The sequence below is a fragment of the Pongo pygmaeus genome, chromosome 8 (genome assembly GCF_028885625.2).
Source record: "Pongo pygmaeus isolate AG05252 chromosome 8, NHGRI_mPonPyg2-v2.0_pri, whole genome shotgun sequence".
Classification (NCBI taxonomy): domain Eukaryota; kingdom Metazoa; phylum Chordata; class Mammalia; order Primates; family Hominidae; genus Pongo; species Pongo pygmaeus.
The window spans coordinates 126,810,303-127,098,660 of NC_072381.2; the positions used below are offsets into that span (position 1 = coordinate 126,810,303).

Here is a 288,358-nt window from a genome sequence, read left to right on the forward strand (position 1 = left end):
GCAATTGCAACAACAACAACAAAAATTGACAAGTGAGACCTAATTAAAGAGCTTCTGCACAGCAAAAGAAACTATCAACAGAGTAAACCTTCAGAATGGGAGAAAATATTTGCAAACTTTGCATCTAACCAAAGTCTAATATCCAGAATCTATAAGGAACTAAATCAACAAGCAAAAAACAAACAACTCCATTTAAAAAATGGGCAAATAACACAAATAGATGTTTCTCAAAAGAAGACAAATACGTGGCCAACAAGCATATGAAAAAATGCTCAACATCACTAATCACTAGAGAAATGCATGTCAAAACCACAATGAGATACCATCTTATACCAGTCAGAATGGCTATTATTAAAAAGTAAAAACAAATAACAGATGTTGCCAAGGTTGCAAAGCAAACAGAACACTTATACGCTGCTGGTGGGAATGTAAATTAGTTCGGCCTCTGTGGAAAGCAGCTTGGGAAATTCCTCAAAGAACTTAAAACAGAACTACCACCATTCAACCCAGCAATCCCATTACTGGGTATAAACTCAAAGAAATATAAATCATTCTACCATAAAGATACATGCACATATATATTCATTGCAGCACTTTTCACATTAGAAAGAGATGGAATCGACCCAGACGCCCGTCAATGGTGGACTGGATAATAAAATGTGGTACACATAGTCTATGGAATACTATGCAACTATAAAAAATGAAATCATGTCCTTTGCAGCAACATGAATGCAGCTAGAGAACATTATTCTAAGTGAATTAATGCAGGAAAAGAAAACCAAATACCACCTGTTCTCACTTTTAAGCAGGAACTAAACATTGAGTACCCACGGACACAAAGAGGGAAACAATAGACACTGGGGCTTACTTGAAGGTGGGCAGAAAATGAGGACAGAAAAACTACCTATTGGGTACTATGCTCACTACCTGGGTGACAAAATCATTTGTACACCAAATTCCCGCAACACACAATTTACGCATATAACGTATCTGCACATATACTCCCTAAACCTAAAATAAAAGTTGGAAGAAAAAAAAAAAAAAAACGTGGGATCCTGAATAGGATCCTGGAACAGAAAAGGATATTAGTGGAAAAATGTAAAATTCCAATAAAGTCTACAGTTCTGTTTATTGCATTGTTCCTATGTTAATTTCCTGGTTTCATTCATTGCACTGTGGTTATGTAAGATGTTAACAATAGGAAAAACTGGGTGAGAGGTATATGAAAACTCTCCGTACTATTTTTGCAACTTTGCTGGAAGCCTAAAATTAATTCAACATCTTAAAATTTAACAACAACAACAACAAAACCCTACATTAAAAATGAATAGGGCTTTTGGTATGGTGGTTCCTCAAAAAACTAAAAATAGAATTACCATATAATCCAGCAATTCCACTTCTGAGTATATAACCAAAACAGGGACTTGACCAGATATGTGTACACCCATGTTCATGGCAGTATATTCACAGTAGCCAAAAAGTAGAAGCAACCCAAGGCTTCATCAGTGGATGAATAGATAAACAAAATGTGGTATATACAGAAAATGGAATATAATTCAGGATTAAAGCAGAGGGAAATCCTGCCCCATGCTACATGGATGAATTTGAAGGCATTATGCTAAATAAAGTAAGCCAGTCACAAAAGGATAAATACTGTATTATTCCACTTATAAGATGCTATGATCTGAATGTTTGTGCCCCCCTCCACCCCTCACCAAATTCATACATTGGAACCTAATCCTCAAGCTGATATTAGAAGATGGGGCCTTGGGGAAGTGATTAGGTCATGAGGTCTGTTCCCTCATGAAAGGGATTAGTGCCCTTATAAAAGAGACCCCAGAGAACTATGTGACCCCATTCCACAATATGAGCAAACAATATAAAGGTGCCATCTGTGAGGAATGAGCCCTCGCCAGACACTGCCAGCACCTTGATCTTGGACTTCCCAGCCTCCAGAACTGTGAGAAATAAATTTCTATTGTATATAAGTTCTCCAGTGTAAGGCATTTTGGTATTGCAGCTCAAACGGTGCATGGTGGCACAGTTCCAGCTACTTGGGTGAATTGCTTGAGCCTAGGAGTTTGCATTTGCACCACTGCACACCCTGCACTTTAATTTTTATAATTAAAAATTATTCACATCAAAGTTTTTTGATATTGTGTGCTGGTCAAGATGCTTCCAACATGAGTTTTCTGTACAAACATGTTTTATTGCTTAAATTCATCCTCCTCATGGTCTCCCATAGAGTAGGAAAGGACACAAATTCCTAAATCAATAAAGTCAATAAAAGAGCTATAACCTTTCACCTCAGGAAATTCAGCCCATCCACAGTCAAACCCGGCTGCTCCGAAACTTGCTCCTCATCCTTCCCCTGTCTTGATCTAAAATGTCTTTTCCTTCACCTGCTCTCTTTTGTTCTTTCAATTCCTGGAGTATTTTCCCCCAAGAAAACCTCTCCCAACAGCCTCTAGGCAGAGTTAGCCTTATCTTTTCCTGGTCTCCCACCACTTTCCAAATGTAGTTGGCAATGATGCTCTAGCACTTTTTACCATGTTGCATTCTGAATATCTGTTTATACTGCTGGCTGCCCAAATAGATTTCTAAGCTCCACGGAGACCAAGAGTCTCATCAAACCAAACCTGAGTTGCAACAGAAAGTACCTTTGTTTTCGAGCCAGTCATGCACAAGGGCTTGCATTGGGGTCATGCTTCCCATTAGGCCGACCCAGGATACAGACTCCAGTTCTAATGCTTGGGCTTCCAATATCCCTGTCCCCAATCCCTCCATAGCTTCTTCATCCTAATCACAGAGCCTTGACTTTGCTCCTTAGCCCAAGCTTCTCCAGTTTCTAAGCCATATTTTACTAATACAAGGAGTCTGGCTTGCAATGCTCCATCCACTGCCCAGGGACTAGAATCCAGGCCTCATGCCTCAGGTGGAAGCTGCACCCTGTTTTGTAGGCAAGGATTCGAGATGTTGGGCACCCCTGCCTCTCTGGATTGGCCCCCTGCTGCAGAGGAGCTCTCACATCTCCCCACTGCCTCCCACTTCTAGCCATGCAACCCCCCAACTGGATAGATAAACACTATCTAGGAATCAGGCTCTGTTACCAATTCTACCTGGTTCACTGTTTTCATAGAGTAGGAAAGAGCTCCAGAAAACTCCCGAATTAATACAATTATAATTATTAACACAACTATGTAATAATATAAACCATAGCCATCTTTCAGTATTAACTTATATGATTATAAGCAATCATTGTGATTCTTCCCCATCCCAATAAGGGATCCTAGACTTTCACAAGCAAATTGTCTTATTAAAAAATCAGCTAGTGTCAACAACCTACAGCTTTTCTCTTCTTCCTCTGCCCTCCTTGATTTGTGAGCTGCACACTGTGAAAACTATGTACTGTGAAAAATATTGACACCTGTGAAAACTTACAGCGTTTTGAAGTGCAAGAAGAGAGGGAGTCAGGGTGAGAGGGTGAACCAAGGGAGGAGAACATAAATGTCACTGTCACTCCTGGATTTGTATAACTTAATTAAATCAGATTGCATTCCCCCAAGCCCTAGCTAATTGAGATTGTTTGGACTAAGGACATAGGAGTGTTAATATGAGACGATAAATGAGTGTAATAATTTTGGTTCAGAGATCACTGGATGAACTGAAGCAGGCTGGATATAATCCTGCAGTCGGGGAATTAGGAGATTATGAAAGCGATGAGTGGAGCATTGAGCACAGAAATACCCAAGGGGGGTTCAAAAATGGCTTGAGAGCTTCAACAAAGACCAACTGTGAGCTTCGAGAAAGCTCCTTTGCTTACAATCCATGGACATACTCTTCTCAAAATACAAAAAAATCAACAGATTTTTACACGAGATAGATTCCTTAGCACTGAAAACATGAAAAGCCCAGGACATATAGTAGACTTACCCAAAAGTCACAGAATCATGAGAATTCAAGCAGGAAGCAAAACTAGATGATATCGTCAATGGTTCTCAAGTCTAAGCGAGGACCCATGTTAATGTCAGAAAACCTCACAAATGCCCTTTATGGTAGCTTTTTTTTTTTTTTTTTTTTTTGAGATGGAGTCTTGCTCTGTCACCCAGGCTGGAGTGCAGTGGCATGATCTTAGCTCACTGCAACCTCCGCCTCCTGGCTTCAAGTGATTCTCCTGCCTCAGCCTCCTGAGTAGCTGGGATTACAGGCGCGTGTCACCATACCCAGCTAATTTTTATATTTTTAGTAGAGACGGGGTTTCACCATGTTGGTCAGGCTGGTCTTGAACTCCTGACCTCAAGTGATCTGCCAGCCTTGGCCTCCTGAAGTGCTGGGATTATAGGCATGAGCCACCACGCCCAGCCTATAATAGCATTTTATCTCTTAATTGAAAAAAAATTATATGTACACACACACACACGTAACACTTATTAATTCAGAAACTGTGTTGATTCACGCTTTCAATCCTGAAAGCACCTACACATACTGAACAACTAGTGGTATTGTGTATGCAGGGGTTTGAGGTGTGTATGAATTCAAAGATTCTTTATACCCCAAGACTCTCCATCACCATCTCCAGGATGGTGCAGTGACCGCACATAGGTAGAAAATTCACCGCTGAGTTTGGGAAAAGGGTGCCATCCTCAAACTAACACACCTGTAGCTCTGCTTATGATGCCTGCAGGTAACTTTCTTTGGAGAGAAAAATAAAACATGCCACACATTCCCTTCTGTGAGCAAGGTGGCGGTCAAGGACAGTTTCACTTTTGACTAGAACACTGGAACGAAGTACCTGATGCAATTCCAAAATAGTTTCTGATTTTTTGGTCTAGAAACTGAGTTATTGCTACCATGAGACTGTAACATATGCTCCATTCTTCCCGAAGAGATAATTCCATTAGTATTAACTATGCATCTTGCAATGTGACAGCCAGAAGTGCCCCCATTCTTTCGCAAACAGTTAAATGATTCCTCTGAGAGCATCTGGTCCCTGGAATATGTGAGGTAGCATGCCCTGTTCACAAGGGGCCTTGATCTCCAAACCTTATCAAATAAAACATTTTGGAGAGCTTGCTCAGAACAAAGATGAGAAAAACTGGAGGCCTGGGATGGTGTGGTTTGAGGTCTGTGCACTGAATCAAAGCACCTCAGTCTCAGTCTCACCTGAAATGGCTGTAAAAAGGCATTCAACTCTTTTGTAAGCTGGCTAGTGGGTCTTTATTTCCTACACGTGCAACAGTCTTTACTTCCTACACTGTGTCCTACACAGACGGTCTTTATTTCCTACATGTCCAACAAATGTTCTTTTGTTTGTGTTTACTATTTGATTTTTAAATTTTTCTTTAAGAGGACTGAAACAACAAAAATATCATAATCAAGAAAGGCAAAGATACCCCTAAATGCTAAAGTAATTGCACAAGGACAGAGTTAGTAAAACCCAGTAAATTATTATAATGAATAAAAATAATTCTGAAAGCAGCTGCCTGCTTTGTTCAAATATCAGAGAGTGAGGGCTTTGCAGATGGGTGATATTTTGGACACTTCAGCAAGGCTCAAAATAACTGGCCCTAGGTAACTAAAGGCTATCTTTGTTTTGGTTGTTTTCTGTATCCTCTGTCTCAGTTTTCTCTTCTGCGATACGCTGATAAGAATAGCTTGACCAATGGTTTGTTACAAAAATTAAATTACACAAATCATGTAAAATAGCTAGCACAGGGCGTGCTGCAAGGGAAATGTCTAGTAAGTAATAACAATTATTATCATGCTATAGTCAGAGTTCTCAGTTGCTGCGGCAGAGGAGTCTGGCCAGTGCATAAGAATCACCAATGCTGGTTACTGTTGTTATGATTTTTTGTTTTTTAAACTCAGAAACCTGGGTGTATTCACCACTCACCTCAGAGCTACTAGTGATTCAGAATCCCCAAGACTGAGATCTGACGATGTATATACACACACACACACATATATATACATATACATATATATGCATGTGTGTTGTGTGTGTGTGTATTAAAGTTCTACAGATTTTCCAATCAAGATAGAGTAACAGGAGTGGATTTACTCTCGCATCTGAAACAAACACCCAGGCAAAAATACAGGAAACAACAGTTTTCATGACACCAGACATGAGGCAACAGAAAACCATGATCCCCGAGAGACAGGAAACAAACAAGGAGAGCCCTGCAGTTGCCTTGAGAGAATCCACAGGATGTGGCACCAAGAAGGGAAACTGAGGCAGAGGTTCACAGACTCCCTGAGTTGAGGATACACTCAGCAGATTGTCAGAGGAGTGAGGACCCAGAGAAGCACTCTCATCTGCCCTTTCTGCAGGGCTCTGAGCTCCTCATGGTCAATCCCAGCCTGATTTTTGCTGCTTTGTTTTTCTGTGTACCCCAGCTTCTCCACATGAATGCTGTGACAGGTCCTGGCTCTCCTCCCTCCATTTTCCTCTCAAAATTTGGCCATCCATCAGTAACTTTGATCTTCCTTCTGAGGAGAACTGACATGTGATATCCCTAGTCAGCCATCATGAAGTTGAAATCCTGAGCTGAGGATACAAGGCTGACAGCCCAGGAAGACCAAGGCAGCTAGAGATCATAGGACAGAGAGAAGTGAGCTGCATAGAAAGAAAAGCCCAGAGATCTGTGGAGGGTCCTCAAGGATTCGGCAGAGGACTAATCAGCGCATGGGTGTAAGAAAACTACTCAAGACAAGGGAAAGCACAATAAAAAGGATTAGAGAAAACAACACCTGGTATTCACACAGGACTAAGGATAGTGCTAGCTCCCTCCAGTCAGACTGAAAACAACTCGTAATTCATGAGGCATTGTGCAGAGTACTCTGGAAAGTCTTGCCTCAGTAGTAAGGAATAATTAGCCCTGGAATGAGCCATGCTCTGGACCAACCTAACAAATCATAAACATAAGACTCGGCCAGGCGCAGTGGCTCACGCCTGTAATCCCAGCACTTTGGGAGGCCGAGGCAGGCTGTTCACAAGGTCAGGAGATCGAGACCATTCTGGCTAACATGGTGAAACCCCATCTCTACTAAAAAAGCAAAAAATTAGCCGGGCGTGGTAGTGGGCGCCTGTAGTCCCAGCTACTTGGGAGGCTGAGGCAGGAGAATGTCATGAACCCAGGAGGCAGAGCTTACAGTGAGCCGAGATCGTGCCACTGCATTCCAGCCTGGGCAACAGTGCAAGACTCCGTCTCAAAATAAATAAATAAAAAACATAGGACTCAAACAGATGAAACATGTTCCAAGTAAGTTAACTGCATTCCAGAACAAAACTCAATAATATTTATAGTAACACAAAAATAGCACCCAACAAGGTAAACTTACAATGGCTAGCATCCAAAGATTACCACACATGCAGAGAGGAAGGAAAACATGATCCATTATGAAGAGAATAATCAATCAATTGAAACTGACACCGATATTAGAATTATCAGAGAAGCACATTAAATCAGTTATTATAACTTTTTAAGCATATGAAATAAAATGGAGACATACAAGATTTTTTAAGGTCCCAAATTAAGCATTTAAAAGGTGAAAATTACACTGAGTGGGATTAATGGTAGATTAGACACAACAGACAAAAAATTAATAAACTTGAAGGTATAACAACAGAAACCATCCAAAATGAAACACTGTTGTTAAAAAAAAAAAAAAAAAAAAGAATTTTTTTTTTTTTTTTTTTTTTTTTTTACAAAGCACATCAGTATGCTCTGGGACAATTTCATACCACATAAGTCCCTAAAGGAGATGACACAGAGTGAGTAACAGAAAAATATTTGAATAACAAACTTTTCAAACTTAATAAACATTATGAACCCACAATCCAAGAAGCTCAACAAATCTCAAATCTCAAACATGAAGAAAACTACACTAAGATGTATCACAACCAGATTGATTAAAACCAATAAGAGAAAAAGCTTAAAAAGAACCAAAGACAAAGACATGTTATGTATAGAGGAACAAAAAATAAAATGGCATAAGATTCACCATTTGAAACAGTGCAAGCCAGAAGACGGTAGAGCAACATCCTTAAAGTACTAAAAGAAAATGTCAATACAGAATTCTATATTTGGCAATAAGTCTTTCAAAATGAAGGTGTCAACAAAATAAATAATATAGAACTGGGCTACAAATCAGTGCATAAAACAAATATCCAGCTGGGTACAGTGGCTCACGCCTTTAATCCCAGCACTTTGGGAGGCCAAGGTGGGCGGATCATGAGGTCAGGAGATCGAGACCATCCTGGCTAACACAGTGAAACCCTGTCTCTACTAAAAATACAAAAAAATTAGTCAGGTGTGGTGGCACACGCGTGTAGTCCCAGCTACTCGGGAGGCTGAGGCAGGAGAATTGCTTGAACCCGGGCGGCAGAGGTTGCAGTGAGCCAAGATTGTGCCATTGCACTCCAGCCTGGGTAACAGAGTAAGACTCCATCTCAAAAAAAAAAAAAATCCATGAATCTATATTGATATAAATAATTGAATAAATGAGGGATAATAGACAAATCTCCCAAACAGAAGAATTCCAAATAATTTGTGTAAAGACTTAAAGACTGCTCCCTCGAGGAGATGAGACATAAATCTCCACCCCTTACGTGTGAACTTCACGAAGAAATTTCCTTTCACAGATACAGTATGGAAGGAAACAGAAGAGGGGAGCAACTTTACAATGGAGAAACCTGACAAATTACCTCAGGCAGGTGATTAAGGTCAGCATCAGTAGTAATAAGTCATATGGATAGTATGCAACTGTTAGTCTGTTCTTGCATTGCTATAAAGAAATGCCCGAGACTGGGTAATTTATGAAGAAAAGTGGTTTAATTGGCCCAAGGTCCTGCAGGCTGTACAGGAGGCATGGGTGGGGAGGCCTCAGGAAGCTTGCAATCATCACAGAAGACAAAGGAGAAGCAGCCATGGCTTACATGGCAGGAGCAGGAACAAGGGGCGGGTAGAAGTGCTACACACTTTTAAATGACCAGATCTCACAAGAATTCACTCACTATCACAAAAACAGCACCAAGGGGATGGTGTTAACCACTCATGAGAAACCCACCCCTATGATCCAAATACTTCCCATCAGACCCTGCCTTCAACACTGGGGATTACAGTTCAGCTTGGCCCGATTTGGGTGGGGACACAGATTGAAACCATATCAGAAACTTTTATATAATGTGATAAAAGTGACACTTAACCTGTGTGGTTTTCCTCTCTAAAACCCCATAACTCTTTGCACGTTTCCTGTCAGACTAAAATTATTCTAAAATTAAAAACAAAATGAATGCAAAATAAAGACATGGTCAGATCTACAAAAGCTGAAAGAACTTATTACTGACAGCTCCACAATATAAGCTAAAAGATATCTTTTAGGCAGAAGGAATTTGGGTGATCATAAATGGTTATTACATGTATAAATATGTAAGATTTTATTATTATTTAAATCTCTTTAAAAGACAACCGACTTCTGGTTCCACCAAGATAGAACATACCCATTCCTCCCAGGTCCTCTTTCTTACAAGTAAAACATCCTTTTCATAACTCTTACTAGAAAGAAAAAGAGCAAACCAAGCATGAAGCAATCATTAGGAAGGAAAGAACGAAGTACAGAAATCAATAAGATTGAAAATAAGAAAATCAAATGGAACAAAAAGCTAATTCTTAAAAATATAGTCGGCCGGGCGTGGTGGCTCATGCCTGTAATCCCAGCGCTTTGGCAGGCCGAGGCAGGTGGATCACGAGATCAGGAGATTGAGACCATCCTGGCTAACACAGTGAAACCCCGTCTCTACTAAAAAATACAAAAAATTAGCTGGCCGTGGTGGTGGGCGCCTGTAGTCCCAGCTACTTGGGAGGCTGAGGCAGGAGAATGGTGTGAACCCGGGAGGTGGAGCTTGCAGTGAGCTGAGATCACACGGCTGCACTCCAGCCTGGGCGACAGAGCGAAACTCCGTCTAAAAAATATATATATACACATATATATACACACATATATATATACATATATATACACACATATATATATACATATATATACACACATATATATACATATATATACACATATACATATACACACATATACACACATATATACACATATATACACACATATATACCTATATATGTGTATATATGTGTATATATGTACATATACACATATATACATATATACACATATATGTGTGTATATATATAAATATAGTCAATAAAAAGTGATTAACCTCTAGCAAGACTGACAAAGATTAAAAGGCAGAAAATACAAATGATCATATCTGAAACAAAACAGGTGATATCACTGCAGATTCAATAAAAGGAAAATAAGAAAAACTACGACAAACTTTATAAATTTGACAACTTAGAAGAAATGGAGCAATTCCTTGAAAATCACAAACTACAAGTTAATCAGGATGAAATAGACAACCTGAATAGTCCTACAATCTTTTTTTTTTTGAGAGGGAGTGTCGCACTGTCACCCAGGCTGGAGTGCAATGGCATTATCTCGGCTCACTGCAACCTCCGCCTCCCGGATTTATGCAATTCTCCTGCCTCAGCCTCCCGAGGAGCTGGGATTACAGGCGCACACCACTGCACCTGGCGAATTTTTTGTATTTTTAGTAGAGATGGGGCTTTTCACTATGTTGGCCAGACTGCTCTCAAACTCTTGACCTCGGGATCTGCCCGCCTCTGCCTCCCAAAGTGCTGGGATTACAGGCGTAAGCCACTGCACCCGGCCCATACAATCATTTTTAAAATTGAATTTGTAATTTACAAAGCTCCAAAAAAAGAAATCTACAAGCCCAGATGATTTCACTCGAGAATAATTGTACCAAGCATTTTTCTAAAATTAATAACAACTTAATACAATTTAACTCTTCCAAGAAAAAGAGGAAGGAATACATACCTCATTTTAGGAGACCTCATTATTACCCTGATACCAAAACCAGACAAAGACAGTACAAAAAAAGAAAATTATAGACTAATCTCTCTCATGAACTTAGATGCAAAAATCCTCAACAAAATGTTAACAAATCAAATTTAGCAGTGTATAAAAAGAATTGTACACTAGGACTGAATGGGATTTATTTTAAGTATGCAAGGCCAGTTAAGCATTCAAACAAAAAATCAATATATTTCACCCTATCAGTGGGCTAAAAGAAAAACCATATGATTATATCTGTTGATACAATTAAAGAATTTGATAAAATCAACACCCATTTATGAAAAAACTCTGAGCAAACTAGAAATACAGGGAAATTCCCTCAACTTCATAAGAGAATTTACAAAAATAACTTACAGCTAATATCATACTTAATGGTGAAAGATGCTTTCTCTCTAAAATTGGAAACAATGCAAGGATGTAGGCTCTTACCACATTTATTCAACATAGTACTAGTCATAGCAGTAAGTCAAGAAAAGGAAATAAAACGCATACAGGTTGGAAAGGAAGAAATAAAACTGTGCCTTTGCACATGATGTTATCTATGGAGACAATCCCAAAGAATCTACAGAAAAGACTACTAGAACTAATACAAGAGTTCAGCAAGATTGCAGGATACAAATCAACACATAAAAATCAACTGCATTTTTATATATAACAATGAACATGTGGACACCAAAATTAAAAACGATACCACTTAAAATAACTCCAAAGAATATGTAATACTAAGTATAAACTTAACAAAACATGTATAGGATCTGTGTGCAGGAAAGTCTAAAATGCTGACAAAAGAAATCAACACATGAAAAGACATACCATGTGTTCATGGATTGGAAGACTCAACATAGTAAAGATGACAATTTTCCCCAAGTTGATTGATACGTTTAGTATATTTCCTATTAAAATCCTAGCAAGTTTTTTGTAGATACTACAAACTTTTTTTTTTCTATTATACTTTAAGTTCTAGGGTACATGTGCAAAATGGGCAGGTTTGTTACATATGTATACATGTGCCATGTTGGTGTGCTGCACCCATTAATTCGTCATTTACATTAGGTATATCTTCTAATGCTATCCCTCCCCCCACCACACGACAGGCCCCGGTGTGTGATGTTCCCCACCCTGTGTCAAAGTGTTCTCATTGTTCAATTCCCACCTACGAGCGAGAATATGCGGTGTTTGGTTTTCTGTTCTTGCGATTGTTTGCTCAGAATGATGGTTTCCAGCTTCATCCATGTCCCTACAAAGGACATGAACTCATCCTTTTTTATGGCTGCATAGCATTCCATGGTGTATATGTGCCACATTTTCTTAATCCAGTCTATCATTGCTGGACATTTGGGTTGGTTCCAAGTCTTTGCTATTGTGAATAGTGCCGCAATAAACATACGTGTGCATGTGTCTTTATAGCTGCATGATTTATAATCCTTTGGGTATATACCCAGTAATGGGATGGCTGGGTCAAATGGTATTTCTAGTTCTAGATCCCTGAGGAATCGCCACACTGTCTTCCACAATGGTTGAACTAGTTTACAGTCCCACCAATAGTGTAAAAGTGTTCCTATTTCTCCACATCCTCTCCAACACCTGTTGATTCCTGACTTTTCAATGATTGCCATTCTAACTGGTGTGAGGTGGTATCTCGTTGTAGTTTTGATTTGCATTTCTGTGATGGCCAGTGATGATGAGCATTTTTTCATGTGTCTGTCAGACAAACTTATTTTAAAATTTATATGAAGAGTAACAGATCCTAAATTTGCTAAAAACAGTCTTGAAAAAGAAAAGTGGGAAGAAGCACTTTATCCTACTATACAGCTACAATAATCAAGACAGTGTGGGCAACAGACATGTAGATCAATGGAGCAGAATAGAAAAATCCAAAAATAAACCATAGAAACATGTTCGCCTGATTTTTGACCAAAGTCAAAAGTAATTCAATGGAGGAAGAATAACCTTTACAACAAATGGTGCTGGAGCAATTGGACATACATAGGCCAAAAAAATGAGCTGTGAATAACCTAAACTTCACACCTCATCCAAAAATTAACACAAAATGAAACATGAACTTCAAGATGAAACAAAACTATAGAACTTTTAGAAAACAACATAGGGAAAAAATCTTTAGGATCTATGACAAATTAAAATAGAATGAGATATCACTACACACCTACCAGAATGGCTAAAATAGTGACAGCACCAAATGCTGGAAAGGACATGGAGAAACTGGATCATACATACATTGCTGGTAGGAAAACAAAAGGGTACAGCCACTCTGGAAAGCAGTTTTCAGTTTTTATAAAACTAAACATGCAACTGCCATGTGGCCTAGCAATTACACTCTTGGGCAACTATCTCAGAAAAACAAAAAGTCACATTCACACAAAAACCTACATCCAAATAAATGTTCATAGCAGCATTATTTATAACATTTTTTCACAAAAACTGAAATGACCCATATATCCTTCAGCAGATGAATAGTGATCCACCCATCCCATGGAATATTACTTAGCAAGAAAAAGGGACTAACTATTGATATACACTACACAATTACTTAAATGAATTTCTAGGGAATTATGGTATGTAATAAAAGCCCAGTTCCTGAAGGTTATATACTGCATAAGTCCATTTATGTAACATACTTGCAAAGACAAAATTATACCAATGAAGAACACATTCGTGGTTTTAAGGTGGGAGGCAGAGAGATGGAGATGGATGTGGCTATAAAAGGGAACAGGACAGATCCTGGTGGTGATGGAAGTGTCCCGTGTGTTGAATGAAGTTTATCCTAAAGCTGCCTCCTTACATATTTTAAGTCCAGCCTAGAGGTTTCTCTGTACATTGTGAACTATAACCTAAATGGAGTTGTAAACAGAGTGTAGCCTACTCTTGTGCCAATTACCAAGTTTTGGCCAGTCAAAAGAGGCCAACTGTTCAAACCATGTTCAAATAAGGCAAACGCCAAACTATAACCAATCCAGCTGTTTCTGTACCTCACTTCCATTTTCTGTACCTTTCCTTTTTCTCACTATAAATCTTCTTGCACCACGTGGCTTCAGTGGAGTCTCTGAGTCTCCTCTGGCTCTGGAGGCTGCCCAATTTGCAAATTTTCTTTGCTCAGTTAAACTCTGTTAAATTCAATTCAACTAAAGTTTTTCTTTTAACATGTATTTTGATTGTATCAATGTCAATATCTTTGATGTGATATTATTTATTTATTTATTTATTTATTTTGAGACAGAGTCTCACTCTGTTGCCAGGTTGGAGTGCAGTGGCACAATCTCGGCTCACTGCAACCTCTGCCTCCTGAGTTGAAGTGATTCTTCTGCCTCAGCCTCCCGAGTAGATGGGACTATAGGCATGTGCCATCATGCCCAGCTAATTTTTGTATTTTTAGTAGAGACAGGGTTTCACCATGTTGGCCAGGATGGTCTCGATCTCTTGATCTCGTGATCCACCCACTTCGACCTCCCAAAGTGCTGGGATTACACGCATTAGCCACCACACTCAGCCGGTATTCTTAGCTTTGCAAGATGTTACCATTGAGGAAAATTGGGTAAATGGTATAAGGAATTTCTCTGCATTATTTCTTACAATTGTATATGATCCTACAATTATCTCAAAATAAAAAGTTTAACTTAAAAGCTTAAATAAAAATAGATCATAGGCCTAAATGTAAAACCTAAAACAATACAACTTCCAAAACAGAAGAAAATCTTGTCATCTTGTCTCTTAGTCTACTCAGTATAACAAAATACCATAAAATGAGTGACTTATAAATAGCAGAAATTTATTTCTCACAGTTCTGGAGCCTGAAAAGTCCTAGATCAAGGTGCTGGCAGAGTCGGTATCTGGTGAGGACCTTCTTCCTAAATAACCATCTTCTCACTGTGACCTCACAAGTAGGAAGGGCTGAGGGATCTCTCTGGGGTTTCTTTTATAAGGGCATTAATTCCATTTATGAGGGCTCCACCCCATGACCTAATCACCTCCCAAAGGCCCCACCTCCTAACACCATCACTTTAACAGTTAGGATTTCAACACATGAGTTCAGAATAAACAAACATTCAGTCCACTGCACCTCGAATTAGGCAAACATTTGTAAACTTGGACAGCAAAAAGCACAATCCAAAAAATAACAAAACATATATATTGGACTTCATCAAAAATAAAACTTCAGCTTTAAGACACTATTAATAGAATGAAAGACAAGCCACAAACTGGGAGAAAAACTGTACAAAACATATATGTGATAAAGGACTTGTATCCAGAAAATACGTGTATGTGTATGTATATAAATATATATATATATTTAAAAACCCCAAAACTCTCAAAACTCAAGAAAACAAGCAGCCAAATTTTTTTAAACAAGCAAAAGACTTAGACACTTTAAAGATGATATACATGAAATCTACATAAAAGATGCACAATATTATTAGATAACTGCAACTTAAATCCACAATAAGAAACAACTACCTATTAGAATGGCTGGGACATACCAACACGAACCATACCAAGTATTGGCAGGCACAGGCAAGAACTAGAACTCACACATTCTACGGATGGAAATGCAAAATGGTGCAACTACTTTGGAAAACAGTTTGGCAGTTTCCTAAAAAGTTAAACATATGTCTACTGTGTGATCAACTATTCCGCTCCTAGATTTTTACCAAAAAGAAAAGTTTATGTCTATATGAAGACTCGTAGTGAATATTTACAACAGCTTTGTTTGTAAACCCCTAAATTGGGAACAGCCTAAGTGTTTGTCAGAACACAAATGCATAAACAAATTCTGGTGTATCCATAGAAGGGAAGACTACTCAGCAATAGAACCAAATTAATTACTGATATACACAAAAACACTAGTGACTCTTAAATAATTACCCTGAGTGAAAGAAGCAAAAAGTCACCATGCTACATGATTCCATTTATATAAAACCTTGTAAAATACAAACTATAGCAACAGAAAGTAGATCTATGGTTATTGGTAGGGGTATGGGAGCATGGAGGGACTGAAGGAAGGGGTTCAAAGGGGCATTAGGAAGCTTCTTGAAGCGGTGGATTTGTTGTGATGATTTTAAGGGTATATATGCTACTAGACATCAAATTATATACTTTTTTTTTTTTTTTTGGGGGGGTGGCAGAGTCTCGCTCTGTCACCCAGGCTGGAGTGCAGTGGTGCAATCTTGGCTCACTGCAACTTCCGCCTCCCTGGTTCAAGCAATTCTCCTGCCTCAGCCTCCTGAGTAGTTGGGGCTACAGGTGCACGCTGCCATGCCCGGCTAATTTTTTTTTTATTTTAGTAGAGACGGGGTTTCACCATGTTGCCCAGGCTGCTCTCGAACTCCTGAGCTCAGGCAACCTGCCCGCCTTGGCCTCTCAAAGTGAAATTATATACTTTTAATGTGGATAATTTGTTATATCAATTATAACACAATAAAGTTGCTTAGAAAGAAAAATAGGGGTAAACATTTCCCAGTTTTTATTTCTAATGTGATAAATACTGATAAATACCATCAAATGAAAGCTCTTAGGAGTCCTCAATTTTAAGAGTTAAAAAGGGTCTTCAAACTAAAAAGTTTGAGAACTGCTGCCCTGGGGGATAGAGATCCTGTCTTCTTCTTTCTTGGCATCAGCAGCACCCAACCCAACACTGAATGCACAGCAGGTCTGCAGCAGGCATCTGCAGAGTGACTGGAAGGAAACACACAGCAGTTCAATCATTTGTCTGTTTCACTGGCTGGGGAAGTGTTTTTGAAGAGGGGAGAACCCTCTTCTCTTAAAGAAGGTACACTCTTTGAAGCTATTTCCCCTGAGTTCCAGCCCTCCTGGAGGACAAACTGTTTTTCAGAAAAGTTATCCTCACTGCTTCTTCAGGACAGATGGACTCTGCTGCAGTAAAGCCAGATCCCCTGGGCAGGCCAACACAAGGGTGCCATATGCTGGTTGTGGAGGCCTTAAGGGATACGGAGACCCCATAAGAAAAGATACCTGAGCAAGACATCCCATGGCCTGGGAGCCTTGAGACATTCCAAGTGTCCTCTCCGACCTCTTTGGGACAGCAGCTCATCTTGGCGTCCCCTCAAACAGGGCCCAACTCCTGAACAGAGGTTTCCAGGGCTGAGGCTTGCCTGGCCCAAGAAAAACAGGCAGGAGCAGTGGGCGTGTTGCCTCAGATTGTAAAGTGCTCCCAGATAAGCCGGCACCTAACAAAGAGGGCCTTATGCTCCACCAGGAGCACAGCCTTTGACATTCACTGCTTTTGTACAGGCTAAAAGTGGGTTGGACACTAGAAGCCTCTATGATTACTACAAGATCACGTCCTTTAAACTAAGTGGCTTCTGGGCCACAGATTTGGATGGCAAATTGTCTGCCCCGAGTGAACTCATAACCCTGGGAGGAGAAAGACAAAAGAGAGACAGAGAGCCCTTCTCCATGTCCCCTTCTCTTTTCCAGATTGTATCACCATATGTCTCTCTTAAAACCTGGAGAACATCCACAAGTGGTAGGCCCCTGTGCTCCTGATTTCCTAAAGCTCCAGATTTCTGGACTATGCAGCCCAGAGCCAACCTACCCCAGCTCCCCAGCAGTCAGCACTCCACAGCTGTCTAGGCTCAGTGAGTGCTTCCTGGCACATGTCCACATTGGACCTCTGAGCTGTGCTAACAGTACCTTCATTGGGGCCTAGGGGCTTAGGCCAGCCCCATCCAGCCTTCTCCAGGAGAAAGGAGGAGTCCATGGGAAGGGGGAATCTGGCTCCATGGAAACTCATTGCACCTGTACCCAGGGTGATAGTCAGAAAAAGAAAACCAACGCAAGTCAAGCTGTGAATGCAGGTCTCTCTTCCCCTGCAGATCCAGCTACACATCCCCTTGATTCAGATGTCAGCTGGCAGCAGAAAGGCTAGTGGACAAACCCTTGCTAAGGGGACTGAGAAGAAATGCCAGGGTCCCAGGTTCAGGAGAAAGGACTGAGGTGAAAGGAGAGGGTGGTGACAGTGAAAGAGTAGACAAAGAAAACGAGAGCCGCAAGTTACCTAGGGGAAAGTCACTCTGCTGACGGGCCATGAATCCCAAAGTGTCCTCTCAGACAAGCAGCAGCAGCATCTGAACACTTGTTAGAAATGTACGTCTTCAGACCTCAAATGCAGACCTGCTGAATCAGAGTCGGGATGAGCCAGGACATGGGCAGTGGTCTCCCAGCCCTTGACTACTCATTGGTTTTGCCTGTGGAGATTTAAAACCCCAAACAGTAACACCTGAGTCTCACCCCAGAGATTCTGATTTAATTGATTGATTGGATTGGTCTGGGGTATAGCCTGGGCATCAGAATTTCAAGCCTGCTAAAGTGTCAGGTACTTGGGGCGCTTCTGAGAAGGACCATTGCTGAGCCCTCCCCCAAGACTTGAGGAATCAGAAGCTTCAGGAGGCACTGAGCATTTCCAGTTCGAGGAAGTATCTTCCACCCATGTGATTCCAAGGTACTCACTGGTTTTGCAAACCTTAGGAGTTTGTTTCCAAGATTGGTTCTTCCCAGCCTTGCCAAACAGGCCCAAGCTTCTAACATAGCCCTTGAACCCATTCAACCAACAAGACATTCACTCAGTGATCAACAAATGTCATCTTTCACACCTACTGTGTCCCATGCACCGATCTCTCTAAAAATACAAAAATAAGCCATATAAATCTGTAAGTTGGCCGCATTCTATAGTGAAAGTGTGTGGGGATGCAGAAAATAAGAAAGAGAAGAAAGGGAGATGGATAAGGAAGAATTAGAGAGATAAGTTCTTTTTCAATACGTGGGGAAAATAAAATAAAAGGTGAGTCAGTCAGGAATCTCTTTGGAAATACCCAGGAAGGTCTGCCCACAAGAATAATAAGTGTGTTTCCCTTCCCACGCCACCTCTACCCCACTTATTCCTGGGGAGGTTAAACAAACAATTTGTTTTGTCTTTTGAAAAGGGGTGTAGAAATCTATCACCAGGGAAAAAAAAAATTAAGTAGCAGTTAGCCAGCTGAGATGCTTCCAATAAAGATAGAGGCCAGAAACAGAGGAGACAAGAATCGAGATGAGGGTGATGACAGAGATTAACCTGTGAGTTACCTGCCAACCCTGGCTGCCGAGGCCAGCAGGGTGAGGCCCGAGAAGCAGGCAGCCACCGCCAGGGCAGGACTGGCTCCTTGAACCACGCTGGAAGCACTGTTCTGGATGGAGTCCTGGGCGCACACCAGCCTAATAAATAGGGGTATTGTAATTACTTGTTTACGTGTCACTCTCCTCCATTAGACCATGGGCTCCTGCGGAGCTGGGACTACTGTCTTCTAGCCCCTGGCTCCTAGCATCTGGCACAGATCACCTGGCAGGAACCACCTGGCAAGGGAGTCTCCAAGATGTTTTCTGAGGCCTTGAGTAAATAGCCTATTCTTTAGAGGGGATCGAGACGGTTACATAAAATCCTGGCTAAGTTAACATGCACCCGGATGGCAGAGGTGGCACAGGGAACTTCATTATGTGAAAGACCAGCATGGCACTATGACCTGTGTGGTCCATCCAGAAACTCAGAATGTGGCCTTATTTGGAAGTAGAGTCTTTGCAGAGGTAATTAAGGATCAAGATGAGATCCTACTGGATTAGGGTACTTCCTAAAGCCGATGAGCCTGTCCTTAGAAGAGACAAAACAGGACACCAGAGACACAGAGAGAAGCCATGCAAAGTCAGAGGCACTGGAACTGGGGCTGCCACAAGCCAAGGAACACCTGGAGCTTGCAGAAGCTAGAAGAGGCAAGGAAGCATTCCTCCCTAGAGCATTCAGAGGAGCGTGGCTCTGCCAACACCTTGACTTTAGACTTCTAGCCTCTGGAATTGTGAGAGAATAAATGTTTGTTGTTCAAAGCCAAGTTTGTAGCAATCTGTTCTGGAGGCCCCTGGAAATGAATACAGGCTGTACATGCATTTGGAGTTCAGGCCCCAAAACCACCCTGAGAGGTAGGTAGTAATACACGTGACTTACAGATGAAGACAGGTGGGCTGAAAACAGCCAAGAATGTCACTCAAGTTGACACCACCAGGAACAAAAATCAGAGTCATTGCTTTCTGGCCCTAGTAGAAAACAATTCCAAACAAAGGAAAAAGACACACCGCAATACAGCAGGGATGGATGGATGGGCCATAGCCTGGAGGTGAGAGCGCTGGAGACACCTGCCCTGATGCCACAGCACTGACCACTCTAAGCCAGGCAGCGCCACAGACACGCTTCTGGGGGAATGCCTTCCAAGCCATTTCTGCGGGACTCCAGCGTTTATAAGGAAAGCCTCACCTTTTCAACTGCAAAGACCTGGAGAGACAGGACACATAATCAAAAGGAGCACATAAAAGGGAGAGACACATGTGCTAACCATAATGTGTTATTTCTACTTAGAGAAAAAGAAAAAAGAGTCCACATTTTTCTAGAGTAAATGTCTCATGATTCTGTTTCAAGATGATAGTAAAAAGCTTCTTGGATCTGACACAAGCACGTTAAGATCTTAAGAAGGCAAGAACATAATAAGGGAGACTTAAAAACTATTCATTTTTGTTCTTGTTGGCACATCTTTGAAGAGTATTTAAAGTGGCTAGAGCACTGGAGAATACAATCTTCCGTATTGGGAATTCCTCTTTTTCTCCCACAGCGTAGAAAACACTTAAAAGTATAAGTGACATCCCCGTTTGCCCCCCAAAGTTGTCTTGAAAGATTTTAAAGCTCCTGAAACATAATGAATGAGAAAAGACAAAATAATCCCAGTTGCCAAAGAATCTATTTCTTTGCCTCCTCATTTGTGTGTGAAATTGGAGAATCCTCCACTTAGTGTTCGGGAGGCAATGGGTAGTGGAGCAATAGCACTTGTCACATTAAATCCCATCTCACTGACACAGGCAACCATGAAAGACTTATTTTTTAATATCTATTTAAATTGCAACTCTGCATATTCTGGACGTTCCTTTCCCCTTCATCCCTCAGTTTGTGCCAAACCTCACCTTTTCTGTGAAGACTTCCTGGGATGGAGAGCATTAGGACCATTGTGGGACAGAAGAAAGAGCAAAAGGCTTCAGAAGACAGGTTGCCGGATTTAACAAACACACAGGATCCCCAGTTAAATTTGAATTTTATATATGCAACAAATAATTTTCTTTATTTTCTTTTTAGACATAGGGTGTGTCACCCAGGCTGGAGTGCAGTGGTACAATCATAGCTCACTGCAGCCTTGAACTCCTGGCCTTAAGTGATCCTTCCAACCCAGCCTCCTAAGTAGCTAGGATTACAACAAATAATTTTCTAAAGTATAAGTATGTCCCAAATAATGCTTTGTATATACTTATGCTTAAAATACGTATATTTGTTGTTTGTCTGAAATTCAAATTTAACTTGGCATCCTGTATTTTTATTTGCTAAATCTGGCAACCCTGGTTGGGAGGCAGCCAGGCCTGGACTTGTATGCCAATTCTACTGCTAATTAGCTATGCATACTTGGGCAGGTTAGCAAACCTCTCTGAGAGTCAGTCTACCTTGCTGTATAATGTGGACAACTCCCTACCACCTACAGAGCAACGCCCTAATCAACAAAACAGAGCTGCAAAGGTCTCCATAGTCAGTCCTTCCAGCAGCATTAGCTGCCACCAAATTCCTTCTGCTACAGCAGTTACAAAATGCTTATAGATTCCCTCATGCACCATGCTTTCTTACCTCTATGCTTCTGTTCACATGGTTACATTTGTCTAGAATATTATCCCTACCCACAGCATATGCACACCAACACCCACACCCACACTCACACCCACACACAGTCACCTACATTACTACCGTTTACTGAGCTAACCTCTGTCAGTCCTTTAAGACCTGGTTCTGGCATCAACTCCTCCAGAAGTCCCCCGTAACTACTCTTCCACCCCCTTACCTAGAAGGTTGGAGATCACCTCTGCACTACCCCATAACTCCTGTGCTCAACACGTTGCTTTGTTTTGTTTTGTTTTTGGATAGAGTTTTGCTCTTGTTGCCCAGGCTGGAGTGTAATGGCACGATCTTGGCTCACTGCAACCTCCACCTCCTGGGTTCTCCTGCCTCAGCCTTCCCAGCAGCTGGGACTACAGGCATGCACCACCACCGCCTGGCTAATTTTATATTTTTAGTAGAGACAGGCTTTCTCCATGTTGGTCAGGCTGGTCTCAAACTCCGGACCTCAGGTGATCTGCCCGCCTCAGCCTCCCAAAGTGCTGGGATTACAGGTGTGAGCCACTGCGCCTGACAACACACTGCTTTATATTATACTCTTCTCTTTAGGAGTCTGCATTCCCCACTGGGCCACGGACTTCTTGGTCCTACTCATCTATTTATCCTCAGCACAGCGTTTGGTACATAGTGAGTTCCCTTTGCTTCACCCAAAATTAGCAATCCTGGGCAGGAAACCTCAATGATGAGTCCCCAAACCCACGAAACCACTCCAGGAGTCTCTGCCATCATAGACAGGTGCTCAACTTTCAGGTGATAAAAACGCTCATTCTACTTTACACATTTCCTCACTTTTCTCGTGGCCCCAGGCAGCTGCACAGGTCACAGGCCTGCGAAGCCGCCTGATTCTACACTTTCCGTCCTGCCCAGTGTGCTGCATGAAGTGCCATTTGCCTGACACCTGCATAATTTGATCTCCTGCTTCTACACCAAGAGTTTTTACCGAAAAATCACTGGACCTGCCTGTTTCAACATTCTCTGGGCTATTCTTGAGACCAAACATTTTGATCTACAGTTTCAAGTTCAAGAAAAGGCTCAAGGGATGTGAGGGTGATCTGGCTGCAACATCTGTCACCCCATTGATCTCCAGGGTTGATTCGGCCAATCGAACTGGATAGGCAGGTGTCCCCTTCCTCCCTCACTGCTCTATATGCATCCCTCCCGAAGCTGTGTGCTCCAAGAGGAAGACCATCCCTGATAGAGGAGGACCAATCTTCAGTCAAGGGTATACGAGTGCTATGCTCCCCTGCTAGAACCTCCAAACAAGCTCTCAAGAAAAGGCTCAGATATAAATGCAGTGGCTAAAGGCCAAGGGCCAGAGAGCTTTTTCCTGCCAGCTGCTGCTGCTCAATCAGAAGCCCCACCTCCCAGAGGCAGCAAACAAGCAAAACCAAACCTCATGTTTAAGGACCAGGAGAGGAAAGCAATAGGAAAAAAACTTTATGGTGTAAGATAAAGAGTAAAATTAAATGGGCACAGTCAACAGGGAGTCAGAGCAAACCTCTGACCGCAAACCAGCTCTGCCCCAACCATCCTGAGCTAGGCGCTTGAGAGGCAACCCACAGCCCACACGCCAATGGGAAACACTTGTTGTTTCTGTTCTCATCCTGCTAATAAAGACATACCCAAGTCTGGGTAATTTATAAAGGAAAGAGGTTTAATGGACTCACAGTTCCACATGGCTGGGGAGGTCTCACAATCATGGTGGAAGACGAAGGAAGAGCAAAGAAACTTTTTACATGGCAGCGGGCAAGAGGGCATGTGGAGGGGAACTCCCCTTTAAGAACTATCAGATCTCGTGAGACTTATTCCCTATCAGGAGAACAGCGTAGGAAAAACTCACCCCCATGATTCAATTATCTCCACCTGGCCCTGCCCTTGACATGTGGGGATTATTACAATTCAAGGTGAGATGTCGGGGGGACACAGCCAGACCACATCACTTGTCTTGCACACAGGTTTGCACATGTGTCACAAACAGCCACAGAACCACATGTACTCAAGCCACAAAGTCCCAGGCACTGCAGACTGTCTGCTCTCAGGCATTCTATGTTCTACTAACCAGGACCCCCGTCATCTCCCACCAATGACCTCCTTCCTCCACCTCTAGCAAAAGAGACTATAAGATGCTGAAGAACTTTCTGAACCTAAGATGAAATGATAACTCATAGCTGCATGAAGGGTGTTAGTTAAGTGTACAGTACGGATGCTACTGCTTAAAAGATCTAAAATATCCTAACCCAGTGGAGAAGAGGGAGCGAGGACTGACATTCAGCGAGTACATATAATGCAGCTGACAATACCCTGGTCAATTGGGTTCCCTGCCTCATCAGCTCTTCAAAACCACCACCTTTGGGCAGGTGAAGATGCAGAGGCTCAACACAGGTAACCAAGGTTACCAAGACATTAGCAAGTAACAGAGCTGGAATCTGAATTCTGATCATTCTGGCACTAGTAACTTTTCTCCTTCCAGTCACCCCCACTGGCTATCTGGTGTGCCCAAACTTCAAGCTCCAAATCCCCCAGAGGGGCAAGTGCCCAGCCAGGCTTCCCTTTGGGGCCAAGTAAACAAGAGGGGTCTGTGCATCTCTCTCTTGCTTGGGTTTTAAATGTCATCAAGAAATGAGCTGGAGCACCCTACTGACAAACACCGGGGAGGAGACAGAAAGGTGCCTGGGGTGAAGGGACATAATCAGGGCCCTGGTCCCCAGGCGCAGCAGGCCCCTGCCAGCCCAGGCAGGAACCACAGGAAGGAGGACAGGTTCCAGGGATCAGAGAGAAGTAAGCCGTGTCCCTCCCTCCACTCACCCCCACTGTTCCCAGCCAGGATGACTGGGGGCCACCCTCCTCTACTGCCTCCTCTTTTTCTCTGCCTTGGCCCAAAATCAGTGCCACCATTCTGGTCACAACCATATACCTTTCCAAAGAATTAACATTTTCAAATTTGAACTGACATCAATGTATGAGTTGTATATTTTAAATTCTCCAAATGGACTTTGTCTCACTTTGTAATACACAAATTATGACTTGGAGAGGTAGAAAACTAGGAAAGTGATGAACTGTATTTTCCTTCAGGCCTCTCTCCAGACCTCTGTCCCCATCAAACTACTACCTCCTCTAAAAGCCAGCTCCATGGCAGGGCTATGAGGACACACACAGGGGCCCCTGCCCACCAGCATCTCTACCTGTACCCAGACCAGCCTCTCCTCGTGCAGCTCTCGAGCTTTGAGACACACAACTGACATTTTTCTCAAGCGATGCTCTTCTTATGCATGTGCTACATAAAATTGCTTTGGGTATACATCAAGACTAGTCCCCATGGTCCTTTCACTGAGACCGCCTCCTGCATTGACATACTGGAGGTGTCTGCCAGCTCAAACCCCTACCTTCCCACCATAACCTCAACAGAAAGTTACCTCCAGCACCCAGTTCTCCATGTACACAATAGACACACAGCCCATCCATAGCACACATCAACTACTGCCCTACATGTTAGCCACAGTAAGGTGCTTGGGGGGCAGCACTGAGAGTTCGCTCATCCTCTTTGTTGCAGACCCTGTGTGGAGGGCCCAGCATACAAACCTCACTTGGGGACTATCTTCTGATTGAATGTAAACTTCATAAATGTAGGAACTAGGTCTCTGTCATCACTACTGTATATCTAGTACCTAGCATGGTGTGTGGCATATGCAACACTAAAGGGATATTTGATGAATGAACAAAAGGAATAGGAAAGTATTAGGGTTCTCCAGAGAAACAGAATAGGATGTGTGCACGGTGTTTGTGTGTGTGTGTGTATGGTGTGTATGTGCATTGTGTGTGTGTGTGTATGTGTGTGTGTGTAGGTAGATATAGATAAAGACATTTATTATAAGGAATTGACTCATGTGATTACAGAGGCTGACAAGTCCAGACCCAGGAGAGCTGATGGTATAGTCCCAGTTCAAGTCCAAACACAGGAAAAGACTCAAGCTGATGCCTTAGCTTGAAGACAGGCAGGCAGGCAGAAAGAATCCTTTCCTATTCAACATTTTATTCAATTCAGGCTCTCAACAGATAGGATGAGGCCCATCTATACATTCAGGAGGGCAATTTGCTTACTCAGTCTACCAATTCAAATGCTAATCTCATCCAGAGACAGCTTCACAAACATTCTCAGACATAATGTTTAACTAAATATCTGGGCACCCCATGGTCCAGTCAAGTTGGCACATAAAATTAACTATCACAGGGAGAAATTAAATGCTGCAGTAGACAGAGTTCCAAGATGGCCCCAGATTCCTACCCCTGGCATACATCCCCTGCATAGCCCTGTCCCTTAAGTGTGAGAACAGTGAATGTAATGAGAGAGTCACTCTTTTGATTAGCTTACACTACATAGTAAAAAGGATGGGATAGTCACTCCTACTATTACGTTAGTCTATTTAAGATTCATCTTAGCAGACTGGAGGGAGACTACTTTGCTGGCCTTGAAGAAATTAGCTGCCATGTTAGAAAGGGGACCTCTGCAGGGGCCACATGGCAAGCACTGTGGGTGGCCTTTGGGATCTGGGAATAGCCCCCAGCTGACATCCAGCAAGAAGCAGCGACCTCAGCCCTACAACCACAAGGAGCTGAATTCTGCCAATAACCACATGAGCATGGAAGAGGATGCTGAGCTCAGGAAGAGGATGAGCCTGCACAAGGACAGGACTGCAGCCTTGTGAGAGCCTGATCAGAGGACTTGCAAAGCCAGGTCTAGTTCCTAACCCACGGAAAAACTGTGAGAGAACAAATGTATATTGTTTCAAGCTATCAAAGTTGTAGTCATTTGTTATGCAGTGGCAGAAAACTAATAGAAAGGCAAACAACATTTTTAATGTAAAAGCATTTTGAAGAGTCATGTTTCCCAAACTTCTGCCTTTTGCAGTCTTTCTTTGCAACTTCCACTGTGTCTACCTTCTACCTGAGCACTGCACCAGTGATTAATGAGGTCTGCATGAGACAGATACCAGAAAGCTATTTGCTTCAGCCTTGCCTTCAGCAACAACAGCACTAAAATCAGAGTGTGGGGTGCTAGCCATGTGGAGTTCTTATAAATCTAAACAAAGGAATACGTGAATAGCTATTCAAGTGAAGAAGTGCTTATCTGTGTTGTCCCTAATGCCATAAAGTATTTATCCCCTAGTGTGAGTCCCACATTCTGGAAGACACTGCAGTATGTAATGACACCATTGCCTTCAGTGCTTCGTGGGAGGGTCTTTAGTGGCAACTCCCTGAGGACAAATGTGTATGGGGAGCGGCCCCTCCCAGACACATCCTATGCCTTGTTACAGCTGTCAAGGAAGGAGGCATTCCTTGTTTTCTGCAATGAATGAGTGGCAAATGAAATCACAAATGGGGTCAGGCCACCAGCTTTCTTCTCTGCTGAGGCCCTTCGTCACTCTTGATAAAATGTTCATCACTGTAGTTCTTTGCCAGGTCACCAACTTGTCCTTCCAGCCACTTGAGAGTAAAACCAGAAGCTGTATGCCCTGCACCAATTTGTAAGTTTCCAAGGCATGAATTTAAATCATGTATACTGTAAGTCTGGCAACGGTCTCGGTAGACATCTCTGCATTAATAACTATGTGGCTTGTGTTCTCTGTGCATTGTATGTAAAAACTCCTAGAAAAATGATTCTGAAAAGGCAACTGATTGCTAATGCTTGTGATGGAAGTTAAAAATGTGGGTGTGTGCATGGATGTTGAATGTTGAATAAAGGCCAGGCACAGCGGCTCATGCTTGAAATCCCAGAGCTTTTGGAGGCCAAGACGGGAGGTTGTCTTGAGCCCAGGAGTTTGAGACCAGCCTGGATAACACGGTAAGACCTTGTCTCTACTAAAAATCAAAAAGTTAGCATGGTGTGGTGGTGTGTGCCCACAGTCTCAGCCACTGGAAGGGATGTGGGAAGTGGTAATGGCAGAGGTGGGAAGGCATCAGATTGGAGTCAGGAGGATCGCTTGAGCCCAGGAGTTTGAGGCTGTAGTCAGCTATAATCACGCCACTGTGCTCCAGCCTGGGCAACAGAACAAGAACCTGTCTCTATCAAACAAAAAAAAAAAAAAAAAAAGGAATTTTGAATAAAGAGATGGTTTTTAAGCAGAAAACAGACTTTTTAAGTCTGTTCTAAGGGAACAGAGTGAACACCTCCAATTTTGCAACCAAACATTCATCCACTTTCCAATAACAGTCCCTGATTTCTTCCAGAAAGGAAGTTATTTCCCTATCCTCAGTCTATGGACTTTCAGGTGAAGTTGACTCTACCATGTGCCAAGGCAAGGCAAGGCAGGTGACTAAGGTCTGAACCAAAGCATCACATTCCCCTGGGGACATGGAGCCCAAGCACAGCTACGGAAATAATGAGTCTTGCTGGGACCTTTAGGGGAACTTGCTCTTTTACTGCTGGACTTGACAATAAAGGCTGTGACCCCAAAGCTGATGGCAGCCTTTTGCTATCACTCAGAGCTGGAACATGAAGTCAACTCAAAGAAGATCAGAACTAAGTGATGCAAGACGGATCAAGACTTAATAACAAAATTTGAGTCCTGGATCGAGCTGTATCTGAAGCTTATGTTTCCACCTTTCACTTACTAGGCTAATACTTTCATTCCTTTTGTTAATTTTTCACTCACAACCAAAATGTCCTTGATTAGAACAAAAAGTCTCTTCCTTTTTTTTTTTTTTTTAGTAACACTTTCTTGCATTTTATGGGCTTATCATTGATTTATGACTATGGGATTAATCAAGGTCTCAGGGCACATGTTTCTTGAACATCAGAGTGGACTCTTTTTTCAGAGAGTTAACCACTCTTCCCTTGTTTTGTTCTTTACTAATTAACACTTATATGATTAGGAATGCTTTCAGCTACAAGTAATGGAATGCGCAACTGAAGGTAGCTTATACTGTTAGTCTCCCATAAGAGTTGAGCTGGAGGTTGGCCATCTGGAGGTTGGTTAGGCAGCTCAACAATGCCACCAAAGACCTCGGCTCTTTTTCTCCTTCTGCTCTGCCACCCTCACGTGTTGGTGAGTCTCCCTTCTTGGTTACAAGATGACTACTGCAGCACTGGACATCGAGTACTCACATGACAGTGTCCCACCCAAGCAGAAAGGAAGAGGGTGGAAGCAAAAGGGGCTTCTCCTCATAATGCCCTCTACCTTTTATCAGAAGGAAAGTCATGTCCAAAATTGCTCACTTACTCCCCATCATTGGCCAGGACTGAGTTATAGGGTCCCTTATAAACAACTCACCAGCACAGAAGGATGGACTTTCCATGGCTGGCTTAGACCAAACTTAAGTGTTTGAAACCTTATCAAGGAAGAAGAGAGAATAGCTCTGGGAAGGCATCTCCCACAGAAGTCTTGTTAACCTACCTTCTTGGAAGCAGGACATTTATAAGAAGAAAAATCACCAGGCAGGTGAATTCCAATTTTACCCAAGCCAAGCTCAGTGTTCTTTGCCCTTAAAATAAGATCAGAATGAACCCGAGGGAAAGGCACCCATGTTAAAAACTATATTTGGATCCCCTAGAGCTAGAAGAGACAAGCAAAAGCTGGAAGGCTGGGCCTGGTCCATGCACAACTTTATCTGCCTCTGGCAATGAATTCTAAAAATACAGACCTCTGACAGTCATCTAGTTTAAATAGCAAACTTCACATATATAATCTCCACTTCTTCCTTGCTGCGAATTAATTTTTCATGATGAGGAAAGAATGACAGCTACATTTTGCTTTAGCAGAACAAGTAAAGGTGACATTTTGAATCTTGGAGCTAGCATTTCCTAGCTGTGTGGCCTTGGGGAGACAGTCTTCTTCCCTGTGCCTCAGTTTTCTCATCTGTAATATGAAGATATTAATAATATTCACCTCCTATGTGAAAGTGGGAGCCTGACACAAGTCAATTTGGTTATTTTCAATTAGTATGTCCTTTTGAGTAAATATTTGTAGTCTGCAACAATTAGTTGCAGATGGGGCTATAGTCTGTTTCCCACAACCTCCCTTCTAGATAGATTCCACCCCAGATATACACATTATTAACAAGCTAGCAGAAAAACACAACCTATTCAGTAAACTTGACAAACTCTTAGCTGTCCTTTCAGATGCTTCAATTGCACTTGCATGAAAATGTCACTCACTCAAGGTCAATGTCAAAATATTAAAGCTTTGGACACAGGCAGCAAGAATCCTCCAAAACATTAGCTAGACTGAGTCAGTTCAGAATCAAGCCTGGGGCATCATTCCAAAGGGTAGAACTACTGGGCTCCCTATAGATTCTTCTACCTGCTCATGCAGCAGAAAGATGCCTGTATAATATCACAGGCCAACACACACATTAAACATACAGTTTATCAATAGAAAGAAATTTTTCCCATCTGTTATGCTATTAGCAAAAATCTCTGGTTTTGATTGTAAAAATAGTTAATGCCTTGCAGTAGCTACCTCTCAAGAGTGCCCTTTGGAATAATCTTTCAAATATGAGCTGATCACCCCTGGGTGAGTCATTGGAGCCTCATGTGAGATAATACACATGCAATGCTTAGGACAGTCACTGGCAAGCTGTAAGAGCTCAGTGCATGTTGACTATTACTCAAAAGCCAGAAGTTAATTCCTATACATTTTCACATGAGGGCATTGTCATTGCTGGCCTGTATTCCTGACCTCAGTCTCATGAATGTTAGAAGACACAAGACTCGTGGGTCAGAGACCAAAGATTTCATTGCTCTCAGTACAGCAGGCAGCATGAGCTTCCTTTTTATAGTGGGCTCCAAATAAGCATGTGTGACCTTTGAGATATTACATTTATTTTATGGGACAACAAGCAAACTTACTTTCTAGCCCATGGAAAAACACTGTCATCCAAGGGTGTTCACTACACAAACATCCTTGAAAAGGCAATCTACAACAAAGGCTACCTATGCCTTTGCTCACAAGATGTGAAGCAACACCAGTGACCCATGGAGAACACATCAATTTCTTCCTGTCTCCTCTCAAGCCTAAGAGTTCAAATAGGGTCACCATCTCGCCCTTATAACAGTTTCTCTTAATGTTTGTGTTTCTCTTCCTGAAACTAGTGACCCCACACCCATCTCCTCTTCCCTTCCCACTATCTCTACCTGCATGGACCATGTTACATACCTCATGGTCTCTCTTCCCAACCCTCCTTTCCCACACTGCCTTCTAAAAACACAGCTCTGACTGGATCCTGCCCTGGTCACAAGCTGACCATGGCTTCCCACAGCCTCCCGAATGAGGCTGTAACTCCTACAAGTCACTGTGTTCCTTATTAAATAACGAGTGTCTTGAGTAGAGGGAAACCAGGTCTTACTTATTTCTTTAGCACTTAGTAATAAATATTCATAGATCAAATTGTATAATGGGTTTCCTGGCTTTCCAGTCTTTAAATGTAAAAGACATAAGTATCTAGTAAGCATGGGATAAGCTCGATGGAAAAAAAAAAAAGAAAAAAAAAAGCAAGCAGGAATAAGCCATTAAATAGCAGATGTTTCCTTGTATAGTTTTGTGTTTTGTTTTGGTGAGTAGGTATTTGCATTTTAGTTTTTTAACTGCTTGTTTTGTTCATTAGCTACAGAAACCTTTCTTCAGTCAAAGTCTAACTCGGACATCCAAAATGCAGGGCTGCTCTACAGAGGGGTCAAGGGACATTCCCTCGGCATCCCCTTCCCTGCAGCTTCTGGCAAGAGGAGAGGGACTGCTCTTCAATACTCTTAGGACCAAAGAATTGAAACCCTACATTCAAAGAAAAGGTGCCTCATTCGGGAGATGACCAACCTTACAGGAATAAGCATTGTTCGCTTGGTCTGGCAGATATGACTGTACTTTGAGAGGTGATATTTTAATTCAGGTCTAGTCTTTTCAAAAATGCTAAACACATGGAGCATGCGTAAGGAGCTCCGAGGGAAGTAGCAGCCATTCCCGTCTAAGTAATCTTCACCAGCTACAAGAGGGATGACCCCACGACCCCTGTTGATCCTGTTACCCAAGGTCAGCTCACATATCATTAAAAAGAGTCCGTTTCAAATAATGGGCACTTTCCCCTAAAGACCCAATGTTCTTTTGCCATTAGCATCATATGTTATTCAGAATCCTCTGGGCTTACTGGAATTTCTCTGAAGCATTTCAGATTCCTCGGGAATAATTTTAAAACATTAGAATTTCAAATAACGGCTTCAGGACAGAGTGGCCTGTATCTGGCTCTCCTCCCCAGCCCCAGTCTTGTGCCACCTAAAACAGCTTGGCCTGCCATCCTGAAGCCGGCTGTCAAGTCTCATCTGAGGAAGGACAACCAGCTGCTCTCCCCTCCCACTGTTCCCCACATCAAAGCCAAAGAAACAACTAGCTGGGTTGTTTAAGAAGGGCTGTGTGGACCTGGCTCTCACTAGCTCACAAGAACACACACTGTGCAGATTTCTTCCCAACTTTGTGTTCAGTGACACCTCTTTTATAGCTTGAAGTTAGTCACAGTGTGAGTATTTACACCATGGAAATCAGCAAGCACAACAGGTCAGGATTTCTCCCACCCTACCCCACCTCCACCCCTTCCTCCACCCCCAGAGCCTGTTGTTAGCACTTACCAGCACACCAGTTTATTTGACAACTAGCTGCAGCTTTTTTTCACCTCTGCTTCATCAACAACCATAAATGGAAACTCAAACAGCCCATAATTTTTACCTTGTGGCAAGTACAGTAAAACTTCCATGAATTTCTACAAATTAAAAAAGCATGATCTCTCCTGTCGAGAGCTTGGGCCGCCCACCTTTTATCAAGCTCCGTCTTCTAGAACCATCTCTCATTTCATCCATTAAGGCACTTCCTAAGCCTTTTGCCTCAAAATGTGCAATAAAACACACTGGTCTTTATTGCTGTTTCTCTCCAGACCCCCTTGAAATTACATTTTCCAGTCTATAGCAATCTCCTTCGCCCCGAGGTAGCCTGTGAGGGGAACATCAGGTTTGATCAAGTTTCACTCTGTTTTCATTTGCAGTTCTTGCATGGACTCACATTCAAGAACTACTTTACTTTTATGTCTCTTAAAAACCTCCAAGTTTTATTATTATTATTATTATTATTATTATTATTATTATACTTTACGTTTTAGGGTACATGTGCACAACGTGCAGGTTTGTTACGTATGTATACATGTGCCATGTTGGTGTGCTGCACCCACTAACTCGTCATTTAGCATTAGGTATAGCTCCTAATGCTATCCCTCCCCCCTTCCCTCACCCCACAACAGTCCCAAGTTTTTATAAGGGCTTGCCTCATGCACATCAGGAGGCTCCACTGTGTGATGAATTCCCGGCCTCTGTGACTCTGTTTTGGTGTTAGGCAGGCACGCTCCTTTGTGCAAATAAAGGGCACTGAGCAAGCTTTTGTGTGTTCCTAAACTTGGAGTCTACACCTGGGGCTAAGCCAATGCAGAATGTCAGGTGTCCATTTTCACCGCAAAGAAATAGAAGCACCAAGTAATTAACAAGCAGGAGGTCAGAGCTGAGTTAGCTGCTAACCTGATTGTCCTTAACACTTCATTTGTGCCTCATGTAACCAGAGGCCTCAGTCCTCTCTACTAGTGAATCCTCAAACTCTCAGCCTGTTGGGCCATTTTGATGTGACCAGTGCTTATCTAAAAGCAGAATGTCTCCTTTTGCCTGCTGAAGTTCTGATGTTGAGTCTTCCCCATAGCTGTTAAGAAGCAAAGTGGTCTTTGGCCCTCTGCTGCCCCTCTCCCAAAGGCCCTCCTCTCCCGCGTTCTGCCCCCTGTGACCCCTCTCCACATATTGCTCACTGGTGTTACCTAATCTCTACTAGGTATGAGCCCATGAAGGCGTGAGCGCATGCCTCTTAATGAGAAACTCCTGATGACCAAAAGGCCTCCACAGCCCAGGAATGGGTTTCAGCAGGTGGACTCTGGTCACTGGACAGGCAGGTGAAATGGAGAAAAAGAGGGAAACTGAGGAGCCGGGGACTTGCCCATGCCTCTACCCATGCACCCTAAGTGAACACCTGCTCCAGCTCCATGTGCGGTCTGCCCAGCAGAAGATGTCATATGGTGAGAATTATTTAAATCCTAGAGGGGAAGAAACAGCAGAGTGGGCACTCAGCTCAACACAGCCACCATTCCTTCAGGCTCAGGGGTCAGGAGGAAATCCATAGGACCATCTTCTTCAACATTTTTCCAACTTGCAAGTTGTGGATCAGGCCAGCTATGACCTCATGTCCAACCGGTAGGCAGAAGGGCGATAGCTGGGATGCAGAGACGGTAAGGGCAGCTCGGGTGTGTGTACGTGCATGCACATGTGTATACGTGAGTGAATGTGCTTGGGCACTTAGGCAGGGAGCATGTGGCAGGCATGATCCAACAGGACTGAGCTGATGGGTAGATGAAAAGAGACAAGAAAAGGTCACTCACTCCCCCAGTGAATCACCAGAAGTTCCTCCAACTGCGTCACCAACTGAACAAGGTTTAGAAACCTCTAATACGCTGAAAGCCACAGCGAAATGATTCTAAGCCTTGCTGGAAACCAGCTTTTTAGTAAAACCTCATGTACTCATTTGTCTCTGAACAGTATCCAGGACCCATTTTTTCCATTCAAAGAATTTTCAAACCCATTTCCTTTTGCAAACATCATTTGAATGGATGCATCATGTGCATATTATGTGGTTCCGGATCTGGAGGCAGTGCTGTGTGTGTGTGTGTGTGTGTGTGTGTGTGTGTTTGTGTGTGTGTGTGTGTGTGACAGAAATCACAATACTTAGCCTTTTTCTATGTTTGTGGCAACCTTTTAGGGGCATAAGTACACAAGCCAAGTCCCAGTTTGGCAGCCCTGAGAAACAGCTTAGCACCATGATGTACCCACCCAGCTCAATTTTGCACCACCAGAAAAAAATAGCTCTGTAGCTTGGCACTGAGCTTTGGGATGAAAGCAGGAATTTTCTGACCCACAGAACAACCTCAGAACCACCGTGCCAAGTACTCAGCAGAGAAAGAAGATATGGAAACACAGTTGATCATCCTCAGTTGTTAAAAAATATTAGAGTTCTGAAGGCCAAAAGAACAATCTGGGCCCTAAGTACTCACTGCTGTTGTTAGATGATTTACAGAGCTTAGATAACATAGAATTTTAGTTTTTTAACAGCTCTGGCCCAGGGCTGTGGGAATCTTCTGTCCAATATAGATTTCAAAAACTATATATACCACATTGGTTGTCCCCTGGAAAGAAAAGGAGGACAACTAGGAGGGCAATCAAAGGGCTCCTGGGTACGGGCATCATTCTATTTCTCGATGTGGGTGGTATCGATACCCAAAGACCCCAGTGTTTGCTTTGTAGAGAATCACATGCTCTGTGCACATTCCCATATCCATGTTATTTTTTAAAGTTTTTTTTTTTTTTTAAGAATTGTTTAGTCCCATCCCTTCTGCTATGGATTGAATTGTGTCTCCCCAAAATGCATCAGTTGAAGCCCTAACGCCCAGTTTGATTGTATTTAGAGACAGGGCTTTGTTTTAGCCCATTCAGGCTCCTATAACAAAATACTTTATACTAGGTCACTTATAAACAACAGAAACTTATTTTCTCATGGTTCTGGAGGCTGGGAAGTTCAAGGTCAAGAAGCCAGCAGTCAGCCTCTGGAGGGCTTACTCTCTGCTTCATAGATGGCACCTGGCTGCATCCTCCCAGGGTGGAAGAGACAAACAGGCTCCCTTAGGCCTCTTTTATAAGGGCACTAATCTGATTCATGAGGGCTCTGCCCTCTCTAAAGGCCCCACTTTTGAATACTATTGCATTGGGGATCTGGTTTTAACATTTGAATTTTGGTGGGACACAAACATTTGGAGCACAGCAGGCATTTAGGAGGTAATTAAGGTTAAATGAGAGCAGAGCCCTGATCCTGCAGACTTAGTGCCCTTATATGAAGAAACGCCAGAGAGCTTTCTCTCTGGGTGTGTGCATGCTCAGAGGAAATGTTATGTGAGGGCAAAGCAGCTGTCTACAAGCCAAGAAGAGAGAGAGGAGCCTTTACCAGAAACCAAATCTTGCTGGACCTGATCTTGGACTTTTCAGCCCACAGAACTGTGAAAAAATACACTTCTGTTGTCCAAGCCACCCAGTATGTTGTATTTTGTTACGGCAGCCCAAGCTAAGATACGTTCACATTGCAAAAGGGCAAACTGAGACCCACACAGCCAAGTTTAAAAAGCAGAGAGGGTTGGAATTGGCATCCTCATTACCAGTTTCGTTCTCTGTCCACTGTTATTTAGCAGTTAATCCATGGCCTGCTATGTTGCATGGGTCCATTGCATATTTTCAAATGGATTGTAAACCGTCACTAAGGACTATATCTCATGCTTCCTATTGCTCATAGGTTCCTGCACGTACAAGCACACACATACACACACAGTGCTAAGATCATGGTGGATGCTGGCCTGTAAACCGAGCTGACCATCTATTACTCACTCTGGTTAACACAAAAAAACAATCCTGTTGTAGGCAAGCCCCTAACTCATGCATTCAAGTTTGCTCTCTTATATTCTCATTGTCTAGTCTCCTGCCTTAAATATCTGGTGGTGGCTCCTTTGGTTTGGGGATCTACAGGTTCCTGCTTTATGCCCCTCACTACTAGCTCCCATGGGCATCCTTGGTGCTACTGGAGAGAAGCTACTCACAGTAACCCAGGCCCCCCAGTCTAGCCAAGAGTCATTCATTGTCATGATTTGGTGTGGAAGGAGGGTAGAGGGAAGAGGGGAGGGGATTTGGTCATTGACAGATCAATATTTGGGAACTAATCAGACTCAGAAATGAAGCTAAGCTGGACAATGTCAAAGCCAATTGAGTAAAATGTCCAAGATACTGGTCGCTGGGTAAATCTTGAAAGGATTCTGCCAGCTACAAAAATGAGAAAACACAACATAGATTGCTCAAGAAAGCAAGAAAAAAAATGGAGGGTGAGATGGGAATTGGGAGAAGTTGACTGACTCACAGAACCTCAATGTCTGCTGGACACGTTGTCAGCTGAGGACAGGAAAGGGGTCGAATAGGACTGACAGATGACAGTCGAGACTTGCTCCCCCGACTTAGACTTTCTCATGCCGACTTCATTCCTCACCTGTCCCCGCAACTGGGGAGCTAAGCTGAGTGAACTAAAAGGTCTCTCTAGCCCTCAGGGCCTCTTAACCCTCCTAAGAAAATAAAACCACGAATGCCACAGGCAACCATGAAAATGTACATTCCTAGAGAAAAGTTTTGCCTTGGTATGGAGGGCTTCATGCCCCATCAAGGATGAATTTCCAGAGAGCCAAAAGAGATTTATTTATGTAAAATTCAGGACGAAACTAGCTGCTAAGATGCTTGGGATTTTGCCAGGGAAATAATCTTGTATTAGCTCACCAATCAGGCTTTTCTGAATTTGGGATTTCTTACACAGGTGACCTCTGCCTAGGAAGGTCACCCAGGCTCCTAGAAGTTTTTAACAGAGTCTAAATGCTAGCTTTTACATGTTAGTTTTTGCACGCATATTCATCATTTTAAAATGGCTCTAGTCCCTTAAAATGTCAGGCAAACAGAATCCAGGAATTCACGTCTGATCTCCACAGAGCCAAAAACTAAGGGCCCAACTTTGGCCTGTGCTCCAGCAGTAAAATTCAGCTTCAATATTGACATTCTAGATTGCTACTTCTACTGTTTTCTTAGGAATGAAATCCACAAACCTTCCATTTCTGAACCTTTGCCCAGTTTGGAGAGCTGAGCCATCAAACTGAATTTTATCTTGTGAGGGTTAACAAGTTTGAGTCCAAATATAGCAGTCCTATATACCTATCAAGATTTATTATCTATTTACGGCCACGTTTGCACTGACAGAGTTTTAACAGCCTCTGTGTTACCAGAAACCACGCAGACCCAGATACTGTGGTTTTGACATTGTTGATACTGAAAAGAAATACCTTATTCCTTCAATGTTCCTCTGGAAAAAAGTTACCACATATGAATCTGTTTCTTATAAGTTTAGAGCTTGCTAAGTGTGATGAGGAGTCACATCCAGCCCGCTGGTTTACAAAGGAGGAAGCACGCTCAGTGTCACATCTTGTTGGTGAACAAGGGCAACCAGAACCTTGGTCCAGAGCACCTCGCACCACACATATTGCTCACTCCACCTGTCACGTGAAGTACAAAGAAGGATGTGTCCCAGGGGAGTGTGTTGCACAGCAGCTATACTCATAGTTCCATGCAGGCAGAGGAGGATCATGGAGATTGGCTTCCTGCCATGCCCACGAGCACCCAATAGCCTCATCAGGAATATTAGCAGTTCTATCCAGAAGTACCATTCAGCATCCTGTAGATTGCCTGGGCTAGGGGACAACCCTAGATTGATGGATTGGTGCCCAATGTCCATTGGTACCCAACAACAATTCTCCGTCTCTCTTGCATGCCTATGTGAGTTGCAGAGGCTAGAAAGCTAAAAACTACATTTCCCAGACTCCCCTGCATCTCAGTATGGCTGCGATTTCATCTCAGCCAATCAGATGCAAGCATGTGTGATGAGGAAAGCGGAAGTAAGGCTGAAGTAATGATTCTGTTGACTCTCCCTACTGATAAGAATGGGCTTGGAGCATTTAGCCTCTCAGCAGCAGGTGTTAGTGTCCGCCTTCGTGAGTGTCAGTGATCAGGGCACCCATTTTGCTGGTGTGGATCATAGCGGATGTGGGCTTGTTCTGGAGCTGGTGGAAGCAGCAGTGGCCTCCTGCCCAGGGTGCCTTCTGGACTTCAGGAGCCAGTGGTTTCCTTGTCACAGAAGAGCCCACATGTTCCCGGGTGGTCAGTTCTGCACTCTAGATTTGGGATTTCTTCTTGAATGGTCAGCCTGAGTCTCTTCCTTCAGCCTCAAAACAATTCTATAAGCCATTTGCCACTTTGGGGAAAAAAAATCTAAATAAAACCCTACTTGCTTAAACAATGTGAGTTGATTCTGTTCTCTGTAACTGAAACTTGAACGATACATCTAGAGAAGGCCTGAACTAGATCCACCCCCATATATTGAGCACTCACCATGAGCCAGGACCACAAATTGGCAATCTACATGACTCTCGTTTAATCCTCACAGATGGGGAAAAAAAGGAGAAAGTCAAATTGGTGAAAAACCTCCCAAAATCCCACAGCAGTCAGTAGCTAGTGCAGGAGAAAGTGAGGTGCATCTTGATTTCCAGCCTGGTTCTGGGAACATCATTCAAGGTTCTGAAGTGATGGAGTGCAGGGACCTGAGCCAGGACTCACAACCCCAACTCTGCTGCTTATTAGAAAATGGCTGAACTTCTTTGGACCTTGGTTTTCTTGCCTGTAAAGTAAGGCTGTAATAGTCCATACCCTGTAGGACTGCTGTGAAGATTAAGTAAGTTCATATACATAAGATGCTGATCCATGGCAAATGTGAGAGAACCATTTGCTTTTGCTAAGAATTTCCCCCAGCAAAAGGAGGAAATAGGACTTGAAGAAGTGACCATAAGGTGGTCTACTGACCTTTTCTGATGTCTTTAGAATAAGATGCCAGGCTGACCAATACCTTGCCAATATTAACAGATTCAGGTAGCAGCTGCAGTGTGACAATAAGACCATAAACTTGGAGTCTCTGGACCTGGGTGTGACTCCCAGTTCTCTATCTTTGTAGCATGCTGGCCTTGACCCTGTCCTTCAAAATATTTGATTCCTCATTTCTTTGTAAAGTTTCACACTGCTGTCCAGCTCCCAGGCTGTTAGATGAAATGAGAAGGAAGGTTCAGCACAGCTCCAGGAAGAGTGCTCCACTCACCAGGCTTCTTTTGGTTGAGGTGAGGAAGCTCCATTTAACGTAAATCAGGCCACAAGCGAAATGCACTGATTGGTGGACTTTGAAGAGTCATGCGTGGAGCACGGGAAGTGCAGAGATGAAGCTAGAATCTCTCTCCTGGTCTCCAGTCTCTACCAAGGTTTCTACATCAGCACATTTTCCCTCACTACAAACTAGCTCAGAGCTGCAATCACCAGAAAGAAACTGGCTTTGATGTCCTCTCCAGCCAAGAGTAGCCAATGACCTCCCTTTGCTAGGGACTGGCAGGTTTCCCAGGACATGAAACTTTTAGTGCTAAAATTGGGACCAGTCCTGGGCAAACTGGGAGAAGTTGGTCATCCTACTGTGTTCTCACATTCAAAGGTAAGGACTGATTGGTCCAGCTTGGGTCAGAGGCCACCCAATACCAAGCTGACCAGCAGTGCAGGTTAAATAAGAACATGTTAGCTCATGCAGTAGCTATGTAGATGTGGGATGGGAGGTGTCCCCAGGATAATGAGGGAGAGGGACATCAGGAAGAAAATCCCATCAATGTCACCTTGGTCCCAGAGTAGAGACTCAATGAAGGGTCCTATATTCTTTCCTTTAACATACAACAGCCTCATTCGTGTACCTCTATAAGACATGGGAAGGATCAATGGAATCTGTGTGACTCCAGGAAAATTGGAATGGATTTGCATATAATATTTGGGTTTCAAAGTCAGAGTGTAAAATAAACATCATATTTAGTCCAAATATGTACCTACCTCTAAGCTTTGTCATCTCACTCAGCATGGGATGCCCCATTAAGAGAGCTGAGCAGGGATGGCAGCCAGGTGGGGACGAGCAGGTTCTCACCTTCCATTGCAAAGTCACTTTGGGACATGGATCCATTGGACAAAAGGTGGTAGACATAGCCCTTTCTCCCTTGCCCAGAAGTTGCAGATAATGTGGTGTTTTCAGATGCTGGGAGGTTATGAAACATATTTAAAAGATTAAGGCTCTTTGACCTAAGAAGGACAAACAGAAGTGTTAAATAGCGCTAAACCTTCAAAAGCAAAGATCATTTAGGTGGATGCCGTGAAGCATTTATCCTCCACAAAACAAAGAGCTTTTTTTTATTGTTTAGTCTTTCATGAAGAATTTCCAATAGTGATTCTGTATCATCTGTCAGAACAAGTCATCACAGCCAATGACTCTATACAAACAGTTGTGACAATGAAAAGCCCATTTTGCCTGGCTGAAGGCAGTCCTGTCTAAACCTGCCTGTCCTCCAGGCAGCAGCACCCACTGCAGATATTCAGGGCAACAAAGAGGAAGTTTCAATAGCAGAAGGCAGAACTGAACAGTAAAGCAACACCAAAGATTCTTTTCTGAACAGCAGCTGTAGAACCAGGCAACTCCCCCAGGCTCTAAAGTGTGGCTGACCTGACAACTTTAGAGAAATTTTTGAAGGGATTTTTTTTTTTTTTTTTTTTTTGATACAGAGTCTCACTCTTTTCACCCAGGCTGGAATGAAGTGGGGTGATCTCAGCTCACTGCAATCTCTGCCTCCTGGGTTCAAGTGATTCTCTTGCCTCAGTTTCCCGAGTAGCTGGGATTATAGGTGCCCACCACTACACCCAGCTAATTTTTGTATTTTTAGTAGAGATGGGGTTTCACTATGTTGGCCAGGCTGGTCTCGAACTCCTGACCTCAGGCAATCCACCTTGGCCTCCCAAAGTGCTAGGATTATATCGTGCCCAGCCTTTTGAAGGGAATTTACACCTGGGATTGACTTTTGCTCTTCAACCCCAGTTTACCCGAACCAGTCAGGAGGAGGTGCCTGCAAGCTCCTACTTATCCCCAGCTTTGATCTGTTGGCCCTATCTGGAATCTGACTCCAGTGACACCTATAACCTCATTATAGCTTCATGTCAAATGAAAACTGTGCCTTCTGCACCTTATGCAGCTTTTTCAGGGACATCTTGACCCTCTCAAAATTTCCAGACCACCATCCCCCGCACCGTCAGGTAAATGGGTTTGTTCCACCCTTTGCCCCCACCTATTTCTGTCCCAGGCTGCCCATGAGGTCATTCCACCTCTCCTCCTCTCTGCCCTCAGCCCCACTATGCCCTTGTAAGCAGCTTTCTCTGCATGGGGACCAGCCTCCTTGTGTTAGTCTGTTTTGTGTTGCTATAAAGGAATACCTGAGGCTGGGTAATTTACAAAGGAAAGATATTTATTGGGCTCACAATTCTGCAAATTGTACAAGCATGGTACCAGCATCTGCTCAGCTTCTGATGAGGCCTCAGGAATTCTTTACTCATGGTGGAAGGGGAAGGGAGAGCAGGCACATCACATGGAGAGAGGAGTGAGAGAGCTGCCAGGCTCTTTTAAACAACCAGCTCCCATGTGAACAAATAAAGTCACTCATTACCACAAGGATGGCACCAAGCCATTCATGAGGGATCCACCCCCATGACCCAGGCACCTCCCACTAAGCCCCACCTCCAACATTGGGGCTCACATGTCACGATGAGATTTGCAGGGGACAAACATCTACTCCTACAACTGCTTGCTCCAATCCTTGACCACCCATTTCCACTGACCTGATTCTACACTCCCATTCAGCTATCCCGTGGCCTTCACTGCAGAGTGCCCCACCTCTGAAATCACAGATTCAGATTTGTCTTTCAGATCACTGCCTCTCTTCCCTCTGGCTTGGTCTTTCAGTGACTCCCAATACTCCACTTACTTGTCCTGTTTTCTGTTCACTCTCCCCCTCCCTCCCTATCTTTACTTTCCATATTCGACATGGGTTTATTCAAACTTTCTCCTACCAACATCCTAAATTCCTTGCCCATTTTTCTTCCGTGGCTGTCACTAGGTGAACTTGAATACCGCATCTACTCAATGGTTCATCTTCGCCACGTGCACCCAGTATCGTTGAGTAAAGGCCACATTCAAACAGATCAGTGTCACCCTGCAGTCACATCCACAAACACCACCTGGGCCTTTCATTCTGCCTGGCACTCCAATTGTATGTATCTCCTTGGTCAGTTCAACTTTCCATTCTCCATAATAATAATTTCTAACTTGCATTGTGTTCAAACATCCTCCCTACTCTCCACCCTCCTCATTTTCAGCAGGTAACGGAGAAACGAGTATCTTTTGTTGGAGGGAAATGTCCCAAATGTCCACCACATCTCCAAAGCTGCCCATTCTTCACCCCTTCCCTCCTACCAAAAGAGAGACGGCCCAGTCCTCCTGTCCAAGGGGAACATCTTCACCCAAGTTCTAGAGCCGACCCCTCCCCATCTTAGAAGACCCTTGCTGTCAGTTCATCACCCTATACCTGCATCTGCGTCCTCACCGTGGATCCTCAACCTCCCTTTCTCTAATGAGTGTTTTTGTCAGCATTTAAGTCACTCAAGTATCTCACATCTTAAACTCTTCCCTCCCTCCCTTGCCACTGCCAGCCACTATCATATTTGTAGCCTCCCTCATGGCCAGACTTCTTTTTTTTTTTTTTTAAAGACAGAGTCTCGGTCTTGTTGCCCAGGCTGGAGTGCAATGGCGCAATCTCGGCTCACTGCAACCTCTGCCTCCTGGGTTCAAGTGATTCTCCTGCCTCAGCCTCCCGAGTAGCTGGGATTACAGGCGCCCACCACCATGCCCAGCTAATTTTTTTGTATTTTTAGTAGAGACGGGGTTTTGCCATGTTGGTCAGGCTGGTCTCGGACTCCTGACCTCAGGTGATCCTCCCGCCTCGGCCTCCCAAAGTGCTGGAATTACAGGCATGAGCCACTGCGCCCAGCCAAGCCAGACTTCTTAAATGGGAACTCTTGTTTCCTGAGCAGAAGAGAAAGAAGCCTGATACCTAAGACTACGTATTCTATATAATACTATTTACATGGAATTTCTAGAAAGGGCAACATTATAGAAACAAAAAGCAGATCAGTGGTTGGCTGGGGCCATAGGAGAGTGGAATTGACAGATAATGGACCCAGGAAACTTTTGAGGGTTATGGGAATGTTATAAACCTGGATTGTGCTAATGGCTGCACAACTTATAAATTTATGAATACTCATCAAACTGTATATTTACAATGGGTGAATTATTTGATATGTAAACTATATCTTAGTAACAGTGTGTGTGTATAATTTTTTTTTCTTTTTTTTTTTTTTTTTTTTTGAGACACTTAGGAGACTCGCTCTGTCACCCAGGCTGGAGTGCAGTGGCGCGATCTCAGCTCATTGCAAGCTCTACCTCCCAGCCATTCTCCTGCCTCAGCCTCCCAAGTAGCTGGGACTATGGTGCCCGCCACCATGCCTGGCTAATTTTTGTGTATTTTTAGTAGAGAGGGGGTTTCACCATGTTAGCCAGGATGGTCTCGATCTCCTGACCTCAAGATCCCCCGGCCTGGGCCTCCCAAAGTGCTGGGATTACAGGCGTGAGCCACCATACCCGACCTTTTTTTTTCTTTTTTTCTGAGACGGAGTCTTGCTCTGTTGCCCAGGCTGGAGTGCAATGGTGCAATCTCGGCTCACTGCAACCTCCACCTCCAGGGTTCAAGCAATTCTCCTGCCTCAGCCTCCCAAGTACCTGGGATTACAGGCACCTGCCACCATGCCCGGCTAATTTTTGTATTTTTTAGTACAGATGGGGTTTCTCACCATGTTGGTCAGGCTGGTCTCGAACTCCTAACCTCAGGTGATCCACCCACCTCGGCCTCCCAAAGTGCTGGGATTACAGGTGTGAGCCACTGCATCCAGTGTGTGTAATAATTTTTTAGGTCAGAAAGCAGAAGGAAAGGGAACCTCAAAAGCTTATACCTGAGAGGACCAGACTGGGGCATGAACAAGGAGTTTGAGTGCCCTTGATACTGGATAAAGATTCCCAGGTTGGGCAAAAGGGAGTTAGAAGGCAAGTTAACTAAGACAATTGTGGGTCTTTAAGGAGGAATCCCAAACCACACTCCCATACACACATACTCTAAGAAATGAGTGTAGAGGAAAGATGAGAAAATCTAAGAATGATTATTGGAACCCTGGGTGGAAGAACCGACACACCGTGTCCTGGGTGGAGTACCCAAGAATGTGGCCAAACTTCAAAAAGATGACTATACTTTGTCTGGGCAGACAGAGCCGTGGCTCCTTAGGTGTGAGAGCAGCAGATGTTTCCGCGGCACCATGACATGGCACAGAAAACCTTCACCCCTGGGGGAGACTTACGAAAGGGAAAGAGGCCAGCTGAGCTGTAACCTTCATGGACCAGAAGGGGCAATGGACAACTCGGTAGATGTCAGCATGAATAGGTCGCTCTTAAGGGCCTGGCCCCGTGACCTTATAAGCTCCTGTATTTTCAGACCCAACCCCAGAAACAGAGGAACGTTTCTCTCAATTGACAAAGAATTGATTTCTGCCATCCTGAAGTTCAAAATAGACATTAAATTGAGAATTTAGCTAAATAAAGGAATCCACTTTTTGGGACACTTGAATTGACGAACCACTCTACAGAGGACTGAGCATCCCCCACAGAGCAGGCAAAGAAAGGGCAAGGATGCCAAAATGAGACTGAGATGGCAGAGCTCTCCCAAGTGAATCCAAACCAGGATCTTCATTTTCCCTAGATTAAAAAAGAAAACCAGGTCAGGCGTGGTGACACACACCTGTAATCCCAGCACTTTGGGAGGCCAAGGTGGGCAGATCATGAGATCAGGAGATCAAGACCATCCTGGCCAACATGGTGAAACCCATCTCTACTAAAATACAAAAAATTAGCCAGGCGTCGTGGTGGGCGTCTGTAGTCCCAGTGACTCAGGAGGCTGAGGTAAGGTAATCGCTTGAACCTGGGAGGTGGAGGTTGCAGTGAGCCAAGATCACGCCACTGCACTCCAGCCTGGTGACAGAGCAAGACTCCATCTCAAAAAACAAAACAAAACAAAGACAAACTACCTTAAAGCCTCTCAAAGCTACAGGGAGAGTCAATGCTTAGCATTAATGGTTTTTCCTCTTCTTACCAAGTCAGTGCTTCATATTTATTGGGTGTCAGAGACCATGGTTGGACAAGGCAGAGGTGGAGGACATGGAGGAAGATGGCCTCAGCCACAGTGGTAAGAGTCTTACTTCCCACCCAGGTCCTCCAACCAGGAGGGACCCCAGCCTCTAGCCCACAGCCAGTCTGAGAACGGGGTGTTGTGCAGAGGGTGAGCAAAAGCCCTGTTCACAAATGCAAGAGGCTGACCCCACCATTGCCAGCTTCAAAGCCCTGAGCAGGTGACACCTCAGGGACACTCACTCCCTGTGCAGGAGGAAGAATATGGGACCAGCTAAGACAGGAGGACTGGGATTCTGCACACATCATTCACGTGACTCTGGGCAAGTGACTTCGCCTCCCAGCCTTGTTTTCCTTCCTGGGTCACTTCTGGCTAGGGAAGGTGGCAAGAGAGCAACAAGGTTCAATGAAGATTATCCACGTAGCTCCTTAAAGCTGAGTTCTGACTGGATTTCTGACACCCAGGCCCCGGCAGCTCACACTCCACAGCTGAAGAGGAGTTTGTTGTGTGGTCCCAGGCACATCCCTCCTCCCACATCTGACAATAAGGCCAGTGCTCCCAGCTTCTTGCCACACAGAATGCCGTTCCCTTCGGCCACCCTTCCCAGCCACCCAGGAGTCGTGATCTCGTTTTTCTTCCTACCTTTTGTTGTGAAACAGTTATGCTGGCACGACAAACACTACAAACCTTATCTTTTCTCAGCAATTGCATTGATTAAAAGGTCTATGTCTTTCTTCAAAGAAAGCGATTATAGGAGTGAGACACAACCCTTGGAAATGGACATTTAACCAAAACGATGCAAAATCGAACTATGGGGTCCCAGTGGATGAAAACTATCCCCCCAGCAAAACTTTTTTGTTTCCTTTTTCTTCTGTAAGAAATCATCAAAGCAAGATGATATGCACCCAGGCCACGGCCATTCGTTGGCACTGCCTGGGGAGCCTGCCACTCTTGGTCTTCCTCTCCTGGGATCTGAAAAATCAGCAAGGAGTCACAACTTGAGCTCCAGGCCTTCCTGGGCAAGCGACCAAGTAGCGGTGAGCTGTGTCACTGCGGGGCCAGGGCCTAAATGCAATCCTCATTCTAACCACAAATCCCAACATTCGAGGACACACTTCCGGGTACTTTCTTTTCTACCTTTCCTGAGTCTTTTTGTTTCTTAAAGCTAATATTTAAAAAAATATCAAATAAACCTGTGTTTTCCCACTTGGGGGTTTTTGTTCCAACTAAAGTTTGGAATTTTTTTTCTAATTTTCAGACAGCAACTGTAACAAAAATTCACGCCAGCCCTGGGCTCCTCTTTTGGCAAGACGATGTAATAATTCCATTCCAATTGACTCAGTCTGTTGAAGTTGATGTTCCAAAATGGTCTAACACCCACTTTATTAACATTAGAGCTAATTTCTTTTGAAGGGAGTTTAAAGCAGCCAGGACTTAGATTCTGGGGTTAATTGGTCTGTTTGCCACTGTTTGTCAGGGCCGTCTTTAAAGAACATCTTCAAAGACTTGCTCTGATACTCACTCCCGCATTGTCTGAAATAACTCAAATGCCTTTATCAATGCCAAAAAATGCAGTGAGTGAAAGGGCTTTTTACTTAATTATTTCTGAAAACCAAAAAGGGGATTCCATATAGACAGATAATGAGAATTGACACAATGAAATGAAAATGCATGTTCAAGCCACAAAAGCCAGAAAAGCCACACTTCTAACCAGGGCAGGCAATGGGAAGAGTCCATCCTACCCCAGCCCTCCGCCTCACACTCAAGGATGGGGCTTCATTTTCTTATCTCTTGAAATTGTTTCCATTTTCAAACCCGAGCTGATTTGGTTGCACAGGTTGCTTAGCAACCCACAGGACAACAGTATTTGGTTTTAAGATGCCAACATCTGCACATCATTCAAAGTATAATTTTTAATTCAAAAACTTATGTCTGGAGACAGGGAAGAAAATGTATCTTTGAAAAATAAAACAGAACTAGATTTCTTCATACAAGTCATCCTGCCCCCCCAGCCCCCACCCCGAAGCAATTCATGGATTATGTGGCTGCTTTTCGCAATTCCATGTCTACATTCATATTTTTTCCAGTTTCTTTTCTGAGTAAATATGAGTAGGAAAGGAGAGCAAAATGGAGCATTTCTTCAGGTGTCCAGAAGAAAAGTAGAAAAACCTGCATTTTATCTCTAATGTAATTAGGAACGCTTCAGAGCAGAAGACAAAAATACTTGGGCCTCCATTTTATTGAGAATTACAGTTATTGTGGATCCAACGTTCTGCCTAAGTCGAATAAGAATCAGGATATGTCTCTTGACAGCCATTCTATGATGGGGCAATTGGTCTACACTAAGATATTCTTTGCTACATCTGGAGAACCCAAGGCTACTACTTCCCCCAACCAAAATAAGTAAATGGCAATCCCAAAATGAAATCAGAGAAACCAACTAGCAGAGGAACTCAGATATCCAACACCTAATCAGGAGTTAACTTCGTGATATCTAAATACAGCTCACATTTTGAGAACCTTGGTCTCCATTATGTCGAATCCAGACACGCCTGGGTGCTGTTTTGGGCCTGGCATCCCTTGGAAATTGCACCTTCCAGTTCTTGCCACTGTTTAAACTCCCAGGTATCAATATATTTGCATGTTGTTTGGGGAAAAATGCAACAGAAACCGCCACAGGGGAATCAGATTTGGAAAGAATAAGGGCAACTCCAGAACAACACCTTTCTTTTTAAAAAACCCAAATGGCAGTGCAAACTGATGCTATCATTCCACTGGCCTCTGCTTGAGCGAATACATTAGCCTCAGCTCCTTCTAATCTGGAGAGGTCAAATTACCTGCTGGAAAGCAGAGGAAACCCTAAATCACTTGATGCCAGAAAAAATAGCCAGTGAGCAGGAGAACCTCAGATCTCCATTTAGGGAAGGGTCTCCTTAACTGGTCAGCTTCGGAAGGGCTTTAACTAGGAGATCCTCCAGCAGGAAAAACAAAGGGCTTGGTGCTTTGCTAAAACAAAAACACACATACACAATTCCCTCACCTTTCAACATAACACCCTAACCCATTGTTAGGTTCTGGCCACTAGGATTTTTTGCCCCGAGCAGAGATCTGATTACTGTTATCTCCGCTTGCATAACTACAAATGTTATCATTACTTCTCAACTGATATGGCTCTGTTTTACAAACACAATGGAAGGCTGTATGTACACTTGCCCTCTCACCAGAAGGGCTGGTTTAAAATAGAGGAAAAAAAGAGAGAAGAAAAAGAAAGAGGGGGCTGGGAACTGAAAGGCAGTCTTGCTGAATGAGCCTTTCAGAAAGAATTATGTGATAGGTTTTGTGTGTGTGCTTTTTAAAAACGTTGCTGCCAAAGCTAAGAATTGAAAAGTATGCAGTGGGCATTGTGTCAGAAACACAATGATTTATTTTGCTGGTTCATTTTCAAACAAGGGCTTTCTCCTTATTCCCTGAAATGTGTTTTGGGCCCAAATCTTCAAAATGTGAGGAACAGAAGTTATGCAGAGAGCCAGGTCCGATTCAAGATAAACAAGCATTATATTATAAATATGACAGTGGCATATCCCTGGCCTCCAAAGAGCCTCGTCTGTTTGCCCAGACTGCAGGCGTTTTCTCCATCCAAAAAAAAAAAAAAAAACCCAAAAAAACAAAATAAAACCTCACAGGGGTAGAAGCAGGGTTCCTCTGGTCAGCCTTCCCGGCTTCCTCGTCACCTGCAGGGCCAGAGAGAGGCCTGGTCATTGAGCCCCTCAAAGCCAGAGCTTGTATACACAGGCTGGGTCAAAATCAGGAGTACAAGACATGTGGCTTCTTTGTTTTCCTAGTCTCATCCCACAAAGCTGAAGCCTCATCCCCGTTAATTCCCACTCTGTTTCCTCCAAGATTGCATGGAAGTTCCTGGAGGCTCACTCGGGCCTGGATGTGGGAGGTAGGCCAGAGAAGGGGAAGGATCTGATCCTCAAGGGGGCCATCTGTCCACACAGCAGCTACTAGCAGGACTCTCCTGCCTCTGGCCCTCTGTGCACACCACTCTTAGCCACACTGGGCTGCAGAGTTTGCACCGTGAAGTGGGCAAAGCTTTGCTGCAGGCCCTCTCGGGTTGGGCCCCTTCTAGAACCCTTACCTGATTTTTTTTTAACAATATATTTTTTTAATTATAACTAATTCACATGGCATAAAATTCACCCTTTTAAAGTGGACAATTCGGTATTTTATAGTATATTTGCAGACGTGTCCAATGATCACACAAATTCCAGAACATTTCGTCACCCCCAAAAGAGAGACTGCCTATATCTCATTTGAAATTTATCATTTCTAATTTTGTTTTCTAAAGAGGGTCTCAAATTGTTTAAACCTTAAGCCCCCTAACAATTAAATTCACCTCTGGATTCAGAGACCTCCTGTAAAGCAGCCTCAGGTCAGCCTCCCTAAGATCACTGGACAGATCATTCTACTCCAGAACCACAGACCCCGGGCGATGGGAGGTGTGGATGCCCTGGATCGCAGTTCCCTGCCACCTGCCTGGGGTTTCTGGTTTTACCACCATTTCCCCAGGTCACGGGCAGGATGCACAGTCCCCTCTGGAGGACCCAGCTAAGCCCAAACTCTCTTGCTTCTCTGGGGCATCTCCCCAGTCCTGAGAGCATGGGGACCCCATAACCTAACTCTTCATCTAGTTCTCCTTTTAAGCCCAAACGACAAGCATTTGACTCTCTTGTTCTCTGAATTGTGTCATCCCTTATCTGAGGCTGGGAGGAGAAAGAAGTAGCCGCCTCATCAAAGGTCACAAAATAACTGAAAGTAATGATTGGAAGTTGCTGAGAACAGCCACGGACACCAGGCTTAAGTGGTACAGGGTTCACCTGCAGCAGAAAGGAGAGAGCAAAGGTACAACACCCAGCCCCTCCCCAGCTTTTGGTCCCCTAAGGCCAGTGGATCTGCTCTGCAGCCGAGATAGGTGATGGGACTGCATACATCCTACTTCATGTTGCAGTCAAAGAAAAGGACCCACTCTTCCCCCATGGGGGGGATCAAAAAATAGCTGAAAGTAATTGTTACCAGAACCCCTCCAGGGCCAATTTATCCAATTACTCTCCTGATACACACGGCATAATACAGCTCCAGACTTGCAGCAACCGAAATGTCACTGCCTGGAGGCTGCTCCGAGCAGAGCCAAGAGTGATACCAAGTGGCCTTGTGGCAGGAACCCTCCCTGAGATTCATACCCCTTCCTCAAAAAAGGAGGTGGCTTTATGAGCCATCTAAAAAAAAATTTAAAAAAGGAGGACCCAGGGCTCCTTTCCCCTTGACACTGCAACCTGATGAAAGAGTGGGGCTGGGAGCCATGGTTGCAAAGATGAAGCTCTGCTCAAAGAATCAGGGCCCAGGGGGTCCTGGTCTACCATAAAATCATTAATTTGGGGTTATATATTCACTTTCACACTCTGAACCTCCATTTACCACCTGCAACATGCCAAGCTACTTTGGTTGTAGTTCTCTAGGACTTCCTGGTGCCAAACCTTGGTGAGATCTCATCTCCCTTCAGGGATCACTTGATTTGTGTTTTTACTTGATTTCACTTAATTGAAAAGACTGAGAAATTGATGGAACACAAAAAAAGCCCAAAATTGCCCTAGGGTGGCCCAGGGCAAATATCTGAGGTCATTTGCTGCCCTGGAAGAAGACTGTCTGAATGATGGAGCCAGGCCAGGTGGAGGAGCCCAAGGTCAGCTTTCTATCCTGGGAAGGAGGAAAGGAAGCCAGCACTTTCCAGTCACTTCTACATCAGTAAATGGCAGGCCTGAGGTTGGAGCCATCACCAAGGGTCCAAATAGTGGTGGTGAGGATAATGGTGACAATGATAATGGCAGCAGCTCCCCTGTGTTCCCTTGCCAAGCACTGTGCCGTGCAGTTCACATTCAGGACTTTGTTTGCTTCTCACCACCATTTTATTATGTAGGTACTGATATTATCCCTGTTTTGCAGATGAGGAGAAAGCACATTAAAGAGGTAAGAACATTTGACCAGGGTCATACAACTAGGTATTGAAAGAGAAGCACTTTCACGCCATCCACCTGCCTCTGGACTCTTGCTCTTAACCACTGCTCTATGCTTCCTCATCTGGGAAAGGCCAAGAACAGGCCATCCTCTGGTTCCCGTGCAGAGATGCCCTTCCCAGCCTCGACCAAGCAATGAAGTGGGTTTGGGCTTCCCTTAGGTTAGGACTGAACTTTTACTGCTTTATTTTCTGTGGGAAACGGATATCTGACCTCAAAAGTAACTATTAATACCTCAATTATCTAGGGGAGAAAATGCACCCCTACCTCACACCACATGACCAAATAAATTCCAGCTGTATCAAAGATTAAATGATACATTGAAATCATAAAAATACAAGAAAAATAGTATTATAATATTGGAATGGGGAAGACTGTTATAAGTAATCACTTAACTTAAAAGTCTTAGAAAGAAAAACTGGAGCACTTGAATACATTATTTTCTTTCCTGGGAAGGAAAACAATGCTATTAATAAAGCTAATGGGTAAATGATAAACATCACAAACAGACTTCACTTGCTTTATAAGTATCTCCTACGAAACAAAGGCCAACAGAAAATATAGGCAAAGGCTATGAAAAGCTCATAGCAAAGAAATTATAACAGTCTTTTAAAGTATATTAAAAGGTGTACACCATTGCTCATAATAAGAAAGTTCCAAATTAAAACTCCCCATCTGGTTGCCAAAAACCTACAAGGATCTACAAGAGTGTGGGGAAACACATTCTTAACCAGTGGATGGAGGTCATGTACATCCACTCAGCCTCCAGGGAGAGCAATTAGGCAATCAGTATTTGATCGTGCAATTCTACTTTTAGGAATTCAGACTACAAATATGTGCAGATATGTAGGGAGTGCTTATATACAAGAATATGTATTGTATCATTGGTTTTAATAGTAGAAGTTTAGTGGTAACCCAAGTCATAGAATAGAGTATAAAACTGGTTAGGGCTGGGTGTGGTGGCTCACACCTGTAATCCCAGCACATTGAGAGGCCAAGGTGGGCAGATCATGAGGTCAGGAGATCGAGACCATCCTGCCTAATACGGTTAAACCCCGTCTCTACTAAAAATACAAAAAAAATTAGTCAGGCATGGTGGCACACGCCTGTAGTCCCAGCTACTTGGGAGGCTGAGGCAGGAGAATCACTTAAACCCAGGAGGCAGAGGTTGCAGTGAGCCGAGATCACGCCACTGCACTTCAGCCTGGGCAATGGAGTGAGACTCCATCTCAAAAAAAAAAAAAACAAAAAGCTGGTTAAACAAAGTATGGAACACAATGCTACACGGATGTAAAAAAAGATGGCCTGTGCAAAAGAATTAAATTGTACCCTTACCTTATATTATATACAAAAATTATCTCAAAATGAATCAAAGGCCTGAATTTAAAAGCTAAAAATATAAATCTCTTAAAAGAAAACATAGGAGTAATTTTGCATTATATTGGTTTTGGCAATGGATTCTTAGATATGACAGCAAAAGCATAAGCCACAAAAATTTTTAAAAAAGATCAATTGGACTTCATCAAAATTAAAAACTTTTGTGCATCAAAGAATACTGTCAAGAAAGTGAAAAGACAGACCACAGAAGAGAGGAAAATATGTGCAAATAATATATCTGATAATAGTCTAGGATCTACAATATGTAAATAACTCTTACGACTCAACAACAACAACAAAAGCAAAACAAAAACTCAATTAAAAAAAAGGGCAAAGAATCTGAATAGACAACTTCTCCAAAGAAAAGATACAGCCAATAAACATATGAAAAGATGCTCAATATCATTAGTCATTGGGGAACTGCAAATTAAAACCCCTGACTGCTTAGTGGCTACAGAGTTTCTTCTTGAGATGATGGAAATGTTCTGCAATTAGATAGTGGTAATGGTTGCACAACACTGTGAATGTACTGGAAGCCACAGAATTGTATACTTTAAAATAGTTAGAACTGTGAATTTTATGTTATAGTAACTTTTGCCTAAATTTTAAAAAGATCAGGAAGTTCTTTGTGTACCAATAGGAATAATTCCCAGGATATATTTTTAAGAAAAAAAAGAAAAAAAAAAAAGCAAGTACACCACTGCAAAACAAAGGGTGTACATGTTATCATCAATGGAGTTCTTAATGCATTAATTGACCATATTTTAATAAAGTGTATCCCTCTGGAGGAAAAGCAGAGAAACAGAACCATAACCAAGCCATCTCTAGACTCAGGGGATGAACACCCCCTTGTCCAAAGGCCACGTAGCTGTTCAGTAAGTGATTGCCATCAGGCCTTGTTTATGCAGAGTGCAAAAGCAGTTAGGCTGCCCCCATTCACCCCAGTCATACTGGGCCAAGTGCAGGCAGCTTCTGGCTAGGGCTCACGTCCTCTGGCACAGCCACCTCCTTTGTGCCCTGTCATAACAAGCTGAGCAGGGGGCCCAGGGAAGCTGATCAGTATGGAGTCCTATTATGTCCATTTTCCCCACAACCAAAGCTGAGCTCACAGGCCCCCAGCCAGCCAGTCTGATCCATGGCAGTTGCTTCAGTTCAAGGGAATTGCATATCCACTTCTGCTATGGATGGCATGTTAGTATCCCCTAAAGTTCACATAGGGAAACCCTAACCCCCAGTGATATTAGGAGGTGGGGCCTTTGGGAGGTAATTAGGTTTAGAGGAGGTCATGAGGGTGGAGCCCCAATAATGGGATAAGGAAGAGACTAGAGTTTGCTCTGTCTTGTGGGAGGACACAATCAGAAGGCAGCCGTCTGCAAACCAGGAAGAGAGCCCTCAACAGACACCAAATCTGCTGGCACCCTGATCGTGGACTTCTAGACTCTAGTGAAAAATAAATTTCTGTCATTTAAGACACTCAATCTATGGTATCTTGTTATAGCAGCCCAAACTGACTAAGAAGAGGGAGAGAGAACAAAAAGATTCACAGCTCTACCTGCCCAGCACAAGCATGGAGTCAGCTTGAACTGGGTGCCCCTATGGTGTAAGCATTTCACCATGCCAATTGCCATTTCAGTGTTAAAAAATAAGCATTTTCGGGCCAAGTGCAGTGACTCACACCTGTAATTCCAGCACTTTGGGAGGCCAGGAGTTTAAGACCAGCCTGGCCAACATGGCGAAACTCCTTCTCTACTAAAAATGCAAAACTTAGCCAGGCATGATGGCCTGTAATCCCAGCTACTCGGTAGGCTGGGGCATAAGAATCACTTAAACCCAGGAGGCGGAGGTTGCAATGAGCGGAGATTGCACCACTGCACTCCAGCCCAGGCAACAGAGCAAGGCTCTGTCTCAAAAAATAATAGTAATAGGCCGGGCACAGTGGCCCATGCCTGTAATCCCAGCACTTTGGGAGGCCAAGGTGGGCGGATCACGAGATCTAGGAGTTCGAGATCAGCCTAACCAATATGGTGACACCCCGTCTCCACCAAAAATACAAAAATTAGCCAGACGTGGTGGCTCATGCCTGTAGTCCCAGCTACCCGGGAGGCTGAGGCAGAAGAATTGCTTGAACCCAGGAGGCGGAGGTTGCAGTGAGTCAAGATGGTGTCACTGCACTCCAGCCTGGGTGACAGAGCAAGAATCTGTCTCCAATAATAATAATAATAATAATAATAAGCATTTTCATATAGCATGACCCATAAATGTAAGCCAACTACTTTGCCTGGTGCTCAACTAAAAAAAAAAAAAAACAACCACACACAAACATAAAACTGTGATCGGTTCCAACACCGGAGGAAAAACTGGCTGAAAAGAACTTTTTGAGAGACTACATAGTACTGTATTTTATGGGTGATTTGAAGAATTTTTAAGGATAATTTTGACCATATGTGACACTCACATTGTGTGATGGCTTTACACTCCAGCCTCTGAGTTAAATATGACTCCACTGTAATAAAAACAGGGTACAGCTGACTTCCTTGTGTAGGAAATGAGAACTAAGAAATGGGGACAGTTGGTGGGGCACAGTGGCTCACGCCTGTAATCCCAGCACTTTGGTAGGCTGAGGTGGGTGGATCACCTAAGGTCAGGAGTTTGAGACCAGCCTGGTCAACATGGTGAAACCCCATCTCTACTGAAAATACAAAAAATTAGCCAGGCTTGGTGGTGGACACCTGTAATCCCAACTACTCAGGAGGCTGAGACAGGAGGATCACTTGAACCCAGGAGGCAGAGGTTGCAGTGAGCCAAGATCGAACAAGAGTGAAACTCCATCTCAAAAACAAACAAAAAGAAATGGGGATAGCTGTGTAGGTGCTGCCTGAAGTTCCCACAAGCATCCCTCACTTTCCCCTACCGCAAGTATGTGCTGATCACGTTCGTTACACAGGTACACGGGACAAGTCTGCACGTGTTCAAAACTTACCATGTCCCAGTAATCTATATGCAAATCTCATCCAAATTTATAATATTTATAAAAGGTAAGAAATCATGTCTTCGTTTTATAGAAGGTGGGGAAACTGAGGCTCAGAAAGGCTAAATATTAATAGTCAACCCCCAGTCAACTGGAAGATGCAGTGGTGGCCAAAAACCTGAGACCCAAAGCCCACTTTCTATCCACCTCATCACTCTGTCTTCCACCTCTAGCCAAATCACACTGATTATCTCAGCTCACCTGCTTTTTTCCTCCTGTGCTAATTTATTTCTTCAGTTTACATCCAATTGAGTCCCTTCTACTCAGGCAGCTTCTTTATCTGCAAATACCCGCTGGGGGAGATCTTAAGACTGCACCCACCCAGAAATGTGTTTCTTTCAGCTTGAGCGTACATGCCCAAGCCGGCCCTCTGGGTCCCTAAAACTTTGCCTTGCAGCGTGAACCACTTTCTCCAGTAGCTTCTTAGCCATTCCACTAACATTTCTAGTCTCTTTCTAACCCCTTGGTATTCCAAATCCTGCTGGCTTCCAAGACTACCTGCAGCTCTTATTACTTTCCTGTCATTGACTTCGTGCTGAGGTTTCTAACTACCCAATACAGATCCCATGCTTTCATTTCTTTTTCTGTCCTTGGAATCTGAAACATCTCCCAATTTACTACCATCTGCTACCTTAATTAATAGGCTGTTTACCTCCCCTGTAAGACCTTGCAGAGATTCTCTTGGACTCCGTCCCTAACTTTGTGCTCATAGCAGGCTCTCATTAGTCTTGGTTTATAATCCAGCTTTCAATCTATTTGACAGCTCTCATCTCCAAGCCAATTTGAATTACATTTTTCTCGTAAAACTTCATAAGACACAAATACGCTTTATTCGAGCCTGGAACAAATTACATCTACAACATTCCCTTTGTCCACTCCTTTTATAATTTGAAAGGAACCCAAAAAAAGAAGAAAAGAATATCAATCTGGCTTCTTTGATATAAATTCACTGATTCCTTCTCTGCATGGAAGTCTCAGGTTTGCACGATTATCTCCAAGGAGTTCTCTCTTCTACATAACATAACAGGGTGCCTTCCACCAGCCCCCCTTTACTCCACCATCCTTATTGGCAGATTTGTATTGCACTTGCAATCATATCCAAATGCATGATCAAAACCGCAAATGAATAAAGTGACTGGTTTTATACCCTTAACTGCCAACATCATTTACCAATGATTAGTTGCTCAGAGTGGAAAACAATCCATTATTAGAATTTTTGTTGCTGTGACCTGACATGGTCATTGCTGCAAGTGTTTCCTCAAAATGCAATTGTCCTCTGCTCTTTCTTCATATGTAAAGCATGAAGAAGGGCAAGAGGGAAGAGCCAGCATTTATCAAGTTCCATCTGTGAGGCAGGTTCTGAGTGTGCACTTGGCTTCCTAAGTTTCACATCCGCATCTCCTGAAGGTTTTGGTAAAGATGCAGATTTCCAGGCCTCACTCCTATATATTCTAAATCAGGAGTTGTGGAGCGGGACTCAGGAATCTGTTTTCCTAAAGCCTCACAAAGCACTGTTGATTACTAACTGAATTTGGGAAGCACCAATTTTTTTTTTCTTTTTCTTTTTTTTTTTTTTTTTTTTTTTTTTGAGAGAGTCTTGCTCTGTTGTTCAGGCTGGAGTTCAGTGGCGCAATCTGGGCTCACTGCAACCTCCAGCCCCTGGGTTCCAGTGATTCTCCTGCCTCAGCCTCCCAAGTAGCTGGGATTACAGGCACCTGCCACCATGCCCGGCTAATTTTTGTATTTTTAGTGGAGATGGGGTTTCACCATATTGGCCAGGCTGGTCTTGAACTCTTGACCTCAAGTGATCCACCTGCCTTGGCCTCCCAAAATGCTAGGATTACAGGCATGAGCCACTGTGCCCAGCCGGGAATCACCAAATTTTCAAAGCAGCCCAGAAATATCAACTTCAGCCTTTTTTGTCGGCCATTTGTTAGATGAGATGAGAAAATGAAAGCTCAGAGAGGTTCATCTGCCCAGTGCCACAAACTAGGACATGGTATGCCCAGCATTAATGAATGTGCTATAGAACTCTGGAGCGCATGCTTTCTCCATGATCCCACAAAGCCTCCATTTGATGGGAAACTTAATTTTTTTTTTTTGGTATGGTCAATGGGGATACCTTAGTATCATTTTTATGATGATGAATATTTAGCACGGCCAAAAGACATTTGGTGCACATCGGTGTTCATAGCTGCATTATTATAATAGCCAAAATGTGGAAATAAGTACACGTCAACAGATAAATGGATAAACAAAATGTAGCATATCCACACAATGGAATATTATTCATCAAGAAAAAAAGAAAGAAATTCTGATGCACGCTACAATATAGATGAACATGGAAAATATTATACTAAGTGAAATAAGCCAGACACAAAAGAACAAATATTGTATGATTCCACTTATAGGAGCTACCTAGAATAAGCAAATTCATACAGACAGAAAGAATACTGGGCCGGGCCCGGTGGCTCACGCCTGTAATCCCAGCACTTTGGGAGACTGAGGCGGGCGGATCACCAGGTCAGGAGATTGAGACCATCCTGACTAACACGGTGAAACCCCGTCTCCACTAAAAATACAAAACAAATTAGCCGGGCATGGTGGTGGGCGCCTGTAGTCCCAAGCTACATGGGAGGCTGAGGCAGGAGAATCGCATGAACCTGGGAGGTGGAGCTTGCAGTGAGCTGAGACCATGCCACTGCACTCCAGCCTGGGTGACAGAGCAAGACTCTGTTTCAAAAAAAAAAAAAAAAAAAAAAAAGAGAATAGTGGTCGCTAGGGGCTGGGGGAGGGGAATGGGAAATTATTATTCAATTGGTATAGAGTTTCTATTTAGGATGATGAAAAAGTTCTGGAAATGCATCGTGGTGAAAGGTATACAATGTTGGGAATGTACCTAATGTCACTGAATCATACACTTTAAAATGGTCAAAATGGTACATTTCACATTGTGTATATTTTATCACAATTTTTAAAAGCATAAAAAAGATATTTGAAAACAGTAGGAGATTAAGCCATCTATATATGCCCCCTGAAACACACCCTAAGAGTAAGACGGTGGAATAAACCGGAGACTTTCTTCTATTTTCCTCCAAAGTTGAATGAAAAACAGATTTCTGGTTAATTGAGGGTCCCAGCTGCTCATGGCTTCACTGTTTTAGTCTGAGCTCATTTCTTCTGAGAGAAAGAATGACTGGGAGCATTTTGGCACGTAGAGGATGAAGTAACCCTGCACGATGGGGCAAATGCCCTCACCTGGGGCATCAGGAAGTATGAAGGTGACTCTGCCACTCCCCTGAGGGATCGTCACTTAGATGAATTTGGATGTCAGTTTCTCATCCAGAAGAAGGGAGTGCCCTGGCTGGTGTTTTGCAGCACACCCCCCAGTTCCTCTAGTAGCAGTCCTGTGCTGAGTTGAGCCCATGACCCAAACTGAGCAAACCAACATCCTTCCACCAGAAACTTCTTTTTTTTTTTTTTTTTTTTTTTAGCTACAAAGTTGCAACCTTAAAGGTACCAGCAGCCCTGGAAATCCCAGGTGGATAAGCTTCCACAGTTGCCAAGAGAGGCCACAGGCAGCTTGAGTCAGCAGAGCCTCTGCTCCAGCACAGGCTCCCACGATCCTGGAGCTGCTTGGCCCCAGGAGTCCACCCTTCAGTCCCGGGCCCCCCGACCTGCCCTGTTCTTGGGCAGAGTTGCTGGCACCTGTAACACAAGGAATCCCGACTACCATGGTGGAAATTTGATTAAATGATTGCTAGGATTTCTTCTGGTTTTTTTTTTTTTTTTTTTTAAGATGGAGTCTCACTCTGTCACCCAGGCTGAAGTGCAGTGGTGTGATCTCAGCTCACTGCAACTTCCGCCTCCCAGGTTGAGGCTATTCTCCTGCCTCAGCCTCCCTAGCAGCTGGGACTACTGGTATATGCCACCACGCCTAGCTAATTTTTGTATTTTGAGTAGAGTCAGGGTTTCACTATGTTGACCAGGTTGGTCTTGAACTCCTGACCTCAAGGATCCGCCCACCTTGGCCTCCCAAAGTGCTGGGATTACAGGTGTGAGCCACCACACCCGGTCTCTTCTGGTTTAAAAAAGCAAAACAAAACAAAACCTAAAAGCAGATTTAAATCCTCTAATCCTGAAAAAGTCACCCCATACCAATTTAACTATAAGAAAGTTTCCCTTTGTGAAGGAAGTATCTCATCTGAGACTCAGAGTGGCCAGCCCAGATAATGCTAAGACCCTTTATGGCTCCAAATCCTCCCGTTCAAAGACCAGATGAGAGTGGAAGATAGGAGAGGGAGAATTATGGAATAATTCAAACCAAAGTGGGTTTTAAATTTGTTTTGAGGATTTATTTAAGGGTGTTTTCTCCTCCTCTGTGTTTTTCTAGATGATTCGTATCTTCAAGGAAAATGTGATTGCATCCTCCAGATCAAAGATACTGAAACGGGATGCCTATAAAAGAAGATTTTAGGCACATAAAGGTTATGGCATCTGTGCTTCTACAATGAAAAAATGCAATCTGTTCTGTCTGAGAAAGAAAGGGAGCAAGAATCTCCTGTGCAAGCCTGGTGTTCAGTTCTAGCAGAGGGAGTCATCAGTTGGAGAAGAAATGCAACAATTGTAGGCCCCCACATATCCTATGGATGTGTCTTTTTTTACTACAGTGGACACTGCAGTGAGGGATACCCACTCTCATGGTGGAAAACGAACTAGCTAATTTAATATCACCATGAAGGAAACTGCTACTAATCTAAGCATAGAAGTAAATCAACAGTGGATCCTGAAAGCCAGGAAAAGAGAGCTAAGGCTTAAAGCAAGAATGGCCAAGGCAGCGGGAACAGTGTATGTTTTAACTTCAGGTTTTGTTAGCAAGACTTTTGTCCTCTTTTAATAGTTAACCTGACCCCAGCTCAAGAATCCAAGATACTGAGTAGTCTATTGTGCACCTGCAGAAAACTTTCAAACCCTTAATGACTTATAATCTTGGTTTCAGCAATCATCTCAGTAATTCTGGTATGACTCTCCTCCCTCACAGCTCTCAGATGCTCCAGACACACCTACAGCTCATCTCCAGCAGGAGATCTGGGGTTTTACAATTTTAAAGTGTAGCTTGAAAAAGTCTCCATCTTGTCTTGGAGCAGAAGTGGTGTCACTTGCCAGCCCAAATATTCTAGTAAGTTTCTCCCTCACTCAGCTGCCGCCACTCTTTCGTGCAGCCCAGCCAGGCTCCTGCAGAGATAAAAATACAACTCATTTAGGTCAATGATTAAATTGAAAGTTATAATATTACCAATTAAGTTTGAGCAAAGAGGGGGAAAAAAAAAACACAAATCCTTTAGGAGGGTCACCGCAATGCCTGTCCTCACAAATAGCACTGCCGCCACTCCCCACCTGAATGTGGAGTCTCATGAAAGCACCTAAGGAAAGCTCCCCCACGCCTTGTCACTAGGGTCTCCACTTTCAGTCTCAGAACAACTACTTATTGTCTCCTAAGCTCATTTTTATCTGAGAGTCCGTGTGCTCACCGGGCTGTGGAGAAACCTTCCAGAGTCAAGCACATTTCTTGAGCCTGCCAGTCCCAAAGGGGTTGAGGAAGAGGCTGTGCACTGGGTAAAGAAATGCAGGAGCCACGCTGGGAATTATTCAGAGTGTGTATAAGCCAGGGGTGGTGAAGACGGGTGACAAAATAGCTATTAGGGTAAGGCATATTAGACAACAGGACCATGGCTAGGGTGTGCTTTGGGTGAGGAGAGGGGGGCACCTTGACTGCAAACTGCTACCATTCTCAGGTGCAAATTCTGCACTTGCCTGGGCCTGCCTCTAAGTATCTGAGATGGATGGTCTAGGTGCCTCTCTTGCTGCACCTAGCCCCAGCCTTGTGGTTTACAATTCCCCAAGCATAGCAATAACAGGTTCCATTCCTCCAGCTTGGCTGCATTTAAAATACAACCGGTCGGTGGGGAGGGGTTACAGCACAAGCCGAAGCTTGTCTGCGGGAGTTGGCCATGAACTAATAGTCCACATACGGCAGCCTGCCACATCTTCCCACCCAACCCACCATCACCAAACACTGTCCTCTTGAGTTCACAGCCAAAGGAAGTCCCCAGTGGTCTAGACAGAAGGGCTGGGCCCCCTCCCAGATCTCACTCCAGCAGATTCTCCAGCTGCAGAAAGTGACACACATTGTTCCTGCTCCATTGTGCGTTAGAGGGCCCATTATCCCTGTGATGATGGGCTGATAGTTCTCAACTCATTAAACAACGCTGGCAGTCTTTTAAACAATCCTCTAATTACTAGTCTTCCTACAGAATTACACCCTCCAAATCCTAGTTTGTGCTGCTGTAGAGTTTTGGGAGCTAAAGTTGATGGGAGAAAAATCCCAAGAAAACATCTTGTCTGGGGTAATGACTGTGCATGTATATATGGTCTCCCAGTAGAGCTGTTCAGGTAGGTTAAGAGTTCAGAGGTTTCCACTGGACCATCCCAAACCACAAAAGGTCTCTGGCTAAGGCCCAGATTGGCAAGGGGAACTTTTTTTTTTTTGGATGCAGTGACTTCTGGGGGTTTTTAAGAGCTGTTTTTGGTTTGGAGAAAAATGATTGGAAAATACAGAGAATTCCCATACACTCCCTTGCTTGCATGCCCTCATTTCCCCCTATTATTAAAACTTGCATTAGTGTGGTACATTTGTTACAACTGATATGCCAATATTGCTTCATTGCTATTAACTAAATGTTAATAGAATGTGACACATTCTGTGGGTTTCAACAAATATCTAATGATGTGTATCCGTCATTGCAGAATCACACCGAATAGTTTCACTGCCCTAAAAATCCCCCATGCTCCACCTAGTCATCCCTCCCTCTCCCCAAACTGGAAGGGGTATTTATCTCCTATTTACTAGAGAAATTTATATCGTTTTCTCTTTTTTCCCCTGAAAATAAATGATGTTGATTTATTAGGACCATTGGTTCATCACAAAGCTGAGTTCACAAAGTCTCATGAGGAAAGGTTAGGAACATCCGGTACACCCATGTCCCTTAAATAGTATAGAAAACATAGGATAGTCACTGTAACATCAGGCAGCCTCCCTCCAGGATCCTGTGGCAGAGCCATGGAACCCTCATCTACTAGCCAATGAACAGGCACACATGAAGTCCAGACTGCACCCAAGAGAACAGACAAGAAATGGGTGCTGTGGCTCATGCCTGGAATCCCAGCATTTTAGGAGGCCAAGACGGGCAGATCACTTGTGGTCAGGAGTTCGAGACCAGCCTGACCAACATGGCGAAACTCCATCTCTACTAAAAATACAAAAAATAAAAATAAAAAAATAAAAAATTAGCCAGGCTGGTGGTGCATGCCTGTAATCCCAGCTACTCAGGAGGCTGAGGCATGAGAATCACTTGAACCCAGTAGGCAGAGGTTGCAGTGAGCCACGATCGTGCCACTGCACTCCAGCCTGTGTGACAGAGTGAGGCTCTGTCTCAAAAAATAAAAATAAAAATAAAAAATAAAAATAAAGAAAGAATACTGGGAAACAATAGGAAAATGCAAAGAGAAGACAGAGCTTAGAAACATACAGCAGTGGTTCCCAAAGTATTGCCTGGGCAAAGCTGGAGGACCCTGAAACCCTTACAGGAGTTTATGAGCACAAAACAATTTTTATAACAACACTAAGTTCTTTGCTTTTTTCACTCTCATTATCTCAAAAGTGTACAGTAGAGTTTTCCAGAGTCTACATGATATGTAGTACCACAAGAGATCAAATGCATAAGCAGATATAAGAATCCAGCTGTTTTCTATTAAGGCAGACAATAAAGAATATTGCAATATGTAAAAAAAAAATTAAAAATGCCACTTTTCTCTTTTCTTTGGGAAAATATACTTAATTTTTACTCTAAAAGTTATATATGTTAATATGTGATGGGTTGATTATTGCTATTTTTTATAATACTTTAAGTTCTGGGGTACGTGTGCAGAACATGCAGTTTTGTTACATAGGTATACACGTGCCATGGTGGTTTGCTACACCCATCAACCTGTCACCTACATTAGGTATTTCTCTTAATGCTATCCCTCCCCTAGCCCCCACCCACCGACAGGCCCCGGTGTGTGATGTTCCCCTCCCTGTGTCCATGTGTTCTCATTATTGCTATTTTATGTGAAATAATACTTTTAAGTTTTCCTCAGTTTTAATTTCCAATATAATAAATATTAACAGATATAATGCACATTCCAAAAGCTTTTAGGAATCTCCAATAATTTTCAAGAGTTTAAATGAGTCTTGACACCAAAGTTTGAAAACCGCCGACTTACAGCAAAGGATTTGGAGTTAAACAGACCTAACTTGAAAACCCAGGGCTGCCACTGGGACTAGTTTTTTAACCCTCCCTCCCCCGAGCCTTGTTTATCTGTAAAATGGTGATAATACTGTTTATCTCATGGGGTGGTTGCAAAGATTAATGACCTGACATATAAAAAAGCACCCTGCAAGATCCCTGGTGTAGATGAAGCCATTGATAAACAGTAAAAGAGAAGAAAGAAGAAGAAAGAGGAAGCTTAAAACATAGTCCCAGCTCTCAAAATGTGTATCTAGAGAGAAAGGTTGTAGTGTTGTGCATGAACTAACAGAAAATAAACAAAGCGTCTTTATCCCCCTCTGTGTGTTACACGCAATGGTTTAGGGCTGAAATTGTGAGCCCTGAGAGATGGGGAGAGTGATAAGGGCAGAAGGGGAGGGTATTATTCTTCTGTCTGAGAGATCAGTATGAATGAAGGCTCGGAAGAAGCAGGGAGCAGAGTCTTTCTGTAGGGCAGACCAGTAAGCCTGCTCAGGTGCACACTTGTACACACCCATGCACAGTCATGCACACATGTCCATACTGAGTATGTATGCATGGAAGTGATCACATCCAAAGTCAAGCTTCTCATGTGATTATAATATAATTAATAGGACCTTGGTACCTCACAGCCTCATAAACACATGGTTACCAACCATCTTTTCTGCTGCTTTTCGACCCTCTCTGCTCACTCAACCCTACACCCCACCCAGAGACCTGAATACAGATCAGAGCCTGGGCATCTGTATGCAATGTAAATGGCTCCAGATGTGCAACCAGAGGAGAACGCACCAGTCCACTCTGGGCACCCAGGAAAGAACAGAGAGTTCCTGCTTTTAAGAGCTTACCTATAACACAACTGGAAAGATGAGGCATGAAAAAGTGACCAAGCTACTCTGCTATGAGCAGAGGAGGCTAATGGCCCAGGGAAGCAAGACTGTGTTGTCACTGGGCCCAAGCAGAAACAAGATGGCACGTTGAAGATAGAATAAGCCAAGTTGGTTGTGGGCAGTGTGAGGCAGGACAGTACAGGAACACAGGGCTAACAGCAGCAGAGCCTTTGCCACCCCCAGGCCTGATGGAGTGAAGGAGGGCGCAGTTACTGCTCTCAGGGGAGCCTCGTGTGGTAGGGCCAACTGGAGAGGAGCAGGGACCCTTGGTCAACAGGTAATGATAAGGCCAGGTGTGGTGGCTCACACCTGTAATCCCAGCACTTTGGAAGGTCAAGGTGGGTGGATCACTTGAGGTCAGGAGTTTGAAACCAGCCTGGCCAACATGGAGAAACCCCGTCTCTACTAAAAATACAAAAATTAGCGGGGCATGATGGTACACACCTGTAATCCCAGCTATTTGGGAGGCTGAGGCACAAGAATTGCTTAAACCAGGAGGTGGAGGTTGCAGTGAGCTGAGATCACACCACTGCACTCTAGCATGGGTGACAAAGTGAGATGCTGTCTCCACAAAACAAAACAATACAAAACAAACAGAAACAAAAACAAACAAAAAGACCCATAATGAACGCTGAGCTATAAAGTGGCCTGTAAAGTGGCCAGACAGGATTCAAATCCAGGCCTATTGTACAAAAGCCTGGGCTCTGGCCATTTTATCATGCTGCCTCTTCCCAGAAAAGAAAGATGGGAATCCGGCATAAAAAGAATTCTCCCTGGGTGCCTGAATTAGCCAGGAGAAGTTAGGCTATGATGCAGTAACAAACAAACCAAACATTTTAGAGCTTAACCTCCAAAGAAGTTTATTTCTTGCTCCCATTACATCTCCAGTGCAAGGGGACTCTGCTCATAGTCGCTCAGGGACCCAGGCGCCATCTCAAACTGTGCCTTCACGGGTACCTCTGAAGGGTAAGGACACACACAGGCAAGCCAAAGCTTCTTACCTACAAAGCTCCACATATGACTGCTACATACATTTTACTGGTGAGAGCAAGACATAAGGCCCTACTGAACTTCATCGGCGGGGGGGGTGGGGGTAAGTGCAATTGTCCCAGGTACCATGTCTTAATGGCCTCCATGCTAACCTTTGCTTGCTCTTAGCCAAAAGTCCAAGACGCAATCTCCTTGCTTTCTTTGGGTTCTTACTCTACAGGGGACATTGTGCTAAGCAGTTTGCATGTATCACCTAATTTGAACCCCACAGCAACCTATGAGTTAGTGTGTGTTTATATCCTCACCTTACAAATGAAAGCTACAAGGCACAGAGAAGTTTAATTAAGTTAATAATTTTCCCAAGGTCACACAAGTAGCAGGAGGTAGGGCCATGATTTGAATCCAAGCTCTCTGTCCACAGATCTTACACCCATAACCACTGGACTCCAGTCGTTTATTGATCTTTCAACTAATAATTGTGCAAGACCTGTATGAGAGGAACTCAGAGCACATGGAGATGCTAAGATCCCAAGTCTCACAAGGCAGTGGAGAATAAGGTGCTATTAGGATTTTAAGCCCAAAGCTCAAATCTTGAAGACACTGAAAAATCCAAGTCTAAATACCCCTCTACCCCACACCTTCTCATTTAATGGGGAAATACTCTCTGCAGCTCCCATCCTCCCTTCTCCTTCCTGGTGGCCTTGTGGCCTCTGGGTCGGTACCTCCTTTCTCCCTGAGGACAGCTGTGCCTACCACAACCTCATCACATCAGGTCTAGGGTTGCTCCGTCCTTGGACCAGAGAGAACTGGGCTGTTCCTTTCTTTGTGACATTCCCCTTTCACATACTTGAAAAGCATTATCATATTCTCTGTAGAAAAGTCAGGCTAGGGCTAATTTTTTTAATGCCCCATCCTGCTCTTGGAATGTGCAAGTTTCTTTAAAGGCAGGCAAAGTTCCTGGCACATCCTGGCCAGCCTCCGCATGTCTGCCTGAGCTGTTTCTGCCTCTGCTGATCTGGACGTGGATGGTGTCTCTGCTTCTCTCCCTAACAGCAGGCACACCCTGAAGATAACATCAGCCCAGCAACCACTCACATCAGCTATGACATAAAAAGGCTTTTCTCTGGGTGGGGGAACACTCACTTAGAAAGGTCAACACTTGCTTTGTTTGAGACCTGCGATAAGGAACCCTCCTCGAAAGGGACTGCAGATCCCCTAGGAGAATTATCTAATTAGTTCAAGTTCCCCAGGCCTTTCGTCTTGAATTGGAACTTCATTTTTAAGAGAAAACCACAAGACTACAGATTACTAGATTCCTTTTCCTTTCCTTTTTTTTTTTTTTTTTTTTGAGATGGAGTTTTGCTCTTATTGCCCAGGCTGGAGTGCAATGGTGCCATCTCAGCTCACTGCAACTTCCGTCTCCCAGGTTCAAGCGATTCTCCTGCCTCAGCCTCCTGAGTAGCTGAGATTACGGGCACCCGCAACCCCACCCGGCTACTTTATTGTAGAGATTTTTAGTAGAGATGGGTTTCGCCATGTTGGCCAGGCTGGTCTCAAACTCCTGACCTTAGCTGATCCACCCTCCTCAGCCTCCCAAAGTGCTGGGATTATAAGCGTAAGCCACCGTACCTGGCCTTTTTTTCTTTTTATCATAAAGATTAGGCCCAAGCATTAAGATCTGAATTATTCTATCTTTTTGCAAATAGATCATATCAAGGGGCCATGTAATCATAATAGCTAGCATTTGTCCACTACTGTGAGGCTCAGCCAGTGCTTTTATAGATACACTCTTTTATTTGATTCTCACGCCCTTCTGGAGAGATAGGCATCAGTGTTCTATTCATTTTACAGATAAGTCAACTAAAGCTTAGAGAAGTCCAGTGCTAGTCCAATGTCCCACAGCCTTTAGATGGGAGAGTTGAGGACTGAATTTCAAGTTCAAACCTACCATGTTGCTATTGCTGCTATGTCCTTGCCAAATTCCACTTGCCTGAAGCATAATTCCTATTTTTGATGATTTTATGAGTCTAGGATAGAGCCAAGATGCTTGTTCAGCGAGTGTATAAAGCATTTCTGGACAGTTGCCGTTTTGGTGCTTTGGTTCGAGTGTGTCCCCCAAATTTTACAAGTTGAAAACTTAATCCCCAAATTCATATGTTGATTGGAGGTAGGACCTCTGGGAGGTACTTGGGATTAGGTAAGGTCACCAAGGTAGAGCCCCCATGATGGGACTATGGCTTTATGAGAAGAGGAAGAGGGACCTGAGCTGATACACACACTCCTGCTGTCTCACCATGTGATACCTTCCGCCATGTAACATGTGGCAAGAAGGCTCTCACCGAATGTGGCCCCTAAACCTTAGACTTCCCAGCATCTAGAAAATTTCTAAGTTTATTTACAAATTACCCAGTCTCAGACATTCAGTTATAGCAACAGAAAATGGGCTAAGACAGGGAGTTATCCTAGAAAGAGAATGCAAGTTGGTAAACACCACAGGTCCCGTGGAGAGAGGGAGGAGATTCATTCTTTATCAAGAGCTCGTTGGGTCCTCACTGTGTACAAAGCCAAATACCTGAGCTGCCTAGGTTAGCCTTTTTTGTGTTGCTATTAAGGAATATCTGAGGCTGGGTAATTGATAAGAAAGGTTTATGTTGGCTCATGGTTCTACAGGCTGTACAAGAAGCACAGTGCCGGCATCTGCTTCTTGTAAGGCCTCAGGAAGCTTTCAATCATGGCAGAAGGCAAAGGGGGAGCAGGCACATCACATGGCAAGACAGAAAGTGAGAGAGAGAGAATCAGGACGTGCCAGGCTTTTTTTTTTAAACAATCAGATCTCAAGGTAACTCATAACCACAGGGAGGGCACCAAGCCATTCATGAGGGATCTGCTCCCATGACCCAAACACCTCCCATTAGGCCCCGCCTGCAATGCTGGGGATCACATTTCAATACCAGGTTTGGAGTGGACACACATCCAAACTCTATCACTGGCCCCGGACACTTTCTATCTGCAGAGAAAGGACTCCTGGGACAGGGAAAGTCTTCACCAGGAGAGGTGTGGGCAGGCTCTTTGAGCTGGGACTTGGAGAATTAGGACGAGGGTTAGGACAGGCATAAAGAAAGGTAATGGAGCCGCTGGCCAGGAGAAGCAGCCAAGGCCCAGGTGGGAATGCTGTTGCTAGGGAATTTTTACATTCTTCATTCTTAAAAACTTTGGCCAAGCCGAGAAGATGAGAACACATGTGATCCCAGAAAGCACTGTAAACATGCCCACCCTTACCCCACTCTGCAGACTCATCACCAGTAACCCAGCTCCCAGCAACCCCCCAAAAGGGGAAGCAAAAAGAAATAGGGTCCGACCTGAGACTCAGCATATACCTGCACACACACGCAGATGCAAAAGCTTGGGTCCACCCGAAACCAGAGAGGGAAAGTGGCACCTGCCCAAGTCCCTGCAGCAAGCCCTTCGCCTGCAGCCTGTTTCTGCAGCTGTTTCCTTGTTTCTTCCCAATTAGCTGTAAACCCCCTGAGAGCAGGCAGTGGGTTTCATGAGTCCTGGTATGCCCATAGAGCTGTGCACATAGTAGGTGCTTAATAAATGGCAGTTGGTAGCTGTGCACACAGTAGATACTTAATAAATGGCAGTTGGTACATAATAAATGGTAGTTGGAAGGGAAGTTGCCCAGAGCAGTGGCTGGAGAAGACCCTGAGTCGGTGGGTGGCACACCCTTGGGCAGGTCAGAAAGTCTGGAGACCCCGGGTCCCCTCCCCATTCGGTCATCAATTGATCATGGAACCTTGGGTACTGCCTGCCCCTCTTCAGCCTCAGTTTCCCTCTCTAAAGTAAAACAGTTGGCTTGGGTCATCTCTAAGACCTAGCTTAGCTCAGACACACGAGATTTCTTGGGCTTTCTTTATTCCACTTCATCACACGGGCATCTCGGGCTGAGGGAGAATAGCTTGTTCAGCTCCCATTCATTATCTGCCAGCCTTTTCTGCCCCAGAGCTTCAAAATTTGGGGAGCCAGTAAGGGAGTTGTCATGATTGAGAACAGCTCCCCGTGGCTGGCCCTGCAGATCCCACAGGCTTCAGGTTAGCAAAGCTGGGAACTGCAGAGGCTGGGATCCTAAGCCTGGAGTGGGTGGCGAGGGGCTATGTTCTGAAGGAGGGGCCCCAGCTCTGTGCGGTTTTCATTTATCAGCCTCGTTATCACAACTGGCCCGTCACTCAAAGCCACCTTTCAGAATGACCAGTCAGCCTGCAACAGAGCAATGTCTTCAGGTCTGCTGCACTTACAAATGCATCTCTGGTTCTCAGATGTAAGAGAGAGGAAAGTCTCACCCCACAGCCAGAGGATGGGAGAACTTCTAGCTTTTCCACCCAACACCCAGGATCATGCACGTTTCAGGCTTTCTGGCCACTCAACACAACACCTATTCTCCTCCCCCTTTCTGTTAGTAACAACGTCCTGATTTCTTCCTGGGGAATGACCTCTTTCCCACTTTGATACAGTCTGATGGGATTTTCATTCAAGACACCTGCCCTCCCCAAGCCAGGAGATGGGCGCCAGACCCCAGCAGAGCCCACTGCACCTGCTCCCCCTGGAATCGGGATCATGAGCAGAGAGACAACAGCGGGGGGACATGGCTGAGGCCTCTGTTCCATGACCAGCACCGTCGGAGACCTTCCATCAGCTCTGCCAAGAAACCCTCAGAGCTCCTGGGTTCTCGTCCTCTGTGCTCCCCCCTCCTGCTTTCTCTCTGATTCTCAAGCTGCCCCCTCATTTTCAACTTCCTATCCTGTTACCCACAACAAAAAGCCCTAACTGATTCATCTTCCAAATCCCAGGGTGTGGTGGTATAAAGAACACACACCTCCAGTCACCTTGGGGTAGCAGAGCACACCCCGTGCCTCTTCCCAAGAACCAGGCCCACCAAGGGGCATAGCCACGGGCAGGACCCGAGCTCCCATCTCACTCACTTCTCAGCTGCTCAGCCTTAGGCTTGGGATGTCTCTGAATCTCAGTTTCCTCACCTTTAAAATGGGAAAAAGTTTGCCTACCTGTTGGGACTGGGTAACAACTGGTGTGGGTTAATAAACTGCACAGAGTGTCTAGCTCAGCACTGGAAACCTGCGGTGTGCTCAAGAATGGCAGGAGGGGGTTGTTGTTGCCCTTCTCATTCGAAATCCTCCTTGCTTCTCATCCATTAACCCCAGGATATATTGAGAAATGCAATTGGCTTCCTCCTGACTCAGGGCACTGAAATCACCACGTTGCTTTTGGGTTGCCCAAAACACTGTGTCGCCAAGAAAAGCCTTTCAAAGCCCCTTTCGGGAAGGGATTCTTTTTCGAACTTGAAACAAGAAGGAGTCATTTGCCAAACTGAAATAGCACATAAACCTTAGAACCCACAGATTTGAGTGAATTCTAATCTTGGCCAAAACTGGCAGGAGTGAGGGGGTGTTGGGGAGGGAGGATGAGTCAGAGATTCCGCCCTTCAGAGGGGGCAGCCTAATATGGCATTGGGGAGCCACGGGAGACGACTTAGGTATGCCTGGACTTTCAGACTGGAGCCACAGCTCTGGCCAGGAACCAGCTGTGTCCCCCCCACAGACCTCCCAAAAAAAAAAAACAAACCTACCCTCACATACGCGTGGAGCAGAGCCTCGGGGTGGCAACCCAAACTGAGTGTTCAGATCCATCAGCAGGAACCAGCTGAGAGACTAGGAGCTTGCCCCCAAGAATGATGGCAACCAGCCTTCTCCTGGCATGCCCTGGTTCTTGGGCCAAACATGGACCTGTCCCTGCAGACACTGTGTGGTCCTCGCTGACTCCAAATTCTCCTAAATGCAGCCTCCGTGGAGCCTGTGATACGGCACATGAGCCTGGGAATAAGAGGGAGGCTTCGCCCCGTGTAACCTCAGAGCACGTGTCGTTTATTTTTAGGCCTGGAGTAAAGGGCCTGGGTAAGGGAGGAACTTCAAAAGGTGAGATTTCTGTCGTTGGAATAGTTTTACAATGTAATGAAAACAAAGAGATGGCTCTTAGAAGGTGTGAGTGGAAGCAAAGCCAAGTTCTAGGCCTGGAGTGGCTCCCCCCCCCAGCTGTGTGACTTTGGGTAAGTCTTTGCACCTGTTTTTTATCTGTAAACTGAATAGAGAATTGGTTCTCAAACTTGAGTGCTCATCAGAATCATCTGGAAAGCTTGTTGCCTGGGCCCTGGCACAGAAATTCTGATTCAGAGGATCTGGGGCAAGAACTAAGAATTTGCATTTCTAACAAGCCTTCAGGGCTATAGGATTCGGGGGTACATTCCATGGGGAACAGTCTCACTCATTGTCCTGTATCCCCAGCAAAAAGTCCTCTGATTGGACTGGCTTAGGGTACATGCCCATTTCCGACCAGGCCAGAGCCTGCTCATTGGCCTGGCCCAGGTACTGACTCCATCCCTGGAGCCAGGAGATGAATCAGCTTCCCCCTAACCAGTTGAATCATCGAAACAGGGAGTCCGGATTAGGAAAGAGTAAGGGAGGAATTATGCTGGAGAGACAAGCAGCAAGTGCCTGTCTCAGTGGCAGAGCAGCACCTGAGCCAGGTGAGGCTCGCTCCTCCAGGCCCTGTCTCTAGCAAGCCTGGCCAATTTCCACGTAGAGCCTCTGTTTGAGATGTCAACTCTGGGTGTTGTTTGCTGAACTTACGCTCCTGTGAAAGAAATTTGGGAAGAGACCTAGTTCAGGTCCCTGCCTCCAGGGAAGGTAGTACCTAAACCATTCCAGGCAGATGAATTCCAGCCAAATCTTCTAGGAAGGAGGTAATTACCTGGGTTCTCCTGAGTGGTGTTCCTGAGGGAACTTCAGCAACACCGTGTCATTCATCTATATCCCTGTGCTCTGCAGCAAATGTACAGACAACTATAACTCATTCTTGTGTGAAGTCTATTTCTGACCTCAAAGCAACTCCCAGGTAATGAAAGTGATGAGATGATGATGATGACAATGATGATGATGAAGGGGCTAATGCGTCCCTTCCTTTTTCTCTGAGGCCTTGACCTTCCCTATTAGGGGTTTGTTCAGATCAGGATTTCATGTTATAAATGATTTGCTCAGAAAGGCAGACCAGCAGTTTATCAACCTTCCTACCTGAGCCCCCTGTGGATCACCCAGACCTATGAGCCAAGGAGATGAAGACCACAGAGATCTAGTTTTTGGTCCATAGTCTGAGATGCAAAACTCAGGGCCAGGAATGGATCTTGGGTTTAAGGCCCTACTATGACTCTTGCCTCAAATCTACCCATAAATTATCTGGGCACTTGGGACTCATTTACTGGGAAACAGAATAATGTGAGGATTCAGCCAGCCGGCAGGCTCTGTGCTCAGATGGCCTGAATTCAGTCCAGGCTATGTGACCTTGGATAACTCACATTACCTTTCTGTGCCTCTGTTTTCTCGGGAGCAAATCAAATTCTAAGTGTGCTTATACTACAAACGTGGTTGTAAAAATTAAAATATGTAAAGCACTTGAAATATCACCCGGTGCATGACAAGCCCTTTATAAATATTAGGTGTGATTATTCAGGCATTATTCAATTCATCAGACATTAATGAAGCATCCTCTGGCGATGAGTCACCGTATTAGGGGACAGAAATTCATAGCAATAAAGATCTGAAAATTTGCCTTCACAGTGTTCATAGTCTAGGAGAAGATAAGACCCAAAGAAAGATAAACCACAATACATCATGATACATGCTGTCACTGAGCTTTGAATAAAGTGCTGACTCTATCTGGAAGTGACCAGGAAGGCCTTCCAAGGGACATGATGTTAGATCCGGGCCTTGAATGAGTTTGCCAATGAAAACTGTCTGAGGGAAGCCACTCTAGATATAGAGAACAGAATGCTTATGTCATGAAAGGGCCTGCAAATCCATGGAGCAATGGTTTCAGAGCAACAGGAGCATAAGGTTCCTGAGGAGGGAGTGGCGTATATCAGGCCCCGGTAAGGTGGTTAGAACATGATGCTGCAGACTTTGGATTTTATCTGCAAGCCGCAGGAACCAACAGAGGTTTTTAAGCAAGAGAATGGAATGGGATGAAATACGACTTTTTTAGGACTATAATGGGTTGGTAGCAGGGTAAAGGGTGGCCTGGATGGGAGAGACTGGTATAGCTGGGCCGGTGAGGAAGCTGAGCCCAGGCAAGAGATGAAGTCTTGGGAAATGAGAAGCAGGATAGATTCGGGATACTCTTGTCAAGACAACGGACAGAAAGTGGTGGCTCACCAGATATTAGAGAGGAGAGGAAGGGAGGAGTCCAGGCCGAGTCTAGAGTCTCTGGCTTGGGAGGCTGCATGGATGGTCTTGACTAAGTTAGGGAACATGGGAAGAGGCACAGACTTGGGCAGGTGGGCATGGATGGAGCAAATGGGTGCGTATTTGGTGAGTTAAGTTTGCATTACAGACGTAGGCCACCCCTTCACACTTAAAATGTCCAGCCAATCTTGGAAAAAAGTGGGTAGATTATACACAGTAGATTTTCAAAATTTTTCCTGAGAGTAATCATATCAGGCCAAAAGCTCTGTTTTCCAATAATTAAATCCAGATAATTTTAAAAACCTGTGACTGCCAGGCAAGGATCAAAACAAGAGTAACAAGCAAAACACTGCTGTAAATGCAAACCTCTCTTAATTGCATTACATAATTGAATCATGCCCACTTAATTTTGTCCACTAACATAAATTAACACACTTAAGAGACATCCACATGAGGATTCTGCCAAGACCCCATGTCAGCCTGTACCCCAGCTGGGAACAATGGACAAAGTTCCCTTTTATGCAACACTCTCCTCAGAAAAAAAAAAGAGAGAGAGAGAGAGAGAAAATACCTATTTTAACCATGGAAATAAATATAGGAGATGATGGCTTTAAAATTAAAGGTTGAGAAAATGTCATGCAGCAAAATCCCAAACCCCAAACGTGGTCTAGTAAGCCACAAACCACATATATTTGCACTTCAAGAGTGAAAGATCTTTTGAAAGAGTCCTTGAAATAAAGATTCCCAGGTTCTACTGGGGAAGGACCAATATTCATCCAAAACACATCTTTATGGCTGGGTTTGAAAGCCCAGGAAAGTGTTCCTAATGGAAATGCTGACCAGCCTCTCCACATACCACACCAGCAAGATCTCAGCCCCTTAAGAAAATAAGACTTTCCTTTGCAACTAGGTCAACTGGGACAGAAAGTAATTTTTTTTCTGGAAAGTTTGCGTTTTCAAATGGACATTAGGAAAATAACTCCATTATGGAATGGGATGTCTTATTGCCTTCAATTTTACCCGAAGCCCAGTTAACTGGTTTCGAGAATCAGAAAGTAGCAAAACAGGAATCACCTGTGGTCCAGATGTGTCATCTGTGAGATGGGGAGAATTAATGATGCCGGGCAACCAGCTCTACTCAGGAGTCACGGGCATGAGTGTCCACGCAGACCAGGCAGACACATCACGGAGTGAAACTGGCCAGGTGGGAGCTGATCAGGTGGCGCTCAAGTGCCCCGTCTAAAATGAACAAATGCTAATTCCCTCTAGGGACTATGGCCATGCGGCAGAGTGAGCCAATGTCGGCAACATCTGCATTTCTATGAAGAGCACTTGAAATATGCATGCTTCTGCGAAGTCCTCTGAATTTTAACATGGAGAACCAATTCCAAAATATTTTAGCCATAACACAGGCCAAACAAAGCACAGCTCACTGGCACCATTTGAGATCTGAGCTCTGCTGCCTCTAAACATCATCAAGGCAGAATTTCAACAGGTCAAGGGAAGGAGCAAAAAGAAAGGACCCTTTCTTCGGGCAGCATCAGGATACTGCAGTCGGGAGACATGGGTTCCTGTCCCAGCTCCTTTACCAACTCCTCTGCATGTCATCTGCGTGGCTGCCTGGCCCCTTCTCTGGGCCTCCATCCTCTCATCTGTGAAAAGGAGCAGGTCAAGGGGAACCCTAAGAGCTCACCCACCACAACCCAGGATTCTACACCCTCAGCCAATAGAACAACAAACAAGGAAGGGGTATTCTTTGGAAAGCAGAGGCAACCTGGAGCTACTGGTGAATTCAGGTGGGTAAAGCCTTCTCTACCACTCCACAGGAGTCAGGAGATTTTTTGTGAGGAATCTCTCCAGCCTCTGGAAGGAGAGGGAACTGGTAACATGCTGAAGCCACCCATGCATTTGCATAGGCGTGGAAACTCCCAGCTCTATCCACAATTCTTATCCTCACCAGAAGCCTGACAGGCAGGGACACCTGTCAATACCTCTGTCTGCATTTCGGAAATTAGGAAATAGAGGCTCAGAAGGGGCAAGCATCTTACCCCAAGGTCACCCAGCAATCGGGAGGCCAAGAGGAGGCTAGGGAAACCAAGGCTGCTCTCTGTGAGGAAAAACCACCCATTTCTAGGCGATAAAAACCAAAATTCTGCAAGAAGAGCAAGAATCTCTGTTAGAAATGGGCCATTCTCAGCATTTTCTCTTGTTCTGCCCCTTTTGTGACCCTCCAGAGGCACGTGAAGACGGCCATGGGTAGCTCTGCCTTCGACCTGACTTAACAATGGCCACCTCATCCTGGACCACATTTCTGTTTTAAAGGACTTTCTTCCACCAAAAAGTCCACACTCCTTCTACATAACTCAGTTGAAAACAAATTGGACTCATCTCCTGGAAAGGACATGGGTTTTCTCCTTTCTCTTCGACGGCATTCTCTTTCAGAACCCCTAATGTGGTTCTGAAAGAGAAAGGCTGTGGGTGTCTGTTTGGCATCCGTGGGTAGCAGGCCACCCTCATCTCTAGGACCTCCTGACATCAGTGGGGACAACAAACAGGTCTCCATCTCCAGAGAGATGCAGTTCCCCCGTCCCCTGAGAGAACAGCAGCTCCCTGACCGTGGGACATGTGCTTGGAGCAGCGGCACCCAGAGGAGAGCCTCTCCTGCCCACGGCGTGCGTGCCGGGTCCCAGGACTCACGCCCTCATGCTGAAGCCTAGATACGAATGGATGTGGGCAGAGCCATCTTCCTCGTGGCCCAGGGATGACGACTTCTTATTTACACACACTTGTGGTTTCTCTTCAGAACTCCACCACGTTTTGCCTCTTTGTAGCCCTTTGCCAATGTTATCTGACAACAGCTGTGTCAGGGAGGCAGGGCCAGGGGGTTTAATACCACCCTAGGTTATAGAAGAGAAACTGAGGCTCAAAGGGACTACGTGATTTGTCAGGGCCATCTGGAGGGTGAGAGCTGAGCCGGGTTTAAGTCCGGCTTCTGGCCTTCCCTGGGCTGGGCTGCCTGGCCACCCGCCGCCCCTTCTCACCCTCACTTGAAGGCTGAGGGGATTCCCTGTGGTCTGAACAGTGAGGCCAGGAGGAGATGCTGGTGCTGGCTTTGAAGCCAGTGGCTACTCAGAAGCCACCCCGCTGGCTGGGGAAGAAAAGGGTCAATGCCCACAGTCTTGTAGCTCCCGTGGATGCTGTCTGGGGGCTGGACATGAGACCAGGGCTAAAAGAGGGGAGGGGGGCAGGGAGGGAAGAGGGCTACTATGGACTGAATTGGGCCCCCCGCCCCAAAATTCATATGTTGAAGCCCTGACCCTCTAATGTGACTAAGAGATGGAGTTAGGAGGTAATTGAATATTACATGAGGTTATAAGAATGGGGTCCTGGTCTAATAGGATCGGTGGGCTGATAAGAAGAGGAAGAGAGCGGGAGATATCGCTTAATCTCTCCATGCCGTTGCACCAAGAAAATGCTGTGTGGGCACAGAGTGAGAGGGTGGCCATCTGCAAGCCAGGAAGAGGGCCTTCACTAAGAACCCAACCGTCCTGGTACCCTGATCTCGAACTTCCAGCCTCCAGAACTGTACGAGAATAAATGTGTTGTTTAAGGCACCCAGTCTGGGGTATTTTGTTATGGCAGCCAGAGCTAAGTCAAGGACAAACTCAGAAGAAGAGGGAGAAAGAACAGATCTACCTCACAGCGGCCAGCTACCACCCAGGGGGCATCATGTCACCCCATCCCCCCCCCCAGTTTCTCTGCCTAACACCATCCCCCTAAAATCTTTTCCCTCCTCAGGAAGCCACAAGGGATACTATTTCCATTCCATGGAGACCTGGGCTGAGGCTTGCCCCAGTGAGCTCAGACAATCATTTTTTCTTTAAAGAGTTCCCTTCACATGGGCAGATGTGAAGGGAAGTCTTTACAGAGTCTTTTTTTTTTTTTTTTTTGGAAACAGAATCTTGATCGGTAGCCCAGGCTAGAGTGCAGTGGCATGATCTCAGCTCACTGCAGCCCCTGCCTACCAGGTTCAAGTGATCTTCCCACCTCAGCATCCCAAGTAGCTGGGATTACAGGCGTGCACCACCACACCTGGCTAATTGTTTTGTAATTTTAGGAGAGACAGGGTTTCACCATGTTGGCCAGGCTGGCCTCGAACTCCCGACCTTAGGCGATTTGTCTGCCTTGGCCTCCCAAAGTGCTGGGATTACCAGTGTGAGCCACTGCACCCAGCCTAAAGAGTCTTTTTTAAGAGTCTTCTCTTATTGTTCCCCTCCTGTGCAGGGCTTATTCCTATAGCTGTTGTCCACCCAAGAATGACCCTCAAGCCTTCCTCTGGCCTAGGTAAGCTCACTCACTTTCTGTCTCCTGTTCTAGCCTCCAGGAAGGTCAAGTGTGGGTCCCCACCTCCCTTGAAGCTCCCCCATCAGGGAGGGCCTGCTGGCAGCTGTCAGGGTTACCAGTATTTAGATCCCCAGATCCAGAATCGGCCCACACAAATTTGCATCCCACCTCTCCCATGTGGCAACCACATGATTGTGTAGGTGTTAACTGACCTCTCAGTGCCTATCTCACGCCACTGTCATGAGGATGAAATGAGAAAAGATGCTGGGAAGACCCATCCCAAGCAAGTTTCCTTCTTGGCAGGGTGAGGCAGGGAATGGGCCTGGCCTCTCTAGGCAGTCTCTGGCACCACAGCAGCCCCTTGGATAAAATATAAGTTACCCAGCAAATTATTTCCTGAGTACCAGCCTTGTTCTCCACTAACGTGATTGTAAAATTCTTGGAGAGGGCCACCAAGCCTCAAATCTCCCACCCTCTACTTCTGCAATGGGTTGAATAGTGGCCCCCAAAAGATATGCCCATGTCCTAACCACCAGAACTTTTAAACGTGGCCTTTTTTGAAAACAGGGTCTTTGCAGACATAAATAAGTTAAGGATTTCAAGATGAGATCATCCTGTGTTACGTGGGTGGGCCCTAAATCCAACGACAAGCATCCTAAGAGACACACAGAGGACAGACACACACCAAGAGGAGAAGGTCATGGGAAGACAGAGACAGACTGGGGTGATGCAGTCACAAACCAAGGAACACTTGGTGCCACCAGAAGCCAGAAGAGGTAAAGAATTCTCTCCGAGAGGCTTCAGAAGGAGCATGGCCCTGCCGACACCTTGATCTCACACTTCTGGCCTCCAGAACTGTGACAGAATAAATTTCTGTTGTGTTAAGCCACCGAGTCTGTGGTAGTTTCTTAAAGCAGCCTTAGAAAACTAATAGAACACCCTTAGGGCTATTTCAAGGATGATTAATAACTAATATGACTTCCCATCCCCAGTGCAGTGCTGGGCCCACAGTACCTGTGACTTGCTGGCTTGCTGGGGAGGGCAGAATAAGCCCAGAAATTGTTCCAGAGGTCTCCTCAGACAGCAACTTCACACACATGCTTTGGGCCAGGCTTAAAGAGCCAGCTCTGAAGGTGCCAGCGTCGTTTCTCCCCTCGTGATGCCAGCTCTACCCAAACAGCCTATTCTCCCCCGGAAACAGGGTGTGGCTACACATTTCTAGAATGTACCATGCCCCTTGGGTCAAAGCACGTGCCTCATGGGAACTAAGTTAACCACTCCACCCCAACTCCCTTCACACAAACTCTGACGGCGTTTCATCTTTGGAGCTGCATCCATCAGGCAGGCACACCAAGCAGCCAACAGGCGAGGCATGACTGCTTAAAGGAGTGTGGGGGAGCGGGAAAATACTCATGTTCCTTCTTACCTGCAAGGATGGGGAGCAGGCACCCCTGGGGTGGCTGGAACTTTGGTCTGGCAGATTGAGAGAAGGGCTTAGAAATGAAACTGTTCAGGCTAACTAGACCTTTTGGAAGTGGCAGGCCAGGGTGGGGTAGCTTGGGGAGACTTTTAAACTCTACATTAGTCTGTTTTCACACTGCTATAAAGATATACCCGTCACTGGGTAATTTATAAAGAAAAGAGGCTTCATTGACTCACAGTTCCACATGGTGGGGGAGGTCTCAGGAAACTTACAGTCACGGCCAAAGTTGAAGAAGGCACATCTTACACTGTGGCAGGTGCGAGAGAGAATGTGTGTAGGAGGAACTATCAAACACTTATAAAACCATCAGATGTCAGGAGAACTCACTCACCATCATGAGAACAGCATGGGGGAAACCACCCCCACGATCCAATCACCTCCTCCCCTCAACACGTAGGGATTACAGGTACCTCCCTCAACATGTGGGGATCACAATTCGCGATGAGATTTGGGTGGGGATACAGAGCCAAACCATATCATACTCCAGCCTCCTAAATTAAATGAACAAAACTACTTGATTTACATTAAAGCAGTGTGTTTGCTCTGCAAAAGCAGCTCCCAGTCAACTCCCCAGTTCCTCAAACCCCGTTTCATGCCAACTTCAGACCCTCAACTAATCCTCTGAAGAAATTCTGGAACCATCCATGTTCCCCCACAGCCTGCTCCCCCACTACCCTTCTTTCTTACTAGCTGCTGTGCTCTTCTGCAGCTGTAGGGATGATCTGGGCTCCCCTCCTAAGATGCTCTTGGGGCATGTTGGAGATCTTAAATAACCGGAAGGCCCTACATCGTGGGGCCACTAGAAGAATTCTGAATGTTTTTATTGTTCTTAAAAGCTGTGAAACCCTGGTCTACAACAGTGCGTGGCATGCACACACACACACACCCACAAATACCTGCCTGGCCCCCGGCCCAGGAGCCCCTTCTCAGGTTCTCCCTGGGTCTACAGGTGCCATGTAAGTCAGAGCAGCCCAACAATGTGGGCTCCAGCCTCACCTGCTCCCTCCCTCCCACCCAGTCTTTAAAAAGAGTCTAGGCTTTCACCCTGGGGATCTGTCCAAGGCTTTGCTTCCCCCAAAGAGGCTATGAACACCCAGGTTTCCACTATTAGGGGTCCCCTCTTCATCTGCATATCTCCTGCTCTTGACCACATCCACCTGCTTTCAGATCAGAAAAATAAAGGCTTAGTGCTCGATTTCCTTTCAGCCTCATTTAGAAGACAAGGGAAAAACTGAAAGCAGATCCAAGCATTTTTATTACCAGTCTCCAGTACCTGTACACATTTATTGCATATATAGATTTTTTTTTCCCGGATCTGTTTACGTAGGGGGTGTTGCGTGCTGATTTATGGGGCAAGTGGCTCTGTCATTTCAAGCCTTCAGCCATCACAGCTGTAGAGACGCTTTTTAAACTCCAGCTAAGGGGAAGAAAAAGAAGTTTCAGTTACGTTGTGTCCAGGCAAACTAAGGCGGTTCCAACACTAGTCTGTCCTGGGATTGCCTTTGTGTTCAGACTCTGACAAGAGTGCGTGCCTGTCATTGCATCCATGGAAAGCTTAATGCGTGCAAGGACACCGGGGTGATGGAAAAGAAAACCCGGCCAACAAGGTTGTGTAGAGGGCCACCCTGGCCCCTGAACTTGGTGTTCCAGCCCAAGCAAGGAATACAGTGTTACGGTACAAAGGTGCTCCCTCGCTGGAAGAGACCAGGTTTACTTCCTACCAAACAAGCGGCATTCAAATCGGAATGTCAGCCTCTTACCTTCCTTCCTTCTGGAAGAACCACATTGTTTATTTAGCCTTTGGTTTGTGGATCTCTGTGGCAAGCTTGTTAGGAAGAGCAGTGGGCATGTTGCTACAGGGGCAAAACGGTACCCAGAAGGCTGGTTTAGACACAGCGCGTTGGCCACTGACTGTCTCCAGACGATCTTAGAACTTCCCACTTGGCCAAAGGGCAGTTTTCATGACTTTCTTCCCCACCCTCAGTGGGGATCTCTCAAATGGGCCCCAATTCTGTTTTTTGTTTTTGTTTTTTAGACAGAGTCTTGCTCTGTCACCAGGCTGGAGTGCAGTGGTGCCATCTCGGCTCACTGCAACCGCTGCTTCCCGGGTTCAAGCTATTCCCCTGCCTCAGCCTCCCAAGTAGCTGGGACTACAGGTGCGTGCCACCATGCCCGGCTAAATTTTTGTATTTTAGTAGAGACGGGGTTTCACCATGTTGGCCAGGATGGTCTCGATCTCCTGACCCCGTGATCTGCCCACCTCAGCCTCCCAAAGTGCTGGGATTACAGGGGTGAGCCACCACGCCTGGCTTTTTTTTTTTTTTTTTTTTTTTTTTTTTTTTTTTTTTTTTAGAAAGAGTCTCGCTGTTTCACCAGGCTGGAGTGTAGTGGCGCAATCTCAGCTCACTGCAACCTCTGCCTCCCAGGTTCAAGGAATTCTCCTGCCTCAGCCTCCCGAGTAGCTGAGACTATAGGTGTGCTCCACCATGCCTGGCTAATTTTTGTATTTTTAGTACAGATGGGATTTCACCACGTTGGCCAGGATGGTCTCGATCTCTTGACCTCATGACCCACCCGTCTCAGCTTCCCAAAGTGCTAGAATTACAGGCGTGAGCTACTGCACCCGCCTCTTTTTTTTCTTTTTCTTTTTTTTTTTTTTGAGTTGAGATTTCACTATGTGCCCAGGGTGGCCTCGAATTCCTGGGCTCAAGCAATCCTCCCTCAACAGCCTCTTCAGTAGCTGGGACTACAGGCCTGCACCACCACACCCAGTTTGGACCCCTATTCTTGAAAGCAATACCCACTTTCAGGCCCTTGTTAACTGCTATTGTCTTTCCCCACAAGGCATGGGAAGGATTCCACCTGCCTGGGTCTGGCAACCAACTAGCACATTGTAGCTCTAAGCCAGGGGTCATCAAACTTTTTCATAAAGAGCCATGGGTAGTAAATATCTTCACCTTTGTGGGTAATCCCTGTTGCCACCATTTCACTCTGCTGCTGTTGTGGGAAAGCAGCCATAGACATTGTGTACATGAATGGGTGTGGCTGTGTCCCAGTAAATATTTATGGACACTGAAACTGGAGCTTTATATAATTTGCACATCGATATCTATCTATCTATCTATCTATATATATATACTTTTTTTTTTCTTTTTCTTTTTTTGAGATGGAGTCACTCTGTTGCCCAGGCTGGAGTGCAGTGGTGCGATCTCGGCTCACTGCAAGCTCTGCCTCCCAGGTTCATGCCATTCTCCTGCCTCAGCCTCCCCAGTAGCGCCCACCACCATGCCTGACTAATTTTTTGTATTTTTAGTAGAGATGGGGTTTCACCATGTTAGCCAGGATGATCTCGATCTCCTGACCTCGTGATCCACCCACCTCAGCCTCCCAAAGTGCTGGGATTACAGGCATGAGCCAAAATATATATTTTTAAAAATACTTTCAACCATTTAAAAATATTTCTTAGCTCATAAGCAGTACAAAGGCGGGCAGTGAGCTGGGTTTGGTCTGTGGGCCTCCATTTGTCAGGTGCTGAAATAAGCAACGGCAGAACAAGCCCTCCCACCCCCTACACCCCTCAGCCCAGGTTTGAAGTTTTGACTTCGCCTTTTTCATTCACAGCTCTGGCTGCTGCTAGGTGAGAGCCAGCCATCAACAAGGAATTTCTGCATTTTGGTGAAACCTAAATCCAGCAAGAGGCAACGAAAGGGCCAGTCTCATGGGGAGTCAAGACCAGGCCAGGAAGAAGAGGAGGCTTCCGATTTCCTCTCCTGCTCTGATCACGTGTACAAAGATATACACAGCCTCTTCCCAGAAGAGGCAGCAAGTCAAGTCACAGAACAATCTGAAAGGGCAGCCCTGAGCCCGTGTTCACGTTCCAGCCATCTTCTCCCACTTGACCTCTGCAGTACACGCCTGTAGAAATGATTAAGAACATCTAATGGACTTCCCCACACAACGGAAAGTTTATTTCAGCCTCTCCAACCCTGTCAGGTGAACGATGCTAATTTTACAATTCCCAGAATTTCCACGGCCCCTGAACCATACACAATCCTAAACTTCGAGAGCCCCAGGCTTCCTCCGTTTTTCCCATGTGATATTTCCCTTTGTAACACCACCCATTTCAATTTGCTTGTGACAACACCAAACCTGGAGCCAGAGAGAGCTTGCCGTGCAAAAACCATCCTCAGCTGCTCCTGTTCTGGTCTGCCTTTGAGACCATGGTACTTCACCATTCACCGGCTTGGTCTGCGCACTTCTTAATTTTTTTTTTTTTTTTTTTTTTGGAGATGGAGTCTTGCTGTGTTGCCCAGGCTGGAGTGCAGTGGTGCAATCTTGGCTCACTGCAACCTCCGCCTCCCAGGTTCAATCGATTCTCCTGCCTCAGCGTCCCGAGTAGCTGGGATTACAGGCATGCCGCCACCATGCCAGGCTAATTTTTGTATTTTTAGTAGAGATGGGGTTTCACTACGTTGGCCAGGCTGGTCTCAAACTCCTGACCTCAGGTGATCCACCCGCTTCGGCCTCCCAAAGTGCTGGGATTAGAGGTGTGTACCACCGCGCCCAGCCTGGTCTGTGCACTTCTAAAAGTGTTTAATTGTCCCTTAAAAATCATATTAAACATTCATTGCCTATTTAGTATTTGTAAAGTGAATGCTTGTTTAAAAAGGGAACCATAACAGGTTGAATGTTGTCAATACGACTTCATAAGTTTTTGAAAATTTTGATCATTATTTTCACTGATTTAAAACTTATTAACCTGGGCGCAGTGGCTCACGCCTGTAATTGCAGCACTTTGGGAGGCCCAGGCAGGTGGATCGCTTGAGCTCAGGAGTTCAAGACCAGCCTGGGCAACATGGCATAACCCCAGTTCTACGAAAAACATACAGAAATTAGCTAGGCATGGTGGTGCATGCCTGTAGTCCCAGCTACTAGGGAAGCTGAGGTGGGAGGATGGCTTGAGCCCAGAAGGTCAAGTCTGCAGTGAGCCATGATTGTGCCACTGCTCTCTAGCCTGGGCAACAGAGCAAGACCCTGTCTCAAAAAATTAAAAAAACAAAAAATAAAAAATAAAAAAAACCCAAAAACTTACTAAATGTTTTTTGTTAAAAATTGTGTGTAGAGTGGACACTTGTGTTTGTAATAGATTAGCAATTTCACAAATAAATTTCTTCAGCAATGACAATTTTATATATATACACATACACTTATATTTTATCTTCATATTTGTCTCAGTAAGTACATCTGTGTCAAATAGCTATAGATAGACAGATGGAAATAGCAGCTAATACCTGAGTGTTGATAGTGGTTAATATGTAGCAGGTATTGTTTCATGCTTCCCAGGTACAACCTCATTTAACTCAACAATCCTTTGACGTAGAATCATTTGTCATCCCACTTACAGACCAAGAAAACTTTTCTTGCTGCTTCTTTTTTTTTTTTTTTTTTTTTTTTTTTGAGACGGAGTTTAGCTCTTGTCACCCAGGCTGGAGTGCAACGGCGTGATCTTGGCTTACTGCAACTTCCACTTCCCGGGTTCAAGCAATTCTCCCGCCTCAGCCTCCTGAGTAGCTGGAATTACAGGCATTAGCCACCACACCCGGCTAATTTTTGTATTTTTAGTAGAGACGGGATTTCACCATGTTAGTCAGGCTGGTCTTGAACTCCTGACCTCCGGTGATCTGCCTACCGCGGCCTCCCAAAGTGCTGGGATTATAGGCATGAGCCACCGCGCCCAGCTGCTTGATTCTTAATTTATAAATCTGTAAGTGTCCTCTGTCCCTTTCAAAGAACCTCATGCTATGGATTTTAACTAGTAAGAGACACCAGCAAGCGTCAGTTAAGTGTCCTCAAAAGAGAATTAGAGGCTGGGAGCAGTGGAATGGCTTGAACCCAGGAGGCGGAAGTTGCAGTGAGCCTAGATCATGCCATTGCACTCCAGCCTAAAAAAAGAATTAGAAGAGGAAAAGAAACATAAAAGGAGTGCAGCCCAAAAGGAGGCAGTGTTCTGAGCTGCAGAAGGAAAAATCACCTACCCATATGTGCACGGTAAGCTAACTTCGGTCACTGAACAGCTTCATGTGCTGAGGTATCCCTTTGTAAATTGTATTTCAAAGGTCCGGAGTGGATGGTTCCCCAGTGACGGACATTGAATGCCCTCCCATCCACTGACATCTACAGCACCTCATGTGACCCTCTGAAACAGGACTTCAAGGCAATTTGGAGGAGCCCATTCAAAAACCCCAGACACCCGGCAGAAAAAAAGGGCACAAGAAGGGCCCTACTCCAGAATGTCACTTAAGACGTGGACGGCTTCTGCTGTCCCTGCCCAGGGTCGACAGCCAAGTCATTTCAAGGCTCCTGGGGATGAAATGTGAGAGAAGATAAACTTTGCTTTCATCTTTAAAACCATAAAAAAATAAATAACATCAAAATGCAGGCTGGGTAAGGAGGAACCCAATGGACCCGCATACATAAGTAATGGTGCATTCATTAGTCCCCATGGACTGCTCAAGCTTGTGTGACTTTACTTAATATAAAACTGCGGATGTGAGTAGAGATACACTCAAGCATTCCAGCCGGAAAGATCCTGCATCCTTGCACCGCTTAGCAGTGTTTCCTTCCTCTCTCAGCCAAGAGGGAAGACAGGGAATTGATTGGTTTCTCAGCATCTCCATTTCATGAAGATCCACTGAGGCATCTTAGCTACCTTGGCCATTTCATCAGTGTGGAAACCAAGCTGATTAATTGAAGTATCTTTTTCTGGAAAAACCAGGAAAGCATTATGTATCTTTATTCAATGATCTGCATCCTATCTCCTCAGCTACGAAATTCTTAGGAAGATACTTCATATCCACTAGGTTGGCTATAATAAAAAATATGGATAATAACAAGTGTTGGCAAGGATGTGGAAAAACTGGAATGCTCATGCACTGCTGGTGGGAATGTAAAATAGTGCAGCCACCTTGGAAAACAGTCTAGCAGTTACCATATGATCCCGCAATTCCACTCCTACATATATGCCCAAGAGAAATGAAAACCTGACCACACAAAAACTAACCCAGTACATGAATGTTCATAACAGCACTGTTCATAACTGGAAAGTACAATCTAAATGTCCATCAATCGACAAATGGATAAACAAAATGTAGTATATTTATATCATGGAATAGGATGTGGCAATAAAAATGAAGTGCTGTTACAGGCTACCATATGAACAAATCTTGAAAACATTAAGTGAAAGAAGTTGGACAAAAAAGGTCACATAGCGTATGATTCCATTTACACGTAATGTCTAGAGTAGGCAAATCCATAGACAGAGAGTAGATTGGGGGTTGCCAAGGGCTGGGGGAGGGGGAAATGCAAGTGGCTAACAATGGGAATTTGTTGGCTTTATGGAGTGATGAAAACGTTTTGGAATTAGATAGTGGTGATGGTTACACAATGTGGATATACTAAAATCACCGAAATGTAGAAAAGAATTCTCAGGAAGTAGAAAACGAACATTTATTGAGTACTGTCTCCCACAGCTAAGCCCTACAGCAAATCCTCATGGCAAGTCGAGAGGCTGGTGAGGACCAGGTTCACCTAGAGACAAACATCCGGACAGAAGCTGGGATTTGCGCACCATCACCCAGCTGTAAGAAACAAACCCAATCAATTCTGTCCAAGCCCACAGTCCACTGTCTTTCTCCTGCACTGAGCGCGGCTGCAGTCTTGTTCCTTAGACCGCATCCCAGCCAGGTGACCATCAGGGACCTCAAGCGGAGCCTCAGCTTCCTCCTCTGTCCTAGCTGAGCCCTCTGGACCCGGCCCTGCAAGCAATCTTCAATGATGCAGTATAATGTAGCAGCCCCATTTCTTGTTTTCAAAACTGGAGGTGGAGTCCTCAGTTCATAGCAGCTCAAGTTGGTCAGACGTTTTACTATAAATGCATGTCTTAATTTCCTATGTTCCCATGTGTGGGGTTAAGGAACTCCCCACAAGATCAGATGCAGAGAAGCTCCCTGAGGAGGGATGGAGAGGCTGTGTGGTGGATGCGGGGTACCCCATCCCCTGGGAATGCACAGAACTCCCGTGAAGATGCTACTCTTACACCCGCTTTCTCTGGCTCCCCATCCTGCCAGAGGCTACCATCAGCTAGACGTTTTGAGGCAGCCTCTTGGATATGCCTTTCCCAGTTAGGAACAGCAGACCGGGCACTACACATCCAAGATGCCTGCGATCTTTTGGTTCTTCACAAATGAACTCATCTCATGATTAGGTGACCATCACATGTGGTTTCAACTAATTTCCGACGCTCTCCTTAGGTTCTTGGGGGAGGAGAGCCATAAGCTCCAGGATTCTTATCAAATCCTGCCTGTGTATGCTCATTTGGGACAGGTCTCAAAAAAAAAAAAAAAAAAAAAAAAGGTACTGTATTACCTGTCATTCTCATGGACCACACTGCCTTCTTGCCCTTCATGACAAGTGTCTCTTTAAAAATAATTCTAAAATCAAAATGGCCAAAAGACCAATTAGGATTCTTGCCCACCCATCTCCATGAAACAGGCAAGAAATACAGCAGTTCTTACTGCCATTATAATCTACACTGTGAAGGCTATAAACTGCCTTTCAGCGTCTAAAGTACAGCATATGCACCAGAGAGCTGCACAGAGGAAACAGCGTAGACCCCAGCAAGTCCATCCTCACCTTTGCCAAGGACATCTCACCGTGGAAATGTCCCCAGGGGTACAGAACATCACCCTGTACACTTGTGTCTAACAGGTGACAATTTTCTTAAGTGGCTTTCATGCACCTTATTTTTAAAATCACATTCCCAAGAACGCTGTTATCCTGTAAGAAACAGAAGGACAGAGGTTTGGGAAATGCAGAACCAGGACCCTAGGCTACTCCCCTGATGGCTGGTGACACCTTGCTCCACCATGAATGGCCTCAAACACAGAGAAGACCCCAAAGACAACACTCTTTACCAATGGCCCTGTAAGGTTCTAAGAGCCTGGCTGAAGTGCAGGAGAAGTTGGTCTGTGTTCAATTCCCTTTCCTGATGCTGATGAGGCTGGCAGGTAGATATAACAGACCCTTAAGAGTCATAGATTTGCATTTGTTAACTGACAGGCAAAACTCCATTTCCCTCTTCAGATCGTTGGTGGTATGAAAATAAATAATTATTCACAAATTTGTCCAAGTTTTCTTTTGGAAAATTTGAAGCAAATCCTTCTCTCCACACATCATGAAGAAAACAGCCTAAAAGGTTTTTAAGTCCCCAGGATTCAGATGTTCTGAACGTCTTCCCTACTCAAAACCTGTCATCCTTAGGTCACCTCCCAGTTTGCAAAGCTCTCTACCATGTGGCTCTTTGTTTGCTCCTCTGGGGAACTGGTAGGGCTCAGAAAGGAACGATGATTCCATTGAGGCGCCAGTAAGCAACCGAGCCAGGGCTCCAACCAACCGATTCAGATTTTCCACCGGATCAACTCAACCTGTCACAGGTACTGTTGGTCTCAGTCAACCCCTCTGGCAAGTCACCCCCGTGCGTAGCACATAAGACCCTTGGCAGCCCTGCCCTTCCTGCCTTCACAACAGCACTCAGTCAGCACCTTCAAGCACAGGAAACCATTTGGTAAGACACGAGTATTAAAAAAATAAGTTGCGTGACATTTATTTTGTCTTGTTAACATTAATATCTGTAGAAACATTTTTATTGTCAGTATAAAAATTAACAGGTTTTATTAAATACTTTCTCCAATTTTGTAACACATAAGATCAGTGTAATCTGCATTCATCTTGCACGGCTATTGCAAAGTGAGTGGGTGTTTCCAAAGCAAAACACAATACTTTAGTACAGAAGGAACAACGGCGATATTTTGTCTGATGTAGGTATGAGGCTGGATCTTTTGGTGAGGTCCTGCCAGAATTAGATGAAAGCAATCCCTTAAAAATACGGACATATCCCCAAAACTATCAGCAGAACAGCTCTGTGTTTCAATTTTCTATGATGGGACTTGAAGATCCTAAGAGGCGTCTCTAACGCCAAAGAGTCTGGAAGCCATTATCAAAATTCACTGAAGAGAATACAGGCTAATCTGATTAATGTGCAACTCAGAAGCAGAAGGCCAGCTGCCAGAGAGAAGCACATTCTGCTATCATTTCAACTGAGGTCTGTCCTCAAGGAATGGATTAAGGCATCTTTTAAGAGGACGCTGGTACCATTTGTCTTGGGAAGTCCAGTTAGACGTTGCGTTGACGTAATGACAGGGTTGCACACCAAAATGAAACACCTTCCTATGAATGAGTTCTTTTAATATGGGGCATTTAGGAGGTCTAAGAACAACCGTCTGACAGCAGCATTTAAACACAAATAAATCAAAACTTCATTTTCCCCAAATTAGTCATATATTGTAAATATTCTCTTTTCAAAGGATCTGATAACTAGTTAAGTCCAAGCAATAGATTAACTAGTCTGCTGTGCTGCCTGCATAGAAATGCCACTTAAATTACAAAAAAAACTATAAATGATTAATTGTTTTGTATATTACCAATTCATTAATAAATTAATGTTATACCATTTTCCCTGAAAGCAAAAGTATTTTTCCACCTCTGCTCGGTGAAAATTAAGAAATTCTGTGTAAGAACAGCATTTAGCAAATAACTATTAAAAAAAGAGAGACCAATTTCCTAGGTGCATTGGGACATCCATTTAAAATCAATACAAAAAATAATTCCTTGTAAATATATAATATATATTTATACATAATTTGAATATATTTACATACATCCAGCACCTATATACTGCATTTGTGCTCTGTAAGTGTGTGCTGACATAAATCTTCTCCAATTATTACAAAATTAACAAGGAAGGCAGAACGCATGTCCACCTTGAGTCCTACTGGTCCACAGCCAGTATGCGCGGCAGGTGAGAGGGGTTACGTGGTGGCTTGTGGCAGTCCACTGCTCCAGAAACCTTCTTCTCCTCCTGGTGAAGATTACAAGTTTTCAACTGTATAAATCTTTACACGTATGCTGATTACTTTTCCAATTATTTACTCCTCTGATCCATATATACAAGCGGAGACAACAAGCTCTGGGAGGCATGGTCTCCCTGCTCAGTGTAGCTAGGTTCCCAGTGCTGTCCTGTTTGGGGACAGGCAGACACAGTCATTCATGTTTTAACACTGCCGTTTATGTGTGGATACTGAGGAAGGCATGGTTCGTAAGGCATGGGGTCTGGAGAAAAAACAGAATCATCTCCTGAAGAACAAGAACTTCTTGTGTCAGGGTAACTAGGTGAATACTGTTCGAGAGGTTGGCTGAGGTCCAAGTATTCCTGAAAGAAGGGAAGAGAGACGTTTTATTTCATCTTGGGTCGGGATAACAAGGTGAATACGGTTCGAGAGGCTGACTGAGGTCCAAGTATTCCTGAAAGAAGGGAAGAGAAGAGTTTTATTTCAAACACAAGCTCTTGAGATGTGGGTATTGGACGCAGGACAGGACAGGAGACCCCTAGAAGGTGAACAGAGACCCAGCCCACCTGACTTCCACGAAGACCTCCCTGAGACCACGTCTGATGTACTCCAGGCTGCCCTTAGCTTTTCTCTTGGAATCCATCATAAATCAACTATTGGCAGGTAGAGAACAATAAAACCTAGTTGAGCTATAGGTGCTGGGCAGGCAACTCGACTTCACACGGACCTAAATGACCCGCTGAGTCTACACCACCTCCTCACTAGAGCCCTTGCTTCAAATGCGAGCCCCAGCAAAATGAAAACCGGTAACACGTTGTGGGTCCCCAGACCCCCTTCAAGTAGTTGAGACCATGAATATTTATTTTCTGAATTACATTTTACTATTGTAGTTTCTGGGATAATTGAAGGGGAATATTTCTTCATTCGGCGGGTAATTTAACAGATGTAACTGATTACTCTCAGAAGTTCTCTGAGTTGAAAATGTAAACAGGTTCAAAAAAGGCTTAGATATATTCGTGTATGTTAAATCCATAATGCGCTGTTAAAGGAAACTTTAGGAAAATACAGGTTAAGTTTCAAAGTTTTGAAGGTTTGAGATTCAGAAAGTGTCCTCTGCTCCCCCAAGGCATCCAGTGCTGGTGCTGCAAAAAGCCCTCTGGATCACCCCAGGGTGATACTTCCTCCGACTTGGGTGCCCATAGACGGCTTTGTATGGCCTGAGGGCTAAAGATGGTCTTTAACATTGGTAAGTGGTTGAAAAAAAAAATCAAAAGAAGAATAATATAGGATTAAAATGAATAAAATTTATATACAATTACATAAAATCCAATTTCAGGATCCATAAAATTTTACTAGAAGACAGACTAGAATACATCTACTAGAACACATCTATTTACATATTGTCTGTGGCTACTTTGAGGCTACAGTGGCAAAGTTGCGACAGAGACCACAGGGCCAGCGAAGCTGAAAATATTTACTCCCTGGCCCTTTACAGAAAGCAGTTGCTGACCCCTGTTCTGAAGCTATGAAAAGCTTTCTAAATTGGGAGCTTGTGGGACTCTCTGCCTCCACTGGGCTGGCACAGTGGGGCAGTTCTGCTCACACATCCAGAAGCCAACAACTATTCTATGACATGTGGTTTTGCTGAGAGGGGGCAAAAAGTGCAGACCACAGCACGAACAGCCTCAGTGTTATCAGAAAAGAGCCCATGGAATGTTGGCAACTAGACATTTTTAAAGACACACACACACACACACACACACACACACACACACACACACACAACCCTATAATTCATCACCAGGGTTGGCAAAAGAAAGAGTCCCCATCCCAGAAGGGGAATGTGTCAGTTGCAACAACATCAGCATTAACCACACAACTGGAAACAAACACGCCCACCACATCAAAAGAGAACTTTTTGCTTACAATGATAAAAATGAAATTTTGTCCTAAATGGAACCATTTTTCTTGAGCATATGGTAATGATTTTCAGAAGGAAAGAAACTTCGATTTTTATATCCGCCAGACAATATGGCATTCTGCTTTTTTATTTTAGGGTACTAGATACAAATTTCAGTATGAACGGACCCACTCTACATGTAAATATATAAATAAATCACTTTGAGCATAGACATGAGATCATTAAAATAGAACTTTAGTGCTTTTCCCAGTTTCTTTTTTTTTTTGAGACAGAGTCTCGCTCTGTCGCCCAGGCTGGAATGCAATGGCATGATCTCGGCTCACTGCAACCTCCGCCTCCCCGGTTCAAGTGACTCTCCTGCCTCAGCCTCCCAGAGTAGCTGGTTTTACAGGCGCACACCAACACACCCAGCTAATTTTTTATATCTTTAGTAGAGACAGGGTTTCACCATGTTGGCCAGGCTGGTCTGGAACTCCTGACCTCATGATCCGCCTGCCTCGGCCTCCCAAAGTGCTGGGATTACAGGCGTGAGCCACTGCGCCTGGCCAACTTTTCCCAGTTTCTAAATGAAGCCATAAACTTTCAGATCTGATAGGAAAAAAATAGGGATATCAGTAGATTCCAAGTCTACAGTTAAAGGAACTTATACTAGAAACAACAATTTTGGCAGAAGAAGAAAGTTGGTTTCTTTTCCCCCTTGAACCGTTCCTTTCGACTTCTGAAGGTCAGCTGTATTCATTTAAGTGCAATCTCTTCCTTTATCCAGCACACGCCACAGTCAGACGCATAAGATAAACCTGCTGAGCTAAGACTTCATATCACTACATTTGATTATTATTTTTAAAAAAATCACTCTAAAACTATTTTCTAAATCAGAAATTAAATGTATTATTTTCCTTCTAAAATATTTGGGGAACCTTAACTTTTTTCTTGTTGAGACAATTGCATGGTTTGGAGTTAGTTTCCTGTGTAAAAGAACACTATTGTGCATCCTCATTAAATATCTCAAAATACATTCATTAACAATTTCTCTATCTTAAGATTTGACTAGACTTGATGGGTTTATCATCTTTTCTGCTCAGAGCATATGCTTTCCATAATTATAAAAAGCACTCTCTCTGCATATTGAAGGAGCCACTGACGTGGCTAAATTTGCACAATGAGAGACAGACGAGTGTTTATTTTGTTGGCAAAGATCATAAATTATTATTATTATTATTATTTTGAGATGAAGTCTCGCTCTGTCTCCCAGACTGGAGCGCAATGGCGCAATCTCAGTCACTGCAACCTTCACCCCCTGGGTTCAAGCGATTCCCGTACCTCGCCTCCTAAGTAGCTGGGATTACAGGCACACACCACCACATCCAACTAATTTTTGTATTTTTAGTAGAGACAGGGTTTCGCCATGTTGGCCAGGCTGGTCTCGAACTCCTGACCTCAAGCGATCTGCCCTCCTCGGCTTCCCAAAATGCTGGGATTACAGGCGAGAGCATAAATATTTTAGGGAAAATAAATATTTTAACAAAAGGTACATGTTTTTATGTAAAAATCATGTAAGTTGCTCATTGTAGAAAACAGTGTACGTTTACATACACTTAGAAAGAGGCTGCAAGGCATATAGCATTACCGACAGGATCACATAGGATAGTACTGTGGATAACAGAAGCTGGTGTTGCAAAACTTCATTGTATTCCATCAAGCAAATGATGACGAACGTTATCAGTTCACCCACGAATGACCAAAGCACAGAACCAAACTTGCACAGGAATCCAAGCTTTTTCCCATGCACACAAAAATGCAAGTGAATACTGCTTCCCCTTCCCACTCTCCCACACGCCCCGGACTGCTCCACCAGCAGCTACACTGAGCGCGGCCTCGGGGATGTCCCTCTGTCTTTGGTTTCATGAGTCAGAACTCACAAAATGAAGTTCTGAGAAAAATCATGATTTGAGAGGAACCCATAGTTGAACTATCTGACCCTATGGAAAAAGAATAAACAAGACCACAGACTCCAACCAACAGCCAACAGGGGAGTGTGTGTGTAAAATGCTACGCATGTCTCACAAGACAACCAAGGACAAGGGGCTTCTTGGAAGGAGGTTCTTACCTCATTGGTTGTGAGAGTGAGAATTCGATCCAAGTCTTCTACCAACTGCTTGAACGTTGGTCTCTGGGAGGGCACTGCATGCCAACAGTCCCTCATCATCATGTACCTGGGAAAAATGGATTTCCTTGAATTAATTTCATATGCACTGGGTACGTGGTTATAGTCAGTTTTAATAGGCAATATGGGGATGTGTTGTAAATTAGGAACTTTCCAAGCAACTAGATTAGGAGGTCGTGAATCACTTTCCCAAAAGCTTCCCTGCCAGTTCCTCCAAAAGGCACTTTGACTTACAAAAACAGCACGTAACCCAAAACATGTTAGAAAGGCATCTAAGCCATCAAGAAAGATACATCTATGTGTTTTCCCTGGTATCCCTGGGCCACAGTGACATCTCACAATGGCATCACACCCTAAAGATGCTTTGGAGGCTGAAGGAAAACGCGTATTTCTATGGGCTGGTCTCCAGTCTTCCCTCCCCTGACACCCTGCCCTGCACCAAAGCAGCTGTACTATTTATCTGCCCAGTGCTTTGGGTCTTAATGATTCTAGTTGACAAAGCTTCCTGAGTTAAAAAAAAAATAAAATAAAATTTGAAAACTACAACTTCAAGTTTTTGATGAATTAATCTGCCACCACTGGGCTGCACACTAACTTCCTGATTAACTCTTAGATAGGCTTAGCTTCCCAGGTCTTATCTTGATTATGGGTTTCAACAGATCCTCTACATTAAAAAAAAAAAAAAAAAAAAAACAATAGGAATGACAAAGAGCACAATAAGTGCCTTTATATAATATGCTATAAAATGTGGCCATTCATCAGACATCCACGGTACACCGAAAGCACTCCCGGGATTACTGATATAAAATCCCCATGAAATGATACACAATAGACCGCAGTTTCTGGGACAATCACTCTTCTTAGTTAATCCTGGAGGGGTTGAGGCAAGAGGCAGAGAGACTCCTTTCAAAGCACTGATTCTACTGCACCAGGCACACGTCACAAACACAACATAACTCCACTTAAAGTGTGAGGCAGGTTTTGCTAGAAACCAGCTCATGGTTTTATAGGCAGATCTGGTACTCTAAGGAGAGCGCCTGGACACATTTTTAATTCTCTGCACTAAAACACAAGTGAGACCTAGGTAACCAAACACGAGTTCCTTCACTCTGAGGAAATGTGGTTGGCGTCAATCTGTAATGGCAATTTTCAATGGTTCAAGAAGTTCCGGAAACACCGATTCTCCACTGGCCACGATGGGGCCAGGCGGGGGCCAGGCACAACCATCAGGGAAAGGTTGTGTTGGTTCCTTAATCCTACACCCTGCAGGGCGGCCCCGCAGCTTTCTAGCTTGTTTCCTGACCCGTGAGTCTTCCTGTCACTCCACGGGAGACTGCAGAAGGCGCAGCACAGTGGCCCAGGAAGACCACTCCCGCTGGCTCTGCAAAGTCAGGAGCCCTCAGCCAGGCAGCCAGACACCCTCTGATCCAAAGCCCTCTCCATACTCAGAATAATGTTCTTTCTCTCAGACAAGTAATGGTTGTCGGTGTCGCTATGTATCCCAGTTCTGGATTGAGCCCAGAGAGCTTCAGCCATTCTTCTTAGAGCATGTTTAGGAAACCAGGGGCCTTCAAAAATGAGATACATCAGGAGAGGTATTACTGGTGTGGCAAGTCCACTGTGGTACCAGCAGGAAAGACAACAGCCCTTACAGTTCGTTGGTGCAGTTGGCTGGTTTATCCATTCTGTGTCCTTCCTTCAGCAGCTTAAAAAGTTCCTCCACGGGAATCCCTGGGTAGGGCGAGCCCCCTAAAGTGAAGATCTCCCACATTAACACCCCGAAGGACCAGCTGCAACAAAAGGAGAAAGCACGGCATTACTAACCCATCCGCGTTGCCAAAACCTAAACATGCCCAGCTGAGACATAAACACCTCCTCACTTCTGAAGTTCAAAGACAAATGGGCCCTCCTGCAGTTCATCCTATGTGCTCTTTCCTGCCCTGCAAGAGCATCCCCAAATGATGATGACACAGGGATGTGCTGACGGAATTTTCCATCAATAGACAAAAAGGCAAACTGCCATCACTCTGGAATAGAGCTGCTTGTCTTAAATGTGGTGTTAGCAATGCAAGGATCTCAGCTTCTCAGTTTCAAAGCCTTTACGTTCCTTTCCAACTCCCTATGTGCCTGACCCAAGGGTTGTGATCTACTAGGATGGGCAGTTGATAGAATAAGGCCAGCAAGCCAGCTCCGCAGGATCACAGCTGCCCTCTGTGGCCGGTGGAACATCTGCTGCACAGAGGCTCTGGAACTCACTAAGACTGCAAAGGCAATCAGCACAGGGCTGGGGTTAGGATGAGGAATCACATGCCCCAGATGAGTTGCACACAACAAAACTGAACACATCTCACAGGCCACAATTTTACACTTGACTCTTTAGAGATGTGGACTTCCTGTGCCAAGTTCAGGAGGCTCAATCTCTGGGATGAGCAAGCTGAGAGAGCCAGGTTTAGCTATGTCATGGTCACTCTGGAAACAACCTTCTGTACTCGATGGTGGTGAGTTTCACTCCGCAGTTTTCTACAGAGCAAAAGCAGCAGCACAGGACAGGCAGAACAGCCTCTGTGCCTCAGTTGCTCACAGCAAAAATGGGATCGTCATGTCTTCTTTTTTTAGGATTGTTGAGAGGACCAACTATGGTAGCACAGAATTAATGCCTACCCAGAACTCTTCCTGCTCATACAAATAAAAAATAGTTCAAGTGATTTTTTTTTTTTTCCCCAGACAAGAGTCTCGCTCTGTTGCCAGGCTGGAGTGCAGTGGCACAATCTCAGCTCACTGCAACCTCTGACTCCCAGGTTCAAGTGATTCTCCTGCCTCAGCCTCCCAAGTAGCAGAGATTACAGACACACATCACTACGCCCAGCTAATTTTTGTAGTTTTAGTAGAGACGGGGTTTCACCATGTTGGCCAGGATGGCCGTGATCTCCTGACCTCGTGATCCACCCGCCTTGGCCTCCCAAAGTGCTGGGATTGATTACAGGTATGAGTCACTGCACCCAGCCTTCAACTGAATTTTCAAATCTAAAATATCAGTTGGAGCCTGGCCCCATTGGTTTTGTCAGTATATCATAATAGAAATATTCTACTGTGTTTCTAGAATGCTATCAAGGATGCCAAAGCAAGATCAGACCTTTTTGTTGAGGGATAAACATAGACAGTAGACCCTGTGGAGGTCCCCAGCCTGGACCACATCTCACTCAGCTCCACTCTTTAAGGACAAATCTGGGTTAAAGGGAAATATGACAAACTACTCTTAAGTGGGAAAAGCTCCAGGATTACTCCTTTAATGGAGTGAAGAACATGCCAAGAGCTTGGCGAATTAGATAACTGCTTTGTAGTTGCACATCCATGAACATGCTCAAGGGAAGGACTTCCGCTCTGGCAGGGGGAGGTCAGCGGTTCCACCTCCTGTGCTCTTTGAAGCCAGGCAGATTAGTAACAGAGCATTGGTTATCAGCCTACCATAAAATCCGTCCTTTCTAAGGCCAGCTCCTGCACCTTCTACGAATGTGTGAAATGCAGCAGCCACTAAAGAAGGAAGAAAGGTGAAGTACGTACAGTATTTTTGCAGCTCAAGCCCAGGAAGAAGCCAGAGAAAAGAGAGTTACTCACACATCACTCTGATGAGTGTATACTCTATCAAACAGGGCTTCTGGAGCCATCCACTTGACTGGAAGTCGCCCCTGCAAATGTAGAGGAAAATGTAAAAACTAAATATATTTAAAAGAATTTATCTTAGCAGGCTCAATAGGGCTATGCCCTGTTTAAAAGCTGATATTCTCATGGTTTTTACTAGTCAGTCAATAGAGCAGAAATCAGTCCCAATGAGGACCATACACAATGTGTGAGATGCACAGGTTTGGGCCATTAATAAAATGCCATCTCCTTGGATTCTATCTTTTATCTCCCTAGCACACAGATGCTCCTTGACCAGTTATTAGGCAAAAATTAAACCAGTAACTTCCAAGCTATAGTTTTTGCTATGAAAGTTCTTGATGAGAACCATAAGAAAATCCTAGCGGCTGCTGATTATTCTGTATATAAGTGTTTCACATTTACTAAAATTGACATAAATAGAGGCTAAATTTGCATATTGAAAGTTTGTGAATAGTAAGGCAAAAGAACGGGAATCAGGGCAGGGGAATGGGTCCCCATCCATCCCACCCAGCTCTCAACATTGACGGCCTTTCTTCCTGGAACATTCTGAGTCCCACCCCCGCCCCTGCCCACTGTGTTGCTGCCATCGACTTACATTGGTGGTCTTTTTGTAATAGTCTATATTGTTGATATCTCTGGCAAGTCCAAAGTCTGCTATTTTCATCACATTGTTTTCTGTTACCAAAACATTTCTGGCTGCTAAGTCTCGATGAATACACTGAAATCAAGAAAGAAGCAAGAGAAATAACTAATTTCAAAACACCGCCAGAACAAAAAGGAAATATGTTCATTTCTTAAAATGCAGATAGGAATATAGCTGATGTTAAAAACCAGTTGTGGTATACTATAAGAAATACAGTGTGGCCGGGTGTGGTGGCTCATGCCTGTAATACCAGCACTTTGGGAGGTCAAAGTGGGCGGATCACTTGAGGTCAGGAGTTCGAGACCAGCCTGGCCAACATGGCAAAACCCCATCTCTGCTAAAACTACAAAAATTAGCCGAGTGTGGTGGTGTGTACCTGTAGTCCCAGCTACTCAGGAGGCTGAGGCACAAGAATCACTTGAACCCGGGAGACAGAGGTTGCAGTGAGCTGAGATCACGCCATTGCACTCCAGCCTGGGTGACAGAGTAAGAGTAAGACTCTGTCTCAAAAAAAAAAAAAAAAGAAAAGAAAAGAAAAGAAAAGAAAAGAAAACGCAGTGTGGCTCTAAGATTAAGAAGACAGGTCAACTGGGATCATCCGAGAGCCTCGAATACGACATATATTTGTTTTGGAATTACAAATAAACAGAATGATCATTCTGAAGAGCGAAGGTAGACTAAATAACCATATTCTCTTCTATCTCCAGTTGTCCAGCCACACCGGTGTCTTCCTTTCAGCTGCTTATAGATCTGTATCTAATCATCCTAAAATCTTTTCTCTCAACACTTGCTCTCCTGCCCTTCACACCTGAATTTTCAGAAGCGTTGATTAAAATCCAACATCGCGTCTCCTTCACTCCCCGTCACTTCTCAAACATTCTAATCTGTGTTCTACTCTTGCCTCTCCTGAAGCTTATGAAGAACCTCTGAATTGTTAGACGCAAATGACGTCCTCCAACTCCTCAGTTGTTCCTCCTCTGTGGCGTCAGATGCTACTGATTTCTTGCTTGTTTTTTAAAACGGTCCCTCTGTTTAGGTTTTTTTTTGTTTTTTGTTTTAACATGGAGTCTTATTCTTGTCACCCAGGCTGGAGTGCAATGGTGCGATCTCGGCTCACTGCAACCTCCGCCCCCTGGGTTCAAGAGATTCTCCTGTCCCAGCCTCCCGAGTAGCTGAGATTAGAGGTGCCTGCCACCACACCCGGCTAATATTTTGTATTTTTAGTAGAGATGGGGTTTCACCATGTCGGTCAGGCTGGTCTCGAACTCCTGACCTCAGGTGAGCCACCCGCCTCGGCCTCCCAAAGTGCTAGGATTACAGGTGTGAGCTACTGCACCCGGCCCCTCTGTTTAGTTTTATCCCGTCCCCTTCCCTCAGCTGGCTCTCTGTCTCTCCCTGCCCTCTCAGAATCTCCGGCTGGCTCTTCTCTTTTTCTGTCCCTTCAAATAGAGGAATTGTTCCATTACGTATTTCCATATATCCTCACGGCATTAATTCTAAACACATACAAAACATGCGCAAGTTCGTACCTCCATCCTGATCTTCCTCCTGAGACCCATGTTCTCATTTTCAACTGTCTGTGGGACACCTGCCCACTGATATTCCCTTGACATCTCAAATTCAAGGTTTCAACTCCTCCAATGCTTTGTCTCTCTTAATCGGAGAGCTATACACCGGTATTCTTTACACATTCCTCCCAAGTCCTGTTGATTTCAACTCCAAAATGCCTTCCCATGTGTCCATACCATGCCTTTCCCACTGCTAATCCCTGAGTCCAGGCCGTCTTCACTGTCTGCCCCCTCCCCCTGAGACTTCCACACTGCCCGTCTAGCGGGTCTCTACGCTTCCAAACTTAGCCCTGTTGTACCTCCTCCATGTCCCATGACTAAGGTTCCTGAAATGACTAGTCATGTCCTTTCTTGGCCTTTACCACAGCCAATGCCCGTCCATCCACATTCTCAGTCCAGTTTCTCCTAACACCTGGCCTCGGCCTGAATGTGCCACATACACTGAATCTAAACAATGAAACATTAAATACTTGCTACAGAACAGCTAATTTATTGTCTTGACACTAACTCTTGAGTCTCAGAAAGATCTAGCTATTACGACTTTTCCTTCCTTTTTTTTTTTTTTTTGAGACGACGGAGTTTCACTCTTGTTTCCCAGGCTGGAGTGCAGTGGCACGATCTTGGCTCAGTGCAACCTCTGCCTTCCAGGTTCAAGTGATTCTCCTGCCCTCAGCCTCCCAAGTAGCTGGGATTGCAGGTGCCCGCCACCACACCAGGCTAATTTTGTATTTTTGGTAAAGATGGGGTTTCACCATGTTGGTCAGGCTGGTCTCAAACTCCTGACCTCAAGCGATCCACCCGTCTCGGCCTCCCAAAGTACTGGGATTATAGGCGTGAGCCACCACGCCCGGCCTATGATTTTTCCTTTCTACAAATGATACGCTATTGTGAGCTGCTGCATTTTTGTTACACTTTCATATGGCAAGATTTCCACAGAATACAAGGTAATTAGGGTCCCCAATCATCACCTTCTATTTTGGGAAGAGATAAGACATAAAGAAGCAAATATCACCACCGAAGGCTTTTACACTGGTTACTGGCAAAGGTTAACTATCATACGAAGCAGAAAGTCTTATCAGTCCATTCAACAAGGCTGAAATGGGGCCGATCTTAGGCACTTCACGAAATGGACAATTAAAAAAGGGGCAAGCTAAGTGATCCCTGAAATATAAATAAGGAACTGTTTGATTCCACCCCGACCCGCAGCTATTCCTTGTGTTCACACACTTCTGGGCCCCCCGTGTAGCCTAAGCCCAGAAGCGGGAAAGCAGGAAAGCCACGCAAGCTTGCAATCCCTGGCCAGGTTGGAAGCAGGAAACGTGAGAGCTCACAGAAGCTGCCTGGAGATTCGTCTGGGGTTGCAGCCCTGTTCCCAGTTTTGGAGGCCTCTTCAAATTGAACTTCCAAGCCCCGGGCCAAACTCTCCCGGTGGTGTGCTCCTGCCGACACGCGCTCTGTGCGTCTGGCAAGCTGTGTGGTCAGAAGAATGTGCTTCCCACGCACTGGGCTCCAACCATGCACTGGGGCTCAGCTTGCACAGAGACACTGCTGACGGCTCCCTCCACCATCTTCTCAGCAAAAGCCAGAGTCTAGTGTGGCCATCCCTCATCCCAGGGGTTAGGAAACATCAAACCCCAGCCTCTGGGTTGAGTAAGAGGAGACTTGGAACCCACACCCGAGAAAAAGAAAGTAATCACAGGCAAGCCAAATCCCCGTCATCCACAGGAATGTGAGCTGTTCTCCAGCACAGAGAGCTGACCATTTTACACAATTAGGGCCCTGGGACAGTTTGGTGTTCCATAGGTGAAGGTCAGTGGGTCACTACGGGAGGGAAGACCAACATCCCTACGATGTAGACAATATGCCCTGTGCCCAGTATGGCTGATGACATCGAATTCCTGCGGCAACCTATGACATGCATAGTGTTATACCCATTTTACAGGTGGGGAAGCTGGGGCTTCACTAAAAAAACTGCTCAGGCTGGGCGTGGTGGTTCACACCTGTAATCCCAGCACTTTGGGAGGCCGAGGCAGGTGGATCCCAAGGTCAGGAGATGGAGACCACCCTGGCTAACACAGTGAAACCCCATCTCTACTAAAAACACAAAAAATTAGCCGGGCGTGGTGGCAAGCGCCTATAGTCCCAGCTACTCGGGAGGCTGAGGCAGAAGAATCGCTAGAACCCGGGAGGCGGAGGCTGCAGTGAGCCAAGATAGCGCCACTGAACTCCAGCCTTGGCGAAAGAGCTAGACTCTGTCTCAACAAAAAACAAAAAAATCTGCTCAGGGCCAGGCGCAGTGGCTCATGCCTGTAATCCCAGCACTTTGGGAGGCTGAGGTGGGCAGATCACTTGAGGTCAGGAGTTCAAGACCAGCCTGGCCAACATGGTAAAACCCCGTCTCTACCAAAAAATAGCCAGGTGTGGTGGTACATGCCTGTAGTCCCAGCAACTCAGGAGGCTGAGGTGGGAGAATCACTTGAACCCAGGAGGCCAAGGCTACAGTGAGCCAAGATCACGCCACTGCACTCCAGCCAGGTGACAGAGTGAGACCCTGTCTCAAAAACAAAAACAAAAAACAAACTGCTCAGGTTTAACACTTTGAGGGTTAACTGGGTTTGGGATTCAGTTAAAAAAGTAAAATTAGTGTGATTTGAGCTAAAAATAGTAAGGATTTTATAAATTGTATAAGGCTCAAATACCCTATTACCTAATTGCATTGCTGTATACACCATGGTGTTTTTTCACTTCTCTGTCTCCAGTCCCCAACCCCCACCCCAACACTCACACACTCACACACACACACACGCACATGTACACACACAAATGAAAGCTGCTGGAGTCCAGGCACTGTGTGTTCATCTCAATCGGCCCAGCGCTGAGCACAGATGAACCCAGTACATCAGTAACGATGTAATCAACAGTTCTCTTTTGCCCCTTCCTTCAGGCAAGCAGGTCTCTCACAAGCCCATGACTCCCCATTGTGAGGGGATGGGTGTGGGAAAGCCAGGGCCGGACCCTTTGCCTGGTTCTTCATTCTCCACCTTCAAGAATAAGCCCTCCATTTTTGGAAGCAAAGCCCTCACAAGGGGACCGTGCTTAACATCTTCATCTACCTCCATGTTGAAACCTATTCTGGGTCCTTAACTGCGTGTGGCCTCCAGTAAGTGGCTTTGGAACCATGCCATGTCTTAAAGGCCCATACAATATCCCTTTTACCTTGGGCTGTTATTCAATGTAGAGACAATGAGGCCACACTGGGGCACTAAACAACCCCTCCCACCCCAACCCCGCCCCACACAGGCGGAATCTCATTGGTCCTGCCTCAGTTTAGAGTTAGGGGCCTCATGAGAGCAGGAGACAGCTGAGTGGGGGACCAGGAGACCTAGGTCTGGGACCTGCCACTCCATTCTTCGAACCTACAAGTCCCCTTCTCAGAAGTGAGGACATCTGAGTCCTCCTGACACATCTGGTCTTAAACCGTTCACGCTGCTTCCTCATCGTCCTCCCCCATACAATGGGGATCCAAATCCTGCCTATTTCTGGGTTGTTCTGAGGGCTACATAAGATGCTTTATGTCAAATGCTCTGCCACGGTGCCTGGAAGATGGTTAGCTTTTCCCAGAGTGGTCAGTAATTAATAATAACGATAGTTACTATTATCACAACACTTTAATATGGGTACTTCCGTTCTTCCACGATTAAATGGATTCATTTGCCCTGCTTAGCAAAGTTCGTCTCTTAGTTTTCTCTCTGCCAGCTCCAAAACAGGAAGGAGCTCCGAGTCCTCAGGGCTAGGGTGGGCAGGGGTACCACCACTGCCTCTAGGACCAGGACCGAACACCCGTGCTTCTCACCAGTTTGAGCGCCGAGGCTCTACTGCCTGCCCCCTCCTTCCTGAAGCTCCCGTGTGGGGCCTCTGCGCTCCGTGTCCTGATTTTCCTACTGCTCAGGCTGTGCCTCCTCGGTCTCCGCTGCTGTTTCTGGTGCTTTCAGTCAATCTCTAGATTTGAGTATTTTCTCAGGACCTGACTTCAGGGTTCTGTTCTCCTCCTCCAAGCTTCTCCGCAGATGAGTTTGTCCACGCCCATGGCTTGAACTCACAGCTCCCTTTGCTGCCTCCCAGCTGTTAGCCCACCCTCAGAGCTGAGCTGCTGCCTGCAGCTTCTTCATAATCTCCCCTTGGATGACTCAGATACACTCAAGACGAGCTCTGATTTTCCACCCAAATCTATGCTCCTTGCCCCAACCCTGATTCCCAAGTCCTCCCAGACTTGAAAGCTACACCACCATCTGGTTTTTCAAGCTGGAAATCCAGAAGTCATCCTTGACCTCTCTTTCTCTCCCTCCTATCTAATCAATCCATTCACTATCCCAAGAGCAAACTATGTCCAACATCAGCCCACCAGCTTCTCTCAGTGTCTTCGGACCCAACAGACGCTAGCCCAAACTATCATCACCTTTGACAGGGGCTCAGCCTTCTCATTCACCACACAAGCAGCAGTGAGAGTCACCTTTGAAGCACAAACTGATCCTCTTCCTCCCCCTCAGAGGCTTCCATGGCAGTGACAGCAAAGTGCAGTGTCCTGGCATGAGTAAGGCCTTATCCCACTGTTTCCTCCATGGCATATTTTTCAATATTTTTTTACAACCTTATTTTCATTCCCACATTTACGGTGAATTTCTCTTACTGTCACCCATGGTTCCTGCCCCAGGAGGTCAAGGACTATGTCTCTTCTGGCCACTTCGCTGGAGAGCCTGACCAAGGGCATGAGACATCGGGGATGCTCTAGGAGTAGATGTTGAAGGCTTTAATAAAATGACCGGGCCAGCCCTCCTACCACATTTCTCCTAGTAGCACCGCCCTGCTGGGTGCAAAACTGCTTCCCCTATCTCCCACACAGGTAGGGCAGGGAGTGATCAAGACCAGAATATCAAAATAGGCAGCCTACAGATGGGCTACCCTCCCCAGGCTTATTTAGGAAGAGTTCACAGCTGCAGAAAAGGAGGGATGGCACAGTGAGTACCCACCGCTGCTGGCTTTGCTTGTTACACCTACTCAATCACTTGCTGTCTCCACGTCCTGCCCCACCTGCCCCCACACACATACACACTTGGGATAGTGAATGGATTGATTATATGTTATGGCTGGACCACTTAAAACTGAGTTGCAGGCATCACTGATACTTCACAAATCTCAATTCTTCAGTGTATTTCTCCTACAACAGATACCACTGTCATCCCCCCGAAATTCAACACTGATAACAAATATAACCAGTAATGTTATACAGTCCATATTCAAAGGACACTCACAAATGTCCTTTCTAAGAACTGGCCACCCTCCCCGACTCACAGGATCCAGTCCAGGATCCCACTTTTACACTTACGAATTGTCTCATCGGCCCCCTTTAATCCGGAACTGTCTCCCCAGCAGTTTTTATCTTTCGAGACACTGACATTTTGAAGTGATATCTTGTCAAATGTCCCATGTTCTGGATCTGTCTCATTGTCTCTGGATGCCAAATACTTTTTGATTGGCAAACTCCCCTACATACATGCACGCACACGCACGTGTACACAAACGCAATCACAGAAGTCAAACCTGTGTTTAATTAGTTTCCTAAAACCTATATATTGGGAGATTTTTATACAAAAAACATCTGAAAAAGTCTTAAACTCTAAACTCTCTTAAAAATGTTTTTAAAGTTTTTCTTAAATTAAAAAGAAAAAAGGCAAAACCCCATCTCTACCAAAAAAAAAAACCAAAAAACAAAAAACACAAAACTTAGCCAGGCATGGTGGCACATCCCTGCACTCCCAGCTACTCAGGAGGTTGAGGTGGGAGGCTCACCTGAACCCAGGAGGTCAAGGCTGCAGTGAGCTGTGATTATGCCACTGCACTCCAGCCTGTTTGAAAGAAAGAAAGAAAAAACCATCCAGAACATGGGGTAGCTCTGGGCCATGTTCCTATGTGGCCAGAGAGTAGAGCTGAGGTGCAGCCATCCCTCGAATCTCTCTGCACTCTGAGTGATCCGCAGGCCTTGGTGGTGTGACTGGCATGGCCCCATGGAGACTTGAGTTTGTGACCCTTCAGGCAACCCAGACCCCCAGTGACAGAGGGTCCACGCCCACCAGAGGATCTCACCTCTTTGGGGACCCAAGGAATTCCTGGCACTGCAATAAACTGCACTGCAGGTAGGAGCAGGGCCCACCTCTGCACAGGAGGCAGCTCCGCCCCTCCGCTTCCCTATGTGTGGGGCTGACAAGGGAGTTTTGGGTCATCCAAAATGCCTCCGAGGACATCTGGGCACCTGTCTAACTACTTTCAGAATAACTGAAATGTTTCAAGTTCCATGGTAAGTGGCATGCCTGGAATGCAGGCAGTCCACCTCAGGGGACCTGGCCAACTTCTAACCACAGAGGGTCACCCGCCAAACAAGACAAAATAAACGCAGAGCTCCAGGACGCAAGGTTACTAAAATACCCCTTTGTTTGACCTTTACTCTTAGAATATTTAATGCCATATCAAACCCAAAACACTAAACACCTAAAGTCTATGTTCAAAAACTCAGTAACCACAAAATAAATGAAGCTAAAAAAAAAAAAAAAAAAAAAAAAGAAAGAAAATCATCCGAATTAAAGGGGGCCTTTAAAACCATCCATTTCCCACCTGGAGAGCTGAATTCCGAGGGAAATCAGACATGGTCCTGCCTCAAAGAAGAGGTATCTTTTCTGCTCATCTCTGCAGCGATGCTATAGGTTTATGAGGCTGCTTTGGTTTTAAAGAGTTCATTAAACTCAAATGTGAATAACGCAATAAATATTTTCCAGGTTGTACAAGACATGCAACGGCTTGATCTAGCAAATGAGCATGTCCAAATTGCCTGTTTTCTTTAAAGACATTTTTAGTTGGATTCCACCCAACCAAGTAGAATGTGAAAGACTCACTTTTTGGGAAGCCAAGTATTCCATGCCTCTGGCCAGCTGGTAGGTGCATGACACCAAGTCCTTGAAGGTCATCTGCTCCTCAGGAACACGGTTAATGTCATAGGAGTACTCCATCCCGGGTGGCCTCCGGGCTCGGAGGTATTCTCGGAGGTTGCCTTTAGAGGCATACTCAACTATGACATAGAGAGGCCCTGTTGAGGAAGAAGAGAAGCTCCCTAAAGAGAGAATCCAGGGTCTGCCCTTGGGCAATTCAGCAAAACATTTTTAGTTATTACAACTCATGCTTTTTTTTTTTTTTTTTTTTTTTTTAAAAGTTTAACATACAGAGGCCAGGCGTGGTGGCTCATATCTGTAATCCCAGCCCTTACGGAGGCCGAGGCAGGTGGATCACCTGAGGCCAGGAGTTCAAGATCAGCCTGGCCAGCATGGCGAAACCCTGTCTCTACTAAAAATACAAAAATTAGCTGGGCGCGGTGACACACACCTATAGTCCCAGCTACTCGAGAGGCTGAGGCAGGAGAATCGCTTAAACCCAGGAGGTGGAGGCTGTAGTGAGCCGAGATCATGCCACTGCACTCCAGCCTGGGCGACACAGCGAGACTTTGTCTCAAAAAAAAAAAAAAAAAAAAGGAAGAAGAAAAAAGAAAAAGTTTTAACATACAGAAAAGCACACATAAAAATATCATTATAATCTCTCCAAAATGATAAATCAGCCCTTGGTCATGATAGCCTCAAAAGGCTATAGGAAATGAAACAGAGACACAGTTGACGTGCTCTTCCCTGTCACTCTCATGCTGTCACCTGCGCCCTCTTGGAAAGCAATGGATCCCTCCATTCTATCCTTTTGGTTCGTTTTAACTATTCAATAAGTAATATATTATTTTTAATCACATAAATGAATAATAAAGCTCTTAGAGCTTTGCAACATTTTTCCCCACATATTATCCTTTTGGAACCTGTTGGGCTTATAAAAATAAAACTAGATCATTCCTTTTCACAGCTGCATATACTGTATCATATAAACACACCACACATTATTTATCCATTCCCTTATATGCATGGGCATTTGCTTCCAGGTTTCAGCCATAACAAACAGTAGGCAATGAACATCTTCGTACATGTTCCCTTACACACGTGTGCAATAATTTCTCCATGGTATAGACTCGGGGTTGGCAGACTACAGCCTGCAAGCCAAATCCTGCCTACCGCCTGTTTGGGTAATTAAATTTTATTGGCATGCAGCCAGGTCCATTCATTTCTGTACTTCTAGCACCGCTTTCTCACTACTATGGCAGACACGAGAAGTTGCGACAAAGACCATACGGCCCACAAAAGTCTAAAATATCTACAACCTCCCTTTACAGAAAAAGTTCGCCAATTCCTGTACAGACCTACAAGAGAAATTGCTAAGTCAAAGATAGGCGTTTTCAAGTTTACTAATTACTTAGCAAATTGATTTCAAAGTGCCAGTAAACATTCAATGGAAGAAGCCAGGGTCTCTCTCCCCCAGGGAAAATAACGTATTCCTTCATACTGCTTTCTCCTCTTTTAAGCTATTCTTGGGAGCTCAGCCATCTGTGACCCACAGCAAGATGTGGATTCCTCAATCCCTGTTTTAAGGGAAGAACTTCTCAACCAAAACATAGGATCTTATTCTGAGAAATCTCTCTTAGCACTTACAAAACAAAAACATAAGGAGGTTGCCTTTTCCAAAACCCCCTCCAGGTTATGACCTAGAAACAGCACGGCCCTCTAGGCCCTCAAATCCAAAGTCACCCTGCACCCTCCTTTCTACTGGCCCCCAGGTACGGGCACAGACCCTTCTTTGTGTTCATGGCTAGGAACATCTTCCAATGGGGATTTTAAAAAGAACTTTAAACATGCACACGGGGTGCTCTGGGAGCAGGATCTAGAAGCCCAACCGTTTCTAAAATGATTCAATCAAACTGCAGAGTATTTGGGCAAATGCAGTTTTTCGTCCTACTCACCATCCTGTGTGCAGGCTCCAAGAAGATTTATGATATTCTTGTGTTTCCCAATCATCTTCATCATCTCCATCTCTGACACCAGATCAGAAAGGTCTTTCTCTGTGGCATCATCTATGAACAGTAGGCATATTCACAAATCAGTTCATTTCGTCTAACTCATGGGCAGCTACTGTTAGTTGCCAAAGACTAACAGTTGAAACAGTTGAAACTAACAGTTGAAACAGCATGAAATTGAATTTCAGAATCAGAAAAGATTTTCCAAATCATCTCCCTCATTTTATCGAGGAAGGGACAAAGGCCTACACAGGGAACTGCCTCACTCTGTGTCAAAGAGCTCACTGGGGGGCCAATGGGGCCAAGAGTCAGGACGAGGGCAGGGGCTTCTGACACTAATGCCAATTCTTGCCTAGACCATGAGATAGCCTCATCCTCTGCCATATCTAAGGCGTCTCAGAAAACCACACCCAACTTCACAGTGCCTGAAACCAGTGAAGAGACCAAGGGTAGGGCCATTTCAAATCACTACAGACTTGTTCCCGACCAAGCATTCCTAACCCAGCCCCTCGAGGCCCTTAGAGCATTCTGAGATGGGTTCAGAGAGTTCCCCATAAACAGGGCCATAAATGTGCATGCATGTGCATTCTGAGCAGGTAAAGGGCTGTGACTTCTAGTGGCTTCTCAGAGGGCACTGTAGTTCCCATCCTAAGAAAAGTTATATAAACTTCCACTCTGTAATTTCAAGCAAGAATAGCATAGGTCCCACATACGCGGGCTCGCAGTTAGCTTCTCTTAGATTCTCCTAAGTGGCAAGACTTTCCCATGTGCCCTCCACCTCAAGCTAATTCAGTATGGAAAAATCTGGGTTTCCTTTAAAAAAAAAAATGAAATATGGGCATGGATAAGAACCATGTTGCAAACAGTTTTTTAGCTTCACAAAAGGAAGATCAATACAAGTGACTGTGTGTAAAATTTACACTGATGTATGTGAAGGAGGGAGCCACGGGCCACGAGGAGGGAGGGAGACACAGCTGTGGGCTGTAAGAAAGGACACGCCACAATGGCTTGGGGACTAATACCCTTCTGTGTCCTTAAAGGGAAGACTGCCAGCCTGGGCATCACAAGAGAAAGAGAACTCCCAGACCTCCCTTTTTACAATATCCCATGTAACTCTGAGCTCCATTAGCAAAACCAGAAGTTCCGCCAAAAGAGATGAGAAGCCTGGGTCCTTCCCACACCTGGCCCTGGTACGCAGCCAGGGGCTGCCTCCGTCAGTGGTGCCATGACACCTGGGGCAAGAAAGCACAGTGTTCCTCCCCGGCATCAGGCTCCAAGGTGGGGAACATCTCAAAGCACTCTAGTTTTCCTTGGGAGTCATTCAGATAAACAGCCTTTTAAAAAACCCAAAAAACAAAACGCACATCTTTTTGACAAAGTGCAGCCTGCTACTTCCCCTTGGGAGGGACGTGATGACCATCCCATGAGAACCCACAAAAGAAAGACAAAGCCTAACTTCAGAGCACCTGCGACATGCCCGGCACCATATCCCAAGGACGGGCCCCTCTGCCTGGAAACGTGGGAAACACTCGGCGTGGGATCTTCTTTCCGAGATCCCTACAAGAGGATTTATAACGTGACCGTTCCCTATAACTCTTCTCATAAAAGAATACTGCAGGACAAACAAGTTAATGGTTAAAAGTTCTTTAAGTTATTTGGACATGGGCATGAAGCAGGGTTGGAAGGTTAACATAGAAGTGTTCACAGTCCCACAAACACAACACGACATTTACATCTCAAGGTAATTGTTTACGTGTTCCAGGAGGCTCTGCACCAGCCCTGATCCTATTCGCTCCTTCTCAGCTAAGTGACTCTCCCAGACCAGTGTCATTTCTGCTTCGTTCCTCACGCAAAAGAGAAGGCTTTCTGCTCCCTTACGTCTCTTTGTTCCCTCCAAAAACACAAATTTCCTTGTACTTGTAAAGTTAAGGTTTAAGTCCCAAATCCAACACACCAACTCCTAGCTAATAAATCCAATTATATGTGAGTTGATAATCTCTAAGCACATAAAAATACAGAGAGAATGAAGAATCGTGTTCACGAAGAAGGAGTCAAAGAATAACTCTATGTAGGAGGCTACCACTTTCTAACAAAACTGGCTTTTCTTTATAAGTACACACAGCTCAAGATAAATAGTCTGTCCGAGATGCTGATTTATACTGAAAACTTCTCAACCCCTAGGTCAACTATGTGCTCTCTGACCCCGTGCCATGATAGAGTTCACATGCCACAAAAGGAACTTTCTTGATAAGACTCTCCACCCAGCCCCTCCCCGAGCCTGCCGCCTCCCCGCTCACCTTTCAACATCTTCACGGCCACGGTGACCGCCTCCTTGGGCTTGTCTTTGTCAATTCCCACTGCTTCCGCCATGACCACTTGCCCAAAGCAACCTTCTCCCAGGGGCTTGCCCAGTGTCAGCCTAAATGTGTAAATAGGGGATTAGCACATAGCATCTGGTGATGGGGTGTAGTGAGGGAAATTCCAGAACTAAGTATAAAAATCTTTCAGCGGCTTGCTAAAGCATGGAGCGCTTATCATATGGAACTAATGAGACTTAGGGTACACACGTGCCCGAGTATTTTCCTAGTGACGTTTTAGAGAATGTCAATTACTGGTGGAACAGCTATTAAATTTCACATTGGTATTCTCGGTTTATTTTCTTTAGGGAAGGTATCCTTGCTAGTGCGGTGGTCAGCTTTCCTAAGTGCCAGAGAAGAGCTTTTGATCTTGAGCCAATTAAATATTTGTAATTTAGAATGGCTCAAAGAAAAAATGTTAAGACTGTTCTTATTTTTTTGTCCCTGTAAAATGGTGACTTTAAAATTATTATTCAAATACCAATGGATTTTATGGTCACATTCCTTGCCAAGTTACAGGATATGCCTCTTAAAAGCATTTCAATGAATCTCTAATTTTTTACTCAAAAGAAAATTCTAAAAAATTGGGGACTTTTTTTTGACATAAGTTTAAAAGTCCTTATGACTACATAAAATTAACAATGAAGAAAATCCAAAGTGAACACCACAAATTAAATTTCTAAGATTACAAGGTCTATGCACATCGGATGAATAGCCATATATTGTCCTTGTGCATTCCAGAAACCAACAAAATGCAAAAGTCTTTGGAATACTTATGAATATGGCCCTTTCTAACTTAAGCATAACACAGCAAAGCATGGAGCTGCCATTAGTAAACAGTATTTACGGTAAGTACACAATAGTCTGCAGAAGTTCAACATAAAGACTGAGGGCAGCGTGTGCTATGCTGAGGTCATTTTGTTTCTACCCAGAACTAAAATTAAATTTAACATCTTGGCAGAAAATAAATATTTGCATTGGAAAAATGGCTAATTTATGTCCCACTGCCTTGCTACTACAAGCATAACAATCCTTTCTTTGTATAACTTCTGCCTCCGATCTAATAAACTGCTTCTAAATAGCCTTCATTCATTGGAAATCTGTTCCACCTACGTTTGCGCTAAACACTGTTTTGAAATGTTTAGCACTCAGATTTTCCACACTCAGGGTACCCCGGGTGGGAGGTAACAGTTGGGCACATACAGACTTCCACTGTTGACTGGTGTCACAGGTGGCAAAAACTATGGACTAAACCCGAAAGCTGCAATTTCTTAAAATGTGATCACAACTCCCCAGTTCAGTCATATATACAGGAATGTGCACATGAACCTATCTGTGTATATAATCACACACAGACTAGGGCTGGCGGAGTTCACAAGAAACATCCATTTCTCCACATTCTACAGGTAAAGAAACCATTCTTTGTGTTTTCTCGGGTGCCCCACCAGTAAATGTCCAATTAACATGCCTCGAGTGAATGAATAAGTGAATGAGTGAGTGGTCTTTTCACTCACTGGAAATTACTTCCATTAATTGGAAAGTAACTGGAAATTACTTCCATTAACACTCTAACCAAATAATATCTATACAATTATTCAGTCCTAGCTAACGGTACACATCTCTAAATTGGCAGTTGGGAAACAAAACTGATGTGACATCACGTGAATCAAAATCAGAAGTGCCAGCCACATAAGCTACCTCTCCCTTCCAAATAGAGCTCATCAGATCAGTCTCTGGAAAAGCTTATGTTTGCATTTCCAAATGTGTATATGTATACATGAGAAGTGTATATAATCTCGGGAGCTACTGAAGATGTCAAGGCAAACCAGGGTAGCTGCTTATAAGCAAGTCAAGAGCTTATTCCAGTGTTGTGATGCAGAAGTAGTCAGCATTTCCACCTTCCCATACTCTCAAGCTGTGACTACAAAAAGTACCCCAGAAGTGAGTGGACAGCCCTCCAATGACCACTGCTCTTCCTTTCAGAAGGACGATCTGAGGGTCGGTGCCTGCTTAGAGGATGAGGGCTAGTAGCTCAAATTCTGCCCACTGACTCCATGCCCCACACAATGATCCTGCTGAGGTTTGCGGTTTAGAGCTCCCAGGTTACCACCACGTGAAGGGAAATGAAAGGAAAACTCGCACAAGCCAAGAACTCTGCTCAGTCCTGGGAGGTCTGAACTACCACCCTCATTTTATGAGAATGAATTTCAGAGAATCAGGTGCCTCACCCGAGGTTGCCCAGCCACTGTCTGGCAAAGCCAGGATTCAAATGCAGCCCAACAGAGCTCCAGTACATGGAGTTCAAGCAAGACCAAGAGATACATAGCCCCAACACCACCCAGGTGGCCACATTTTGACTAAACATCTGATTGGCACACCTCTGTATCATCCAACAAGGAAAATATTATGGACCACAGAAATTAGATGTCAGGTACCATATTTGAAGCTTTTCAGCCCAATATGACATTAACAACCAATGAGAACAGCAACACTGGGTAGAGGTCCTTAAGGCCATTTATATTCTGCATCTAATTTCTCCACAGAAGTGAACAGAGAACAGTCTTGTTCTAGTAACCAAAAGCTGGAATGTCAGATCTGTTTTATAAATTGGATAATTCTACTTTTATTCCATTTGACGGAGTCTGAATTGCCCAGACACTTGAAAAATGATAACCAGATGTCATCTTCTTTGGGGACCAGCCAGGGGCAAGTACCTCTGCTTTCAAGGAGCTATTTTTTTTTTAAATCCATTCTTTTCTTTTCCAGGAGTTGGTTATTTAGAAACACAATCTTACTCCTGCTGACATCATCACAGCAAGACCTTTGTGGCTAAGGGTCATAAAAAGAAAATGTTAATCCAATATCCCCATTTATAGCTGAGTCTCCATCCTGGGACATGGCCAAGAGAAGTACTCACTTATCTCTTGGAAACTCCCATTTTGGGTCCTCTGGAAGTTCATACTCGGAGACCCCTGCCAGCATGGGGGTGTCTGCCGTTGAAGAGAGGCGTGTTGTTATCCTCACCAGCGGGGTATTGGAGTTCATGGAGGAGCTGGACTCAGCCGAAACCTGGATACAAAATGCAAAGACACAGATGTAATCCTGGCTCCACCTGAGAAGGCTGGAAGTCAGCCAGAGCCCAGCCAGAGTATCGAATCTTAGAAAGGAATGGGTTGAGGGCTGGCAGAAGTAAGAAACCAAATTAGAAAACCACTGGAATCCAACTCCTCTGCCCTCTAGTCCACGCAGTACTAGATTCCATCCAAATTGTATGTTCCTATGTTCAGGTTTTTCTATGAAATTTTCCTATAGCATCTGATCACAATGTAAGTTTTCTTTCTGTCCTAATTCCTCCAGAGAGTCACTTGAGGACATGCAGACAGTCCTCTCTGGCTTCATTAGTGCCTTTACGGTTGTACCTGCACCTGTACTGGAGCCCTGGATAATGGATCTCCTCTCAGACCACCCAGATCACGGATCAATGCTGTGCTTATGAAATTCTATGAAAACTTTAAGGAAATTGGCTCTTCCATATTTCCTCTGTCTTTGGAAATGTAAAGTGGAATATCTCAAGGAAAGAGTTCTAGGACTTGAATGTGGAAGACATTCAGTAGCTCCAAGTCCCTTTAACTCAAAATAACCCAAGACCCCAGCATTGGGGGCCATTCTTTGTTTCTCCCCAGTCCTTCTGGAAACTTATTGATGGCCAGGCTGTTCAGTGGAAATGGGCTGCCTCTCGTCTTCGGTTTCAGAAACCAGCGCACTAAACACGTGGGATGAAGCATCAATGGAAATAAAATACACCTTTTCCCATAACCACACAAGAGAACTCCTCTCCCACCTGGCAGTACACAAGGCTCCACCGGGTTACTTTCTTGTTTATCCTGATCCATTTCAGTGTGTCTGATAAAATGATTATTTCTTAAATATATCATTGTCCTTTGGCTGGTTTCTATGGAAAAAAAAGACTCACGCAGCGCACACTGGAAGGCCACTTCTGAGGATGACTACGCAATCTTAGTCTGACCACAGGCTGCTTGAACACTGTCTTATTCTAAACCATGAACAAGACTTTGGCCCAAGAGAACAAGAATGTGAAGTTAACCACGATCCATCTCTAAGCAGCCAACTAGCCCACCCTGGGCTCTGTCTCCTGTGTGACTGCCCGGGTGGATAGTATTCCTGGATGTGCTTACAAACACCTTCAATCACACTGGCAAAGACCCAGTCCAGAAGAACAAATTTAGTGAGATGAACTTTCACAGGGTGGGTCCTGGGCTCTTCTCACAGAGAACCAGAGGACCTGTCCTGTTCGAAAAGCTTTGAATCTCGCCTTTGTAAACCCAGACTTCCCTCAAAGCAGGCTAGAAATTCAAGAAGATGCCCAAGAATAGATTAGGGGAAGAAAATCATTTTAGGATTAGGAAGTTGTTTTCAGTATTAAAATAAAGAAGTGGGCCATTTTTCACATAGAATTCCTATTATCTTTTAAAATGTACATGAGCACTTCCTGAGCCTTCCATTCAATCTTTTGGCAGGGGGCAGTTATTCCTAAACTTCATTATGCAGATAGTATGAGCAACATTTATTCATTGTATGGTAAAAATGTTTTAAAAGAGGGAACTAAAGAATCATTAATTGTGGAGCTGAGACCCTCACACCCAAGTGTCTGGGTTGCACAAGCAAATGGCAGAAGCAAGCGGGAAAAGACGAGAAGGTAAATGTGGGTGCTCCCGTGGAATCCATCCTGCTCCCCACTGAGGTCAGACTAGGCATGAACCCCACCCTGGGTGAAACAGACAACTTTAAAGTCCCCGCCATGTGGTATCCAACCTCACTGTAGTGAGCTGACCTCGTCTGCAAGACACATCAGAAGCCAGGAACTTTCAGAGAACATCAAGACTTCCAGTTTGCATTGGTCCACAGGAACATCTCAAGCTCCATCTACAGAGCTCAGAAAGATTTAGGAGCGGGTTTAACGGCCAGTGATGCTTCCCCAAATCTTTCTGTCCTCCTAATTCATTCTGCATCAGGGCCATGTGCTGTGGATGCTTAAGTATGCAGGTGTTTTCAAAACTAAGAAGGTCTTCTGAAAGTTCTTCCCCATGAACAGGCAAAAATCACCACTCATTGCAGAGGGACCTTATGCTTGAGGATATCATGGGCAAGAAGCTCCAGCCAAACTAGTAAGAACCGGCCCGCCAGGCGCAGTGGCTCATGCCGTAATCTCAGCACTTTGGGAGGCTGAAGCGGGCAGATCACTTGAGGTCAGGAGTTTGAGACCAGCCTGGCCAACATGGTGAAACCCTATCTCTACTAAAAATAAAAAAATGAGTCGGTTGTGGTGGTAGGTGCCTGTAATCCCAGTTACTCCGGAGGCTGAGGCAGGAGAATCGCTTGAACCCAGGAGGCAGAGGTTGCAGTGAGCTGAGATTGCACCACAGCACTCCAGCCTGGGCAACAGAGCAAGACTCCGTCTCAAAAAAAAAAAAAAAAAAAAGAGGCCTAGCAATGGGACAATTTCCGCAAATGGCCAGGGTCTGGCAGGTTGTGCAGCCAGAACACTCTCTGCACGGCCTGCAGCGTAGCCCCTCATCACTGGATACCTGTTTCCAGGATTCCACTATGGGGTGTGTAGGGAGCTGCAATCAACAGAGGAGTGAGAACTGATTAAGCAATTGCTGAGGACCGCAGTCCTGGATGACGTTAACACCCAGCAGAGGCAGAGGCATGGCTGGGCTTCTGTGCCTCCTCCCTGAAAATCACCACTCTCATCAGCGAGGCTCACAGAATAGGATGTGGGGAAGGCAGCTGTCCCACAGCGAGGTGTGAGAACAAGGGCACTTAAAAGTTTCTGGAAGGATATATAAGAGACTTAGCAGTGATCGCCTTTGGGGAGAGAGATTAGGAGTTGAGAGAGGGGGTAGAAAATACATTTTATTTCAGAACTTTCTAGACCATTTGGATTTTATGACCATGTATATGTAATTCTTTTATGTTCTAGAAGAAGTACTTTATTTAACAAAAATATTTTTTAGAATAATAAGGATCTGAGCTGAGGCATGAACAAGGGAAAAGAAAACGAAGGGTATATGCTTGAAATATGCTGTCTTCTACAATGAGTGAAAAGTTACAAGATCACCGCTTTCAGCCCTTCCTTCTGCTACCAGGCTAGGTTTTGTGGCACCTCTGCATCCTTCGATGTGGGCAGCAGTCAATCCCGTTGCTGCCCTTCCTGTGCTCATCATTCACAACATGAAGCCCCGCATCAGGCAGGCTACAACCTGACCAACTGCAACAACATGGGACTGTGCAGTCAGATTGTCAGGGTCCCCGTCCCAGTTTCAGCACTCACTCACTGTGTGAGCTTTGGGAAATCTCTTAACCTTTCTAGACCTGGGTTTCCTCATCTGTTAAAAACAAGACAGGGGCCGGGCACAGCGGCTCACACCTGTAATCCCAGCACTTTGGGAAGCCAAGGCGGGCAGATCTTCTGAGGTCAGGAGTTCGAGACCAGCCTGACCAACATGGGGAAACTCTGTCTCTACTAAAGATAGAAAAGTTAGCCGGGCGTGGTGGTACGTGCCTGTAATCCCAGCTACTGGGGAGGCTGAGGCAGGAGAATTGCTTGAACCTGGGAGGCAGAGGTTGCGGTGAGCCGAGATGGTGCCACTGCACTGCAGTCTGGGCGACAGAGCAAGACCCCATCTCAAAAAATAAAAGAGGAGACAGGAACAGGTCCAACTGTGCAGCATTAATGCGATGATAAAATGAGGGGGAAAAAAAAACTGATGAAGTGCTTAGTGCTAGGCCTGGCACTAAGAGCTCAGTTAATGTCTGCTACCAACACTGCAATATTTTCTCTTAGTCCCTTTAGAATCATTTGCTGCCCAGATCTGACAGAACAGACAAAGGCACTTCTCTCTGGGTAACTTGGAGCGTTTGGAGCCTAGGGTGGTTCTGTGTGTAAGATACAGTCAGTCCTCCATATCTGTGGGTTCTGCGTTCATGGCTTCAACCAATCACAGATCAAAAATATTTGAAAGATAATTAATAAAAAATAACAATACAACAATTTTAAAATACAAATAAAAACAATACAGTATAACAACTATTTACATAGCATTTACAACGCGTTAGTTATTACAGGTATCACTAGAAATGACTAAGTATATGAGAGGATATACACAGTTTATATGCAAATACTACACCATTTTAAATAAAGGTCTTGGGCGTCCACAGATTTTGGTATATTCGGGGTTGTTAGAACCAATCCCCAACGCATACCAAGGGACGATTGTGCTGTCAAACTGTGTGCAACCAGGAAGATAACCCAGTGACATTAAGGGCTGACTGCAGAAGATACGCCTTAGTGGGCATGTTTGATTTGCTAGATGAGGCCCTCTGCTCACTGCCAGGATGGGCTGGGGTTCTAGCAAGCAGGAGATGAAGAATCCAGGAGTCAGGGAATCATCTCAGGGCAGGAGGAAAACTGGACAGTAAGAGGGTCCTAATGACAAATACGGCTTAGGGGTTACCTCAGAAGAGAAAAATTTAACATTCAGTCTGAAGTTCGCCCCTCTATGGCTCACCCATGACCCCGAAGGAATCTGTATCCACAAACCCTTGGCAAAAGTTCACATGTATCTACACCATCCCCCACACAGACTGTCTAGAGAAGATTTTCATGTGACAGCTTTTCAAACGGAAAGCCTAAAAATAAATAAATAAGAAAACCTTTATCAACTTTATTGTCACTATTATTAGAATTTTAAAAATGAGGTTTACAAGAAGGATGATTTATGGGAATTTTGTTCAGATGAAGTACGGAGATTCAGATTAAAATTACAAACCTGGAAAATACTTCTATAAAAACACGAAACGGGGGAAAAGGGTAAGAAAACGTGCAAAGACTAAGAAACTATAGAATTTGATTGCTCTGTCTACTGATGTATGTCTTAATTTCACCTCCATGCATTTTTACTATGCTTTTAAAATCCCCTCTGGAGCTATAAAATACGGCTGACTTTCTCTTCATTCCCTTCGACTCCAAGAGGGAGCCTGTGTTGGGTGCTTGGCCCGATCCCGGGCAGGCCATTCCCCTGTGGGACACCATGTTTTACTGGGCGTCTTTCCTCTGAATCAGGACCCTCAAATAACTCCCACTGCTCATCTCTGAAATCCTTCTACTTCTTCAGCACTATTAAATTATCTTTTCTTTTGCACAAAATCATAATCCTCCTTATTCTTCAATTCCTACCTAGAAACTTCAATTCCAGAGTTTCCTTCCTAACCAATTTTAATATATTCCCTTGTTAGTGATAAGTGAGTTACTTATAAACAATCAACACGAACACTCTAGTAAACTGTTTTCCCACTCCCGAATCTTGGCAGGCATTTTTTTTTTTAAGCATGTATTTTCACAGACTCCAATTCCATTTCCTCACTTTCCGGAATCTCTCTAGCATGTGCCATAAGTCAAGCTTTTAAGTAAATGTGCTTTTCGTACATTTCCATAGTACATATGGGAGATTAAGTGAGGAAGTGTTTTTTTTCCTTTCTTTTTAAAGGGCCACCAAGAAACAGTGTTATCTTTTTCTTTTCTTTTCTTTTGTTTGTTTGAGACAGAGTTTCACTCTCATTATCCAGGCACGATCTTGGCTCACTGCAATCCCTGCCTCCCAGCTTCAAGTGATTCTCCTGCCTCAGCCTCCCAAGTAGCTGGGATTACAGGCATGTACCACCACGCCCAGCTAATTTTGTATTTTTAGTAGACACGTGGTTTCATCACGCTGGTCAGGCTGGTCTCGAACTCCTTACCTCAGGTGATCCACCTACGTCGGCCTCCCAAAGTGCTGGGATTACAGGTGTGGGCCACTGCGCCCGGTCTAACAGTGTTATCTCTTAATACTGAATTAAATTTACCATCTAGAGGGGATTTCTCAGAGAACACAGCAAGCAGAAGCAAAGATGTTCCAGGGAGAAGAGATGAATTAATACTTGTGTGTTTATTCCCCAGGACTGACAAATACACTTGGACCACAGCCTGCCAAACAGGCCCTGTGACTCTTAGGCTGTAAACCACCTTCCCCCACCAGAACACGAGGCTGGCATTAACATACTTCTGCTCTAATATAAGCCTTGCTCACCACTCCCCTACGGCCAAACAAAATGCTTTCACCACCGCAAGCTGGGTGCCTGAGATAAAGCTTCAAAGGCTTCTGAAGTTGCATTTTTCATTCCTCCATAACAAAATTTAGGTAATTAGGCAAGGCAGTTCATCAGACACTCACTTTTCTCCCGTAGCGAGTCTCTGCCCCCCGCAGGCCTTTCCCTGGGACTCTGTGAGTAAACCTATCAGAGCCATGACGCACCAGCCCCAGATGCGCTGGCTCTGCTCGAGAGATCGCATCAGCCAAGACCCAGGTCAGATCTTGGGCAAACTGTCATGTCCTTTGGAGGCTGAGAGAGGAGAAAAGGGAGCAGCGAAATAGTGGCAGGGAGGGTGAGGTGCCCACATGAGAGGGCAGATTCCAGTTAAGTCATCCGTGACCACTCTAATTACCCAAATGTTTTCTGGAGCCGGTAAGGTTTAGACCACCTGATTGACCAAAATACAGAGAATATTCCCAGATCATGATGTTCAGCTGCCAGGCAGTAAACGAGCTTCTGGGAGTAGAACATCCATCCCCCTTCCTGGAATTTGGCATATGTTTGAGGATCACTAACACTGGACCTGAGAACTGGCTACTGAGTCACACATTCCTCCCCCGAGGCACCCGCTCCGCTCCTCCCTCTTCATCTTGGTCCTATTCCTAACGTCCCCAGGAACATGCCATTTGCCTCAAAAGTATTGTTACAAAAGGTAGCCTTCACTGCCCTTGATTTATTTTATTTTATTTTTATTTTATTGTGTGTGTGAGACGCAGTATCACTCTGTCACCAAGGCTAGAGTGCAGTGGCGCCATCTCAGCTCACTGCAACCTCTACCTCCTGGGTTCTAGTGATTCTCCTGCCTTAGTTTCCCAAGTAGTTTCCCAAGACTACAGGCATGTACCACCACAGCCAGCTAATTTTTGTATTTTTTAGTGGAGACGGGGTTTCACTATATGTTGGCCGGGCTGGTCTAGAACTCCTGACTGCAGGTGATCTGCCTGTCTTGGTCTCCCAAAGTGCTGGGATTACAGGCATGAGCCACGGCACCCAGCCTGCTCTTGATTTTTCTCTGGTTTTCAGCCTACCTATATCAGCAGCTGAGAAGGTGAAACTAAAGTCTGAAAAAAACAAAAAAAAAAGCCACCCTGCAGCCTCTTGTACCATGCTGACGGCAGTGAGAGAAGGTGTAAGCTGCACAGGAGATGAATTTATCTGGACGGAGCCAACCATAAGACAGTTAAATCTCCATCCTACCCTATGGAAGCTTCAAGCCCCAGAGAAAGAAACTGATGTGCTCGATGTAAAACTGATTCAGCAAACCCAGCAACACTGCACGTCTCCTAAACAGGCATCCTCAGTTTCCTCTGCACTCCATCCTCCACCCACCTCTACACCTTCCCCCACCACCCAATTGATGTGTGGAAAACACAGAAAGTAATGCTGCCCCCTTTAACTCACAAAGGCTGCTTCACACTGGCCACTGGCTGTCCAGCAGACCTGTATCAGAACCAACAGGCTCACAAAGATGCCCCTCTCTGGGCTGGCTGTTGTTGGTCTCATTTAACTTGCTGGGCGCCAAAGGAGTGGGAGTGGGTGAGCAGTGTCTGGCACGGTGCCCAAGCCCTGACACTGAATGTGACATGAGCCTCCATCAAAGGACACAGGGAAATGCCACCTGCCATCTACCTCCCACCACCCAAAAGCTGCTTCTCCTTCTTCAAGCCATGTGCATACAAAGTCTCAAAAAATTCACGCTTACTAGGAAATGACTGCAAGGAATTTCTTCTTTGGTACTGGAAAAAAATATTTTTGCTCAAAAAAATAACATAAACTGAAACGTCTGTGTTACACCAGTAAGTCTAGTGCACATTAATAAATGCCAAGAAGGAAAAACTCACAGGAGGAAAAAAACCCAACTTTTCTTGTTCTGAAAAGAGAACAAGGATGGACTGAGGGACCTGAGTGAGACACTGTGTGTGTATGGGTGTTGGAGAGGGAAAGAGTCAGGGCCATGGAGACACTGAGTGATCCCTGTGTCCTAGAGGAGACTGGCCAACACAGAATAAAAAGTGGCCTCATAAATGCCTAGAAACAACCCATCCTTGACACATCTGATTAGAGGCTCACCTGTCGCCAGGTAAAGGCATGCTTGGCATCCCTGCGGTATTTGCTCTGTCATCAATGTATCTGCAGGCCTTTCTGGGGCTTTTCATTCCAGCTCCAGTCCAATAACCCTCTTTTATCCAGATACCCGATAAGCATCTCTTTCTCTACCAAAGGGGCCATGCGTACTGATGAAACATTCTTTGTGAAGATCCAATAATGTACCCCACTTGGACATGTAAAAGGAGCTGAGGTGTGTCAACATTCCCCCCAAATAAATTAATCTCGCAGAGATGTACTTTTCCAGGGAACTGGTATTTGCCCCATTTCCTCTGCTTCTGTTATACTCCTTGGCCCTACTGAACACAAGGCAATTACATTTTCTTTTTTTTTCCACTTTGGGTTTTGGTTTTGTTTTGTTTTTTTGAGTTGGGGTCTCGCTGTGTTGCTCAGGCTGGTCTTGAACTCCTGGGTTCAAAGGATCCTCCCGCTTCAGCCTCCTGTGGAGCTAGGATTACAGGCATTTACCATCAAATAACCCTGGAACCACTGGTGAATGTGACAGGCTGTGTCTTACATGTAACCTGGTTTATACCCAGCACTTAGTAAATTATGATGAATAAATAAAGGAAGGAGGGAAGAAAAAGAGGAAGGAACTCTGATGTTCCCTCTGGTAACACAGAGAAGAGAGGAAAAAGGACTAACTTAGGCTGAATTCTCTTTTTTTTTTTTTTTTTAAAAAAGACGGAGTTTCACTCTTGTTGCCCAGGCTGGAGTGCAATGGCGTGATCTTGGCTCATTGCAACCGCCACCTCCCAGGTTCAAGCGATTCTCCTGCCTCAGCCTCCCAAGCAGCTGGGACTACAGGCATGCACCACCACACCCAGCTAATTTTTGTACTTTTAGTAGAGACGAGGTTTCAACATGTTAGTCAGGCTGGATGGTCTCGAACTCCTGACCTCGGGTGATCCACATGCCTCAGCCTCCCAAAGTGCTGGGATTACAGGCGTGAGCCACCATGCCCGGCCAGGCTGAATTCTCTTAAAGAAAAAATATAAATGGTACTGCATGTGAGTATACATATAATTACTTAATTTAGAACATCCTTATGTCAACTTCCAATGTCTGCCCTCTTCTTAGTCCTCAAGGATACATCCACAAGCAGTATATTTCCAAATACTATTTTTCTGAAACTGTATTCTTAGAAAGACAGTGAAGAAAAGCCAGCTGGCACTGGGGGAAGAAAACACAATGACTGTGGCTGAGTCAGGGGGATTTTAAGGGCATCTTACCCTTTTATATTAAGTAAAAAAAAAAAAAGCATTGTAACAGTTGCAGAAAAAAAGATGATGAGATAATTAAGGGGCAGGGGCCTAGCTATGTCAAATTACAAGTTGCCTCCAGAAGTTAGCATTTTTCCCTACTAGAAAAAAAATAATAGAAACCACCTAAGAGTTATCTCAGGACTGGACTCGTCTAGAAACTGGTTGGCCAACTGGCCTCATCTTTGCTTTCCTGGCCCCAAGAAAGATAATCATGTCACTCAAAATGACAACAGCGTTCTTAGTGGCAGATGTGACCCAATAGGCCCCTTTTTCCATGCTCTTAACACAATTTGGTCATTCGCCTACACTTGACACACACTTTAAATTCTATCCTCCGTCTCCACAAAGAAAGACCTGCTTGAAACATGGCTTTAGAGAAGTTAACAAGGACGCATTCAGCCAGGAGTTTGAAGCTGGGTTGTGAACAACCAGACCCATGCCAAAACCACTGCTGACCAACTGGTTCCTAATCCTTCCTAATGCCTTGTCCAGAAAATGTCATTCCGACCTGAAGTCCCGGGAGAGGCACGCCTGGGATTAACCTGGAGTTTCTCAAAGTGCATTCTAAAATCACCATAGGGCTTGTGTAAAATGCAGATTCCTGGCCCTATCCAAGATGACTGAACAAGAATCTCTGGGGCTGAGACAAAGGAATCTGAAATTTTAACAAGCACCCCGTATATTTTACTAAAATACACACTGAAATAGAGCCAATGAGTTTGCTGTTTTACTTGCTATTTCAAAAGAAACCTTTATCAGAACCAAGTTTCAAATGCTTTAGTAAATGTTCTGCATCTACATCTGCCTTCCGCTTCCATCTCTGTGAACAAGCAGAAAAGAGCTGAAGCATTTCCTGTCCCACCTACCTATGCAGGGCTTTGGTTTACAGCAGAGGCTCCATCTTGCCCCATCTCCCCCAAAGCAAAATTAAACCAATCAGGAGGCACACACAAGCAAAAAGCAACCACCAAAGACCAAGTTGGGGGTTAAAAACAATCTGTTGCTGGTTCCACACAAATATTCTACCAATAAATCCACAGCCACACCTGTGAACTACTAACAATGAGACATAATAGATGCATACAATTCTATTGTAAGTTGCAAAGTGGTTAAGCCAAAATTCTGTGTAGAAAGTTATTGTGCACCAGTTTAAATCAAACAGTTCAGATGCACCCACAGGGCATAAGATACTGATCTTGACTTTAAAAAATAAGTCAGAGAACTTAGAGTCTCTTTCGTACTAGTGGCATAAGTTCCAAGCGAATGTTCATGCTTATCTTAAAAAAGGTATTAGATCACAGGACACAAATGTGGCCAAAGCTTCGAAGAGACCGCTGTACTTGAGTCTGATCAAACACACACAGAGGGATTTGCCTCCAGTTATTTCCAGTCCTGCTGATTAGTTTTCTGATTCTGACACTATTGTCCTTTCTTGCCCTTGGAGCTGGACCCCACTGATCCAAGCAAAGCACCATGACTAGACTCTCCCAGCTCCAAACACTAACTGGGTGACCGCCAAGCATCACACCAGAATCACTCGCACATGGAAGCTCACAGAAGTCGATGGCATCAAAGCAGAGGACAAGATCCACAAGCTGGCTGGGTCACAGGGGAGGACTAAATTTCTTTAAACTCTTTATCTACTTTCTGTTACCTGTCTCCGCAGGGGGATGCGCTTGGTCAGCTTGTGCACAGCCGGCTGGCTGCTGAAGTCTGGCTTCTTGGTCGTGTTCTTCATTCGGCACAGGATGACTGTTACCACCATACAGGCGATTAAGAAGACCCCTATGCAGTAAATGGCTATCTCCAGGTAGTCTGGGGAAGCTGTGATCTCCTTTTCTCTTCCAGGAGCTAGATTGCAGATCACAGGAGGAGGAACAGATAAGCAGGCCATAGGGTTAGCACACCAGATTGATGCATCATAGCACAACCAAAGGAACCAAAAGGCGACGACCATTCTCAAGGCAAGGTGGGCTTCTCAAAAACTCAATCCTGCAGAATGGCATGGGCCATGCCAAGTGCCTCTCCCAAATGAAAATGAATAACCAGGGGTTCATCATTTGACCACCAGGACCCAGGTAGTCACTGTCTCTAGCCTCAGTGGGCACCTGCAATCCAGTCAGTGGCTGACACCCAGTTGCACAGGGCAGGCTATGAGGCCACATTCTGTTAGACATTTGAGTGGAGGACGACCAACTGTACCCACAATGAAAGGATTATCTTTCATGATGGTCTGTGAATGCAAACCAAATTAAAAATTCTGAAATATCAGCGATGCCCACTTTTGTTTCTAAGGAGACAGTGACAATGCTTCAGTCTTACACGGGTAGGCTCTTCCAAAGGAAGACTCCACAGGATAATTTAACCTGGATGAACACAATTCCATATGAAACTGATGTTCATCTAGTAGGCCGGTCCCAAAAAGTTTTGGTAAATTCCTTAATACCATCTAGTCCATAAACAAACCAATGCATTAAATATATAAATTGAATTGCTTATAATATAGAACCATTAGATCCATAATACATAAAGCTTATAATATTCCTTAATAACCTTTTAAGTTTATACATATCTGGTTATACTGTTATGTCACTACAGCTTTTCTCTTAAAGAAAAAACATAAAGGTATTATGTGTGAGTATACATATAATTACTTAATTAAGCATATTTTTATATCAACTTCCAATGTCTGCCTTCTTCTTAGTCTCCGATGATCCATCTACAAGCAGTGTATTTCCAAACAGTGTTTTTCTCAAACTGCATTCTTAGTTAAGTGCTAGCACTGTCAGGCAAACTGGTTAAGAAGTGCCAATTAGGCACCACAGAACGCAGTACTGTAAATAAAAGCAAGCTTCAACATAAGAGACGTCTCTTTGTTTCAAAGCAAATATTCACAGAGCAGATTCGCAACAAAAGGAAAAATGGATGCAACGGTATTATTGAAAGCTTATACATTTTAATCAGAAAAATACTTGCAAGATAGTCAAAACTCTCAGCAGCAACAGCACAAAAATGAAACGATCTATTTTATTTTTACTAGATGTAAAATAAGCATGCAGGTAGGCATTGTACTCTAAAAACAAGGAATTAATAACTGGAGTGGAACATCATAAGCTAGCAAACCACAGTCTCTGCAGTTTCACAAAGGAAATGACAAAGAGGCAGATGCATCAGAGAGGACAGTGTTTAATTTCAAGAAAGTTTCACTAGAATAGAGATGTCGGTTAAAGATTCAGACAGCAGCAATGTTTAGGCAACAGGGCTGCAATGATGTTTATTTCTCTGTAAGGCAGAAATAACATCAAGCCCAAGATGGCAGGAGCATGCTTTGCAATGAAAGCAAACCGAAAGTCCATTCTATTGCAACATGCAGCAAGCCACCGATCCCCAAGGTAGGCAACACACTGCTTCTGTGCACCTGACATTCAGAGGTGCCGCTCCCCAGGCTCCTCCATACACATCCCTCTATTTACATCTCGTTAAAAATACAAAGTGGGATGAAAGCAATAAAAACACATACAGGATTTTAGCAAAATGGAATTTGAAATGAGAATAAATTACTTTGAATTTTACAAAGTAATTTCAACTTCTTCCTTAAGAGAAAGGGGGATGGGCTAATTTATACATTGGCTCAATGACTCGCTAAAAATATGAGATCCCTTCAGGTTTTAAGGGTGAAATTTCCCTTGATCATAAATGTGCGTGTGGGATCTCACTGTGTGTGAATTTCCAAGGCAGTTTTCTTATCCCTGAGGGATCATTTTTAACATTTTTTATATCTTTATGCAAGGATAAAAGCGGCCATTTCTGATAACAGAAGCTGTGTTAATTTTATAGCAATCAACCAAGAAAAGGGAAAAAAACCCAGAGAGAAAGAACAGTATATACCTGGCAGAACTGTCAACCATGCAGAGTGAAAGGATATCCCAATAGAATTACCCGCCAAGCACGTATATTCCCCAGCGTCCTCAAAAGTTACATTCCGAATATAGAGAACCTCAATCTCTTTGTCCGTGGTGTTAACACCGGCGGCCTAGAAAACAAGGGAAGCAAGAGAAAAGGCTAGACGACACAGGAATGATTGTGGAGGGGGCTGTGGAACCACAAGGCGTCGCACCGGGGGCTTCAGGGGGTGCTGGCCACTGGGAGATTCCGACTGCAGCCCATCCACAAAGCCCACAACCGAGAGACACGGAGCAACACTGACCAGCTCACCTCCACAGGCCCGTCACCACACCGGCTTCACCTCCTACACATGCACGCAATCAAACGCATGGAAAAAATCAACCCACAGAGGTCCGTTCTCTTGGCCTGTGCTTTGGTTTGCATTTAGGGGTGGTTTTCCAAAAGTGTGGTGCCCAGAAGGCCAAGCTGGTTCTGGTCCTGTTGGCTGCAGACTCCCACCAAGAGGAAAGGGTAGTTCTATCTAAATTGCTGTGTTTTAAGACAACACACTGCACATAAGCCCAGATGGACACCTCACCCATCCTCCTGGCCCTGTGGGAACCAATTGGGGTGGAAGGTTGTCTTGGTTACCAAGCTCTGGTTATTTTTACTTCTGTGATACCATCTTGCCCTACGTAGCATTGACAAAAAGACATGGAAGGAAGCATCATCTTGGTAACCAAAAAAACTGGGCTTTTTTTCTTTTTATTAATAAACATTTGGATGTGAGTCATGACAAACCTAAAAAGTCAACCTTTTGCCTTTAGTAGCATCCAGTAGTACGTTCATTAAGATGAGCTCCCCTCAAATTTGGTGCAACAAGGTCAAGAACAGCAACTCATAAGGATCAAGTATGCAACCAAACAAATGATGCTTTGTTGAACAAATTGCATCATGCCAATATTTCCCTAAAAACTTGAAGTAGAAGGAGACAAACTCTGCTGATACTCAAATGCCCCGTATTAAACAGGCATGGAAGCGTGTGTTTTAAATGGTGTTAATGTGCAGTAATGATGGGAAATGTGCAGCCTAAACAAGATCAACCAGAAGGAACAACTTAAAAACTGGGTGGGGGTGGAGGCTAATCTCTAGAAGAAATTGGAGCAAGCACTTTGAACGTTGTGGGCATTTTTCCATGGCTACTGGTATCATACCAGCTGCATCACCGAAGAAAGATTATTATAAATATACCAAGGCCACAAGAGTTATCCTATAAGCTGCCTGCAGTCTCCCAAAGCACCAAGTCTTTTCAGCTTCTATATCCAGCTTTCTTTTTAAAAAAAGACAAAAATGAAAGCATTGTTACCTTGCTGTTTTGGCAGGACAGTGAGCCAGGCAGACTGGTTGGCCTGCCCTATATAATTGGAGACCTTACATATATATTCCCCAGCATCCGCCTCGGTCACATTGAACAGAGCCAGCACTTCTGCATTGGAACTATTTATCCCCGAGTGCTAGAACAGACACAGGAGAACAATATAATGGCCAACCAGGAAGGTCTTAGCATTGTCTATGGTCCCACCACCAACACACCGCATGAAAACAAACTCCATTACATCTAAACAGCGGCATTAAAGGGCTGTGGATTTTAAAGAACAAAATCAGTCCAGTGGTGGACAATGGAAAGACCTGGTGGAGAGAAGGGCAGGAGGGTGTGACCGATAGCTAACTGGATAGGTCGGGTGGGTCCCCAGGTTGGTCATCTTTTCCCAATGCCTTTGATCCTTGGAATTATTAGCTGGTGAGAACACTTCATGGGCTGAAAGTTCTTAGCTGGGTCACCTATGGTTCTACTGGAAGAATGTTCTTCTTAATGACATTCATTCTCCATGAGCAACTAGACATGGGAGCTGTGGTAGGCAAGGAGTTAAGAGCCAGCTGTACAGACTTAGCTGCCCCCGTCCTCAGTCTCCTGAAGAGCAAACCTAGATCTAAAAAAGAGGCAGATGCTACGAAAATGGGGGGGCTTGCAAACAAGAAATAAGGAGGGAAAGATATTTTCCTTGTTCAACATTTCACTGGTGCAGAAACATGACCTAGAGTTTATTGTCTAAATCACCTCTGAATGGATTTCAAAGGTCAGGGTTTTGTTTTGTTTTGTTTTGTTTTTGTTAAAAAAAAAAAAATCCAAATTGTTTCTAAAAGGTGGCTACTAAAATTGGATCCTAATGTCCTATTAATCGAAAGCAACATCAGAGTAACAATCAACATTGGCACAATGCCTTGAGCCTACAAAGCTCTTTCCATCCATTCCATCCCATTTATTCTGCACAACCGCCCTATCGGGGAGACAGTATCATGATCTCTACTTTTATAGAGGTGCAGCTAAGCCTAAATGTCTGTGATCTCAGGGCTGATAAATAGCTGAACTATTCTCTCTCCAAGTTTAGTAGTTCTTCCCCTACTCCATAGTTCCCTTCTGAAATTCTACTAGCAAGCGTAACGATCTGTTAATTCCTTAGCATACCCTCTGCTGGCTAGTCAAAAAAGAGAATCATCCTCTCTCAACTCCTACAGGAAATCAAAGAACCTGTGGCCAAACCCATGAAGGAGACCCCAGTTGTGGGTACCTTTAGATTCAGAAAGTCCTCACCTTGAGAACCTTGAGGTAGGGCAGCCCGTCAGGCCCGTATTTACTGCCGTTCTTTTCCACGTGCTTGATCCACTGGATGTGGGGCTGGGCATCACTGTAAACCTTGCAGACAAACTCTACGTCTCCTCCGACCACTGTGGAGGCATTTGCCGGCAGTCCGGCTTGAAGGATGGGCCGGTGAGGCGATCGCTCTGGTGGAGACAGGGAAGAAAAGAGGAGCGGGGATGGGAGAATGAGAGACTAATAAATAAGTTGTGTTGTCCAGAGGGCTGTCAGTGAACTCATGCCAGAAAAGCCTCAAGCCTGCTGGCTGACACCTTTGAAATAACACCGTGGCCCCATGAATAACAGAAACGACTTCAAAGGAGACTGCTGGAGCGTGACCCTTGTAAAAAGAACACTTATTTAGAAAATCGAGAAAAGAACTTATTACATCCCCGGTTATTGGCTGTCCACGGCCACCTAATGAATACGGGAAGAGATTCTACTCTGACAATCTAAGTGACAAATGGTAGGGGAGGGAAGCTTCTTCACTTATCCTATTTGAGATAATCTCAAAGACTCACCTCAACCACAAGCTTAACATCACAGGCAAATGACAAGACTAACTTTAAAGACACTCTGAATACCAAAAATGGTTTCAATAGACATGTGTCTCCCAATACATTTTTTTTTTCTTTTCTCAGATGGGGTCTCACTTCATTGCCCAGGCTGGAGTGCAGTGGCATAATCACGGCTCACTGCAGCCTCAGCCTCCCAGGCTCAGGTGATTCTCCAACCTCAGCCTCCTGAGTACCTGGGACTACAGGCACCCGCCACCACGCCCAGCTGATTTTCAAATTTTTTATAGAGAGAGGATTTATCATGTTACCTGGGCTGGTCTCAAACTCCTGTGCTCAAGCGATCCACCTGCCTTGGCCTCCCAAATTGCTGGGATTACAGACATGAGCCACCACGCTCGGCTCCAATACATTTCCAAGATGCTCTGAGAAGACTTCCAACCTTTGTTTTAAAAATTAAACTAAAGCCTAAAGCCCAAAGTTATGAACAGATTTGATTAATAAGGGGATTCACCTCTTTATTGTGGAATTCACTCCATTCACTCATTCTTTATTCACCCATTTAGCTCTTTGATGAATATCAGGTGTTAATCTATGCCAGGTACTAAATGCACAAGTAGATGTTTCTTAGCTTATTCCAATATGGCACTGAATGAAACATAAGGAGATGCTGGTTTCCAACTCCTGGCTATGTTTTAGACTGCCCTATAAAAGGGCAGAGATGGTATCCCAAAATTACTTCCTAGCTTCACTTGTCTTGCCTCTCTCTCCCTTGAGAACACGTTCTCAATAAAGAATACACCCTCTCATCTTAAGCGTGGAAAGGCTTCTCTCCAGCTAAGAGGCGGTCTCTGCAGAACTTTTGTGGAGACAACCAAGCCAAGGGGTGCTAGCAACCACACATGAGACTCCTCAAGTGTTAAGTAACACCCATGGAAAAATGGGCTAAGGACTTAACTATGCATTTCTCCAAGACACAAATGGCCACTAGGTGTACGAAAAGTTTCTCAATGTTACTAATCATTAGAGAAACGCAAATCAAAACCACAAGGAGCTATCACATGACACCTGTCAGGATGGGAGGAAAACAAAAAAAAGACAAGTGTCGGCAAGGATGTGGAGACACTGGAACCCCTGCGCACTGTTGGTGGGAATATAAAATGATGCAGCCACCATGGAAAACAATATGGAGGTTCCTCAAAAAATTAAAAACAGAACTACCCTAAGATCCTGCAATCCCACTTCTCTATTTATCTAAAAGAACTGCAATCAGGATCTGCACTCCTATATTCACTGCAGCACCATTAACAATAGCCAAGCAATGGAATCAATCTAAGTGTCTGCCAACGGATTAATTTTTGCAATGTGGCTATATACACAATGGAATACTATTCAGCCATGAAGAAGGAAATGGTGAGATATGTGACAATGTGGAAGCCATGATGCTAAGTGAAACAGGATAGTCACAGAAAGACAGATACTGCCTGACTCCACTGATATGAAGTATCCAAATTCATCGCATTCATAAAATCAAAGAGTGGAACAGTGGTTGCCAGGGGCTGGGACAGGGAAGGAAATGGTGAGTTGCAATCAAGGGGCATAAAGTTTCAGTCAAGCAAGATGAGCAAACTCTAGAGACCTGCTACACAGTATCGTGCCTATAGTCAACAACAACGTATTGTACACTGAAAACTTAGTTGAAGACCAGGCGCAGTGGCTCATGCCTTTGAGCATAATCCCAGAACTTTGAAGGCTGATGCAGGAGGATTGCTTGAGGCCAGGAGTGTGAGACCAGCCTGGGCAACATAGCAAGACCCCTATCTCTACAAATAATACAAAAGTTAGCCAGACATGATGGCGCACGCCTGTAGTCCCAGGTACTTGGGACTGAGGTGGGAGAACGGCTTGAGCCCAGGAAGTTGAGGCTGCAGTGAGCCACGATCATGCCATTGCACTCCAGCCTGGGCAACAGAGTGAGACCCCGTCTTAGAAAAGAAAAAAAAACTTAGGTGAGATGGTAGTTCTCATGCTTAGCATTCTTGCAACAATAAAATGAAATAAAATAAAAAGAATTAAATAACCACCAGACCACCAGACTGCTACCTGATCTTATCATACAAACTTACTGGAACCTTCCTACACAGACCTGTCAAAAGCCACACAAAACACAATCATGTGTCCATTCATGAATACAACTCCATCCTGACAGGCCTGCACTTACCAGCCTCCTCCCTCTCTTCCTCCCCTAGGTGTGGGTACCACTACCCTAACCTCCAGTGTTAAAAAACAACTGAGGGAAATGAGGAGAACCCAGCCAGCTCAGCACACCAAGGATGTCTCTGCACTGTACCCGAGAATCCCCGTGCACTGGGCTGGAAACAGCAAATCAGAACAATAGATATCTACATCTTCCTGTATTGGGCCTTTCAGATTAAAACATCATCTAGTGGAATTTGTTGGACAAGAGCCAGACCATGTGCAAATTGATTTTACTGCATAAGTCTGTTGCTGGTCTTTAAAAAGAAAGAAAAAGTGCTAGTGGTTACTCTTAGCACATTTCATTCCAGAATCTCCCATCACTTTACAGACATCTATGTTTTCACATTATAAAGATAAGGATACTGGAGCCGCAAAGAAATCATTCATTTGCCCCTATATTGCCCATGTAGGCTGAGCAAAGAACCCGAAGTTAAGACTTCTGGTGTTTGTGGGCAGAAAATCTCAAAGCTGGGTCCCTTCAGACGTCAGGTGAAACCCTTGCTCTCTGGCTCGTACAGTGACCCAGGGATGGGCCCCAGCAAGCCTCCTGGTCAGGCCTAGCAGCTGGCTGGACACCCCAGGGACCTGTCCACAGCGGGTAGTGACCGAGGTCTGGTTTAATCCCAGCTGGCCTCATCCATGTGGGAAGGGCAGAGTTAAGTCCGCGCACAAACAGACACACTCTCCTCTCCTCACCAGGCCTCCTACCAAGAGACTTCACAGCACGAGGGGAAGCTGTCCTCTGGGCTAGATCCTGCCAGACAAGGTCACAAACTATGCTCCTATGCACCTAGCAAATAGTAAGAAGGTTTACTCCTTCACACAGAAAGGTGATCTTTAGTATCAACGCACGCCCCGGCTCCGTTTTCCGGTTTTGTACTTGCACATGCATGCGTGCGTGTAGTGTGGGTGCGTTTTAAGATAAATATTTACAGTGGGCCTACATATCTATTCTTAGAAACAAAGGTAATAAAATCTTAATGTCATAAGCCAGATCAACTGAGTTTCAAACCAAGTCCTCTTTCTTAAACATATTTGTTTCTAATAAATCGTTTCACAAGTAAACATTGTGTATGCAGCACCAAACAACGATGCCTGGTGAACAATGAGTGCTTTCATCCCGCCTGACATCTCTGGCCTGCGCCAGGCTTCGGCAGGGAATTTAGTCACTGAGGCAACACTGGCAGGGCCCACTACAGAGCTGCAGTCTTGTTTTCCTTGTGGTCAAAGTGCTGCTGAGCTCCAGTTATTAAGTTATTCCAATGCTATCCTGGCTATGTACACACACACACACACACACACACATACACACCCCAAGTTTGCAATGGTTTAATGTTATTGCATTTGCAAATTACAGCATACCAAATGTTACACACTCGCAGTCTTGAATTCATCTTTTCAAATTTTCTCACCTTATACAAAATAACCTCTTAACCACCTCCACTCTCCCTCCGCCCTTTCTCACTTCTGGTAGAAAAACTGCAAGCAGGATTGTTCTGTAATAGAAACCTTACACTGTCTTCCAAACTTATTACAGCTGCCTTCAGTATAAAATGAAACCTTAGAGAATGTTATTTAAAATGTTTTTAAAAAGTCAGTAGGTCTCATGTTTCATTTCTCCACATCAGGCTTTGATTTCCTTTGCAACCTTATTCTCTGCCCTTAAACAAGTCGGAGAAGGAGGCCTGGACGTCTTGGAAAAGGGCCCAGGATGCCAGCATCTGCCGAACCCTGCGCTCCTCCTCTCGAACCCTTCAGCGATCCACCACCCCTCGGAATCCATAAGAACCTCAGAAACAGTGAACAGTAAGTGGATGACAGCGCCTGGACTCCTGTCCTAACTTCTGAAAAACTGAGGTGATGGGAGGGTGCAGATGGCGGACGAGGATGCAGGCTGGGCAGAGTGGGGGCCCCCTTCGTGGCCTGGCCCAATGGGCACTACGGCAGAGACAAAGGGGACAATGACCCCAAGAGCTCATGTGTTCTCCCTACCAGGAACCTCCCCGGTCCCTGGGCAAACCAAACCCCTCAAGTTTGCAACTTTTTTGCAACAAACTGATATAAAAAGAATCCCCTGATGAATTATCTCTGGGCGAGAGACTAAAGCCCAGTGCTAGTTCATCTCTTCCTTCTATGTTATAACAAAAATCACATCTTCTCCACCAGAAAGGACAGGAAGGATTTACAGTTTTAGGCAAAGTTCTCTTCTAGCATGTTTAACTCTCAGATATTATATAAAACAGATTTTCCTTTCTACAAAGGGAGTGAGATAAACACATGGAAAATAGGCTGATGAGTAGCTCCTCTGTTTACTGTAATTTTAATTATATATATACACATATAAGAAGAGACGTTCTGAGGTTCACCAGGTTGCAAATGCACAGTGCACAGACCTGGAACAAGATGAGAACCTTCAAAAGAGTGATTGGAAGGTGCCTGTGTGGATTCCAAATTAAGACGGAATGGAAAGCAGTCCAAAGGGTGCGGCCACTGCTGCCGGGACAGTTGGCTGCACTGCTGGAATGAGGTTCCACCAAATAAACGCGTAGTAAACACAGGCTAAAGTGCTTTAAAAAATACATTCTCTCCCAGCGTTCTCTCTCTCTCACTCTGGGTCTCGCCCCCTTTTTTCAAGTGTCCACTCTACTAAAGCAGAAAGCCCAGCTGCTAAGAATTGAAATATCAGGATGGGCTCTGTCAAGCCCTGCTCTGTAGCTGGGAGCCATAACCCACCTAAAGACTGGAGCAGGAAAGCACAGCCTGCTTCCTTCCAAGAGGTCATTATTGAGGGAGAGAGAGAGAGGAAAAAAATACCTGAGTGACAAAGAATAAATCTTTGTTAATTGACCATTGAAATTTTATAACATGCCAGTCCTCCTCTGGACATAGTAATATGTTTGCTCATAAGAGATCTACAACTTTTGCTCTGACATAGCAAAGGCCATAAAAAATGTCCACCGAGCCGAGAGGCCTCATGTCTACAGGCTCAGTAAACATGCATCCCAGGGATCAGAAGGAGAACCAGGCTCTTAAATTACACCTATAAATTAATCAAGCACAGAGTGGCTGGTTTCCCGGCTCACACTGGTCTCCTGAGCACTTCTCCCCAAAAGTTAGGCAGTACTTGCCACAAAGAGCCATTTCAAAGCCACCTCTCTCCGGCAGTCAAACACCAAGAGACTCGAATCACATGGAGTTCCTAGTATTGATCTGGAAACAGCCAGTCTCCTGCTCTTAGGCCTCCATTCATGTAAGGAGCGTGGATAACCTCGCTTGCTCTGTCTTTAAATTAAAATCAAAATTTAATTACCTTTCCTCCAAAATGGCAGTCTCTTAGCAACGCCAAAGAGCTGAAAAGGGAAAGAACATTCTGCGATTTGGAGGACAAGTGAAAACAACTGAGAATTCTTTTTCTAAAGCCTGCCTAGCTTTTTTCTAAAGAGTAGGCGGTGGTTGCTTTTGTTGCATAAAAACGCACTAAACCAGTTAGCATGAGGCATGGTTATTAGGAGGAGGAGGAGGCCGATCAAAGCCCTCTGAAGTCTGAGGAGCCCAGAACTTGCTAAAGGCCCCGCGCTAATTACAATTAGTAGAATGAGTTCATTGCCTTGTCAAGACTCCACCTAATGCACTCAAAGCCTGACAGGCTAAATCTCGTTGGGTTCTGAGTTTTGTTTTGTTTTCCCAGAAATACGAAGCTTTCTCCAGCTTCTGAAGATCAGCACAAAGGAAGGTCAGAACTAAAAATGATTAGCAGAAAAAGGGAACGCTATGATGGCCAGGAAGACTTCACCTTCAGAAAGAGCCCAGGTGCCCACAGCCAGTATTTTGGCTTGTCACCTCCTAGAATAGATGAGTGGGCTGGGATGCTGGGCACCCAGTCACCTGTTTTGTTTTGTTTTGTTTAAACACATTTTTGTAGAAGGTCACTGGTTTGTTGCTCTTTCTCCCTCACAGGCTTGGCACATGCTCGTTTTGTTCTTTCCTCTTCGCTGTCTGGTCACCCAGGTGTCCGCATCTTCTGTCTGGCTATCTGACTCTCGGAAGTCTTGCAGAATCCGCTGGGGCTCCCACTTCCTCTAAAACACACACGTCTCTTTGCAGAGAGAGTGAAGTCTGCGGAACAAACTTGTTTGGGTAAAAATGAAGTGTCCTCCCTCCAGCACTAAAGTCACAAAGTGACTTATGGAGGCTGCACCCTGTGAAATGCTAGAAGCAAAACACCACTAATGCCTTTGTGCTTGCTCGATGAAGTGAAGAAGAGAGTAAAGTGCTGGCTGGGCTCAGGGCCTGGGAAGACCAAAGCAGGTGGAGGCAAAATACCTTCCCTAATTAATGTTACAGGCTGTATTATTAGTACCTTCCCTAATTAATGTTACAGGCTGTATTATTTGGCTTGGGGTTGAGTGGCTTCTACCAGCTGGGTATCAATTTGGGTCTTCTTGGGCGAATTACAGGAGTAGGGCTATGTGTTATTTACACCCCAAGTGTTTAAGATACTCTGAGCTCTCTGCCTTCAAAAAGTTTCACCAGAACTGAAGATTCTTTGGTAACCAGAGAGTTATTATGCCAAATTTAGGTTCGAAATTGGTCTCTTTTGCTAAAAGGAGTCATGGTTTTGGGATGATGGAAAAGTCCTGGAGATGAACAATGGTGATAGTTGCACAACAAACTGAATGTACTTAATGTCACTGAATTACACATTCAAAAATGGTTACAGAGGTATATTTTATGTTATGTATATTTTACCACAATTTTTTTTAAAAAGGAGACATAACAAAGGTGACAATATCTCAGAGTGAACAAGATCAATTTCTAGGGTCACAGAAAACCTACCTTCTCAATCAGCGAGGTATATTGACCTTGTCCAGTTTACTCAGTGAGAGCTTTTCTATCTCCTGACCCACACACACTAGGCAGGAGGTCCCTCCCTACGTTGTGCTTGGGTTTTGACACTGATGTAAAACTCAGACGTCAGTCTCCCAGGCTCCCTCCTGAGGAGCTGAGGTAAACAAAGCTGAGAGCATTCATGCCTGGGAGTCACATCAGAGCCTCAGCAGCCGCCACTTGCCATAGGGGGTGCAACATCTTTCAGGAATGCAAGATTATCAGCTGGTGTCTGCATAGCTGGGTTTCCTTCAGGGGAAGAAAATGTTTCCTTCGAGCTGGAAAAGTCTGTTCTTTTTTAATGTCCAGGAATTAGGTATACCCTCTTATTACAATAGGTGAACTCCCAATTAGAGTATCTTCTCTCAAATGATTTGCAAAGAAGCTAAAAACCAAACCACAGGGGAGCCCTCCGTCAAAGACAGCAACCACTCCAAGTGAGGCCCCTTAGCTTTAAAACGTTTGACTGAAATCTATGAAAAACGATCCAGTTAACCAACCTTTACAAATCTGTCCTAGAAAAATATTCACACAGATGCCCAATAAATAAGTGTGGACAAAGCCTGTCGCTGTAGTGGTTTTTTTTTTTTCACAATATGAATTTTTTTTTTTATTATACTTTAGGTTTTAGGGTACATGTGCGCAGCCCCATCAAAAAGTGGGCTGTAGTGTTTTTTTATTGGAAAACAAAAGATCTGCACAACAATCATATTGTTTAATATGATTAAACAAATTGTACTACATCCATGAAGGAAGAGCATATTGGCCACTAGTAAGAATGAAGGAGATTGAGATGTGCAGACATAGAGGGATGTCCATTGTAAAAATGCTGGCAGGTTTCATCAACTTTCACCATCTAAAAAGCCTTTCTTCTAGAGAAGTCTAGAAAATCTATCATGCTCATCTCTCTCACATGCCTTGTTTTGCTCCTAGGACGGTTTGAGCTGAAGTAAAAGCTTTCAGCCCATCTGAGCAAACAAGAAATGCCTCCCTTTGATAGGAATAACATGAGAGGCTGAACAATAAATCCCATTTGTTTTCTTGGAGATGAAACTCAGAAACTGAAAATAATCACGGTTCTAGATACTTCTAAGTAAGCATGACCTAAAGAGAAACTTCAAAATTGTCACCCAGATCACAAAACCTTCAATCCAAATGCCACTGCTCTTCTCACTGTTCAAGCCAGATGGGAAGCTTCAAGTCAGGCCCCAGCCCCAGTCCCTCCCTATGAACACTCGGTGAGAATCTCACATACAGAATGGTTTTGTTTTTTCAATCTAAAATGTAAAATGTATTTATTTATTTTGAGATGGAGTCTCACTCTATTGCCCAGGCTGGAGTGCAATGGCATAATCTCAGCTCACGGCAACCTCTGCCTCCCGGGTACAAGCAATTCTCCTGCCTCAGCCTCTAGAATAGCTGGGACTACAGGCGTGCACCATGATGCCTGGCTAATTTTTAATATTTTAATTTTTTTTTTTTGTTTTTGAGAAGGAATCTCACTCTGTCACCCAGGCTGGAGTGCAGTGGCACAATCTCGGCTCACTGCAACCTCCGCCTCCCAGGTTCAAGTGATTCTCCTGCCTCAGCCTCCCAAGTAGCTGGGATTACAGGCACACAACACCACGCCCGGCTAATTTTTGTATTTTTTAGTAGATATGGGGTTTTACCATGTTGGCCAGGCTGGTCTCGAACTCCTGATCTCAAATGATCCACCTGCCTCAGCCTCTCAAAGTGCTGGGATTTCAGGCATGAGCCAGCACGCCCGACCAAAATGTAAAATTTAAAGGACTAAGTCCTTTACCTTTCAGTTTCAGCCCAGAGTGTACACTGAACCAGTAAAATGAGAACTTCCTTTTTCTAATAGAGCACAATTTTCAAAAGATCCTACTAGAACAATATCCAATGTTTGTCTCTCAAAACACCACAATCTCCCTGATCCAGTAGGGAATATGTCTGGGGCACCATTTGACCTGCAGATTTGCATACTTATTTGGGATGGACAGAATTCCTGCCAGCCTTGTTTGAGAGAATCCTGTAATCCAGAGGCTTTGAGAAAGAGAGAAAAAGTTGGAGTTCCATCAAGATCTAGAAATTTCCATCCCAATTTATGGTCTTTGACCTCAAAATGTGACCTGAGGAACTCCATGAGGGCAAAGCCTTATGCCTCATTCAAGCGACTGTCACCCTCTCGACCACATACAGGCTGCATGAGCGTACCACGTGCATCACAGATAGAGAATTAACCACTGCAACTCAGCAAATACACAAAATCCCAGCTAGAGAGCTCTGCTCTATTTTCTCCCTCCAAGCCAAAGCAATGAGGTTCCCATTGCCTCATCTGTCTCTTCTCAGAAGAGGAAACAGAACAACCTCCCTACAGCAACACCGACACCCTCGGCCATCTATTCCCCACAGACACCCACATTTGACTGGCTATCGTGAAAGACGCACAGTGGCTCTCTGACACCACCCTTCCAAATCGCTAAGTAGGGAGCACATCCTACCAGCAGGTAGAACCCTACAGCATCCTACCTTCTCTGACTGTGAAAACAAACCAAGCATGAAGACCGTGAATACAACAGCCGGGTCTCCTAAGGGAGAGGGAATCCGTGAAAGCAAACCAACAGACACATCTTTTAAAAGGGGAAGAACACACAGCATTCCACACCCACATCTTAACAAGAGTTGGCAGGCCAGGTGCGGTGGCTCATGCCTGTAATCCCAGCACTTTGGGAGGCCTGGGCGGGCAGATCATCTGAGGTCAGGAGTTCAAGACCAGCCTGGGCAACATGGTGAAACTCCATCTCTACTAAAAATACATAAATTAGCCAGGCGTGATGGTGTCTGCCTGTAATCCCAGCTACCGGGAGGCTGAGGCAGGAGAATCACTTCCAGGAGGCGGAGGTTGCAGTGGGCCAAGATCATGCCACTGCCCTCTAGCCTGTGCAACAGAACAAGACTCTGTCTCATAAAACTTCCCAACTGAGGTCTCTTGGTTTATAAAGGCAGCCATTGATAAAGCCACATGAGTAAGTGAGTTTAAGAGAGAAACTCTAATTTCTTGCTTCAGAATTTGCAATGTTAAGAACCAGAAAACTCCAAATATAAGCAACTTATTAAACTGTTTTTTGATTATTTCAATTCAGCACACGCTGATAGAAACCTTGCTAAGTTCCAGCACATTACTGCACACTCTTACTGCCATCAATAAATTGACATTTCATGGCAAGTTTATTTGCCCAAGCTCTGACAGAAGCAGCTTTCTCTCTGCCCCATCCTCACCTGACTCTCCAGGTAACCTCTTCTTACATAAAACTGTAAGATATTAACTTGATTTTAACACTTCTACATCCTCTTTGCCCACACCATAAATGAAATGCCAAGATTAAATGCCAGACCAAATATTAGCCCTCTCTCCAGCCACCTCATCCAGGCCCCTTGCAAGAATCGAAAGCAATCAATAAGGCTTCCTTCCTCAATGGGGGGGCAAAGGACAAGGGGTAGCCTGCAGAGAATGTGACAAAAAAGCTGACACCGCAGTTCTACCATGCCCCATCCAGGCTGGCGTGTGCCTGCTCCCACCCCAGGAAGCTGGCACCCGCAGAATACCACCTGCTCCCAAAGGCTTCTTGCTGGGGTCAGTTCTGCGGGAGAGTCTGTATTTGCCAGTCAGTACGTTTGGAGTGATCTAGCTGCCACTAACCAGCCTTTGCCCCCCGGGATCCCTGTTGTGAAACAGGAATGAAAAGCTGCTTTGTAGCAATCAAAAGCTCATTAAACAGTAGCTACCAAAGGAAGTTTTGAAATCTCTATCCTGGAGGAAAGGACAGGACTGACCCCTCCTTTCATCAGGATGGGCTCAGGGTGCACGGCTCTGTCTGGAGATGCAAGAGGAAGTATGGGACCAACGCACAATACTGACTAACAGTTGCATGGTACTATTATTTAAAAGCACTGCCTCTCCTACCACCTCCTCCTCCCCATAGTGCTACAAGGAAACAGTCATCACCCCATTTTACAGGCAAGGAAACTGAGGCTCAGAGGTTCCATGCCTTTTCCAAGGTCATAGAGTTAGCAAGGGTGGAAACAGAACTTGACACCCCTCTCCATGTAATTTCCACCTGAACCTCCAGAGAGGGCATCTGGTACAGAGTAGAGACCCTTAGGGGTTGTCTGTGACAGCAATGGTTTGTAAGAACAGGATGAGATGGCTGCTGGAGACACAAAAGCAGCAAAAGGAAGGTGCTTCCTCCTCAACTCCGCTCCCGTTCCGTGATCTCCTGTCAACTAAATAAGCCCACTTAGAAAGGCCGTCGCTGTGATCCATTACCTGGCACGCCATCCCAATCCCTTCTCAACAGCGGGGGGCTTTCTGCCTCCCTCTGGTGAGATTTTGCAACTCTAGAGCTGGCATGCAGAGCCCGTGTCAGGGTAGGACACCAAGTCTTACACTCAGAGCAAGAAATGGAAAAGAATTCACTGGCAGCAAAGCCAGGAGTATGGAAAATCAAATGAGGCCTGGCCAGGCAGCCTCTAAGTCAAGAGAGGCTTCAAGTTCAGAACCCCACAGGGCTCTATGGAGCCGAGACCTTGTGCCAGGAACAGGTACAAGCGTGACAACCTAAAAGGTAATGGTCAGGCTTTCAATATCCTAACATCTCTGGACATGCAGAATCACGTCGTTTAAATGATGCCACCACAGCCACTCCTCATCACACACAGAAACAAAAATTCCATCCAGAAGCCACAGTGTGATGGAAACCGAGACTGAGATGCAGCCTTCCATCAGGAGCAAGTGAGCAGGATGACTGAATCTTGACAGCTTCAGTAATGAATTAACCAGTTAATTAATTAACTAGGCCACCGCTTCTTCATTTACTTAACCACTACTTTGTTCCAAACCCAGGAGAGAGTCCAAACTTCACACTCCAGCTGTGGTTTGAGGGACTCTGCCGTGCCTCCGTCCCCTGGCCCCAGCTCAGCTATCACACGGGAGCCTTTGTCTTTCTGGGACAGAGGCTGCCCCAAGCAGTCAACAATTTCAGCCATTCCTCCTTCTCCCACTGGGGACAGGCTGCCAAAAGCTCCCAAAACTCCATTCCAGGTGTCAACTCCACATTCGAGCTTATCAGTCAGTGCTTGGAATAAAAGACGCTTCATTCTTGAACACACACCTGAGGGGGGACTTCGCTCTGGTACAGATTCCTGCGTGCTTTCAGGCTGTGTCCTATCATGTCTGGGGCTAAGTTACAACAGATTTATGTCAAGGGCTAGTTGACAGTGCCATGCTGATCTGCCACCATCAAGTCGGGGCTGGTAGTGATGCCTGACCCATCCAGAAGTGACATGCGGCCTCTGATGGGCCCCCAAACAACAACTGTCAGCTGCTTACAGCTTTCATTTGAGGGGATGGGGACGGGCAGGGGGAACAAATTTCTGTAAAGTTAAACTGATAAAGGCCAGGCACGGTGCCTCATGCCTGTAATCTCGGCAGTTTGGGAGGCCGAGGAGGGCGGATCACTCCGGGCCAGGAGTTCGAGACCAGCCTGGCCAACATGGTGAAACCCCAACTCTACTAAAAACTACAAAAACTAGCTGGGCATGGTGGCATATGCCTATAATCCCAACTATTCAGGAGACTGAGGCAGGAGAATCACTTGAACCTGGGAGGCAGAGGTTTCAATGAGCCAAGATCATGCCACTGTACTCCAGCCTGGGCAACAAAGCAAGACTCTGTCTCAAAAAAAAAAAAAAAAAAAACAAGGAGTGGGGAGAAGACATATCTGGCCTTGGCAAAACCAGAGGCACCATTTCCACCTCCACTGTTCTTTGCCCCCAAAATATCAAATGCCAGGCAAAAAGCTTGACGTACCTGAGGGTCTCTGGAAACGCAGAACTGGAATGCCCAAAAAAAGCAAGAATTCATGATTCAAAGCCAAATCGTCTACATGAGTGAGGAAGAGCAACTAGTCTTTTAAGGTCCCATCTTTCTCCTGCACATTCTGTCTTCTGCAGCAAAGAGCTGAAAGCAGGGTGGGGTGACAGCAGCACCTCCTTAGAGTCGGGCTGCGGCAGTCACTACTGAAACACACCACAGTGAACATCAAATGAAGAAGTCGGCCTAGAGAGCAAGGAGCATTCATATAGGTAGGCGTGGAGAACACCCAGATGGAGGCCCCAGCTCCAGAATGCCTGCTCCAAGCCCTCACTTAGCAAATCACTTACCCAGCTGAACCTGAACTTCCTCCACTGTATAGTGGGGAGGGGGAGGTGTGGGCATAAAGAGGCCAACTCCATGAACTTCACTCAAGTCCTCAAACTCCACACGCCTCTTCTGCAAGTCCAACAGCCAAACCAGTCTCAGGATGGCCTTGATGACAGCATTAATCAAAGGTGGAAACCTCAGTAGGAAATGTCAATGTCAGCCTCTGGCCACATCTGTAAGTCTCAAAATGGCTTTTATTTTTTATTTTTTATTTTTTTGAGACGGAGTCTCACTGTCGCCCAGGCTGGAGTGCAATAGCACAATCTCAGCTCACTGCAACCTCTGCCTCCAGGGTTCAAGCGATTCTCCTGCCTCAGCCTCCTGAGTAGTTGGGATTACAGGTACCCACCACCACGCCCGGGTAATTTTTGTATTTTTAGTAGAGATGGGGTTTCACCATGTTGGTCAGGCTGGTCTTGAACTCCTGCCCTCATGATCTGCCTGCCTCGGCCTCCCAAATTGCTGGGATTACAGGCATGAGCCACCGCGCCCGGCTTTCTTTTTTCTTTTTTGAGATGGAGTTTCACTCTTGCTGCCTAGGCTGGAGTGCAATGGCATGATCTTGGCTCACTGCAACCTCCACCTCCCAGGTTAAAACAATTCTCCTACCTCAGCTTCCCGAGTAGCTGGGATTACAGGCGCCCACCACCACACCCGGCTAATTTTTGTATTTTTAGTAAAAACGAGGTTTCACCATGTTGGCCAGGCTGGTCTCTAACTCCTGACCTTAGGTGATCTGCCTGCCTCGGCCTCCCCAAGTGCTAGGTTACAGGTGTGAGCCACCACACCCAGCCCCAAAATGGCATTCTGTTTGTTTAATAAGACTTCTGATTGAGACTAATAAAAGCTATTAAAGATCCGCTCTAACCCTCAAAAGAATCCTGGTTTGGAAGGGAGGAAACCAGCATTTGTTGCTGGCCACCTACATGCCAGTCTGATGTTTTCATCTGCTAACCCAACTGATGCCTCATAACTAATGTAGTGAGCTGAGGGGTGACCTTCGAGAAGGTACGTCCACGTCCTAAGCCTTGGAAACTAGGAATGTGACCTTATTTGAAGAAAAAGGTCTTTGCAAAAGTAATTAAGTTAAAAATATCGAGGTTAGCTCATCCTGGATTTACGGTGGGCCCTAAATCCAGTGACAGGTGTCCTCACAAGAGGAAGACAGAAGGAGATTTTAAGACACACAATGAGAACACGACCGCATGAAGACGGAGGCAGAGATTGGAGTAGTGCCTCTAAAGCCAAGGACAGCTACCAGAAGCTGGGAGAGGGGCATGGAACCTGCCAACACCTTCATTTTGGACTTTTAGGCTCCAGAACTGTAAGAGAATAGATTTCTTTTGTTTTAAGCCAGTTAGTTTATAGTAATTTGTTAGGGGTACCCTAGGAAACCTAATACAACCATCATAGGAATGAGGTAAGTATCATCATTCCAATTTTACTGATGATAAAACAGAGCCTCAGAAAAGCTAAATAATTTGTCCCAATTCACTAGGGGCCCCAGGTATGGCCACTGACAAACCTGCTATTCATTCCACGGCACAAGCCGCTTTTTTTGTTCTAACATTCATGAGTTCCAGTTCCTTCATTTTTGGACACAAGGAAAGTGAAATGAGTCATCCCAGCGTTGCAGCTTCACAGTGACAGGACCTCAGTCAGAATCCAGGGCTCTGGTACCACTCAATGATAAACGATGGTGAAGGCTCGCCACCTCCCGGAGCCACAGCTATTTTAGGGGAGCCCATTTTATTATTGCCACAATTACCAAAATGTGGAGCGTCACACTAATTTTCCCTTGCAGTAAATAGCTGAAAAGTAATGGTGTCAATTTTAATGAGGATCAAGCCAGGCTCCTAAAAGGGCTCCCATAAATGAAAGCATTTCCCTTACACACAACAATGGCTTGCCGTTTAATTCCAGAACACAAGAATGTCACTTAAATTACACGGCTTTTACATTAAAGTGCTTATGGGAATGCCTTTCCAAGGGAGAATTTCAATAAAAAGATCTCACCCATCTTGATGCTTCATAATATCTGAACCACAATCTATGTATCATAGCAACAAAAATAAAACCCCAAAGAATGTGGGCAAGAACGGGACTTCGCTTTCACTGGGAAAGGGTTTCTGATTTTCTGTGAAACAGAGAGGTGGCTGAAAAGCTGTTATCACACAGCAGTGTATCACATTTGGGCCTGTGGGCTACCAGAAATTCACTGCTTAAGCTTGAATCCTTTTTGTTTCCACTTGCTGAGATGTTCAGAATGACTGCCAACCCTGTACGTCTACATGAGCCTCTTTAGCTGACTCAATTCTTATTTTATTAGTGCTTCGCAAAGCAATTACTAGGGTTTTGAGCAAAGATGAGAGTATTTCACACTTCCATCTTTACTGAAAATGTCTTATACTCCACTGACTTTTGGCTTCTATTTATAAAGAAGGTTCAAGGCTTGGAAAATTATTGGAGTTGAGCTTTAATGGATATTCCCAACCAGCATTGTGTCATTATTGGCCTGTGTTTAGCTGGGCGATCTCCCAAATTTGTGACATAATCAGGCCTCTCTCTGCATTACTCCATACACTCCACGCTCTCTCTACATTACACCACTGAATCATACGCTCTTTTCAACAAGACTGATTGCCAGGGGATTAACATTAGACAGCACAATTCCATTATTCAGCAGCCCAATTCAAATCCCAACCCTAAACTCTAAGAGAGATTTCAGGGCTTCACAGGGATGAGCTGCCAGAAAGCTCAAAGAGGAGATGGGGTGAGGGGCTTTTGAATGTTTTACATAACAACTCAACTTAAAACTTGCTGTAAGCAAAAGCCCAGACCAGAGTGGCCAAGATCTGACTCCACGATGCCTGGAATGGCCCCAGCCCAGCCTAATGAATGATTTGTAGACCTATGCAAAGCTATAATCCCAAAAGACTGCTATAGCACAATTATTTTTTCCCACAATAAATTACTTAATTTCAAAATTAGGTATTTAGAACATTTAGCCCAAAATCTAACTCTCTTTCCCTAAATAGAAATAGTTTTATGTCACATTCGGTATACACAGGAACCCAGGTAAAGGCCAAGTCATATGCTCTTTGATCAATGGATTTACAGTGTATCAATGCCAAAACAAATGTTAATCATTTTCTTCTCAAATTTGAGTGTTACTTCTCTTTTTGTTTGTTTTGTAAAATATCTGAACATGGCAATTCTCACTAAGAAACATGCCACAAATATCTCTATGGGGAAAGAGCTCTAAAACTCACTCTTTTATGAATATCTATAGGATCAACACTATTCAAGGACCCATCAAATTTCACATGAAGGCTTCTGAAGAACAAAACTCAAATCTTTGAATAAACACTATTTTCCCTGAATGCTTATATGCAAATGGAAGTAATGGTTATATCTTGCTTTCTAAGGCAGAGCGTCTTGTAGATCCAATTCCGTTTAACTTGACAGAAAATCAAAATAGTTTTGTTTACTTTTCAGTTAACCTAAAATTTTTAATTAACCAAATCTTTGCACTTTGGTTAATCAAGCTTTTGGACTATTTTTTAGTGGCTTTTTTGGGCAATTCCAATATCTAACGGGGTCTCCCTCTTCAAAGATATTTTATTGAAGGAGACCCACACGTGAGATGATACTAGGCACACACGCGCAGGCTATGATGTAGGAGACACTTTGTTTACAGAGGCACAGTGGGTGGTGTGGGCTTGTGGAATTACCAACAGTCACATTACGGCAAAATGTGAGTGTGAACTGAGTTGAGTCTACAGCAGAAGTCAGCAACCTGTATTTAGGGGAGGGCAAACCAAAAGAAAGGGCTCAAGGTGGCAGGTTGAAAGTCAAGGCACATGACAGGAAAGAGAAAAGATGGCCCCCACATGGAAGGGATCTTAACCTGCCATCCTGCAACAATGAAGTATGTCTTGGGTAGAGTTCCATATGTTAGCAATCCTCCAAGACACAGAAACATCCTTTCTTCATTAGTTACAACAAAGCCCCATCATCACAGGCAAAACCTGGGAAGAAATTTGAATTTCCAAGACAACAGGCTAGGTGGTCTTCAATGTTTAATTAAAATGGCCTACTTATCTGTGCACTCTGACAAAAATGTATTTATAAGCTCATATACATGGTTCCCTTTGCACAGAGGAAATAGCTGCCAGGAACAGACACTGAATTGGTACCGTCTAATGACTTTCTTGTGATGGAAGTGAAGGGCCCTCAACATTCACCTTTTTCCAGCCAGCCACAGGCTCAGTCCTCAGACCTTTTCCTTTACTCTTCAGCTGGCCTTCTACAGTTGCCCTGTTGGGGAAATGATGCTTCTCTTTTAAAACCAAAGGTCTGCTACAGCACAACTGTACCCTTTTCACCTGCCCAGTTAACATTTTCAGAGCAATCTCAGCTTCCAAAATGTCAGACATTTCATACCACATCCACTTTACACAGATGACACTTGGGAACCATGAGGATCATGCAAAGCTCATAAACCCTTGCTGCCTGGAAAACAGAATATTGTCAGATGACAGAAGCAGCCTTGTAAAATGATAGTAGAAAGAATAAGAATGAACCAATTCTCCTGAAACTTATGGGAGAAACAGGACTTAACATTCATGCTTTCAAACGAGTCAAGCAAGAATGGGCTGGTATGCAGCCGCCACGCGAGGAGAGGCAAACTCACCCACAACATCCAGGTGGTACGTGTGATTGATGGACCCGTATTCATTCTCCACCACACAGGTATAATTTCCCTTGTCAGATGGGACCACGCTTTCCATAATGAGGCTCCAGTGCTGGTTTCGTACCTGAAAAGATCAAAGCAAAGGCAGTTATTTAACAATCCTAGCACAGAATACCAAGTACTGTGCTTTCTTGATTTAAAAAGAAGCTGAAGGAGGCAAGGAAGGTATGGAAGAATCACCTAAATTCTAAATTGATAACTGTCACTAAGAATCGTGAGAAATGAAAACCATCATCATCATGGTGAACACCTGTGAAGCAAATATTGACATATTCAGATCTGCAGGAGTATTCGGCAGTGTACAGCGTGGGTCTGTTACCATCATGGATTTGAGGGTTCCTCTAGGAGAGGCCAACTGGCCAGGGAGCCTGAACACCAGCCAGCCTGGTACCAATGGCCACAGGCAGGCGAGCTACCAGTTTGCCCACCCACTGGGAACCCTCAGCCTCTATGGCATCACAGAACCATCTAGAACTAACACTAGTGAGCATTTACTATATGCCAGGCACTGCTCCAAGCCCTCTGTGCTGCCGTAGCTAATTCATTTCTCCTAAGGAGCTCATAGTTCTCAGATGTTGTCTGGATGTCTCAAGAAGTTTCAGCTGGGAACATCAGTCTGCCCTTCCCATCTCTGGTGGTGGCTGAATAGATATACATGTTCCTCAGAGAAATACCCAGAATTCCAAATATGGGAGCAATGAATCCTTACAAAACTCAAGTTGTATATCAGTCCGTTCACAAACTTCTTGAGACTTTTCAAAGATAAGCAGCACATGTGAAAATCAGCTATTGTGACTCCTACCCAAGGTACCGTCAATACACAAAGAGACGCCATTCTAATGTTCTCCCCCGGCTTTTCAAATATTTCCATAGACTCAAATTTTCAAACATGCGAGCGTTTTCCTTACCACAAAATGCAACATCTCGTATCTTCAGGGTTTGAGGCTTTAGTATTTCTATCTGAATCCAAGTCATTCTCTATAGGTGTTTTGGACAAGGCACTCCAGTGAAATGAAATGAAAAAATAAACAGTCAAGGCCTACTAACCTTAGCTATCATTTCAGGAATTTCAACTGACCTCCTGAGCCATGCCCTGAGCATTCCAAGTGTTTTTGGGTTAATCATGTAAAAAACAAATACAGGCAGAGCATTTGCAAGCACATGAATGATATAAGAAACTAGAATGATATAAGAAACTAGAATGAAACATGAATGATATAAGAAACTAGAGAATAAAGAAAATCATCTCGTAACCACTCCACTATAAAAACAGGAGGGCAGAGCAGCTGTCCACTTTGCAAAGCAGCGCCAGTGATTAGCCTGCCAACAGAGTTAAGAGATGCGAGGAGCACGCTGTAGTGCCACGGTTTTCATGTCAGCCACTCAGTTCTATGCAAGCCATGACTGCAGGGTGGAGGCACTGCTGCTGAGTTCTAAAACCAGGTCGCTGCTCATCACTGACAGTCTTAGAAAGGATCACTGGGTGAAGGTTGGCCTCCTTCCTCCTTAACAGAGTACAAGCAGTGAGTTAAGACAGTTCTGGACAGTCACTTTGCTGGGCTGCTGCAGTCACTGACAACTATGAAGGTAGTTTCAGAGTCTAACAGCCTGGAGCTGGTGATGGGAAACTGATCCTCACTGTCGCAGGTAAAATGTCTGGCAGAAAAATGAATCTACGGGCATCTGATCGACAGTGGAGAGTCTGTACTGTACAACAAAGACTCGCTTTCTGCTCTTGGTTGAGCCGTAGACTTGTAACAGGACCTAGACAAGATGCTAGTGCACCTCCCCTTAGGAGAGATAAGCACCTTCCATGCAGAATGTGTCTTCTGAAGGAGGAGGAGATATGGATGCTAAATCTTCCAGCGCAATGAGAATTCCCTACCTAAATCCTGGATCCCTGGGTGCTACAATGGCGTAGTTATGCTGAGAGCATGGGACACGTAGGTATAAGCTCCTTGATTTTCCTTGAGGTCCACAGACCCAAAAGGAGACCCTCCCTTCACCTTAAGCTCTCAGGGGTAACAGAAATGATTCTCTTTGCCTACAGGGAACCAGTCATGTGGCAGGTAACTTAGGGATGTAGCCACGGGTCCCCACGTCGCCAAGCCATGTAATCCAGCATTTATCCCTGCTGTAAATATTCAGTTCTTTGAGCCCCCACTCAAATGTCATGCCCATAAGCCCTTAATCACGGCTAGTGCCTGTCTCTGGACCCCATTCAAACTGTCAATGTCTTTCTTGTGCCTGGATCCAGATTTGGCACATGGAGTATTCCAAATGGAGCTGAACCTGAACTGCACGGGGAGGGGACATCGCCTGACTCGGCTGAGACATTAAATCTTGGCATATGCAGCTTGGCTCACTGCTCCCTTTTTTTAACCCCAGGGGATATGGTCAGCTCAAGTCTCTCACTGGGGCCATGGCATTCCATACAAGATCCCTCTTCAAGAGCACGTGCTCTCTGAATATTTACTTCCTGGAGATGCACTACAAATATTAATAAGTTAACGTTTATAAAATGTTTTTACAATGAGAAGCACAATTACCAAACAGGGTGTTTCTGTCCATCCAGAAATCTTGGTACTAGATCAATATTGCCCCATGCAGTGCTGTTAATATTTATTTTCTTACACCATTGCTCCAGTATTTGATTTATTGACCCAAATTTTATAAGCTGTAGCATTTTCCAAATGGATGCTCTTAAATGCCACCAACAGTGGGACTGCTGGACACTTTTGTAGGGGATATCCTACCATTGATTAGTAGTTGCTTAATAGCAAGCTAAGAAACTACAATAGTAACTTTATAAAGATGGCAAACAGAAGCACAAACTTTGGGGGTTTTTTTTTCATTACTCTATTTCCATATGGAGATTCAGTATAAACCTAAAGAAACAACTCTTCCGACATAATATATACAACGCGTGTTTCTAAATTCCTCAGATTTTCAGTGCTACAATTCTTTTGCCAGTTAGGCCAAATGCACATACACCATCTTTGCTTTCAGAGAAGAGGGAATGTAAATACCCAATAAACATATGAAAAGATGCTTAACCTCATTAACGATCCGGGAAATGCAAATTAAAACAATAATGAGACACTGTTATTCACCAGCTGATTAACAAAAATTAAAAGGATCAATGTTATTCAGTACTTGGTGAATATGTAGGGAAATAAAAGATTCCAATTGAGAATGGGAACATAAATTGAGAAAAACCTTTGTGTAAAATAACTTGCTGGTACCTATTAAAATTAGCAGCACACATTTTTTTGACCCAGTTAATTCTACTTCTAGAAAGCTAGCCCACAGAAAATAGCACAATTACTTCAAGGCACATGAACAAAACTGCTGCTTCAAGCACTGCTTGTAAGAGCAAAAAACTGTCAAGGAGAGAGACATTAAGAATGCATAGTTCATCCTGTATGAACTAAGGGATAGTTCATTCAAACAGCAGAGTCTATAGTCATAAAAAGAATGAAGTATTTTGTCCAGACCTGGTAAGCTATCATTAAACAGTTATTGATAAATGAAAAAGTTAATTCATGATTCCAATTTATTTTTAAAAAAAGAAAAAAGCAGACACATTTACCACCCTAAAGATGCATATAAAACTGAAAGTATAAGCCTGACTATAAACATAGCTAAAATTAGAAAGAAAATATACCAAATTGTTAGCAATGTACTTTATATAATTAGCAGCAGGATTATGGGTATTGCTTACTTTTTTCTTATTTCTACCTTTCAAACAAACAGAAATCTCAACACACACAACAAAAAAGTATAATCAAACAGCTCCTTAGACAATCATTCAATAGTAGCTACCGCCTGCAGAACCAATGGATCTGGCAAAACAAACACAAAGCCAGAGAGAAGAAATTCTGCACCAACCAACACAACCACGACTCTTTTTCTTTCCTGCTCATGGCCAAATCCTTGTGGAATTCATCATTATTTTTCATCTGCCAAGTAACAGAATACGAGAGCACGGGCTTCAAAACCATGTTCACTAAAGACTTTTTTAAAATAACATTTCAATATTGAAACAAAGCAGACTGAAGCAAAATGGCCTAAACTCCCAAGTATAATACAAGAAGCGGATTCCATGAACATTCCACACCCTATCCACACAAAGACACCAGGTGGCCCAGACAGGTTTTTCGGAATTCTTCTGTTACCTTCATTCCCCCAAAATGCCTATTAAATCCCAGGCTACCCTCAGGTGACAACTGGGAATGTAGATTTAGTTTGTTGACACCAAAACACCGCAGTGAAAGGTGAAGGGTGAAAGGTTAAAGACCCAGGCTGTCACCTGGATATTTACCTTCCACATTGCAAAAAAATCCAGACATTTCCAAATACTCAGGTGTTCGATAACAAGCAGAATAAACATCCAGAAGGTGATAGAAAGTTTTACTCTGTGCCAGGTAGAACGCTGTGTCCATGTGATATCAGAAAGATAGTCCCAAGCCTTTCTCCCACCAGTATCAGCACCCAATTTACCCAGGAAGACAGCAATCTCTTGTAATCCTGGCCTTCACACAGGCACCCACCCCATGAACAGATCAGTTCATTCAACAGGTGAGTTGCCATTAAAATGCAAAAAATCTGCCAGGTGCGGTGGCTCACGCCTACAATCCCAGCACTTTGGGAGGCCGAGGCGGGCAGATCATTTGAGGACAGGAATTCGAGGCCAGCCTGGCCAACATGGTGAAACTCTGTCTCTACTAAAAATATAAAAATTAGTCAGGCATGGTAGCAGGTGCCTGTAATCCCAGCTACTCAGGAGGCTGAGGCAAGAGAATCGCTTGAACCTGGGAGACAGAGGCTGCAGTGAGCTGAGATCATGCCACTGTACTCCAGCCTGGGTGACAGAGTGAGACTGTCTCAAAACAAAACAAAAAATGCGTAAAATCTAATTTTCCCATCCCAGTCCCCCACTTTCAGCAGGTGCCTGGGGGACTTGCATCCTTTCTGAAAGCATTTGTGCCAACTAACCTTGTATGTCAAGGACAGAGGTACCTGCTGTTGCTCACCACCACGCAGATGTGGAGGCAAACACCTGTTAATGCTTAAACTCCAACATTGATACAAGAAGTTTGCTTTTCAGGAGGTGTCCAGAGAACAGGGCCGGGCGATCTGATCCTCGGGATCAGTGGCAGAAACTCTTCCCTCTGCTTGGTAAACAACCATTGGATCTCTCCAGAGGAGGTGGGAAGTGAATTACAACATGCCATGTTTTCTTAGAGGCCCGTTGCTTGTAGGTGCTCACAAAGGTGGCTGCAGCAGGACATCCACCACCTGTTGAACTTAGCTGTTTAAAAATGTTACGATCTTCCCCATTTTTGCTTTTGCAAAATAGACAAATGCCATATGGTCCTGCAATTCCACTCCTAGGTATATACCAGAGAAACTTACAGCAAGGACTGGGACAGATACTTGTACACCAATTGCTACATTATTCACAATAGCCAAAAGGTAGAAGCAACCCAAGTGATCATCATCAGTTGAATGGATAAACAAAATGTGGGGCCAGGCACAGTGGCTCATGCCTGTAATCCCAGCACTTTGGGAGGCCAAGGCGTGTGGATCACAAGGGCAGGAGATCGAGACCGCCTGACCAACATGGTGAAACCCTGTCTCTATTAAAAATACAAAAATTAGCCGGGCATGATGGTGAGTGCCTGTAATCCCATACTCTGGAGGCTGAGGCAGGAGAATCGCTTGAACCTGGGAGGTGGAGGTTGCAGTGAGCCAAGGTTGCACCACTGCACTCCAGCCTGGGCGACAGAGTGAAATTCTGTCTCAAAAAAAAAAAAGTGGTATATCCATACAATGGAATATAATTCAGCCATAAAAAGGAATGAAGTTTTGATTCATGCTACAATATGGATGGACCTTTGTTAAGTGAAATAAGCCAGACACAAAAGGAAAAATATCCTGATTTCACTTATATAAGGTACACAGAATAGGCAAATTCATAAAGACAAAAAGTAGGTTAGAGGTTACCAGGTGCAGTGGGGGAGGGGAAACGAGTACTTACTGCTTAATGGGTACAAAGTTTCTGTTTGGAGAGATGAAAAAGTTTTGAAAATAGTGGTGATGGTCGTACAACACCGTGAATGTAATTAATGCCTACTAAACTTGATAATGACTTAAATGGTAGATTTTATGTTATGCATATATTACCACAATAAATGTAAAAACCTCATAACCAGCTGGGCACAGTGTCTCAAGCCTGTAATTCCAATACTTTGGGAGGTTGAGGCGGGAGGATCACTTGAGCATACGTGTTCAAAGCCAGCCTGGGCAAACAAGTGAGACCCCGTCTCTGCAAAAAATTTAAAAATTAGCCAAATGTGGTGCCATGCACCTGTGGTCCTAGCTACCCAGGAGGCTGAGGCAGGAGGATCACTGGAACACAGGAGGTCAAGACTGCACTGAACCATGTTCGTACCACTGCACTCCAGCCTGGGCAATACAGAGGGACTCTGTCTCAAAAACTAACAAATAAATAACCCACAGAGGTCTTGGAAGTTGAAAGAACAGCATCATATCCCCAACTTTGCTCTGAACAGTACACCTTGGGCTAGATCTTTGCATGCTTTTGGGGAGCCATTACTTTCATCATGTTTCTCATTCAACAGCAACAGTGTTTTGGTTTTTACAAAACATGGAACTACATTTGAAGAAAGCAGTTTAGCAAGAGCATAAATTCTGGTGCAAAATCACGTAGGTCCAAATGGCAGCTGTGCCACCTATGAGGTAGGTGTAGGGCAAGCCCTCAAATGTAAAAGGGCAAAATAACAGTGTCTGCCTCTTTGGGCTGTGGAAGGACTGAGCAACTAGCTCCATGGGAGGCACCTGGGAAGTCACGATGCAGGGGGGAGCAGTCCATAAATGTTGGCTAATACAAACATATGCCTGTGTCCTCATCAAAGACTGCTTGATGTGCGATTAAAGCTGAAATGTCTTCACTGAAAAAACTCTCTATAAAGTATAAACATGCTGATAAGTACATTAGTCATCATTTCTCCCCCTAAACATACTTGTGGATTAAGCATAACATTTGCATCAAAAAGTCTTTAAAATGACATCTAAGTAACTAACCTAGAAAATGTAAATCTAATTAACCTATGCTTCAAAACAACCAGTTTAGTAGTGATTATAACAAAAGTTTTAAAAATCATCTTTTCTTAGATCTGAAATATACTTGGTTCATGCTCAATAATGCTTTACTCTCTGCTGAGGGGCTCCAGGGGAACCTGAAGCCCTGTAATACCCAACGCTGAGGGCTTCTGTGCCAATTTCACAGTCACATTGAATGAGCCCTCTGTCCTGCGATCTCTCTCGGTCTATGTTCTTAGGCACTTCGAAGTGGCATAAAAGATGGTTTTTAAGAATCCCCTATGCCTAAATCATTACCTACGAAGGAGGTGAGAACTGAGGTGGTCTATTAATTATCTCAGCCAGCTTCTTGCTTTTCTGCATTAAATTGCAATAACTGTCCTGAGCCCTGTGAAATATCTAGCCATGAAGGTAACCTCTTTATTACAAAAAAAAAAAAAAAAAAATCTGTGCTGTTGTTTAAGAAGAGAAATGGCTAATGCTACACGATGGTGATGCTATTAAATTACAGTTCTCAGAGCCTGAAGGGATCAGGATTATTTAGCCAATCTTCTCATTTTAAGGCAGGGGATTCTGGGGCACAGAGAGCTGAAAAAACTTGCCCACGGTCAAGACTGATGTAAAAGCTCAGGAATAAGTATGATTAGGGAGACAGAGTTATGATTTAGGTCCTTTACTATTATATCAATTACATATTAATAACATCCAGCAAGACTTTGCTCATGTACTTTAGGTGCCCGATCCATAAACAGGTAGAAAGAATGAGATGGACAGGCCACCAAAGCACAATCATAGTTTATGGAATGAACAGAATTATAAAGGAAAAACAAAAATTGCAGAAATAACACATATTTGTTTGAAGAAGCTTTTCAGGTATTTGCTTTCTAGAAAAATGTATCTTGGAAAACTTGACATTTTGCTTCTTCATTAAACAAACTGGCAAATGGGCCGGGTGCGGTAGCTCACGCCTGTAATCCCAGCACTCTGTGAGGCCAAGGAGGGTGGACTACTTGAGGTCAGGAGTTCGAGACCAGCATGACCAACATGGTGAAACCCCATCTCCACTAAAAATACAAAGTTAGCTGGCCATGGTGGTGGGCGCCTGTAATCCCAGCTACTTGGGAGGCTGAGGCAGGAAAATCGCTTGAACCCGGGAGGTGGAGGTTGCAGTGTGCTGAGATCATGCTATTGCACTCCAGCCTGGGCAACAAGAGCAAAACTCAGTCTCAAAAAATAGAAATAAAATAAAGCAAAGTGGCAAATGGACAGGAGTCAGGAATGGATCAGTTAGATGTCAGGCCCTCTGAGTTTCAATTAGGTCTCTTTGCTTTTGGGGAAGTGCCGAGGAATGAAAATAACAATATAGTTCCCTGAAGTCAAATGTACAAAGGTACCTTTTAGGTACCTTTTTTTTCTTCTTTTTTTTTTTTTTTTTGACAGAGTCCTGCTCTATCATCCAGGGTGGACTGCAGAGGCACAATCACGGCTCACTGCAGCCCCAAACTCCTGGGCCCAAGCGATCCTCCCACCTCAGCTGCTTGAGTAGCTGGGACTACAGGTAAGCGCAACCACATCCAGCTAATGGTTTAAATTTTTTGCAGAAATGGGGGTCTCACTATGTTGCCTAAGTTGGTCTTATGCTCCTGACCTCAAGTGATCCTCTTGCCTCAGCCTCCCAAAGCACTGGGATTACAGTGCCACTGCACCCAATCCAGAGGCACATTTCTTTAAGTTTATATAGGTAACGAAGAAAATATCAGAGGGAAAATCCAACACCAGGGACCATTCTCCCCGAAGTCTGCCCTGGTCAGGCCCCAACAAGGACTCTCTGAGGCAAACGCAGGCCACAGCCAGCCAGGGAGCTCCCCATGGGGCAGGCCCACAGGTGGGAATGAGCCTCTTTGAGCTCCAGTGACTCCGGGTCCTGGGGTTGACTTAACACATCATTAGCAAAGATGATGCCTTAGGTAACTAAAGGAACCTTCCCAGGAGATGAGAAATGTGTCTTTCCTTTTCAAGTCCCAGAAGCCCTTGGGACTCAATGGAATTTCTAAGAGTTTCAGGCATCTCCAAAATGAATGTTCAATGCCAGTGCTGTTGTGAAAAGCCCTTGATAAACCTAGGCTGACCACCTCTGCAACTAGCAGGCCAACCTCCCAGGTCGCCCCACCCACAGCCATAGCCTTTCTCCAGCAGAGAACCAGAAGGGCGAGGACCACGCCAGCACACTGCATCCAAAGGTGCGGTCCTCTTCCGCTTTTGGCTTTTTTTCTTTTTTTTTGGTAAAGCAAAATATATTTTAGGTTTTTGTCCCACACACTGAAATTCCATTTCCTTTTCCCTCCAGAAATGGCTCAGCGTGACACAACAAAATCACTTTGGTCATCTGCACTCCACAGGGGCAGGCCAAAGGCTTTCTGCTGAGAGTCCTCATTTTGCTTTTAGAACATAGGTGCTCTTCGTCTAGCGGAATGTTGGCATCAATAATTAACACTGAACTGCACCTGTTAAAAATCAGGCAGCATTTTCTCATTAGGCCCTCTTAGTCTCTTAGCATATTTGTAATCACTAATTCAGATTTGCAAAAAGCTCCTTCCCCATAATAATGATGTCGGTTCCATTTATTTTGAGCCCAGGGGTCTCTGGAACCTCATCAGCTCCTCTTTGTACTTATTTACAAGGCTGTCTTAATTGATGAAATTAGTTAACCACCAGGATTTTGACTACCATTCTCACACTCAGATTGTATTTAAATAAATCATTGGAACTGCATCAATTACATGAGTTTCAGAAAGCATTTGGTGGTTAAAAACAATCCCAGGGGCCGTGATTTCAGTGGCTTAACTCTTCCTTTCTAACCAGCATCCCCCCATGAAATCCTTAACTTTTTTTTTTTTCAAAAAGATTTCTTTTAAAAGGGCCAACCTTTCAATCTCATCGTATCTGGTCTAAGGACTGAACTAAGAACAGAAGGACAAATCACCCCCCTGCCTCCTGCTTCCACCACCAAGTAGGAGTTGTGGAAAACAACCAAAGTATTTCTACTTCCAAGCTTCAACAGTACCCACCTGCTAGCAGATCTGCCTCATAACTGTTTCACATGTTCACTGCCCACCATGTGTTCTTAGAAACTTACTCATAGGCTATCTCCATTTTCCTCTGAATTTTGGCCTCTAGATGTTAATTTCTAAGTGTTAAAAGAAAAAGGCAAAAACTTTTGCAGAAGAAAATAATCCTTTAAAGATGAATAACTGTCTACGGAATTTCAGAAAAGGGCTGCAGGGCATTTTTAGGTGGAAAGGAGGCTCATTTACCTACAGCAATGATGGAGCTAAAGTGATGCTGGTGTGTTAAACACACGTGAGACACAGTCCTGGACACCCCACTGCTGCTACTGAGGAATCCTCCCCACCTGGCCCTAAAGGACCTGAGGTCTGAGCTAAAGAGCATCTTCTATTCCTCCCACAGGGCAGTTTTCCCAGATGGGTTCCGGAGATCCCCTTGTCTCCTGGCATTCAGGTCCTTGGGCAACCTCCTCCCTAGTGTCTTGCTTAATAATAGAAAAAAGCAAAAGTAGTGGCTGTCCCTTCCAACACTAGGTTACAAAAGGCTGTGACTTCTGTGATCCTGCTCTCTCTCTCTCTCTGGCTCCTCCTTTGCTCAACCTGATGACAGCAGCTGCCCTATGAAGAGGCCCGTGTGGCATGGAACAGTGGGCAGCCCCCAGCCAACAGTCTGTGAGGAACTGAGGCCCTCTGCAAGGAAGTGAATCCTAACAGCAACCACATGAGCAGTTCCTTCCTCCAATTAACCCTTCCAATGAGACCTCAGCCTCAACCCTTCCTTGCTTACAGTCCTGTGAGACAGCTGGAGATGGAAGACCCAGCTAAGCCACACCTTCATTCCTGATCCAGGAAACAGTGAGGTAATAAATGTTGCTTAAAGCTACCATACCTTGGGGCAATTTATTATGCAGCAACAGGTAACTAATATGCCCACTTATGTTCCAAATGCATCAGAGAATTTCATCATAAGGTTTCCTTCAGTGCTTTTCATATGCTCAATTATTACAGTTCTCCCCTTTCATACTAAATAATTTGGAAATTCCATCTCTCTTTCTGAGACATCTTTCCTTCCAACTCAGACCTGAATCCTTTCCTGACCTCCTTTTTTCCTTATTCTTCCAAACAGCCAATCCAATATCACCTTTCCATGTACATCCATGGGATGCAACATGCTCCTGCAACTTCAACCAAACCTGTGTCCCTCCCATTGCCAGAGTTCTCCTCTGCCTCCCCTGCTGGACTGGACTAGGAGCCCCTCCGAGCTGGGGCCATGCCTCACCCTCTCATCTCCCCAGAGCCCAGGAGGGTGCCTGGCACACAGGGTGCTCAATCAATGTCTGCTAAGTGGATGAACAAAGGCTAGAGGAGCATGTGCAGGCATCTGCAGGGATACAGCTGCCAATTTCAAACTCCCTAGGGAGTGATGAGACTAAATTCCATGGCACTGTGTGACGTGCTCTCCAGCATCCTTCAAGGAGGACAGCAGATTGCCACTGTCATCTCTACGCACTCTCCCTTAATGCATCATATTTCATACTCCAGTCTCTAATCCAAGTCCCCTCACTATTCATGCAATCCTGCTCTGACAGGGAAACCATACTGACGCTTCTCAAATTCCACACCCGTTTTAGTTTTATACACTATAAAGCATATAGAAAACAGACTCTCAACTTTCGACCCTTCTGTTATTAAACTCTCCTCATATGAAGAACAACACAAACGGGAATTGTACTTTAAAATTACATGCAAGTCCGGGATAATATTTTTTTTTAATATCAAACCCTGACATGGGCAATTGTGACAATTATTGATTCTTGTTAAAGTATTCCTTCTAATTCCTGCTAACTTTTGAGCACTTTAAAAAATAAACAAAAATGTAGGGCTGGGCATGGTGGCTCACGCCTGTAATCCCAGCACTTTGGGAGGCCGAGGCAGGTGGCTCACGAGGTCAGGAGATCAAGACCATCCTGGATAACATGGTGAAACCCCGTCTCTGCTAAAGATACAAAAAATTAGCGAGGCATGGTGACACACGCCTGTAGTCCCAGCTACTCGGGAGGCTGAGGCGGGAGAATCGCTTGAACCTGGGAGGCGGAGGTTGCAGTGAACCGAGATCGCACCACTGCACTCCAGCCTGGGCGACACAGTGAGACTCCATCTCAAAAAAAATGTAAGAAATGTGATGTTCTGAAAGCTTAATTCTACCTTGTAGCCTCCAATGCGATGCTCCTGCTTAAACTCCTTCCCGTTTTTCAGCCACCGCATGGTCGGTGTTGGGTTCCCCCCGGCTGGGCAGCGAAACTTGACAGTGTTGGCTGCAGGCACAGCATGGAGCCGCTTTTCCATCTTTTCTGTGTTGGTCCAGTATGGTGCTCCTGTTTTGGAAAACAATATTAGAATGTATACCGATGGCCACCTTCCCCTCCGTGAGTAAACTCCAAACAGGTAAGATCATTTTGCTTTACATGTAAATGATAGGCTATTTTTTAAATCTTTGGGTAATATTTACATTTGGAAAATATTTTCAGAAGTCTAATCCAGCTGGCTGAGCAGAAGGTCCCAGAGAGGGACGGTTCATGTCTACTAACAGGAAAAAAAAAAAAAAAAAAAAGTGTTTGAGGCCCCTTCTCTCTCTTGTTCTTGATGCCAGAAAATAATTTCATGCCAAAACATGTTTTAAAATGCTATTTTATATACATATGAACAACATATACAACCGCAACAGCTCAGTCCTCCAAAAATATATCCTTTTGGATTGCCACACCTATTAAATGATCGCATATACACACTAGTAAAAACAAGTTGTTCTCAAAAGCCTTATCAACTTATCCACTGGAGCCTTACTTTAAAGGCAATCAATAGTATAAATTATCACTCTAATATAATAAAATAACCCAGACAGGCATTCGTACATTTCTCAGAATTTATACACAAACAACAAAAAAAACTGTATCACTAAATACATACTAACTTTTTTAATTAAAAAAAAATTTCTTTCCAATGGTGGTTATGAATGCCATAACCCTACCACCCCACCTAATGATAACTTAAGAGGAGGCTACCAATTAAATGATATGTTAAAGTTATGCCTTCCAAATGTCCCCGAAAGTCATAAATACAAGTGATTTTTTAAAGAAAAAAGTTTTAAATCACAAAGTAAAGTATATTTTTTCTAAATAAAAGCCACAACATCAAGCCAGAATACTACTGTAAATTCTTCATGTCTGCTACTAATGGCTAATGACTACTACCGACTGAAAGTTTCTACTTTGCCAAGCACTGCTCAAAGAGTTTTTACATGTCAACACATTAATCTTCACAACAATTCAAGAAGAAAGGCACTATCATAATCTTGGCTTCCAAGTGGGGAAACTGAGGCACAGAACAGTTAAGTAACCTGCCAAAAGCCACGAAGCTTGGAAGAGGTGCAGCCAGGATTTGAACCACATCAGTCTGATGCCAGAGCCCACTATCTTCAACCCTACTCTCCACTGCTAGGAAGATGCAGCTTCTCCATGAGGTTGGAATCTGTACCTTCCACCAATCTGATGTTTAAGGCTGAAGTCCGGGAAAGCCAGCCTGGGTCAAAGCACACGTCCTCCTTTTTTCCTGTCCAGAACCTCTACTGTACAGCAATTTAACTTTTCACATATATGTTTCTGTCTTAGCAAACTGGTAACCAAAATCCCTGTATTCCTCTGAAACAGCCACCAACAGGGACTTGAATTAGAAGGCTAATTCGTAACTGTGCTTATTTCTGATGAAGGCTAGACTGAACAACAGCACACACAGTTCACAAACCCAAGGCAAAATGGCCCTAGGCAGGGGCTTTGTCTCTGATGCATATTTAGAAGTCTCCTCTATTCTACGGGTGCAGAGCACGTCCCTGGGGGATAAGGATCCCCTTCACTTAGCAGCCAGACTCTCAGGGTACAATTAGGAATTGAAATCACTGCATCCAAACACCTACCCCAATTAGCCTTCACGCTTGCTCTTGAAACCTGTTGTCAAAGGCAGGGCTGAGATTTCTTTACAAGGGCGTGCTGTATCTTTATCCTTGTGCTTATCTTGGTGTCAAAGTGATGGGATTTAGGTGCATCCACATGATGCTGAAACAGTGGGAAGAGGGGCAAAACTATAGAAGCCAGGAGGAAAGAAGAGGAAGGAGGACAAAGAAGGAACAGGGGCTGAATTCTTTCCTTTGAATCCAGTTGCGTTTGCAACCTGGGTAGACATTTGGCTTTGGGTGTTGAATGCCCATAAACGCACCTATTCTTTTGCAGGTTCACCAGGGAGTACCTGATTCCTATTCATCACAAGACTCTCAGGGCCTGGCATATACTGAAACAATTTCAATAATCTTTCATTTTAAAAGCTTCTACTTAGAGAAATCCATCCACAGCCACAGCCACTAAAAAGAAACCATTGAGAGCACAAAACAAATAATGAGCTTTGTCACTACACAAAGACGTTTACAAATCTGACCTAAATGAAAAGCATACCTCATGCTGTCAGGTGTCTGCACTCATGTCATTTGTTTAAGTAAACACAATAGCCTATTCATATGAATTAGCTAAATATTAATGCAGTAACTCTTTCAGATAACATCAATAACTGCTGAGCTGATCCTGTGGAATGTCTTTTCTTTTCTACATAAAAGAAATCAACAGATATGTGCTTACATACCATTAGGCATGATTTTTATGTTCCCTAAAAAAAAGTGGGATTTAGCTGAAGGAACCAGGAATGTTGTTCTTTTCTGCCCTCACTAGGCCAAGCCACGGGTGACTGTAACAGCACAGGGACCGGCCCAGACCACGCGCACCTATGCAGGCCTGACCTGCGGCAACAGCCCATGGGCAATCCGCACCTTTGTCTTGGTGCCTCAGGAGTGATTTAAGGACTAAGGTGAAATAATTTTGCTGGAATTCCTGGCAGGTAGCCACTTCCCTGGGGTGATATTTCAATCATCAAAGCTACACCTATAAAATCTGCTTCTGCAAAACAGAGACACAGCCATACAGCAGGGTACGGGCACAGTGCTGCTCACCCAGGTCTCAGAGATCCAAGGTTGAGGGCCATCATAAAAAATCCAGGCACAACCCTCCACCCAGGCTCCCATGTGTGACCAGCCCCACCCCGGTGACTGCTAACATCACACCAGCACACAGCCTCTCTTTAAATGTCAAGCTCACAAATATGTTTAATGAACTCGATACGGGAGGGGAGGAACTTTTTTTTTTTCCTTTTTTTGAGACAGCATCTCGCTCCGTTGCCCAGGCTGGAGTGCAGTGGCGAGATCTTGGCTCACTGCAAGCTCCGCCTCCCGGGTTCACGCCATTCTCCTGCCTCAGCCTCCCGAGTAGCTGGGACTACAGGCGCCCGCCACCATGCCCAGCTAATTTTTTTTTTTTTTTTTTTTTTTTTTTTTGTATTTTTAGTAGAGACAGGGTTTCACCATGTTAGCCAGGATGGTCTTGATCTCTTGACCTCATGATCCACCCGCCTCAGCCTCCAAAGTGCTGGGATTACAGACGTGAGCTACCGCGCCCGGCCGGAACTCTTTTATAATTTTACAATAGCTCTTCCTAAAATACACTAGCTTTATGTGAACCTTGAAGAATCTGTAAGATCTAGAAAAATAATAATACTATAAGATAGCCCTACTGTGTTTCCTTCATCAGCAGCCTTCTGTTCTCTGTATGTTTTTACAGTTGGAAAGGCCACACATGGAAACGCCAGGGCCTCCCAAGAACTGCAAAGAAGCTGGAGACAAACACCATCCAGGCACTTAGAACAGGTTCCTCTACCTAAGGAAGCCCCTTTTATATCAAGGCTCATGAACAGCTTTAACAACTCTTATTTGGAGAAGGAACTCATGTACCAAATTAAATAGCTACCGAAGCAGAGATCAGCCTTGACCATAGTAGATGCTCAACAGGGATGTTTACTCAACAATCTTATCTAAAATGAACCTGCAGGCCAGGCACGGTGGCTCACGCCTGTAATCCCAGCACTTTAGGAGGCTGAGGCGGGCGGATCACCTGAGATCAGGAGTTCGAGACCAGCCTGACCAACATGGTGAAACCCTGTCTCTACTAAAAATACAAAAATTAGCTGGACATGGTAATGCCTGGCTGTAGTCCCAGCTACTAGGGAGGGTGAGGCAGGAGAATTGCTTGAACCCAGGAGGCAGAGGTTGCAGTGAGCCGAGATCATGCCACTGCACTCCAGCCTGGGCGACAAGAGCAAAACTCTGTCTCAATCAATCAATCAATCAAATGAATCTGCAAGCCAAGGACACATGATTTTCCCTGAACCTTATATACCTTACAGGTGTATGAAGAGTGGGCTTAAAGTCAACTAATAGAGACGTGTGGTATAAACTTCCAATGGCATTCAAAATGAATGACACTAATCCACCTGTAAAGGAAACAAATTAACCTCGATGAGAGGTATGGTTCCTTTGGCTCTGACATTCTTAGAGCTTCTGATGTAATAGGTACCACGAGAATGATGTTCTCCTAATCATTAAATACTAAGAATGAGCTGATTAAAGAACAGTCAGACCTAGCCACAATCAATCAATCCCATCCCATCAATCAAATCCCATCACCAGCGTATAGCATACCTACCCATTATCATTTTCTACACTGTAACAGTTATTGCATATTAGTAATAATATTAAGTAGAATTTTACTTTAAGACAACAGAAGTCTTTTAAGATGCAATGAGTTAAAGAGAGATTTATAAACCCACAGAAACTTCCTTCAAAGGACTCCAACACAGCCTTTATTATTCCCACCCCAGAGCCAAGTTATTCTTTCTCAGGTCCCCATCTTTATGATAGATGTGTGCTTCCAACATCAGTGTCTCTGTACTGAAAAATACCCCTTCTGATGCTGACCAACAAGAATAGGGCACCTGGAGGGTACAGCTGGAGTTGTCTTTAGCCTATGGGGTAGGCACTCAAGCGTTTATTGGATGGATGGATGGATGGATGGATGGATGGATGGATGGATGGATGGATGACTATTAAAAGCTTTAGCTATAAAATGAAGTAGTTGCACTGATTAAGATCCCTGCCAGTTCGAACACAGTTTCCAGGTATCTATGTGCTAGGCAGGTATTGATTCGTCAACACATGGTAGGATTATATGATTTCTTTTGACCCTGCAATTTAAACTTAGTGAGAAACCATAGGCTGCTGGGCCTGCCCCCACCAAAACCCTTGCACATCCCAATGCTGATATCTAAGGTTTATAATCTACTCTCTCCTCTCTCTCTCTCTCTGGAACCAAAAAAGAGAGAACACGGCCCAACGATTTAAAGGAGAAACATGGAATCATATTACCAGGCTGTACCAAAAGAGACCTTGGTGACCATCTGGCCCAATGACTGATGTGATGAATGTCATCCAGAAAGGTTAAGTGATTTGATCAAGGTCACACAGCCAGAGGACGGGCTGAGGCCAGGCCCATCTCCAGCTCCCTGAGCAGTGTTCCTTCAACCACTCCAGCCTGCCCTTTGAACTCTCCCATGGTAATTAAGTCAAAAGTTCAAGATTTATGTGAGCAGCGGCCACCGATGACTGCCAACTGTATTTTTATGGATGCAAAAAATTTTAAAAACACAGCCTGTTTCAGCTCCTAGATTAAGTCTCACAAACTCTCTAAAGCCCCACTAAAGCCTCTGTCTCGAGTCTATAATTAGGGCTTTTAAAAATATCACTAATCAGGACATTTGAATGCTTTGACTCCTGACAGGGGAAAAATGTCTCAGAGCTCCCCCCCATCCTGCAGTTCTGTTTTCGGTTTGGTACAAACTAAGAGAAAACAAATCTAACAAAATATGGAGATGTGAGTGAGAATATGATTCTGAGGGGTATATCTGTGGCTTTGAGAAATCTCATTAAAAACTTGCTAACCAGCCAGGCATTCAATCAGAAATATATGTTTTAAAAACCAAGCAAGTTAACCACAAGTGAAAGAACTGAGCCCACTAGCGGACCAGTTAGCCCATGGGAATTCCCAAGATCTGCCTTCAAAGGAAACTTCTCCAATCATTGGCTATGCTGTTTGACCAAGGAGGAGACGGAGAAAGATATTCAGTCCAACCACTGGATGGAACACCATCACCAGTCTTTGTGATAAAATACCAAAACCAGCTTTTTCTTTTTTTTAAGAGACAGGGTCTTGCTCTGTTGCCCAGGCTGCACTGCAGTGGTACAACCACAGCTCACTGCAGCCTTGACCTCCTGGGCTCAGGTGATCCTCCCACCTCAGCCTCCCAAGTAACTGGGACTACAGGCATGAGCTACCACATCTGGCTATTTTTTTATTTTTTGTAGAGATGGGGTCTTGCTATGTTGCCGAGGCTAGTCTCAAACTCCTGGGTATACACGATCCTCCTGCTTCGGCCTCCCAACTAGCTGGGATTACAGGTGCGAGCTGCTGTGCTGGCCCAAACCAACTTATTGATGATGTTTTCATTACAAAGGGAATTTCCAAAAATTTGCGAAGCCTGTGTGGGTTTTTTGTTGTTTTTGTTATTGATATTGTTCTTTTCAATTCCTAGAAACTTCAACACAACTAAGAAGCCTGCTGTTACCAACTTAGGATCTCTACCAAGTAAAAATCCCAATTAGAACAAAGGTGACTTTGAACTGTTATCGGCAGGTTAATCAATGAAATGAGTTTGGAATCTCAGGCTAACTACCTTCATTTTCCCTAAATACTTCCAAAAAAAAATAGCCTTTCTCCCTGACATGGAGTGTGGGCATCTGCAGGTCTCAACAGGAATGAAACCAAAATAGAAAATTACTTTGTCTCTCATCACTCGAGAGAAAGAACCACTTTAGCAGCAAGAGTCTTGATACAACTGTCTGTCCATCACTTCCCTCGAGTTAAGCAATGGACCTGAACTTTTCGTCAATCGTGATCTTCTCAAAAACTAAGTCTCAAGCTCTTCAGAAACATTAATCACTGAAACACAAACTAGAGACAATAAAAATCCCTCGAACAAATGGGTATATGTATCTACCTAGTTCCTGCCAGATAACCCGTTAACATACCTAGTACCTAGGGAAGGCAAGAATTAGTTAACTTATACTTTTCTACGCAAAAGGATAAATTCTCAACCCTTCAAAACCCTCAACCTGGATGCATTTCAAAAATTAGCATTTGAAATTGCAACTTTCTTTCTGGAGAAAATGTGTTGCACCGAGGGGCATATGTAACAGCATTATTTCCTGGCAGCCAGGCTTGTAATGACATCACAGGACTGTTCCACTTGGAAACATCTAGTGCTGGTACCATGTGAGGTCATCAGCTAGTCAGCTGCTAAAATATGACCAGAGAATGCCCTGCACATCTGTGATGAAGAAACCAACTTAAAAAGATCAATCAAATCAGCCCATGGCTGGGTTTTTCAATGCATATACAACATGATGTTAATAGATATAGATTTTTTTTTTTTTTTGAGACGGAGTCTTGCTCTGTCGCCCAGGCTGGGGTGCAGTGGCACGATTTCGGCTCACTGAAACCTCCGCTTCCTGGGTTCAAGCGATTCTCCTGCCTCAGCCTCCCAAGTAGCTGGGACTACAGGCGCCCACCACCAAGCCCGGCTAATTTTTATATTTTAGTAGAGATGGGGTTTCACCATATTGGCCAGGCTGGTCTCAAACTCCTGACCTTGTGATCCGCCTGCCTCGGCCTCCCAAAGTACTGGGATTACATCCATGAGCCATCGCGCCCTATCTTTAATGCTTGATTGTTATTTTTGCCATTGTATTTGGCACCCAAGCTTTTCGTACTCTGTACAGAATCTAAAAAATACTCTAGCAGGCAGCTGAGCTTGCCTTCTTATGTTAACCACCAAAATTAGATCAATAATCTAGCAAATCAGCAGAGGGAATAACCTGCAATATATTTTTCCAACTGGAAGATACAGAACTAAATTTTCAATGTCTCAATCCAACAGGAGAAAAAAAAAAAAAAACTCAAAAAAGCCCAAAAATGTCACCATCAACACAGGGTCACTGGAGCATCATTTGTCAAAGTTCCTGAAGAAGAACATTCAAACACACCCCAGTGGCATTTCCAGACAATCAGAAGGCACCAAAGAAATCAATCTCGACACATGAGTGTTTTCCAGGTGGCTGAAAATGCAAAGAATTTGGTGCTTCTGCAATTTTCCCTATTAATCGGGTCAGGCATTTGACACTTGAGGTGGCAAAAAATTGTTTTAATGGCAACGTCCCCTTTCCTGCCTTGCCAATTACCCCAGCCGTGGCATTCCTCTGTCCACACAGGCCACAGCTGCTTAATCTCAGCCGCCGCAGGCTGCACCTGTGAATCAGACCAGCCTAATCACACTAACAGATGGCAGAGGCCAAGTAGCCAGCTAAGAACCGCTATCACTTTAAATAGCATCTAATGTTTCACAGACACCAAACAGAGGCACCTCCTCACAGCAGTATCTCCCTGGTACAGCTAACACTAGCCCTTAATCACTGCAGAGCACCCATTTCAGGGGCAGAGTTGCTGTCATTCGAGAGCTAATTACAAAAGAACCCTGCTTGCAAGGTGAAGGCATGGCAAGTACACTGTTGGCTGGCATTCATCACATGGGCACTCTACCCCCGGCCCTTCTGCATGGGCGCTGGGCAGTTAGGAACACTGTTCACAATGCAAAGCATAAGGTCCGCAGCACATAATCCTTCAGAACCACTCAGCCTGCCTGTCATGTAATCCATACTTTGCTGTTGCATTCTATTGCTTCACATGGTTTCACGGTAACCTGCTATTAGGCAGGTAGCCGACAACCAGGACAACACAGTTCCCCAGGCATCCAAAAACCAAGCTGACAGAATCTGATGTCTCAATCCACAGCGAGGGCACCCACATACAGTAAAACTTGAGAGCTGTAAACACCTGTACAAGCATTCTCACTCCACCCCCATCGTGACCGTAGGATGCTCTCAGGCAACAGGCCTACGGCTGAAACACAGCCCTTCTTCTGCTTGCTGAGCCACAATTTTCCAATCAATAAAGCAAGAATAAATACTCTCTCCACCTGATCAGGTTATTGGTGGCATGGACGGAACCAGGAGCCAGCACACAGCCTGTCTAGCGCAGGCCCTCGGCATCTTTGCCTCCAGCTTCATGCCAGAGCCACTGGCCAAAAGAAGCGAGTGGGCCGGGCACCGTGGCTCACGCCTGTAATCCCAGCACTTTGGGAGGCCGAGGCAAGCGGATCATGAGGTCAGGAGATCGAGACCATCCTGGCTAACACGGTGGAACCCCATCTCTACTAAAAAATACAAAAAATTAGCCGGGCGCAGTGGCGGGCACCTGTAGTCCCAGCTACTCGGGAGGCTGAGGCAGCAGATCGGCGTGAACCCAGGAGGCGGAGCTTGCAGCGAGCCGAGATCGCGCCACTGCACTCCAGCCTGGGCAACAGAGCAAGACTCTGTCTCAAAAAAAAGAAGCGAGTGACATGCTCCACTGTATCAGTACTTTTTGTTAAATAACAATAATGATAACCTCTTTAGAAGGCTGGTACAAATCACTGAAGATACTTCCACTCACCTTATTATCCACTGTTTTACGAACAAGACCGCTAATGGTAAGCTCCCATTCAGGGCAGACCTCCACGTGCAAATTCTAAGCCAGTGGTTCTTGCATTTCAGTATGAATCAGAATCACCCCCAGAGTTTCTAAGGCAGTGGGTCTGAGGAGGAACCTGAGAATCTGCATTTCGAGGGAGTTCTCAGGTGATGCTGATGCTCCTGGTCCAGGAACTTTACTTTGAGAACCACTGCTCTAAGCTTCCTCTTGACAAAAAGTAAAAACTGCATCAACCAAAATATTTCTCTTTTGCCCCAGCTGCTAGGAGACTCAGGGACAAATCTAAATCTTCACTTAAGTAACTCATTTATCCGAGGTACCTACCAGTATCTATTTTATCTTTTTCCTTTAAAAAGCTAAAAGACAGGCCAGGTGCAGTGGCTCACACCTGTAATCCCAGCACTTTGGGAGGCCGAGGCGGGCAGATCACCTGAGGTCGGGAGTTCCAGATCAGCCTGATCAACATGGAGAAACCCCGTCTCTACTAAAAATACAAAATTAGCAGGGTGTGGTAGCATGTACCTGTAATCCCAGCTACTCGGGAGGCTGAGGCAGGAGAATTGCTTGAATCCGGGAGGCGGGGGTTGCGGTGAGCTGCAATCACAGCCTGGGCAACAAGAGCAAAACTCCCATCTCAAAAAAAAAAAAACTAAAAGACAGTCTTTTCAACAAATAGTGCCAGAACCACTGGACATCCACAGGCTAAAAAGTGAATCCACACACACACCTTACATCCTTCACAAAAATTAACTTAAAATAGATTACACACATAAATACAAAATACAAAACAATAATACTCCTAGGAGGTAACATAGGAGAAAATCTAGATGACCTTGGGTTGGATGATGACATTTTAGATATAACACCAAAGGCACCATCCATAAAAGAAAAAACCGGACTACATGAAACTTAAAAATTTCTGCTCTGCAAGAGACACTGTCAAGAGAATGAAAAGGCAAGCCACAGGTGGGGGGAGAAACTATTTGCAAAAGAGATGTAATAAAGGACTGTTATCCAAAATATACAAAGAACTCTTATAACTCGACAGTAAGAAAACAAACAACCTAATTAAAAAATGGGCCAATGGCCTTAACAGACATCTCACCAAAGAAGATACATGGATGGCAATTAATCATATGAAAAGATGCTTCACATCATCTGTCATCAGACATCAGAGAAATTTAAATTAAAGCAACAAAATACCATTACACACCTATCAGAATGGCCAAAATCCAGAACACTGAGCACATCGAATGATGTGGAGCAACAGGAACTCTCATTCATTGCTGGTGGGAATGCAAAACGGTGCAGCCACTTTGCAAGGCAGCTTGGTGGTTTCCTACAAATCTAAACATACTCTTCTCACGTAATCCAGCAATCACACTTCTTAACATTTACCCAAAGTAATTGAAAACTATGTCCCCACAAAAACCTGCACAAAGATGTCTGTAGCAGCTTTATTTGCAACTGTCAAAACTTGGAAGCAACAGAGTTTTTTTTTGTTTGTTTTTGTTTTTTGAGATGGAGTCTCACTCTGTCACCCAGGCGGGAGTGCAGTGGTGTGATCTCGACTCACTGCAACCTCCGCATCCTGGGTTCAAGTGATCCTCATGCCTCAGCCTCCCGAGTAGTTGGGATTACAGGCATGCACCACTACACCTGGCTAAGTTATGTATTTTTAGCAGAGACAGGGATTTCGCCATGTTGGCCAGGCTGGTCTCGAACTTTTGTTCTCAAGTGATCCACCTGCCTCGGCCTCACAAAGTGCTGGGATAACAGGTGTGAGCAACGGTGCCCAGCCGAGATATCTTTTAGTAGGTAAACAGGTAAATAAACTTTGATACATACAAACAATGGAATACTCAGTGCTACAAACACATGACCCATCAAGCCATGAAAAGACATGCGGGAAACTTACATGCATCTTACTAAGTCAAAGAAGCCAATCTGTAAAGGCTACAGACTGTATGATTACACACCCTAAAGTCAACCACAGACTTTGGGTGATGATGATGGCAGTGCAGGTTCATCAACCAGAACAGATGTACCATTCTGGTGGAGATGTTGATAACAGGACAGGCGATGCTGTGTTGGGGAAGATTATATGGGAAATCTTTGTTCCTTCCTCTTTATTTTGCTGTGAACCTAAAACTGCTCGAAAAAATAAAGTATTGCCAGGCACAGTGGCTCACACCTGTAATCCCAGCACTTCAGGAGGCCGAGGCGGGTGGATCACTCGAGGTCAGGAGTTCAAGACCAGCCTGGCCAACATGGTAAAACCCTGTCTCTACTAAAAATACATAAATTAGGCCAGGCATGGTGGCTCACCCCTGTAATCCCAGCACTTTGGGAGGCCAAGGCGGGTGAATCACGAGGTCAAGAGTTCGAGACCAGCCTGGCCAACATGGTGAAACCCCATCTCTACTAAAATTACAAAAATTAGCCAGGTGTAGTGGCAGGCCCCTGTAGTCCTAGTTACTCGGGACGCTGAGGCAGGAGAATTGCTTGAACCTGGGAGGTGCAGGTTGCAGTGAGCCAAGATCACACCACTGCACTCCAGCCTGGGTGACAGAGCAAGACTGCATCTCGGGAAAAAAAATATATATATACATAAATTAGCTGGGTGTAGTATATTACTTAGGCCTTGTTTAAATGTACTAAATTGCCTAAAATCCTTTTAAAAGAAATGTAGAATATACCATGTAAGCAGAGAACCCCAATACCCTATGTACAAACACTTTAGGAACATTCCAGCCACGTCATTGAAAAATGCAAGTAATGCTATATTGTATATTGTGTATCGAATAAACACTTGCAAGCACTCACTCTTCTGAGCACTATCCAACGAGGAACTCATGTAATCCTCATAACAACCCCAGAGGATAGTATTATTATTATTACTCCCATTTTATAAAGAAACTAAGGCACAGAAGTGAAATGAGCAACTCAGAAGTTGTGGAGCAAGATTCAAACACAGGTTGCCCAGCTCCAAGAGGCTACGCCATGTTCTTCCTCGCAAGTAAATGGCCTCTCCCATGTTAGCGCTCAGTGTTCGTGGCCCTCATTAAGCAAGCCACCCTTGGCTCCCTTTTCAATCGTGGTCTACAAAGTAAGGCACACATCCTTCATTTCCAGTCAGCATGAGGTGTGCGTTGTAGGAGACCGGGTTTCTCACCCTAGGGATGACTGACATCTTGGACCAGATAATTCTTAGTTATAGGGCTGTGCTCTTCATCTCTGGCCCCTCCCCAACTAAAGGCCACCAGCAACCCCTCCCTCTGTTGCGACAACCAAATATTGCCCAATGTGCCAGGAGAGCAAGAATAGGCAATCGCCCCAGTCACGCACCACTGGATTAAACCAAGCACGATCAATGATTACAAGGAAAACCAAGATGTTACATGGTTCTACTATTTTTATGTCTCTGAATAGGGAGAAGCCAAAGAGAAAAGGGAAAATCAAGGAAAGAAAAGTAGTAACTGCTTTGAAAAACGAACGACCAGTGACACGAGAAGAAAGGACAAACGATAGAGAAGGCTATGCAGCAACACTGGTTTATTCTCAGGTTTGAAAGTCAGGAAAGTAGACACAGCGGGGAAAGGCAAGGGCCGCAGGACACAGCATGGCGCAGAAGAGTCGACAAGAAGACAGGTGACAGGCAGGACTTCCCTCCATGCTCCTCTCTCGGGGACCATCGGAGCCGGGCAGTTACTTACTCTTGTTGTTACTGTTCTCACTGACAAAATCTTCCGCACCATCGGTGTCATCCTCATCATCTCCAGATGAGATGGCATCTGTATGCAAAAGAACATATTCCATGGATGTGTTTTTTGCAAAGCAAAAAGGTTCCAATTATCTACAACTGAGACCTTCTCCATAGCAAAGTCAACAACCCAGGAACCCTCGCAAAGAGCCTGGGATTGTTTTCAGTTAAGATAGTTTTAATGGCTTAAATTTTCCCTCCATGATGACAGTTGGTCTATGTTATGATTCTCAATGTTTTCTGCTTTCACGCTATTTAAACAGGCTATAAAATTGGATATAGGAGAACTGGATTTCAAGCTTCAAACAGTATTCAAGCCCCTGACAAATTTACCAATTGTGTAGCACCCAAAGCCTCTTTTTCCAACATTAACCTTTCAGTATGCGGGGTCCCCTTGAAGAAAAAAATTGATCCCTAACAAAACTTAGTCCCTGTGTGGTCCTTCTCATCGTCAACTAACATTCTGAAAGCAGAACTTTAAACTCGGCCACAAAGGGGGGCCTGTTCTGTCCCGCTCACTGCATAGAAGGAAATCAAGGAGAGAAACTCAAACTCTAATAAACGAATCAGAAATCTTGAGTATCCAAATTTCAGTCCTATATTCTAAATGCCAAAGATGTCAGTGGTACAAAAAAAAAAAAAAAAGCATGTATTTACTTAAATAAAAGCGTACTATCTTAAGAAAAATGTTACTTTGTGCACAAGAATTCTATCATTCTTAATGATTGGCCTTTCTGGTGCACCAGGTCCCAAAGAAGAATTTCAAAAACTATGAAGCTGTACACCTGGCATCCAATTACAATTAGAGATCTCACTACCTTTTCACTTGGCCAAAAAAATGTAAATCAGATCATGGCTACAGAGAAGAGAGAGCGTAGTGCTGGTGGGCCAACTCACCTGTGACATTCACCATGAAGTACCAAGTTTCACTGTCTACAGTCCTAGTGGCAGTACAAGCATAGAGGCCGGAGTCTCTAGGCGTGGCGCCCTTTATCTGCAAGTACTCCCCAATAAGCACTGTCCTATTGTTGGGCCCCAAGTGCACCCCATCCTTAGTCCAACTGATCACGGTGGCATCTTTCAACAGGCAGCGCACCTCTAGCGACTCCCCTGGCGCAGCCACGTACACTTCTGGTTGAGAGATTTGGTATTTGGTTGGTGGCTCTGCAGAAAGGTGGGAGAGAGAAGATGGAGACAGATGGGAAGGAGGGAGAGGAGAGAACGTCCAACAAAGGTCAGTGGAGGCCTGCTTATTCCTAGCAGAAGCTGTTCTTGCTTTGCAAATGGCCCCAGCAGGCATCCACCTCTCCCCGAGCCCCAGGAAGTCAGGAAGTATCTGGAAGAGCAACCAGAGGATACCCCCAGCAAATCTGTCCTGACTTAGTTTCCACATCCTATGGGGCTTTAGAAACAAACCAAACCATAGCATGGAAGGATATTCCACAAGAAAATGTTTACATTGATTGCCAAAGCGTGCTTGCACCGTAATACCTGCAAAAATCTGTTATTGTGGTATGTTTTACTTGTAACAATGCCGAGTTTTACACATTTGTACATGAAACGTGACTGTGGGTCACACACACATACACTCTTTATTATTTGTGCTAGACTTGGTCTGTTGCCCCAAGGCCAAGCTTCTTAAAAATGAAATGTCTCAAACTCAAGGAAAACTAAGGGATCCCTCTACAAGATTTTTTGCCACCCAGAGTTTTCATGAGCTCTCAGGTTCAGATCAGTACTTTGCCGGTTTAGAGACCTAATTCTGTGCTGGGTGAGCTGAGACCTGCTGTTTTCCTCAAAATGATAAAAGCCTGGAGGCCTTAACACCAAAAACACAAAGAGCAAAATGCCCAGACAGCTGCAAAGCGGTCTCCATTGCACTTACAGGGGTCCTGAAATGAAGCCACTGGGTGCTGTGTGCCCCCAACTCCACACGGCAAAGCTGAGTCCCACCCTGCTCACCAACACCCGCCACACATGTCCCAGACTTCTTCTGTAGGGACAGTCCTTCCTCCCTCTCCTCCCTGTCATCCACCCTCTAAGGCCCAAATCAAGCAGGGTCCTCCGTGATGGGGGTCACCTTGCGTCAGTCTCTCTGGGCGGAATGCACTGGCTCCCTCCCCCTCCACCATACACCTGCCCACTTTGCCAGCTCACGGGGTGCGCCATATTCTCATGAACGCATCCCATCTCCCCAAGGAGACACCAAGACCCTAGAGAAAAGGCATGGGTCTCATAGTTCTCTGTGCTTCCCACCACCGACCCCATCCTGCTTGGCATACACATGGCCATGTCAAACAAGGTCACAGTCCCCAGACATGCAGCACAGGATTGGATCCACAAGGATCCAACCCACACAACCTCTCCACTGGAGTTGAGAGGAAACCATTGGCATTTATTAATAACAACGGCTGGAGCGGCCGGCTGGGGTAGCCATGAGGGCCCAAGAAGCAGGCTTTCATCCCTCCAGTGAGAAGTGTGAACGGGAGCCAGAGTTCCAGGCCTGGAAAATGCAAAGCTTCCCAGCACTGAGACGGCACCAAATCAGGGCAGGATCAAAGGCAACTGTTTTGCCTAGACACCCCTCAGAAGGACAAATCTCCCACAGGAGATTATAATCAAGTCAATCTGTGTTTCAGTCCCACTGTGAAAGGAGCAAGGGCCACATGCATTGGGGACAAGAAATCCCCCTCACCACTACCATCAACAGCCACACAGGAGGCCCGGGGCTTCCCAAAGGGGCATCACCAAAGACATGCACGCCAAGCCCCAGATGCCAACTAGCACGTGAACACAAAGAGGGAATCACAACAAAAGGAGGAAAATAGAAGCTAAATGTAACATAGACAAACGCATCCCAAAGCAAGGAAAGCCCAGCTGACGGGCAGGTTATGTTTCTAACGTTTGTTTTCTCACTCAACAATTATTTACTGCACGCCTACTATACAACAAGCCTATTCTGGAAGCTCCACAGCACGAGGATACAAGACAAAGACCCTGCACTTGTGGAGCGTCCATTATGGTGGGGGTGACAGACAATAAATACAAAATCTACAAAAAATACAGTGTTCTTGCTTAAACGTTAGGAAGAAGGACATGGCAAGCTACAGGCACACACAGCAGTGGCAGGGGAGGGCTGGTCCCTTGGCAGGAGGTGGCAGATGATGGCCTGAGGGCCAAGCCAGCCGCAGCTTGTTTTTGTAAACAAAGTTTTATTGGAACACGGCCATGCCCATTCCTTATTGTCTGGCGCTGCTTTTGTGTGTTACAAGGGCAGAGTTCAGTCGTTGCAACAGAGACCCTGTGGCCTGCAAGCACTACAATATTTGCAGTCTTGCCTTTACAAAAAGTGTTTCAATCCCTGTTGTATAAGACAATCAGAGAGACTTCTCCAAAGAACAGGCATTTGAGCTGAGAAGTGAAGGACAAAGCAAAGTTTAAAAGATGTTGGGAACTTAGTTTGAAGGCTCTTAGAGCAGGTCTCTCAAGGCTGGTTAAGTCAAAATGCAGCTGAATTGAGTGACTAATAGAAATACTTTAAACTATGGAGACCAAACGAAAAAAGAAGAGAAATATGAGAAGGAGGAGAGGGCAGGGATTCAGTTTGGCCCCAAATCTCGGCCCATCTCCCACTCCCAACATCCTAGAGTCACAGATTCATTCAACGTGAGAGCTTAAGGGGCCCCAAACGCTATTGGTCCAACCCCTTTGACAGCTGGCTAAGGCAAGGACCAGATGTCCTTTGAGTCCCAGGTCTCCAACAACTCATTGCTGAAACAGCACCCACCATGTTAGAATGAATTTACATTGGATTAGTCTGGGTCATAAAATGATCAATGTCTATTATGACAACATCACATGATCAGCAAGTCACCAGGAATGTTATGGAATGTACTTTCCTCTTAGCCAGAATTGGTCACCAGGGCAGCCACTAAGCAGAAGCAGCAAAGCTTCCCTCCCTTACAGGGGAGGCACCTGGGACCCACACACCAATCTGCTCCATCCTGACCCTCAGATAAGGTGCAACCATGTCCCTATGTCATGCAGTGGAATGCTCTAAGACTGCATTAGAGGGAAAAAAATTAAAAAAAAAGATAAGCAAGGCATTTGCAATTGTGATGCAGAAAAAAATCTCTCCCGGCAAAGGAGGAGTTATGATGTATGATTTCCTGTTTTTAAAGGAAAGTGTTTTCACTGAGAATCCTTTCCTTCACCTAAAATCAGTAAACCCCAAAATCTTGCTGAAACTGGGGGTAGCTGAGCTGCTGGACTACCACCTGCTGTTCTAGAAGGAAGAACAGGGGACAGCGAGGACCTTTGTCTTATTCGGAGCTGGACATGGAAGATGCCTGGTGAAGGGTGCTGCCCTGGACGAGAAGAGGATGAAGTCCTGAGTTGCCATGCCTCTCCGTTCCTGCTTAACCTCTTGGCCTGGCGTTCCCCATCTGTTGCAGGGTAAGAGTACCCAAATACTGGTTTATTATTGGTAAGATTCCAATGAGCCAACGAAGACGAACCTGATCATCAACTACAACGTGTTGGGCTAATGACTGTCACTATCACTGTTATTCTTCAAGGTGGAAGATGCTTGCCATGATTTTTTAAGCACCACGATTTTCAGAGGATAATCACAGAACATTTGGGTTTCTTTTTCTTTTCTTTTGAGACGGAGTCTTGCTCTGCCGCCCAGGCTGGAATCCAGTGGCACGATCTCGACTCACCGCAACCTCTGCCTCCCAGGTTCAAGCGATTCTCCTGCCTCAGCCTCCTGAGTAGCTGGGACTACAGGCGAGCACCACCACACCCGGCTAACTTTTTTGTATTTTTATGAGAGACAGCGTTTACCATATTGGCCATGCTGGTCTTGAACTCCTGACCTCATGATCTGCCCACCTTGGCCTCCCAAAGTGCTGGGATTACAGGCGTGACCCACTGCGCCCAGCCGGAACACTTGGATTGCTATCTCCAGATACAAAGTGATTTTACAGGAGTCCCATCTCAATGGACAGTTAAGATGACTTGATGTACTAAAACTGCTTTTGATCCCAGTAAAACCAGATCAAAACTGTCATCTAGATATCCAAGCTTCAAGGATAGTAAAATATCACCCCCTAAAATACACCAATGAGATAATGATGTTTTATCCATTAAAAATCAAGCCATCCTGTCTTCAAAGTCTCAAACCAGTAACTGCTGTCTTGGTAAACTGAGAAAGCAAGGACTCCTCCCTCCACCCCTTCAGTGGTCATTTCACAAAGGGCCCATCTTGGGGATCAGCGGTGCCTTTAGTAAACACACCAGTGATACCCCTGGGTATCCCAGAAGACTCTGCAAGCACATGTTAGGGAGAATGCATGAATAAACACACAAGAAAGAGAGAAAGAGGTTGGGGAGAATAAAAAGAGGAGGATGTAAGTAAGAAGAGAGGCAGGAATGGGGTGGGGCCATATGCTGGGGAGGGGCCAAATGCCACACCGGTAGCCTCCCAGGCCACCCAGTGGCCACCCAAGCCCAGCCTGCAGGGCCCAGCACACACGACACATATCAAAGACAACCCCGGCAAGGGGGCCAAGAACACAAGCCCCTAACAGCTGGCTCAGTGGAAGCAGCTCTGTCCCTGCCCGTGTTCTTGGGTCCATTTGCCGTCCACAGGGCTTGGCTTCTCTTCTGGGTTTGAATGCTGCAGATGACCTGACCCGCTGCCCATGACCTGACCCGCTGCCCACTCCCTGGCAAACATGCACTCCCTGAGCCCTCCACGTCCATCCCCACAGTTGTACTGACCTGGCCCCAGGCTGCGCGGAGCCAGGACAATCAGCGAATGCCCTCTGTGCCTGCATGTGCAAAGGGGCCTCCCTAACTCTGGTCACCCACCATGGATGGACCACCTCTCCCTGACTCCACCAGGCTGCACAGCCTGCTCTGTGAAAGAGCAAAGAATTCCCCAGGAAATGTACATAACTCCTTTTATAGTCATGTGAACACTTCCTGGATTTACTTTTTCCCATTGCTGTGGCATACTTTTCACCTTTCCTGTGCGAATCCACCAGGGGTGCACAGCCCAACATCTCCCTCATCTCCTGCCAAAACGCAATGGGGAGAAGGTTCCAGAAGCCGCTTTGCTATGCACAAATGCTCTTTCAGAGGCTTCCACAGACAGAAAATATGTTTCCATGTATTTTTCACAATAGGAATTAAAATTCGAAAAGAAGCAAGCAAGCTTCACAGTAGTATTGGCCAATCTTTGTCACTGTTTCCTAAAATTGGTAAACAAAGAAGGCACCAAGTCTCCTTCCTGGGACACAGCTCAACACTCGTTTCTACTGCCGTGGCCACACTACTGCAGCCCTGTTCCATAAAGCTCAGTTGCATCCACGTGAATTTTCTCCCAGAAGTTTCAAATACTTGGGAAGTACCAGCAGCATGTTAGCAAGCAGCTTTTTTTTGTCTTTTTTTTTGAGACGGAGTCTCACTTTGTCGCCCAGGCTGGAGTGCAGTGGCGCGATCTCGGCTCACTGCAAGCTCTGCCTCCCGGGTTCACGCTATTCACCTGCCTCAGCCTCCTGAGTAGCTGGGACTACAGGGGCCTGCCACCACGCCCGGCTAATTTTTCGTATTTTTTTTTAGTAGAGACGGGGTTTCACCATGTTGGCCAGGATGGTCTTGATCTCCTGACCTCGTGATCCGCCCACCTCAGCCTCCCAAAGTGCTGGGATTACAGGCGTGAGCCACTGTGCCTGGCCTTTTTTTTTTTTTTTTTTTTTTTGAGACAAAGTCTCGCTCTCGCCCAGGCTGGAATGCAGTGGCGCGATCTCGGCTCACTGCAAGCTCCACCTCCTGGGTTCAAGCGATTCTCCTGCCTCAGCCTCTAGAGTAGTGGGATTACAGGGGCATGCCACCACGCCTGGGAATTTTTTTTTTTTTTTTTTTTTTTTGTATTTTAGTAGAGACAAGGTTTTACCATGTTGCCCAGCCCGGTCTCAAACTCCTCAGCTCAGGCAATCCACCCGCCTCGGCCTCCCAAAGTGCTAGGATTACAGGTGGTAGCCACCGCACCTGGCCACAAGCAGCTTCTTTAAAAAAAAACAAAAAAACAAAAAAAAAAAACGACTGGCGGGGCACGGTGGCTCGTGCTTGTAATCCCAGCACTTTGGGAGGCCGAAGCAGGCGGATCACCTGAGGTCGGGAGTTCGAGACCAGCCTGGCCAACATGGAGAAACCCCATCTCTACTGAGAATGCAAAATTAGCTGGGCATGGTGGCGCATGCCTATAGTCCCAGCTACTCGGGAGGCTGAGGCAGGAGAATCGCTTGAACTCAGGAGCCGGAGGTTGCGGTGAGCTGAGCTCACGCCATTGCACTCCAGCTTGGGCAACAAGAGCAAAACTCCATCTCAAAAAAAAAAAAAAAAAATTTGACTGTTTTGATACTTTAAAAATGAGAGAGACAGGTACTTGTACAGCTAATCAAAAAATAAATGGGCCAGGCACAGCAGGTCATGCCTACAATCCCAGCACTTTGGGAGGTCGAGGTGGGAGAGTCACTTGAGGTCAGAAGTTCAAGACCAGCCTAGGGAACACAGTAAGATCCTCTCTCTGCAAAACATGAAGAAAAAAAAACAAATAACCGGGAATGATGATAAACACCTGTAGTCCCAGCTACTCAGGGGGCTGAGGTAGGAAGATCGTTTGAGCCCCAGAGGCTGCACTGAGCTATGATCGCACCACTGCATTCCTGCCTGGGTGACGCAGCAAGACGAGAACCTGTCTCCAAAAATAAATAAGTAGGCCAGGCACGGTGGCTCATGCCTGTAATTTCAGCACTTTGGGAGGCCAAAGCGAGTGGATCACCTGAGGTCAGAAGTTCGAGACCAGCCTCACCAACATGGTGAAACCCATCTCTATTAAATATAAAAAATTAGCTGGGCGTGGTGGCACGTGCCTGTAATCCCAGCTATTTGGGAGGCTGAGGCAGGAGAATCGCTTAACCCGGGAGGTGGAGGTTGCAGTGAGCCGAGACCATGCCATTGCACTCCAGCCTGGGTGACATGAGTGAAACTCTGTCTCAAACAAAAAAACAAACAAATAAATAAATAGTATGAATAACAACAGGCATCTGCACATCGGCTGTGAGTAATTCCTGCCTTGACCTGGCCTCCATCCTTCCCTAAGAAAACCATCCTGTTATTCCTTGGGAGCTCATAGGACCTCTGACTGGGGAGAGAAAGAAACTGAGGCAGGGGCTGCCTGACTCTCCGAGGCCCTCAGCAGACCATTTGACATCACACGGATTGCCACTAGCCACAAGCTGCATGAATTTACCTCTCTATAAGTAAACAGAGAGAAAAAATCCTCGCTGTATGTGAAGATAGCCCCAGGAGGGTGAAATCTTGTAAAAGTCAAAAAAGGCTGTGACTTATGTGACTTCACTGCACACATCCAGCTGGACTTCTCACCCATCTCAGCGGGAGGGTTGTCTCGAGACAGTTGAAACAGCAAAAGGGTTTGGAAACGGTAAGCTATTTCAGGTAACACTTTACGTTGCCAAACCAGCGATAACAGCACTTCAGACTGTCACTTTTTATAATGTTTGCCTATAAACTTTTCCCGTGTGGTTTTTGAAATGGCGCCCAAATGCAAACAGAGAACAGATGGGAAACCTGAGTCTTGCCCCGTCCAATCACTTCATGGAGAACGGACGACAGATTTAAACTGTTAAGGAAGAAAAAAGCAGTTTCTACCAACGGCACAGCTCACTCCATTACTTTTCACAAATTAAGCCTTTTCTGGGGTTTCCCAGGGATGGTGTCTTTTCCAACGTCTAGATCATCCTAGTTCCAAGGATGCGGTGGGGTCGCCCTGGAACACATCCCACTGAAGTTTCTCCCTCCTCCAAAGTCAGAGGTGTCCAATCCCTAAACACATTCCTCCAGGAAGAAGAAGGAAGAGAGAAAGAAATCCCTGAACAGACTCCTCTGGAAGGGAGAGAAGGAAGAAAGAGAGGGAGAGGGGGGAAAAGAAGAGGAGAGATGGAGAGAGGAAAAGGAAGGGAGAGAAACAGAGGAAGGGAGAGGAAAGAAGAGGAAGGGAAAGGAAAGAAAGAGAGGGGAAGGGGAGAGGAGAAAGAGGGAGGGGGCAGAGAGAAGAGGCAGGTTAGGAGCACACCCGGGAGGCATGTCCTGTCGGGGTTGTGGGCTGCAGGAAGACACCCGTTTGTACCTGGAGGCACAGCTGGGACTCCCACAAGCATTGCAACAGGAGCGCTGCGGGAAGGGTAGTAAAATGGCCTTTGGTTCCCGGTGCCCTCCCACACCTCCTGCCACCTTGTACAGAGTAAATGTCATGGCTGTAGGGCTGCCAGTGTCTCTACGGAAGAAACAGAATCCGGCTGCAAATGTCGCTACATAGTCACCGCACACAAGTGCGGTAAGTGGCCGCCACTGTCCTCCCTGGTCCGGTAGCCCCCAACTGGCCCTCTTAGTCTGGAAGATGTCCTGTAGTGGCCACGCCCAGTCCCAGTAAGAAGTCTTCACGGTCAATACCCAATTCTCTCTCCATAGGAACAGAAGAGAGATTTCTGCAAGATAGGGTTTCTGGAAGAGCCCAGCCCCCTCTTTCCTATGGCACAATCTGGGTATCACTGGCATCAGAACTTATCAGCAGAAAGAAATAAAGGCAATGGAGGCCAGGTGCAGTGGCTCATGTCTGCAATACCAGCACTTTGGGAGGCCCAGGCAGGTAGATCACTTGAGGTCAGGAGTTCGAGACCGGCCTGGCCAACAAGACGAAACCCCGTCTCTACTAAAAACACCAAAATTAGCCAGGCATGGTGGTGTGTGCCTGTAGTCCCAGCTACAAGGGAAGCTGAGGTAGGAGAATCGCTTGAGCCCGGGAGGCGGGGGTTGCAGTGAGCCCAGATCGCGCCACTGCACTCCAGCCTGGGTGACAGAACTAAACACCATCTCAAAAAATAATAATAATAATAATAATTAAATTAAAAAATAAAGGCAATGGAGTCCCGCCATTGAAGTCAGAACCAACCACCTTTGCATGCCCTGCCATAAGGGCTGTGCACACAGCAACGAAGACAGCCTGCTGCAGCCCAGACATCCTCAAAGCCTCCCCTCTGCAAGAACCGACTTGCAAGAAGACCAAATTCCTCACATCAAACAGAGACCTTATAAGGCATAGGTACTACGTGTTCTTTAAGGGGGCGAGGAAGGAACAAATACCCTGCACAATATAAAGGTGAAAGTTCTCTACCTCAAGAAATACTGCCAACATAAAAACGGAGAACAAAAAGAAGTCAAAGCAACAAACAACAGCTAAGTACGCAGGCTGAAAGGGTGCAGTCCTCTCTTTCTAACCAGTTGTCAGGGTGTCTGGTAGACACGAGTGGGGACTGAAACCTCCCTGGTTGCTAACAAGGATGCCAGTAACAGCAGCTAACAGCCGCCTCTGCAGCGGTAGCTGGATTTCTCCAGAAACTCCAGACTGGCTCATGTTCCTAGTGATCAGATGGGATCACGGCTAATGTTTCCAATATGGTAACCATTAAAAATTATATATTTAGGCACACCCCTCATATCATTTAAGTCTGCCTTTGAGAAACATGCTGGATGGCTCTTCACGTTTGAGAGAAATTATATTGTTGCCCATGAGAAAATAAAAATGCACACAGAGTAAAGAGCCTAAGAATGCACTTACTGAAGAGTGAGTCACCGTGTCTCCCAATGTCCCCACCCAAAGTGGAAATCCGCACTCCCTGTTTTGTCAGTATCCCTCTCGCTTTTGATCTGATGTTTTCGGCTGTTCATGACAGCGTTCTCCAAAAAAAGATGCACAGAGGGAAGGTTTTCTCCCTGGTCCCAACACGTGTATTAAACTCATATTTCATGAGTGAAAAATTCCCGATGGACCACTAAGACGCAGGTATTGAATCAGCACTGTGTGCATAAGCTCCTAGATATGGGCAGCTTTGCTTGCACAGGAACTTCAAAATTGAGTCCTGGCCGAGTGCGGTGATTCACGCCTGTAATTCCAGCACTTTGGCAGGCTGAGGCGTGTGGATCACCTGAGGTCAGGAGATCAAGACCAGCCTGGCCAACATGGTGAAACCCCATCTCTACTAAAAATACAAAAATTAGCCAGGTGTGGTGGCACACGCCTGTAATCCCAGCTACTCGGGAGGCTGAGGCAGGAGAATCACTTAAACCTGGGAGGCGGAGGTTGCAGTGAGCCGAGATCGTGCCACTGCACTCCAGCCTGGGTGACAGAGCGAGACTTAGTCTCAAAAAAATAATAATAATAAAAAAATAATAATTTAAAAACATAAAAGGCCGGGCATGGTGGCTCACACCTGTAATCCCAGCACTTTGGGAGGCCAAGGAGGGCGGATCACCTGAGGTCAGGAGTTTGAGACCAGCCTGGCCAACATGGAGAAACCCCGTCTCTACCAAAAATTCAAAATTAGCCGGGCGTGGTGGCACATGCCTGTAATCCCAGCTACTAGGGAGGGTGAGGCAAGAGAATCGCTTCAACCTGGGAGGCGGAGGTTGCGGTGAGCCGAGATCACGCCATTGCCCTCCAGCCTCGGCAACAAGAGCGAAACTCCATCTCAAAAAATAAATAAATAAATAAATTGAGTCTTTTGTTCAGAAAGCATTTCCCAAAGCGACAGTCCATTAGATCATATAGCGCCCAGGAAATAGATACTTGCGCTACAAGTTACGTTGAAGTCCTGCACGCCCCGGCTGGGATGTACAACGAGGAGTCTGTGTGCCTGGCTGCCTGGCCAGCCCAGCCCGAGCCTCCTACCTTCTGAAAATACACTTGCTGGACATAGCAGAGAAAGTTGGTACATCTTCAGCCCTTCAGGGCTTCTTGGGACACACTGTTCTAGGGAAAACCCTTTCATCAAAAGGCATGTGGGGGGCTCACAAGGAGGTGAAGGAGTGAATAGGATGTGCCTGGCCTTTAATGACCCCCTACAGAGTTGTCACTCTGTAAAATGAGTGCATTGTGATCTCCAGTCCTGAAACTGAACCCTCTGGTCTCAAAATGCTTCCATCCCCTGAGTCCTAATGACAATGCTCGGCCAGAGGCAGCTCTCTTCATCTTACAAAGTAGTAAAGCACCTGTCTCAACAGACAGTTATACCCCAAGCCTCTCATGGTCCCTTAGCAGTAAGGCTATGGCCTCATTTTTGTCCCTTCTCTGGTGACTCTTCAGAAAAGGCTGGGGGTGTTAAAGGTACAGACCAAGGCCGGGCATGGTGGCTCATGCCTGTAATCCCAGAACTTTGGGAAGCTGAGGCAGGTGGATCATTTGAGGTCAGGAGTTCGAGACCAGCCTGGCCAAGATGGTGAGACCCCATCTCTATTAAAAATACAAAAATTAGCTGGGCATGGTGGCAGGCGCCTATAGTCCCAGCTACTCGAGAGGTTGAGGCAGGAGAATCGCTTGGACCTCGGAGGCGGAAGTTGCAGTGAGCTGAGATAGCGCCACTGTGCTCCAGCCTGGATGACAGAGCGAGACTCCATCTCAAAAAAAAAAAAAAAAAAAAAAAAAACATATATATATATATATAGAGAGAGAGAGAGAGAGAGAGAGACACCAAACAGACCTGTCACTGACACCGGGACTCTGCCACTTACAAATCATGTGACCTTGAGGCAAGTCCTCAGAGCAGGAACAATAATAAATGAGATAGGACACAGAAGGCACCCAGCACAATGTCTGGCACTTACACATCTGCCATCAGAAAGACCTTCCGGCTGAAATCCTCACTCCTCCGCTAAACAGGAAAAGAAAACAAGGCTGCCTAGCCAGGTCTTCTCATTGTGGAAGGTCAGGAAGTGAGAGAGGAGGGGGCAGGGCTCCTGTTCTATTTCTCGATCCCTAACACAGATTTGGGGGTTAATTATCTTCGGTTAGCATTCTGCTTCCTGCTGGTGCATGCATGTGTGTATGTGTTCTTATGGACAGGAACATGTCAAGGAGGTCTTCTTGCCTTTCTAGGAAACTTCTCCTTCCCTGCCACCCTCCTGTATCCATGGATATACCCAGAATTCCACCTCTGGCTCTTCTGGTCCTTTCCCTGCATTCCAGTCTCCTGGGCACCTGTAGCTTTTCCCACCTCCTCCCCGCAGATGCCACTCAAGTCCCTGCTTGTAGGTTCATATTTCCACCTGCCCGGGGGGAGGAAACACATAACCTGGATGTCTGCAGAGGTCGTATCCAAAACAAGCAAGTGACCTTCAACCTCCTCCTCCTCCACCAGTCTCTTCTCTTACATGATGAAGGGAGTCACACCACTGAACTGCCACCCAAGCTCCAAGTTGGCCCTGAAGCCCCTCTTTTCCTCTGGCCCTTCCTCTGATCAGTCCCCACACCCCTTCACCTATTAGGCCTATCCCTGATAGAAAGCTTAGCTCTGAAAGAAAGTACGGGCAAAACTGCATCCCACAGGCCTCCTCCAGCCCTCCACAAGACCTCTGCAATGCGCCTAACCCATCACCCATGGTGCACCCCTTGTAGCCAACGCAGACCCCCAGAGGAATCTTCTGAAAAGCACATGATCCCTACTCTTTTAAAAAGGAACAGACCACTCCAAAGTCAGAGAGAATAAAACCCAAAGAACATCATGCACATTGAGGCTTGGTTGCTCCAAGCCCCACATCCCCCTCTCTCTGACACTCTGGCTTGCCTGTCCACATGGGCACTGTTACCTCTACCTACAAGCCCACCCAGCTATGCTGCCTGGCAGGCTCCTATTCAGCCCAGTTCCAATAGCTCCTCCGTGAAAATCCCCTGATTCCCATTAAGACACTGCACTGCTCCCATCTCGTCCTGTTCATCCTCTAGCACATGCACAGCCAAAGACAATCTGCATCCCCAACCCACTCCACCCAAAAGCTGTACGGAGAGGGACTGGAGTAGGGATCAATGCAATGTTTCTCAGACTTTACTGTGCATAAAACCACGTGGTCAGTTTAAGACAGCTTCCTTACTCCCACTTCCAAAGATTCTGGGTCAGCCGGGTGCTGTGGCTCACACCTGTAATCCCAGCACTTTGGGAGGCCGAGATGGGTGGGTCACTTGAGGCCGGGAGTTAGAGATCAGCCTGGCCAACACGGTGAAACCCTGTCTCTACTAAAAATGCAAAAATTAGCCAGGTCTGGTGGTGGGAACCTATAATCCCAGCTACTCGGGAGGCTGAGGCAAGAGAATCACTTGAACTTCAGAGGCAGAGGTAGCAGTGAGCCGAGATTGTGCCATTGCACTCCAGCCTGGACAACAAGAGCAAAACTCTGTCTCAAAAGGAAAAACAAAAAAAGATTCTGGGTCAGTAGGCCTGAGGGTGGGGGCTGACATTCTTTATTTCCTACAGGTGAAGCCTGATGCTGCTGGTCCAAGACCCACACTACCACTACAAGAAGTTCAGCTCCAGTGTCCAAGGATGAGAGTTTGCGACCTGCCTCTGCCAGTAGTGAACATGTCAGCTTGGACAGCCTCACACCGCTGAGCCTCAGAGTCATGCTTTAGAGAAGAGAAAAACATCTCCAGCACTGCCTGCTGCAGGGCAAGGTCACCACAAGGACACAATCAAAGGCTGCCTAGGAAGGCCTCTGTATACTTAAAGTGAGGGGCCACGTCTGAGAGCAAGCACTCCTCATCCTGGCGGGCAGTTGGAGGTGGGGGGGGGTCCCCATCCTGCAACTCAGCCCTGGCCAGGAGGGCACTCCTGGGTTCCTGTTTACAGGGCGTAACTGGCCGGCAGATTGCTTTTTCCAACCATGTGGGAGCCTCCATTCGCACTCCTCTGACTTCAAAACAGGTTTTCCTTCAAGTGAACAAATAGGTCTCATCACATATACGTTACCTAAGTGAGGATTTCTGGAATGTTCCCAGAGACTAAACATCTGAAGATTTTGTGAGATTCATCATTATGAACACCCATGTATGATGCCTGTTTAATTTACAAAGAGGCCTGTGGCTTCTTAAAATACCTTCTACTATTCATCCATCCAACACATTTGAGAGTAGCTGATATTTGCATGTGGGGCACATTAACACACCACAGAATTCCCTTGAGATGAGAACCCCAGCAGGGCTCAGGAGCCGGATAACTTACCCTAGCCCTACAGCATGCCGGGAATAACCCTGCAAACACCAAACCATGGGCAAGAGTCCCCACAGCTGTGCCTCACGTGGTCCATGGAGCTAAGGGCCTGCGTTACTGCGAGTTGGGGCGGCTGGCCTGCATTCCAGAGAGCATACCCTAAAGCCTGACTCATTCCAGAAGCAGGTTTTCAGGGACAGTCACCCTGCCACACTTACTGTTACCTGTGGCTCCTAGAAGCTGCTGCTGGGACAAGCTCACCTCCCTGATATTGATGTAAACATTCAATAAATGGTGCATACTCCAGCGGATACATTTGCCCTGTATGGCCCTGAAAGGTCAGATCGATGTCCAAATCCCGTTTGACATTTTCCCCCAAGCCCATAGAGCAGGCCCTCTCACACTACACACTTTCTGAATAAAGAAATACTTTTAAAGTGGCCAAGGCTACAAAAGAAAAGGGAAGGTTAAGAGTTATTCCAGGAGGGCAAGGCTGCCTCCTGCTTTCTCAACTCAGGACCTTCTGGGGGTACTGTTCGGCAAGTTGATTTAAAGGGCTCGGCCTTTCTTCTCTCAGCAGGATCTCGGTTCCAACACTCCTTCAGAGTCTGCAGATGTGTCCCCGGCCTGATTCCCTCAGCAGTATCCCAGCCATTTGCAAATGAAGCAGCAGCAGCTGGAGACTGGGAAACAGATGGTCTTCCTCATTTGAATGGGTTTGATCGGGCTGCTTGAGGCTCACCAAGTTCAGGCCTGGCCAGCATCGAAACCCGTGCAGAGGCCTGAAGGCACAGAGCTGTGGCCGGGGGAGCCGGCAGCAATCAGCTGAACGGGAATGACCTGGAGGACAGGTTCCCCACACTGCCTTCGGGTGGGCGGGACACGGTCCCAGCTGGTTTTGTACCGCAGGACCCAAGGAAGGCAGGTCGGAGCCACAAGGATCACTTTTCTCCTGTGTTTTGCAGAGGAAAGAAAAACTCTCCCTCAGGGGATCCTGAGCCGGAGGACTGAAACCCACATTAATTCAGGACATTCCACGTTAAGAGCCGGCGCCACCACAGTTAACCTTTCTTCCCTGCTCCAAACCGCATATTTGCATAGAGGTAAAAGCTTCAAGAAAACAAACAAACTTTGAAGAGTCACTACCTCTCACAACCCTCCAAAGCAGCATTCGGAGGGAAGCTTTAGATCTCAAACCGGCTGTGCGCGGCTCCCACGAATGTAGGCTTCCTGGGACAGGGCATCCCCCGGGCGAGGCACCTGGGAGGAGGCAGCATCGCCATCCTGCCCACACCTGGCCTGACCCCCCTGGCCGCCCTCCGGCCATCTCTCTGCCTCCACATTGGTCTGGCAAGAAACTCTGCCAATTAGAGGTAGTAACAGAAAAGAGATAGGAAGCAGGCTGAAACGACCCACTCAAATACGGCCTAGAGGCTGCCGGGATGCCCTTGACCGGCCTCCTCACTCACCACACCTTCAAGGGCAAGCACCTCACAGGAGGGGAGAAGGGGGGCCTCTGAGCACAGCTGCACGCATTCGCTCAGCGGCCTCTGCTCCGCCTCCATCAACATCAACAGGTGAAGCCAGCAAGGGACAGCAGAGAGGCTAGGCCCTGGAAAATCACCTCACTGGACAAGGGTCAACCTAGCAGGCAAGGTGGCTGGTACTGCTAAGGGTCAACCTTGCAATGCAGGTGGGTTTGCTGGGGAATCCAGGTGGGTGCCACCTCCTTAAGGGGAAGACCAGCCTCAGGTGTGGTGGCTAACACCTGTGATCCCAGCACTCTGGGAGGCCAAGGTGGGAGGATCGCTTGAGCCCAGGAGTTTGAGACCAGGCTGGGCAACAAGTGAGAACCCATCTCTACAAAAAAAAAAAAAAAAAAAAAGAAAAGAAAGAAAAAAAAGAAAAAAGAAAAATCAGCCTGCGCCTATAGTCCCAGCTACTCAGAAGGCTGAGGTGGGAAGACCGCTTGAGCCCAGGAGGTCCAGGATGCAACGAGCTGTGATGGCACCACTGCACTCCAGCCTGGGTGACACAGTGAACAGAGTGAGACCCTGCATTTAGGAAAAAAAAAAAAAAAAAAAAAGCAGCAGCAGCAGCAGCAGCTTCATAGTCCCAATCCCTCAGAACTCCTAACCATGGGGCACATGCCTCCGGCCCATCCTTTTCCTTCACAGAATCTTCACCTTTGACTGGACCTAGCCCTTCATTTTTTATTTTTAATTTATTTTTATTTTATTTTATTTTATTTATTTATTTATTTTTGAGACAGAGTCTCACCGTGTCGCTCAGGCTGGAGTGCAATGGCGTGATCTCAGCTTACTGCAACCTCTGCCTCCCAGGTTCAAAGATTCTCCTGCCTCAGCCCCCCAAGTACCTGGGACTACAGGTGCCTGCCACCACCCCTGGCTAATTTTTGTATTTTTAGTAGAGACCACGTTTCACCATGTTGGCCAGGCTAATCTCAAACTCCTGACCTCATGATCCACCCACCTCGGCCCCCAAGTGCTGGGATTACAGGCGTGAGCCACCGCACCCGGTCCTAGCCCTTCATTTTTGCAATTATTTGACAAGAGCCTGTCTCTCCCACTCAACTGTTTATTGCTTGCTATTCCATCCCCACAGAACCTGGCACATAGTAGGTCTCAAAAATTATTTGGGGAGCAAATGGATGAAAAAACTCAAAGAAATCATAGCAATTACCCTGCAATCTAAAAATCATGTTTATACCATCTAGTTTCTGCCAAGCTCTGAAAGTGGTCATCGCACAGGGAGCTGCAAATTTAAGAGGGAAATTTGCAGCATCTCCTAGTCAAGAACTCTACGGCCAGGCGCAGTGGTTCACACCTGTAATCCCAGCACTTTGGGAGGCTGAGGTGGGTGGATCACCTGAGGTCAAGAGTTCGAGACCAACATGGTGAAACCCCAGCTCTACTAAAAATACAATTAGCCAGGCGTGGTGGCGAACATCTGTAATCCCAGCTACTCTAGATGCTGAGGCAGGAGAATCGCTTGAACCCACGAGGCAGAGGTTGCAGTGATCCAAGATCGCACCACTGCACTCCAGTCTGGGTGACAGAGCAAGAGACTCTGTCACACACACACACACACACACACACACACAAATTAAAAGAAAAAGGAATTCTACAACTTTCCTCCAAAACTCAACTCCCACTTTGAAATGCCTGGGACCCCTAAGTGTTCTGCAGTGGCTGTACAGGTAGCCAAGAACAAAGTTCAGCTGGCTAAACCAGCCTCGATTCACCTCCACATTAGCTGGTACTGGAGTTCACTTTTTATTTTTAAATACCAAACTGATCTTTGCTTGCTTTAAAAATGGGCTCCATTCCTTGGCCTCTTTTTTTTCCCCTAAGGACACCCTTCCTGGCCAAGACTGGAAGAAGAGTAGGTGTTTCTGCTTTTGGCCTTTTCATTCTTGGAATTTTTTCTTTTTTGGCTTTCTTAGTCTCTCCTCCTAATCTCTGCAGAAAAGTGACATTAGAAGGGTCAGGTAGGCCTTGGTGCTTGTTTCCATGACCACAGTTCGTGGGAGTCCCGGGTACAGGGGTCTGTCTATGCAGGTAGGCCTTGACTTCCTACCCAGTCGTAAATCAGAAATTCTGGGAAGAAAAGCTTGACATAATATCAAAGTGGCAACAGCTGAGGGTTAGCAGGCACTAGGACAAACCAGCAGAGGCATCTGGGACAAGGAATAACTGGGGATGGCCTGCTTCTGCTGAGGTGGCTCATGCGTCAATGGGCAACAGAGGCCAGCCCTTCTTGTTCTGGACTCCTACGGTGTGGCACAGCCTGGACCACCAATTGGGACCCAGTCTCCCATTGGTCTCCTTGGCAGCAGTCAGGGTTAGCCTCTTTCCAATAAGCCACATGCCACCAGAAGCCATTCTAGAAGAATTACAAAGTATAATCATTAAACATTTTTATTGCCCGGAATTTTTCTTCAAATGTCTTCAGGAGAATTCGGTATGGATGTGTGAGAAAGAAACAGAATCAACCAGCAGTGTCCCTAACAGGTTTAATAGTCAAACGACAGATTTAGCAAACAATCAGGGGTCACCACATTCTCCAGCAAAAAAAAAAAATCCTCCTGCTCAGGAAGGAGAAGGGAAATTTTTCTTACACCAACACATTCACCCAAAGACCTGGGCCCACACTCACTAACGATGAGGTCCTGGAGGAGTCACTTGATCCCCAAGAATTTCAGTTACCTTGTCCATAAAATGAGAATAGGAAAACCCAAGATGTTCTGGGTTATTAAGATGAGAGATAATATATGTTAAAGTACCTAGCACAGAGTCCAACCATGACAGGCACTCAATAAATGGTAGCCAGTCGTCATCATCATCACCATCATCACCATCATCTCAAGGAATGGGCTAAAGAAACATGACCTCATCCATACTGCCCCCACTTCATAGCCTGTCCTACCAAGTAACCTCCATAGGGGTATCATGTGCAAATGCTTGTTCAGCTCCTGTCCGCTTCAGTACTGTGGGTCCCATCACAATTTCCTTGAGCTCCCTTCCATGCAGATGAAAATCTCATCTAGGAGTGTTCAGGGGAGGTCACTACAGGCAAACATGGCAAGGATGACCATACCATGTTATGGAGCTCTCCTCTCCAGCCTGGCCAAAAGCAGAACACACCACACCGCATCCCACCCCAACCAATCCCATAACTCATCTCCATCCCGCACCCCACCCCAACCGATCCCATAACCCCTCTCCATCCCACACCCCACCCCAACCGATCCCATAACCCATCTCCATCCCACACCCCACCCCAACCGATCCCATAACCCCTCTCCATCCCACATCCCACCCCAACCGATCCCATAACCCCTCTCCATCCCGCACCCCACCCCAACCGATCCCATAACCCCTCTCCATCCCGCACCCCACCCCAACCGATCCCATAACCCCTCTCCATCCCGCACCCCACCCCAACCGATTCCATAACCCCTCTCCATCCCACACCCCACCCCAACCGATTCCATAACCCCTCTCCAATGTTCTTCACCGGGCCTAATGGCAATGTGGCAGAGTATTTTGTATTTTGAAGCTTCAAACAGAAAACTCTTTTGCCAAAATACATTGTTCCTCATGAAGTATGTGTCTGCTGTTATTACTACAGAGCTGCAACTGACTTTTTTCAACAGAGGGGAAAAAAAATGTCAACCCTGAACCATTTGGACTGCAAGCAGCAGGATGATCCCATTTCTAAAATCCATGGGACTTGCAAAAGCCCAAGATAATAAAAAGGGTTGGACAAATCCAGGGCCTAGAGCCAGTTTTACACTTTAATTAATGTAAATGCTTCTCATCAGACAATTATCACTATACACTGTAGAGTAAACATCTTACTGGTCCAGGAAATGTTGGTTTTAGATTTACTTTGACAGGAAGCGGCGGCACAGGGAAGAAATCAGCATTTAATGAATACCCACTCTGGGCCAGGAAATTCAGTAGGGGCTTTACATTTCATTTGCATTTAATCTGCACATTCGCCCTTCAAGACAGATGCTATCTTTGAGGCTCAGAGAGGTTATCTAACTTTTCTGAAATCACAGCATCAGTAGATAGTGGAGAGATTCAAACCTACCTCCCAAGGTCAAGTTCCCTCTGTTAGTTTATGTCTCCAGAAAGCATACCACACGCCATCCAAAACGATTTTATTCAATTCTATTTTTAAGAATGGAAGATACAGAATTTAGATTAAATGCACAGAAGATTCTTGTTCTTTTAAAAATTTGAGTGGTTTTAAATTTGAAACATTTATAAATGTCCACGATATATATTCCATTGTGTGTCTATTGCAGCCAGGTAGAAATGCAACATGCATTGGTGGAAATCCAGGAGGCTTAGCAGGATGAGAAGGCTCCTTAAGGCAGCCACACATCTTTGGGGGCAAACCCACTGTCAACTGACAATCTGAACTTTAAGAGTGTTCAAAGAGTTTAAAACCTAAACTTAACCATTGCAATCATCTTGACATTCATTTTATAGCACACCCCCCCGAGCACATACACACACCATAGATACACACAGTTGGCCTTTTCAATGTCTGGATACGTTTAAAATATTACAACTGGTCACTATGGAAAATTTAACAGTAAACTGTCAGGTATAAAAATGGGTCACATATAGTAATATAGGAGCTCAAGGGTTCAAAAATAATCATGACAATTTATATAGAGTTTATTAACGTTAGAGCTCAGAATTGAGTTGTCTCCAAGAAAGGTGCTACATAAACCATACAAATAAATACATCCCTTGTTCTCATTCCTGAATCTATCAGCATTTTCCTTATAAGCTATTTTTAGCCTCATCATAAAACACATTCAGCATAACCTGAAATTCTATATGCGTGCATTCCATTCTGAAATGAATTGGAATTTACCATTCTTTAGTTAGACAAGGGGTTAAAGGAAAGAATATACAACAGCGTAGCCCCTTGACTTGGTACTGTCAAAAAGAATCAGAAGTTTTTGAGAGTGGCATGATGTGGCCAAAGTCCACAATGGCGCAGAATTACTTACAGTATTCCAAAGTGGAGTAAATGACACACAGAGCATCTGAAAACTCTGCCATGGTGCCGGTTTCCCAAAACCAAAACTACAGAAATCTAAAGCACGCCTATTTTACTTGACACACACTCTTCAAGGATGGCCATGGCTTGTCCCAATGATTCATACTTGTGTATAAATATTTAAATGGTAAGAGCTTGAAGTTATATAAATAGAAGTCAGCTACCACATACAAATCACGGTGAGGAAAGCGAAACTTGTAAAAAGTGTGACTTTTGTCTATTACAGAAGGAGACATCTTCAAGACATGAAGGACCACCACAATGACCTGTCCAGCATCTTGTTCAATCAGACCTCTCCTTAAAAGAACTTAGCCTCTGAATAGCCAAGGCAATTCTAAGCACAAATAACAAAGCTGGGGGCATCACATTACCTGACTTCAAACTATACTGTGGGGCTACAGTAACCAAAACAGCATGGTACTGGTATAAAAACCGGCATGCAGACCAATGGAACAGAATAGAGAGCCCAGAAATAAGGCAACACACCTACTGCACCCCTACGACCATCTGATCTTCGACAAAACTGATGAAAACAAGCAATTGGGGAAAAGACTCCCTATTGAATAAATGGTACTGGGATAACTGGCTAGCCATATGCAGAAGATTGAAGCTGACCCCTTCCTTATACCATATACAAAAAATCACCTCAAGATGGAAGAAAGACTTAAATGTAAAACCCAAAACTATAAAACCCTGGAAGACAACCTAGGCAATATACCATCCTGGACATAGGAATGGGCAAAGATTTCATGACAAAGACATCAAAAGCAATCACAACAAAAGCAAAAATTGACAAATGAGACCTAATTAAACTTAAGAGCTTCTGCACAGCAAAAGAAACTATCAACAGAGTAAATAGACAACCTATGTAATGGGATAAAACATTTGTAAACTATGCATCTAACAAAGATCTAATGTCCAGCATCTATAAGGAACTTAAATTGACAAGACAAAAACAAGTAACCACATAAAAAGTGGGCAAAGGACATGAACAGACACTTTTCAAAAGAAGACATATATGCGTCCCACAAGCATATGAAAAAAAAAGCTCATCACTAGAGAAATGCAAATCAAAACCACGATGAGATACCATCTCACCAAGTCAGAATGGCTATTAATCAAACGTCAAAAAATAATAGATGCTGGTGAGATTGCAGAGAAAAGGAAACACTTATATACTGTTAGCAGGAGTGCGAATTAGCCCAATAATTGTGGAAAGCCGTGTGGTGATTACTCAAAGAGCTAAAAGCAGAACTACCATTTGACCCAGCAATCCCATTACTGGGTATATACCCAAAGGAACATAAATCATTCTACCATAAAGACACACACACACAAATGTTCACTGCAGCACTATTCACAATAGCAAAGACATGGAATCTACCTAAATGCTCATCAATAACAGATTGGATAAAGAAAATGTAGTACGTATGCACCAGAGAATACTATGCAGCCATAAAAAAGAGCAAGATCATGTCTTTTGCAAGAACATGGATGGAGCTGGAGGCCATTATCCTTAGCAACAAACCAAATACAGAAAACCAAATACTGCATATTCTCATTTATAAGTGGGAGCTAAATGACGAAAACTCATGAACACAAAGAAAAGAACAACAGACACTGAGGTCTACTTGAGGGTGGAGGGTGGGTGGGAGGAGAGAGAGGAGCAGAAAAAATAGCTATTGGGTACTAGGCTTAATGCCTGGGTGATGAAACAATCTGTACAACGAACCCCCATGACACGAGTTTACCTATATAACAAACCTTCACATGTACCCCCAAACCTAAAATAAAAGCTAAATTTTTAAAAAAAGAACTTGGCCTCAAGATCTTGACCAAACTACACTAAGAAGGCAAGTCAGGGAGGAAGACGGTGTGGTAAAGATGGGGTATGGTTAGCAACACCAAGCATTTCAATGCTAGGAAAGCTAAAAAAAAAGTAGAGCCATCTCTAAATCTCACATGGGATACAGCAAAAAGATGAAAAAAATGCAAAACTTAAGGCTAGGACAGGCGTGGTGGTTCACATTTGTAATCCCAGCACTTTGGGAGGCCAAGGCTGGAGGATCGCTTGAGGCCAGGAGTTGGAGACCAGCCTGAGCAACATGGCGAAACCCCATATCTACAAAATATTTTTAAAAATTATCCAGGCCTGTAGTCCCAGCTACTCAGGAGGTTGGAGGACCCCTTCAGCCCAGGAGTTCGAGGGTATAGTGAGCCAAGTTTGAGGATACAGTGAGGGTACAATTGCACCACTGTACTCCAGCCTGGGTGGCAGATCAAGACTCTGTCTCAAAAAACAAAAACAAACAAAAAACCAAAGGCTAAAATCATCTCCCAAGGAAAAAAAAAATAGAGACCATAAGCATTTTGCACAGTTGCATAAAACCTACTGGATCAGAATTATCTGTGGAACAGCCTAAAAAACTTCCAAAAAATAATTTCTGAACTGCCTACAGAGATGTCCCCCTGCCAAGAATCAGACCAGTACAGTGGAGACTAGCACACCAGCTATATTTCCTACACAGCTTAACAGCCAGGCACCCAAAAATCAATTTCCCATGTTTTCCTTCAATGACTAAAATTAGCTTCAATGGAAATGTAAGAGTAAGCTAGATTAGAGGGAGTTTTTAACAATTACCCTGGCTAAACAAACACCTAAACAACAGTCTGCAAACTGGAAGACTAGTGGATACATTTTATTGAAACTACGAACATTAAACAAAACACTTCCAGTTTAAACACCACCCCAGTTATTTCATAGCCATGTAATTATTTGTTAAGTCTGATATTAAAAACATCTCATATTGGATTGCTGTGGTTTTGTGAATTCTCACCCTCAACTGGGTCAGAAAGACTTGAAAGGAATAAAGTCTTTACTTATGGCTTGATGCGGGGCCATTGGCATAGTAAGTGCTCTGTCTTTTAACTGGTTGAAATAAACAGACAAAACAGAAACACACACATATACCCCAAATTTGAATCAGAGAGAGCCAGTATAAAATGATACAAGTACCAGTTCTCTGGGCTTGCCAGATTTCTGCTCTATAAGTAATATTAAACACGGCTCTTGGTCTATGAATTGTGAAACACTTTATATACTAATAAAGAATGTGTACTTCATTGCATATTTAACTGCGTAAGCCTGTATTTGGTTTAATTGACCAAGAATAAGTCCTTGTTCCAAAGCTAACTATCAAGTTACAGTCAACTCTTAAATATTAACACTCATATTGAAAAACAAAGATGCACATAATACGAAACAGAAGATTATTTCAAATCATTCACTCTTGGTATGCGGATATATTCTTTCTTCCTTTCTTTTAACTCGCAACTAAAGGCGCATGGTTAATATTTTGGCATTTACAATACTTCTAACAAAGGACTTAAACCATACGGGAAAAATCTGACTTAGGGAGGTCTCTGTGTAGATCCTGTCCTCAACGTTTCTGCTGCTGAACTCTGGACCAACTCACGCTGGTCCAGGAGAGCATCACCTCTCAGAAGATTGACAAAAAATTGCTACACAAACTACTTTTTTCAGGTTGTTACTTTTCAGAGTCACACTCTGTGGAGGGTGGGAAAGTAATTAAGGGTTTAGGGTTGAAAAGCCCTTTCATTTTAGCTCCTACTGGGTTGGTGTAAACAAAGATGCCATTAATGTCAACAATGACTTAATTAACCAGAGTAGGTGACAATGTCAGGAAGAACTTGAAAGTAAGAGTTGCCCCCTCTCAGGGTAATCAAGCTTGACTAGACTTCAAATATTTATAATGTTAATCAACAGAATAGTACTTGGCATTGAGGACTGCCCCCCTTCGAGTCAATAACCATGTTTTCACTCCTCTGCTGGTGCCCTATAACAATGAATGGCCAAAAGGAAATTAACAATGAATGACCAATTGGAAAACTCATATTTAATCTGAAACATTAAAAACTAAAATCTTCTAGAGATTATTTTCTTAAGTCAATTAAGTGGGCCCAACCCCACTGCTACTACTTCAGAAAGTGTCCAGAAGACAAATGATATATATGATATACGGTATGACATATGATATGATACGATATTGTACAAAGCCAAGATGACTAAACATAACCTTTCCCTGAAGGGCCAAAAGAAAAGGACCCTCTAGTGTTAGGGCCCAGGCTTCTTCCTGGAACTCCTCAGCCACATTTTTCTCCTATCCAATAGACATTATCTAAACCGAGCTTCCAAATAAATTAGCAAACCAAAAAGTCTTACAAGATAAGACCTTGGTGCACAGAAGGTCAAGGTGGAACTTACTGCTAACCAAAGCTATAGTTGTTCTAATCATGGAGAACTGATGGACAGGGGCACAGGCACGCACGCGCGCACGCGCGCACACACACACACACACACACTCTCTCTCTCTCTCTCTCTCTCCAATTCACCAGCACAGAGCCTAAACCTGAGCCCATTTTCAGTTGTTAAAAACTCCTTTCTCATCTATAATTCAATGACCTTCCTAATCACCTCTGACACCAAAGCGAACTCCTGCAGCAGAAGAACTGGTCTTAGGGCTCAAATCAGTGGCCAGTATTAGACTAACAGAGGAGGGGAAGTGGGGACCCTACAGAAAGCAAACACAGCTTCCTGGAAACACCAAGGGTCTCCTCCATCCAAAAACAACTTTCTTCTCAACTGTCTCCAAAAGCCTAGATGTTTTTTGACATTGTGGCACCTGGCACAGCCAGCCCTCGGGACTGGGAAGACCCATGTTCCCAGCTCCCTGGCGACAATGGTGACAAGGCCATGCACCCGATGCTCACTGGATGCCAGCCCCTGTGCTAATTGCTCTTTATGTTCAGGTCAAATGGAAATCTCCTAACAACCTTTTGGTGGAAGAGTCAGAAGACTTCTGAGGATATTAATATTCAATGACTATTAATGAAGAGACCCTAAAGATCATCTTCTCAAGCCCTCAGATGACAGAAAGGGAAACTGAGGCCTGGGACTTGTATGCTTTTCCAAAGCCTCCTCTTTGTCAGGTTTTGCACCTTCCTCTAAGACATCTTTTCTTTTCCATCTCATAATTCTGGATGCAAATGAACTCATAGCTCATGGAAACTATAAACCCATAAAAATGCACAAAAGGACATTAACAAAATATTACCTAAAATTTCCAGAACTTCATGGACCTCCTTCCTGATCCATAAGTGCATCCACAGATCCCAGGTTGAGCAGGCCTGCTTCCAACAATACCCACATTGTTGGATGTAAATTCTTACACAAAGACTCATTCGGGGAACTTCGTCTCTTTCCACTATTTCTTCCCTCTGCCTCACCTGTCCCTCCCTGCATGTATACACAATTTTAAACTTCCTTCAAGAATTAAATATAGTAAAACAAATGCTCCGGGACCATTTTACACTTTATGTTGAAATAAACTCACAATAACACTGCCCTGAAAAGCCAAAATGAAAAATGACAGTTTTTCCCTAACCTGGGTTGCTCCTAAAGCCCACACTGTAGGAAATCCCAGCTCAGCCTCCTCAGTTTTTGCTCAGCCATGCACTCAAGGGAAAACCAGCAATTACGGAAACATCCATTTTAATTATTAGCAAAATTAAAGACGTACAGGCATGACTTTCAGAAACCAAGAACTTTTTCCCTCTTACATGAAAGCCCTGTAAAAATGCATCACCACTGCAAATTACATTCATCCTAGTGTCCCAGCACAAATCACCAAGAGGCAGTTCCATAATCGTCCTGTAGCTGTAGCTATACAAGCCTCAGACACAAACTCCTACCAGATTCCCTTCCCAGAGACGTAGGGAGATGTCACCACACCTGTTAATTATAGAGCTGCCATCCCTCTGTGTAACAAAAAGTTCCCCAGTCTCACACGATTGCTTCAGGTGATAAGTGCTTCGGTCCTCATCCTTTAATGACACGTGCCTGGGGTCTTCCTCGGGAGCCCATGTCTCTCAGAACTCTCATCTCAGATGGACACAACCCTCCTTCCTAAATTGTCCTGATCTGGCTAAGGAGGCTGGGCTCTCTGTCCTCTCCCAGCCTACCCCACTGGGTAAGTGTGCTGTTCATTCACCCCACGCACGAAGCAGAGCAGCTCAGTGTTCCCAGAGCAGCTCAGCTTACCCCAGACACCACTCGGACTGCTGCGGGTTCCTAAAGCCAGGCAGGCACCAGGTGGGTTCCCCGCAAACAGGTTCATTAAGTGGTGATGAGTGCTGGGATCTGCCGTTTTATTCTCGGATTACCACTCGAAAAATAACTCAGCTACCAATATTCCCTACTGATGACAGATTTCAATGCAGCACCAAGTAGAGGCTTGGCTCACGTTGTCTCCAAAGGGCTGGGAGAGAGATTCGAAATCTGCTAAGCTGAATAATTCAGCCTCATGTAGTCCTCACAATTGGACTTACACCTTGAAAATTAAATTTCCAAAGCTGTGACACCGGCGCATGCCCTGTGATACTTGGAGGTTCTCAGAGCTGGAGGAGATCCCCTGGCACATTCACTTTCAAGTTTACCTAAAATAGAATCTGCCACTCTGTGATGATGTATTGCTTAAGTATTATGAATTACAATGGCTAAAAAAAAATTTCTGAGATGTCAAGCCTCTCTCTCTGTGCTAAACTTCAGAACCTTCTTTTCTCCTTAAACAATGAAAATAAGACGTCAGCATTTCAGATGTTGGCAATTTCTTTTAGTGGTTCCTTTTGTCAGAAAATAGCAATTCTTTACATCGTAAGCAGTAGGAATGCTGCTGGGGGAGACTAGAGATGAACATTCATCCTCCAAAGGTTCGTCCCTTCCACAGCTCTCTCGGGCACTGGATAAAGGCGAACTCCCAGCTGTCTCCCTCACCCAGCACAGAGAAACACACACAGCAAGAAACCACCAAACTATACCATCCTGCCTGCAGTGTTGCGGCAAAGGACCTTCTCTCATCAGCTCTGCCTTGCCGGGAGCCAAGAGACCACGATCAGGTGCTCTTAGAAGCCCCATTTACAATACAAGGGTAGCTGATTCTAAAACAGCCCTTAACAATCTGCCCCCAGACAAATCCCAAAACAAACTTGAAAAGTGAAATTAAATGACTTACCTTCTGGCTCTAATGTGGTATCCTCAACTAAACTGAAGGAGGGCCGGGCCAGGGACAAGGTTGCCATGGTGACCACGACCAGGCAGATGAAACGACCCCAGCTGACCATGGTTATGGTACCAATCCCTGGTCCTCTTCCATATCTCCATGTGGACGTTAATCCCATCTGCACACTTCCTCTACGGGCATGGACTGCGCGCAATGCCTTCAGCCTGCGGTGGGCTCAGGAACCGAGGCGCTGCCGCCGCTGGCTCCGCCGCTGCTGCTCTGCAGTCACTAAAGGAAAGAGATTGGCGAGTCAGGGAACCTTCCCCAATGCCAAATCACTCCAGCCCAAGTGGGATAAAACCATTTTTCAGCCTCTCAAATGTGTGCAAACAGAGTTCTTTTTCATTATCTGCTAAATCCTTCCATCCTCACCTCAGAGTCCCAGGTGATTCCACCAGACCAGTCCACAGAAATGTGTGAGGTTAATCTTTTTAAAAGCATACTTTTAAGAAACAGAGATAAAACAGTAGCTGCAGGACTCAGATACGTGCAGCCACTTCAGTGAGGCAATGTGTGCTCTCTTCTACTATCCACTATCGCCTCCACCGCCCTCAATGAGCAGAAGCAATGTGACCTTAGTTTCAAGGGCAACTACAAAAGCAAGTTAAAAATGCTCGGGTTGGCATAACCAACCTCGTTCCCTTCTCTTAGTCCGACTGGGCTTTAGAAAGCTAAACTGTTGGAGGCGTCTGCTCACAGCTCTGTATTTCTGCTGGGCTGGAGGTGAGCAGTCTGTCCCACCCTCACTGTAGCTCTTGGGAAGAAAGGAGACCAGCAAAATCAAAAGAATCCCAGGAAGGCTACAGAAAATTCCCACCAGTTTACACTTGTCAGGATTCATTTTCAAATGGAGAAGTGTCTTTCAGTCTTCCGCCAAGCAGCCACTTACGAAGAGTGAACACAACTGCAGCGCATTCAACGCAGCTGATCCAAAAAGGACTTCGAAGCCTGAATTCCCTTCCCCTGTGACTAAATGGCAGAGTCCAGGGCTGCTAAATGTCTTCAACCTCTGTAGAAGGGTTAGGAAACTGAGCAGATGCAAATTCTGATGAATAATGCAGGAATTTATTAATAATGATGATGTAAATTATGTAAATTATAGTCAGGGTATGTGATTGGACAAATAACTTTCAATATGCAAACCTATTGGCTAAATTTTCAGAGTATAAGTTAGAAGAGGACACTCAACTTAATATTCTGTTCACCCATTTGATCCAAGGGAAAGAGAATTTTCCAAGAAAGCTTAATATATTCCAAGCAACTTTAAATTCACTCAGTACCCTCTGTGACTAAGGGTACAGTAAAATACACAAACTTTAGAGAATGATTAAAACAATCACAAGAAGGGGCTCATCAATCTCAGGCTTCAGAGTCTGTGAACCGCAGGAATGAACCACATTTTCTAAGACTGGGGGTGGGAGGGAGGCCTTTAATACAAAAATCTCTAAACTCTACATTTTTTATGTACCCACTCGATGTTTCAAGTTATGTCATAGGATTTCAACACTGCTGGAGCCTCCCCAAATCTCATCATAAAAACTGCTCATTTTAGCTTTGACTGAGGATAAAAATGGATGAGGGAAAAGAATATGCCACATCATTTCCAAAGGAGGAATAAAGAAAACCTCTGCTTCAAAGATAGCACAGGTGAAACGGTGTGATTCACAGCAAAAGCAAGAAAAGTATGTGTGCAGTGTGTGTGTGTGTGTGTGTGTGTGTGTGTACACAGTGTGTGTGCGTGCACGGTGTGTGTGCATACATGGTGTGTGTGCGTGCACGGTGTGTGTGCGTGCACGGTGTGTGTGCGTGCACGGTGTGTGTGCGTGCACCGTGTGTGCATGTGCTTTCAGATAGCTTGAAAGATTTTTCCTCCTAACTTTTCTTTCCTCTTAGTCAAGAGCCTCAAAAGATAATTTCGGATCTATTTCTACATACATGTGGGAGGAAAGTACACAAACATTCTCATTGATTTACTAAGCATTTCCAGAATGCAGGGGAATTTTCTACCTCTAACACGACTTCAGGAACAATCCTAAGTCCTCGCAGAGGTTTCACCCCAGGCTCCTTCCCCAGCCTGCTCGCCCACCTGTCCCTGCCCAGAGGAGCCTCCTTGGCTCCAGGTAGAGAAAGGTGGACAGGGCGCTCCGCTGAATCTCAAGCCATTCCATCATCCCGCTAGCTGGCACTAGAAATGTGCATTTCAGCCATTTCCAGGCCCAAACTCCACGGCAGCCCCCTCCCCAAAACTCTGGAAGGCGGAGACCTAAGGCGACAGGTCTGCACAGTTCCTCACCCCAGTGGACAAAAGTATGGTGCGACCTCCTAGGCAGGATAATTAGGTCCCCAGGCTCGGTGTTGGGAACACAGGCCCAGCATGCCGCTGGCGGCCACAATCCCGGCTTCCTGCCTTCAATACCATAATCCTTCCTGGAGTCTGAGCCCCAGTGAAAGCCCCAGCGTGTTTATTTTTCCCCTTGAAAGGGAACTCTCTTCTCAGCCTGCACGCGGGAGGAGTTGTCACCCTCCCTCTGATGGATGGCTCTTCTCGGCCGCCCGCCCCCCCAGTCCATTTTCACCTCGGCACAAGCCTGCCCCCAAAGACAGGCAGAGTGACAAGCAGGAAGGGCTTGGCTGCGGAGCGGTCCCCATGCCGGGCCTGTGCTGGGCTCTTCAATTTACCATGACATTCCCAAAATCCCCGCCCTCCAAGAAGGCAGACCAATACAGTGCCCTCCGCTTTGGGTTTCCACCTAAGGGGTGATCTGTCCACTGCTGGCTCGGCCACTGGGAGCACCTGGTGTTTTGTTCCTGGGTAGATTTCACATCAGGAAAGTCAACAGTGCCCGGCTCCTCCAAAGTGCAGACCCATCTCTTCGCTTAAGGCCTCCCTACTTCTCCCCAGCACTGAGTAGGAGCGGGAGCTGTCAAGGGGTCAAGTCTGGGGGGAAATTCCTCAACAAATTGAAATCTCAAAAAACACCACTGACCCAGGACCACAATGCCCTCCCAGTTTACTGTTTGCGTCCAATCAGAACTTGCGAGCAGCTTGGGAGTGCTCCCCACCACCACCCCCTTTCAGGGCAGCACTTCTTTCATTTGTTTGCCTGAAATATCCTGTTTTTCTCCCCCTTCTCGGAGCGCTAAAGAGCTCAGAGAAATCTGCATTTTAATTGACATTCCAGGGAAAGGGAGAGGGGCGCCTGATTGCTTTTCTATTCAAACTAAACAGGCTTTTCAGATGAAAATGAGTCGAGCCCGGTGGAAGATTTACAGGGATTTGGGACCAGGGAGACAATGGAGTTTTAAATGTTGATAGCGTTTCACACCAAACACATAATGGGTGCCCTGAGTTGAAAGCAGGTTTGCCTTTAAGGGTAGGTTTTATTGAATTGGGAGAAAGGAAGGAGGGTCTGGAGAACGGTTTGCAAGGGAGCGGGGTGCGAGGAGAGCGACGGAGGCTGGTGGCCCCCGGGCCAGCCTCCTGCGCCAGGTCCGTGGTCCGCGAGGGTCGGAGCCAGCGCCACGCAGGGCCCTCGGCTTTTTTCCCCAGCGCGGCCCCGTGGCCGAAAGAATGAGCGCGCAAGTTAGAACTCGCCTGCGCTTTCGACATCTCCCAGCCGCTGCGGCAGAGCAGACAGGCGAACTAGAAAAAGTCGGTCCAGTTCGCCCCCTAGCCCCAGGCGCACTGCGCTCCCTCCAGCGCCGACGGCGGCTGCGGGCGAGGGGCGCCCAGGCACCGAAAACCCGGCACCGGAGCCGTCGCCTTCCCAGCAGTGCCACCCCTGGCCATCGCCACCCCTACGGGATGTCACCGGCCCCACCCCAGCGGCCCCCTCCCGAAAAAGGGGTCTCCGCGGGGCCTGGATGGTACGGAAGGAAGTTCCCAGGACCCATGGATGGGGCACCTCGGAGATGCCCCCCGGGACCCGGCCTGCGGGGCTGTGCCACGGGCAGGCGAACCTTCCGCCCGTCTGCTCTGGGGTCGGAGAAACGCGCCCAGTCAGCGAGAATGCGCCCGCCAGGGTTTGACAGGGAGGGGGGCGTCAACGCCAGAAGCAGATGTCAGCATCTGGATGGGGGTAGCAGAGGCAGAACTTCCAGAACGCCGGCCGTCAGCACGCACCCACCTCCCCCATCACCTATGCAGCCACAGAGGGAGGACACGGAGCGTCCTCCACAATGCCAGTCCTTCCGCGCCCCCCGCCCGGAGGACGGAGCACCCGGCGTCCCGGGCTCCCGTGGCGCCCACGTCCCCGGCTGGCGAAGCTCCCCGAGGCGTCTTGCGCGGCGATTACCTTGAATGGCAACGCTCCTCCGCGATCTGTGTTGTCCCCGCGCCCCGCGTGGGTCGGGATGGAGAAAGCGACGAGCCCGGGGTTGGGGGGAGCAACTCCAAACGCAGAAGGGTGGTCCTTGGGTCTTCGCCGGCGCCAAGCCTCCCGGGCTTCACGCGCACCCCCGGCTGCGGAGGAGCGCGGGCATGACGCCCGCGGGCTGCCCTCGGATTTGGGGAACGAGAAGAAGAAAGGACTCAAGCTTGGCGTTGCCTCCACCAAACTTTGCTCGCGAGTTGCGAAGGCTCAGAGCGCGCAGGCAAGCTGCGGCCTCGGGGCCCCCGGGGCTCGCGGCCGACCCCCGCCAGCCCGGAGAGCAGTCGCCGCGCCGGGCCAGGTACGCCGCATGCAGCCCCGCGGCGCCCGAGCTTTGTGGCGGCCGCGCGCGCTCGCTCGCTCGCCCGCTCCGCACCCGCCGCCCGCCCGCTCGGCTCTCCACCGCGCTCTCCTGCAGCCGCCGCCCGCGCCGCCGCCGCCGCCGCCGCCGCCTCCTCGCGGCGGGTCACGCCCCCACTGAAACCCGAGCCGTTTCCTGGACGGCGGCGCCCTCTCTGCCAATCAGCGCCGCGCGCCCGGGCCGCCCCGAGTCCCGCGCGGCTCCCGACGCCTCCGAGCAGCCGGAGACACCGGCCCGGGAGGCGAGGGCTCGGCCGCGATCCGGCCGTAGGGATGCAGCGAGAGCCTCCGAATAAGGCCTGGTCCCGCGCCCCGCGCCCCGCGCCACCTCCTCGCTCCTCCCCGGGCGAGCGAGGCTGGCCAACGGCTCGCTGAGCGACTGCGTTACGTTGTTTTATGTCAAGTTAGAAAACAAGTGACCGAAGGCTCTAACCCTGCCCTCCCCCTAAAGAGACTTTAAAATGCGCCTGCTTGATACTGCGGGGAGGGTTGTCAGGCAGCTGAAGCTTTTGGAGGAGAGGAAGCCACTTGGAAACGTTCGCAGGACATTGCATGTTTCTGTCCTTCTGAACAATAGAAATGAGAGGAAAAAACTGAATATTAATGGAGGCCCTACTATGGGAGGGTCATACTACATAGGTGATTCTATTTCATCTGCCCAACCACCCTGCAGAATACTAGTCCCAGTTTCTGATAAGGAAACTAAGGATCAGAGAGGTTAAGTAATTTGCCTAGGATCACACAGCTGGCTACTAGGAGAGCTGGACTTTGAATGTGGCTCTCTCAGAAAAAGCCAAAATTGCATTAAAAAAGTGTTTAATAATATATGTTTGGATTAATAAAAAGAAATTCAAAGGAGTCTAAAGACTCAACTCTACCATAAATAGACCTTGAACAAAGTAATTCCTCCCTCTGAATCTTAGATTAAAAATCATAAATGCAAAATCTGATTCTTCAACTGCACACCAAGCTGTAACTGGTTAAAGTTCCTATTTCCATTTACCTTTTCACTAAGCCGTGTCTTCGGAATAATTTATTTTAAATATGCTTTTCTCCCTCCTTATTCATCCAGCTCCTGAGCAGCCGTGCTTAAGTTCAAGACCATATAGATTAAAACCTTAATTATTTTTCTTTAGAAAAGGTCACTAAACCCAGAAATGCTTTAGAATCCTTTTGAGGCCTGAAGATAGATGAAGCATTGAGAACAAACCTGACTTGGAAAACAGAGTTTTCCTGCATTTAGAAACGTATTTGCACCTGTGTCACTAACATTGCACACTTCATAACATTTACAAAAATATTTTTCAAGGTGCCACGTGATTACAAAATCATTTTTATTCACAATATAGCACAGAAAACGTTTATGCAAGTTATTTAAAAGCCACACAAGTAAGAAATCCATTTAACTGCCTCAGGCAAAAGGCTATAACATTATATTTTGGAAATTTGATAGCAACAAAATAAAAACTGGTTCTTAAGCAAAATTATCCCTCTATATGCCTGGTGGGAGGGTATGTTTTTGGTCAAGTCCTCTAACCTGGATTAGCCCTAGAGCCTATACATTAACAGACACCTCAGCCCAGGTGACGGTTAGCCATTCACTCCCACATGGGTTGTTCTGATAGCAGTATGTTTTCAAGTTCTCAGAAAAGGGATGCAGCTGAACGTGTCTGCCTGCTCGCAGGCTGCCACTTACATCTTTATATTCCCCACCAATGGGAAACTCGAGTGTCTCAGGACAGATTCCTTTCCCATCCTGCACCGCATCCATCAGCCATTGAAAATGCTGTTAACACATTCTCACATAAATTAATGGTGCAGGAAGCCGCTGTCCCTATCCCCCATTCATCAATAGCTTTATGCATGTTGAATGGAAAGGAAGCTTTCCGCTGAAAATGACAAATAAGAACACCTACTTTCATGTCCAGACACAGTTTGCAGAATGTATTTTTTATAGAGATAAAAAGACACCAATCTATCAAAAGCTGCTTATTCCCTAAAGAGTGCTCATATTTAAGGGACTGAAACCCACAAGACCACAACAGCAAACTCTTCAGTTTTGGGGGGAAAAAAAATATGTTTAGAATTATTTTTAAAAAATCAATTATGTCCCCATATTTAGTCATCAAGTGACCTCAGACCATCCAGGAAAACCTTCACGCCACTGAGGCTTCTGAATGAGAAAATAATCTCTTTACAGTTTTTTTTCTTTTCTCTTCCCTCTTCAAGTGGCTGGAACCCCTTTCGTCAATGGCCTCCCATGAATGGTGTTGCTAATAAAGCCTATTAATGAGCTTCCACGGCGGAGTGTGAATAGGTAAATAAGCCCCAATCTGTTGAGGTTCTGGGGCAAGGGCAGAAAAGGCAGCAAGAACTAAAGGTGACAGTTTGAACTGAACTGCAAACGCCAGCACCAGGTTTCAGCTGAAAGAACCGCCAGACAAGGATACATTCACAGTTCCTCCACCCCCCACTGAGGTCTCTTTTCTTCGCAATTTTCCCCCCTTTACAAAATGTCTTGAGTAGTCACCCTTTTTTTTTTTTTTCAAAAGCCCTCGAGACGCCCTTCTTTTTTCACTCTAGTAATGATACATCAATGGGAAGGAAGAAAAATGAGGACACCAGAACTCCGATGCCCCCAAAAGTTTCAAGAAACAAATTGTGCTGCTAGCCTGTTGGTGATGGGAAGAGAAAGGAGAAGGGGGTGGGAACACTCACTACCACGGGCCTCTCTCCTTTGAAGATTTGGAATTTTTCTTTTAATAATTTGTTTTGTAATGGGTGGCTGTTCCTTCACTCTATGGAAACGTTAAATGAAAATAAAGGCTGCTGACATGAAGTGCTCATGAACCTTCCCGGGTGGATCTGAGCTCCCTTCAACGCCAGGAATTTCATTCTCTAAGCTACATCTCAATAACGCCCGCAGCATAAAAGAAGCACTCAAATGGAAGGATACAGAATAGTCGGAGGACTATGATAAGAGTATTTACTTCTGGGTAAGGGGAGGGGCTGGATCCCCTGACAGCTCCAGCCCATCTTCAGGGAGCTTGTGGCATTTAAGTGAAGCAAAATCATTGATCCCACTACTGAACAGCATCAGTGATTTTAAACTTAGAACTGGGCCTGAATTCCAAAGCCAAGGCTTCCCCAGAGACAAAGTCCTTCTGGAAGTATAGCCTCACTTTGAGGCAAAGGAGAATGGCTTTCTTAAGGTGAGAGGCTGGATGCAGCTTTCTTCGCTCAATAGCTGTATGACCTGTGGCCGGGCGCAGTGGCTCACGCCTGTAATCCCAGCACTTTGGGAGGCCGGGGCAGGCGGATCACTTGAAGCCAGGAGGTCGAGACCAGGCTGACCAACATGGTGAAATGCTGTCTCTACTAAAAACACAAAAATTGGCTGCTTGTGGTGGCGCATGCCTGTAATCCCATATACTCTGGAAGCTAAGGCATGAGAATCGCTTGAACCCAGGAGGCAGAGGTTGCAGTGAGCGGAGATCGCCCCACTGCACTCCAGCCTGGGTGACAGAGCAAGATTCCCTCTCAAAAAACAACAAAACAAGGCCTGGCATGGTGACTCACGCCTGTAATTCCAGCACTTTGGGAGGCCGAGGCAAGTGGATCACCTGAGGTCAGGAGTTCAAGACCAGCCTGACCAACATGGAGAAACCCCGTCTCTACTAAAAATACAAAATTAGCTGGGCATGGTGGCACATGCCTGTAATTTCAGCTACTCAGGAGGCTGAGGTGGGAGAATCGCTTGAACTTGGGAGGCAGAGGTTGCGGTGAGCCGAGATCGTGCCATTGCACTCCAGCGTGGGTAATAAGAGAGAAACTCCGTCTCAAAAAAGAAAATAAAAAAAAGAAAAAAAACACTGTGTGACCTCAGGCCAGTTGCTTGAGTTATCTGAGTTTTCCATTTTCTCAGCTGTAAAATGGGGAAAATAATGGTTCTTATCTCTTGGATTTTTTTTTCTTTTTTCTTTGAGACGGAGTTTCACTCTCTCGCCCAGGCTGGAGTACAGTGGCATGATCTCGGCTCACTGCAACCTCCACCCTCCGGGTTCAAATGATTCTCCTTCCTCAGCCTCCTGAGTAGCTGGGACTACAGGCACCTGCCACTGCGCCCGGCTAATTTTTTGTATTTTTAGTAGAGTTGGGGTTTCACCATCTTGGCCAGGCTGGTCTTGAACTGCTGATCTCATGATCCACCCGCCTCGGCCTCCCAAAGTGCTGGGATTACAGGGGTGAACCACCGCACCCAGCCTCTCCTAGATCTTTAATAGGATCACTAAGAGGATTAAATGAGTTAGGATGTGACAAGCACTTAGTTTTTCTTTGTTTTTCTTTTTTTATTTGTTTGGTTTTTTTGTTTGTTTTGTTTTTGTTTTTGTTTGTTTTTGTTTTTTTTTGTTTTTTTTTGAGATGGAGTCTTGCTCTGTCATCCAGAGTGCAGTAGCGTGATATTGGGTCACTACAACCTCTGCCTCCCAGGTTCAAGTGATTCTCCTGCCTCAGCCTGCCGAGTAGCTGGGACTACAAGCGCCTGCCACCACGCCTGGCTAATTTTTTTTATATTTTTAGTAGAGATGGCATTTCACCAAGTGATCCACCCACCTCCCAAAGTGCTGGGATTACAGGCGTGAGCCACTGCACCCGGCACTTAATTGTTTGTTTTGGTTTGGTTTGGTTTTTTGAGACAGGATCTTTCTCTGTCACCCAGACTGGAAGGCAGTGGCACAATCACAGCTCACTGCAGCCTCAACCTCCTGGGCTCATGCAATCCTCCCATCTCAGCCTCCTGAGTAGCTGGGACTACAGGCATGCACCACCATGCCCAGCTAATTTTTGTATTTTTTGTAGAGACAGGGGTCTCATTATGTTGCCCAGGCTGGTCTCAAACTCCTGGCCTCAAGTGATCCTCCCTTCTTAGCCTCCCAAAGCACTGAGATTACAGGCATGAGCCACCATGCCCAGCCTCACTTAGACATTTTTATTCAGATGGTCCTCATAGTTTGGAGAAACTTTGACACATGAGCAAGGCTCTTGAGGATTATTATCCATACACAGTAGTCCACCCTGATACGCAGTTTCCTTTGTCATGGTTTCAGTTACCCTCAGTTACCTGAGGTCAGCTGCAGTCTGAAAATAGGTGAGCATAGTACAATAAGATATTTTAATTGAGAGACCACATTCATATAACTTTTATTATAACTGTCCTTTTTTAATTAGTTTATTATTATTAATACTTTTTTTTTTTTTGAGACAGAGTCTTGCCCTGTCACCCAGGCTGAAGTGCAGTGGCGCCATCTCGGCTCACTGCAGCCTCCACCTCCTGGGTTCAAGAGATTCTCCTGTCTCAGCCCCCCAAGTACCTGGGATTACAGGTGCCTGCCACCACACCCGGCTAATTTTTGTATTTTTAGTAGAGACAGGGTTTCACCATGTTGGCCAGGCTGGTCTCAAACTCCTGACCTCGAGTGATCCATCCGCCACAGCCTCCCAAAGTGCTGGGATTACAGGAGTGAGCCACCATGCCTGGCCTATTATTAATACTTTACTGCGCCTAATGTATAAATTAAACTTTCTCATAGTGTGTGAGCATAGGAAAAAAACAACCAAACAGGAGGCATCACAATGCCCATCAGTGCCCACTGCTCCTCAGCAGCTGTCCAGGGAGAGGCAAGGACAGTGCCAGGTAGAAGACACTTTTCCTACTAGGAGAACCACATATAAGGGTGAACGAACCACTGTATATGGCTAAGAATAATCATAGAAAACACATAACCTTCCCATGTGCCAAAGAGTTTCTCTACCATGAGGACCATCCAAATAAAAATGTCTAAGTGCTTGTCACATCCCAATTCATTGAATCCTCTTTGACCCTATTAAATAGCTAAGAGATAGCAAGGACACCTCTGTCCCCAAGGAAAGAGCTTCTTGAAAACCACGAGGGACATCTGAATAAAGGCTGCCCTGCTCTAACCATTTCCTGAATTTCTGAGTGGCTTGAACGGCACAGGTTGTTCTTTGGAAGGAGACCAGACCTAAAGGTGAGGAAGTGCATGTCAAACCTATGACAGCACATCAAGTGTGACCCCTGGATTTTACAGGGGAAGAAAGCAGGGCACACAGAGGGGTAATGGGCTCAAAGTCACCCCTCTGGTTAATGGCAGCAAAACCCAGAAAAGTCTGTGTTCCTGACCCAGCTGGGGTTACAATGGCCACTAGTACAAGTCCACCATGGCAGGTGAGTCTCACCCATCCAATGCCAGGCAGTTGGCTCTTTCTAGGTGATTCCACACCTTGTAGAACTGAGATATTTCTTTCTTTCTTTCTTTTTTTTTTTTTTTTTTTTTTTGAGACGGAGTCTCGTTCTGTTGCCCAGGTGTTGCCCAGGCTGGAGTGCAGTGGCGCAATCTCAGCTCACTGCAACCTCCACCTTCTGGGTTCAAGCGATTCTCCTGCCTCAGCCTCCCAAGTAGCTGCGACTACATGTTCCCACCACCACACCTGGCTAATTTTTGTATTTTTAGTAGAGACAGGGTTTCACCATGTTGGCCAGGCTGGTCTTGAACTCCTGGCCTCAGGTGATCCAACCGCCTTGGCCTCCCAAAGTGCTGGGATTACAGGCATGAGGCACCGCACCCGGCCAGAACTGAGATATTTCAAGTAGCATTCGTTGCCTCTGAAACTGTTACTATTTCCAGAAAACAATTACCCACTCACCATGAGTTCAGCTCACTTCTCCTCCTTCAAGTGCTCCAAGAAGGATTTCTGTAAGGGTTATTATTGTTGTTAATATTTCAAAGAGCCTTCAAGTTTAGGTGCATACGCTTGTTAGACACCTCTTTCACACACCTACAGTTTCATCTGCTGAATCTGCATAGTCTTCAAAATAGGGGAGGAATAAAGGTGCAATGTGTGGTTCACAGAACGATTATTGTCAATAACAAGTGGAAATGAAAAATTATTAAGAATTACTAAGACTTGCATTTGAGAAATTAAGACTTAAAATTCTGCGACACATTTGCAACTTACAAATGGGTAATCGGGTTTGTTGCTCAAAATGCAATGGAAGGGCAATTTGGGAAATTTGAATGCATTCTGTGTTTTTAAAAAAAATTAAACAAAAGCAGAAATCACTATAAAAGTGGGGGAGGGGGGATAATTGGGAAAATTTTAATATGGTCCGGATAGGAGATCATATTAATATTAGAGATTGAATATTAGAGATTGTTGTTAATTCACTTACATAAGATTATGACAGCTTGGCTTTGTAGGAAATTTTTTGTATTCTTATGAGATCCATGCCAAAGTTTAAAGGATTAAATGGCTTGATGTTTACAACTGACTTTCAAGTGGCTCAGGAAAAAAAAGCACAGACACACACAGATAAAGCAAATATGCAAAATGTTAACTCTTGACACTATATAGTTGACAGTATTCATTACTTATTGCACTATTCACCCAACTTTCTTAATGTTTAAACAGTTTCACAATTAAAACCTGGGGGAACTCTAGTGGAGGGCATTATGGACTCTGACCCCAGTACTGTCCCTTGTGCCACCCCTGTGGCCACAAACACATTCCTACCTTTGGCTTCTGCCAATCTGAATCTATGAAGGAAAACTGGTAGGTCAATTAGCTGGTTGGCCAAGCCAGCTGCATGTAACATCTACAATGTCCAAGGTCTCAAGGTATTTTTGACAAGTAATGTGGTGCCATAGAAACAGCACTGAGTCAGGGCCCCCAAGACCTGGGTTTTTATCCCAACGTGGTCAAGGGCTAACTATGCAAGTCTAGGAATGTTACTGAACAAGCCCCATCCCACCCCTAACCTTGGCCTCACCTTCTTTTGCATAACTGAAGTGTCCCCCTTCTATCTTAAAAATAAATTTATCTATGATTTCCGGCCTATCTCTGAACATTCCCCGCCTCCACCTGGAGCTGAAAACTTGTGGTTCACCCATCACTGAAGGCCACCCTGGTGTTATAGGAAGTGAACATCCTCTTCAAAGTATTCTGAAACCATAGTCTAGGAACCCTGCTGTTCCTACTGGTAAACGAGTATCTACCGGAAAAGTCCTCTAATCCCTGGCCCATTGCTGTTTAAGGGCAATTTATGGCATGTCATTTCTTGGCTGTGACTCCATGCCTTTCAATCACCCCCACCCTCCACACATCACGACCACCTCCACCACAACGAGGTTTCCCAGCTCACTGGACAGAAACTATACAAGTGGTTTTAGCCAGGGTGGGGTAAATGAGGATGAGATTAGCAACAATATCCCGTCTGCTCCCACCCCACCCACACCCTTATCGCTGCCTGGAGCTATGCTGTCTGATAACGTTAACCACCAGCCAACGTGATTATTTAAAGTTAAATCAATTAAAATTAAATAAGACTTCAGCTTCAGCTCCTCAGTAGCACTAGCCACAATTCAAGTGCTCAACAGTCACATGGGGCCAGGCCACTACATTGGAGAGTGCAGTATTATAGGGTATTTTCACCATGGCAGACGATGTATTGGGCTGTGCTGGAGAGCACACCCTGCTTTCCGCTTCCTCCTCCAAGAAGACCTCCTTAGTCAGAGGAGTCCCAAGGAACTGCTCCTGCCCTCCTTCTCCAGGTCCCCGCGCTCATCATCCGTGGACTGCTCCCCATGCCCTAAATGGGCATCTTGCCTTACCAGGGTGGAGGTAGGGACAAGAATTCTACTCCTTAGATGTAGAACAGTGCAGGAGATACACGGGACAGGTCTTACTGTTGACAGTGAAAACTATCTTAGCCGGGCATGGTGGCACACGCCTGTAATCCCAGCACTTTAGGAGGCCAAGGAGGGCGGATCACTTGAAGTCAGGAGTCTGAGATCAGCCTGGCCAACATGGTGAAACCCCCTGTCTCTACTAAAAAATACAAAAATTAGCTGGGCATGGTGGCATATGCCTGTAATCCCAGCTACTCGGGAGGCTGAGGCGGAAGAATCGCTTGAACTGAGGAGGTGGGGGCTGCAGTGAGCCGAGATCGCGACACTGCACTCCAGCCTGGGACACAGAGCAAGATTCTGTCTCAAAAAAAAAAAAAAAAAAAAAAAAAAAAAAAAAAAAAAAAGATTTTAGTCTGCACCATCACCTTCTGATCCTGGGGCCCCCTGGAAGCAGCCCCTGGTCTCAGTGGGAGTTTCTATGGGCCCTAAATTCCTCCCTTCGAGGATTCCTGACCTTGGACAACAATTTTGGTGGAAAGGGGTTAATTGGGGACCACTAAATGCTAATACTCAGAAAGGCGGGGGTGCATCTCCCATCTCTAGATTCCCAGGACCTGGCACTACCTGGCTAGTGGGAGCAGTTTATGGGGCTGTGTTTATACCTTACAGGCTCTTAATAGATGCTTGTTGATTGATGACTGCAACTCAGCCTCCTCCAGGATTTCCTAATTAAAGCATCTGCATAAGTGCAAAGAGGCACACGTACATAGGTTTGGGTACACAGTCAGCACGGTCTCTTTAGAAGGTGGGGAATAAAAGCCAGTTTAGGACAAGGCTGATTGAGCTGTGTGGGGGAAGTTACCTTTCCCTGTAATGACCTCATTTCCACGGTGCGTTTCTTTCTCTTTTCTCTTGATTTCTGCCTTTGGTTTGCTACACTCTTTCCCGAGGGTGTGTGTCTACTTCTTCCAAATGTGAAAAGTTCACTTTCGCCAGGCACGGTGGCTCACGCCTGTAATCCCAGCCCTTTGAGAAGCCAAGGCGGGCGGATTACCTGAGGTCAGGAGTTCGAGATCAGCCTGGCCAACATGGTGACACCCCGGCTCTACTTAAATACAAGAATTAGCCGGGCGTGGTGGCACACGTCTGTAATCCCAGCTACTCGGGAGGCTGAGGCAGGAAAGTCGCTTGAGCCCGGGAGACGGAGGTTGCAGTGTGCCGAGACTGAGCCACTGCACTCCAGCCTGGCCGACAGAGCAAGAATCTGTCTCAAAAAAAAAAAAAAGTTCACTTTCATAAACCAAAGGAGAGAAAAATGATGCAGCCAGGATCCTGGTAAACTCGGGGAGGGAGTGGAGAATACAGAGCCCCACATATCGTAAAACCACAAACCTAGTAACCCTTTTAGAGTCTCAGAGCTCTCGTATTGTGTCCCCAAACTGGGAAGAAAAGCCATCAAGTGGGGAGCGATTTCTTTAACAGATTTCTAAGAGCAGCGCTGAGCAAAAATTAACTCCTTCGCGGAGGCCGGATGCTGGCCTGGCGCTGGGGCAGCGCCCGGGAAGCAGGTGGCTCCAGGTGAGGGAGGCCGAGGTCCCGGGGCGCCCTTTGCTCTCCGGGTTCTGCGCAGGGAGGAGCGCATCGGGCGCCAGCGCCCCCGTGTGGCCGCGAGCACCATGCGCGCAAAGGGCGGGCGAGCGCCGCCCGGGGCGTGGGTGACGGGGCTGGCATCAAGGTAGAGGGCGGCCGGGCCTGGAGGAGGGGCGGCCCCGCCAGCGCCGAGCCCAGCCCTGAAGTCGTTTCAGCTGTGCAGATCATAAGCGACCCAGGTCGAGGCGAATCAGGAGCTCAGGTGCTTGCCCAAGCACAGCTGGACGAAATGTCTGTTCCCCCGACGGCTGGGGCGCGGGACCTTGCAGGGACGTGGTGCTGCAGCGGCCTCTGCCTGGGCCTGGCGTGCGGCTACCTCGGGCTAATTCACCATCCGCTTCGTGGATTCGTCCCCGGGAGGCGGCCCCACATTTCCAGCCTGTGGATCAGCAAGGCGGAGAACCACCTCTGCACCCTCGCCGGGAAACCAGCTCCCACCTCCGGCCCCCTGTTGGGCCTTCTGGCCCTGGTGTTCTCTGGGGCTCCTCTCCCACCAAGGCCCGGCAGTCCCAGCTGTGGGCTGTCCTCTCTCTCTTTTTTTTTTTTTTAACCTCTACCTCCCAGGTTCAAGAGATTCTCCTGCCTCAGCTTCCAGAGTAGCTGGGATTATAGGCATGTGCCACCATGCTTGGCTAATTTTTGTATTTTTAGTAGAGACGGGGGTTTCACCATCTTGGCCAGGCTGGTCTCGAACTCCTGACCTCGTGATCCACCCGCCTCAGTCTCCTAAAGTGCTGGGATTACAGGCCTGCGCTACTGCACCCCGTGGAGCTGTCCTCTCTTGAAAGCCACCACAGCTGCATCCTTCCTAGTCTCACCACAGCTGCCCTGGAGAGGTACCTGCCAGATTTTGGGCGGCCTCCGCCTCTGGTCTCTCACCTGCCAGTCACCCTGCCCAGAGGTGGGGACCCCTGTCCTGCCCTTTCATCAGGCCAGTGGGAGCTTTGAAGTTTCCACATTTGCACGAACCAGGGCAACGGCCCTCTTAGCCCAGAGTGGGTGCTTGGAGGCTGACATTTATTGGGTGCATACCATGTTCCATGCAACTGGGATTATGGCCTTTAATGGGTGATCACATTTCAATCACAAGGACCCTGTGAGGTAGCACTACTGTGACCCCCATTTTATAAATCGTGCTATGGAAACACTGAGAGCTCATCCAAGGTTACAGTCGGGAGGGAGGGCTGACCCTGGAGCCTGTGCTTTCGCTTATGCTGCCAGCGTCCCTGCGAGGGTGATGGGGTAGTGACTTCAGCTGATGAACGGGAACAGAGGCTAAAGGGGCTAATTCTCCTGATCTTCCCAGAGAAGTTGGCTGTCCCATCCAGATGACAACTGTCCCAGTTTTCAGACGTTGACTCCTTTTCTAGTGGGCCTGTGGACAGCAGGCTGCACCCTCTGCTGTCCTATAGTGGCTGAGATCATGGGACCTGAAGTCCAGCTGCCTGCTCTGGGCCTTACATCTGCCCCTCCTTACCACGTTCTCTTCTGTAAAATGAAGTCATGCTAATACCCGCTTCACACAATCTGCGCAGATTGGATGGAATACTTCAGGTGAAGTGCTGAGTGCATGGTGAATGATAATACTTGTCAGCTAGTACTATTATTTCCAGACCAGAGGCATCCAGACCTCCCTCTGTAGCTCTGTCTAACCCTATCCTACCCCTGACCTTATTACTTGCTACTTCTCTTTGCTGTGTGACCTTGGGTAGGTTACTCGGCTTTTATGAGCTTCTGTGGCCTTATTTGTAGGCTGTGAATATTAGCGGTAATCATCTTCAAAATTCACCCATAATGGTATTGATTTCAGTGGCAGCTTAGGCTGTCCAGGGCAGAGGACTTGCTCACATTCTTCTAAAGTTCTTCTTAGCATCACGTAGAAATTCATTCCAGTGTTGACTCATCATGACAGTCAGCAAATTCTTCACCTTATCCAACTGAGTTATCTTTTGCTTTAAATTTCTATTTAAAGAAATCCTCTGTATACGAGAAAGGATCCATTTGTTTTCTTTGTAAAACTCCTCTGTGTGCTTCAAGCAAGAATGAAGATAATGGTTACCCTCATCTCCTCCGAATCAGATAAGACACGACTTCAGAGCACTGCTGAATTGAGCCGATAAAAGTACAGGACACCCAGTTAAATTTGAATTTCAGATGAAAAACAAATAATTTTTTTTAGTATAAATAGGTCCCCACTATTGCATAAACAAATATTGCATGGGACATACATCTATGAAGATAGTCATTGTGTATTTGAAATCCAGATGTAACCAAGTATTCTGTATTGCATATGGCAATGCTGTGCTGTCTAGAAGCCACACCCACAGGTTGACTAGTCTGGGCAAGTCCAAGGGAAACAATCATTCTTCCAGGAAATCATTGAGAACTAACACCCTTCTCCTTCCCGCCTGTCTATGCCCAAAAACCCCTTTTAGTATTGGGAGGCGCGCCTAACCAGAAATTCTGTCATGTTTTCCTTGGGGTTGGTTTCCAGAGCCACTGTTTGGCAGCTTGGGCCTGTTTCGTAGCGATCAATTTATGTATTGACAGAGCTATTGAATATTTGGTGATAACTGTAATCATCTGTTCTAAGTCTGCGTTTCCTCCTGAATGAAGTAATAACCCCTGGTGTTTAGTCTGCACTATTGGGAATGATGTATAACACTGTTGGGATGTCAAGTGTATATGACATGTGCAGCTGTGGTCACTTGCCTGGGCGGAGTCTTGCTACATGTGGAGCGTCATTTATGCCGCCAAACAGGGGTGCCTGGAGCTAGAGAGAGCCAGACAGAGCCACCATCCATTTTCCAGAGCCCAGAAACCGTGTCACCAGGGAATGATGTGACATCGGCCTTCCAGCCCAGGGCTGCTGTGAGGATCTAGGAGACACTGCCAGCAAAGCCTGAGACGGCCACTGTGTTTCTTCCCCTGCTCTGCCATCCAGTGGGAGCTGGTGGGTGAAATAAAGCCCCTTATCTAAAATGGAGCCGACTAACCTCCTGCTACAGAGGAGCCCACACCATTCACTTTCCTAGCTGTTTCCAGTGCCTGCCCTGTTTCTCCACCTGGTTCTGATTCTCAGAGCCTGTTTGCCTGTTTTCTTTTTTCCTTCCTTCCTTCCTTTCCTTTCTTTCTTTTTCTTCTTTTTTTCTCTTCTTTCCTTCCTTCTTTTTCTTTCTTTTCTTCTTTCTTTCTCTCTCTCTCTCTCTCTGTCTCTCTCTCTCTCTCTCTTTCTTTCTTTCCCTTCCTTCCTTCCTTCCTTTTTCTTTCTTTTCTTTCTTTCTTGACAGAGTCTCACTCTGTCACCCAGGCTGGTTTGCAGTGCCGCCATCTTGGCTCACTGCAGCCTCTGCCTTCAGGGTTCCAGCTATTCCCCTGCCTCAGCCTCCCAAGTTGCTGGGATTACAGGTGCCTGCCACCACGCCTGGCTAATTTTTGTATTTTTAGTAGAGATGGGGTTTTGTCATGTTGGCCAGGCTGGTCTTGAACTCCTGACCTCAAGTCATCCACCCGCCTTGGCCTCTCAAAGTGCTGGGATTACAGGCGTGAGCCAACGTGCCCATCAGAGCCTGCTACCTGCTCAAGCATGGTGGGTTTCCAGCAGTTTCTCATAACCAGCAATTCCTCAGTATCAGCTGTCTGCCGTGGGCACCACCCCTGTGCCAACCGAGAGATCACGGATCTCCCTGGCATCCCTCCTTTCCCCTCTGCCAGCTCCCTGTCATGTCACTCTCCTATTTGGACTCAGTTTACCCATCGTCTACATTTGCCACAAATTCCTTCAGCTTCAGACAAGTAAGCCACATGGATGTTGGTTTCCCTCAAACTTGGATTCCCATAGCAGCTTCTCCCCTGCCCAGTTCTCAGAACATGGGCAAGGTTGCCAAACCTCGGTGCCCGGGTCTCAGTTGCTGCATCTGTTTTATAGGTGGCATATTTGTTCCCTATCACTGCTATAAGAAATTACCACATATTTAAGGGCTTAAAGAATAACACAAATGTATTATCTCGCAGCTCTGTGGGTCAGAGGTCTGGATGGAGGAGGCTGAAATCAGGGTGTCGGCAGAGCGTCGTTCCTCACTGGAGGCTGTGGAGAAGACTCCGCCTCCAAAGTCATTCATGATGTTGCCAGAATTCAGGTCCTGTGCAGTGAGCTCAGGTCTTGTTTCCTTCCTGGCAGTCAGTGGTGGGTTGTGGGGGCGCTTGCTCAGCTCCCCCACTCCATTTTCAAAGCAAGTAAGGACACATCACATCCCTCTCACTCTCTGAATCGCTCTCCTTCCTCTACCCCATCTCTTCTGCCTCTAGCCAGAGAATGTCCTCTGCTTTTAAGGGCTTATGTGATTAGACTGGGCCCACTTTTAATCATCTCCCTATTTTAAAATAACTTCAATTCCATCTGCTAAGTCCCTTTTACTCAATTCTGGGGTAGAGGGCATGGATGTCTTTGGAGGGGGTGTTATTCTGTCTCCTGCAGCTGGGGGAACAATGTTATAGGGTAAAACAAGGTGTGTCCGTTTCCCAAAAGGACACAAACCTGGTGGCTTAAAACCACAGGGATTTATTGTCTCACTGTTCTGGAGGCTAGAAGCCCCAAATCGACTTGTCCATGGGGGCTGTGCTCCCTCTGAAGCCTTAGCAAAGAATCCTTTCTCTCCTCCTGCAGCTCCTGGTGGCTGCGGCCCTCCCTGGCTCTCCCTGGCCCTCCCTGATGCTCCCTGGCGCTCCCTGGTGCTCCCTGATGCTCTCTGGCCCTCCCTGGCACTCCCTGGCCCTCCCTGGCGCTCTCTGGCCGTCCCTGGCTCTCCCTGATGCTCCCTGGTGCTCCCTGGCGCTCCCTGGCCCTCCCTGGCCCTCCTTGGTGCTCCCTGGCTCTCCCTGGCGCTCCCTGGCCCTCCCTGGTGCTCCCTGATGCTCTCTGGCGCTCCCTGGCCCTCCCTGGCGCTCTCTGGCCGTCCCTGGCTCTCCCTGATGCTCCTTGGCGCTCCCTGGCGCTCTCTGGCCCTCCCTGGCCCTCCCTGGCGCTCTCTGGTGCTCCCTGATGCTCCCTGGTGCTCCCTGATGCTCTCTGGCGCTCCCTGGCCCTCCCTGGCGCTCCCTGGCCCTCCCTGGTGCTCCCTGATGCTCCCTGGCGCTCCCTGGCCCTCCCTGGCACTCCCTGGTGCTCCCTGATGCTCTCTGGTGCTCCCTGGCGCTCCCTGGCCCTCCCTGGTGCTCCCTGATGCTCCCTGGCGCTCCCTGGCGCTCCCTGGCCCTCCCTGGCCCTCCCTGATGCTCCCTGGTGCTCCCTGGCGTTCCCTGGCTTGCTGCTGCAGCACTTCAGTGGCTTCAGTCACACTGTGTTCTCCCTGTGCGTCTAAGTCCACACCTTCCTCTTGATATAAGGACACCAGTCATATTGAATTAGAGCCCACCCTAATGACCTCATCTTAACTTGAGGACATTTGCAAAGATCTTACTTCTTTTTCTTTTTCTTTTTTTCTTTTTTGAGATGAAGTCTCGCTCTGTCACCCGGGCTGGAGTACAGTGGCGTGATCTCAGCTCACTGCAACCTCCACCTCCTGGATTCACGAGATTCTCCTGCCTCAGCCTCCTGAGTAGCTGGGATTACAGGCATATGTCACCACACCTGGCTACTTTTTTTTCTGTATTTTTAGTAGAGACAGGGTTTCACCATGTTGGCCAGGCTGGTCTTGAACTCCTGATCTCAAATGATTCACTCACCTTGCCTTGGTCTGCCAAAGTAAGTCAAAGGTCTTATTTCTTCTTCTTTTCTTTTTTCTTTTTCTTTTCTTTTTTTTTTTTTTTTTTTTTTTTTTTTTGAGACAGAGTTTCACTCTTGTTGCCCAGGCTGGAGTGCAATGGCGCGATCTCGGCTCACTGCAACCTCCACCTCCCAGGTTCAAGCGATTCTCCTGCCTCAGCCTCCTGAATAGCTGGGATTACAGGCACAGTCCACCACACCCAGCTAATTTTTGTATTTTTAGTAGAGACGGGGTTTCACCATGTTGGTCAGGCTGATCTCGAGCTCCTGACCTTGTGATCCGCCCACCTGAGCCTCCCAAAGTGCCTGGATTACAGGCGTGAGCCACCACGCCCGGCCCGAAGATCTTATTTCTAAATAAGGTTACATCCATAGATAAGAGGAGTTAGAACTATCACATGTATATTTTTTTGGCAGGCGAGGAGGACGGTCACAATTGAACCCAAAGCACAGGTAACGCTGGAGAAGCACTTAGCACAAGCCCTGACCTCTGGCCCACTTAATCTACAGTAGCAGCTGGCAATGCGCAAGTCAAGTCTCAGATGCTGTCTGGGTCCCTGTGGGTATGGACTGGGACAGCAAGTGAATGTGTGATGACAGCTTGAGAAAGCAGGCCTCCTCCCAGCCTCCTTGCTGACTGCCCCTCCTATCTCAAGCTCAGCTTCCCTTCCACACCTTTACTCAGCCTGGCCCCCAGCCTGCAGTGCCCGCTCCCTTTTCCCAGCCAATCCAAATCCGCATCCTGGCCATCCTTCAAGTCCCACCTGCTCTGGGAGAGGCCGCCCTCATGTGCTGCACCCATCGGCAAGGTAGGTGATTAAAGATGGGAATGGACTGTACTGCTCAGCTGGCTGGAAACAGAGCCTGTCTATGAGGAAATGCAGACAGAAGACTCAACTCTGTCAGAGAGAAAGGAAGATAAAGCAAGGCGCTGACTCAGTGGCTAAAAGGTTCGGAAGAAGAGCAATTTTCAGGCAAGAAATTGCACCCCCTGCCTATCTTGGTCCAATAACAATCCTTCTTGTAAACATGAACTGCTCTTCCTAGAAAGAACAACAGTAACATCCAAGCACTCTTGCCAAGTTGGCCTTCCAGGGGCCGTAATTCTTTGGGGTCTGCATGACATACAAGCCCCTAGGTATTGGCAGCTTACCACCCTTGCACATTTACTATGTGGGGGCCTGCCTTATAATGAGGAGGAGGAGAGGTTTGATAGATTCCATCAGCAGTCCAGGAATCTCACTGGTTTTTTTTTTTGTTTTTTTTGTTTGTTTGTTTTTTGCACCTCCACATTTAATAAATGCAAACACGTGCAGACACAGAGCAGTCCCCAGCCACAAGCAGAGTTCAGTGGAGAGTGAGGGCCTCAGCCGTCATTCCGTCGGATGCCTTCCAAACACTTCAGCATCCTGACCTCTCCTCATTTCCGGAAAAATCCTTAAGCTCACTTCCCCAGGCGCAGATGGGAACAGAGCTGGGAGGATGAGGGACAGCTGTTGCTGCAGGGGGAATGGAAGAGACAGGCAGGCTCGTTTTGGGTTGAAAGATGTCCCTAAGGGAAATCATCCTCCGCCGCAGGACACCACCCACCCCAGGCTCTCACCCTGGTGGGCAGGGTCTCCCAGAGGCTGGTCTGATTATCCTGGCATCACCAGAGTGTAACCCAAGGCCTGGAAAAGACCAATAACTGTTTATTACATGAATACATAAATGAAAACCTGGACGTGAGTTGAGGCCACCAGAGAAGATTCCGGAAGCCACCACCACTTGCAGTTGAGGCCTGGTCTCAACCTCACCCTGGTCCCAGAAGGAGGCTGTTCACCTCCCACAGGCTCAGCCCAGGCCCCACCAAGGGAAGAGTATGTGATTAAATGGGGCCACCTTTGGGCTCAGAGCGCGGCCCCGCAGGTCAGAGCTGAGATCCACCGCCACATGAGGCAGGAAGGCGGTTGCAGCTGTTTATGTAATGTGTATCTGGAGGATAAATAAACTTCATTTTCCAGGGCTGCCAATCTCTAAACATGCCGAAATATACATTCGCTCAGAAACTTAAAAAAAAATAAACAAATGTGGTGGTGTTTGACCGAGTCTTCCTAGCGTCACAGCCCTGGTCCTGACGACTCACCGTTCAGCTGGTTAGTAAACCTCGTTTATGGATCCCCTCCTATGGGCCTGTGTGTAAAAGTTCTGCTCCGAGGAATGTTCTCTGTTAGGATGTGGGGGAGGGAGAGTCCAAGCAGCAGATCCTTCTAGTACAGTGGCCAGCAGAACCCAGGAGGCCCACGGTGCAAGCCAGGTACACGATCATCTTCAACTGATCCCAGAGGCGGCCACCAGCACCTGCCAGGTGCAGCCCAGCTGAGAGCAGGTGAGGTTAGGTGAGCCAGGTGAGAGGCGACCCGAGATATTTAAGTAGGGATTACCTCTTAATTGTGACTCTGAGGCACCTTAGATGGGCAAACATCTGCCACGTCCCATGCCTACGTCCCCTCGTGGGGCATGCAGACAGAGCAGGAGAAAATTTGGTTCTGGGCTTCACCCCTTCTCAAGCTGAGGCTGGCAGAAGGTACCAGGGGCTTCATCAGCTCCTCCATTCATCTGCGCCATCATGAAGGGCATTTATTCATGTGCTTTTGGTCCACAAAGAGGGGCCTTGTGAAGCCCTCTAAGGCTTCATCAATTCGTTAATTCATTCATTAATTCATGTATTCATTAACTGGTAGCGCATTTGGAGCCGGGTCCTGCTTTGGGTGCTCATTGGCCACACAACGGCGAGTGAGACAGTGGCTGCCTTCAAGCGTCTTACAGTCCAGGGGACACAGAGGCCAGGTTTTGGGAAACAGACACCCAGAGATGTCTTGGGGATTTGGCCAAGACCTCCTCTAGTAAGTAACAGAAAGGGACCCAGAGGTGGGTCTGATTCATTGCTGGAAGGTCTTTCTACCATTCAGTGGGTTGCATTAACCTCGAGTTAAGGGTTTTGTGCTTGGAAAAGGAGAAGGAGGAAGGGAGGGAGGAAGAGTGAAAGAGGAGAGGGGAGAGGAAGAGAGGGGAGGAGGGAGAGTGGGGGAGGGCGTCTGAATGGCCATCCTAGTTCACGGGCTTGTCCAGCAGCAGTGACAGGACTCCGAAGTCAGGAATCACTGTTCCCTTTGTCAGGCGTCTGAGTGTCTGCCATGGTGTCAGCACCTCCCAGCACCAAGGTGACAGCCTGGCTCCCACAGACAAACCAACCACTGCATGGCTGATCAGAAAACTAGAGAGCAGCTCCAGCCTGGGAAGAAAAACTGGCAGTGCAGAGCTTATGGGAAACAGCACATAGTCTCCAAGTGTCTCTCCAGAGAGTTCCAAGGGGAATTCTGACTAAACAAGGTTTTTGCCTTCAGTACTAACCTTAGACCCTAACCCCTCCCCACAACAGCCCAGGCAGAAGGGACCACCATGACTCCAACACCCCAAAAGAGGTCTGGGCCTGTCACAGCTCTCACGTGAACACAGCCAGAAACACTCAGAGGAAACGAATAAATCGCTGTGGCAGATGCCGCAGAGGTGCCCAGATCCTCCCTTGGGGCTGAGCCACTGCCGTGAGAGTTGGCAACAACTCTCTGCCCAGTCCCGTGTGGGGAATTGTCCTGTGTGGAAGAGACGCCCCTCCCTCCCCAACTGGTTTTAGGGTGACCAACTCATCCCAGTTTGCAGGGACTGTCTCAGGTTTGACACTGAAAGGCCCACATCCCAGGAGCCCCCTTAGTCCTGGGATGGGTGGTCACCCTAGTTGTTGGGGTGAGGGACAGGTGGTCACCCTAGTTGTTGGGGTGAGGTAGAGCCGGAGCACAGAAAGGCCTGGCCCCTCACCCAGTGGGAGACAACTCTGAAAGACCACAGTAGCTCCAGGCGCTTTTGCCTTGACCAAGGCAGGTTCACTGGCACCAAGTTCCACCTCCTTCACTCCTCCATGGCTGGGGATCCCAAGGTCAGCACCTCAGGAAGCTTCCTGTGTACAAATCTTGACCTCAGAGTCTAGCTCATGGGGAACCTGACCTCAGGCAGGACCACAAGTGGAATCGTGGTTTGGCAGCTTCTGGCATCTTGAGGTTGTCAACAGACGCCACAGCAAGGTGCATCTGGGGACTGCAGGAGGGTAAGAGTCCCATGCCCACCTGGTCCCCTCCTGAGAGGCTCTCATTCTGCCCTCAGTGATTTTCACTTGCCCCACTCAGGGAAGATTGTTTGAAATAAAAGTGGGTTCACATCTATTTAGTTCTGAAGCCTCTATGGCATCCCTGGAATTGGCAAAGATGCCTGGAGTGCTGCTAAAATGGGCTCCCCGAGGTGAGGCTTGGAGCAGCCACAGGGAGTCCAGCAGTGGGAGGCACCCTGAAGTCTCGGGTACTCCAAGCCTTCCTTGACTTTCACTCATGTGAAAGATGAGTAAAGACGGCCTTTGGCATTTTGTCCACAGGGACTAAGACTTGACTTTAGAAAGCATCCAGATGTTGCTGGCAGGTTGGAGGTAGAGGCAGGGAAGACAAGTAAATAACATGCAATCCACATGACGAAAATAGTTTGAGATCATCCAGGGAAGGAGAGGCTTCCTGATGCCAGAATGAGGACAGGGCTTTCCAGTTGACAAGGAAGGTCCCCCGCCTATGAGTAAACAGTGAGTGGGTAAGGCACTCTGCAAGGGCCTCTTTGGTTCTAATATTGAAAAAATCACCACCCAGGTCCAGTTTTCTCTGGAAATTTACACCCTAGCCAAACACTGCACTTTGTAAGAAATTAGGAAAAGACATCCTCTGCCTTCAGAAATCTTAACAAACCCTGCTGTAAGTTTCATTTGTGCATTGTTGCATAACAAATGATCCTAAAATATAGTCACTTAAAACAACAACCATTTATCATTACTCGCAATTCTGTGGGTTGACTGGGCTCAGCTGGGTGGTTCTTCTGTTCTATAGTGATGTCATCAGGGGCCACTCTCATCCAGAAACTCAGCTGGGCTGGAGTGAGCCCTCTCTCAGTCACTCACCTAGCTGGCAATTCCTGCTGGCTGTCAGGGGCTCAGGTGAGCTGTTGATAGAAGCACCTCAATCTCCTTCCATATGGGCTCTCTACTAGGCTGGAGCTTATCACAGCATAGTGCTGAATTCCAAGCAGGAGTGTTAGAAGAAAGGTAAAGCAAAAGTTGCAAATCTCTTAAGCCCTGACTTTGGAAGTTACACAACATTGCTTTTGTCACATTCTATTGAGCAAACCAAGTCATATGCCAGCCAAGATGCAAGAGGAGTGGAAAGAATCTTTACCCCTTGATAGGAGAGGTGGCAGAAACTTTGGAGCCACCTTTTAACCCACTGCAGGTGGTCACTGTTAGGGAAATGGAGAATGATACCCAACTTTGGTGACATTATTATAGTGCTAAAGACCCCAGTTCATGGAGTAAGGAGTCACAACAAACAGAGTGAAGGAGCAGTCACATCACAACTGGCAGGGAGACCAACAACCTGAGGGCACAAAGCTATAGAAACAAGAGAAACTTCTTCCTCTTTCACTCCCTGTGTGAGCAATGATGACAGGAGTGGAGACCTGGTGTTTTGAAGTCCATTGACCTGGTCTAGCCACCTTTTTCTTTCCTTCTTTTGAGTCTGGATAGGATGTTCCTCAAGCAAACAGGAAGTCTTCTTTAACTGCAAACTCCTACTTCAAGTCTCCTGGTGAAATCAGACTAGGAAACCTACTTCCTCTCTGCACCTTTCAGTTCCAAGCTCCAAACACATCGTTCAACACTTGTTTTCCACAAGAAGTGACAATGCTGTGAACTAAATAAAGTGGAACTTCATCCTAGGGCTTAATTCATGTGTGGTAAGTTAAGACTACATAGATAGGCCGGGCGCAGTGGCTCACGCCTGTAATCCCAGCACTTTGGGAGGCGGAGGCAGGCAGATCACCTGAGGTCAGGAGTTCGAGAACAGCCTGACCAACATGGTGAAACCCATCTTTACTAAAAATACAAAAATTAGCTGGGTGTGGTGGCACATGCCTGTAGTCCCAGCTACTTGGGAGGCTGAGGTGCGAGAATTGCTTGAACCTGAGAGGCAGAGGCTGCAGTGAGCTGAGATTGTGGCACTGCACTCCAGCCTGGGTAATAGAGTGAGACTCCATCTCAAAAAATAAAAAATAAAAAAAACTACATAGATAGAAAGTGCACATGGAAGAGAGGGGCACACACTTGCTCTTTTTTTTAACTCCCCTTTTAAAAACCTTTTCTTTTAAAAAAAAAAAAAAAAGAAACCTCATTTTTCACCCATCCCTCTCTGATTTCACATACACAGACTGCAGATATCACATCTTTAGCCCAGCATGGATCTCTGAGCTGGACCCCTGAGGAGCCCCCTGCATACCCAGGAGGCCACTTCTATCAATTCCTTGAGCAAGCTGGGAGGATGGGTGTGGACGTCAGAAATAGCTTTAAATGCCTCCCCAATGAGGAAGGTGAAAACCACACCAGATTTCCAGAAAGTGATTTCTCACCCACAAGGCAATTTCAGAGGACGTGAATGCAAAGCTTAGCAGCCCTGGAGGACCACAGCCTCCGCGCGTCTCCACTAGTGCAGCGGTCTGCTCTCTGCATATTGTTATACTTTCTTGTGCAACGTGTTCCCAAAGCCAATTTACAACCAAGCTGGAATGAAACAAAAAAGAGAGTTGGTCTCCACATTAAGGCACGTCTGGGAGGTAACTGGGAGGCATTTGATAAGAAGACATTGTGTGGACAAACTCTGCAATAAATAACCAAGAAACTCCAGACGAGTTCCACTGAATCACAGATTTGTTTATTCATTCATTCAGCCAACATTTATCAAGTACCTGGTATGCCAGACCCGGGGACAGCAGCAAATGTGAGTCTTGGAGTGTGGAGTCAGGTGGGGACACAGGTGTTGAACTAGCAATGACAAGCATGAGGAGGGCCATAAAAGACAACAGTTCCCTGCAAGAATGGTTCCCTTCCTGCAAAAGTGAGTCATGTGTGGCCGGGCGCAGTGGCTCACGCCCGTAATCCCAGCACTTTGGGAAGCTGAGGCGGGTGGATGACCTGAGGTCAGGAGTTCGAGACCAGCCTGGCCAACATGGTGAAACCCTGTCTCTACTAATAATACAAAACTAGCAGGGCGTGGTGGTGGGCGCCTGTAATCCCGGCTACTCAGGAGGCTGAGGCAGGAGAATCGCCTGAACCCGGGAGGCGGAGGTTGCAGTGAGCCAAGATCGTGGCATTGCACTCTAGCCTGGGGAACAAGAGCAAAACTTCGTCTCAAAAAAAAAAAAGTGAACCATGTGATCCATTGTATCAGTAAAAAGTCACAATTTTGATTCTGCAGCTACTGAAAAAGTAATCTTTTATGAACAAATGATTCAAGGGCCAAAGCTGTCTGCTGCTGTGTTTTGATTGCATGCCACCCGACATTTGTGTTGGCGAGCCAGCCACCAAATATCATACAAAGATCAGTCTGAATTTTGCACTACTGAAGAGTTGTCAGTAAAAGGAAACTTGACCACAGAGAAAAATAAGTCACCCTTCCGTAACTTGGCCCATAGGGACCATCAGTCTAGTAACTCACCATTGCTTAGCATTTTTCTTTTGCCAAAAGAGAGGGCCAGGCTGGAGAAGGGGCTGGGGTAAGAGCTATGGATCTCCAAGGGGATGCAACTGTCACCCCAGCTCAGCCACTGGGGGGCTAAAGGCAAGTCGCTGCTCCTCTCTGGCTCCAGTTTTTCCATTTGTGAAATTGGGTAGGAGGGTTTTATTGACCATGGTCTGTCATTGAGTAATTCTTCAGGAGCAACAAGGAGGCAGCTGGAGAGGGTTTGGCCTTATGGAGGAGGCTCTGGTCCCCCAGCCACACTGTGGCTCTAGGGACCCTTCTGCTGTTATCTGTTTAGCAGGATAAAAAGTCCATCTTGTGTGGGCTGGGGAAGGTCACTAGGCTCCAGGGAGGACTCAGGGTGCTGTGCCCACTACTATGAGGCTGGCCCTGTTGCAGGAACATGACTGGCTTTGGCATTACTCTGATGAACCATCAAGCCCTATCACAAAAGAGGAGACGCAGAAGAGCTTTTGTGCATGCAATCTAAAAAAGGTGAGCACAGAACAAGAAGGATGGAGGGGAAGGGATGCCAGAGCAAGTGCCCAGAGTGGCCCAGGAGGAAGACCCTGTCCCCTTTAGGGCACCTGTTGTTGGGAGGCCTGAGCAAGGCATGTCAGTGTCCCCTGATCTGGAACCCGAGAGCAATGAACACCCCGGATACATACATCATCTAGATTGGGTTTCTGCATCAGATTTCATTTACAAAAGAGTTTCCCTGCTGAAATAAATGTGACAACCACATTCTCCAGTCATAGTGCTGGTGACTGGAGATTTCTTGCAACAACTCTATACCCCACCCAGTCACATTGCTACTAATAGCAGCCTTGCACCTGGGCCAAAACATTCACAGAAGAATGAGAATGACAAGAGTTGTCTCTAAGGACCTAAAGAAGAGGACAGTCAACTTGTCAGCCAAAGCACCTACCTATTTCCCTTCTTCTTCCCCTTTCTCTATCTTCATTCCTTCATTCACACATTTATCCAACCCACTAATATTTTTTGAATGCCTACCTTGTGCAGAGCTCTGGGAGAGACACTAAGAATTCAGCACTGACTGAGACAATATCTTTGCCCCCATATGATTTATATTCTGGGGGAGATAGACAATAAACAAATAAATAAGATAATTATTAATTGCAGCAAAAGCAGAAACAAATGTAAAGTAATGGAAGTAGAGAGTTGGTGAGGGGCCTCATCCTTCTTGGTCTTGGACCCTAATCTTCTGCAGGTGAGCAGCCACATCCCAAAGCAGGACTCCATTCATACTTCAGTGTGTGCACGGAGCACTTGGAGACCTTGTGGAAATGCAGAAGCTGACTCAGTAGTTCTGTGTGGGGCCTGAGATTCTGCATGTCTACTGGTTCCCAGGTGATGCGGGGCCATGCTTTTTACAGTGTAGGTCCACAGAACATGGACTACTTCTTGCCAAGCCCAGATGATGGTGATAGCCCCTTGCCCCAAGGATGGCACCCGAGGGAAGCTGAGGAGGGAGCCTGCAAAGACCTGCAGAACTTCCGAGGTTGGAGAAGCCTGACCAGACCCATGAGCAGCTGCATAGCTGTGCCCTACAAACCCGACCAAGTGGCTTTAGCAGGAGCTGCGGTAGAGCTCAGAGGTGTCTCAACCAGCTGCCAGGGCTGCCGGGAAACTTAAGCAAAGACATCTGCTTTTGCCATTAAAAAAAAAAAAAGAAATATCCCTTAGCTGGGTATGTGTGGTGGCAGAGATAGGACAGCTCTATGATGAAGCTGGTTTTGAGATGGACTGGACCAGAAGCCATGAGATGGATCTCTGCATCCAGCCCCTTTGCCCGCCTTGGTCCCACTTCTTTCTTCTTAAGTTCCAAAGAGCTGCACTCAGCCCTCAGGTCTCAGCACGCTGTGGAAAGCACACGTTTTTGGAACTGATGGCACTTGAGCCTCAGCTAAACCCTAACAAGCATCGCCCTCCCGGCCCTGGTGGTCCCATCTGTGCACCAAGCCAACATTGCCTGCCTGCTTTCCGTGTGGTATCATGGTGCTGATCAGAGGAAACAGACGCTGTTAATATAATGAGCACGTCTGATCTAGCAGCCTGGAGTTTACCCAGCCTTGAAATAGACAGAGGGGATCCTTAGCTGAGGGAAGCTGATTAAGAGTCAGCCATGGGCCAGGCACAGTGGCTCATGTCTGTAAAACCAGCACTTTGGGAGGCCAAGGTAGGTGGATCACCTGAGGCCAGGAGTTCGAGCCCAGCCTGGCCAACATGGTGAAACCCCGCCTCTACTAAAAATACAAAAATTAGCCAGGCATGGTGGCAGGTACCTGTAATCCCAGCTACTTGGGAGGCTGAGGCAGGAGAATCGTTTGAACCCAGGAGACAGAGGTTGCTGCGAGCCAAGACTGCACCATTGCACTCCAACCTGGGCAACAAGAGCGAAATTCCATCTCAAAAAAAAAAAGAGTTGTCCAGGCATGGTGGCTCACGCCTATAATCCCAGCACTTTGGGAGGCTGAGGTGGGTGGATCACAAGGTCAGGAGATCGAGACCATCCCGGCCAATGTAGTGAAACCCCTTCTCTACTAAAAATACAAAAATTAGCTGGGTGTGGTAGCACGTGCCTGTAATCTCAGCTACTCAGGAGGCTGAGGCAGGAGAATCACTTGAACCCGGGAGGTGGAGGTTGCAGTGAGCTGAGATCACGCCACTGCACTCCAGCCTGGTGACAGAGCGAGACTCCGTCTCAAAAAAAAAAAAAAAAAAAAAAAGTCATCCATGACCTGTAGCGGTAGGGATTCAAGGCAGCATCTATGAAGCTGCAATAGTTAGAATAAACGACAACGATCAGGAGTCGTGAGAAAGCAGGCTTGTATAAACATCATTCAAAATCAGTATCTAGAACAGCACCCGGCACACAGGGGACTGCTTAAATGACCGCAGGTGAACACAGAACCTACCTCTCCCACCATTCACTCACTCCCTCCTACTGGATCTTTGTTTAGTTTCTTTATCTCAGAGTCCCTGTGTGGAGCAAACCAGTTGTACCTGGAAAAGCTGTGCTGTCTCTTTAAGTCCCTCGCGAGTCTCCCGACTTTCTTTGGCATCAGAATTGGGCATCTCTGGGAATCTGACCCACATCTGTGCAGAATAAAGAACAATTATCAAGCTGAAACATGCCCTGCACCCAACACACCTACTTAATTGGTGCTTTACTTAAGCTAATGTTTCAGATTATTTGGGTCTCCCCAATGCATCGAGTTGAAAAGGCAAAGCTCATTTGCTGCAAGTGTCCCTTGATGCCTCATGTGCCTCGTATGCTCCACACATGCATGAAAGCCTTCCAGGGTGTGCGTGGGCATGAACCTAATTAATAATGCTTTTTGCTTCTTAGCAATAGCCAGCTTCATAGACAGAGCTTTTTGAACTTGTTTCTGGAAACCTCTTCTGAACCACAGGACTAGAATAGAATAGCAGACACTCTGTAAATATTTGTAGAGTGACCGAACAACACAGAGGGGGCAAAGCATAGTGGCTAAGAGGGATTAAGACGTTGGCTTCAGACAGATCTAGGATCTGGGTGTGAGTATCAGCTCTGTCTGTGGGGCCTGAAGCTGTCTAAACACATGTCTTCATAAGCTGAAGTGATTAAATAAAATCATACTGATAAAGCACTGTAACTGGCAAGGAGGAAGTACTTTTAAAATGTTAGTTGTTGAAGGTGACTATATACATGATTGCTGACCAGGGACACTTTTGATAGTGAATAGGGGACTATAATAATCATACCAGGGCCAGGCACAATGACTCACATCTGTAATCCCAGCACTTTGGGAGGCCGAGGCAGGTGGATCACCTGCGGTTGAGTTTGAGACCAGTCTGGCCAACATGATGAAACCCCATCTCCGCTAAAAATATAAAAAATTAGCCAGACATGGTGGCATGTGCCTGTAACCCCAGCTACTTGGGAGGCTGAGGCAGGAGAATCGCTTGAACCCGGGAGGCAGAGGTTGCAGTGAGCCAAGATCATGCCACGGCACTCCAGCCTGGGCAACAGAGCGAGACTGTCTCAAAAAAAAAAAAAAAAATCATAACAGAATAGCAGGTGTAAACCAGGTCTGGCCCAACAACCAAGGGTTGTGGGTACCCCGGCTATTATTATTTAATAGAGGAGATGCTTAGAGATCATCAAATCCAACATATTTATTTGACATATGAAGCTGGTGAACCTGAACAGGCTGAGTGACCTGAAGTCACACTGCCTATTAGCAGAACATTGCTTCAAGGTCATGCTGGTTTTGGTCCCAGGCTCCGGGTCCCACTTGGGGAGCTAAGCTCCCAGCTGTTGTCTCCATGACGCTGCAGAAAAGAGCTGTGAGGAGGTGGCCTCTAAGCTCCACCAAGGTTCTGAAAGATCCTCATTTACAAAGGATGGCAGTGAACTTCAGAGAAGTTAAAAAACCCCTCTGAGGTGGCCCCAGGCCACACAACAGTGTGTGATTGCTAACGATGTGTCTCCTGGATTCTCTTGCACTGAAGTAGAAGATTTCATCATGTAGATTCTTTTTTTTTTTTTTTTTTTTTTGAGTTGGAGTCTCGCTCTGTTGCCCAGACTGGAGTGCAATGCCGCAATCTTGATCTCGGCTCACTGCAACCTCTGCCTCTTAGGTTCAAATGATTCTCCCGCCTCAGCCTCCCGAGTAGCTGGGATTACAGGCACCCACCATTGTGCCCAGCTAATTTTTGTACTTTTGTAGAGACAGGGTTTCACCATGTTGGCAGGATGCTCTTGAACTCCTAACCTCAGGTGATCCACCCACCTCGGCCTCCCAAAGTGCTGGGATTACAGGCGTGAGCCACCGCGCCAGGACACCATGTAGATTCTTATACCAGGAATGGTAGCTAGCGTCCTGGTTTCGGTGATACCAACAACCTACTTTCAGCTTCCCCTGTCTTCTTTCAGCGTGTTTGTTTCAGAAATCACTGGTTCATCCTGATTATTGACACATCCCGGTCAGAATTAACCGCTCCCATTCATGTCTCTATCATAGTATAATTACTTTTTTGTTTATTTATTTAGAGACAGAGTCTCACTCTGTTGCCTAGGAGGGAGTGCAGAGTGCAATCGCGGAATCTCGGCACACTGTAACCTCCGCCTCCCAGGTTCAAGAGATTCTCCTGCCTCAGTCTCCCGAGTAGCTGGGATTACAGGTATACACCACCATGCCCAGCTAATTTTTGTATTTTTAGTAGTCATGGGGTCTCACCATGTTGGCCAGGCTGGTCTCAAACTCCTGACCTCAAGTGATCTTCCCACCTTGGCCTCCAAAAGTGCTGGGATTATAGGCATGAGCCAGCACACACAGACTAATTACTTGTTTATATGTCTGTTCCTAGAGACTCAGTTATTTAGAGACAGATGCCGTGATTGGCACAGTGGGTGGGATACCAGGGCTCTCAGGTAAACATTTGCTGAATGTCATTGTTCTCAATGTCTGTCACATTGCTTACCATTGGGAGGAGCTGACAATGACCTAACTTTCCCAGTCAAGAGGCAAGAACTCTCAAAAAGACCCCCAAACATCCCTGCTGAATAAATGTCTTAGCTCCAGTCTTACCTCCAGTGAAAAATGATGGGTGGCACCCCACCCCCTGCTAAATAACTCAGCCTAATTTACACCTGATAGCTTTCCCCATTCAGATCCTTTTTCCAAAGCATTTTCATTTCTCCCTTAAATCCTGGAAAATCACTTTTTTTTTTCTTTTTTTGAGACGGAGTCTCGCTCTGTCGCCCAGGCTGGAGTGCAGTGGTGCAATCTCTGCTCACTGCAAGCTCCGCCTTCCAGGTTCAAGCCATTCTCCTGCCTCAGCCTCCTGAGTAGCTGGGACTACAGGCGCCTGCCACTGTGCCTGGCTAATTTTTTTTTGTTATTTTAGTAGAGATGGGATTTCACCGTGGTCTCAATCTCCTGACCTCGTGATCTGCCCACCTCAGCCTCCCAAAGTGCTGGGATTACAGGCTTGAGCCACCGTGCCCGGCCGAAAATCACTATTTATCTCATCTGTGAGCTGGAGCCAGCTCTCCTGGTTCACAGGAGCCAACTGTGTGCACCTCTTGCCAAAGCCACATTTACGGAAGACACATGGATAGCTCGAAATGAGCCATTCTGGGAGTATTTACACCATGGAAATCGGCAAACACTACAAATCAAGGCTTTTAAAAACATTTCTTAGAAAACCAGTTGTTAAACATTTGCCAGCACACCACTGCCTGTGTGACACCAAGCCCTCCTTCCCCTCACTCTGCCTGCTTGTACATGTCTTAATGCTCTTGAGCCACCAGCCAGTCTCTCCAGTTTCGACCATGTTATCCATTTTCTCCCAAGACCCATCTGAGTGCCACTCAACCCTTCTGCTTGTCCCTGCCAATTGTGGGTAGCCAGCACACCACGGTTCTAAAAGAGGTATTATCTATAACAGAATCTCTTACAACCAAGTCCCATCACCCCAAATGAGTCAGTTCAGCACGCTGCTTGTAAAAATGTGTTTACAGAATGTCTTTCAGATCCATGCTTTGCACATGCCTTCACTTGCTAAAGAATTATCCAGTTCCCCTCCACTTCACCGCTCTCATGTCCCAAACAAAGTGCGATCATCACATTTTTAAATCTCCAGCACACCCTGGGTCTTGTCAGGCAACCGCATACGGACTGAGTTTCTTTTAAACAGGCTAAAATTTCTCATCTCTCAGCTTAGTCTTTATGGCTTTGACAAGGGGAAAAGGCACTCACCACTTCCAAGCCAGGCTGCCAAGAAAAGGCTCAGCAGAGCCCCCCAACTCTCTTTTTGAGGAACGCTCTGATTTACAGAATTAAGTTATGGCCCAACTCTTCAAACGGATAATCACAGACTGTAGCAAAACTCTGAGACTGAAACGCGAGCTGCCGTTTTGCAGCATGCACTGTGATTTTTAGCAAAGCCTGCTTAAATTGTGACGCTCTCCTCACAGCCCTGCCTTTCATTTCTGTCAGTTTCCAGGCACTGGGGCTCTTTTCTTTGGAGAATGATACATCCAGGCTGGGACTTCAACTGGCTTTCCCCATCAACATTTCTTTACAATGTTTTTAAAAATCAGAGATAAAGTTTTACTTGAAGGGAAGTCTTATATAACTCTATTGCCCGCCCTGCTAGTCCTGACTGTGCTACAAAGGACTGGGTTGAGGGCTGCGTGCTTCCCTGAGAAGACGTAAGCCTTTTAAAGCAATGAAATGATCACTTCTCATTAATTTAGCTGTAACTCAATTATTTTGGAAACAAAACAAAGAGACTGTGGAAAATCTTGCTAAAAATAGCAAATCAACGAAGTGGAACGGTTGGTTTTAAGACAATTAATTATGCAACAGTAATGTTCTTAATCATCTCTAAAGGAAACTATTTGCTCACAGTATTAGAAGACATCAAGCAAGGACCTTGCCAGTCACCCTCTAGTCCCAGCTCATCATTTAGTGCCCTCTGGGGCTGGTTGTTTCTAACTGGTTTTCACTATGGGAGGACAGAGTGGGACTAGGGAAGCTGTAAGCCCTACTTTGGCCACCTGGTATCATCAAGGAAGAAGAATTCAAGCATATTCCTTTCGTCGATGGCTCCTTTCAGTGCGGAGGAAAACCCCAGTGTCCACCCAATTTCCCCGCTCATCATTACACAAAATCCCTGCGTTAGAATACACAGGCAGACAGACTGCTTTCAGCAATTGATGTGCGTGTCATAAAGTAGGGTCTGACAGCGCACACACCCAGTGGAACCCAAGTGCACACAGCCTCACACAGCATGAGCATTATCTAGCTCGGCACCACTATCTGGTTCCCACTCTTCATTATGGAGACGACTTGCATTTATTGAATGCTTGCTGCATGCCAGATGCAGTTCTAGGCACTGTACACACATCCAGTTGTTTTAAATTCTGTGGTCAAAGGAATATAACATAAAGTGTACCATATTGGTCTTTCTTTTTTTTTTGAAATAGAGTCCGGCTCTGTTGCCCAGGCTGGAGTGCAGTGGCGTCATCTTGGCTCACTGCAACCTCTGCCTCCCAGGTTCATGCGATTCTCCTGCCTCAGCCTCCCGAGTAGCTGGGATTACAGGTGCCTGGCACCATGCCCGGCTAATTTTTGTATTTTTAGTAGAGACAGGGTTTCACCATGTTTGCCAGGCTGGTCTCGAACTCTTTACCTCAAGGGATCTACCTGCTTCAGCCTCCTAAAGTGCTGGGATTACAGGCATGAGCCACCGCACCTGGCCCATATTGATCATTTTTAAGTGTACCGTTTGTTCATTAAGATCATTCACGTTGTTGTGCAATCATTGCCACCATCCCATCCATCTCCAGCACTTTTTCACGATCCCAAACTGCGCAGATCCACTCTTTAATCCTATGAGGTAGGGTATTAGCCCTATTTACAGATGGGGAAGCTGAGGCACACGGCCACACAGTAAGTAGCATCTCTTTAAAGAGATGGCGATAGGCCGGGCACAATGGTAATCCCGGCACTTTGGGAGGCCAAGGTGGGTGGATCACCTGAGGTCAGGAGTTTGAGACCAGCCTTGCCAACATGGTGAAACCCTGTCTCCACTAAAAATACAAAAATTAGCCAGGTGTGGTGGTGCATGACTGTAATCCCAGCTACTCAGGAGGCTGAGGCAGGAGAATTGCTTGAACCTGGGAGGTGGAAGTTGCAGTGAGCCAAGATCGTGCCACTGCACTCCAGCTTGGGTGACATAGTGAGACTCTGTCTTGGAAGAAGGAAGGAAGGGAGGGGAGGGGAGGGGAGGGGACATAGTGACATTGGGATTCTAACTCTGCCCCGAACCATATGGGAAACTGTTTCTGAATTAGTGCTCTGGGTAATGTTGTCCCCTTCACATAATGCAGCATATCTCATGGCTCTAAACCAGGGCTTGGCAAGTGTTTTCTTGCAAAGGCCATTAAAAATTCTTTAGGCTTCGCCGGCCATACAGTCTCTGTTGCAAATACTCTCCACTGTCCTTGTAGAAAAAGCAGCCCTAGATCATATGTGTGTATGTCATGGGCATGGCTGTATCCCAGTGAAACTTGATTTTTGGATGCTGAAATTTGATTTCATATCATATTTTTACTGTGGTGAAATGGAAAGAACATACAATTTTATCATTTTAACCATCTTAAAGCTACCATTCGATGGTGATAAGTACATTCACATTGTTTTGAAACCATCACCCATTGCCCATCTCCACAAACGTTTCATCTTCTCAAACTGAAACTCGATGCACATTAAATACTAACTCCCCCTTCCTCCACCCCATCTACTGAAACCACCATCCTACTCTGCCTCTATGAATCTGACCACCCTAGGTACTTCATATAAGTGGAATCATACAATATTTATCCTTTTGTGTCTGGCTTCTTTCCCATAGCATAAAGTGAATTTCCTATCATTTTTGCATGTCAGAAAATGTTAGCCATCTTCTGATTTGTTTTCAGTGATTTGTAAAGGTACAAAGCTTTCTTACCTCACACAGCCTGTACCAAAGCAGATGGTGGGATGGATTTGGCCCATGGGCCATAGTTTGCCTGCCCCTGATCTCAAGGTTTTCACAAATGTCAATCTGACCGTCTGCTTTGTACAGCACAGAGAGGCCAAGCAACTTGTCTACAGTAACACAGCTGCAAACCTGGCCACACTCAAACCAGAAGCCAGGCATCTATATTCCCAGTTTGGTTCAGGAACAAAGGAGCAAAGTTTGACTCCTCCAGTTTTTTCACTGAAAGTGGTTCCATGCTGGGTGTCGTCTTTAAAAGTTATTGTTGTTGCTGGGGAAGGCACAGAGGTTTCTCCAGGCTTCCCATCCTGGAGAAGGGATTGGCAACGCATAAGACACTCTGCTTTAGAAGAAAGATCAAGTATGCACTCGTCCTCTGACTGTTGTTCAAGTCAAACAAACCAGGCCAGACAGCGAACAGTCAGCTTTATTCACTCAAGCCCTCCTTCACTGGAGCACACATTACTTTTCTATACAATGACTTGCCAAATGCTTAAAAGGCACATTTTAAAGAATAACAAATGCTACTCTGTTTCTTTCTGGTGGCCAGGACATCTTGTGTTTACAGTGTGGAGCTTGGGGGGCTTAGAAACACCCAGCCATATTCTGGCTTTCCTCTCCCAAGTCAGAGCTTGCACACATGGTGTTTTTTACATGCTGGCATTGGCAACGGGACCTTGGGCAGGGGACCCAAAGGGGGCCCACTGAAGGGTGAGGGGCAGCCTCCCCCTGCCTGGGCACTGATTGTTTGAACTGGGTTTTGAATACAGCCTGACATCTGCACTCATAGACCCGTGCCAGGGTACAGGGCAAGCAGAGCTCATGTGCGGGAAGAGAAACAGTCCAGGTTTATTTTCAACAGCTGTCTTTGAAGAGCTGCAAACAGAAAGCAAATGTGAATGACTGGGAAAATGCTATTTCCCTGTTTCTTCAATGAACCTGGTAAATTGCAATTTCCAAATCAGAGGAACTACCAGATCAATACAACCAACTTTGAGGGAATGTGTGAATGAAGAAGAAGAAGACCAGGCGGGATGGCTCATGCCTGTAATCTCAGCACTTTGGGAGGCTGAGGCATGCAGATCAGCTGAGGTCAGGAATTTGAGACCAGTGTGGCCAACTTGGCGAAACCTCGTCTCTACTAAAAATACAAAAATTAGTGGGGTGTGGTGGTGGGCACCTGTAGTCCCAGGTACTTGAGAAGCTGAGGCAGGAGAATCACTTGAACCCGGGAAGCGGAGGCTGCAGTGAACCGAGATTGTGCCACTGCACTCCAGCCTGGGAGACAGAGTAAAAAAAAAAAAGGGCTGGGCACAGTGGCTCACACCTGTAATCCCAACACTTTGGGAGACTGAGGCAGGCAGCAGATCACGAGGTCAGGAGTTCAAGACCAGCCTGACCAACATGGTGAAACTCTGTTTCTACTAAAACCGCAAAAATTAGCCGGGTGTGGTGGTGCGTGAGCCTGTAGTCCCAGCTACTCAAGAGGCTGAGGCAGAAGAATCGCTTGAACCCAAGGCAGAGGTTGCAGTGAGCAGAGATTGTGCCACTGCACTCCTGCCTGGGCGACAGAGCAAGACTCTGTCTCAAAAAAAAAAAGAAGAGCAATAAAAATAAGAATGAAGAGGGGGAGAAAGAGGAGGAGCAAGAGCAACTGTTGCTGTGAATCCAGTAACCATCCCATCAGTGTGGTCGCATGTGTCCTGCAAGGCCCTCATTCTGCAGGCGCTGCGTTGGGTGCTCAAGGGATCCAAAGATGAGACTGGCCGTCAGTGGGTTTGCAGGCCAGGAGGGAGATGACACCTGTTTATCAATAACTGTAACACATGGCAACGCACACTAAAGAGCAGCAGGTAAAGTGCTGGGGGGGTCCCAGGTGGGAGGAGATTGCCTCAAGCCTGGCAGGGGTGAAGAAGAATGGGGAAGCCTGCAGGGACAGGCGGCTCTTGTGTTTAGCCTCCAGCATCCTTTCTGGCAGCCAGCTGGACTCTGGCCAGCCCCTGGTTTCTGGACTCAGCATGTTGCTGTTTCTCATGATCAAGCTTCTTTAACCTTCACTGTCAATGGTGGGGCCCCAGCTCAGGCCTTGGGCCCAGGGCTCTCAGCTGACTCCCAGGTCCTGAGAACCAGAGCATTGCCTCATGCCTCACACTTCCCAACACCAGAGCCCAGACCCAGGTCACATGCCCTGACTGCTGAAACAGCAGCAAGCACCCACCTCCAGAAAGGGCTGCCCATCCAGGAGGACTAGTGTTGGTGCCTGGGGACAGCTCCACCAGCCTGGCTTAAAACCCTGGCACCCTGAAGACCCTGTGTGATCTCTATCCACAGGGCCTGCTGAGTCATAGGTGCCCCAGACAAGAGCAATGGATCATGGCAAGTCACGAATACCCTGGTGCTGGAAAGATGAAAGCAAACTGGAGTGGAACCAGAGTGATCCAAAACCTCAACAGAAAGAGCAGTCAAACGGGGGCCTTGGCCGAAACGAAGTCAAGGGCTTGAACGTTTTTCTGTTTTCACTGTGATTAAATAGAAACTTTTATATGTTGCAGTATATACTTCCTTAATGTTACTTAGGAAAATTTGGACAAATATGGCTGCAGAAAAAAAGCTAAAACTTCTGCACAAAGGAGATCAGAATTCAAATAAAATGTCAAACCAGGAAAATCACTATCTTTACTACATAACTATTCCAAGCAAGAAGAAATAGATGCCCAGTCTTTTTAAATTGCAAAACGCATGAAGAAGCAGTTCTTAGAGTAGAAATAGAAATGACCAATAAGTATTTGTTTTAAATCAACCTCCCCAGTAATCAAAGAATTTCACATTAAAGCAACTTTTAGACATAATTTTTCACCTATGGGAAGGCTTAAGAGATGAAAAGGATGCAAGTTGCAAGGACAGACACTTTCATACACCTCTGACGGAACTGAAATTTGCTCAGCCATTCTAGATGGCAGTTTTCAACATACGTCAAACATCATTTTGAAATGTGTTTTACTTTTGCCCCAGCAACTTTACATCTAGGATTTGTCCTACGGAAAGGAGTATGGGTGTGCACAACAATTTATTTATAAAACACATTTACTGCATTATACATTATAATAGTGAAAGACAGGAAACCATCTAAATGACCAACAGTGAATTAACTAAAAATAAAGAGCCAAACAATAAAATAGTACACACCATTAAACTTTCAAAAAAAGTTCAATGACATGGAAAGATGTTCACAATAAACTAAGTGAAGAAAAGCATATGCAAAACAGTGTGGTATGGTGACATTTTTGTTTTAAAAAATCCCAAATGGTAATTATATAGAAAAGCATCTGGAAATATAAACTCCAAGATGTTAATGGAAGTTGTTTCTGAATAGGTGGAATTGTGTGATTTTTAAAATTCTGTTTTTCCATTTATTTATATGACTTGATTTTTCTGCAGTGATCATGGATTTCTTAGCAAGAAGAAAAGATTATTTTAATAATAAAAATACATACACAAACAAGACTGGGAATAACATTTGCAGCCAAGAGAAAATATGTCAAAGATACCAAAGGTAGAAAGAGCACATATAAATGTATATGGAATGGAAAATTATATAACAGACCTGTCAACAAAGATGAATATATTCCTAGTGAAAAAAGACATGGAAAAGTGTTCAGCATTGTTTTCCTTTTTTTTTTTCTAATTTTTTTTTTTTTTTTTTTTTTTTTTTTGAGATGGAGTCTTGCTCTGTTGCCAGGCTGGAGTGCAGTGGCGCGATCTCAGCTCACTGCAACCTCTGCCTCCCAGGTTCAAGTGATCAAAGAATTTCATATTAAAGCAACTTTTAAAGCCTCAGCCTCCCAAGTAGCTGGGACTACAGGTGTGCGCCACCACGCCCAGCTAATTTTGTATTTTTAGTAGAGACAGAGTTTCACCATGTTGGCCAGGATGGTCTCAATCTCTTGACTTCGTGATCTGCCCACCTAAGCCTCCCAAAGTGCTGGGGATTACAGGAGTGAGCCACCACACCCGGCCTCAGCATCATTACAAATGAAAAAACTGCAAAATTAATAAATGGAAGGAATAATTCTCCAATTTCCAATTCATTAAAGCACTCAAGTTTTAAAAACACGTAACTTTTTCATTGAAAAGTGTTATATTAAATTAATTTTTAAAAGGAAATATCACTCTTACCCCTAAATATGTACAATTATTATGTGTCAATTAAAAATAAATTCAATTAATGCCAGGTGCGGTGGCCCATGCCTGTAATCCCAGCACTTTGGGAGGCCAACGGGGGCAGATCACCTGAGGTCAGGAGTTCAAAACCAGCCTGGCCAACATGGTGAAACCCCATCTGTACTAAAAATACAAAAATTAGCCAGGCGTGGTGGCATGCGCCTATAGTCCCAGCTACTCAGGAGGCTGAGGCAGGAGAACTGCTTGAACCTGGGAGGTGGAGGTTGCAGTGAGCTGAGATGGCACTGCTGCACTCCAGCCTGGGTAACAGAGTGAGACCCTGTCTCAAAAAAATCAAAAAGAAAAAATAAATAAATTAAAAAGTTAAAAAAAGCGTTATACAAGTGCTTTGTTTTAAAAGTTTAATCAACGTAAAATGTTCAAAGACACACACCAAATCCTACAATCCAGAAATCGTAAGATTAATATTTTGTGAACATCATCCTGAATTTCTCTAAGGATAAAGAGTGTGCAGAAATAATTTTATAATATTTTGGTTCTTGTTTTCCTCTCTGCAGTTTCATAGTTCCCAGAACAGTGTCTGGCGCACAGGAGGCTCTGAATATAACATTAAATGATTAACAGATGAGTACCATATCATAATGCCATATTAGAATAAAAAGAATTTAAATTCTTTATAAAATTTAAATGAACTTAAATTTTATGGAAGGTAAAAAAAAGCTGAAGGGATTTCTGAACTTAAAATAAATTGTTATTTCCAAAACAAATACAGTTGGCCTTCTGTGTCTGTGGGTTCTGCATCTGTGGATTCAATGAATCGTGGATCAAAAATATTCGGAAAAAGAAAATTCCACATGGTTTCAAAAAGCAGGCCTGGTGCGGTGGCTCACGCCTGTAATCCCAGCACTTTGGGAGGCCAAGATGGGTGGATCACTCAAGCCCACGAGTTCAAGACCAGCCTGGGCAACACGGCAAAACCCCATCTCTACAAATAATACAAAAATTAGGTGACATGTGCCTGTAGCCAGCTACTAGGGGTTGGGAGGGTGCTGAGTTAGGACGATCGCCTGAGCCCAGGAGGCAGAGGTTGCCATGAGCCAAGATCATGCCACAACACTCCAGCCTAATGGACAGAGTGAGACCCTGTCTCAAAGAAAAATAAAAAGTTCTGTAAAGCAAAACTTGAATTTGCCATGTGCTGAGTACTATGTTGAATCCATGCAAATGAAGTGATGTAAGCATCGGCTTAGTTATTACAAATAATCTAGAGACAATTTAAAGAGTGTGCATAGGTTATATGCAAATACTATACCATTATATATCAGGGACTTGATATAAATCCAAAGGGGTCCTGGAACCAATTCCCCACAAACACTGAGAGATGACTATTCATACTTATAAATTCTCCCAAGGTTCAGAAAAATGATACTTAAAAATCATGAAGGCATTGGAGTCATGCGCTTTTTTTCAAATTTTTATTTTAATTTTGATTTATTATTCTTAAAAAAATGAAAGAGGAAATTTGCCATCATGTTCTCCCTTCTCCTTTTCCCCACTCCCTGGTTAAGTGTGTTGCATTTCTAAGTTCCTCATTTTATTTATTTATTTGTTTACTTTTTTTTTTTTTTTTTTAGACAGAGTCTTGTTCTGTCACCCAGGCTGGAAAGCAGTGGCGCGATCTCTGCTCACTGCAACCTCCGCCTCCCAGGTTCAAGTGAGTCTCCTGCCTCAGCCTCCCAAGCAGCTGAGATTACAGGCGTGTGCCACCATGCCAAGCTAATTTTTGTGTTTTTAGGAGAGACGGGGTTTCACTATGTTGGCCAGGCTGGTCTCAAACTCCTGACCTCAAGTGATCCACCCACCTTGGCTTCCCAAAGTGCTGGGATTACAGGCATAAGCCACCACGTCCGGCCCAAGTTCCTCATTTTAATCCATCTTTTTGGTTGGCAGGGCTTTTTCCCAGAAGAATACATAGGTACTATAGTCCCTGAACTCTTTCTTGTATCAGTGTCTGCCTGCAAGTCTTTTGCTTGAATGACAGCTTGCATCCATTTAATATATTTGGATTTTGCTTTCTTTCCTTCAGTACACTCTAGACATTACTCTATTGTCTTCTCTTAATAAGTCTGGGACACCTGACTTTTTTTCCCTTGCAGGCAGCCTGCAAATCTGAAGAAGTCTTTGTTTATCCTCCAAGTTCAATATCTTAACCAGGATACAGCTTAATGTCAGTCATTACATACCATTTTTTCCCCTTGATGCCCTTTGATCTAAAAATTTGCAATTTATTTCTGATGACCTACATCTCTGAACATATTTTTCCCTATTTTTCTTGTTGGGTACCTAATTCAGAGACATCAATTATAATTATATTGGATCATCTTTGTCCTCCATAATTAGCATCTCCTCTAACCTACTGTAATCTTTGCCTTTTTCTTGTGTGTTTGCCATGAATAATTTCAGCACTTCTTCCATGGCAATAATTTGATTGTTCAGTCGTATCTTTATTATTCCCTACTTCTTTCTTTTTTTTTTTTAGACTGAGTCTTGTTCTGTCACCCGGGCTGGTGCAGTGGTGCAATTTCAGCTCACTGCAACCTTCACCTCCCAGGTTCAAGCAATTCTCCTGCTTCAGCCTCCCAAGTAGCTGGGACTACAGGCTCACACTACCATGGCTAATTTTTTGTATTTTTAATAGAGATGGGTATTCACCATGTTGGCCAGGCTGGTCTCAAACTCCTCATCTCAAGTGATCTGCCCACCTCAGCCTCCCAGAGTGCTGGGATTATAGGCATGAACCACCATGCCTGGCCTTATTATTCCTTACTTCTGATTTATGAATTAAATCTTTCATGGTCTTATTAAGTTCTTTATTATACCAAAGATTCATAGGTAGTTCTTGAAGAATATGTTTTTGTCCAGGACAGGCCTTCATTGATTTTTTTTCACCAATATTTCCTTTCTTTCATCTGTTGCTATTGTGTTCTATAGTGTGTTTAAATGTTTGTCACACCATGTCTTATCATGTTGTTCAAGTTTAATGGGTACAGCTCTGTACACGTCTATCTACTCTGTTTGTTGTTGCTGTTGTTTTTAAGAGACAGGGTCTCCTTATGTTGCCCAGGCTGTCTTGAACTCCTAGCCTCAAGCCATCCACCCACCTCAGCCTCCCAAGGAGTTGGGATTACAGGCATGAGCCACTACATCCAGTTCAACACCTATTTATTCTGAAATAGTGGGGGGATTTTCCTTGACACCCTTCTCACTTTATCTGGGGCTCAATGTCATCTGGGCTACAGTGTGGAGATAGATTTTACTAACTCTCCACCCTTCTATAGTCAGGGGACAAGGAAATGGGCAAGGGGCAGGTCAGGGGTAGGAGCTTGGCCAGTAGCCTTCTCTTGGAAGTTTGGGCTCTGCTTTCTCTCTCTTGGGATCCCACTAAATGTCAGAAATTAAGGTTCATTCCATCCAGCCATTGCTATATCACACTTCTGTGTGTTTTGGCTTCCTGAACAATGGCAAGCCTTGGCAACCCCTCCTTTCTCCACTAAGGTTTCCAGGTGACATTTAGGGCCTTCCAAACTCAAGGGATCTTTCCCCTGAACTTTTCATGGAACTGCTTACTCTTGTCTTCTCTGCTAGAGATCGTGTTTTTCTCTAGACTAAAGAATATTAGTAAGAATCCTCCAAGTTTCATTAATTCCTTCTTTCATTGGAGAGAGCAGTTTGAATTCAGGAGCTGTACTACATCAGAATTTTCTGGTTCTTTCCAAGGTCATGACTTTTCTTTTCTTTCTTTCTTTTTTTCTCCCAGGGTCTCACTCTGTCACCCAGGCTGGAGTGCAGTGGTGCAATCATAGCTCACTGTAGCCTCAATCTCCAAGGCTCAAGCGATCTTCGCACCTTCACCTCCCAAGTAGCTGGGACTACAGGTGTGCGCCAGCATGCCTGGCTGACTTTTTTGTATTTTTTTTTAGAGACGAGGTCTCCCTATGTTGCCCAGGCTGGTCCCAAACTCCTGGGTTCTAGCCTTCCTCCTGCCTTGGCCTCCCAAAGTGCTGAGATTATAGGCATGAGCCACCACACCCAGCCTGGTCATGACTTTTCTAGATACAAAGGTAATTCCTTGTTTAGTTACTACTTACATTTGTTTTTGTTGTGATTTTATTTCTGTTTATTGACTAATTTATTTCATTAGGAATGGCTGAGGATATATACCCTTCTTCCTTCTGTAGCCAAAAACTCTTCCCTCTGTTCTTTTTTTTTTTTTTGAGATGGAGTCTCGCTCTGTCGCCCAGGCTGGAGTGCAGTGACGCGATCTCGGCTCACTGCAAGCTCTGCCTCCCGGGTTCATGCCATTCTCCTGCCTCAGCCTCCTGAGTAGCTGGGACTACAGGCGCCTGCCACCATGCCTGGCTAATTTTTTGTATTTTTGGTAGAGATGGGGTTTCACCATGTTAGCCAGGATGGTCTCGATCTCCTGATCTCGTGATCCGCCCATCTCGGCCTCCCAAAGTGCTGGGATTACACGCGTGAGCCACCGCACCCGGCCTTCCCTCTGTTCTTCAGCAGAACATACTGAACATAACTTTTCTGATGACTCAGGGGCCTCCTTGAGATCACAGTCATTACTCCTTAGATAAAGCTGTAGCCCCAGGGCTTGAGGAGGCTGTGGCAGAAAGGAGGGGACCTGAGGCCTCATGATAGGACCCAATCTTTGATGCTGGTAGCTTCTTGCTCCCTTTCCTCTATTCCATAAAGGCAAGATTAGCCTGTAAAACTACATGCTCCTCTGACCAGTGGGAAAAAATGTGCTTCGCATAAAATCAAATTCACTGGAAAAGTCAAGAGGAAGAAGCCTCATTCCAAGGGGTTCTCCTGTTGCTATTCATTATCTTTACTCCTGCTTTCAGGGTACTCTGACGTGTGACCACAATTAAGGGGTGATTAGTGATGCTGGCATCACTAAGACAAATGACTGAAGTGCTTCCTTGTCAACCTGCTCACTCTCCACTGTCACAGCAATAGCAGGTAAGTCACACCATTTTGAGACTCTAGGATGGAGGCTCTACCAGCTAGGGTTTCTTGGTTGTGAGCAACAGAAAGCAACTCTGGATAACTTAAGCAGAAAAACATCTCATTTGCAACTTATGAGATACTTCACATATTTAAAAAGAGACTGAGAAGTCAGGGCTAGAAGACAGGTGACTAGGGGAGCTCCCAGAACCTAAGAGGAAGGACATAGAAGACAATCTCTCCTCAGCACTATTGTTGAAAGGAATCAGCTCCAGCCATCTTCAGACCTGACATTGCTCTACTCAAGATTTAAATTCATGGAGACAGAAGGTCTGATCAGCCCACGTTTTGATGAAGAGAGAGCAAAAGACCTTGGAGAGATAGTCCTCCAAAGCAATGCCAAGTTTCTGCCAACAAAAGAAAAAGGCCTTGCAGGGCAGGCAGAACCACAGCTATCTATAAACTTAGCACCAGAAGATGCTAAGTGGTGGTTGGCATGTCACCAGGCCTTCCCTTAGAAAAGCATTTCACTTTTGACAAAATGTGAGACACAAGACAAGAATAAAAATTGTACCTTCAATATTATATTATGTGATGTGTCAAATTTTCTCAAAACATTCTAAGCTACAGTAACATTTTGTAGTCTGAATAATACACCCTGATGCTTAGGTTTAAACCACTAACCTTGCCTTTATGAGGGAAGATGTCAAACTACCGGTTAGCATTAGAATAGCTGCCCATTCAGAGATAGCTGGCCATTCATAAAGAATGCTGTAGAGGAGAGCACCAGTCTCAACAGTTTAGCTGGCAAAACAGGTGATCCAGGCTCCTTTCAGAGGGTGGTCTGCAGAGCAGCAGTGTCTGTAGCACCTGGGAGCTTATCGATAATGCAGTCTCTCAGCTCCTACCCCAGACCTACTGAGTCAGAATCTGCATTTTGACGAGTGTGATTTGTGCCCACATGAAAGTATGAGAAGCATAGATTCTGAGAGCAAAGTCTAGAATCAGACAAGTCATTGATGTAGGAAACTCTTGAGAGAAGAATGTCAGCTAATGAATACAGATCAGAAGGATGGGATGAGACGCCCACCATTTTGCTGTCTGTAATGTTATAATGCACCTTGATAACACACACTGATGGCTGCTAAGACAGGTGGAAGACTTCAGCAGAGTTGTGTGATGCATTGATCAGAATGACATCACCTGGCCCACTGGACAATCTTCACATCATCAAAAACAGAGTCACCAGAGAACCTGTGCAATAGGCAGGAAGAGTATCGCCCAGAAAGCATTATTTCCAGAAAATTCAACCTGAATCAAATCCACTTCTGGCTCTAACACACAGTTTGAAGGAAGTATAGGGGACAGAGGAACATATTAAATGACACCACAGAGATATAAATAGCAAAATCCAGAATATGGAACTTTTTACAAATAAATGGCAAAGGGAAAGAAGTGGGAAACTTACAGATTTGAAGAAACGAAACACAACAACCAAATGCACCATTGGGTGGTTGCACCCTGATTCAGACATTACAACTGCAAAAGAACATGTTTGAGGCAGTTAGAGGAACTGGACGTGGACCAAGTATTAAAGGATATAAAGGAATAATTTTGAGGGTGTGATAATCTTAATATTAAAAAAAGAAAAGTCCTTATCTGTTACAAAGGCTTATGAAAGTAGTAACAGGTGAAATGATGTGATATCCAGGTTTCAAATACTCCAGAAAACAACAAATGTGAGGAAGAAAAATAAAACAAGAATGGCAGAATGTTGATTCTTGTTCAAAGTGGGTGATGGATACATGGGGGTTTATTATACAACTTTTTTTCTACTTGTATATATGTTTAAATTTTTCTATAATAAAAGTTTTTTTAAAAAAAAACAACCTGGGTTCATTTCCTGGCTCCAACCCTCCCCTGCTCTGTGACAAAGAGAAAGTTACTGAAACTTTCTGGGCCTCAATGCCCCCATCTATAAAATAAGAATAACAATAATACCTGCCTCATAGGCATGTTGTCAGGATCACATGAGGCAATACATGTAATGCACATTCAATATCCAGCACATAGTAAATACTCAATAAACATTACCCATATTTATATACTAGCTCAGCTTCTGCACAGCAACAGATCAAAACAAGGCATTTCTGAAAGCCCTGAATCAATAAAATCCTTAAAGGTGAAGATCTTACCTTACGAGAACATTAGCAAATACAAAAGCTGTTCCCTCTCAATAAAAGATGATGTACACTGTCTAAACATGCAGATTCCATGGAGTTATAAAGCCCTTCTGGCCTTAGTCCACGCTCAGAAATCAGTTGCCTGAAGAGTCCACAGGATGCTCCTAGAAGACCATCAGTTGCTATTTTTCTCTATCAAGCTTTCACAATGGTATGTCTCAGTTTTTAACAGCAGTTTTTCCTTTTTGAAAAATGGCCACCACTGCACAACCCCAGCCATGAGGTCATCACTGCAGTGCTTCACAGTCACCTGGAGGGCTTGGTGAAACAGATTGCCAAAGATACATTCCATCATTGGGTGGCTGCACCATGGCTTTAAATGACTGCAGCTATCAAGGAGCCTCAGTTTTTGCATCTGTAAAATGGGCATAATGACATCTCCTGTGTGTGGTCTTTGTGAAGATTGAGTAACACACATACATGTAAAGCACTCATTTCAAGAAAGATTCTTTTCTTTTTTTTTTTTTTTTTGAAACAGGGTCTCACTTTGTCACCCAGACTGGAGTGCAGTGGAATGGCGCAATCATAGGTCACTGCCGCCTTGAACTCCTGGGCTCAAACCTTCCTCCCACCTCAGCCTCCTGAGTAGCTGGAACTACAGGCATGCGCCACCATGTCCATTTAATTTTTGTAACTTTTGTAGAGACGAGGGTTTCTCTGTGTTGACCAGGCTGGTCTCTAACTCCTGGCTTCAACCAATCTTTGCTCCTCAGCCTCCCAAAACACTGGGATTACAGGCATGAGCCACCACACCTGGCTCAGGGGAGATTCTTGGTGTTAGCTAGTTTCTTCTCAGAGGTGGTATCTTCCCCTCTTCAGACCATCCTCACCCTGCCCTTGCTGGGGTGAGAAGCCCTTCACTTCATTACCGCTGGCCTCACCCTGGCCCCTCCTTCTCTTCTCTTTTCTTTACTTTTTTTTTTTTTTTTCTTGAGATGGAGTCTTGCTCTGTTACCAGGCTGGAGTGCAATGGCACAATCTCAGCTCACTGCAACCTCCGCTTCCTGGGTTCAAGCGATTCTCCTGCCTCAGCCTCCTGAGTAGCTGGGACTACAGGCACCTGCCACCACGCCTGGCTAATTTTTGTATTTTTAGTAGAGACAGGGTTTCACCATGTTGTCCGGGATGGTCTCGATCTCTTGACCTCGTGATCTGCCTGCTTTAGCCTCCCAAAGTTCTGGGATTACAGGCGTGAGCCACTGCGCCTGGCCGTCACCCATGGGACTAGTGTCTCTCTCCCCAAGCCCCCACACATTCCCCACTGTCCAGGTAGCCCTCTCACGGCTTTCCTGTGGCCCCGGCACCTCTACCCTGAATTTGAAACATAGTAGCTTTTATAGATGCTGCAAACTGATTCTTTCAGCTGCTCACCACTTAACCCCCACTCATGATTTAAAAATTCCAGTGGAGGCTTCATCACATCTCAATCCTGGAAAGGTGTTTTTGAAACTCATGCAATCCAAACAGGGACATAGGTTTCATTCCTTGATTATGGAACAGAGGGAATGCTCTGTTACCCTTGAAAGAAGGGGAAGGGATAAAACATATGATTCCTGGCTCTCCACCCCATATATGTAGGATATCCTGTAGCATATCCTACAGGAAATGCTAGCCTCATAAATTACAAGGCCCCGTGGCTGCAGACGGTACCAAGTGTGGGGTGGCAGGGAGTGGACCTCAGGCACTGCATGGCCAATGGGAAGCAGATCGTTCATTCCCACAGTCTCTCAGGATTCGGGTTTGCATGCTCTTCTGCTTTTAGAATATTCTAGAAGCCTTTGTGCCCTCCATAATCTCTACAATGTGACTACCCTTCAGTAGACACTGCGGCACTGGCTGGGGGAAAAGATGATTCAGGATCTGGTCCAGGTGACCTGGGGATGGGAATTAGTCCCCTTTCCTGTTCCCTGCAGCACGGTGAAGTCTATGTGGCAGTAACATGACACCCTAAGTCACACTAACTGGTTGCATATGACTGAGAGCAGGGACTAAAGCAGAGTAAAGGGGGTCCAAACCCCCCACTCTCCTAGTGAGCCCCCAGGAGCTCCTCAATCCTGAGCCCCACACAGATAGGCTGAGTCCGCCAGCAGCCTGGGCTATGCCCACAGGGCAGGAGTAGCTGCCACCGCTCAGACCACTATGCTTAATAGACTGCAGAGCCAGCTTTTGTCCCAGGTCGCCTGCCAGCACAGCAAGGCCACGACTTCTCCTCCTGTTGGATGGCTGGTCACAGTTGCTGGGAGGCCGTCTCCTAATACCATCAAGGAACGGTTTTTATACCACAGGGCAGCAAAGAAGCCCTGCTAGGGGTTTTCTAGAAGCGCCCCATGAAGGCCGAGCTGGCCGACACACAGCCCAGGCAGGGAGATAACATGTGTAGGGCCCTGCGACTGCCAGGGTGATATGAGGACCAGCAGCCTCGACCTCCCCTGTGAGCTTGTTAGAATCACAGTATCTCAGACGTCACTCCGGACCTGCCAAATCTGCCTCTACCTTGTGACAAGATCAGCAGGTGATTTGTAAGCACATTCAAGTTTAAGAAACACTCATTTATGAAGCTTGTTGCAGCCAAATCACTCAAGGTAGCAATCAACTCCCGCTGTGATATCATTAAGGAGAACTTGGCTCCATCCTCAAAGCCACTTGGGAACAGGATGTGGGAAGGGGAGCCCTGAGAAAGGGCTGTGTCTGGTTTGAATCGAATCAAATATGGGCTACGACCTGGTGTGCAGAACCCCAGCTCCTCTTTGCGTCTGTGGCTGATGTGGAGGTGGGAACGCTGTGGTCCATAGCCAGGTAGCCACAGGTGGCCAGCTGCATGGTGCCACTTCAGTCCAAGCAAGACAGGTCCATAGTTCCCATCTCAACCCCACCCAGGGAAGCTGGAAATTCACCTGGCAAACAAGAACAAACCAGTCACATTTTTGTACTGCTTTTTCCAATGGCCTAAATTATAACATTAATAATTATTGTTATTAGTATCATAGTAGTAACAGCTACAGTTACCAAAAACTTACCATGAGCCAAGAACCTGATGCAATTAACTCCTGTCATTGCCCCAGGAGTCCCTGTTCACTAACCCATGGTCTCAAAGGCGGCTTCTACGGGAGTCCAGTGATCTATCCCCTAAGGAAGGTTCTATTGGGCACCAAAAAGTTCCACACAGCAGGTGGAGGGGAAAACAACATGGAAAACCCAAACCTGGATACTAACCATGGAGGAACCAGTGCTGTGGAAAGAACAGGGTGGAACCTCGGGGTTTGAAAAGCAGAGAGGAACCACGGCCTAACTTCCTCTCTCCAGAGAAGGGAGCAAAGCCCCACAAGGCTGGTTCTCAGCCAGGCTGCCAGTGATCTTGCGGCATCGCTGGGCAGACAGATGTCTCCCATCTCCCATTCCGACTGCTGTCCCCCATAACCTCGTAGATCGGATCTTGTTTGGGTTCACTGGACTTGCTGGTCTTCACCCATTTCTGACCTTCAGTTTGACTCCTCAGAGACATCTCGGTGTCATCAAAGGATGTGATATGAAATGGGCTTCCTTAGGGAAGTGGGCTTCCTTAGACTTGTCTCAGAGCATCTGCACAGAAGGCAATATCCCAAGAAAGTCAAATCTTTTCACGCAACCTTTTAGACACCGTAAATAAAATGTGGTCTCTCCAAACAAAGGAATAGTATTCAGCCATAAAAAGAAACACAGTGCTGACACACACACTACACATGGAAAACATGACGCTAAGTGAAAGAAGCCAGGCTGGATGCCGTGGCTCACTCCTGTAATCCCAGCACTTTGGGAGGCTGAGGTGGGTGAACCATTTGAGGTCAGCAGTTCGAGATTAGCCTGGCCAACATGGCAAAACCCCGTCTCTACTAAAAATACAAAAATTAGCCAGGCGTGGTGGTGGGCACCTGTAATCCCAGCTACTCGGGAGGCTGAGGCAGGAGAATTGCTTGAACCTGGGAGGCAGAGGTTGCAGTGAGGTGAGATTGCGCCACTGCACTCCAGCCTGGTGACAGAGCAAGACTCCGTCAAAAGAGAGGAAGGGAGGAAGGGAGGGAGGAAGGAAGGAAGGCAGGCAGGCAGGCAGGCAGGCAGGCAGACACAAAAGGACACAGGTTATCTGACCCCATTGATGTGAAATGCCCAGAATAGGCAAATCCATGGCGATTGAAAGATGAGTGGTTGCCAGGCCTGGGGGCGAGGGGAGGAGGGAGGACTGACTACCTCTGGGTAAGGGGTTTTCTCTGGGGATGAGGAAAATGTTTTGAAATTTCATGTAAGTGTGATATAGCACAACATAGTGCATGCACCAGATGTCACTGAAATGTGCATTTTTAGGGGTTAATTTTATGTTATGTGAATTTTACCTAATTTTTTTTTAAAGCAAAAGGGGGAAAGGCCCCAAGAGCCACACATTTAAATAGAAGAGGATGTTTGTCTCTTTGGATAGAAAGATCTTCCTTGTTTTGATTTGTAAGATTCTCAAGGATCTCTCCGGTAAGTCAAGATCACCATGCACAGATGCCTCCACCAGGCAGGGATGGGGGCAGAAAGAGCATTGGCTTGGCCTCAGGGCCTCTCAGGGCACCAGTGGCTGCAGAGGAGGGATAGGCACTTGCACCTCAATCACAAAAGAGGGATTGAAGGGCTGTGGGGCAGGCTGGGCACATCATCTGGTGCCCCATGCATGGGGGGTGAGGCAAGGAGGCAGTCTCTCCTGCTGGCACCAGAAGTGGCAAACAACCAGCTTATCACTGCCCCTTTGTGTGGGAACAATGGGGCCCAGAGAGTCCGACCTCCAGAGAGAGGAAGTCTCAGGACAATGACCTTCCTGCCTCCTACTTCCTAGTCTGCATGGAAATGGGAGAAGGGATAAATCTTAGCGCTTTGAAGACTCAGTGGCTCTAGTGACTCCAGCAAGCCCAAGTTTCCACCTGCATGTTGGTCGCCTCTTGATCCATACCTGCCAGGTGCTCATCTTCCCTGCCATCTACCCAGCATCCCAGGCCCACCACACAAGCCTCTGCAGCAGGTCTCTGGTCCCCACACCCTCCACAGGAGCCCAGCTGGCCTGGGCATGGCCTCACATCTGGACTCTTGCCACCTCCTCCCACTGCACGCCGTGCTCCCTCGCGCGCTCCCTCTCCCATCTTTCTCTGCCTCTGTCTGGCTGGGGCTTTCTGACAATGCACCCCTGCGTGAGTCTGCTGGGGCTGCCAATCAGGGCACCTCACAACAGACCTTTGTCTGTTGTGACAAAGATCTTCTCATTGTTCTGAAGGCTGGAAGTCCAAGATCAAGGCGTCAGCAAGGTTGATCTCTCGTGATGTAGCTTGAGGGGACAATGCTGGTCGCAAAAGAATGGCATTTTAACAAAGAAGGCAGGTGGATTTGTAGCCCTCTTGCTCAGATGAGTCTCCACGTCCCTCCACATCAGAAATCCCCTGTGCTGCCCACAGCGGGCCCTGGCTTATTTCACCAGCAGAGTGGCTACTCCTGAATGTTTGCCAGTGAAGGCATGAGCGAGAGAATGAAATGAACAACAAGGTCATGTGTGTGGCTGCACGTCAACTGCTTGTCCCTGGGATCATTAAGGTAGAAGAGATTTCTGTCCATTTTGTTCTGTTTCTGCAGCACCTACTACAGAGCTTGTCACAGAACTGGCACCATGAATTTCTTTTCAAATGAGTGAATGTGTCTGAGTCCCATAGGCTGGCATAGCCTGTCTGCTCCTCCCAGGAGGATGGAAGCAGGATGGAAGGATGGAAGCTGGACTGAACGGCTTCTGGGGGTCCCCTACAGTGCCGGGGATCCACAGTGATTGTTTCTTCTACAGTCACTGAGAGAATCACTCCCAGTCCCTTGCCTTATGGCAAATCCACTTTCATAATTCCAAGTCACACAGTGAGTGAGCCCAGAGGCCAAGCCCGTGGTCTTTCCACCCCCATCCCTGCCTGGCGGCATCTGTGCACTGTGATCTTGACTTACCGAGACAGTCTTGAGAATCTTACAAGTCAAAGCAAGGAAAATCTTCCTACGACCTCTCTGCTTGGTTTGCAAACAGCTCTCTCATCTCTGTGTCCACAGATGGCATTTTCTGTGTGTGCAAGTGTGACCCTGGTGTCTCTCCCTCTTCCTTAGGGACACCAGCCCTGTTGGGTTAGGCTCCCATGCTTATGAGTTCATTTCATCTCAATTACCTCTTTAAAGGCTCTGTCTCCAAATACAGTCACTTTGGGGGGCTTACGGCTTCAACTTATAAATTTAGGGGGACACAGTTCAATTCATAACAACATCTCTCTGCATCACCAGCAGCTTACGTCAACCCCCATGCCCCTAAAGCTTTTTTTTTTTTTTTTTTTGAGACAGAGTCTGGCTCTATTGCCCAGGCTGGAGTGCAGTGGCATGATTTTCACTCACTGCAACCTCCGCCTTTCAGGTTCAAGTAATTCTCCCTGCCTCAGCCTCCTGAGTAGCTGAGATTACAGGCACGTGCCACCACGCCCGGCTAATTTTTGTATTTTTTAGTAGAGATGGGGTTTCACCATGTTGGCCAGGCTGGTCCCAAACTCCTGACCTCAGGTAATCTGCCCACCTTGGCCTTCCAAAGTGCTGGGATTACCGGTGTGAGCCACTGCGCCCGGCCCTAAAGCTTCTGAGCATGCATGGGCTACAGAGTTCCTCACACTGCAGTCCTCATAAGACACCTCAGCCTTGTCTACTATTTTATTTTTCTCAGAACTTGTCACTGTTGGACACTATGGCATATACTTACTTATTTGCTGTCTGACTCCCTTTACTAAAATGCAAGCTCGGTCAGGCGAAGTGGCTCACTCTTGTAATTGCAGCAATTTGGGAGGCCAAGGTGGGCAGATCGCTTGAGCCCAGGAGTTTGAGACCAGCCCGGGCAACATAGTGAAACCTCATCTCCACAAATAATACAAAAATAAGGCCAGGTGCCATGGCTCACACCTGTAATCCCAGCACTTTACGAGGCTGATGCAGATGGATCACTTGAGGTCAGGAGTTCGAGACCAGCCTGGCCAACAATGGTGAAGTCCCGTCCCTACTAAAGATATAAAAATTAGCCAGGCCTGGTGGCTGGTGCCTATAATTCCAGGTGCTACGGAAGCTGAGGCAGGAGAATCGCTTGAACCCGAGAGGTGGAGGTTGCAGTGAACCAAGATTATACCACTGGACTCTAGCCTGGGTGACAGAGTGAGACCTTGTCTCAAAAAAAAAAAAAAAAAAAAAAAAAATTAGCCAGGCATGGTGGAGCATGCATGTAGTCCCAGCTACTCCAGAGGCTGAGGCGGGAGGATTACTTGAGTCCCTGAGGTCGAAGCTACAGTGAGCCGAGCTCACGCCACTGAACTCCAGCCTGGGTGACAGAGTGATCCTCTGTTTCAAAAAGAAAATAAAATAAAAATAAATAAATAAAATGCAAGTTCAGTGGAAGCAGAGAGCTTGCTTCACTTCATTTCATTCTCTCAATCATGCCTTCACTGGCAAACACTCAGGAGTAGCCACTCTGCTGGTGAAATAAGCCAGGGCCCGCTGTGGGCAGCACAGGAGATTTCTGATGTGGAGGGACGTGGAGGCTCACTTATCTGTCTCATTCAGCACAGAATTCCCAATCCCCGGAACAGATCCTGGCACTTAGTAGATGCTCAATAAGTATTTATGGAAGGAAGGAAAGAGTCTCCTGTTACTTCCTACAGTTGATTTTGCTCACTTCCTACCCCAGCTCTCTTAAAACTCTGAGTTCTGCTCACTGCTCTCTGGGTCTAGAACACACTTCCAACCCCTCCTTTGTCAGGGGAACTGTAATTTGTTCTTCATCATTCAGCTCAAAAAGCTTTTTCTCCAGGTGCCTGCCCTGCAGTGCCAGTGTGGGCCCAGTCCCTGGACAGAGGCCGTCAGATTTGCCATATTGTATTGAAATGTTCTGCCTATGCACAGGTATCTTGTCCAACTAGAACTGGAAACTCCTTGAGAATAGGGCTGTATCTTTTCTATCTCCATATCCCCAGGACCCAGCACAGAACCTTGCTCCTCAAAGCAGCCTACCTCTTTTTGATGTGCATGAAGCTTAGAGAGCATGACTCATGTGTTCTAAAACCTTTAGCCTCTCATTCGTTTATCCAACAAACAATTACTGACCACCTGCATACAGTTTCTTATCCTGGGGTCAGTGAATTTACAGAGTTTGTGAACTTGGATGTAAAAATTTTACATGTTTAATTTTAGTAGCCTTGAACTAACATTCCGCATTTCCATAAATTGTGAACATAGGCTTCCAAACCACAGCAGTATTACTAGTACCTGTGACTTTTGTCAGATAGTTTCACGTCACTTTATAGCTGTGGCAGGCCTTGTAAATAGCATTTATTCTCATCACCACCTTGAAATTACAGTAGTGATTACACCCACATTGAATCTCACTATTTTAAGTGTTAATAAAAGAACATATACATGTATCCCATTTTTTATGTTTTGATAACTGTTTCAATTATATTTCAATATATTTGTTTTCTATTCAGTCTTATGGGCTTTATTTTATGCATCTAAAGGCATTATTCTGGCTGGATCCTCGTCTCTCATCTTATGCAAAAATCAACTCAACATGGATCAAAGACTTAAATCTAAGACATGAAACCATAAAAATTCTACAAGATAACATCAGAAAAACCCTTCTAGACATTGGCTTAGGCAAAGACTTCATGCGCAAGGATCCAAAAACAAATGCAACAAAAACAAAGATAAATAGATGGGACTTAATTAAACTAAAAAGCTCCTGCACAGCCAAAGAAATAATCAGCAGAGTAAACAGACAACCCACAGAGAGGGAGAAAATCTTCGCAAACTATGCATCTGAGAAAGGGCTAATATCCAGAATCTACAAGGATCTCAAACAAATCAGCAAGAAAAAAAACCCAAATAATCCCATCAAAAAGCGGGCTGAGGGCATGAATAGACAATTCTCAAAAGAAGATAAACAAATGGCCAACAAACATATGAAAAAATGCTCAACATCACTAATTATCGGGAAATGCAAGTCCAAACCACATGATACCACCTTACTCCTGCAAGAAAGGCCACAATATAAAAATAAAAAAATAATATATGTTGGGTATGGATGTGGTGAAAAGGGAGCACTTTTACACTGCTGGTGGGACTGTAAACTAGTACAACCACTATGGAAAACAGTATGGAGGGTCCTTAAATAACTAAAAGTAGATCTACCATTTGATCTGGCAATCCCACTGCTGGGTCTCTACCCAGAGGAAGAGAAGTCGTTATACGAAAAAGACACTTGCATACGTATGTTTATAGCAGCACAATTCGCAGCTGCAAAAATATGGAACCAGCCCAAATGTCCATCAATCAACAGGTGAATAAAGAAATTGTGGTATATATACACCATGGAATACTACTTGGCCATAAAAAGGAGCAAAATAATGGCATTTGCAGCAACCTGGATAGAGTTGCAGACCGTTATTCTAAGTAAAGTAACTAAGGAATGGAAAACCAAACATCATCTGTTCTCATAAGTGGGAGCTAAGCTATGAGGACACAAAGGCATAAGTGATACAATGGACTTTGGGGACTAGAAGGGTAGAAGGGATAAAAGACTACACATTGGGTACAGCGTACACTGTTTGGGTGATGCGCACACCAAAATCTCAGAAATCACCACTCAAGAACTTATCCATGTAAGTTCAGAACTTATCCATGTAAGTTATCCATGTAACAGGTAGTGAACAAACACCATATGTTCCCCTAAAAACCTATTGAAATTTTTTAAAAAAGCATTATTCTGAGAAAAGGTCCATGGGCTTCACCAGAGGCCAAAGGGGTTCCTGACCCCAGAAGCCAGCCCTCTTCTGAGACCTGGGTCTACAACCCTAAACAAGAGTGATCTCTGCTCTCACAGCACTGCACTCCAATGGGTGAGGCAGAGAATAAAGGAAACAAGTGCACAGATGAATACATAATATCACTTCACATTGTGACAACTACTATGAGAAAAATAGAAGAGGGTCACAGGCAAAGGCAGAAAGGAGGAAGAGGAACTGATTTGATAGTGTGGCTGGGAAAGGCTCTTGGAGGAGAGGATATTTGAGCAGAGACCTGAATGGTATGGAGTGAGCCATAGCAGGAGCTGGGGGAAGAGTGAGCCGGGCAGAGGCAATGTCAGTGCAAAGGCCCTGAGGCAGGCCTGAGTTGGGCATGCTGACGTGTGGCTGCGGGCCTTGAGGGAGGGAGCTAAAGCGGGGGACTTAGCTGGGCCAGTCCTGCAGGTCGCCTCTTCCAGTCCTACCGTGCCCCCTCCCCAGGTGCTCAGTAGAGCTCTGTGCACGAGGAAGACCTCTCGGATAGCCTGGATGCACCTTCAGTATCATCCCGCAGTAAACGTACCAGGGTACTGGGGTCTACCAACAGCCGGAGGCTTGGTTTTCAATCTTGGTTTGGCTGTCTCCCAACTTGAACAGTTAGTTTTAGAATACTGAGTTTTTTTGAAATGTAACATTTTCAAGTATCTGTGAACTGACATTTTTGTAATTCTAGAGCCATTTTTACCAGAAAACTCACCATTGAGTTCCACGAATAGCTCAGATGAATGCAAAATCAAGGTAAAGCTTGGATGTAATTGCTTAACTAGTCTTCAGGTCCCATTGGCAAGACAAAACGGGGATTTCCTTTTAAAGTCACACCTTGACGTCTACCATTTCCTCACAGTAAGGGGTGGGATGGATGCCTCTCCGTGTGTCCAGAGCTGTTCGTTTTGTTTCTTCTACTCAACCACAGTAGACAAACCCTGGCGATGAGTTCCACGTAGCAGTCCTTAATCACAAGAGTGTCTCAGTTTTCCATAAACACAGCAACATGCTTTTCATTCTCAGCATGCATATTTCCAGTTGCCTGTCAGATTAGAAATGTACAGCTTGCTCTCAATAACCCACTATAATTTTCATGGTAAAATACAACCCTAAGAATTGAATACCCTCAGGAAAACCAGTTAGTTCAAAAATACATTCTGCTTACATAATAAAAACTCTCTTCCATTCCAACTGACCATGGAGCTCTGAGCTGGCTTTGTATACACAGGTTCAACGTGGAACTCCAGCTGTTTCCAAAAATTAACGATGGGATAATGTCACTGCAGCTCCCTAAACTGAGGTGTGCTTCCACTTAGTGATCTGGACTCGTCTTATACAGAGGTAGCGGGCTATTTGAATGGCGGGCTTATTCATAGATTCATTATTTAGTAAGCCGTACACCACAGGGGCAGTGTTTGGGGTGGGTCAGTTGCAATACCAACAGCTCATTCTCTTCCTATGATGGACTCTCCCTCTGGTCCAGGAGATGACAGAAATTCACCAACACCTGCTTCTGTGTGCCACGTTGAGGGATAGACAATAAACAGTCTCACCTCTTGTTGGGAGATGGATAAAGACTTTAGAGAGAGCCTGGACTTGAAAAATGATGGCGGGGACATGGCAGAGGCAATGATTCTGACTTAATGCCTTGGTTTGATTAGCTCTTCAAAGTCTCTGCTTCTGTAACATGAAACCAGCGCAGGCTTCCCAGGAAGACAGAACCGTATTAGAATCCCAGCTAAGCCACAAAGCTCATTTTTGACTTGGGCAAGTTTAATACTTCTCTGAGTCTCAGTTTCCTCATTTGTAAAATAGGGCCAACACTTTAGGGCTGTTTTTTGTTGTTGTTGTTTGTTTTTTGTTTGTTTTTTTTAAGGAGAGGACTAATGGTTCTGAAGTTCAGAGAACCATGCCTGGCACACAGCATTTGCTCAATAAATGGTAGCTGTTAATATTATGAAGCAAGACCTAAACAGTAACTGGAAGACATTCAACTCTCTAGGACCACACCCAAAGAGGGAAAGGCAACATCTCAATAGCTGAGGGCAGCCATGAGCACCAGCAGGCCCGGAACGATTCCCACAGAGATGTGTTTGCTCAAGCTTTTTTTTATGGCTCGCTTCTGGTATTATTTCACAGGTCCCCGTATTTGCAGCTTTGAGCTAACCTGCCAGATCCCAGGCCAGTGCTGTGACCGCCAAGCAGTGCGGGGTGGAGGGACGTGCCAGCGCCAGGGAGAGGGGGGCATTGATGGATGTGAAGGAGACCGAGGAAGATTTTGCAGGCCAGATAGATTTTTGCAGCCTGTTGATTTTGGAAGCCCATTTGCAGAACTCATTTGAGGGCTTGTCCAGGAGGCCTGTCCACAGCACGGAGCCTGGAAAAATGAAGCAGAACACTTGTTAATTCCTTCTGTAGCTCTGGGGCCACTGGGATGTGCCAGCCCCTGCTCCATCAACCTCAGGGCTCATTCCACTCCTCTGCTCCTCCAGGCCTCCGGGGGACTCAAGAGGGTTAGCAATTCCCTGTCCAAGTTACAGGAAAGGCAAGTGTATGAAGAGGCCAGGAAGCCCCTGAGACCACTTGCACATATTATAAGTTACACTTGATTCTTTTTTTTTTTTTTTACTGCATTTCTCTCTGCATAAAAATGTGTTTCTTAATATTCAAGAGGTGGGTAAGACAGTAAGCCTGAGAAATCCTACGAGCAGTTTAGCCCTCCAGCATATGTCAGTCACTGTATCATGCCATCAGCGTCATTTAGAACGACCCACTTGGTCAGTCATGCTGTTGTTACCCAAAACTACACTTAAATTCCTACATTCTTCTGTGTAAAGGAGGCAGACTCGAATGAAAGGCAGCTAGAATTATTCTAGGTTATACCTATAGACTGTAATGTTACTTATAATCTCCAAGTTGCCATCTTTGAAAGAGGCACATTTGCTTTTTTTTTAGTTAGTTAATCAGACCTAGGGTTGAAACTTAACTTGGACCTGCTAACTGTTTGATCTTGAGCAGCAAAATATCTCTATATCTTTTTATTTTGTTTTGTTTGTTTTGTTGTTTTTGTTTTTTGAGATGGAGTCTCACTCTGTCTCCAGGCTACAGTGCAATGGCATGATCTCTGCTCACTGCAACCTCTGCCTCTCCGGTTCAAGTGATTCTCCTGCCTCAGTCTCCTGAGCAGCTAGGACTACAGGCGCACGCCATCATGCCCAGCTAATTTTTGTATTATTAGTAGAGACGGGTCTCACCATGTTGGCCAGGATGGTCTCGATCTCTTGACTTCATGATCCACCCACCTTGGCCTCCCAAAGTGCTAGGATTACAGGCATGAGCCACCATGCCTGGCCGTTCGTTTGTTTTTTAAAGACAGGGTCACCCAGGCCAGAGTGCAGCACCACCATCACAGCTCACTGCAGTTTCAAACTCCTGAGCTCGAGCGATTCTCCTACATCAGCCTCCTGAGCAGTTGGGCCTATAGGCACATGCCACCATACTCGACTAATTTTTTTTCCACCGTGACTTCCCAAAGTGCTGGGATTATAAGTGCAAGCCACTGTACCCAGCCCTCTCTGTGTCTTCATGTCACCATCTGGGATTGTTACCTACTTCATGGGACTGCTGTAAAGTTTATTTCATTGACTGTAAGGGGCCCCATTACTGAACTAAGAAATAAAAGTTATGATCAATCAGACCAGACCTTCAGGGATGGTATTTTTTTTTTTAAAGAGAGGAATGACACGTGCTTTCTTATCACCTAGGAAAGGGGTTGACAAACTATTGGCCTGCCATTGCTTATCCTATGACCCATGAGCTAAGAAGGCTTTTATATTTGTCAATGGCTTTCCCCAAAAAAACAACAAAATGATGATATTTGGTAATGCATGAAAATTATATGAAATTCTGGCCAGGTACTGTGGCTCATGCCTGTAATCCCAGCACTTTGGGAGGTCGAGACAAGAGCATCACTTAAGTCCAGGAGTTCAAGACCAGCCTGAGCAACATGGTGAGACCCCATCTCTACAAAAAATACAAAAATTAAAAAATTATGCAGGGGTGATGGCGCACATCTGTAGTCCCAGCTACTCGGGATGCTGAGGCAGGAGGATCACTTAAGCCCAGGAGGTCGAGGATGCAGTGAGCTATGATAGCGCCACTGTACTCCAGCCTGGGTGACAGAGTGAGACCCCATCACTTAAAAAAAATAAAAAGGGAAATTACATAACGTTCTCATTTCAGTGTCCACAAATACAGGCATCTGGAATGGAAACAGTGGTGCTCCTCTGTTTATGCATGATGGATTGCTGCTTTTGGGCCACAACAGCAGAGCTCAGTAGCTGCCCCCTCGATCGCCTAGCCCACAAAACCTGAAATATTTACCTCTGGCCCTTCCTAGAAAAATTGTGGCAATCTCTAGCTTAGAATACCCATTTTATACTTATTAAGATAGTTCTTTTAAGCTTATATGGACATTGATTTTTTAAAATCATGTACCACTCTTTTGCATTTTAATGAAATGGTAAATATAAATGAATTAAATTGACTAAGGTATGCCCAAACCTTCTTATTCAGAGCGCTATTTTTCTCAATCTTCTTTTAAACTAAGAGCTGTCACTGTTCATGTTTTCCCATACAGTACCGCTCTCTGTGGCTGCCAGAGACACAGCATCCTCATTCTGGTAGTGACGTGACTTTTCTTTAAAAAGTGCTCCTCCTATTCACGATAGCAAAGATATGGCATGAACCTAAATGCTCATCAATGGTAGACAGGATAAAGAAAATGTGGTACATATACACCATGGAATACTACACAGCCATAAAAAAGAACAAGATCACATTCTTTGCAGGAACATAGATGAAGCTGGAGGCTGTCATTCTTAGCAAACTAACAGAAGAACAGAAAACCAAATACTGCATGTTCTCACTTATAAGTGGGAGCTAAATAATGAGAACACATGGACACAAAGAGGGGAACAGTAGGCACTGGGGCCTACTTGGGGGTGGAGGGTGAAAGACAGAAGAAGAACAGAAAAAGCAACCATTGGGTACTAGGCTTAGTGCCTGGGTGACAAAATAATCTGTACAACAAACCCTTGAGACATGAGCTTACCCATCTAACAAACCTGCACATGTACCCCTGAAACTAAAATAAAAGTTAAAAAAAAAAGAAAAGAAAGAAAAGAAGTGCTCCTCTATCATCTCTGGGATTTTTGTCCAAGTCTTTGACCCTGCAAGTGCTGATGTTCACACACAAGTAGTAATGGCCACATCTGGCTGTGCGACTGACAGCTAGGATATAGTCATGCCAGTTTTTTTTTTTTTTAAGTTAAACTGCACATGTGTTCGAGAAATGTGCATGCTGGAATCTATGAAATACAAGACTCGGCATGTTGCCTGGCATGGAGGAGTTTTCAATATATATGATGATCCCTTCTCCCTGCCCCGACTCATTTTTTACTGTGCCCAAGTCTCTATTCATAAAGTAGATGAGATTCTTTGGTTGCAAGTCATAGAAACCAGCTCCAATGGATGTAAGGAATTCCTTGTAAAGTTGGAGGTTCTAGCAGAACTAAAGGAAAGGCTGAAGATTGTAATCTTGGAAAATACTGGAACCAGGTCAACTCTTGGATCTTTTTCTTTTCTGGTTTGTGTGTGTGTGTGTGTGTGTGTGTGTGTGTGTGTGTGTGTGTGTGTGTGTGTTTTGAGATAGAGTTTCTCTCTTTCGCCCAGGCTGGAGTGAACTGGCACCATCTTGGCTCATTGCAACCTCCACCCCCGGGTTCAAGAGATTCTCCTGCCTCAGCCTCCCAAGCAACTGGGATTACAGGCATGTGCCACGAGGCCCAGCTAATTTTTGTATTTTTAGTTAGAGACAGGGTTTGCCATATTGACCAGGCTGGTCTTGAACTCCTGACCTCAGGTGATCTACCTGCCTCGGCCTCCCAAAGTGCTAGGATTACAGGTGTGAGCCACTGGACCCGGCCAACTCTTGGATCTAAGTTATGAGAACAAGAGGACTTTCACTTGCTGGCGTCACATCAGCCGATTTGTTCAGACCTGGTTCAGATTAGAGAGCAACAAAGCAGCTTTGAGGACAGGCCTCAATTCCGGCTGTGGGTGGAATGGAGTGAAGAGTGTCACATGTTGGATGAATGGGTCTTGTTGAGCATCCTCAGCCCCCCGCAGAGGGTGCTGAGTGAGGAAGTCCATGAAGGCTTACAAAGCCATTTCTGATTCCCCTGGCCACAGGAAGGAGAACCAGCTCGGCAGTTTACAGGCATTCAGCAGCCTGAAACGATGACCACAAGGCAGGCTGGCTGCCTCCCACATCTGACAACAGCAGGGTAGGAAATAACACGGATAAAACGACTTGGCTGCAAAAGTGATCTGTCGTCAATAACGATGACCATAGCATTCTGGGGCTCCATGCAGTGCCCCTGTGAAGGCAAAGAAAACCCCCACTTGGAGGCAGTTCCTATGGAGGCAAGGTGGCAAAGTGTCCTTCTGAACTCTGTTGGGAAGCCATCCCTGACCCTGGCTGAGTGAGAGGGCTCTGTGCTCCCAAGATCCTTTGTTCTTCCTTCACTTTTCACCTTGTGCCACTTCTCACTGGTGGCTCCTCATTGCGTTACTCAGGAGTCTCCAGAAAAACAGAACCAGTAGGATATGTGTGTATATACATATATATAGAGAGAAAGACTTATTCTAGGGAACTGGCTCACAGTTACAGAGGCTGGCAAGTCTGAAATCTGCAGGGTAGGACCCAGAGAGTCTGATGTTGCGGATCAAGTCTGAAGGCCACCAGCTGGCAGAATTCCCTCCTGCTCAGAGGAGGTCATCTTTGTTCCCATCCGACTTTCAATAGATTGGGTGAGGCCTACCCACATTATGGAGGGCATCTGCTTTACTCAAAGTCCACTGATTTAAATGTTTTTTTTTCATTTTGTTTTGTTTTTGTTTTTGTTTTGAGATGGAGTCTCGCTCTGTTGCCCAGGCTGGAGTGCAGTGGTGCCATCTCGGCTCACTGCAACTTCCGCCTCCTGGGTTCAAGCCACTTTCCTGCCTCAGCCTCTCGAGTAGCTGGGATTACAGGTGCCCACCACCACGTTCTGCTAATTTTTATATTTTTAGTAGAGATGGGGTTTCATCATGTTGGCCAGGCTGGTCTCGAACTCCTGACCTCAGGTGATCCGCCTGCCTCGGCGTCCCAAAGTGCTGGGATTACAGGCGTGAGCCACCACACCTGGCCTGATTTAAATGTTAATATCATCCAAAAACACCCTCACAGAGACCTCCAAAATAACATTTGGGCATATATCAGCACTGTGGCTCAACCAAGTTGACACATAAAATTAACCATCATACTCACCCTACTGTGAAGACTTCTCTGAGGGAAGCAATGGGAAGCATTTTTGCTTTGTTGCATTGGTAATGACTAGCTCAATACATGTTGGTGGGAAAAAATGAATGACAAGAAGTGTCTGCTGCATGTCAGACCGGGGGTTCAGACATCTGCCTCCGGATTTCAGAGCAGGGAGCGGTTTCTGGGGGGCAAAGATGTCCCAAAAATCTTCACATACAAGAAGTCCTGGACCTGGGTTTTGAAGGATCACTGGTATTCAGAGAGATACAAAGTGTCCATCCCCATAGAAGGGAATGCACCCGTCCCACACCTGTGTATTGGGTGCCCACCATGTGCTGGGTGCTGTGTACACAGGACCTGCCGTGGGGCTCAGATGGTGGAGTGGAGGGAGATATGGACACAGAGGTGGAGGCCAGCTTCCGGAAGGCCTTAGTGTAAGCTGGAAAAAGTTCTCAGTTTTTACAAACAGAATTCTGTCCAAGGTTCTAGAAGCTTTATTTGGTTATCCTGGCCCAAATTTTTCTCAAGCTGGGGGTGGCCAGTTTATTGGGTGGACCTCCAAGGGCTGGTCTCGCAGACTCTCCAGATGGTTCCTATCTTCAGGCCCAATTTACAAGCCTACATGAGGAGTCAGTGGATACCCAGTCCTGCTGCAGCCTCTGAGAAAGCGAAGGCAGAGGATTGGCCCCGGGAAGGAGGGCTCCCAAGGCAGGAAGATGCTGGGAGGCCCAGCGGGCAGCCAGCCTGCTTGGTGGTAGAAGCAGCCCGGAATTTCCATGGAGAGAGCCAAGTCTGGAAGCAGCCCTCAAAGCATCTCTTCCAACTGTTTGGGCAGCCAGGGAGCACAGTGCCAGGGGCAACACTGACAAAGTGACCTGGAGGAGCATCGGAATCCACACTCGGCCCCGGGGGGCCTGGCCGCAGGTCAGCAACAACACCCGTGGAAGCAATAGCAGGAAGGGGCTCTGGGACTCTGGAGGGAGCGTGGAGGGCCACATCCGCTGTGCCCACGCGGCGAGCAGCCTCGCGGGCGGGGAGAGGAGGCCTCCAGCTCCCATCCTGTGAACGGCACCATCTTTCATGCCAGTCAAAGAGTCGTGCTGTTTGTCAGAAGCACAAGTGCTCATCTTCACCAGCTCTTCCGGGTAAAACTTATTTTTGAGGGAAAAGTTTTTTTCAGGTACAAAATGCAACCTTTGTTGATCTGATTGCATTGAGAAATGACTCCTCTCCTGCTAACAGTAACATTAAAACTCCCAACCTCCATTGGCCTTTACAATGAAAGGCACATTAGTTCAGGTCTTTCTGCATAAGGCAAGGGTGACCTCAATCTATGGGAGCCAGGGCCGCCCACATGGGCAGTATCTTGGTCCTGGGAAGCCAAGCTCAGCAGAGGAATTGGGGTGGAGACCGCACTTTATAAACCATGCCCTCTGGAAGGCCACAGAAATTTTCTCTTTGGCCTCATAACACTTCCTCCTAAACTAGTTCCTCTTCCCGATTCCCCAGTTCTGTTAATTCAGTTTAATTATTTAACAAGTATTTATTGAGCACCTACTATGTGTCAAGCAGTGCCATGGGCTTTTGGGATACATCAGTGAATGAAATCAATACACATCCTTGCCCTAATAGAGCTTGCTTGCATTCTAGCTGGAGGTGGAGGTCAGGGAGATGGAAAATGAACGATAAACGTAATCAATAAGTATGTTAGATATCATGTTTGAATATGAACAATGCAATGCGGGAACAAAGTACGGCCGGGGTGAGCAGCATCGGGGGCCCGGGGACAGGGACTGAGGGCAGGGCAGGTGACAGCATTAAACAGAGTAGGCAGGCATCACACCGTGAAAATGTACATCTCAGAACTGAGTAACCGGCCAAGCATCCACTGCTGGGTTCTGAGATGCGCTTGCTTTCAGGACAGGCCTCCCACAGGCTGCTGACGGCACTGCAGGGATGTGAGGCCCGTTCCTGGGAGACACAGGGCTACTTTGGCTCAAGGTGCCCCCATAGCCATGCTGAACTTTCTCAGAGTCACCTGCAGATTAAAATACTCCCACCTAATCTCCCTGCCATCTCTCCTTTGCCGGCATCAGACTCTCCCAGCCTCTCCTTGCTCTCGCCTCGTTTTCTTTCACTGGAGTGGCTCCTAAGAAATCTCTTGACCAGCTAAGCGCATTGAGGCATCTGACTCTTCGAGGAGGCTGCTAACCCATTAGGTTAGGCCTCACTGGGAAGGTGGGATTGGAGCGTTGAGCGAGGCGTGGAGCAGAGGGAGTAGCTGAGTTAGTGGTGCCACATCCTCTTGTGTTGGAAGCTGCTCGCTGGCGCCCTCCTCTGTTCCAGAGTTGCCAGATCTTGTCCATCACCCCAGAAACAGCTCCTGCACTTAAACTCCTCGTGCCATTCCCACCATATAACCCTTTAAGGGTCCTTGTTACGTCCCCGAGGCTATTGCCTCGCCACCATTCTCTTCCTTCTCACCCCTGCAATCCATGCTGCTCACTGCTTCCAGGTGACCCTTCTAAGTCATGCCCCGATCTTGGTGCTCCCCTGCTCAGAAACTTCCAGTGACTCTTCTGCAGTTTAAGAGTAAACCCCAGGCAACTTAGCCTGACATCTGAGGCCAGCCACATCTGTCTCCAGTGGGCCTTCTCAGCACTACAGAGAACTCCAGGTGTTAGAGCTGGATGGGATCCAGGCTACTGAACTCTGTCACCTCTACGCAACTCTGCATTTCTGCCAGGTGATTAGCTGTGTCTGAGTGCCTTCAGTGATGGGAACCTCACTTCTCCTCAGCTCACATCTCCCTGAAGAGTCAATACACTAGCCCTGCTTCTGCCCCTTGAGCTGTAAGGGAGAAGACCCCTTCCCCTCCCATGACAGCCCTTCACTTACTGGAAGTCAGTGATTCTATCTTCCATGAGTCATCACTTTTTGTCATAACCTGTCTAGCATGGAAAAAAGATGTCACCTGTGTCTCCTATGAAATAACCTGAAATCCCTGGCACCCAGGCTCCTCTCCACTGAATGCACTTGTATTCGCTTCCTTGGGCTGCCATGACAAAGTTCCACAGGCTGAGTGTTAAACAGTAGAAGTGTGTTTCTCCCAGTTCCAGAGGCTGGGAAGTCCAAGATCAAGGTGTCAGCCCATTTGATTTCTCCTGAGCCTTTCTCCTTGGCTTCCAGATGGCTGCCTCCTCGCTGTGTCCTCACCCAGCCTCTTCTTTGTGCACGTGCCTCCCTGGTGTCTCTTTTTGTGTCCAAATTTCCACTTCTCATAAGGACACCAGTCATATTAGATTGGGGCCCACTGTAATGGTCTCATTTTATCTCAATTACCTCTTTAGGGCCAGGTGAGGTGGCTCACGTCTGTAATCCCAGCACTTTGGGAGGCCAAGGTGGGCTGATCGCTTGAGGTCAGAAGTTTGAGACTAGCCTGGCCAACATAGCAAAACCCCATCTCTACTAAAAATATAAAAATTAGCCGGGCATGGTGGTGGGCACCTGTAATCCCAGCTACTCAGGAGGCTGAGGCAAGAGAATTGCCTGAACCCGGGAGACAGACATTGCAGTGAGCCAAGATCATGCCACTGTACTCCAGCCTTCACAACGGAAAGAGACTCTGTCTCAAAAAAAAAAAAAAAAAAAGGCTCTATCTCCAAATATAGCCACATTTTGAAATACTGGGGGTTAGGACTTGAACATATGAATTTTGAGGGCAGACACAATTCACCCCATAACAAAACTCTAGTCAGGTCTGTATGCCCCCAAAGCATTGCACCTCACAGAGAACACAGTAACCCAGAGTGGGTGCCCAGTGAGGACAGGACAGGCCTTTCTGTTCTCTCTGCACAGTGCGACCTCAGCCTGCAGCTGATTGCTTCAGCAACCCACCACCCTGTGCCCCAGCTGAACTGATAGTGACCAAACCATTGAGTCCCGGGTACACAGGCTGTGGCTGAGCAAATGTATTCATTCCTACATTTGAGCAATTAGGTCAAAAGGCAGGCTGTATTGAAGTTTGCCTTATTAGGCTGGGCTGCCTTGTTCCTGCACGCCTGGCTCTTCCTGGATCTTGATAGGGTCCTGTGGTTTCTCCATTCCTCCTCCTCCCACTGACATCACCCCACCTGGAATACACACATGCCACTAGGAGTTGCTGTTGAGGATGCCAAATGGTTTGTGGCCAACACAGGCCCTGCGAGATAATCACTGAGAGCCCCCCTCCAGACTAACCCATGCTTTGATCACCCCCGCCCAGGGCTGTGATCCACCAGCCAGGGATCCAGCTGGCCATTGCATCTCCCAGCCCAGTCTCTGCCCTTGCACCACATTACCCATGGATAGCTCCAATCCAGGTAGACCCAATTACTGGCCTCCTATAGACATTTCTCCTATCTTTCCCTTTCTGTGCCTTGATGTGAACCAGTCTTCCAGGAACACTTTCAGCACAGGGCATGGCTCAACAGGGCATGCTCTGGACTCCAGCTCCCTGGGTTCTTCCCCTCTCTGTGCTATGGTTTCCCCATCTGTAAAATGGGGATAATAGTAACCTCATAGGGGTTTATGGGGATTAAAGGAGTTGGTACATGTGAGGGTTCTAGAACCATGACTCTTCATACTGAGCACTCATTGAGTATTAACTAACGTTATCAGAGACTGCAAAGCACAAGTGCTGAGCAGCTAGCTCTGGAGACAGACTATTAACCACTGTAGGACTGGGGCACGTTATTTCATTTCACTAGGCTGCAGTTTTCTCACCTGTATGAGAAATGGGGAGAATAATAGCACCTACCGCACAGGGTTTCCACCAAGATTAAATGAGTTAATAAAGCAGAGCCCTGAGCATGGTGCAGGCATGTTGTTCATCCCTGTGTTTGTTGGGCAGTGTTATTAATGCTCTTTTCCGTGTTGCTGACTATTGAAACCACAGCCCTCCTCAAGAGCCTGCTTCAATGTCACCCCAGCAAACACTTACTAAATATCTACTCTGCCCAAGGCAGTGTGCTATTTCTTTGTTTTCACTTTTTATTCTGAAATAATTTCAAACTCACAGTTGAAAAAACATTGCAAGAATAATACAGAGAGGACCTCCATATACCCTTTACCCACGTTCATCGGTCTTTACCATCTTGCCACATTTATCACTCTCTCTCTCTCTTTATTGGTTGCAGACATCATGACCCTTTACCCCCATCTATCTATTTATGTTTCCTAAAGGCTAGGATGTCCTCTTAGGAAACCATAGGACGGTTGTCAGATTCAAGAATTTAACATTTATATGTTTTATCTAATCCACAGTTCATATTCCAATTTTGTCCACTGTCCCAATTACATCTCTTACAGCACTTTTTATTCCAGTCCCGAGTCCAGTCCAGAATCACACACTACATTTAGTTACCACGTGTGCTTAAGAATTTATGATTCAACCACAAACAAAGCATGAAGTCCCATCCCTAATATTTATAGGGCCTAGGCAAGATCACTAGAGGAGATCCATGTACCATATGTCTAAATATTTTAAGGGTTTTTTTAAACTGTTAATTAATAGGTTTTCTTTGTAAACCCGGAAAAATATACCTTTATAACAACCTGGAAGTCCATGTTTGAATGTGGAATTCTTGGACCTGTTAGGGTTCTGAGCTGGAATTGAGGGCTTGGGAAGGGTAGGCTCCTGTCCCTGGCCTGTAGCCTGTCCTTCTCTTTCCATCCGATGCTAAACCATACCATATGGGGCCTTGCATGCACATAACACACAAGCGGACTGCCTAGTTTCATTCTCAATTTCTGTCCACACCCTACAAATGGCTGCCCTTGGCCCTCCGCTTAGACTCAGGGGTGCAGACATCAGTGACAGGATCCACCCTTGGGAGGGCTGGGAGGACGTACACAGGGGAGAGGCTTACACAGGTCTTAGACATAGGCTTCTCAAATCCACTGAGGCTGAGAATGTTGGTCCCTGGCTTCTGTGGCAGGACCTAACTAATGGGGAGGAGACAGGGGCTCCAGAGGGCATGTCCTTCTAGCCTCACAGATTCCTCACCCTATGGAATGGGTTTCCACTGAAGAGGCCCAGAGTAGGATTCTTAAACAGTGGTCCCAGACTAGGGATTCCCCCCTGCCAAGGTCTAAGGATGGTACTGAAAATATGACCTTTGTTTTCAAGATCTTTCAGTCTACCAGAGAAGATAGACAGGTAATTATAGCCATGAGGTTAGTGCTCAGGTGGAGGTGAGTCTACAGTGTTATTACTACATGTTCAAAAGGGCCCTCTTCCTCTAAACCAGCAGTCCTTTACTTATTCCTCTGTAGTGGCAGCAACCTTATCTTTTGGGTAGGAAAATGTGAGTATGTATCATTCCCCCCACCCTTGGCTTGTCTTGATGACAGGAATCATGCTTTTTTGCTCTGCATATCTTAGCACTTAGTACAGTGTCTGTCACAGAGTAGATACTCACGAAACAGAAACTGAATGAACAAATGCACAGTTGACTTACAGAAAGGATGGATGGATGGATGGATGGATGAATAGATGTATGGATATGTGGATAATTAGATAGGTGGATGATTGGATGGATGGATGGAAGGATGGATGGATGAATTGTTAGACAGGCAGGTGAATGGGTGGATAGACGGATGGATAGGTATATGATTGGATGGGTATATGTATTTATGGACAGGTGGATGGATGGGTGATGGGTGTGGTGAGTGGGTGTTTAAATGGGTAGATGATGGATGAATTGTTGATTTGATCTTTCCTGAGAAGCAGGAGAAGGGAAGGGCAATGACAAGCCCTGTTAGTCATAAGAAGGGTCCTGAGCTGGTCATGTGACTGGCCAAAGTCACCAAAGGATGTCAGCAGCAGAGCTCGCAAGAGAACCCAATGTTCTTGACTCTAAGAATCACCACTTCTGCCATGAAATGGAAAGCTTATAACCTACAGCATTGTAAAGCCCAATATTCCATTCTCCACGTGTACAGAACCTCCTGCTGGAGTTGCTGGTGCCTTCCCTGGCCACTTTGTCTAGGACATCCTACCTTTTTGTTCAGCTCAAGCACCTGCCTCCTCTGGGAGCCTCCACTGGTCACCCCTCCTGTTCTGGCACCTACAGTAGCATTTAGATGAACAGCATTGCTTTCCCGAACCTCCACTTAGCGTATACAACCTGGGCACCTTTATGCTTGCTATCTACCTACACGCTATGTCTTATTTCCACAACCAGATAGGGACTGTGTTATCCGTCCCTGTAGCACCTCCCCTAGAACCTCTCTGCTGCTCAGTAAATCTCTGATTGACAAGCTGCAGAACTAGTCAGGTTGCAGCACACTATGAAGCTGTGAAATTGGGTCATCTACAATGTATCTCTCCAAGTTTTCAAGTGAAACCTCTTGCTACATGCCTAAGAATTGTAGCACTTAAAAAAAATCTCATTAGCCATCCCTGCCATCACAGCTTTCAGCAAAAACTTACAGCATAAAAACCCATCTGCCACATGCTCCAAAACAATTCACAGATTTAGTACAGCAACAAAGACCAGGAACTGGCCACATGCAATAAGAAAAAGAAAAGACAAAGAAGATTAATTGCTTTTGGAAACAAAAGATCACCATCAGGAGGACAGTGATAGTATGCACCAGTGGGAAGGCATTTTTAGAAACACCATATTAGTAGTCACAGAGAGCTGGGCTGAGGCTCCCACTGAGCCATCAAAGGGCCGAGTCATGTGGCCGGTAACTGGGCCGGTGGGGGAAGGTCTAATAATAGTCCTGTTCTTGCTGGCTTTGCACATTTTGGCATCAAAATGTCCCCACCAGGGGTTGCCCCTGGGAAGGCTGGCAAGCAGTCAAGTAACCCCACCAGAGACCTACTCAGCTTCCGGATCTTCTTAGAGGTCCAGGAGGACCCCTAAGAAGGGAGGCCAGGGGGAGAGGGGATGGTCGGTGGCCTAGCGTGCTGACCCAGAAAGAGAGAGCAAGAGAAAGCAAAGGAGAGAGAGAACACACTCCAAACTCTCCCAGCTCCCTCCCAGGTCTCTGGGCCAGGTTCCCCCACCCCTTTTCCCTCCCACTGGGACTGGCGGCCAGCTCTCCAAAGAGAACCAGGACAGGAAGCAGCAGCAGGTCTGCAGCTGGGTGCTGGAAAGCTGGGCCACAGGAGGCTGAGCAGGGGAGGAAATTTACTTTGGATGTGGGACCCAGATGGGGCGGGTATGGGGAAGGAGTGAAGAGGAAAGCGAGGCAAGATAAGAAGATGCTCTGATTTAACTACAAGGGAGGGGGGCGTTCAGGGCTAAGAGTGTTAAATCTGTCTCATAGCAGCTGCCGAAGCCACCTCTCTTTCCTCTGCAAGCCTGCTCGCACAATACACATGTGCTCTCCAGGCATAAGAACACCACAATTCAGCTGGTCTGCAGTCTATAACTGCCCTAATATGGCAGCCCCAAGCCGCAAGAAGCTACTGAGCCCTTGAAACGTGGTTCGTCCAAATTGAGATGTATCCTAAGTGTAAAATACACACAGGATTTCCAAGAACTAGTATGAACAAAAGAATGCGCAATATCTCATTAAGTATGTTTGTATTGATTACATATTGAAATAATATTCACATACAGGGATGAAAAGATATACACATTCATTTCACTGGTGATTTTTACTTTCTTGAATGTGCCAACTAGAAAATTGAAAACAACATAGGTGGCTCGTATTTATGGCTCGTGTTGTATTTCCATGGGTCAGCACTGATCTATGACCTGATTCAACACTGCTACCTTCAGGTTCCAATGATTGTATTCAATTTAGCAAACACCTGAGAAGCACAATGCATTGAGGATTCAAAGATGTTCTCAACACGTGGCTGCATATTAGATTCACCTGTCGAGCATTCTCTAAACTCCCCCTACCTGGCTGCACCCCAGAGACCTGCACTAATTTTGTCAGAATCTCCAGGTGTGGGACTTGGCAGGGGTGGTCTTTTAACACTCCCCAGGGGATAAGAATGTGCAGTCAGGTTGAGAAGCAGGGGCTTAAAATAGGGCCACTGCCCTCAGGGGCTGCACATTAGACAGGACAGAGAGATCTGAAATACTATGGGATAAAGCAGTCAGTGCAGGTGAAGCAGAGACCAGGGCCAGGGAAGAGGAGAGAGGGGAGAGGAAGACTCGGCTCCATTTGGGAATTAGGGCACTGTGGGAATTTTTTTGTTTGTTTGTTTGGTTTTTGGTTTTTATTTTTGAGACAGAGACTCGCTCTGTTGCCCAGGCTGGAGTGCAGTCACACGACGGGCTCACTGCAACCTCTGCCTCCCAGGTTCAAGCAATTCTCCCTGCCTCAGCCTCCTGAGTAGCTGAGATTACGGGTGTGCGCCACCACACCTAGCTAATTTTTGTAGTTTTAGTAGACACAGGGTTTTGCCATGTTGGCCAGGTTGGTCTCAAACTTCTGACCTTAGATGATGCACCTGCCTTGGCCTCCCAAAATGCTGGGATTACAGGTGTGAGCCACTGTGCCCGGCCCAGCATGGGTGTTGGATATGGCCTTGACTTGGGAGCTGTGCAGGTTGAGGTGGTTCGAGGGTGTGGGTGGGTTTCCAGGCACTGGGGATGCTGTGGACAAAACCAAGGCAGGAAAGTGCCCCAGGGAGGGAGGACAGTGGGAGGATGGGAGTCTGTTGTTTACCTGGAGTCCAGGAGGAGGTGTCAGGGAGGAATAAAAGCTGGAAAGGCAGCTCCTACAGGTCCCCGAGCACCAGGATTCAGGGCTCGGAAGGCCTGCAGAAGCTCTGAGTAAGGAAGTCATGTGATCTAACTGGGATTTACAAGGTGTCTGATTTGGGGGACAGATTAGATGGGAAGAAGAGAGGAAAGGAATTGGTGGGACAGAACTGGCATCCTCTCGTGTGCAGCCGCCTCTGGCTGAGGGGCCCCCCCTCCTGGCTCTCCAAATCAGCTGTTGCCCCTCGAGGGTGGCCCTTTCCTCCCTGCCCAGCTCTAGGTCAGCCCACAGCAGGCACTTGTTAAATGAAACAAATGCTCAGAGTTTCAGAGAGACATTGCTCCTGCAGCAGCCCGCCTCCCTGCTGGCCCCTGGACAGGCACAAAAGCTAAGAGTGTGGCCTTCAGTTTGCCCAGTGTTCCTGGCCTTTTCCCTCCATGAAGCAGCCGGGGAAGGCACTGTGTGTCCACAGCAACCCTACAGTGGGCAGCTAAGGGCCCACTGGGATTCTAAAGGGCAGGCCTCAAAATGGCGCCCTTGCCTACCATGCTGTGGTTCCTATTCACAGTTTTTGGCCCTGCTAGAGTACTGGAACTTTCCATTTTCCAGGGTTTTGCTCCTTTTCCTCACAAGTGCCAAACCTGGGCCCTCCCACCTCTTCCCCAACTTTGCGTGTCCTTATTAACTTGTAAAAACATCTCATCTGCCGTAAAATAGGCCATTACAGCCTTCCGTGCATAACTTTTTTTTTTTTTTTGAGACAGTCTTGCTCTGTCACCTAGGCTGGAGTGCAGTGGCGCCATCTCAGCTCACTGCAACCTCCACCTCCCAGGTTCAAGCGATTCTCATGCCTCAGCCTCCCAAGTAGCTGGGACTACAGGCACCCGCCACCACACCTGGCTAATTTTTGTATTTTTAGTAGAGAGGAGGTTTCACCATGTTGGCCAAGCTGGTCTCAAACTCCTGACCTCAAGTGATCTGCCTGCCTTGGCCTCCCAAAGTGCTGGGATTACACATGTGAGCCATCACGCCCAGCCTTCTGTGCATAACTTTGATGACAGTCGAGGGGTGAAGGAGTAAAGGAACCTCTCTGTTTCAACTTGTCGAAGTATTTAATAATGCCTCTTCTAAGAAAAGTTCTCAGTAGGCCTCTAACTGCTGCTGTCTGTCCACCTGGGGCTAAGTCCCTTGTAAATGGACAGGGGCCCCTCAGGCTGCCTCAGGGTCCAGCAGCCTGACGGCTCTGGCCCTGCCCGAAGAAGTAAATGCCAAATATGGAGGTCATTATGGTCTTTAATAAAAGATTGTTCCTGTAACCTGTGGGCTAGGTTCAAAGAACTATCTATTCATTGTATACCTTTTGCTAAAACAAGCACCCCCCTTTGCAGTGGGCTGTCTGCCAAGGAGGCATTTATCATTTCTTGAATGGCAGAATTCCTATTGGAACACCTGCTTTTCTTTCAGAAGGAAGCCAAGCCCTTCCCCTGAAGCTAGCCTCTCTTCCATGCTGACTATAATCTGCTTACTCTGGTCCCCAGTGCCTGAGCAGAAACCAGCTCAGGGTATTAAGTCCTGTGGGATGCTAACAGAATATGGCCTGAAGAATACAGTCCATATCTTATTCAAGAACAGAGTACCTGGTGTGGTGCTAATAATGCCTGGCTTCCTTGCTCTCGATTAGCCAGGCATCTGGGCTTCCTTCTTCTCTATCCATTTAATGCATTGGTTGCTGCAATGGAGAATGGTCAGGGACGGAGAAAAGGAATTAAGCTTTAACCCACAAAGCCGCAGTTAGGAGTAAAGAAATCAAGGAGGAGATTGGTACCATCTACTAAAACAGGCACAGGGCCGATCTTGCGATTCCATTGGTCCACATTCTACCTGTGCCAGAAATCCAGACTAGAGGGAGCCCGCCAGGTTGTCCCAGGGCACGCAACATAGTCTGATAAACGATCAATCAAATGCACAGATGTACGTTCCACCTGCCCTGCCCCCAGAGAAGGAATTTAAACTCAGATAGAATATAGTTAACTTAGTGCACTTTCCTTGAAACATTTGACAAATACAGTTGATTCTTATTCTCAGTTTATAGATGGGGAACAGCTTGGAGAGTTTTCTGTGGTTTAACTGAATTCTTTTAATACTAATAGCCCCCTGGCCATCCAATCAACACATATTTGCAAACTGGCATGATGCAAAATCGTTCCTTCTGTTTCAATGCCCTCTTGTACTCTTTTTTTTTTTCCTGCTCCATCAATTCAACGGCTGCCTGTGGAACATGAGCAAAGCTCACTGCTGCAGGGTGCAGGACCTGGCAGACAGCAGTCGCTCAATAAACATTTTTCAGTGAGTGAGAGAGAAGACAGTCCTTATTCTTGAGACCAGTGAAGAGAAGGCAAAGGAGCAAACTATGGCAAGATCCATGGAAGGCACTGTGGTGGGGAACAGCACCATGCTCAAAGGGGAGACAGGACAGGTTGCCCAGAGGAGGTGACAGAAGCTGGGCATTGAAGGTGCTGCAGGAGTTTGCCCAGAGGGCAAGAGGAGAAGGACATTCGGCAAGAGGGGAAGGACATTCAGCAAGAGGAAAGCACCTATCAGTGCCTGAGAAACCCCAGCAAGTTCCTCCAAGGAAAGGCGGTTGTTTCCAGCCTGTGATTCTGCACCGAGGCCACCAGCACCTCCTGAGGGGCCAGCACATGAACGGCCACTGTCATGAAGCTGGAGCTGACGAGGGGCACATCCAGTAACAGCAAAAGAGAAAATAGGATGCCTTGTCTTTCTAAAGGACACCTCCCATCCCCACAGGCCTCAGAATGCCGTCTTCGTTGGCTCCTGCTGCCCAGGAAAACCCCTTGCATGCCAGGTAAGACCCTGCTCCCTGGGTAAGCCCAGACTGTTCTGTTGCCGTGGGTCCTCCCGCCAGGTCCCCTCTGACCTGGCATACATGAGGTCTTGTGCTCTAACCCCATCATGCTTAGGCTGGTAATGCTGCCTGAACACCTTCCTGGCTTCTTTTTTTTTTTCCCCCAGAGACAGATGTTGCTCTGTTGCCCAGGCTGGAGTGCAGTGGTGCGATCTTGGCTCACCGCAACCTCCGCCTCCCTAGTTCAAGCAATTCTCCTGCAGCAACCCCCTGAGTAGCTGGGATTACAGGAGCACCCCCACCACTCCCGGCTAATTTTTGTATTTTTAGTAGAGACAGAGTTTCACCATGTTGGCCAGGCTGGTCTCAAACTCCTGACCTTGTGATCCATCCACCTCAACCTCCCAAAGTGCTGGGATTACAGGCATGAACCACCGCGTCCAGCCACCTTCCTGGCTTCTTTGTCCCTTGAACTCCTAGTCCTTCTTCAAGGCCTGTCTGAGCACAATCTACTCTCTAAAGCTTTCTGAATCCTCTAAGGTTGCGGTTCTACCCCTGGTTGCACAATGGGTCACCCAAGGGCCTTTGAAAACAGTCCCAGATCTGAGCTGACCGCAGATGGTTGGATCAGAGTCTGGTAGGGCCCAGGTCTTAGGGCTGCATCAGCTTGCTAAAGCTGCCATCATAGTGCCATGGACCGGGTGGCTTAGACAATAGGAGCGGACTGTCTCACTATTCTGGAAACAAGGATTAAGGTGACACTTGGGGTTGGCTCCTTCTGAGGGCTGCAAGGGAAGGATCAGCTTTGCTGATGTTCTAGGCCCCTCTCCTTGGCTTGCAGGTGGCTGGTTTCTTCCTGTGTCTCTTCATATCCTAGCCCCTCTTTGTCAATCTCTAGGTGTTCGAATATCCCCCCGCCCCGTTTTTTTTTATAAGTACACCCATCCTATGGGATAAGAGTCCACTCAAATGACCTCGTTTTAACCTGATTACCTTAGTAAGGACCTGATCTCCAAAAAAGTTCATATTCTGAATTACTAGGGATTAGGACTTCAACCTACCAATTTTGAGGGGGACAGAATTCAACCCAAAACAAGGAAATTAAATGCCTCCTGGGTGCTGCTAAGGTTAGGATCTGTTCTAAGCTGCTGACCAGGTTTAAGATCTTGTTCTAGTCTTCCTTAGAGCAGCCAGCACTTGAAGCCACTGCTGATAACACTGGATTGTCAGGAATGAGGTTCAGTTCTGAGAACTTTGGCTCAAACAAATTATTTCCTTTTTCCTTTTTTCAAGAAGCGCAGAGGTGGAAGTCCTGGGAGAAATTCAATTACACTTTGGGACCCCTCCCAAGTTTTAGCCAGTTTATTTTATATTTTGCATTTTTTTCCTCAGAGAAGGCCTTCCACAATGAAAAAGCCTCAGGCCCCACAAAACCTGGATCCATCTGACAAAGCAGGTACAGGGGAGGTGGGGCCAGGGAGAGCCCTCAGGGACCCAGTCTCCTTCCCGTTCTTCTTTGGAGATCTCTAGTAGGTGACTTCAGTCATTAGGGTGCTACATCATGATTCTGTTCCCATATAAACAGTTTCCCCCAAAGCTCTGTGCAAGCTTGTATTTAGATCTTACTGGTCAGAACTGGGACACGTGGCTTTCCCTAGCTGCAAGGGAGCCGGGGACAGGAGCTAAAAGTTGGACTTGTTGCCTCCCTGAACAAAATGGTAGACAATTAGCAGTGTCTGCCATGGCACTCCACATCTCTAGTGTCTGGTCCCTGCCTACTTCCCATTTATATCTGCTCATTCCTGAGCAGTGCAGAAGCCATCCTAGAGAAATATATGGACTGCGGCTGGGACCTGAAGCAAGGATAATGTGGGAACATCCAGAGACAATGGGAAGGGCATTTCAGGTGGAGGGAAGAGCAGGAACAGGCACAGAAGTGGAGAGAATGGGTCAGGGAGGGGAGTGGGAAAGGATTTGTTGTAGTTCCTGTGTAGGGTCATGAGATAGAGGGACAAACCAGAAACACCTTTTCTTTTCCAGAAACTTAATTCATCAGTAATAGGAACAGCAGACTCGGGGCTTCCCAGAGCGAGCTTGACTGAACTCTGATTCCACAGCTTGCCGATAAACTACCTTTTGCCACATGACTGGGCCTGACTACTTGTTTACTCTCTGTTATTCATTGTACACACCAGATGGAAAACATGCCCAGCCTCATTCACTATTAAATTCCTCCTGAAGTTACTTACTTGAGAGAAAGTAAATATTCTAGGCCAGGTGTGGTGGCTCATGCTGGTAATCCCAGCACTTTGGGAGGCCAAGTGGGGTAATCATTTGGGCCGGGAGTTCAAGACCAGCCTGGCCAACAAGGTGAAACCCTGTCTCTATTAAAAATACAAAAATTAGCCAGGTGTGGTGGTGCATGCCTGTAGTCTCAGCTACTCAAGTGGCTGAGGCATGCTTAAACCAGGTAGGCAGAGGTTGCAATGAGCTGAGATCAGGCTGCTGTACTCTAACCTGGGTAAAAGAGTAAGACTCTATCTTAAAAAAAATTCTAAAGGAATACTATCTCTATTGAGTTTAATACTCTATACCCTTCCCTTTCTCTCTCTGTCTACACACAAACACACACACACACACACACACACACACACGCACACACACACCCAAACACAGGATGCCTTTACCAGCCTGCAGACTCCTTACCCTGGACAGCTTTCTTGGAGCTGAGCCGTCAGCAGAAAGGCTGCAGAAATTGTGGTCAGTTAGCATAGACCTCGGACACAACCAGCAGGCCGGGAATGGGACATGGCCTCACATCAGTGTGGACAGAGGTGTTCCTGGCTGGCCCGTCAGCCTGCAGCCATTTCCCCATCCCAGGTCAAGGGCAGGCCAGAGTGAGGCAGGGTCAGCCAGGCAGCATCAGGAGACAGCGGGAAGGATTCTGGTCATCTCTTCCCTGTGGCTGATCGCAGCCTGAGGTGAACAGAGGAGGCAAGACACACAGAAAAGGAGAGCGCTGAGCTGGAGGTGCATGTGGAGGCACCTGTTCTGGGGCTCCTAGGCCGTGTTGAATGCCGGAAGCCCAGGGTGGAAACGGCCTCTTGGTCCACGTTCCCTACTGGGGGCTGAGACATCATGCACCTTGGGTGAAGGTGGAAAGTCTCCCAGGAAGTGGCCAAAGACAGAAGCAGGTGCTAAGAGGGTTCTCTCTTTCTCCTTTTTTAGAGCTGTCTGTGAGTTGGACAGTTCCCAAGAGGCGCATTACAAAGCTTTTCCCCCAAGTAGGCTACTATGATGAGCTATGAATCCACATGCTGAATTCCAGGGAATGCCGGGGTGCCAGAGGGTCTGAAGGGGATAATACTCCCCCTTTTTGGGTATTCCTTTTCTGGGACAGCCAAGCTTCCAGGAGCCTATGCTGCTCATGCATGAACAGGTTCAAGGGAGTGGAGGCGAATCTGAGCCCTGGGCAAAAGGGCTTCTCATAATACTTAATGCGATAGTTTTTGCAGTCATCATGCAAGGTAAAACCACCCTTTGGAAAAACATCACTGGTAAAGGTGGCTGTGACCATAAGAGAACTCAAGATATTCTTCCTGGCTGTGTTCTTTGAAATGCCCATATTCCAGGGTCAATGCTGCTCATATGCTCGCCAGCCTGAGGAGCACTTGCCTACTCATGTGGGAGGCTGTACAGCATGAAAGTTATGGCCTGGGTTCAAATCCTGACCGCTACTCTTTGACCCCGGACTATTTGTTTACCTCTCTGTGCTTTGGTTTCCTCATCTGTAAGACAAGAGCAACAATAGTGCTGACACCACAGGGTGTTGTGCAGATCAAAGGAAATAATGCATTTAACATGTTTAGCATACCACCTTGCACATGATAGATCCTCAAAAAAAATTGCTGCTATTTTTGTTAATATCTTAGAAAAATTGAGAGATGTCCTGGATAATGGGAATTATTTTCCTCTATAAAAGACTGTCAATTATACAATCCTGCCAAGGGTCATCCCTTCCTGCTCCTCAGAGCACTATCTCCTAA

General features: G+C 45.6%; 1 protein-coding gene across 16 annotated transcripts; it reads right to left on the reverse strand.

Annotated features, from left to right (window-relative positions):
- Positions 1 to 91,144: 91,144 nt before the first annotated feature.
- Positions 91,145 to 209,771, reverse strand: FGFR2 (fibroblast growth factor receptor 2). Of its 16 annotated transcripts, none has more exons than XM_054435954.2 (18): positions 209,290 to 209,770; positions 204,947 to 205,222; positions 177,022 to 177,288; positions 176,078 to 176,155; positions 162,937 to 163,106; positions 150,479 to 150,602; positions 131,809 to 131,999; positions 130,522 to 130,669; positions 126,925 to 127,121; positions 115,604 to 115,755; positions 112,627 to 112,748; positions 110,276 to 110,386; positions 108,288 to 108,478; positions 99,728 to 99,850; positions 99,088 to 99,158; positions 97,125 to 97,262; positions 95,416 to 95,521; positions 91,145 to 91,749 (listed from the first exon to the last, which is right to left on the reverse strand). In XM_054435954.2, the coding sequence occupies exons 2-18, from the start codon at positions 205,110 to 205,112 to the stop codon at positions 91,585 to 91,587; spliced, it is 2,520 nt and encodes an 839-aa protein (XP_054291929.1). In that variant the 5' UTR covers positions 205,113 to 205,222; positions 209,290 to 209,770; the 3' UTR covers positions 91,145 to 91,584. The 16 variants fall into 16 exon arrangements, with proteins under 16 accessions (XP_054291929.1, XP_063526402.1, XP_063526405.1 ...); XM_063670332.1 differs by having other exon boundaries at positions 115,604 to 115,754; positions 126,918 to 127,121; XM_063670335.1 differs by lacking the exon at positions 130,522 to 130,669 and adding an exon at positions 129,210 to 129,303 and having other exon boundaries at positions 209,290 to 209,769.
- Between the last annotated feature and the right edge of the window lie 78,587 nt (positions 209,772 to 288,358).

Coding starts and splice junctions, on each gene's coding strand:
- FGFR2 (XM_063670332.1), bottom strand. CDS start 205,112: ATGGGATTAACGTCCACATGGAGATATGGAAGAGGACCAGGGATTGGT. Junction 115,755..126,917: donor CCTGCGGAGACAGGTAACAG/AAAGTAGATAAA, acceptor TTTGTATCCAGG/TTTCGGCTGAGTCCAGCTCC. Junction 108,479..110,275: donor TGGAGCCTGCACACAGGATG/GTGAGTAGGACG, acceptor CTTCCTCAACAG/GGCCTCTCTATGTCATAGTT.